This window comes from Ursus americanus, chromosome 32 (assembly GCF_024610735.1).
Source record: "Ursus americanus isolate L20-20 chromosome 32, mUrsAme1.1.p, whole genome shotgun sequence".
In the NCBI taxonomy this organism is placed as follows: domain Eukaryota; kingdom Metazoa; phylum Chordata; class Mammalia; order Carnivora; family Ursidae; genus Ursus; species Ursus americanus.
The window spans coordinates 30,725,079-30,971,349 of NC_142158.1; the positions used below are offsets into that span (position 1 = coordinate 30,725,079).

General features: G+C 43.5%; 5 protein-coding genes, 1 long non-coding RNA gene and 1 other non-coding gene across 17 annotated transcripts; 3 read left to right on the forward strand and 4 right to left on the reverse strand.

Moving 5' to 3' along the window:
• Positions 1-21,350: 21,350 nt before the first annotated feature.
• On the reverse strand, positions 21,351-141,719 carry FKBP5 (FKBP prolyl isomerase 5). 9 transcript variants are annotated; one of them, XR_006775303.2, is made up of 15 exons: positions 141,582-141,709; positions 140,781-141,214; positions 135,624-135,695; positions 135,287-135,392; positions 88,871-88,997; positions 85,172-85,316; positions 68,013-68,155; positions 66,942-67,056; positions 50,768-50,924; positions 44,497-44,587; positions 42,018-42,101; positions 34,079-34,264; positions 31,981-32,220; positions 27,527-31,294; positions 21,351-26,740 (listed from the first exon to the last, which is right to left on the reverse strand). XR_006775303.2 is itself a non-coding variant. In XM_045772052.2 (15 exons), the coding sequence occupies exons 6-15, from the start codon at positions 88,979-88,981 to the stop codon at positions 31,190-31,192; spliced, it is 1,377 nt and encodes a 458-aa protein (XP_045628008.1). In that variant the 5' UTR covers positions 88,982-88,997; positions 101,070-101,187; positions 135,287-135,392; positions 135,624-135,695; positions 140,781-141,214; positions 141,582-141,709; the 3' UTR covers positions 21,351-31,189. The 9 variants fall into 9 exon arrangements, 8 of the variants coding, with proteins under 8 accessions (XP_045628008.1, XP_045628005.1, XP_045628003.1 ...); XM_045772052.2 differs by adding an exon at positions 101,070-101,187 and having other exon boundaries at positions 21,351-31,294; XM_045772049.2 differs by having other exon boundaries at positions 21,351-31,294; positions 141,025-141,214.
• Positions 120,942-121,048, reverse strand: LOC123776223 (U6 spliceosomal RNA). Its single transcript, XR_006775307.1, has one exon. It is a non-coding gene; the product is annotated as a U6 spliceosomal RNA (small nuclear RNA).
• A 26,858-nt stretch (positions 141,720-168,577) lies between the features above and the next one.
• On the reverse strand, positions 168,578-173,565 carry LOC123776205 (uncharacterized). Of its 2 annotated transcripts, none has more exons than XR_015722639.1 (4): positions 173,307-173,565; positions 170,809-170,923; positions 169,705-170,078; positions 168,578-168,852 (listed from the first exon to the last, which is right to left on the reverse strand). It is a non-coding gene; the product is annotated as an uncharacterized LOC123776205 (long non-coding RNA). The 2 variants fall into 2 exon arrangements; XR_006775301.2 differs by lacking the exon at positions 173,307-173,565 and adding an exon at positions 172,557-172,952.
• Positions 173,566-177,019: 3,454 nt separating this feature from the next.
• Positions 177,020-187,359, forward strand: ARMC12 (armadillo repeat containing 12). Of its 2 annotated transcripts, none has more exons than XM_045772035.2 (6): positions 177,020-177,409; positions 178,024-178,169; positions 178,385-178,519; positions 184,678-184,851; positions 185,126-185,197; positions 187,000-187,359. In XM_045772035.2, the coding sequence occupies exons 1-6, from the start codon at positions 177,166-177,168 to the stop codon at positions 187,330-187,332; spliced, it is 1,104 nt and encodes a 367-aa protein (XP_045627991.1). In that variant the 5' UTR covers positions 177,020-177,165; the 3' UTR covers positions 187,333-187,359. The 2 variants fall into 2 exon arrangements, with proteins under 2 accessions (XP_045627991.1, XP_087714290.1); XM_087858164.1 differs by having other exon boundaries at positions 177,038-177,328.
• A 13,971-nt stretch (positions 187,360-201,330) lies between these two features.
• Positions 201,331-203,764, forward strand: CLPSL2 (colipase like 2). Its single transcript, XM_045772065.1, has 3 exons — positions 201,331-201,414; positions 202,092-202,214; positions 203,669-203,764. The coding sequence occupies exons 1-3, from the start codon at positions 201,331-201,333 to the stop codon at positions 203,762-203,764; spliced, it is 303 nt and encodes a 100-aa protein (XP_045628021.1).
• Positions 203,765-217,440: 13,676 nt separating this feature from the next.
• CLPS (colipase) lies at positions 217,441-219,474 on the reverse strand. The gene is made up of 3 exons (XM_045772068.2): positions 219,304-219,474; positions 218,150-218,272; positions 217,441-217,682 (listed from the first exon to the last, which is right to left on the reverse strand). Exons 1-3 carry the CDS (start codon positions 219,385-219,387, stop codon positions 217,551-217,553), a joined length of 339 nt encoding a protein of 112 aa, XP_045628024.1. The 5' UTR covers positions 219,388-219,474; the 3' UTR covers positions 217,441-217,550.
• A 9,495-nt stretch (positions 219,475-228,969) lies between these two features.
• Positions 228,970-234,946, forward strand: LHFPL5 (LHFPL tetraspan subfamily member 5). Its single transcript, XM_045772064.2, has 2 exons — positions 228,970-229,381; positions 234,615-234,946. The coding sequence occupies exons 1-2, from the start codon at positions 228,970-228,972 to the stop codon at positions 234,944-234,946; spliced, it is 744 nt and encodes a 247-aa protein (XP_045628020.1).
• The last annotated feature ends 11,325 nt before the right edge of the window (positions 234,947-246,271 follow it).

Below are 246,271 nucleotides of genomic sequence, written 5' to 3' on the forward strand. Positions count from 1 at the left end.
TGGCAAAATTTCATGTGTGTGTGTGTGTGTGTATATATGTATATGTGTATATATATATATATATATATATATATATATATATATATATATATATATATATATATATATTTATGCCACTTCTTCACCCATTTATCTAGGGATGGGCACTTCGGCTGCTTCCATCATTTGGCTATTGTAAACAATGTTTCTATAATCATAGGGGTGCATGTATCCCTTTGAATCGGTGTTTTGTATTTTGGGGTAAATACCCAGTCGCATGATTACTGGACCCAGCGTAGTTCTATTTTTAACTTTTTGAGGATGTTGAGCATCTTTTCATGGGTCTGCTGGGCATCTGGATGGCTTTTTGGAGAAATGTCTGTTCATGTCTTCTGCCCATTTTTAAATTGGATTATTTGTTTTTTTGGGTGTTGATTTGCATAAGTTCTTTTATATATTTTGTATACTAACCCTGAGTTGTATGGGTTCTTTGTAAATTCTGGATATTAATTCTGGATATCCTTATTGGATACAGCCATTGCAAACATCTTCTCCCATTTAGTAGGTTACCTTTTTGTTTTATTGATGATTTCTTTCACTGGGCAAAAGCCTTTTAGTTTGGTGTACTTCCAATTGTTTATTTTTGCTTTTGTTGCCCTTGCCTGAGGAGACAGATCTAAAATAATATTGTTGAGAGTGATGTCCAATGGGCGCCTGGCGGGCTCGGTCGGTAGAGGATGTGACTCTTGATCTTGGGGTTGTGAGTTTGGGCCCCATGTTGGGTGTAGAGATTACTTAAAAATAAAATCGTAAAAAAATAAAAGACTAATGTCTAAGAATTTACTCTCTATGCTTTCTTTTAGGAGTTTTATGATTTCAAGCCTTATATTTAGGTCTTTAATCCATTTTAGAGTTTACTTTTGTATATGTTATAAGAAAGTGGTCTAGTTTCATTCTTTTTCATGTAGCTGTCCAGTTTTCCCATCACCATTTTTTGAAGAGACCATCTTTTTTCCATTGTATATATGGAAAAAAGATATATATATATATATATATATATATATATATATATATATATATATATATATATTAAGATTTTATTTATTTATTTGACAGAGAGAGAGAGAGACAGCCAGAGAGAGAGGGAACACAAGCAGGGGGAGTGGGAGAGGAAGAAGCAGGCTCATAGCAGAGGAGCCTGATGTGGGGCTCGATGCCAGAATGCCGGGATCACGCCCTGAGCCGAAGGCAGACGCTTAACTGCTGTGCCACCCAGGCACCCCACTATTGGTATTTTGATAGGGATTGCATTGATTCTGTAGATTGCTTTGGGTAGTATGGATATTTTAACAATATTCTTCCATCCATGAGCATGGTATCTCTTTCCATTTATTTGTATTATCTTTATTTTTTTTAAAGATTTATTTATTTGAGAGAGAGAGCAGAGCGAGAGAGAGAGTATGAGTAGGGAATGAAGGGCAGAGGGAGAGGAGCAGGGAGCCTGATGTGGGGCTTGATCCCAGGACCCTGAGATCATGACCCAAGCTGAAGGCAGATGCTCAACTGACTGAGCCACTCAGGCACCCCTATTTGTGTTATCTTTAATTTCCTTCATCATTGTCTTAGAGTTTATAGAGTACTGGTCTTTTACCTACTTGGTTAAATTCATTCCTAGCTATTTTATTATTTTTTGATGTGATTGTAAATAGGACTATTTTCTTTCTTTAAAAAAAAATTTATTTAGGGGCACCTGTGTGGCTCAGTTGTCTGAAAGAGAGAGACAGAGAGAGAGAGAGAGAGAGAGAGAGAGCACATACAAGCAGGGGGAGCGAGAGGGAGGAGAAGCAGACTCCCTGCTGAGTAGGGAGCCCAATGCAGGGCTCAATCCCAGGGTCCTGGGATCATGACCTGAGCCAAAGGCAGATGCCTAATTGACTGAGCCACTTAGGTCCCCCAATGGGATTGTTTTCTTAATTTCTTTCTCTGCTACTTCATTATTAGTATACAGAAATGCAACAGATTTCTGTGTATTAATTTTGTATCCTGCAAATTTACTGAATTCATTTATTAGTTTTAATAGTTTTTTTGGTTTAGTGTTTAATGTTTTCTATATATAATATCATGTCATCTGCAAATAGTAAGTTTTACTTCTTCTTTACCAATGCATTCCTTTTGCTTCTTTTTTGTTTTTTGATTGCTGTGACTCGGATTCCAATATTATTGAATTATTGAATAAAAGTGCTGAGAATTGATATCCTTGTTTTGTTCCTAATTTTAGAGGAAAAACTTTCAGCTTTTCACTATGATGTTAGCTGTGAGTTGTCATATACGGCCTTTATTATGTTGAGATATGTGCCTTTGATACCCATTTTGTTGAGAGTTCTTATCAGAAATGGATGTTGAGTTTTGTCAAATGCTTTCTTCTGCATTTATTGAGATAATCATATGATTTTTATTCTTCATGTTATTAATTCAGTGTATCATGTTGTTTGATTAGCAGATATTGAACCATCCTTGCATCCCTGGAATAAATCTTACCTGATCATGGGGTATGATACTTTAAATATATTTTTGACTTTGGTTTGCTAATATTTTGTTGAGGACTTTGGCACCTATGGTCATCGAGGATATTTGCCTATAATTTTCTTTTTATCTGATGTCTTTGATTTTGGTATCTGGAAATTCTACCCTCATAGAATGAATTTGGAAGCATTCTTTCACGATTTTTTTGGAATAGTTTGAGGATAGGTATTAATTCTTCTTTAACTGTTTGGTGGAATCCACCTGTGAAGCCATCTGGTCCTGGACTTTTTTTTTTTTTAAAGATTTTATTTATTTATTTGACAGAGATAGAGACAGCCAGCGAGAGAGGGAACACAAGCAGGGGGAGTGGGAGAGGAAGAAGCAGGCTCCCAGCGGAGGAGCCTGATGTGGGGCTCGATCCCAGAACGCTGGGATCACGCCCTGAGCCGAAGGCAGACGCTTAACGACTGAGCCACCCAGGAGCCCCTGGTCCTGGACTTTTATTTGTTAGGAGTTTTTTGATTACCCATTCAATTTCACTACTAGTAATTGGTGTGTTTAGATTTTCTATTTCTTTGTGATTCTGTCTTGGAAGATCACACATTTCTAGGAATTTATCCATTTCTTCTAAGCTGTCCTATTTGTCAGTGTGTAATTTTTCATAGTAGTCTCTTATAATCCTTTGTATTTCTGTGAGGTTGGTTGTAAATTCTGCTCTTTCCTTTCTTATTTTACTTATTTGGGACCTCTCTCTTTTTTTTCTCGAAGAATCTGGCCAAAGGTTTATCAATTTTGTTTATCTCTTCAAAGGATGAGCTTTTAGTTTAGATTTCCTTTCTTTTACTAACTTTAGGCTTTCCCCCCCTTCTTTTTCTAGTTCCTTTAGGTGTAAGGTTAGATTGTGTATTTGAGATTTTTCTTGTTTCATGAGGTTGGCTTGTACCATAAACTTCCTCCTTAGAACTGCTTTTGCTGTGTCAAAGATCTGGAACTGTTGTGTTTCCATCTTTACTTGTCTCCAGGTATTTTTTATTTCCTCTTTGATTTCTTCTTTGACCTGTTGGTTGTTTTGTAACATGTTGATTAGCCTCCACGTATTTGTGTTTTTTCCAATTTTTTTTTCTTGGAATCGATTTCTAGTTTCCTACTGCTGTGGTCAGAAAAGATGCTTGCTGTGATTTCAAACTTCTTGAATTTATTGAGACTTGTCTTTTGGCCTAACACGTGATCTGTCATGAAAAATGTTCCATGTGCAATTGAAAAGAATATTTATTCCTTTGTTTTGGTCCATCTGGTCGAATGTGTCATTGAAAGCCACTGTTTACTTACTGGTTGTCTGTCTGGATGATCTATCCACTGATGTAAGCAGGGTGTTAAAGTCCCCTACTATTATTGTATTATTGTTAATTTCTCTTTTTATGTCTTTTAATATTTGCCTTTTATATTTAGGTCCTCCTATGTTGGGTGTATAGATTTTTTGGGGGGCTATAGATATTTACAATTATTCTATCTTCTTGTCAGGTTATCTTTAGTAGTCTGTAATGCCCTTTTTTGTCTCCTGTTACAGTCTTTGCTTCAAAGTCTATCTGATATAAGTATTGCTACCCACCTTTCTTTTTCTTTCCATTTGTATGAATATATTTTTCCATTCTTATACTTTTAGTCTATGTGTCTTTAGGTCTGCAGTGAGTCTCTTGTAGGCAACATAAAAATGGGTCTTGTTTTTATCTATTCATTCACTCTATGTCTGTTGGTTGCAGTATTTAGTCCATTTGCATTTAAAGTAATTATCGATAGGCATGTACTTATCATTATTTTGTCCATTGTTTTCTGTTTTTTCTTCTCTTGCTCTCTTCCCTTGTGATTTGATAACCGTCTTTGGTATTATGTTTGGATTTCTTTCTCTTTATTTTTTTGTTTATCTATTATAAGTTTTTGGTTACTGTGAGGTTCATATATAACATCTTATGTATATAGCAGTGTTTTAAGTTGATGATCACTTCAGCTTAAATATGTTTTAAAAGCACTACATTTTTTTACCCCCCAGCTCTACATTTTATGTATGTAATATCATATTTTATGTCTTTTCATTTTGTATATCACTTAACTAATTATTGCAGACATTGTTGATTTTACTAGTTTTGTCCTTTAACCTTCATACTATCTTTTTAAGTAGTGAATCCATTACCTTTACCATATATTTGCTTTTACCAGTGAGATTTTTCCTTTCATAATTTTTTTACTTTGAGCTATGACCTTTTCTTTTCCACCTGAAGAAGTCCCTTTAACGTTTCTTGTAAGGTCGACTTAGTGGACGAACTTTAACTTTTGTTGTTTGGGAAACTGTTTCTCCTTCAGTTCTGAATGATAACCTTGCCAGGTAGAGTATTCTTAGTTGTAGGGGTTTTTTCCTTTCAGCACATTGAATATATCATGCCATTTTCTACTGGTAATAAAGTTTCTGCTGAAGAATCAGCTGCTAATCTTATGGGTGTTTCCTTGTATGTAACTCGTTGCCTTTCTATTGCCTGTCTTTTCTTTTAGATTTTATTTATTTATTTATTGAGAAAGCATGAGTGGGGGGAGGGGCAGAGGGGGAGACAGAAACTCAGACTCCGTGCTGAGTGCGGAGCCCAACACAGAGCTCGATCTCATGACCTGAGCTGAAATCAAGAGTCAGGTGCTTAACCAACTGAGCCACCCAGGCAGTCACTTTTCTATTGCTGTTTTAAAGATTCTCTCTTTATCTTTAATCTTTGACATTTTTAAAATTTAAATTCAATTAGGCAACATATAGTACATCATTAGTTTCAGATGTAGAGTTCAATAATTCATCAGTTGCTATAACACCTGGTGCTCAACTCTATGGTCAGCTAATTCTTGATATTTAAATTATTATGTGTCTTGTTGTGGACATCATTTTGGGGGCTCTCTGTGATTCATGAACTTAGATTACTATTTCCCTTTCCAGGTTAGGGAATTTTTCAGCTATTATTTCTTCAAATATATTGTCTTCCTCCCTCTCTCTTTCTTCTTCTTTTGGGACCTCTGAAATGTGAATGTTAGTATACATTATGTTGTCCCAAAGGACCCTTATTACCATCCTCATTTTTTAAAAAAAATTCGTTTTTGCTATTTTACTTGAATGATTTTCAGTGCCCTGTGTTCCAGATCACTAATGTCTTTTTCTGCATCATCTAATCTACTATTGATCCCTTTACTGTATTTTTCATTTCAGTTATTGTATTCTTTAACACTGATTAGTTACTTTTTGTATTTTCTCTCTTTGGCAATTTTCACTTGTTCATAATTCTCCTGAGTTTGGTCAGCATTTTTCTGACCATTACTTTGAACTCTTTATCAGGCAGATTGCTTATCTCCATTTCATTTAGTTCTTTTTAAAATTTTTTCTGTTCCTTCATTTGAAACATTTCTCTGTCTACTGGTCTTTAAGAAATGGCCTTATGTGGAAGGCATCCTGTGGGATTCAGAATGCAATACCCCTGATTACAAGAACCAGGCTCTCCAGAGGTGTCCCTGTGTGGACTGAGCTGTGACTGCTGCCAGTATGTTGGGGTGGGGCTGGCCGCAGCCTGGCTGGTTTAGAGGACCACCTGTTACTTTTACAGTTGCATTGGTGGATGGTGCTTTTCTTCCCCCAGGCAGGGGCCACTTTGGTGGTACACCTCTCCTGACCACCTGCTGGGTTTGGCAGGACAACTGCTGCTTTGGTGGAACATGGTTCCTGGCTGTACCTGCTTTGTGGGTGTGGTGGATCAGTAGCTGCTGTGGTGGGGCTCTGGTCACTAGTGAGGCCATCTGCTGGGTGTGTCAGGACATAATCTGCTTTGCAGGGAAGTGACTGCTTGGATGGTGTGATGGGCAGGGTGTGGCCACAGGAGAACACTTGGGTGGAGTGAGTCCACAGGGGAGGGAGTAGTCCTAATAATATAGATGGAGGTGTTAGAACTGGCATCCCTGGCATCAGCCAGCTAGACAGAACAATGGCAAAACAAATGTTGCCCACAAAAATGTGCTTCCGTTCCTGGGGAAAGTTCCTACAACTCCCTGTCTATCTGGTACATACCCTAAGATTATTCAATAAATCTTCTTCCCATTTGTCCTGGGCATTTTTCAAACAGCTGCTTCTGCACTGGGTCTTGGAATGAGTGAGTTTCTGTGTGGACCCCTTAAGAGTGCTTTCTGTTTCCTATAGCTCTCTGGCTTTCCTGGAGTTAAGACCTACTGATTTTTCAATGCCAGATGTTGTGAGGGCTCATGTTTTTGTAAAGGTCCTCAGGGTTGGGGGGTGGGGAGATGAGCTTAGGTTCCTCCTGCTCCACGATCTTGATCAGGATCTCCAGTGCTTTCCTTACATATGATGTCTTGCTTCCATTTATTTCCATCTTCATTCAGTTAGCTGTTTGCAAAGCAAATCCTCATAAGCATCTGGGAAGTGGGACCAGAGGTCAGCATATTCTTCAGTCCCCTGTTGCCTGCATATGGGCCAGATGCCTACTCCTTTCCCTCAGCTCGCTGGTGGTGTGACTGGACTGTGCTTATGGGAGTTTTGAGAGGAGGGAGGAAAACGGTCTTTTTATTCGACCATGTTCAAACCAGTCCAACAAAACAATATTGAAGAAGAATAAGACTAATCTTGCTCCACCAGCTATCAAAACTTACTCTCAAGCAGTGGTGACTAAAACCATGACACACACACACACACACACACACACACACACACACACACACACACTTGACAGCCTAGAAAGAAATCCAACACATACAGGAGTTTGGCTGTGACTGAGGTGCCATTGCAAACCATGAAGAAAAGGACAGACTAAGCAATAAATGCTACTGAAAAGCTAATGTTAGATCCTTACCTCACACCATACAAATACATTTTAGGATTAAATACCACATGTTCACCTCTCCCCCACTCAAAAACTCCTCTAAACGACAGTAAAGGAATTTTTCTCTTTTTTTAGAGAGAGAGAAGAGAGAGAGAGTGGAGCGTGAGGGACAGATGGAGAGGGAGAGAGAATCTTAAGGAGGCTCCACACCCAGGGCAGAGCCCGACGTGGGGCTCAATCCCACAACCCTGAGATCATGACCTGACCTGAAATCAAGAGTTGGATGCTTAACTAACTGAGCCACCCAGGTGCCGTGGCAGTGAAGGAATCTTTAAAAGCATAAACCCAAAAGGATGAAGAGATGGAAAGTGGATGGCTGAATGGTGGCTGAGTTAGCAGGAGGGAGAAGATGCACCTACATGTGTGGAGGTTTAAGCCAGGAAGAAAGGAGGTTTGTAACACAGAACTCTGGGGAGGCTGAGAAATTTGAAGTGGTGGTTGTTTCTGAAGGGGGTGATTCAGCATGAGGCCAAGAGAAGGATTAGATGAAAGTTTTTAAGAGATCACCCCATCCCCCTATGCAGCCAGGCAGCTGTCCCTTCTCCTTCCAAGGAGAAAACTGGGCCCTACTTTGTCAAGGTTGTACCATACCTGCTCTGGACTTGGTGGATGGAGGCAACATCAGACCCGGCTGAGGATGGAGGACAGTAACGGTTTTGAGGAGATGGGATGTACCGAGTGCTGACATCAGGGCCCTTGCCTCATTGAGCTCTGAGAACAGGGACAGCTGGGCTTTCACTCCCCAAATAGAAAGTGGGAAAATCCTTCCCTGGAGAAATGGACCAGCTCAAGAGGAAAGAGCTGTAGAGACTTTCATGTAGGGGTTCCCAACAATCTTTCATATGAAAATATGCTCTGCCTCACCTGTAATCAGAAAAATGCAAATCAAAACAAAAATGTAGGGCACCTGGGTGGCTCAGTCGGTTGAGCATCAAACTTTTGATTTTGGTTCAGGTTGTAATCTCAGGGTCGTGGGATTGAGCCCCTTGTTGGGCTCTGCACTGGGCGGGGAGTCTGCTTGAGAGTCTTTCTCTCTGTCTCCCTCTGCCCCACCCCATGCTCATGCTCAATAAATAAATAAATAAAATCTTTCAAAAAATGAGATATAATGTCCCATAACATGGACAAACATTAAGGTGTTGTAAAACCAAATGTTGGAAATATTTAGGGAAACCTGAACTTGTACACACATTAGTGGGTGGATCAACTTAGTACAACTACTTGGGAAACTGTTCATTGCTACCTAGTAAAGCTGCGGATGCCCATAACCTCTATAAACTTTCAGTGTGGATACAGAGAGGCAGGAATACAAGGATATGCATTGTGGCAGTTTGAAATAGCAAAACCATGGAAAGAAACAACCTAATATGCTCCAGGAATGGGAATAAATAAATGTATAGTTTACACCATGGGATAGTGTGAGAGTTAAAATGAATAAATCATGTAGGGGAGGAAAAATTTTCCCTTTTCTTCTAGGTTCTTTGGCTGGTCTCATAATTAATTTGACATAAGGCAGATTAATAGGATAAAAATAATTTCCTTCCATATGCATGGAAGCTTCATAAAACTATGAATCAAATAAATGACCAAAGCAGGAAGCTTTTATACCTTTCAGACAAAGAAACAATACATTCGTCTAGAATTGACTGAACAGATGGGCTTGGGTTGGGGCAATAAATTGTTGAAGTAAGAAAGTTTGTACAGCCCTTCTCAGCCCTTATTTTCCAGGATCTGGTAATAAGTGCCTTCTACCCACCTGGCGCAGGAAGGGTATCTTTTTCCTTTCTCTTTTCTCTTCTCTTCTCTTTTCCTTCCTTCCTTCCTCCCTCCCTTCCTTCCTTCCTTCCTTCCTTCCTTCCTTCCTTCCTTCCTTCCTTCCTTCCTTTCCCCCCCTTTTTTTTTAGATTTTTAAAATTTGTCAGGGAGAGAGAGCACATGCACAAGTGGGGGGAGCCTCAGGCAGAGGGAGAGGGTGAGGCAGTCTCCCTACTGAGCAGGGAGCCTGATGTGGGACTCATCCCAGGATCCCGGGATCATGATCTGAGCCAAAGGCAGACGCTTCACTGACTGAGCCACCCAGGCGCCCCGGAAGAGCACCTTTCACATGGGATATTCATCTCCTGTTTTCCGGGAGACAAAGGAGGCTCAAAGTGTCCTCCTTGCTCTGGCTGTTTCTCAGGTACCTTTAGTTCAAAGTCACCAATATTCCAAATTGGCATATTTTGGAGTGGCCTATTTTGCTCCCCTTCCTTTACATAGATCCCTTTGAAACTAAAAAAAAATGTTGAATGAAAAAAATGAATGGCAAAAATATAATTTTCAATCAGGTTCTTTTTTTTTTTTTTAATTTTATTTATTTATTTGACAGAGATAGAGACAGCCAGCAAGAGAGGGAACACAAGCAGGGGAGTGGGAGAGGAAGAAGCAGGCTCATAGCAGAGGAGCCTGATGTGGGGCTCAATCCCATAACGCCGGGATCACGCTCTGAGCCGAAGGCAGACGCTTAACCGCTGTGCTACCCAGGCGCCCCTTCAGTCAGGTTCTTAACTGGAAGCAACAGACAATGCTTCTGACTTAAGCAGGAAAGGATTCATGGGAGGGTATCAAGGAGTTGACAGAGTCTCCAGGAGAGAGGGGGAAGCCAGGTCCAGAACTGAAGCCTAGCTAGCAGCTGAGCGCTGAGCTCCCCTGCGGGCACTGCCCTCACTGTGGGCTATGGGGTGGATCACGGACCCCAGGTCCCATGCCTGCCCCTAGCTGCTAGCCTGCAGGCCAGCTGGGAGGGTGGAAAGCTGGCCTCTTAGCTTTTATGGTGGAGGGGACTGTTCCTCCTCCTTGGAAGGGGTTTCTAACACTGAGCGGCCGAAAGAATGACAAATGGCCACATCTCTGTCTTTCGAGTACAACTTACAAACACCCAAAGCCATAGCCTTGGTTGCTTGGAGATAAAGACTCAGTGAAAGTAGGAAGTCATTGGTGGGATTGCTGGTCACTAACAGCAGGTAATAGATGCCTCTGAGGAGGGAGGGTAGGGGAAAAGATGTGGGCCTTCAGTTGGGTCTGAAACATATTATTTTTTTTTAAGATTTTATTTATTTGAGAGAGAGAGCGAGCATGAGCAGGGGGAGGGGCAGAGGGCAAAGCAGAAGAGGGAGCCCAATGTGGGGCTTGATACCAGGACCTAAGATCATGACCTGAGCCCAAGGTAAACGTTTAACCAACTGAGCCACCCAGGTAAAGATGTTAAAATCTGTTTATGCTTGGTGGTGGGCACAAGGGGCATTATTATTTTCCACGCTCATCTGTATGTTACAAATATTTCCTAATTAAAGTGACTTCAATAAATCAAAAGTACGTGTCAGCAGCTCAGCTCTCTTGCAGATGTCTCCTGATATATAACTGTTGAAAGCAAATGCGTCCTACACCCGCAGTGGGGAGCGGACAGTTTGCTCATCAGCACCACCTACCTTAACCGTGTTTCCCCCGCTGGGGTGCAGCCTCTGCCCCCATCAGCTGAGAGCTGGCAGGGCTGCTCAGCGGAAATCGTGAGGCTGAGTAAGGCTTGGCCTGGTGCTCTTCGCTGGAAAGGAGTGATTCATGTCATGATCGAAATCCTCAGCCCTGGGATATGCCTCCCGAGGAGTTATCTGGTTTGGAAGATCTGAGACAAAAACTGAAGGGAGAACAAAAGTCTCAGAAAACTTGGAAAGGTTTTGCCAAAAAAAAAAAAAAAAAAAAAAAAAGTTCAGACACTGATTCTACTACGGCCAGTAGAAGTGAATTAATGTGTCTTTTTCTATATGTAATTTTTTAAAAATTGAGATAATAATGGACATAGAACACTGTACAAGTTTCAGGTGTCCATTCCGGTGGATACAATACATTTATATATTGCAGTATGATTACCATGATAGCGTTAGCTAACACTTCTATCACATCACGTAATTATCCTGTGTGTGTGTGCGTGTGCGTGTGCGTGCGTGTGGTGAGGACATCTATGATCTCGTCTCTTAGCAACTTTGAAGTATATCATACAGTAGTGTTGACTATAATCACTGTGCTATGCATTCGACCTCCAGAACTAACTCATCTTCTGGTTGCAAATATGTACTTTTAAACAACGTCTCCCTGACTCGAACCACCCACCCAGCCCCTGGTAACCACCATTCTACTCTCTGTTTCTATGAATTTGACTTTTATAAAATTCCACATGCGTGAGATCATACCATATTTGTCTTTCTCTGTGTGACCTATCTCACTGAGCATAAAGCCCTGAAGTTCCATCCATGTTGTTGCAAATGGAAGGCTCTTCTTTCTCATAGCTGAATAATATTCTGTAGTGTGTATATACCCCGTCTTCTTTATCCGTTTATCCATTGATAGACCCTTAGGTTGTTTCCGTGTCTTGGCTATTGTGAATAATGATGCATCCAAAAATAATTTTTAATAACAGGAAATCAATTTCTTCCTGTCCCTCCCCACCCAAGTAAATGGTTAGCAAATATGTAAAGACTATGGGTTTGAAAGGATATCAAATTGTTAGCCTGCCAGCGCTCTCACCTTCCTCATTTGGTCTTTCACGTAGTTTCTGGACTATAATGTGAGCTTAAGAAATGTTAGCTGTTATTACTCAACAGCAAAAAAGCAAATAACCTGAATAAAAAAGGGACAAAGGACTTGGACAGACATTTCTCCAGAGATGATACACAAAAGGCCAGCACACACGTGGAAAATTGCTCAACATCCCTCATCGTCTGGGAAACGCGATCTCACAACCACAATGAGACATCACCTCACACACATGAGGACGGCTACGAATCAAAGCCGCAGAAAATGACGAATCTTGGCGAGGATGTGGAGAAGTTGGAACCCTCCCTGTTGGTGGGAATGCAAACTGGTGCAGCCTCGATGGAAAACGGTGTGATGATTCCTCAAAAAACTAAGAAGTAGGATTACCATATGACCCAGTGCTCCCACTACTGCGTCTGTAGTCAGAACAACTGAAAAGAATCGCAAAGAGATACGTGCACACCCATGTTCGTAACAGCATAGTCACAATCCCCAAAAGGTGGAAGCAACAAAAGTGTCCATCGAGGGATGAAGAGATAAACACAATGCGGTCTAGGCATACAGTGGGGCATTATTCAGCTTTCAAAAGGAAGGAAATTCTGACACTTGCTACAACATGGAAGAAGCTGGAGAACATTCTGGAAGTGAAGTAAGCCAGACACAAAGAGACAAATGCTGCATGATTCTGAGAGTATGGGCAGTAGTCAAATTTATAGAAGCAGAAAGAGGAATGGGGGAGGGGAATGGAGAGTTGTTGGCTGATGGGCATAGAGCTTGCGTGCAAGATGAAAAAGTTCTTGGGGCTCCTGGTTGGCTTAGTAGGTTAAGCACCCGGCTCTTGATTTTGGCTCAGGTCATGATCTCAGGGCTATGAGAGCGAGCCCCGTGTGGGGCCCTGCACTGGGTGTGGAGCCTGCTTAAGATTCGCTCGCTCTCTCTCCCTCTGCCCCTCCCTGCAGCTCACATGTGACATGTGCACATGTTCTCTCTCTCTCTCAAAAGAAGAAAATAGACCCAAGGGCAGAGCTATTCCCTGCCCCCCAGACTTCTGCTTGGAGCACCTTTTAAGAGAAGGCCTACGACAAGGAGAAGATTAAGATCCTGCCCACAAGATGGGGCCCAGGGCAAGAGGGCTGGTGTGGCCCGTGGTGGGACTGGGAATATTCTGCATCAGGGCACGTTTTGCAGCTCAGAGGCCAGGAGAGGAGCATGGAGAGGGAACGGGGGTCAGCTTGGGGAGTGCGGCCGAAGGGCATGTGCCTATAGTGGGTCTGGGCCTCAGCTGTGGGGTGGGCCCTGGCTGGACTTGGCCTCTACCGAGGCTCTGCATGAACAGGAAAGCTGGAGAGGCAGAACTAAGCTTCCCGCTCTTTCCCCCCAGGTTTTGAAGGGATCAGTAGCAGATGGCAGGTGCTCTGCAGTGGTCCAGCCGCCTGCATTCCTCATTTCCTCTTTGCGAGCTGCTCAAGCCAAGGGGCCCGCTCTTCCCCTCAGGATCCCCTGCACATGGAACAGTCCCCGGACGGGCCATAAGTGTTTGGGAACTGGCTGCTGGGCTGACAAGGGAACCAGGGTGAGGGGGGTGGTCCTCTAAATACTTCTAAGGAAAATACTTCATCTTTTTCTTTCTTTCTTTTTTTGTGTTATAATACTCATACAATTTACCATCTTAACCGTTTTAAAGTGTACATTTTAGTGACATTAAATATATCCACATTGTTGTACAGCCAGCACCGCCATCCATCCTGTCTTTTTTTTAGACTTAAAAAAAATTTTATGTATTTGACAGAGAGAGAGCGCACAAGTAGGGGGAGCAGCAGAGGCAGAGGGAGAAGCAGACTCCCCACTGAGCAGGGAGCCCTATGCGGAACTCGATCCCAGGACCCTGAGATCATGACCTGAGCCAAAGGCAGATGCCTAACGGACTGAGCCACCCAGACGCTCCCCAGTAAGTTTTTTTATCTTGTAAATCAGAAACTCTAAAACCCATTAACCAACAACTCCTCATGTCCCCTCACTCCAGCGCTTGGCAACCACCATTACAGTTTCTGTCTTTGATTTTGACTACTCTAGATGCCTCATCTGAGTAGACTCATACAGTATTTGTCTTTTCGTGACTGGCTTGTTTCCCTTCACATAATGTCCTCAAGTTTTATCCATGTAGTAGTGGATGTCCGAATTTCCTCCCTCTGTTAAGGCTGAATAATATCCCATTGTGTGTCTAGACCCCATCTTGCTTACCCATTCATTGGTGCTTATACAGTGGGTGCTCTGTTCCTTGCATGTGTCCACCCTTTTGTATAATGCTGCTGTGAACATGGGTGTACAGATATCTCTTCAAGATTCTGCTTTCAGTTCTTGGGGGGCTAGACCCGGAAGTGGGATCGCTGGCTCATACGGTAGCTCTACTTTGGATTTTTTGAGGACCCGTCATCCTGTTGGTGGGAATGCAAACTGTTTTATATTCCCACCAACAGTGTTCTATATTCCCACCAACAGTGGGAATATCCCTGCCAACACTTGTGTCCCGCTGTTGTTGTGTTCTTGAATCGTGGCCGTTCAATGGGTGTGAGGTGCTATCTGGTGGTTGTGATTTCTATTTCCCTAGTGATTAGCGATGCTGAACATCTTTTCATGCATTTCATGGCCATCTGTGTATTATCTCTGGGGAAATGTCTGTTCAATTCCTTTGCCTGTTTTGAGTCAGTTGTTTTTTGTTGTTGTTGTTGAGTTTTGGGAGTTCTCTATATAATCTGGGTATTAATCCCTTACAGAGTTATGATTTGCAAATATTTTCTCCCATTCTGTGAGTAGCCTTTCCACTCTGTGAATAGTGTGTTTTTTCCCTTAATTTTTCTTCCCCCCTTGTATTGAGATAATTAACACACAGCACTGTGGAAGTTTGAGGTGTACAGCTAATGACTTGGCTCTCACATACTGTGAAGTGATTGCCACAATAAGTTTAGCTAACACCTATTAATTCATATAGATGCAAAAAAAAATGTTCCTTTTCCTTGTGATGAGAACTCTTAGCAACTACTCTAACAACTTCTGAATATACCATACAGCAGTGGTACCTGGAATCATCACGTGGTACTTTACATCCCTAGGACTGATGGATCTTTTAATTGGAAGGTTGTACCTTCTGACCACTTTCATCCAATTCCCCCATCCCTGCCTCTGTTAACCACGAATCTCATCTCTTTTTCTATGATTTGATTTTTTGGTTTGTTTTTGTTTTTAAGATTCTACATATAAGAGAGATTATACAGTATTTGTCTTCCTCTGTCTGACTTATTTCACTTCGAATAATCCCCTCAAGGTTCATCCATGTTGACATAATGGAAGGAGTTCCTTCTTTTTTTATGTCTGAATAATATTCCACTGTGTATATATGTACACCACTCTTTTTTACTGATGGACACTTAAGTTGTTTCCGTGTCTTGGCTATTGTAAGTAATGCTGCAATGAACATGGGTGCACATGTCTCTTTGATATAATGTTATCATTTCTATTTCTAGAGGTGCTGTTGCTGGACCATATAATAGTTCTATTTTAAATGTTTTTGGGCAACCTCCATATTTTTCTCCATACTGGCTGCACCAATTTACAATCCCATCAACAGTGCAGAAAGGTTCCCTTCTCTCCAAATCCTTGCTAGTATTTATCTCTTATCTTTTTCATGACGGCCATTCTCACAGGAGCTAGGTGATATCTCATTGTGGTTTTGACTTGCATTTCCTTGAAGATTAGGAATGTTGAGCACCTTTTCTTGGTATTTGTTGGCTATTTGTATATCTTCTTCGAAAAATGTCTATTCGGGTCCTTCGCTCATTTTTAATTGGATTGGGTTTTTTTTGTTTGTTTGGGGTTTTTGTTTTTTGTGGGTTTTTGTTGTTGTTTTGCTCTTGAGTTGTAGGAGTTCTTTTTGTGTTTTGGATATTAACCGTTTATTAGATATATAATTTGCAAATATTTTTTCTCATTCCATAGGTTGTAGTTTCATTTGTTGTTAATTTCTTTTGCTGTGCAGAAACTTTCTAGTTTGATGTAGTGCCACTTGTTGATTTTTCATTTGTTGCTTGTGCTTTAGGTGTCATATCCAAAAAGTATTGCCAAGATCCATGTCAAGGAACTTCTTTCCTTTGTTTTTTCTTTTTTCTTTTTTTTTTTTTAAGATTTTATTTATTTATGTGACAGCGATAGAGACAGCCAGCGAGAGAGGGAACACAAGCAGGGGGAGTGGGAGAGGAAGAAGCAGGCTCATAGCAGAGGAGCCTGATGTGGGGCTCGATCCCATAACGCCGGGATCACGCCCTGAGCCGAAGGCAGACGCTTAACCGCTGTGCCACCCAGGCGCCCCTCTTTCCTGTGTTTTCTTACAAGAGATTTATGGTTTCTAATCTTACATTTAAGTCTTTAATTCATTTCAAGTTAATCTTTGTGAATGCTGTGAGACAGGTCAGTTTCACTCTTTTCCATGGGAATATGATATTTTATTGAAGAGACTATGTCTTCTCCATTGAGTGTTCTTGGCTCCCTTGTCAAATGTTACTTGACTATATAATGCATGGATTTATTTCTGGGCTCTTGATTCTGTCCCATTGGTATATGTGTGTATTTCATGCCAGTATCACACTGTTTTGATTAACTTTATAATATAACTTGAAATCCAGAAGTGTGATGCTCCAGCTTTGGTCTTTATTAGGATCATTTTGGCTATTGGGGTCTTCTGTGGTTCCATATAAATTTTAGGTTTGTTATTTATACATCTGTAAAAAAAATGCTATTGGAATCTTGATAGGGATTGCATCAAATCTATAAATCACTTGGGTAGTACGGACATTTTAACAATATTAATTCTTTTTGAGAAACCATAATATTTTTATTCTATTTCCTTAATAATTACAGTTACTTTCTTTTTAATTGAAATGTAGTTGACATACAATATGTTAGTTTCAGGTGTACAAGGTAATTATTGACATTTATATACATTACGAATTGCTCGCCACGGTAAGTGTGGTTACTATCTGTCACCGTATGAAGTTATAATATCACTGACTGTATTCACTATGCTTTTCATCCCTGTGACTTATTTATTTCATAACTGGAACTTTGTACCTCTTAATTTCTTCATCTATTTTGCCCATCCCTCCCACCCCCCACCCCCCACCCCTCCAGCAACCATCAGCTCTCTGAATTTATGAGTCTGTTTCTGGCTTTTTTGTTAGTTTAGTTTTTTCAATTATACAGATAAGTGAAATCATATGGTATTTGTCTTTCTTTGTCTGACTTATTGAGGTTGTTACAAATGGTGATATTTCATTTTTTATAGGTGAGTAATATTCCATTGTGTGTATATATGTATATGTGTGTGTGTATATATATATGTATATGTATATATATATATATACACCACTTCTTAATTCATTCATCTCTCAGTGGACACTCAGGCTGCTTCCATATCTTGGCTATTGTGGAGTAATGCTGCAGTAAACATAGGGGAGCATATGTCTCTTTGGACTGGTGTTTTTGTTTTCTTTGAGTAAATACCCAGGAGCAGAATTACTGGATTATATGATATTTTTGTTTTTAATTTTTTGAGGAAACACCATACTGTTTTCCATAGTGGCTGCACCAATCTACATTCCCACCAACAGTGAAAGAAGGTTCCCTTTTCTCCACATTCTTGACAGCACTTGTTTTTTCTTGTCTTTTTTGATAGTAGCCATTCTGACAGGTGTGAGGTGAGAGCTCATTGTGGTTTTGATTTGCATGTCCCTGATTGTCAGTGATGGTGAACATCTTTCATGTGTCTGTTGGCCATTTGTATGTCTTTTTGGAAAAATGTGTATTCAGGCCCTCGGCCCATTTTTTATTTTATTTTTTAAAAAAAATTTTAAAGGAGGCGCCTGGGTGGCTCAGTCGTTAAGCATCTGCCTTCAGCTCAGGGCATGATCCCGGTGTTGTGGGATTGAGCCCCGCATCAGGTTTCTCTGCTGGGAGCCTGCTTCTTCCTCTCCCACTCCCCCTGCTTGTCTCGCTGGCTGTCTCTTTCTCTGTCAAATAAATAAAGATTTTATTTATTTATTTATTTATTTATTTATTTGACAGGGTGTGCTCACAAGTGGGGGGGAGGGGCAAAGAGAGAGAGGGGGAAGCAGACCCTCTGCTGAGCAGGGAGCCCAACACAGGGCTCAATCCCAGGGTCCTGGGGTCATGACCTGGGCCAAAGGCAGATGCTTAACTGACTGAGCCACCCAGGCCCCCTCCTCCATTTTTTAGTTGAATTGATTTTTAATTGAATTGATTTTTTGTTGAATTGTATGAGTTCTTTATATATTTTGATATTAACACCTTATCAGATACGACATTTGCAAATTCTCCCATTCAGTAGGTTGTCTTTTGTTGATGGTTTCCTTCACTGTGCAAAAGCTTTTCAGTTTGACGTAATCACAAGTGTTTATTTTTGCTTTTGTTGCCTTTGCTGGAGAAGACAGAGCCTAAATAATACTGCCAAGACTGATGTCAAAGAGTTTACTGCTGGGGCACCCGGGTGGCTCAGTTAAGTGACTGCGGGTGGCTCAGTTAAGTGACTGACTCTTGGTTTCAGCTCAGGTCATGATCTCAGGGTCTTGAGATCAAGCCCTGCGTCGGGCTCCCTGCTCAGTAGGGAGTCTGCTTCTTTCCCTCTCCCTCTGTCCCCACCCCACTCGTTCTCTCTCTCTCTCCAATAAATTAAATAAACCTTAAAAAAAAAGAGTTTACTGCCCATGGTTTTTTGTTTTTTGTTTTAGTTTTATGGTTTCAGGTTTTACATTAATCTGTTTATTTTTGTATATAATGTAAGAAAGTGGTCTAATTTCATTCTTTTGTATGTAGCTGTCCGGTTTCCCCATCACCGTTTATTGAAAAGACTCTTTTCCCCATTGTATAAGCTTGCCTCCTTTGTCATAGATTGACTGCCCATATAAGTGTGGGTTTCTTTCTCTATTCTGTTCCATTGATGTATGTATCTGTTTTTATGTCAGTACCATACTGTTCTGGTTGCTATAACTACATTGTAGTATAGTTTGAAATCTGGGATGGGATACCCACAGCTTTGTTTTTTCTCAAGATTTCTTTGAGTATTTGGGGTCTCTGGTGGTTCCATACAAATTTGGGGATTGTTATTTTTTACTTCTGTAAATAAATGCCATTGGAATCTTGATAGGGATTGCATTGACTCTAGATGGCTTAGGTAGTGTGGACATTTTTAATGATGTTAATCCTTCCAATCCATGAATCCAGGATACCTTTCCATTTATTTGTATCTTTTTCAATTTCTTTTCTCAACATCTTATAGTTTTTGGTGTAGAGATCTTCTTTCTCCTTGATTAAATTTATTCCCAAGTATTTATTGTTTATGATGCTATTGTAAATGGGATTGTTTTCATTTTTCTTTTATTTTTAATTTAAATTCAATTTAATTAACATATAGTGTATTATTACTTTCAGAGGTAGAGTTCGGTGATTCATCAGTTGTATATAACATCCAATGCTCATTCCATCAAGTGCCCTCCTTAGTGCCCGTCACCCAATTACCCCATCCCCCCACAGACCTCCCCTCCAGCAACCCTGTTTGTTTCGTATAGTTAGTCTCTTATGGTTTGTCTCTCTGTTTTCATCTTATTTTATTTTTCCTTCCCTTCCCCTATGTTCATCTGCTTTGTTTCTTAAATTCTACATATGAGTGAAATCATATAGGATTTTTCTTTCTCTGACTTATTTCGCTTAGTATAATACCCTCTAGTTCCATCCACGTTGTTGCAAATGGCAAACTTTCATTCTTTTTGTTGGCTGAGTAACATTCCACACACACACACACATACACACCCCCATCCCACATCTTCTTTATCCATTCATCTGTTGATGGATACCTGGGTTCATTTTTTCTTACTAACATAATTTGTTGTTAGTGTATAGAAACACTATTGATTTTTTATGTTAATTTGTGTCCTGCTGCTTTACTGAATTAATTGATTGGATCTAACAGTTTTTGGTGGAGTTTTGAGGGTTTCTTATATATAAAATCATGTCATCTGCAAACAATTTTACTTTTTCCTTTCCAAGTCTAATGCCTTTTTTCCTTTTTCTTTCTTAAAAAAATTATTTGAGAGAGAGAAAGAGCACATGAGCCAGGGGGAGGGGCATTCAGAGAAGGACATGAGGCTCGATCCCCTGACCCTGGGATCATGACCTGAGCTGAAGGCAGACGCTTAACCAACTGAGCCACCCAGTTGCTTTTTTCCTTTTTCTTGTCTGATTGCCCTGGCTAGGACTTCCAGTACTGTGTTGAATGGGAGCGGTGAGAGTGGGAATTTTGTCTTGTTCTTGATCTTAAAGAAAAAGCAGTCAACATTTCACTATCGAGTATGATGTTACCTGCGGTTTTGTCATATATGGCTTTTTATTATGTTAAGGTACTTTCCACCTATACGTAAGTTGTAGAGTTTATCATGAATGGATGTTGAATTTTGTCAAATGCTTTTTCTGTGTCTATCATTCTATTAATGTGATGTATCACATTGATCCATTTGTGTATGTTGAACCATTCTTGCATCCCAGGATAAATTCCACTTGATTACGTTGAATGATCTTTTAAATGTGCTGCTTAATTTGATTTGCTAATATTGTTTTTGAATATTTTTGTGTCTATGTTCATCAGGAATATTGGCCTGTGGTTTTCTTTTCTTGTAGTGGCCTTGTCTGGCTTTGGTATCGCGATAATGCTGGCTTTGTAAAATGAATTTGGGAGTGTTCCTTCCTCTTTGGTTTTTTTGGAAGAGTTTGAGAAGGATTGGTATAATTTTCTTAAATGTTTGGTAGAATTCACCAGTGAAGCCACGTGGTCCCGGTCTTTTCTTTAATCGGGAGATTTTTGATTACTGAGCAATTTCCTTACTAGTAATTGATCTGTTCTGATTTTCTGTTTCTTCTTGATTCAGTTTTGGCAGATTGCATATTTCTAGGAAGTTACTTATTGCTTCTAGGTTGTCCAATTTGTTGGCCTATAATTTGTCATAGTGATCTCTTATGATCCTTTGTATTTCTGTAGAATTGGTGGTAATGTCCTCCTGTTTTCTTCGGTATTTGTAGTTTGAGTCTTCTCTCCTTTTTAAAGTTTTGTCTAGCTGAAGTTTATCAACTTTGTTTATATTTATATAAAAATAAGTTTTGGTTTCATTGATTATTTTGTATTGCTTTTCTGTTGTCTATTTCATTTACTCCTGCTCTCATCTTTATTATTTCCCTACTTCTGCTGGCTTTGGCTTTAGTTTGTTCCTTTTTCCTTGCTCCTTAAAGTTGGGTTTTTGATTCAGGATCTTTCTTTTTTTTTTTTTGATATAAGTGTTTATAGCTATAAATTTTTTCTTGAGTACCATTGTGTCCCAAAAGTTTTGGTATATTTTTATTTTCATTCATCTCTAAGTATTTCTCATTTCCCTTGTGATTTCTTGGTTGTTTAAAAGTGTGTTTTTTCCACAGTTTTGTGAATTTCCCAGTTTTGTTACTGTTTTTTTTTTTAAAGATTTTATTTATCTATTCGAGAGAGAGGACTCACGAGTGTGTGCATGGGTGGGGGGAAAGGCAGAGGGAGAGGGAGAATCAGGCTCCCCACTGAGCAGGGAGCCCGATTGTGGGGCCCAATCCCAGGACCCCAAGATCATGAACTGAGCGAAAGGCAGATGCATAAACGACTGAGCCACCCAGGTGCCCCTTGTTATCCCGTTTTGGTCAGAGAAGGTACTTTCTATGACATTTATCTTTTTAAATCTATTGAGACTTAATTTGTGGCCTAATATGTAGTCTGTCCTGCAGAATGTTCCATGTGCACTTGAGAGGATTTCATATCCTGTTGTTGGGTGGATTCTGTATGTATGTGTTAGATCTAGATAGTTTATTGTGTTAAGTCCTTTATTTCCTTATTTTTTTTTAAAGATTTTATTTATTTGACACATACAGAGAGAGAGCACACAGGCAGGGAGGAGGGGCAGGCAGAAGGAGAGGGAGAAGCGAGATCCCCGGGAGCAAGGAGCCCGATGAGGGTCTCGATCAAAGGCAGACTTCTAACTGACTGAGCCACCCAGGTGCCCTATTATCTTATTTTTTGTCTGGTTGTTCTACATGCTTGTGAGTGGGGTATTGAAGTCTTTAACTGTTGTTATAGAACAGTATTTCTCTCCAATTTTGTTTTTGCTTCGCATATTTTAATGGTCTCTCCTTAGGCACAAAATTATAGTTGTTCTATCTTTTTTTTAAAGATTTATTTTAGAGAGAGAGTGGGGGGAGGGGCAAAAGGAGAGAGAATCTTCAAGCAGGCTCCCTGCTGAGCATGGAGCCCGATGTGGGGCTCGATCTCACAATCCTGAGATCATGACCTGAGCTGAATTCAAGAGTTGGATGCTTAACCCACTGAGACACCCAGGTGCCCCTAGTTGTTATTTCTTTTTGACGTATTGAAACTTTTATATAATGTCCTTGTCTCTTACAATCTTTTTTAATTTAAAGTCTATTCTGTCTAGTATTAGTATAGCCCTCATGCTCTCTTTTGGTTATTATTTGAATGGAATATAGTTTTCCATCCTTTCATTTTCAACCTGTTTTTGTCTTTGGATTTCAAGCGAGTTTCTTGTTGGCAGCATATAGTTGCATCCCATGTTTTCATCTGTTCTGCCAATCTCTGTCTTTTGATTGAGGAGTTTAATTCATTTCCATTTAAAGTGATTCCTGATGAGGATGGACTTACTCTTCATTATGCTATTTGTTTTCTATATGCCTTACAGCTTTTCTTTTATTTCTTGCATTCCTGTTTTCTTTTGTGTTTGATTTTTTCTTTTTGAAGAGATTTTATTTATTTGAGAGAGAGAGAAAGCGGGGGGGGGGGAGCAGAGAGGGAAGGGGAGGGCGGGAAAGACTCTCAAGCAGACTCTGCTGAGCGCAGAGCTTCACAGTGGGTCTTGATCCCATGATCCTGAGATCATGACTTGAGCTGAAACAAAGTCAGACACCCAACCAACTGAGCTGCCCAGGCACCCTGATTTTTTTCTTTTTGTAGTGAAATGTTCAAACTTCTGACTTCCTCTTGTATATTCTAGAGCTATTTTTTGATTACTGTGGGGATTACATTTAACATAAAGTTATAATATTCCAACTTGAATGTATAGCGGCTTAACTTAGCAACATACAAAAATTGCTCTATCAGAGCTCCGTCCCCAACCCTTTTGGTTGTCGATGCCACCAATTACATTACATTTAAATTAATTAAATTAATTTAAATTACATCTTTGTACACTGTATGCCCATATACATAAAGTAATCATTCCTTTAAGTGTATTAGTCTCCCAAATTATATGGAAAACAAGATTTGGAGTTACATACCAAAGTTACAGGTAATACAAACTTTTACATTAATAATTGTTTTCTTTCTTTAAATGTATTATTCTCTTAAACCATGTAGAAAACAAAAAGTACTGTCACTAACCATTGTTATAACAGTACTGGCTTTATCTTATTTACCTTTATGTACCTTTAAGTACCTTTTATTTTATTCACCTTTAATGAGACCTGTACTTCTCCATGTGGTGTCATGTTATTGTCTAGTGTCCTTTCATTTCACGTTGCTGGGATTCTCTTGAGCATCTCTTTCAGGGCAGGTCTCAGTGGTCACCAGCTCCCCCAGCTTTTATCTGTGAATATCTCAATTTCTCCTTCATTTTTGAAAGACAGTTTGCCAGAGACAGGACCCTTCATTGATGTTTTTCTTCTTTGCCCCCTTTGAATGCATTGGCCAACTGTCTTCTGGCCTCCAAATTTTCTGAGAAATCTGCAGATAATCTTATTGAGTCTCCCTAGCATGTGATGATTTGCTTCTCTTGCTGTTTTCAAGATTTGCTCTTTGTCTTTTGCTTTTGAAAGTATGACTATAATGTGTCTAGCTGTAGGTCCCTTTGAGTTCATCTAACTTGGAATTCATTGAACTTTGTGGATTTTTATGTTCGTGTGTTGCACTAGATTTAGGAAGTTTTCTTCTAAATTTAGAAGTCGTGATTTCTTCTACAATTCTCTTCACCCCACTTCCTCTCTCTTCTCCTTCTGGGACTCCCATGATATGTATATTTATATACATAAATAGATATGGTATCCCATGGGTCGATTACACTCTGCTTTCCTTCAATCCTTTTTCTTTCTGTCCCTCAGCCTTGATCATTTCCATGGTCCTATCTTAAAGTTTGTGAATTCTTTCTTCTGCCTGCTCACCTCTGCCTTTGAATCTGTCTAGTGAATTTTTCATGTCTATTATTATACTTTCTTTGCTCCAAATTTTTTTTTTTGGTTTTTTAGTTTTCCTCTTTATTGGTATTTCCATTTTTGTTCACATAGTTTTCTTGACTTTCTCCACATCTTCCTTTAATTCTTTGAGAATCTTGAAGACTGTTTTAAAGTCTTCGTATAATATATCTTCCATCCTTTTTCAGGACAGATTCTGTTGAATTATTTTTTTTCCCTTTGAATGGGCCATACCTTCCTGTTTCTTTGTGTGCCTTATGATTTTTTTTTTTTATCAAACACTAGCATTTGAATCTAATAATGTGGTATTAAGCCCAGAAATCAGTTTCTCCCCCTTCCCCAGGGTTTGCTGCTTGTTATTGGTTTTATTTTAATTGTTGTAGGCTGTTTCTGTGCTGAGGCTCAAACTGAGGGGCAAATGCAATGTCTTTTAAAGGTCTTTTCTGAGCCTTTCCCTAGGCGTGTGCTGTCACTTGCTAATTTCCCCCAATATGCACACTTGTTTCTGAATGTTCTAGTCTTTAATGCCTGCCTCTTAAAAGGGGGAAAGGTGAGAAACAAAGAGGGGTGGGCAAAAATGTTGCTGACTCTTTAAATCTCCCTGGAAGTCACTTTAGCCAGAGTGGGAAGAGCCTGCAACAATGGGAGTAGGTGAAACGATGCTGCCCACCTCTTTGCAACTCAGTGACCACAAGCAGCAGTCAGCAGAGCGTGATCTCCAATATTCAGGGACAGAGTGCTTTTTGCTGTGGAAGCTGTTCCAGAAAAACCTGCAGAGCTGGCCACCTGGCTGGCGGTGGCGGATGGGTAAAGTGCTGTGCTGCTGAGACCTGAAAGTGAGTGAAACTGACTAAACTTACCACCCATGCCTTCCTTAGGAAGTTGCCTTTGGTCTTCAACAGACCCCAGAGTTGCAAAATAGTTACATGAGGTAGATTCTGCCAGTGCAACTGAGGTGGAGGTGGGGAGAGATTCCTGGTGCTTCCGACCCTGCCATTTTCCCAGAACTTTCCTCCATTCGATCTGTTCAGGATGAACCCTTTGAGTTATCAATGTGACACATTTAAAATCAGCATAGCCTGAATACCACAGACCCATTTTGCAGTTATGCAAAGTGGCTGCTGGTTCACCACCTCAAGGAATTCAACACTAAAATCAGGTTGTAGGAATTGCTAGGAAACCAGATGGTTCTGGCCTCCACATTATCAAGACAAGTAACAGGAATGAAGGACCACTGAGATCGAGGTGTGGGGCTGCTTTATGAGAAAGGGCAGGAAACCAATTTATTGAGCACCTCCCATGTACTAGATTGGCGGTGGTGTACTAGGTGCTGAGATGGTGAGGAGTCAAGGAATAAGCGAGTTCCTGGATCCCTCAGTGGTGGTCACATGAATACTAACTGTATGTCCAGGCCAATGTCATTTTTAGGAAGACTTTGGTGTCTGTGGAGGGTGAGAGTATATACACATGTAGGCTTACATTTTTAGACTGACAAGATCAGGAATTCTCAGTGTGAAAAATGGCTGTGAGCAGACCTCAGATAAGTCAGTCAAACAACTAGAATTGGACATGGCATCCCCAAATACCAATCACTGGCTCCTTGCTCTTCCGACCTTATCTCCTGGGTCAGAAATTTTTAGGGCGATGATTTCAAAGCCAAGTCACAATGTGTACAGCAAGGAGTTATCTTATGAAAACCCATGATTCAAAGCAGACCCAGGCCAGAAGAGCTTAACTACCTAAAGAAAGGCTTAGACCCTTAGTATATTTGTAATGTGTCGATGAAGCCCAGTTTGAGATACATTCCTTCCTTGCGTAGTTTTGGGTAGGGGCCACATGATCTCGTGAGAGAACTGGAAGGTGGAAACAATGCAGTGTATTCTTTTCATATTTGGAAGGTCGGTGGGGGCTGGGGGCTAAGTTCCAGCAGAGCAAGCACTCAGTGACTAGTCAGCACCAAGTCAGCTTGGGGCTGCAGGACAGCTTTTCCTATGCACTGTTCTTAGCAGCTGTTGCCTCCCCTCCTTGTCCATGCAATCATCGAAGATTTTACTACTTGCCCTTGATTATGTTGAAAAGGTGTGGTCCCGCCAAGCATGAATATTTAAGTGTCTGCTCATAATGAGCGGAGTGGAAAGGAAAACGTTTTGCCTCTTCTTGCTCCAACCAGACTCCGAGGTGGTGGGTTGTGAGGTTCTAATACCTAGAGAAGAGGAACTGAAAAAGAACCCAAACACCGAAATTCCTTCTCTCAACCCAGAGCATTCTTTTTTTTTTTTTTTAATGGTTTACAGAGTTTTATTCAAGGTAACTTACTACAGTGGGGTCGGAGGGAGGATGTTCCATGGTGGCTGCATAGTTATTCTCTGCAAGATCCAGACCGCAGTTCACAGATTTTACAGAGTGAGGGTCCACGCTGAACGGCACTGTAGCGAGACCAGAGGGTTCACACGCACCTCAAAGGGCTTGCATGGACCTAACTGACAGCTAACTCTTAATTAGATCTTGTGGCACCACCTGTGTCTCAGGAAGGAAAAGATAATGATCCCTAACAGATTTGTGGGAGGCCAAAACAAGCCTCCCCCCATCCTGGCCTTGGTGGGCATTTCTAAGGGATGTATTAACCTCCAAGGGACCCGGAACACACAGCCCCAAGAGAGGTTTCCGAGTAAACAGGAACAACAGGGAGGGCCAAAGATGAAGTCAGTATTGTTAGCACTCCTACACCGTTTCATTGCAAATACTTGTAAAATATTATTTTAGTGACTGTAGAATACACCATTGATTGCGATGCTTCATTATACTTAACCAGTCCCCTTTTATGTACATCTACTTCCTATTAACATCTTAGGACTGAATCCTTGCATACATCTTAAATTATTTCCTTAGAATAAATTATCAGCAGAATTTCTGGAGCTGAGTAAAGGGTATTTTACCCATACACTTAAATTTTTTAAAAAGTTTGAATAGTTTCAGATTTATAGAAGAGCTGCAAAGATAGCACAGAAAGTTCTTGTATACCCTTCGACCAGCAAAACATGCCCATCCTTCACATACTAGCGATTTCCCGTATTTTTACTCCAAAGTAGAATTATGAGGCCTATGGCTCTGTTGCCATTTGAGGTCCACCAAATGCTTGGGGATTTTAAGGAACTACGAACAGCCCATTCCAGAGGCCCAAAGATCATGCTGCAGACTAGAAAAACACCTACTTTGGGACTGTGTGAGGGCGTCAGTTGACCTAGATGACGGTGGGCGGCCACTTCACCATTCTGGGTCCTCCCGCATTTGATTCTCCCAGGTCCTCCGGGAATTCCCGCACTGGGGACTGTGCTCTGGCTGTCCCATCTGTAGGTAGCGGTTGGCCCCAACGGGATGCTGACAAAGACCCTCCTGGGCGTTACGTTCTGTGGTGTCCCTCTTCTGCCATGTATCACTACGGTCACACAGGAAGATGACGTGCAACTCTAGATCGCGGTAAGTTACGCAAACAGCAGTGATGAAATTATTGAGCGTTCTCCGTATCCTGTCCCTACCTCCCCTCATGTGTTAGCCACTTGGGGGAAAATGCAAAAGGAAGCACTGAGTGAGGGTCCCTGAAAACTTTCTCAAGCCATGAAAGAATGTCCTTTTATGTACACTTTTGTTAGTCATTATATTCAAACACGTAAGCAGCCAGTTGATGGAAAAAATATCCAGCTAGGTCAGGGAATTCAGAGTTTTGGGGTTTTGACTAAATAGTTCAAATTCAAGGCATTTTGTCACAAACGCTCGTGAGTCTCCCAGGGTTGCCAGCCGCAGAGAATACATCCTCATGCACCATGCTAAACAGGCTGAGTAAGTGCAAAGCTCCTCACGGATACTCCTCTTGCTCTGGAGTGGACGCAGGCCGCCTTGAATTACCCCGGTCACAAACCTACAGCTGGGCAACTTTCTCTGGCTAGCCTTAATACCCCTAGTGTGATCCTTCCAACACAGGCAAATAAAGGGAATTATTTCATTACCAGATAATTTAGCAGCAAAGGGGAGGAGGAGAATTCAAACCTGGAGATGAGACCCGGAATTCGGAGGGGATGAAAGGTGACATGTCCGGAGCCCGCACCGGCCCGTGTGCAGATGCTGTAGGCGGTACTAGGAGAGGCCGGCTCGCAGCCAGCGCAGGTCTGTGTCCTCTCTCTTTTGCAGATGTGGCCTCTCCTTAGGCCTTCAGGGTATGTAGCCATGAGTATCTGCTGAGATATGCTAGTTAGGAAAGAGGAAATGTACGCTGAACCCAGAACATCGCCTGCCGGGTGCTTATGTTTTACGTATTTTCCAGAGGGCACAATTAATCTCTTCATTTCCCAACCTGAACCTACCTTGCAATCGGTTAAGATGCTGGAATCCCCACTGGCTGATGAGAAAACAAAATCCTCTAGTTTTTCTGATGATTTGGATCATCTGAACGAAGATGCCTTATTCCACCACCGTTAGCCCGACGCTGATCGCAAGCTGGGCCACAGAGCACGGAGGACAATACTCTCTCCAGCCAGTGTCCTGACGCCGCGCTTCTTCAGCTTGGCCCCCACCCCAGTTTTCCAACCAAAACAATCTTTCCTGAGGACTATTTAAGCAAAACCCAAGAATAACGGAAAATCATTTGGCTGTTTAGTTTAAGGAACACAAAAAAGTGCATCTGATGATTTTTTAAAAACAAGTTTTTAATTATTCATATGCTGCCTCAGCACTCCAAATGCAGTCTGAAAGGTGGTTCAAAGACATCTGCTGGTTTCTAGACGAATTAAGATGACTCAGTTTGATACGAGAATATATGAAGTTTATTCTTCTCGAGTGGTGATGGGCACCTCACCATCGTTTGCTCAGAACGACCCTCACAGCCCAGCCCTCCCCTCCACGCACTCCTGCCCGCTCCCCCGCCACGGGGTGACCCATAACACGCACTCGGGAGACACTGGCTGGGATAATCTAAGTTTTGGAATCGTTTGTTTGTTACCTTGCAAAAAGCTAACTGGCCTTCTTAGGATCAAATCTCAGTCTTTGCCTCACTGGAGTCATGCTCTAGTCAACAGAGCTACAAATACTAAAGAGTCAAGCAAACAAAGCAAAATCAACTTCTGCTTTTCATGTCTCCTAGGCGAGACTGGGGCTTTTTAAAGAAATCTCATGAAAAAAGACAAAAATGAGAAATTAAAAGGATTCTAGTTGTCAAAGGAGAAACGATTTAATTCCCTTTGTTCCATGGAGAAGAAAACTGGTATAAATGGAAAGGATTTTATTTTTAGGTTTTGATGTGGGTCCTAAGCTAACAATGAAAGTGTTTTGCTAAAAGTAAAAACTTTTAGCAAAAAGTAAAAACTAGTAATTGCCAGTGTTCTTTAGGATTTTACAAAGTGAGATGTTCCAGGTTGGAGCTACTGTTTCCTTCAGCTGCAAACGCGTGCCCACAATTGCTTCTCAGGCCGCAGGGAGAAAAAGCCATGCTCAGTCTTCGCTTACCCGTAAGGACCAAGATTCCACTACATGTATTTTATGTATTTTAAGACTTGCCCTGATTCAGTGCTCCGGGACTGGAGCTTTTAGGCGAGATATGCTTGCACAGGAAGCGGTTTTCAATTCTTTTTCACAACTTACGCCAGAACGAAGAAGCCATCAGCAGGAGAAGAAAGCTACCGTGTGCCAAACCTGTGAGGAAAACCCTTAATGTACAAGAAGAATACCTTATTTTTTCAACTCCACAGATACTGTTTTTAAAAATCAAGCTACTTAGTAGTAAAAAGTCAATTTTTTTGCATGATAGAGGAGTGTAAATAAAGTTTCATAAACCCCGTATACATGTTTATGAGCCAGTAATTTTTAAAGAGCAAAAAAAAAAAAAAAAAAAAAAAAAAAAAAAGCTACGTGGATCCTAAATGGATATGTAAATGAACCCACTCCAGGTCAGAGAGATTGTAAGAACAAGTCTTAAATTCTGAATAGCAAGGGTTAGAATGGAACTAAGGAACGGAACAGCAGCGGCGCTAGCAGGCAGCACTGTACCCAGCATTACTTCCTAGAAGGGATGGAGGAGTGGGGAGAAAGCACAATTCTGATTGCTCTTTTCACATTTCAGCATCTCAGAACTTCATCGAAGGCAGGGGAAGCTACTCTAGCAGCTCCCTCTGCTCATTATCCTTGCTGAAGAATGTTTTGCGGAGGACAGACGCCCTCCTCCAGGGCCAGGCTGGGTGCAGGAGAGACCCACTCTCCCGAGCAGGCTGGCTTAGTGAGGGGGCAGTTTGGCTAAGTCAGCAAGCAAATGACCTCTGAGGTTCTGACTTTCCGAGTCTGGCGCTGCTGAGGACCTGAGGGGATTCCAGACCCCTCTCTCCCCGTGGGTTCTCTTGGTTAAAAATGCTAGCACTTCAGTCATTTAAAAAACAAAACCTCCTCCTCCTCTCCCCCACCCAACTGTAGGGAAGGAGAAAGTCATTAGGCCTTTATTTTTAGGTTTCTGCAGTGCTATTAAAGTTCAAGCAGATGTAAAACCTGACAGACAGCCCCACATTGTTAGGATTATCTCAAGGGACCCTGAATTAGATATTGAAAGTTGACAGAAACTGAAATGAGTGGGACTTAGCTGTCGGCTTGATCTCGCCACACCAACAGTCATCTCCATTCGGTTCCACATGGAGCGGTCCCACGCCGCCCCCTCAAGGAGAGCACGGGGCAGCAGCAAGGTGGCTGCTTTCTGGGAAGCTACTGGTTTTGCCATTTGCTTCCAGACTCACACAGACTCTAACAAACTTTACATTAAACACTGTTGAGTCCTGAGTTGGGTGAAAGCCCATGGAGGAGGGGGCCGAGTTCATTAGGGCTCTTCCCTCCTTTGCGTGGGGTCATACGTGGCCTCCAGCTTTCTCGTCCATCGCTTGACTCTCCGTTTCTTTTTCATTGGTGACCGATCCTAAAGTCTTCTTGCCCATGGCTTTACTGGCCTCTTCCTGAAGAAAAAATAAGAAACCAAGAGGGTTAAAGTAAAAGAGAACTGAAACATTTAAATAATTCCTGCCTCCCGACTGTTGGTCGGGTCTCAGACAGGAGGGCATCACGAGGACTTCACTGGGCTGCCCTGGTTGGGTAAGTCAGGGCAGGGCTGCCAACAGTTAAGAGCGGGGAGCTTTCACTTTTCTTCGGTGAACATGACTGGCTTGCCACAGGGAGGGCCATGAGAGGGCTGGGGAGTGGAGGATGAACTCAGGACCAGAATACAACTTTGCTGGAAGGGAGGCTGATGAAGTAAAGGGCATGATGGTGGGGCTTCCCCATCCGCGGCCCATTTCCTGGGAACCTGGGAAGTCTCAACAAAGAAGTATCTGAAAAAAAAACTTGATGTGTTTGATTTTTAAAAACTAGCAAACTGCAGTACGTCTCTGGGGAACTTATTTTTCTCCTCTCTTCCATGGACGTGCAGTGCCTCACAACTCTGTACGTCTGGTGCGCAGAAGAGCCTATTCTACTTCTGGATCCAAACCAGCCTCGGATGGCATCAGAAGTCATTCTGCCCATTCTTGGGCCTCTTGGGTGGTCTACCTGCCTTTGTTGCCTATGCTTAACCTCCTTGAAGCAAAACTCAAAGGGCCAAGGTCAGTTTGTGACGTAGCCGAAGGCCAGGTGGTTCTGTCCATACCTTTGCGTCCTGCTCGGCGAACTTCTTGAACATGTTGGCGTATATCCTTCGGTCCCGCTCGTTGTGCTCCTTAGCCTTTTTCTGGCACATGGAGATCTGCAGTCGTGCTGCCTTATTCTGGGGATTAACTTCCAGCACTTTCTCAAAGTCGCCCTTGGCCGACTCAAACTCGTTCATGAGCAGCTGGGCTTCCCCCCTCCTGTACAAGCCCTTCTCGTTGGCACTGTCTAGTCCAAGGGCCTAGGGACGGATGGTCTACATTTTAGAAAGCATGAATATAACTTGTGGACGTTTCAAAGAAATTCGGTATTTAAATCACTTACCAAAGCTTTCTGGCCAAGGGGACTGGAAAAAGTGTACTGAAGAGAGGAGGCTCAAGGTAATTTATCAAAATACAACTAACTATACGCAAATGGACTTCTGTATTTGATCCAATTTCTATAAAGATCCCAAGGGGACTTGGGAGGGGCCTCTTGAGAAGTTCATTTTAAAATTCAGTGGAAGAAGCAAATGCCCAGAATGGCTGAGAAAATTTTGGGGAAAAAAAAATAATGAGGGGACTTGACCTCCCACAGAAAAAAAACACCACACTATGAAACCACTGAAATTAAAAGTTCGATTGCTAGTCTGTGGGCAAACAGTTCAGTGGAACAGAACAAAGCATTCAGAAACAGATTCCTGTCGTATATAAAAAGACTTAACAGAGACAAAGGTGTGAAGGTAAATCAGCAGAGAAAGGGTTAACTTTGTAATAAATGGGGCCGAGACCGGCTATGAACATGGAAGATAAGAATTACATTTTTACCTCATATCAAAACACAAAAGATTCTAGGCCAAGTATACTTACATGCAACCTCCCCCATCAAAATAGGGTTATTTTTAATTAGTTTTTTAAAGCATACCTAGTTAGAGTAGGTTTTGCAAGTACTGAACAGAATTATTTTTATCGTCTTAGGGTGCGGAAGACCTTTCTAATTAGAAAGTAAAAGACAGATTCAACGGAGTAAATATTAAAACTTTCCTTACAAGTGAGAACAAGGTTCCTACTGCCAGACAAAGGGTTAACGGTAACAACGTACAGACCGCCTCCATCAGTATAAATCACACAAATGATCTCGTTGAAGGATGTGAACAGGCAATTCACAGAGGAAATGCCAATGGCTAATAATGAAAAGATGTATGATTTCATTAGTAACCAAGAAATAAAAATGAAAAGAATTTTTTGTTGCCAATGAGAAAAAAACATGGGTAACATTCAATAATCCTATTTTTTGACTCTGTATTTCCATACCTAGAAATTTCACCTGTAGAAACAATCCCAGAAGTATACAGAAGTGGCCTTACAGAAGATGTAAGCAGTTGCAAGTCTATCATACTTAAGTCCTGAAAGGCTTAAGTTAAGTCTGTTCTTATTACATTGAACCTGAGAAGTTATTATGTCTAATTCAATACCAAATACCATAGATTTACGGAAGGTCATGGATGGTAAGAATTTTAATTTTTTTTTTTTTTTTAAAGTAAGCTTCATGCCCAGTGTAGAGCCCAACTCGGGGCTTGAACTCACAACGTTGAGATCAAGACCTGAGCTGAGATTAAGTTAGATGTTTAACTCACTGAGCCACCCAGGTGCCCCAATTTTAACAAAACGTATTCATAAGATATTATTATAGTCTACGCATCAGAAAAGCCTCACTGTGGGGCGCCTGGGTGGCTCAGTGAGTTAAGCATCTGATTGTTGATTTTGGCTCAGGTCATGATCTCAGGGTTGTGGGATCCAGCCCCGGCAGGCTCCCTGCTCAGTGGGGAGTCGGCTGGAGATTCTCTCTCTGCCCCTGCCCTCCCCCACTCTCTTGCGTGCCTGTGCACACTCTCTCCCTCTAAAAGAAATAAATCCTAAAAAAAAAAAAGTCTGACTGTAATCGCAATCTTTCTGAATTTCCCGAGAAACAAATAATCCCAAGTAAACAAATGAATATAACGAAGCAAAATGACAAGCCCTCCACCCCTGGGCTAAGAAGAAATAAAAGACGACCAAGTATGAAGAAGGAGAAAAAGATGTGGAACATCTACAGTCCAGTCCACACGCACACACCTTTACCTTATCACAGCATTCCACAGCTTTGGTGTATTCTCTCAGCTTCAGGTAGCACATGGCCAGGTTCAGGAAGGCGGCAAGCAGGAACGACTCCGAAGCTTTAGACTCCTTTTCTGATAAGCCATATTCCATCTCCAGCCACGATACGATCTTCCCATACTGAATCACGGCCTGCAGGTACTTGCCTCCCTGGGAGAAAAAAAAGCTAGTAATTACTTGTTGTACGGGCTCCGGAGGAGGGTACAAAAGAAACGTAAGCTCAGGTCTCCCTGAGACAACCAAATCCTCCAAATGAAACAATCCCCTCATACTAACCATGGTATTTGATCATTTCTTTTTGCTCTTAGGAGACGGCCATCCGGGCCATCCCTCTTCCGTTCTCTCTGCAGTGCCAGTGGGCTCCGAGCTGGTTCAGGACAGCGCGCTATGCCACGCTGCTCCAGCATGTACCATCTCGTCCTTTTCAGAGCGGACGGTTCTAGCAGGAGGGCATCAAGGCTTTGGGTTACATGCTTTGCTGCTAGTATCTATCAGACTTGCAAAAGGCTGGTGAGTAGTTTTAGACTCTATCACTAGTTTACTTCAAGGGGAAGTTAATTTCCCTTTCCTCCTGACAATCAGCACTGCACAGGAGACTACGTGCTGCCAAGTGCCGGTCACAAGCACAGCAAACCTTAGTGATCTAAACCAGGAGCTGCCAAACTTCTTCTGTGAAGGGGCAGATAATAAATATTTCAGGCTTTGCAGGCCAAACAATCTCTGTTGCAACTCAGTCAACAGTAGGGCAAAAGCAGCTACAGACAATATATAAATACGCTCTATCCCCGAACAACACGGGTTGGGGCTGTGACTCCCGTGTAGTTGAAAATCTGCGTATTACTTATTTTTAAATGATTTAATTACTTATTATTCATTTTTCTCATCATGACAAGTACACTCTTTCACCCCCAGCACCTGTTTCATCCATCCCCTCACCAACCTCTAGTAACTGTCAGTTTGTCCTCTATAGATAAGTCTGTTTCTTAGTTTGTCTCCCCCATTTGTTTTGTTTCTTAAATTCCACACGAGTGAGATCATATGGTATTTGTCTTTCTCTGACTTATTTCACTTAGCATAATACTCTCTAGCTCCATCCATGTCATTGCAAATGACAAGATTTCATTCTTTTTATGGCTAAATAATATTCTGTAAATTTACACCAAATCTTCTTTATCCATCATGTATTGATGGACACTTGGGTTGCTTCCATATCCCGGCTATTGTAAATAATGCTGCTATAAACACAGGGCTGCATGTATCCCTTTGAATTAGGGTTTTTGTATTTTTTTTGAGTAAATACCCACTAGCGTGATTACTGGATCCTAGGGCAGTTCTACTTTTAACTTTCTGAGGAACCTCCACCCTGTTTTCCAGAGCGGCTGCATCAGTTTGCGTTCCCACCAACAGCGCAAGAGGGTCCCCCTTCTCTACCTCCTAGCCAACACTTGTTGTTTCTTGTGTTGTTGATTTTAGCCATTCTGACAGGTGTGAGGTGATATCTGATTATGGTTTTGATTTGCACTTTCCTTATGATGAGTGTGTGTATAACTTCCGACCCCCCAAAACTTAACTACTAATAGTCTACCATTGACTGGAAGTCTTACTGACAACAGACAACTGATAAAAACATCTTACCTGTTATTTGTTTTATGTACGGTATTCTTACAATAAAGTAAGCTTCAAACAAGAAAATGTTATTCAGAAACCATAAGAGAAAATACATTTATGATACTGTACAGCATTTATTGAAAAAAGTCTGTATATAATTGGACCGGTGACGTTCAAACCCACGTTGTTCAAGGGTTGCTTGTAAATGTCTGTGGCTGTGTCCTGGTAGAATCTTACTCACTAAAACAGGGTGTGGTTTGCTGACCTCTGAGCTACAGACAATAGAAATATACATAGTTGAATAGCATACAACAGAAATTACTATAAAACGTAATAAATCCCATAGATGTCAGCTAACTGCATGAGAAAAATCTTTCTCTTGTATTTTTGCTCTTACCTGATTAGAATCTTAACAATTACGAATAACAACTGTGTAGTTAATTCATGTGAATTACTTGTACAGATGCTCTATACAAGAAATTATGGGGCCGAGACAAGGTGTTTACTGCCATTTCAAGATGAAAGAAGTGACAGCTGGTAAATACACATATAAAACGGAAGTACAGGTGAGGAATCTCCTCTGAAGGATTAGACTATAGGATTGCAAACAGAGGACATATCCTCCAGATGGCAGAACTGTAGCCAGATCCCTGAAGGTATCAGATCCAGTGTCTGACCATGATCAGTCTTAAGATCATGTCACTAGGACTTACCACAGTCAAAGCAGTGTATACACCTCAATGCAGAGGTGTCTCCCCACGTGCACTCCAAAGGTCACCCAATGACTAAGAAGAGAGAAACCCAGAGCAGATCTACGAGAATGTTCCTGTTACAAAAGACCTCAAGGGGCTGGCGCAAGAAAGGAGCCCCACTTGTAGAAAGAAGCCCTGATGCTGGTTTTTGGTAATGAGCATGGGGCAGAGGGTTCCAGGTGGAAGGCCTAAGTCGGAATGAAAGGAAAGCTACATCCCCCACTGAACATCCCACTTCACAAGTGACTCGTTCAGGGAGCAGAAGACTTACAGAACTCACAGGTTCTATGACACGTTCTATGACAGAAGGGCAGTACAAAAAAATTCTGAAGTGTTTTGAAGGAAAGCGTACTGAAATCAAAGTCTATTATCCTCTCTGCCTCAGAAATTTGTGATATGGTTATTTATAAGAATATGAAATCCAGGCCCTTTTATAACAAATGATGAAATTTTTACGGAAGTTATATTGTGCATGCTGTGGACTGAACTGTGTCCCCTCTGCCCCCAACTCATATGGTGAAGGCCTGTCTCCAATGTGATGGTATTTGGAGATGGGGCCTTTGGGAAATAATCAGGTTTAGATGGGGTCCTGAGGGTGGGGCCCTCATGATGGACTTAATCCCCTTGTAAGAGACACCGGAGAACTTCCTTCTTCTCTCTCTCCCCTGCCGCAGGCACCTAGGACAGTTCATTTGAGGCCACAGCAAGAAGGCAGCCACCTGGAACCCAAGGAGAGCACTCTCACAAGATACCCACCCTGCTGGCACCTTGATCTTAGACTTCCAGTCTCCAGGACTGTGAGAAATAAACTCCTATTGTTTACATCACCCAGTCTAGGAGATGTTATTATGGCAGCCCAAGGTAATGAAGACAAATTTATACTTTGTCAGAGCCTGAGGCCCACTACTCCTTTTTGGGGCACTACAAAAAAGAAAGTCCTCACAAGTTTCAGGGTTTGTCATTTCTTTATTTCCCTGTCTTTTCTCTTGCTGGATGGTGAGCAATTTGAGGATAGGAATCATGTCTTACCCCTTTGGAATATCCAAAGATACTTGGCACAAAGCAGCCCTTAGCGAAGGTTTGCTGAAGAAATATCAAGGTCAAAGATGTAACTATGGGATCAAAACTTCCTCTATCATCGGGAGCAAAAATGGAGACGTGGGTAGAAACGAAAGGTATCATTTTATTTAGATCGGGTAGAAGGACAGGTATTTTCTGTGTTCTGCCGAGCTGCTTCTTCCTCTTTCTTCTCAGATGTACCTGTTACCTTTTCTGTCTATCTCCTAATGTATTGTTATAGGGAAAGAAAAAAGCCAGGGAGGACAATGACCCAGATCTTATCATAATGGTAGGTTCTGGGGCACCTGGGTGGCTCACTTGGTTAAGCATCTGCCTTTGGTCGTGATCCTGGGGTCCTGGGATCGAGCCCCATGTCGGGCTCCCTGCTCAGCCAGGAGCCTGCTTCTCCCTTTGCCCATTCCCTTGCTTGTGCTCTCTCCTGTTCTCTCAAATGAATAATAATACAAAAATAATGGTAGGTTCTAAATAATCAGAATGTTAAAGGGCTATGGTTTCAAAAAATAAGCAAACAAAACAAACCAAAAAATCAAAACCAAAAAAACTCATAGTTCCTTTATATTTATACAGCCTTTTAAACTTCTTGAAAGCTCTTTCATCTGTATCATAATTTTATTTAGAGCTCAACTTCCAACGAACAAAAATCTTGTTTTGTGGCATTTCTGCATCTAATGTACTAGAACAAGAGTTTTCAGCTGGGGGTGATTCTGCTCCCGGGGTGGGGGGACATCTGGCAATGTTTCAAGACTTTTTGTTGTCACAACTGCAAGGAGTGTGCGTGCTACTGGCATCTAGTGGCCAGGAGCCTGGGCTGCCACTACATATCCTATAACGCACAGGACAGCCTCACCAAAACAGAATATACAGCCCCAAATGTCAACAGTGCCAAGGTTGAGAAATCCTGTACGAAATGAATGAGGGGAGGAGAAAGAGGGCAGCGGGACACTTCCTTAGAGTTTTTTTTTTTTTAAACCTAAAATCCTAGAGTTATGGATGACTTGTTTCTAAATTACAGCATTGGTTTCTTGGTTCAGCAAAGTCAAAACATAGCAAAGCCTGGTTTGTCTGAAAAGGGTTTGGCGGTGGAACGATGGTTCTTAACTAGCTTGCTCGAGAAATGTTTTTTTCCCAAGGAGCACCAGGGGGCGCGAGAACCCCGTATCACTGCAGCGTCCTCAGACTTCTTACCACTCCGTCTCCAAGTCAGAAAAGAGAAACACTAACCAAGTAAGATAGTTAATGCTCCTGTCCTGCAGAATACTATCAGCTCTGAGGGCAAAAATCAGGTCTGTTTAATTGGCTTGCACAATGCCTGGCATAATGGCATGTTGTCCTCTGTTAATTATTTTCAGAGCCAAGTGAAGGGAGTCTTTTGCCTTTCTTCTCTTTAGTGTTCAGAGGTTGATATGAGGAGTTTATAATCTAAACAGCAAAATGATTCCCATTTTAAAACTGAGTGCGATTCAACCCTTTACTAAGGGGAGAAATTTACCCACTTGTGTGTAAACCAAACCCGCAGGTCGATGAAAATGGAGCTGTAATGTACCAGATGGCATGAAGTGTAGATTTTTACTTCACCCCATCTCTGCTCTCACCCACACATCTGGACTCCGTGTATGTCCTCAACGTGCCAAGTCAAACACTCTGGAAAGACGAGGCCCGGGAGGGCAGAGTGGCAGACTGAAACGTGCCCTGAAATTTTAAAAGGGAATGTGTACAGGAAACTATCTACCGACCATTTTGAAGTCTTACATCTAAAACTAGGATCATTGCTGGGATCTTTTACCTATAATTATGAAGGTGCCTCCAGGGAAGTCTCCAGTAGTACAAAATGTTCAGAGACATTCTGGGAGAAAAGTCTTAGGTCAGTGGTTTTGAACCTTCCATTAATTTCCCCCCAACAGACTAATGTTTTGACAGATTTTGTCTATCAAATTGCATGTTAAAAATAATATGTTCCACTATGGAGGTTTCTAAAAAAAAAAAAAAATAATATGTTCCATATGTGTGACTGCTGGTCCAGATTTTATCCAAAGATCAGTAATTTTAAGAGGTTCATAATATTATGAAATACACAAATCACTATTACAATTGTGATGCTTAAAAGTGACAAAGTTAAGTAACTGGCAGCACGGCTTTCTGCTACTGATCACTAATTCTGGCCATCTCTCCATATGTGTTCAGGACACAGCTATACGACACGTGGCTTTGCCACATTACGTCATTACCAATAATGTGCCCTAAAGTTCTGAGTCATCAGCAACCAATTAGAGCTTCTGAATAGCTGAGCTATTTTACCACACAGAGTCGATATAATTCTAGTCAAATGCCAAAAACCCCAACTCCCTCCACCCCCAAACTATTAATACTTTAGAAGTTTGGGAAATAAAAAAAACACAGTAAGGACTTTTATAGACTCCAGGTATATAGGAAACACCATTTAGGACCTATGGTCCTAAGGGATTTTACAAAAAATATTTTATTCTAGCATCTTGTGTATTTTGAGTCTACAAATAACGCATGTGGAATCTTACTTGAATAGCTCCGAAGTATCCAATATATTTCAATTAGAATTAAAAAAATCCAAACTTGCTTTCAAGAGTTTTGAAACTCACAGAACTTTAGGGCTGGAAAGAAACTTGGGGATCATCTAATCTAACTCCATCACTTTTTTTTGAGGATTTATTTGTCAGAGAGCACAAGTAGGGGGAGTGGCAGTCAGAGGGAGAAGTAGGCTCCCCACTGAGCAAGGAGCCCGATGTGGGGCTCCATCTCAGGACCCTGGGATCATGACCTGAGCTGAAGGCGGCCTCTTCACTGAATGAGCCACCCAGGCATCCCATCATCACTTTTTTAAGATTTTATTTATTTGAGAGAGAGAGAGAGAAAGCAAGCAGGGAGACGAGTGGAAGGAGAGGGATAAAAGCAGACTCCCTGGTGAATGTGGAGCCCAATGAGGAGCTCGAGCCCATGACCCTGAGATCGACCTGAGCTGAAATGAAAAGTTGGACACCCAATCGACTGAGACACCCAGGCGCCCCTAACTCCATCACCCTTCACACACAAAAGTAACCTCTTTGGACGTTTAATAGTTTTAAACCATTTGGAGCCATAAAGCCCGGTTTTCCCAATTTGGAGCTCATTCCACCATTCCCCAAAGCTTTCTGGTGATCCATACACATTAGCTATAAATAAATATAAATGATTATATATTATCTATACCAACAGATTTCAAATGTGTTTAGCTATAACCCATAGCAAAAAAATGTTTTCAATTATGATTCAGTACCCACTTACACACAACTGAACAAATTTTATGAAACAAAATTTATCTTAACTACATAATGCAATACACTTCCACTAAATTGGTATCATGACCCAATAATGGGTCTGTTCTCACAGTCTGAAAAACAACAACCACACATGTTGCCCCCTGGCTGTGTGAATTCTGTCTTGATTATATAGTCTTACATAATTCGCTAGCTGTCTCATGGGGGCTAACACTGCCCCCCCTCCCTCCAGACAAGGTTGTCAGTGCAACAGCAAGTCTCAGCAGACATTCCATAAAGACTTGCTGAAGGACATTTATGCATCACTGCTTTAGACCGCTGAAAACATCATCCAATTTTGTTCATGAACGGCAGTGGCAAGAAGAAAAAAAGAAAAGAAACCTTGACAAAACTCCATTCTTTGGCTCTCTTCATCTCTAAGCCCTTCCTGCTGGACACGGAGAAGGTACTTGGTTGCGGACGGGGACGCAATGGGCAGAGCATTCTGATTAGAACTGAATAAAGTGCTGTTCCTTCTTCTCTTGTATCTGGGGGTTTAAGATCTAAGTGAGGAAGTGATACAGTCCTAGATATACCAAAAAAGGGCTTCCGAGAAGCAATTGATAATGAATATCATTCAGGAGTTTCTCAAGAGTCGTCACAAAACCAAGTGTGGCTGGGATCATTTTGGCCACTAGAGGAAATGAATATTCTCCTCCTGTTGGTTTCTTCTGGAATCTGTGCATGTTCTCTTTCCTTTTGTCATGTGCATGACCGAGACAGCGGGAAGAAAAATGACAAAAACTTACCTCCACAAATTCTCACTTGCTAACAATTATCCTGAGTCTTTGTTTCATTCCACAAACACCTGCTGAGTGCCAACTACGCACCAAGCAAGATGCCTTAGGTCTTGGGTGATACAGTGGTTGGGGGGGGGGGGGAGTAGCCAGACCTGGCCTGCCTTTAGGGAGGGTTACAAACTAGAGTGTGTAAAAGAGGCATCTGTCTTCTTTTTGTCACATTAATCCATTCTTTCTCACCATTTCGAACACTGGAAATGGCAGACTTGTAAAAATTCAGACTTACTCTTCCCCAAAAGGGTGCTGATATAATTCAGAGTAGGGAATATGAGCACAAGTCACTGACAACTTGAACAAATTCTTTGAAATGGAAGAGACTGTACAAGGACTCACACACCTTGAAGTACACCGTTCCCTTCTCTTTGACAATGGCAGCCTGCTCCAATTTTTCTTTGGTGTCCATCTCCCAGGATTCTTTGGCCTGTTGTGTAAATTTGTAACAACGGTTAGATGAACACAGAGGGAAAACGCATCCGCTGATGCCTGTTAAGAACACACGGCCGCTGCTACTAGGATACCCACGCTTCAAAACACACGGGCTTTTGAAACTGTGTGCTATGCCCATTCACTGCGAGGCTAGAACTCACCTTCCACGATGACCACGCTGCAGTTTGACCCGTGCTACCCAAGAAGGAAGAGAGGCAAAAAACACAGTAAGGGACCCAAGCTGCTGCGTGCTGTCAAAGAGCGCAACTTTGGAGTTATGAGGGGAGGACATACAACAAAACCCGGTGTCCCTCATCACCCTCCCGCAAACTTCACCAGTAAACTGCCATTACAGTTTCAGCAAGTTGTTTCTCTCAAGCCTCAGTGTTTCAAACTCTAAAATGGGAGCGCTACTGTAGTCAAGTCACAGCTATCTATTCACACATAATTTTTTAAATGCCAGGTCACGTTGTTGTCTCTCCACTGAAACAACTAAGGCTTCCAAACTGTGTCAACTTGCCAGTGGAGATCTGGGGGATTTCAAGTAAAACATAATTGGGAGGGTAGAGCTGATGCCGAAATATTTCAAAGGATCTCACGACCATTTGCTATTCTGTATCGTGTGTGTTCTTACTCTCCACCATTAGAGACCGGAATCCAGACACGACTGCACTTTCAGTATGAATAGCTGGATTTAAAGGGAGCATCAAGAGTCAACAGAATAATCTGGGATCCTTTAGGGAAAATGACAGTGGCTGTGTCAGTGTTACTTACTCCACAGGAATTACGAAACTTCAGTGGTTAACTGTAAAATTTTCTCTATTCAAAAAACAATTAGTGATGTATTCCTGCTGCCACCCGCCCCACCAAGTGAATAATGAGAGTTACCAGTCTTTCTGGCAACCCTATGTGGCTTCTAACAATTTAGCTCTATTATTTAAAAATCTAGTAACAGGGGCCCTCTGCATTTTTTATACGGAGTTCAGTCTTTATGGAGTACAAATATATTCTTAATACTACAAGGCAGAGGATTCAATCATATTGCTTCCAACAACATCGCACTTTCACATGGTTTCAAATATACAGAGCGGTGCTTCCTGGAACACGCTCTCGGAGCAAGGAGCGCACACAGGCTCGTTACCGCACACAAGCCTCCATAAGCAATGTCCGCTGCGCTGTGGAGGGGAGTGGGCTGTGGGTTTACTTGGTTCAAAGAGAAACAGGAAAGCCAAAGGTCTAAATAACCACATGCTAAAGATTATTTTCTCTCTCTCTCTAATAATAAAAACCACTGTGCTATGAAGGCGGCTTTGGAGGATCAGAGCTGAGCTGGCAGGCTTTCGGGAGAGGTCACGGGACAATGCATGATGGTCATGACAAGAGCATATGTTTGTCTGGGGGAACATGGGATGCGAGGGGTATGATCAGGAACGTCACTGTTGGGGGGAGAATCCCAAAGCAGTCTTCCCCTGACTTTCTTGGCCCAAAGTTACAGCCCCACAGGACAATGATTTCCTTACTAAGTCTAACAAAATATAAACAGTCACATTTCCAGTTCACAGCCTAATGTACAGCACAGGGAGGCAGTGATGCGGGAATAAGAAAGGGCATACAGAATGCAGTTCTTGAAGCTCTCTGGGGAGAGTGGGGCCTTGATGATGCAGAGGGGCCTTTGCTGCAGGCGATGACATGCCTAGCACAGACATCCGCTCTGTGTGTGTCTGGTGAAGCTGCTGCTGGGAGCCTCCAGAGGTAGGCCTGAGACAGAAACATGCTCCAGGAGGGATGCTGCTTCTGGAATCCAAGGCAACTGACAAACTCTCTCTTTTTTAGGCTTGGATGGGTAGGAAAAGAAAAGGTCAGAGGGTCAGCAGGTTTGTCTCTTGGGTCTCTTGTCACGGAGCCTGGTGGCCCACAAAGCCTTGCATTTTGGATAATAACTTCCTTTCCATGACTGCGAGAAGGGTAACGATCCATTCGGCATCGGAAAACTGCGCCCCACTCCCCTAAGGAGCTGCTTGGCGAACGTGAACCTTTTTGTCTTTAACCCAGGAAAAAAAGTACAGAAAGAACAAGTCTAGGAACAAATAAGGGAACAAGTCTTGGAGTCTACCCAAAAAAGTAAAAAAAAAAAAAAAAAAAAAAAAAGGCTGACATGTAGGAACAAAATAGGAACACTGAGCTCCTTAGCTGTATATCAGCTGTGCGGTATCAGTCCCCCCTACTCTGGGAGCAGCGTCAAAGACGAGAGACCACCTCGTCATGAAAAGCACAACATACGAATAAATGCCATCTATCCACACCACCTGATAATAATATAAGATGTCATTTATAGGGAGTGGACAGAGAAGAAATCTGCCATGATTTCAGAGAAGCTGGTATTTTCTCACCTTTTCGAAGCTCTTAAGTGTCACTTCATATATAAGCTCAGCATTAGGATCAATGCCAAATTTAGGCTTCCCCGCCTCTCCAAAACCGTATCTGAAATGGAGAGTAAGAAAACAAACCTTTAAAAGAACGGATTTATTTCCAGGCACTTCCTTTGATATCTGAGGCAGCACGTCAGCACAGAGCTCCCATCTGCACACTCCACACATCGGGACCCTGAAGACACACCGGCTGTGGATCAGAAGATACAGTGCCACGTAGCACTGCTGCGGCGTCTGAAGAAACCCGGCGAGATTTTAGTTTTCTTTTCTCCTTCACCATCACATGTAACATTAACACCTGTACTCCTTGAGAAAGTTTGCTTGATGTGATTTTTTTTATTTTTTAAAGATTTTATTTATTTATTCGACAGAGATAGAGACAGCGAGAGAGGGAACACAAGGAGGGGGAGTGGGAGAGGAAGAAGCAGGCTCCCAGCGGAGGAGCCTGATGTGGGGCTCGATCCCATAACGCTGGGACCACGCCCTGAGCCGAAGGCAGACGCTTAACCGCTGTGCCACCAAGGCGCCGCTGCTTGATGTGATTTTAAATGTCACTGTCTTTTTCTCTGCTTGATGTAGTATCTAGTTCTTTTTATAAAATAGCCATTGTTTGGTTATCAGGACTTTTCGCTGAAGCTTTATCCGCAGGACAGAGACAACAGGCACTGTGATTGCTAGTGCTGTTTATTGGCGGCTATGTTTTAATACGCTTTTAACTTTAAAGTGTGGTCTCCTTCCAGTAGTACCACTTCCAGTCAGATAAATTGGGGGGGGGGGGGAAGGCTCACACAGCAGGAAGGAAATTCATCCTCCTGGCATTTGAAAGCAAGACATTTAAGAAGCACACGGAACACACAAATGATAGAATACACAGTCAAACAGAACAGCCCTAGCAAGCTCTAACACCTCATGGAGAGAAATGCTTTGAGCTCTGTGGCTACCACACTGTAAACAGGTGTAGACCTGTTAGCCAAAACTTCCTGAAGAAAACGACTGAGGGTATATAAATTGTTTTTCTGTTTTTATTTTCTTTCAGATCACTGCAGGTCTTTAAACAAACCAGAGCATTCAAGAAGCACATTTCTCCTAGAATGGAAGTTCTGGTGGTGGTTTGTCGGTCTGGTCCAATGGTTTCCCAGCGTCCGGTACAATGCCCAGCATCTTATGAAAGTGTTCACTGGACTATATTCTGTTCCCATCTGTTTCAAGGCCAAACTACTCTTGAATATATGGAATGGTACTGCAAGATAACTTAGTAAACCCAAAGTTTCAGGCTATGGGTTGAAGGATGCCAAAACCAGGTAGATGCTAATACCTCCCATTTTCTCCGGGGCAAAACGACTAGAAGAGGCAACACTCCTATCCTGCTGCTTACATCACTTTCTTTACCCCTTCCCTGAGTTTTTCAGGAAGAAAATGCTTACCTCCTCTACTACACAAGAAAAGGAAAGCTCGAGCCAGAGAGAGGCACAGAAATACAAAGACAGTTGGTAGGAATGGGGTGTGGCAGTTTTAATAGCAGGGCAAAGGGTATCTTCAGCAAAGAAATCAAAGAGGACATAATTACCAGTGGCCGATTTTAGGCAGTCATGACTAGTTTTCTACTTTGAGCTCTTAGACCTATATATCTCCTATTGGGTTTCTACCGTCTGGTAAATAACGGAACATTCCTTAACTGTTGGGAACTAGATAGGCAGGTGAGTCCTTGCTGATGTTTACTGACAGCATGTGGTATTTGGAGCCTTGTGCTAAACAGGTACAAACCCAATAGACGGCCTGACACTTGCCTTAGGCCAGTGACTCTCGACAGGGGTGATTTTAATCCAGCCCCCAACAGGGACATTTGGTAATGTCTAGAGATTTGGGGCTTGCCTCAACTACTGGGGTGCTACCAGCATTTAGTGGGTAGGACACCCTACAACGCATAGAACAGCCCCCACAATCAAGAAATATCTGGCCCCAAATGTCAACACTGCTGAGGATAAGACAAGCCGCCTTAGAGGAACTTGTGAATCAAAGTCCCAAGGCTAGGGGTGGGGGACGTGGGGGGTGTGTGTGAAGAGACTCTGTGAAGATTTCTGTGGAGCACACCATCCTGGGGAGGCGTAAGCCCACACCAAGCTGCTTTGCGAGCATCTAGCCTGACTTCCAAGTTATACAGAAAGTTGTCAGACTTGTGCTAGATCGGCCTGGGCAAGGAAGGACCCAGGGCAACCAAATTCATCTGACTGAAAGAACAGAAGAAATCTGGTATTAATATTCTTGAATTAACAGTTGCCTGCAGACAGCAGAGATATAAAATGTGACTATTAATGACCATTAAGGCTTTATGTGCATACAAGAAGTATTGTACCACAAATGCTTACCAACTGCTTCATTTTTACAGATGAAGAAACTGAGGCTCAGAGAGAACTGCTTCCGGAGAGTCACACAAAGAGGCAGCAGCAGAGCCAGGATTTAAATTCAGACTCTCTGGGTCCCCAGAAAACTGTTTATTTTTTAACCTGCACTGCCTCATAATTAAACATTCTGGCTCTTGGCAGCCTGTGTTTTTGTCTGGGGCTGGTGCAGGATAGAAACATAAGGAAAGGGAGGAAAAAAATTATAACTAGCCATATCTTACCTAAAATGAGCACAATATGAAAGTATTAAACAGTATTAAACACAATATAAAAGATACTGTTCTGTTGAGAAGAAAGAAAATTGGTTCTGTGTAAGTGTTTTATGAATTTATTATGAAAACATCCTACCAAGGAGTCTATCAGAGTCGCAGAGGTGCGCTCTGAAGATCTTCTAGAGAATGAAATGCAGATGACGCGAGGGAACTTCAGAGCGTGAATTTGCGGCAGCCAAACCTACGGCGACGCTCATCTGCACTTTTCTGTGGTGTGTGGGGATGTGAGCAAGACAAGCAAGCCCACTGCGAGCACTCACACGCGCCTGGTGAGGGGATGGTCGGCCTGCGCGGACAGCCTCACATGCAGAGTACACACTTCACAGAGCTCCTCGACACACTAACCAGTATCTTTTTCTAACTGTGCTGAATTATTTCCATGAAACGTATGAAAAAACTTTTTTTTTTTTAGATTTTATTTATTTATGTGACAGAGAGACAGCCAGCGAGAGAGGGAACACAAGCAGGGGGAGTGGGAGAGGAAGAAGCAGGCTCCTAGCGGAGGAGTCTGATGTGGGGCTCGATCCCAGAACGCCAGGATCACGCCCTGAGCCGAAGGCAGATGATTAACGACTGCGCTACCCAGGCGCCCCCGAAAAAACTTTTATACCTAGAAATTTTTGAAAACTATTACTTTTATAACTGAAAAGATTTGAAAAATCTACCCGATGTTAAAACTGGATTTCCTTTTTCTTGTGGTCTAAGGGTAAAATGGAATAGAAAAATAGTCACCACAGTAGCAATAACAGCTAATATACAGAGAGTTTATATGTGTCAGGTACTCTGCAAAGTTCTTTGCGTGCATTACCTCACTCAGACCTCCACAACTTTATGCAGATCCTGTTATCCCCATTTTACTGAAGGGGAAACTGAGGCTGAGGAGAGTTAAGTGACTTGTACAAGTGGACACAGCTGATAAGGTAATAGTGGGGGGGTTAACCATTAATGACACAACAAACGATTTAAATGTGCAAGGAACTATTTGCATGAATAAATGTAAGGATGATTTCTGTATCTCTTTGCCATTAAACTTGAGCCAGCTGCCCCCCAAGCTGTCTTGTTAGCTAGCTCAAAATGTAATAAACTGATTCATACAATCTATGCTTGCATGTATGCAGAATTATCCATCCTCGAGGAGCTGAAATCTGAAAGCATGCAGTGGACATAAACACCACTCTCTTCATATGAGTCTAGAACTACAATTTTAGAAAGCTAGATTAAAAATAATTAGATACTACCTGGATATGGAGGAGACAGCTTTCTTTATGCTCTACTTGAGTAAAAAACAGTTCCTTCTAGAAGGAGAGAAATAAGTTTACCTGAAGGTGAACTACAATGATAGGGTAAATGTAAATAAAACACACTAAAACAGGAATATAGTAGTGGGAAAAGGATGGCAGAGAAAAAGAAGGTGTGAAATAAAAGGTGCCTCCACGAAGGCTCTAAAAGGGGTCCAGGTGTAGAGCATCGGCAGGCCTGGCCAAACCTCACCTGGGAAACAGAATTAGGGCTCAGGTATGAGGGCAAAGGTGAATACGCCACTGAGTTACTCCCGAGGCTCCACAAAGGCCATCAAGTGTACAAAAGTCCAGCTGCACCTATCGGTAAGTGCAGGCCGTCCGCATTCGCAAGAACTCAGAATCCTGGACTGAAATCCAAGGAGCCAGAGAGGGAGGAGCCTCCAGATAAGCAGATGCACTTTCATGCAAACAGAATCAAAACACCCTGCTTTCTCTCAAGGGTCCATTTCTCAAGATAGAAGGGTTAGATTCATGGTATAATTTTAGGTCCAAAAATAATGCCAAACATGTTTTCACAAGAGAGACTGTTAGTGTCTGATAGTTCTAAGCTGGGAAGTGCTAATGGATATCCTTATGATGGGAAGAATTTAGGCAAAAATGAGTCATCTCCGCTGCCTTTAGATCCAGGAAGAACACTTTTTTTTTCCCCCCAGGGACTCTGTATAAGAACAGGTGGCATAAATTCAAGTGGTAATAAATCATCCAAATGCTTCTTCTGCTTCCAACCCTCACATGTTTTACTGCCTCCCACCTAATTTAGAGAAAAGGAAAGAGGGGGGCAGGAGAATCATGTGAGACGAGCCAGTAGCATCCTGTCTTGACAATATGGCAGGCAAAACAAATAAAGAGCAAAACTCGCCTGTTAGTCCTATCCTTGACACCCAACAATCAAGTAAACAGGCTCGCAGATCTTTGTGATATTACATGGCCCATTAGTTCACTCCATGACTAACTGTAGCCTGGTTTAATTGTTTCCACTGTTACCATTAATTTCATTGAAAACACCAAAATATTGATTGAAAAAGCAAGTGTATACCTGTGTTTTTTTTTTTAATTATTGTTGAGTACAATGTTACATCAGTTTCAGGGGTACAGCACAGTGATTTGATGATTCTATATTACACTATGCTCACCATGACAAATACAGTCACCATCCATTAGCATAAAATATTAGCACAATATTATTTACTGTATTTCCTATGCTATACCTTTCATCCCTGTGACTTATCTTATAACCATAAGTTTGTACCTCTTAATTCCCCCTTTGCTTATTTCACCTAACCCCCCCAAACCCTCTGCAATCACGTTTGTTCTCTGTATATATGATTGTTTCTGTTTTGTTTGTTCATTTGTGTTTTTTTAGATTCCACATATAAGTGAAATCATATGGTATTTTTCTCAGTCTGACTTCTCTCACTTAGCACAATGCCCTCTAGCTCCGTCCATGTTGTCACAAATATAAAACACTAATGAAAGAAATTGAAGAGGACACAAATGGAAAGATATACCATGACTATGAATTGGAAGTATTCGTATTGTTAAAATATCCATACTACCGAAAACGATCTACAGATTCAATGCAATCTCTATCAAGATACCAATAGAATTTTTCACAGAACTAGAACAAATAATCCTAAAATTTATAAGGAACCACACAAGACCCTACATAGCCAAAGCAATCTTAAGAAGAACAAAGGTGAAGAGGGGTATCACACTCCCAGACTTCAAGATACACTACAAAACTGCAGTAATCCAAACACTGTGATACTGGCACAAAATAGACACATAGATCAATGGAACAAGATAGAGAGCCCAGAAATAAATCCACACTTACTTGGTCAATTAATCTACGCCAGAGGAGGCAGGACTATATAATGGGGAAAAGATGGTCTCTTTAGTAAATGGTGTGGGGAAAACTGAAGAGCTACATGCAAAATAATGAAAGTAGGGGCGCCTGGGTGGTTCAGTCGTTAAGCATCTGCCTTCGGCTCAGGGCGTGATCCCGGCGTTCTGGGATCGAGCCCCACATCAGGCTCCTCCGCTATGAGCCTGCTTCTTCCTCTCCCACTCCCCCTGCTTGTGTTCCCTCTCTTGCTGGCTGTCTATCTCTGTCAAATAAATAAATAAAATCTTTAAAAAAAAAAAATGAAAGTAGACCACCTTCTTATATCACACACACACACACACACACACACACACACACACACCCCTGTCCTTTAGATAACTTCACTGTGTACTGAACTGGTATGCTGCTTACCGTGGTCCAAGATATAAAATACATTGTTCTTCCCGTTGCATTTTCTCCAGGGCTTTGTCAATTCCAATTGGAATGTCATGGTCTTCTCCTTCCCCAACAATGAATACCACATCTCTGCAATCAAACATCCTTCCATCATAGCGGCCTTCCAGGTGGACTGAGGGAAAGGAGACAGGTCAATCAAAGCTGCTCTGTAGGACTGGCTAATTTAGGGAAATGATAAATGATTATTTCCCCTTTCTCATTTCATCTAGACACACAAGGGGTATGGCCTATTGACACTTCGTCTACCCAGTCTGAAAATTTAAGAGCAATCCTATTTCTAAGTTTAAACTTGTGATTACCAACAACTGTATCAATAAGATAGCTTGAGGGGCAATTGGGTGGCTCAGTTGGTTATGTGGCCAACTCTTGATTTTAGCTCAAGTCGTGATCTCAGGGTCCTGGGACAGAGCCCCATGTCAGGCTCCCTGCTCAGTGGAGAGTCTGCTTGAGGATTCCCTCTCGCCCTCTCCCTGTGCCTCCCACTCACACTCTCTCTAAAATAAATAGATAAATCTTAAAAAAAAAAAAAAAGATAGCTTAGTGGATAATAAAACAAAGCAGAAACACAGGTTTAATTTATACCTACTATATGACAGAAATTTCCTCACCTGTAACACAGGATCAAGAAATGCTAGAATATTTAATAGATAATTATCAAGGTGCCCATGAATTTAATATCAAATTTATAATGACTTAGACATTTATAACTACACTTTGACTTCAGATGCTTGGAAAAAAAACAACTAAATGACTATTTCCCCAAGATAAACAAAGGTTAACTGAAAAAAGCAGCTCTTTTTTCTTAAGAGTGTTAATCTCATCCACAAATATATTTGAGTAAAAACAGAAAACCCAAAGTCAGCATCATCAATAACTATATAACAGCTATACCCCTTAGTGGAGTGATAACTGTAAAATGTGAAGGAATCATTAGTCTACTATAACTTCACAAATCAAATTATTTAACCATCTCTTCTGAAATGTTAAGAGGTCAATTTCTTGGGGCCTAATTTCCTATTCCACTTAAACTCACTCAGCTAATTCCTAGGGTAGTTTCATATTAGAGAAGCTTTTGTTTCTTCAAGACAAAATAGGAAAAATGCACACAGATATGTATATTTTTCTTGATCCATTACTTTTTTTCTAGGATAAGCAACTCTCTGAATCTTTCCAACTACTTTTCATATGAAAGATACTCATTCTCTTCCATTTGGGTCTTTGACTCAGTAAGAAAAACGGATGGCTCACGCAATGGCACAGCAGTCACCAAGCAATGTAATAATCGGTCTTTCCTAAGAAAATTCTTTATTCTAACTTCTGTAATGTAATGGCCTAGATTCAAATGTAACCATTTCCTAAAATGCTTCTTTTCTAACACCAGTTTCTCTAACTTTAACATGCTTTAGAGAGACTAAAAATTACTCATTCTGTTATACTTGTTTCATGAGACAATTATTAGTTTCCCAACACAAATTCAATTCCAACTTACTCTACTTTTGACCTACATCTCAAAGGTCCTCTGAGGCTCTACAATTCTATGAATCTATGACCCAGTGATACAGTTCTTACAGGCCAGAAACCAGCTTCAAAGCCAATTCCTGCAGTTAATTATTTGACCAGGTACCTTTAAGCCCAGGCCTGAAAAATTAGATAAACGCTGAAAAGTACACAGCAGTGGTATAGACATCAAGAGCCACAATGTCACATGGGCATTTATGCTTTAAAGCTCTCTATCCTGGGGCACCTGGGTGGCTCAGTCGGTTAAGCATCTGCCTTCAGCTCAGGTCATAATCCCAGGGTCCTGGGTTTGAGCCCCGCATGGGGCTCTCTGCTCAGCAGGGAGTCTGCTTCTCTCTCTCCCTGCCACTATGCCTACTTGTGATCTCTCTCTCTCTGTCAAATAAATAAATAAAATCTTAAAAAAAAAATAAAGCTCTATCCTTTTCTGATTTACTAGGATTAAGACCATCCTGACGTGCTTCCGTCGAAGACGTAGGATGAAGTCCAAGGAACTCGGGCCAAATTAGAGAGAGGCGTGACTCTCTAAACAAGGGCAAGAAATACACTGGCTCTCAGGGTGGAATTTTGCTCTATGTCCCACAGTCATAAATGCAGATGATCCTCTCTAGTACAGTCACTTTTGGAATGCTCTAGATAAAACAAAACTCAGTCAACTGATAGCACATTGAAAATTCTTTCGAATTGGAAAATAGTTCCAAATAAATTCAGCTTTATTATTTTCAGATACATCTAGAGAGGTTCTGCAGGGTGTCTATGGCTTAAGATATTTTTACTAAAATAAAGAAAAGCTGATGTTGCTAAAGGAATTGAGAGTTCTGAAAAGTTTATGCTCTTACATATTTTAAAATCTGCCCAAGAAATTTGATATAGACTAATGTGATGATATTTTTCGTGAAAAAAAAATTGCTGAGTGAAGTGAATTTCAGCTCATGAGTTGAGGAATATTCTCAAGTACTGAGACTTATTATCCTGGTGCTTCACAACTCAGCTGACAGATTTTTCTGTCTGAGGTTTATTGTTAGAAGTATCTTCCTCCCTAAAGGAGAGTACATTTAGTGGGGGAGGAAACTATCAGTACATTCATTGTGGTTTTTGGTTGATCAAGTTTGAATGTGTTTTCAAAACAGGAAATCCAGAGACTCTGCAAAGGATTCCTGCCTGTGTGTCAGTTTCCTAGGCTAGTTTTCAGCTTGATGCATGTACTCGATGTTAAAATTACATAAATAATTCCAGAAGTTCTCTTTACATGGGACAACCCATCATATTAGGGGGGAAAAAAAGACTGGCTACTAATAAACGTGTTGGGAAAGATAAGTGAAGCAAGCAAGCCAAAAAAAGGGTTCAAATTATAAGGAAGGCAAGCAAACTATAATGAAAGCAGCTGGCATAAGAGACACAATAAAGGACAGAACCAATGTTTACGGCTACCTGGTAGGAAGGTAAAAATCTGCAATAACTAAGGGGGGTAAACAGAAGGGGGAATGAACCATGAGAGACTATGGACTCTGGGAAACAAATTGAGGGCTTCAGAGGGGAGGGGGGTCGGGGACTGGGACAGGCCAGTGACGGGTGTTAAGGAGGGCACGTATTGCATGGAACACTGGGTGTTATATGCAAACAATGAATCATGGAACACTACATCAAAAACTAATGATGAACTGTATGGTGACTAACATAAAATTTTTTTAAAAATCTGCAATAACTCTCATACTTACTACTTTATGTATGGACTTTTTTTTTTTGTAAACCTAACTCTTCTAAGTTGGACCTGAACACTACCTACAGTACCATCAAATCTTAAACTGATACATGCACACACACATACACACCAGTTCATATGTACGTATAAAACCATAGCCTTTTCATCTGGAATGTCAGAGTAAGAGAAGGTAACACAGGCTCAGGGAGTATACAGCCCACTCACTCTTTACATCTGCAAGTAGCAAGGGCTATCTCCCTGTTAACTGGTTTCTAAACTCAGAACACTGGTGTGACAAGTACTACAAGACTGCTGACAAGAACTCACACACCAACCTGGAGCCACAGAAACGCCAAGGACCGCCACAGCAGGGCCCCCTTCATGGTGACAGACGCGAACATGCCTGGCTCCTACAGGGCCAGTGCTCGGTTTTTGTTTTTTGGGTTTTTTTTTTAATTGTCTCGACAATTGATACCAAAGAAAACCGTGGCAACTCTGGCTAAGGAAGACCTGTGGTTGCTTTTGACCTTGCATCTTTTAGTGCAAATACTCACTTAATAAATATTTAATAATAACCATCATGACTCACTGGGAGCTCAGCCTCTAGGGCTCAGGAGGTCTGCTGCTAATTCCAACCGCATGATTTACGGGAAGTAAATGATCTATGACGTGCCCAAAGAGAATAAAAGTACATACAGGATGCTTCTACTTAGGGCTTTTTTGGTAGAGAAAAAAAAAATACACAAAAAGGAACAACATTTTCTCTTGACTTAAAGTCCATGTAACTTGGAGGGGGGAGGTCCTCCAAACCCCATGAAGTCAAACCAAATGAAATTACCCGAGCTTTGCTGCGCAACCCGAGTGTAACCACATCAAGTAAGCCGGGTCTGCTGCAAAGCATCACTTAAACTGGAGCTCTGACTTATTGTTCTCTTACTGCCCTAGAGCAATTTTGTTTTGAAGAGCACAGAACACCCTGTTCTGAATGTGGCTGGCACATGAACTCGATGTGCTGACAGCAATTTGTACTCCGATTAAAATAGGGGGGAAAAGGAAAGAGAGTGTACTGCAGTAACAAAAACTGGAATGCAAGAACCCAAAAACTAGAATTTGTATTTTAGGAAGCAAAACTGAGAAGGAGGCTCCATAACCTAAAAAAAAAAAAAAAAAAAAAAAAAAAAGTGCCGTAAACGCTCCAGCCTCAAGACGTTAGCTCTGGTAAGTGTCTGTTTTTCCCTTTTCTAATTATAGTAGCTGGTGTCTGATAGCTTTGCACTCATTCCCAAAACAATTACTGGGTCACGGGGATCTGAATGGGAATGTTGTAATGGCATTACTACTAGAGAAGACCAGTCATCTGGCCAGAGAAAACCAGGTTCTGACAGGTTACTCCCACATGGCAAGGGTTTTTTCTGCTGCCTAATTCATGCCAAATGAGTTTCTCTCTGCCTGCCTAATAGAGCAGAACATCCAAGAGACAGTGGATTCTTAATGACGCCCTGAAAAGGCAAACAAGGAAACAGAGATGGATTTCTAAAATCAGGAGAGCCGTATTAATCACTGATTAGAAGAGAAACTGTTCCCATCAAGCATGGTGGTCAAATTTCCCCCAACTGCCTCCTTCCTCCTCTGTACCACTTTATACCGAGAGAGATGACCAATGACTGCTGACAGAACTGAGGGGCAGACGCTAACTGAGGGCAGGCATGCACCCTGGCTACCTGACTAGAAGAATTCATGCAAACGGATGACAGATGATAGATCTTAGTCTAAATAGGAAGCGTATGCACAGCCATAAATTCTCCACCAACACGAATCTGCATCATTCCTCTCTTCACACCGGGAAAGCACTTTAGTCAGACCTGGATTCCAGTCCCATTCTGCCACTTAACAGTTGTGGCTTTGGGCAAGGTCATCTAAATTATCTGAAGCTCAGTTTCTTCATCCACAAAATAGGGAAAACAAGATGAGCTAACTAGTAATTGTGGAGAGAATTAAATCAGGGCCCGAATGAAAGCTTTTCGCCCAGCACCCGGCATTCGTTCATTCTTATATCAGGGTATCTACTGTGTGAGGACACTGTGCTACGTGTGGATACACAGAGATGAACTCAGTGGAAGTTAGCTATGATTATTTTCCTGCAATGAGTGGTAAATTATACCAGATTAAACATGTTTTAGAACTTCGGCTCAAGAAGCCACTTACTGGCTCCACAGAGAGCACTACTGCAGTATGAATAAAACTCAAAGTAGGGAGGCAAAGGCCATGTTTTACACTTCTTTTGTACCTCGCAGTGCCTAACACACAGTTCAAGGCCAGAAAGTAAATATTTATTTAACAATTAACTTGAAAACAGGGCATTAAGGAAAATGGTAGTAATTTTCACTCACTTATGGGAATTTTCCTTTTTGAATAGTAGTCAGTACTACTATTTTTAATAAATTCCAAGAGCTATTTAAATTTTTACTGATATGGAGCTTCTGTTTTTTAATACTATTTTATTTTTTATTTTATTTACTTATGTTTTTAAAAGATTTTATTTATTTATTTGACAGAGACAGACAGCCAGCGAGAGAGGGAACACAGGCAGGGGGAGAGGGAGAGGAAGAAGCAGGCTCCCAGCAGAGGAGCCCGATGTGGGGCTCGATCCCAGAATGCCAGGATCATGCCCTGAGCCGAAGGCAGACGCTTAACGACTGCGCTACCCAGGCGCCCCCTTTAATACTATTTTAAAGTATTAAAATCCACTGGCTGGATTTTTTAAATAACAAAAAGGCCTATTTTCTACTAAGATTTTACTCTACCTGAAGACTTGAAGCTACTTTTTTTAGAAGGAACTACATAAATTCAAGATATTTGAAAGAATAGGGGCGCCTGGGTGGCACAGTGGTTGGGCGTCTGCCTTCAGCTCAGGGCGTGATCCTGGCGTTATGGGATCGAGCCCCACATCAGGCTCCTCTGCTGTGAGCCTGCTTCTTCCTCTCCCACTCCCCCTGCTTGTGTTCCCTCTCTCGCTGGCTGTCTCTATCTCTGTCGAATAAATAAATAAAATCTTAAAAAAAAAAAAAAGATATCTGAAAGAATAAACACTGTCCATTTTAGACCAAGTGCCACACTATATTATTTTGTGAAAACGTATAATAAAGTGGTTTCAAGAATTTGCTCTCTCTTACTGGACAAAATTTACCAGGACATTCACAAATACTTCAAAAGCATGTGAAAAACAAAACCAAAAAAACCCTCTTAGCTCTATCAGATCTCAACATGGGCATACATGAACTCATTCCTCTATTTCCAATTTTTGGTACCATTTGGTTTTTGATATTTATTGACAGAAAAAAGGAGAGTGTGTGTGTGAGTGAGGGGGGATGGTGATGGAGAGGCAGAGGGAGAGGGGGAGAGGGAATCTCAAGCAGGCTCCACGCCAAGCACGGGCCCGATGCAGGGCTCAAGCACACAACCCTGAGATCATGACCCGAGCCCAAATCAAGAGTTGGACACTGAACCGACTGAGCCACCCAGGTGCCCCAAGAAAATCATTTTCGACAATTTTGCCTCCCCTCTCCATTTCCCACTGCATCGCATTTTGTTAAAATGACCCAGTTCTGGACTGTTAACCTATTATTACTTTTAACATTATAGTTTTGCCTGAAATTTCAGGGATCTGTCAAGATAAATGCATCCAACTTCACTGACATGTTATGGAAATTACTTTTTTGCTCACTAATGTTGCTTAAGCCTTGAAGTCTTCACTTCTTGGCTTTATTTTTTGCGATATTTTAGTATATCCTACAGTATTTTTTTTTTCCAAAAAGGGCATGAGTCTGCATATTCCAAAAAGTTGATCTTGTTCTTCTACTTAAAGGAATTGACTGAGTATGCAACTCTAGGTTCAAAATACTCATAGTTGCAATGCTCAAAGCATTGTCATGTAGTATTTAGTGTCATGAGTAAGTCTGATGTCATTCTGATTCTCATTTGTTTGCATAGAGCTTGTTCCTCCATGGAAAAGCTCAAAATTTTCTTTTAAGCTGTGGGATTAAGAAATCTCACCAGAACGTATCTAGGTGAAAAAGCACTCTTTGCTGCTGTAGGCCCCTCTCAGCTGGCCTTTTCAACTCTTAAGGTTCTTCTATCTTCTCTAGGAAATTTTCTTCTATCACGTTTGATTAGATTCAATCAGTCTATCTTTGATTTTTCATCCCCATCTCCTTTCTTTCACCTTCCATATCTTTGGGTTTTCTTGATCTACGTTCTGAGAGATCCTAGACTACCTTTTTTATATCACCAATTCAGAATTCTGGGACTGCCTGTTTTGCCTTTCAACCCTTCCTCTGAGTTCCAATTTTGACAATATTCTTAATTTCCAGAAACTTTATCTTCGTTTTCCTTTTTCAGAGAAGCTGGTTTTTTAACTTATGAATTTAATGTCCTATTAAGTATCTCTGAAGATAGTACTAAGTATTTTATTTTTTAAAAAAAGATTTTTAATTTATTTGAGAAAGGAAGAGCGTGTTCGCATGTGGGTCGGGGGGCAGAGGAGCAGAGGGAGAGGGACAAACAGACCTCTGTGCTGAGCACTGAGTCCAACATGGGGCTTGATTCCAGGACCCTGAGATCATGACCTAAGCTGAAATCAAGAGTTGGACGCTTAACTGACTGAGCCACCCAGGTGCCCCAGTAATAACAAATATTTTAGAAGTTCTTTTCTATTTCTTCTTAGTCCATCTTGGGGCTTCTTTTTCTCATGGGTACTTGCTGATGTTTCTTTGTTATCTGATCGTATTATAAAGGAAGGATTCAGAAAGACCAAATGATTGTCAATACCTGGCACAGTTTATCTAAGTGGTTAAATACATTTCCATGGTAGGCTTTTCCCCAAAGGGGTGGGCTGATTGTGGAAATCTATGGGTGGAGATTCCAGAAATATTTACCGAGCATTTACTATAAGCTGAGCACGATATGCCCATGAAGGCTGGGCACGTCTTTCCCCAGTGGTGATAAACAAAAAAGCCTGACTTCAGGAGCAAAACACTTGAGCCTACTTACTATTGTGCAGAGCTAGTTCCCTTCAAATCCGCTTTAAAATCTCAAAGATACTTTGTATCCTCATTCTCTAAATCCAAGTCCTGACACACGGAGTCTTCTGAGGCAGATCCCTATTTTATTTTAGAAATCCTGGTCTTACTGACTTTAGCCCAGGAGCAAAGACACAGCCAGACCCTAGAGTAATTCTCAATCTTTGGTTGCAAATTAGAATCACCCAGGGAGTTTAAAAACGTGTGCCTGGAGTTCCAGCCTGTGAGATTTAAGATTCTTTTTTTTTTTAATGTTTTTTTATTATATTATGTTAGTCACCATACAGTACATCCCCGGTTTCCGATGTAAGGCTCGATGATTCATTAGTTGCGTATAACACCCAGTGCACCATGCAATACGTGCCCTCCTTACTACCCATCACCAGCCTATCCCATTCCCCCAGCCCCCTCCCCTCTGAAGCCCTCAGTTTGTTTCTCAGAGTCCATAGTCTCTCACGCTTCATCCCCCCTTCTGATCACCCTCCCTTCCCTATCCCCCCTCCCCTACCGATCTTCCTAGTTCTTATGTTCCATAGATGAGAGAAATCATATAATTGTCTTTCTCTGCTTGACTTATTTCACTTAGCATTATCTCTTCCAGTGCCGTCCATGTTGCAGCAAATGTTGAGAACTCGTTCTGATAGCTGAGTAATATTTCATTGTATATATGGACCACAACTTCTTAATCCAGTCATCTGTTGAAGGGCATCTATCTCGGTTCCTTCCACGATTTAGCTATTGTGGACAATGCTGCTATGAACATTGGGGTGCATATGGCCCTTCTCTTCACTACGTCTGTATCTCTGGGGTAAATACCCAGTAGTGCAATGGCTGGGTCATAGGGTAGCTCAATTTTTAACTTTTTAAGGGACCTCCACACTGTTTTCCAGAGTGGCTGTACCAACTTGCATTCCCACCAACAATGTAGGAGGGATCCCCTTTCTCCACATCCTCTCCGGCAATTGTTGTTTCTTGCCTTGTCCATTTTTGCCATTCTAACTGGCGTAAGGTGGTATCTTAGTGTGGTTTTGATTTGAATTTCCCTGATGGCTAATGATAAAAAGCTTCTGCACAGCCAAGGAAATAGTAAAAAAAACTAAGAGGCAGCCCACGAAATGGGAGAATATATTTGCAAATGATGCTACAGATAAAAGACTGGTATCCAAGATCTACAAAGAACTTCTCAAACTCAATACGTGAGAAACAAATAAACAAATCATAAAATGGGCAGAAGATATGAACAGACACTTTTCCAATGATGACATACAAATGGCTAACAGACACATGAAAAAATGTTCAAAATCATTAGCCATCAGAGATTTAAGATTCTTATTTAACTGGTTGGGCCCGCATCAGGATTTTAAAAGCTCCCCAGGTAATTCTAAATTCAGCCAAAGTTGAGTACTGCTACTAAAATTTACTGCCCCAGCTGTTCCATATTGTTTTATAACAACCCTGGTGATTGCCCCATAGCCTGCTTTGGCTCCCTTGCACCAGCTGACTGTGAGCTTGGAGTTCTGCCCAAGTTTGTTGAGAAGAATGGTATGTACCTCTGCAGAGATCTCCTCTACACCTGTTTTGAGTTGGGTTTCCTGAGTCTAGTTTCCATCAGTCCAATTTTATCTACTTTATATAGTCCAGAAATTTTTCATAATATCTAATCCACTTCTTATATTCTCCCTATTTTCCAGCCGACTGTGGATTTCTTACTCTTTTTTTTTTTTTTTTTTTTTTAAAGATTTTATTTATTTACTTGACAGAGATAGAGACAGCCAGCGAGAGAGGGAACACAAGCAGGGGGAGTGGGAGAGGAAGAAGCAGGCTCATAGCGGAGGAGCCTGACGTGGGGCTCGATCCCACAACGCCGGGATCACGCCCTGAGCCGAAGGCAGACGCTTAACCGCTGTGCCACCCAGGCGCCCCTCTTACTCTTTTTAAAAATCATTCTCCAAACCCCTTGCCCGTCTCTTAAGAATTCAGCGGTATCTGGATAGGGAAAGGAGGTGAGAAGGAAGGGTATTCCAACAAACTGAATCCTGCAGATGGCTCTGCTGAAATGGTCATGTTTGAAAACACTGACAACTGTCTGCATTTTTTGCATTCAAATGCAGTGGAAAGCACCATGAGGCAAGAGAGCCACAGGCAGCCAGCATTTGATGTGTCTACTCTAAGCACCGAAGTTAACAAATCAAAAAATGTGAAAGATGGGGGACTTGGGGAAGGAGGAGTGGTAGCTATTTAGAGCCTTGTGCCAGTCAGATTAGATTTCTAAGAAAGCAAAGCTAAAAGTTAACAATGTGGCTACTGCAGGCAACTAAAGTATGATGACTAAAGTAACAGTCATCATCCCAAAGTCAATTAGACTACCTTAGAACACTGTGACTTTTTTTTTTTAATGGAAAAAGAACAAGATTGAATAAAAATTACAAGATGGTCATCTTAATTGACATAAGAAAAAGCACACTGGAACAGAATCTAAAAATTGATCTGCAATTAATAGGATCCTGACAGAGAGGGTAAAATTTCTTTGAGGGGTGTCCAGGTGGCTCAGTTGGTTAAGTGTCTGCCTTCGGCTCAGGTCATGATCCCAGGGTCCTGGGATGGAGCCCTGCGTCAGGCTCCCTGCTCAGCGGTGCTTTGTCTTTTCCCTCTGCCCCCCCCCCACCCCTGCTTGTGCTCTCTCTCATTCTCTTTCTCTCAAATAAATACAATCTTAAATTTTTTTTGAGGAAGAATAAATCCTGTCAACTAATGTTAAGTTCTCTCCTCTTCCACATACAAAATAATTAAAAGGAAGCAAAAGATCACAATTCAGTAAAAGTCTTTTGATTCAGTCCATAACTTTATTCTCCAAAAACCAAACAAACATCCTGGATAAATAGTATTTAGGTACAATAAGTATTAAGAAGCTATAGAATTAGTTTGAAGACTTTCCTTAGCAACAAAGACAAATTAATCATGGGTTCCAGGTCAACCCTGGTAGAGCCAAAACGATTTGCTGATGAACTGGATGTAGGATATAAGATGAAGAGGAGTCAAGGATTTCCTTCCTTAAATCTATTTTCAGGAAGCAAAGCAAATTAAGCAAAATATAGAGAGTAGAAAGAAGAAATTAAATGTCCTGTACTAGGCACCTTTCTTCATTTAACTGTCACAACAACCTCTGTGGGTGTAAAAGATTATCATTCCTGTTTTACAGATGACAAATCTGATTGCCCAAGTAAGTCAAGTAAGTTGTCTAAAGTCCTAAGAATATCAAGTAGCGATTCCAAGATTCAGTATTCAAGTCTATCACTTCCAAAGCCTGTGTGCCCCTCCCCTGATTACTCACTGTACCTTTACACAAAAGTGACAGGCACTCTGTAACTCTTATGTGTCTATAATGATTTGTTATATGATGGATCATCACTGTCTCCTATTCTCCTTCACTGCAGAATTGGCTTTAGTTCTGGAATTTCTTCCTGGCTTTGAATCTAAGGTGATGCTATCAGAAAAGGCAAACTGGTCAAGACTGAGAAGACTTCCAAAAGAACAAGGTGATCGTGGTTTCGGACAGAGACCACTTTTAAGTCAACCTTCTGTCCTCCTCCCACACACGGTGAACTTGTTTCAAAGAGGGAAAGCAGGACACCTTACCCTTGATAAATGAAAATACATTTTTATAAACCTGATTAGTTCCAGAAAACCAAAAAGAACTTTTGGGAGAAAAAGTCAAAATAAACCACTTACTCTAAAATTTCCCAAGAAAGTACAATCCTAACAAGATGAGAGACAAAAATCAGTCATTACCCTTTCTTAAGATATTTGGAAACTGAAAAAGTAAAATGAGACAAAGAATTATTCAAATTTTTAAAAAATCCACTGATAGTATGTTAAGGGAAGGAAATAGAAGAGAAAAAATACAGGTACCTGCTTATTTCTGCAGAAGAAATACAAAAAATATAAACCAGGAACTAATGTGACTTGTGACCAACAGAGGTAGGTAGGAAGGAAGGTGGAAATAATGGGGAAATGGGAACAGGTTAGTAGAGATGAGGGGGGAAAAACACTTCTGTGTATATCTTTTTGGATAGTTTAGAATCATGGTAATGTTTCATCTACCCCAAACACAAATAAGTAGTCAACATCATCAACCAGTGTGTGTGGAACACAAACATAACGAATGAACATAAATGCATTAGGAAGGAATAGCATAACCACACTGAAGGGAGTGACAAAAAATAACTAACCGAAGTTGGAAAGCAGTGCTTTCAATGTATGCTCTAAGGCTCATGCCTAAAGGAACTATACGCAAATATTTCCTATAGTTAGGAAGTTTGTTTTTCACAGGGTGTGGGTTAGCAATTCTAAAACTACTTTCTGTGTAAACTACAATTAAGCAAATAAATATATTGTGGATAATGAGAGTAACGTTTCTCACTGCTGGAGAAAGCAGTTTTAAATAAGCAACGGGAGAAGGTGAGAGTGAACCTGTGGTGCTGGATTGGAACTGGCAGTGTTAGTATGTACTCATAGTTTGCAATACATATACAGACTAATAAAGAATACATATAGTTGTGTATATATGCATATTGAGGCACATGTATTTCCTAGCTCTGTCTGCTTAAGAGGTTCTAGAAGCAATAACATTCCATAGTGTGAGTATACCTAGTACCCAGGTATCTTGGTTTCTAAATATTCTAAATATTAGAATATCTCTAATAAAAGAAATCAGAGCTCCTTGGAGAAACAGCAAGGAAGTTACAAAATGAGCCTAGAGCATCTTATACCAAAAGTAAGGAAGTACTGGGACGCCTGGGTGGCTCAGTTGGTTAAGCATCCAACTGTTGGTTTCAGCTAGGATCATGGTCTCAGGGTTGTGGGACTGAGCCCTTGGTCGGACTCTGCATTTAGCATGAAGTCTGCTTGGGATTCTCTCCCTCTGTCTCTAAAATAAATCAGTAAAATCCTTTTTAAAAATAATTTTTAAAAAGATTTTATTTATTCACTTGAGAGACAGAGAGAGAGAAAGAGAGCGAGTGGGGGGGAGAAGCAGAGGGAGAGGTAGAAGCAGACTCCCCGCTGAGCAAGGAGCCTGACATGGGGCTCAATCCCAGGACCCAGAGATCATGACCTGAGCTGAAGGCAGATGTTTAACCATCTGAGCCATCCAGGTGCCCCATAAGTAAAATTAAAAAAAAAAAAAAAAAAAAAAGTAAGGAAGTGCTTAAAAACCAAAGCAGGTATGTTGAAAACAACCTTCTAATGGCCAAACCTGGGACAATCTGAGCAACAAATAAGAATAGCAATGAATAATAACCCACAGAATCAAATAAATTCCCATGAGTCCTGACTATTATAATAACTGAAAAAACAGAGAAGGAGAGGCAGCTCTTCCTATAGCAGAATTCCAATTAAACTGTAGAAGAACAACGGAAATAGAAAAATCACCATTAGGCAAATACTACAGTAATAACTGCTGCATACAGAAATCACTCATAGAAAAAAAATCATTCATGGATGCTAAAATCAATATGTGAAGGTGTGATGTAACAGAAGATCTCTGCATGGTCTCTTAGTAGTTCTCTCCCAACGAGATACTCAGTAAGGTAAAAATAGGAACTTTACAAAGGAGAAACATGGCTGACCCCACCTTAACCAAGGGACCCAAGTTAGTATCATCACTATCCTGTACCTCCTGATAATGATGAACTGAGAAGGGCACAACATCACTCCTATGGTATTTTTCAAAAAATGTGTAACTTCAATCTAATCAGACAAACCCAAACTGAAGTATATTCTATAAACAGCCAGCTGTCTTCAAAATGTTAAAGTCATGAAAATCACAGAAAGACTGATCAACTGTCACTGACTGGAGAGACTACTATCAGAGGGACTAAATACAGCGGTGAATCCTGAATCTGACCATGGACCAGAAAAAGGACATCAGTTTGGGAACTGATGAAATTCACATAAGATCTGCAGAACAGTTAATAGTATTGCATCAAGGTTAATTTCCTGACTTTGACAGATGTACTGTGGTGAGGGAAGATGTGAACATTAGGGGAAGTTGGGTGAAGCATATAAGAGAATTCTCTGTACTAGTTTCACAGTTTGTCTATAAGTTGAAAATTATTTTAAAACAGAAAGCTAAAAATAAAGACTCCCACTGAAACTACTACTAAGAGCAAGATCTGATTTAATTTAGCCTGCCCCAAAGTTAGCTCTACAGTGGTGGCTTTGTGGCATTGTCTATAATTGGGAAAAAAGTTTTTCCTTTTATTTTGGTTGCCAAAAACCTCCAGTTTAAAAATATACATTATAAATTGTTGAATTTGGGGAGTTACTATATCATAGGGAAAAAATCTCTACTTTTGTATATGTTTGAAAATTTTCATAATAAAAAATCAAAATGTATGTTATAATCTTTTACATATTTGCTGAAGATAATTTTGTATCACCCCTGTAACTTTCATAAACATTTAGAATTCTGTCATGGAATGTTCAGGGGTAGTAGGACCTTAGAAATCAAGATGTCTACCCTGGTGTCACCGGAAAGGAAGGAAGCTAACCCCCAGAGAGGCAAGGGCTAGTTAGAGTCAGCCGAAGCCAGAATCCTATCTCCGACTCTTAGTCTAGCTATTTCTCCAACATTTGAGCTCCTCTTCATGTATTCCAAAACTTATCACGAATGATAGCTACCTAAACACTTCAACTGCAATAGTACAATAATACTATTTATAATTATTTCCAACTAAATGAGTAACTCAATTTGAACTAATTTGCCACACTCATGGAAATGAAACATGGGTCTCAAATAGTATATACAAGGGTAAAGATAAGAAAATCAACCATTCTAATTTATTGTTCCAAATGAACTCTTTAAATAGGCCTTTTACCATAGTTCATATTGCCATCCTTGTTTGGTGCTTTGATTGTTTTCTTAGTGGAAGTATCTTTCCACATTTTCTCACAACTCTCTTTTTTAAAGTACTTCAGCTCAGTGAATGGCATCTTTCAAACATCTATCCAGGCAGAGAGCATCTACCGAACACCAAATGCATGTAAGGGACTGTAGGTGATGCTGGAAACAAAAAAATGAAAGATTCTGGTCCTCACGCTGTGTACTGGGGAAAAGGGCAAACACTGATTATAGTATAGGGTACATGATGGTATAGAGAACGTGCTCTGGGAGGGAGGAAGAATGATCAGGTATCCCAGTAGTATCCTTATTCCCAACTTAGCAAATGAAAAAATGGAATAGCTTTAAATCACCCAATAAATGGCAAAGCAGAACTTGAACCCAGTTTTCCTAGAATAGAATGAACACTATTATCCAATTTTGATCTAACTAAAACGAACTTTTTCATCTTGAGGAAAGCCGGTGAAATGGGTCGGAGAGCTCTGAAGTGCACCACAGTCTAACTGCTCTGTTTAGAAACTCCGTAACCTTGGGCAATTTATGCAACTTCCCGGAACTCACTTTTCTAACCTGGGGATAATAAATCTTATCTCGTAAGGTTATTGTGAGAAATAAATGAATAAATACGTAAGGCAGCTAACATAGTTGCTGGCACATGAAGGAGTCCACAGACTTGGACTTGATGGATGGGATGACCTTTTATTCACTTTCTGGGTCTACAGAAGCTGACACAGTACTTAGCATGGACATGTTGGATGAATATTTACCAAATAAAGTCACTATTAAATAAATGTTGAATTTAAAACTATTCTTGGGCTATATCCAATTGTTTATTACTATAAACAGATTTTTAGAAAGAAATCTCCACTTTGTCCCCATAAATGGAACCCAACTTCTAAGGACTAATTGCTGTTATTTAGCAATACTTACTTTCTACTGTTGCTCCTTCATTTGGGTTTGAATATCCTTCTCCTTTCTGTTTGATTCTTCGGATAATGCCTCCATCTTCAAATAAATCCTCTCCTTTGAAATCAAGGAGCTCAATCTAGAAAGGAAAAAAGAATTTGGCTGAGAAAAGACCAAACAGAGCCAACTTAACATACTTAAAGACAAGGGCAACCAATTCTCCTTTCATTTTACAAAATAAAACTCTTTTATATTTATCTATGCATCTCAGTTATTGGAAAAGTAGGAAAAAAGGAACACTGCACTTTCAATACCTGGAAAGAGCCTTCACGTAATGATAATGTCTAGGACTGCATCCTGCGGGGTTGCAGTGCAAAGACAGACAGGAAATACTAGGAAAGCTGCCTTGTGGGCAAGAAGCCAGAGCTACAGAGCTACAGGCCCAGAACTATTTTGTCTGACTCTAAAGGCCACCACCTTTCCACCCCAGATTCATGGAATTCCCTTTTTAAATGTAAAAATAAATCTTATCAATCAGGGCTACGACCAACTAAAGGTGTTTTTTACCTAGTTATGATGTTTCAGGCATTTCCTCCCTCAATTTTTTAAACAGATTTGGACAAACATATGTAATTCAACACAGGATGAATAACATTACCACCACCTACTGCTTCTAATGAAGAAGTGAGATCTGTGACAAATAGTGAACCTGTATAATACGAAAAAATCTTACAATCTGGTTTAGGTACATTTCAACACAAGCCTCCCACATTTCCAACCTGTCTTCTGGTCCATTTTGAGTATGTTATACTCACACCACTGACCAGAACCTTTATTTCTTAAGCCTGGTGTCTGTTGTTTATTTGGATATGACATTTCTGTGCCAGAAACACGCTTCTAAGAAAGCACTGGCACACACCCCTTGGGTTTGTGGGAAACAATTCAAGAAGCCAAGCTCCAAAATAAATAAGTTGGATCTGATTCTCAATAGCAAGCCTAGCTCCTTGTTCCACTGCTTGTTGCTTCAGAGCCAGCACTATAGTAGAACAGATGCTAACAAGGCAACGTCACACACACACACACACACACACTCACCTCAAAAAAGAGAGTTGCATTTGAGGGAATTTTGGGGAGACTGCCGGCCGAGCCATATGCATACTCTGGTTTGCAAAGTAAATGGCAGACCTCTCCTTTCTTCATGGTAGCCACCCCAATGTCCCATGCCTTGATAACTTGGCCTAAAAGAAAGAAAAAGGTGGTTGAACGCTACAGGCCATATTTAAAAATATTTAACTGTCATAAACACAAGTTCAAACAAATTTCCTATTCTCTTTATATTACATACTCAGGAAGCAGGGGTTACAAAAGAACCTGGTAAAAAGCTACCCACTAAGAAATAAATTGTGATTTTTGAAGGTGATCAGAGTAGCTTCCCTCCTGAGAAGGATGAAAGTAGTATCAGTTTCTAAATTGCTCCCAGATTGAATCTTTGAAAAGCGGCAATAACATAATCTTTGAAATATATCTGGGTTGCAGTTGTTGCTTAATTTATAATTTCGACTATAATAATAAGGGCATTTTTCTAGGTATAGATAGAACCAAAACGGTATGGAATAAAATGGAATTTGTCCTAAGGAAGCTTATAATTTAGTTGGGTAGACAAAAACAACTAACAACTGGGAAAGTATAAATTGCATAAATTGGCCCATGAAAGATGTCTTCTCAAAATTTAGAAAAAAAAAAAGTTTTGTTTTTTTAAACAAATGATTATGTGTTCTTTTGTCAAATCACAAGAACTACTGAACTCAGATTCCTTTTTTCCTGCTTCCAGGAAACTAAATGTTGACTTTACTCAACTGTAGAAGTGTATTAGCCTATATAATTTTTTTTTCTGTTTTATTTGACAGAGAGAGAGAGAGAGGGCACAAGCAGGGAAAGTGGAAGGCAGAGGGAGAGGGAGAAGCAGGCTCGATCCCAGGCCCCTGAGATCATGACCTGAGCCAAAGGCAGACACTTAACTGACTGAGCCACCCACCTGCCCCTAGCTTATGTAATTGTAATTATATCTTACAATAAGCAGTCTCAAATGCTTTGGGAAACAATAAAAAAATGTAGGCGATCTAAAGGGGTAAAATACAAAAATGAGGTCTGATGTCAATCAAAAACTTAAGGACTGACAGCGAATTCAGGTAAACAATGAATTCCAGTGGAAGTAAATTTTGAAGAAAGCTATTATCCTGAACTGAGAGCAGGTGATAGGATATTAGAATAAGGGGAACTCTATACCGAGGTTGGTAAGTAGAGATGCATTAAGCATTCGTGACTTATGACTAAGCTTGTCTTCATTAAGAATTAAAATTTTTCAAAAGATCAGATACTTATTTTACTTAAAAATTTGTAAGTTACATATGCTTATTATTAAAGCACACACAAGAGAGAAAGATATAAAGTGAAAGGATATCCATTCCCTCCTTGTAAGAAGCCACTGTTGTTCCTTTTATATCCTTCCTGTGTGTGCTGTCACTTTTTAAAAATTTTAAGATGCAAATGATAGCATGCTATACATTAAATTAGGCTTTTCATTTAATATGTATCTTGAGGGACCTGTGTGGCTCAGTAAGTTGGGCGACCAACTCTTGGTTTCGGCCCAGGTCATGATCTCAGAGTTGTGAGATGGAGCCCGAGTCAGGCTCCATGCTGGGCATGGAGCCTGCTTGTGATTCTCTCTCTGCACCCCCCTTGATCTTTCTTTGTCAGTAGAAGGGAGAATATGCATCTTAGAGGTTAAAAGTGCAACCTGTTTTAACCTCAAACTATCTGGATTCAAATACCAGGTCTGCCCCTTACAGGTGATGTGCAAATTATTTAAGGGCTGTGCCTTAGTTTCTCATTGGCAAAATGTAGATAATAATAGTGCCTGCCATAAAATTGTTATAAGAATTATTAGATAAAACATGTCAAATGCACAGCATGGTGTCTGGCTTAATAAAGAACAGCAATCATTATCGGGGTGCATATAGGCTCAGTCAGTAGAGCATGCGACTCTTGATCTTGGGGTTCGGAGTCCAAGCCCTATGCTGGGTGTAGAGCCTACTTATAAAAATAATAAATAATAAAAGGACAGCCATCATCATCATCGTAAATACAAACAGATCTACCTCATTCTAAATGACGGCATAATATTCCAGTCACTCTCCTACCGAGAAACATATTTTGTCCATATATGATTGTCTACTTTGTGCAAGTATATTTGGAGGGTAAATTCCTAGAAATGCAAAGGTGATGTGCATTTTCAATTTGACAGACATATTGCCCAAATGCCCTTCCAAAATGGCTACATCAATTTATATGCTCACACATGGTTCTACTGTGAAAACAGCCCAGAATCATCAGGTGAAATGTAAAGTCTCCCGTTGATAGGTTGGCTTTCCTGTCACGGATTCTCCTCAAAGACTGCTAGGTTTTAGAGAGGGCCCTCGAGAACATTTTTTTTTCTTTTTTTACTATCAACTCTGATACTTTAAGACATACTTCTTCAGGAAATCTTCATATTGTGGGAGTTACTACTGTGCATTTGTTCAAGACATTTAGCCAATTACCGAGGAACAAAGGTATAGCTATTAATACAAAGATGGCCATTCGCATCTTCCTTCCAAGGACCATGGAATGTAGTATGGCTAGTGGAAGAGAAAGATACATGCACTGTTTTTGTTTTAAACAAATCATGGTAAACACTAACACACAGTATAAACAAGGGGCTTTTGCTTTTGGGTGGGGATTAGAGCCATCAGCAAAAGCTTAATTCACAGATAAGGTCTGCACTAGGCCTTAGAAGTCAGAAACATTAGCCTGTCAATTAAATCCATAGGAGCCTCAACCTAAAAAAATCATGCCCGCGCCTTTGCTTTTTTTCTCATTTGGGAACATAAAGCTGCTCTTACATCGAGATCCCATTACTGAATGAAACACTGAGCAAAGAGCCACACTGGTATGAACACAGGTATATATTTCTAAAATTGCCAATTGAGAGACTCTTCTTAAAAAGTATTTCCTCTTGGGCACCTGGGTGGCTCAATCGGTTAAGCATCTGCCTTCGGCTCAGGTCATGATCCCAGGGTCCTGGGATCAAACCCCACATCGGGCTCCCTGCTCATCGGGGAGCCTGCTTCTCCCTCTGCCCCTCCTCCCACTCATTCTCTCAATCTCTCTCTCTGTCTCTAAAATAATAAGTAAATAAAATCTTCAAAAAAATTATTTCCCTTTGTTGTGATGAGTACCAGCTATTGTATGGAAGTGCTGAATCACTATATTGTATACCTGAAACTAATATTACACTGTATGTTAACGAACTGGAATTTAAATAAAAACTTAAAATAAAAAAGAAAAAAATATACTTCCCCAATTAAAAAAAATACAAAACACACAAAAAATAATAATATATACTCATGATAGAACAACTGGAAAATACAGAAGAGCATAGAGTATATTAAAACCTCTGAAATCCCAGCATCTGGGGTAAACTGTCAATTCCCTGGTTCATTTCCTTCCGAATGATATATGTACATTTTGTTTGCATTTAAAAATTTTACATATTCATTCTTAAAATTCTGGTCATAGTTTATTTGGTTTTGTGATTTCCTCTTTACATTTCATTCTGTATGAGCATTTTTCTTGTTAAAAGACAGTATCTAAAAAATGACTTTTAATAACTATATACTATTTCAGCTTTTGATTATAATCTCATCACTTCCATTAATAAACACTCAGGTTCTTCTTCTTTTTTTTTTTTTTACTATTATAAAGTTTTAATGAACAATTTTGCACCTAAACCTTCATGTAGCTGTTTTTTTTTTTTTGTTTTTTGGTTTTTTTTGAGTAGTAAAAGCCTGTTACCTGACAATCAGAACTATAGTTGGTAGGTTAATTTAAAATGTTGCCTCAAGTGAGGAATCAAAAAAAGAACATATACATACCTCAAACGTTTTTTTTTTTTAACCTTAAACCACGTCAAAGTATATTAATTCACTAATCTTTGCTACAAGGTCAACTCCTTGTCTGTGAGTGTGGCCCTGGTGATAAAGAGTTCCACGTCTCGTTTACTGTATACATCATATTTACGATATATCATTTCAATTTACAATGTGGGTTTAAAGTGGACTGAGGACCAGATACTTGTAAAGCAATCAGTACAAAGAACCCTTCTGGTAAAAATGTGTTCTGAACGGCCTACTTGTTTTTGCCTTTTACCCATCCCTAATTCAATAGCAATTTAAAAAATGCTTTTAGCAATTCACCTCAGTAAGTCTTTCCAAAAATGTTCAAGTTTTCATTGAAATAATCCCTCTTTCTTTCTACACTAATTTAAGTGCTTTATATACGATCTAATTAAATTCTATAATTACAAGAAGCACAATGGATATAAACAGGTTTCAACTGATTCTTACTAAGAGGAAGAAAAAAGCAGCCCCTAACATCTGGAAACTGCTTGATACTGACATCTAGGCCTTAATGATGTCTGAAGCGGGCCTGGGGGAAGCTAGGCCATGCTATTCTCCTGTTGGACATAAACAATCTCACAAAACATCAACATCAGACAAGGTCACTCTGAGACCATGAAAAAGTGAGACAAAACAAAAACACTTCAAAATTTTGTCTGGACAAAAAATAAGGTCATTGTGCAACCTACAAAATACCAAACATCCCCCTCTCCTGGCTGACAGGAGTGACTGCTGCTTCTCCAGCAGGTATAGCTTTAGTCTCTTGTCTATTCAGCCTGCCTCCTAGATAAGATTTATTAAGATATTGAACAATCGGCCCACATCCTAACAATATCCCATCCAGAGCAAAGACCCTCTTCCTTTTTTTTTTTTTTTAAGATTTTATTTATTTATTCGACAGAGATAGAGACAGCCAGCGAGAGAGGGAACACAAGCAGGGGGAGTGGGAGAGGAAGAAGCAGGCTCATAGTGGAGGAGCCTGATGTGGGGCTCGGTCCCATAACACCGGATCACGCCCTGGGCCGAAGGCAGACGCTTAACCGCTGTGCCACCCAGGCGCCCCAAAGACCCTCTTCCTTAAACCTTTTCCCAAATCACCTAATACAAGCCCAAATTCTATAATAAATCCTTTTGAACACTCCTACTGAAATACCCCACATTTCCCATATGCATTTTCCCTCCCTACAATGAGTAATGAACCCAACTTGTTCAGTGACATCTGTGTCCCCAGTGGTCTGTGGCTGGAGGGCACTAACAAGGCCCACTCAAACTGGCTGAAGCAGAGTATGGACCACACCACAGAATAGGAAAACAGCAGTATCACTCATATTTGCAAACAGAATGGAGAGCATAATTAGTCCACGGCTGGTTAAGCAAGCTTCTCCCATACTTCCTTAGGTTCAATTCTTAGGAGCAGAATTATGGGGTCAAAGCATAAACATTTTTAAGATTCTTAATCTTTAGGATATTTTGATCTTTAGGATCATAATTATAGGTATAATACACCAAGAATACAGAATTTGTTCTTACACTTGATCTGGACTTCAATTATTAGCTCAAATGCAATTTATCAATTTCAGGAGTCCTATTTCATTTGTAACAATATCTGAAGTAAAAATATATATTTAAAGAAATGTATAATGTAGCTATCCCTCAGTTCAAATGCTTTCTATATATAACTAACTGTAGGCAATTGGAAGTTTAAAAGTATACAAAAAGCCCAGTATAAAAGCAATGAACTGTACTTTTTTTCTTCCTTCTGCAAAGTGTAATCAAAGAATACATTTTAAAATACAAAATTTTGGGGCACCTGGATGGCTCAAGTAAGTTAAGTGTCCAACTCCTGATTTCGGCTCACGTCGTCATCTCAGGGTTGTGAGATTGAGCCCCTTGTCAGGCTTTGTCAAGCTCTTGTGCTGGGTGTGGAGCCTGCTTTGGAGTCTCTCTCTGTCCATCCCCACCCTCTCCCTCTCTACAAACAAAACCAAAACCGAACAAACCAAAAAAGCCCATAAAATTCGGGCACCTGGGTGGCTCAGTGAGTTAAGCATATGCCTTCGGCCCAGGTCATGATCCCAGAGTCCTGGGATCAAGCCCCACATCAGGCTCCCTGCTCAACTGGAAGCCTACTTCTCCCTCTCCCTCTGCCTACCTCTGCCCCTGCTCATGCTCTGTCAAATAAAATAAAATAAAATTAAATTAAAATAAAATTAAAATTATATAAAATAAAAATAAAATAAAATAATCTAAAAAATAAAATAAAAAAATAAAAATAAAATAAAATAAAATAAAAAAATCAACTCATAAAATTTTATAGCTTCAATGTAGGTTCATCAATTTTAACAAGTGTACCATTCTGGTGGAGTATGTTTGGGGGGGAGGGGAGGCTATGCATGTGTGAGAAGGGGGCGTATAACGGAACTCTGTACCTTCTGCTCAATTTTACTGTGAACCTAAAAATGCTCTAACAATAAAGTCTATTAAAAAATCATATTAACACATTTTAACGGAAGCAACCCAAATATCCATCAATAGATGAATGGATAAAGATGCAGAATAAGATATATATACATATACACAATGGAATATTACTCAGTCATAAAAAAGAATGCAATCTTGCAATGTGCAACAATATGGATGGATCTAGAAGGTATAATGTCAAGTGGAGTAAGTCTGTCAGCGGGGCACCAGGGTGGCTCAATTGGTTAAACGCCCGACTTTTTTTTTTTTTTTAATATTTTATTTATTTATTTGACAGAGATAGAGACAGCCAGCAAGAGAGGGAACACAAGCAGGGGGAGTGGGAGAGGAAGAAGCAGGCTCATAGCAGAGGAGCCTGATGTGGGGCTCGATCCCACAATGCCGGGATCACACCCTGAGCCGAAGGCAGATGCTTAACCGCTGTGCCACCCAGGCGCCCCAGGTGCCCGACTTTTGATTTTGGCTCAGATCATGATCTCAGGGTCATGGGATCAAGCCCCGTGTTGGGCTCTGCCCTGGGTGTAGATCCTGCTTAAGATTTTCTCTCTCCCTGCCTCATCCCTTCTCTTCCCATCTCTAAAGAAAGAAAAGAAGTCAGTCAGTCAGTGAAAGACAAATACCATATGATTTCACTCATATGTGGAATTTAAGAAATAAAACAAATGAACAAAGAAAAAAGACAATAAAACAAAACAGACAAAACAAAAAAACCAAAACCAGACTCTTGAATATAGAGAACTAACTGGTAGGTACCAGAAGGAAGGTAGGTGGGGGGATGGGTAAAATAGGTGAAGGGGGTTAAGAGTACACTTACCATGATGAGCACTGAAAGTATAGAATTGTTGAATCACTATATTGTACACCTGACACTAATGTAACACTGTATGTTAGTTATACTAGAATTTAAATAAATAGATTTATAAAATAAAATAATCATATAACACATTTTAAAATATAACATTTTAATTTAATCATGGAATACTTTCATCCACAATAAAATATAACTATAGTGACCACTTTAGAACATTCTAACATTTTTCTTTATTGATTTAAAACATTTTAAAAATTGTGGTAAAATACATACAAAATTTACCATCACAACCATTTTTAGGTGTGCAGATCAGTACTGTTAAGTATATTCATTGTTATACAACCAGTCTCTACAACTTTTTCATCTTGCAATGCAATGCTAAAACTCTACCCATTAAATAACTTCCCATTTCCTCCTGCCCCAAGCCCTTGCAAGACTTTCATTCCACCATTTCTATGAATCTGATTACTCTAGATTCATCTGGATGTAAGTGGAATCATATATTATTTGTCTTTTTTTTCCCTCAGATATTTATTTTTAGGTAATCTCTACACCCAACATGGGACTAGTCGAATTTACAACCCGGAGATCAAGAGTCATATGCTCTACCAACTGAGCCAGTCAGGAGACCCACATAGTATTTGTTTTTTCATGACTGGCTTTTTTGTCTTAGTGTATTCTCACGTTTCATCAGTGCTGTCACGTGTCAGATTTCCCTCTTTTTTAAAGGCTGAATAATATTCCTCTGTGTGTGTATGTGTGTGTGTGTGTGTGTATGACAAAATATTCATTCATCTAGCGATAAACACTTGGGTTGCTTCCATCTTTTGGCTATAATGAGTAATGCTGCTACAAACATGAATATGCAAGTATCTCCTTTTTAAAAAATATTTTATTTATTTATTTGTCAGAGAGAGAGGGAGCACAAGCAGGGGGAGCGGCAGGCAGAGGAAGAAGCAGTTTCCTCACTAAGCAAGGAGCCCGATGTGGGCTCGATCCCAGGACCCCAGGATCATGACCTGAACCAAAGGCAGACACTTAACTGACTGAGCCACCCAGGTGTCCCATAGTATGCGAGTATCTCTTTGAGACGCTGCTCTCAGTTCTTTTGGGAACATACCCAGAAGTAAAATTGCTGGGTCATAGGGTAATTGTATTTTTAATTTTTTTGAGCTACTGCCATACTGCTTTCCATCTTGGCTGCACCATTTTACATTCCCACCGATAGTGCACAAGGATTTCAATTTCTCCATAACCTTGCCAACCCTTGTTATTTTCTTACCTTTTTTGATAGTAGCTGTCCTGGTGAGGGTGACGTGATTTCTCACTGCAGTTTTTATAAGTTTTTTTTTTCCTTTTTTAGATTTTATTTATTTACTTGAGAGAGATAAAGTGAGCGAGAAAGGGAAGGAGCAAGGGGAGGGGCAGAAGGAAAGGGAGAAACAGACTGCCCACTGAGCAGGGAGCCCGATGTGGGGCTCAATCCCAGGACTCCGAGATCATGACCTGAGCTGTAGGCAGACACTTAACCGACTGAGCCAACCAGGCGCCCCTCACTGCACTTTTTATTTACATTTCCCAAATGACTGGTGATGTTAAGCATCTTTTTATATATTAGTAGGCCATATATATTAGTAGGCCATTCATATATTAGTAGAGGAGATTTGTCTAAGTTCATTGCTCATTTTATGATCAGTTTATTTGGGGTTTTTCACTGTTTTGGAATCACCGGAGTTCATTATGTATTCTGGACATTAACCCCTTGTCAGATATCTGACAGTCTTCTATCCCTTAAGTTGCCTTTTCACTCTGTTATTGTATCCTTTGAAGCAAAGTTTTTAATTTTGATGTCCAATTTATGTATTTTTTACTTTTGTTGCTTGTTGCTTTTGGTGTCACATCCAAAAAATCATTGCCAAATACAATTTCATGAAGCTTTTCCTCTAAGTTTTCTTCTAAAAAAATATAGTTTTAGGTCTTGTGTTTTGATCCATTTTTTAATTTGTGTATATGGTGTAAAGGGTACAACTTTTCTCTTGCATGTGGATATCTAGCTTTCCCAACATCATTTATTTAAAAGACTGTCCCTTCTCTATTGATTGGTCCATATAACTTTTAAATGTATGTATGCATTTGAAATATGAGCATGCGTAAAATACTATAGGATGAAAGACGTACAGTATTATATAGAAAAACACTTCTTCATATGGGAATAGAAAAGGAAGACAAAAAAGATAAAATGTTTTCATTGTAAAAGGGTTTCCTTTCAAAACATAAATGTTGATAAACACTTAAATATAAGGCTAGTCACTAATAAGTTTCAGATAATTAAAAATGCATCTGAATCATTCCTGCTTTACCTTCATTGAAGGATTTCCAGGACTTAGTAGCAGTGTCCGCTCGCTATTTTAACTCTATGTATATTTTCCTAATATATTCTATTTAAAAAAAAAGAAAATACAATATTGAGAACGTTTTCTTTTTTCAAATTAGTCTTTCCTATATATTTTTCCTCTTACAAATTGTTTTGGTCTTTTTTTTTTTTTTAAAGATTTTATTTTATTTATTTGACAGAGATCGAGACAGCCAGCGAGAGAGGGAACACAAGCAGGGGGAGTGGGAGAGGAAGAAGCAGGCTCGTAGCGGAGGAGCCTGATGTGGGGCTCGATCCCATAACGCCGGGATCACGCCCTGAGCCGAAGGCAGACGCTTAACCGCTGTGCCACCCAGGCGCCCCTGTTTTGGTCTTTTTTAAAATGTCTTATAAAAGGGCTCTTATCTCTACTCCCTACCAAAAGTATCTGATTATGAACTGAACTAATTAATTTACATTTTAAGATTCTTTTAAAGAGTTCATATGTCTTCTGTTATATTCGTTTTTGCCATTTCTCTATTTAATTACTAAGAAAACTGATCAAAGGATGATACCTCCTCATTCTCATGGCTTTATATTTTTAAAAACAGAAAATGGATATAGCAGCATAAGCCGTCCTGGGACAGCCTCATTAAGATTAATATCAACTCTGCCAGGTTAAACTGTTAGATACCTGAAGGCAGGAGTCATGTCTTGATTATTTTCTATTTCCCAAAGAACTATAACACCGTATTGTTATACTCAATAAAGGAACAGGGTCCATGCTGTAATTCTAATTTAAACGGAGTTAGAAATTTGTTAGCTCCCCCCAGTTTACTCTTACCCTGCCTAATTATCAGCTTCTCCCTAATATGCACTCAGCAATGGAAATCAAAAGCATTCCTCCTCTATTGCAAAATACCAGGTAAAGCCAAAGGAAGTACTTTCTCAAAGTCTGCTATCTTCCTGGCTCACACTTTTGGAGAGGGTTAGAAAAATTATTTTGGTCTAAAAGCCTTCTTTCCAAATCCTGAATGCTCCTAAACTGCACATAAACAACAACAACAACAACAACAAAACAGATTGTAAGAATATATGTAAGCAGGAGCAAGAGTATCAGAAATTTAAAAGTAGGGGCGCCTGGGTGGCACAGCGGTTAAGCGTCTGCCTTCGGCTCAGGGTGTGATCCCGGCGTTCTGGGATCGAGCCCCACGTCAGGCTCCTCCACTATGAGCCTGCTTCTTCCTCTCCCACTCCCCCTGCTTGTGTTCCCTCTCTCGCTGGCTGTCTCTCTCTGTCAAATAAATAAATAAAATCTTTTAAAAAAAAATAAATAAATAAATAAAAGGAGCACATGGCTAAACTACACACAACCCACAGGAAATTGGTTGCACAGTTACCCATTACTAGTAGTACTTTACTAGTTGTAAAATGTCAAGGCTTGCATGAAAAAAACACACTTCAATTAAAAAAAAAAAACTTTTCAAAATAGGAATTTAGCCCATAATACCAAACATGATTAGCAAAAATTTTGCTTTTGATAAACCTCATTACTCTACCATTCCTGTAAGAAAAGTATCTGGTATACAGCAGGCACTCAGTAAATTCTGCCGGACCAGGGCCTACTTTATTGTTGTACCTAGTTTGAGGGAGTTTTAAACCTTAAGATCTAATATAACTTGAAAGAGATTGCTTGGGTTTGAATCCTGGCCCTACCACTTTATTGTATAACTTTGGGTTAATTAACTACTTCATCTCCCTGTACCATAGTTTCTTCATACGTAAACAAAAAAATGGAACCAAATGAAAACAAAACTGGTTAATTATGGTAGGTACTAAACCATAAAAAAAAAAAAAGAATAGCAAAGTGGATTTCATCAAAATTAAAAACTTTTGCTCCTATAAAGGCCAATTAAAATGAAAAGGCAAGACAAACACTGTGAGAACATACTTGCAAAATTTGATAAAGAGCTTGTTGTGTTGAGCACAGCTCAATAAAAAAGACAAACTGATTTTTTTAAACTGTCAAAAATAACAAATACTTCACAAAAGAAAATACACAAATGCCCACTAAGCACAGGAAAAGACACCCTCAATATCACTAGCTAACAGGGAAATGCAAATGATGACCAAAATAAGATACCATTTCACGCCCATTAGAATGGCTACAGTTAAAGAGATTGACCATACTATGGGCTGGCAAGGATATGAAAAACTTAAACTCTCATGCATTACTGGAGCGAATGCAAAATGGTATGGCAACATCTTTTTTTTTTTTTTAAAGATATTCCATCTTTTTTTTTTTTTTTTAAGATTTTTTATTTATTCATTTGACAGAGATAGAGACAGCCAGCAAGAGAGGGAACACAAGTAGGGGGAGTGGGAGAGGAAGAAGCAGGCTTCCAGCGGAGCAGCCTGATGTGGGGCTCGATCCCAGAACGCCGGGATCACGCCCTGAGCCAAAGGCAGACACGTAACTGCTGTGCCACCCAGGCACCCCCAATGTCCAATTTCTGAATGGGTGAACAAATTGTGCTATTTCCATACTGTGGAATACTACTCAGCAATTCAACATTCATGAATCTCAAAATCATTATGATAAGTGAAAGAGGTAAAATACCAAAAATGACATATGATTCCATTTATGAAATTCTGGAAAATGCAAAAGGATAGTAACAGAAACCAGATTGGGGATTACATGGGGCCCAGAGTCTGGGAAGGACAGGGACTGCAAAAGGACATGAGAAAACTTTTCAGGGTGAGGAAATTGGTCTATATTTTGATTGTGGTGGCAGTGATACAACTATTACCAAAATTCATCAAGTTGTACCTTTCTTAAAGGGGTAAATTTTATTATAGGCAAATACCACCTCAATTAAAAAGTCAAAAACTCTTAGAGCAAACATTAGTATGACTGATTGTCACCTAACTGATACTAAATAGATTGTACAAAGACTCTAACAAATAATAGGATTGTTGTGAGGATTAAATGAGATAATGCACATAAGGCCTTTAGCCTGGTATTGCAAACAGTTAAAGAGTATTAGCTAGTAGTCTTTCAACATATATTTTCTTCTCTTACTATAATATTTAATGACTGACTAAATTAACAGTTGGTTTTACTAGTGATCATGGGTCATCATGCAGCAAAGATTAGATTAATGTTATAGGCAGACTGCTGATATTACTTCATTATAGTTTAATCTCAAGAGTAAGAGGAAGTATAGGTATGTGAAGAATCCAAAATGATTGGTTTCTTTGTTTCTCTTCTCAAATCTGGGGGAAGAATATAACAGATAGGAGTTTCACCTTCGTAATTCCCAGCCACGCTTGTCACATACCAAGAACACCAAAAGCAACTTCACTGAAGCAGCCCTCTATAAGAAACTACCAGACCTTGATAAGGGTAGGTGGGGGAGGGGCCTGGATTCACTTTGAAGAACTGAAAGAAATAATTCTTTCATTCCCCAAATCTATCCCTTTCCAATTTTAGTGATAATATATTTGTTGGAGGGAGGGAGGGGGAAAAACCAGAACCCTACCATGGAAGTATCCTGGAAAATCCTGAGTCCTTATTTCAACTTCTTTTAAAATGAGTTATGAACACAGTTCTAGGAATTCAGAACATGTAAGATTTAGTTAGGAAAACCCAATGAGGCGTTGGTGGTATAGTGGTGAGCATAGCTGCCTTCCAAGAAAACCCAATAAGCAGGGCGCCTGGGGGGCTCAGTCGGTTAAACATCTGCCTTTGGCTCAGGTCATGATCCCAGGGTCCTGGAATCGAGCCCAACGTCGGGCGCTCTGCTCAGCAGGGAGCCTGCTTCTCCCTCTCCCTGCCGCTCCCCCTGCTTGTACTCTCTGTCTGTCAAATAAATAAATAAAATCTAAAAAAAAAAAAGAAAAAAGAAAAAGAAAAGAAAACCCAATGAGGAAACCACCATCTCTTCATTCTAATTTGTATAACATATTCTGAAGTAGTAATAATCAGTTGTCTTAGACTGATTCAGTATTTGTCTTTCCAGACTTCCTGGGGCTAAAAAAGATGGTTAAGCATTATTTCAAAAAGTTTGTATGCAGGCGTAGTAACTAGAGTTAGGACCCAAACTGCTACAGCACAGTTTGTGCCATTCCACTAGAAAGCCAATAATCCTAACACTGTAACAACAGTAATAAACATGTGAGTGCCTACTATGTGCTAAACAGTGGTGTACAATATCTTAAGTACTCTTCAATATGCAACGGTATATATTATCACTAGCCTGACTTTACAAATGAGGGAAGTAAGGCACAGAGTTTAAAAGATGGCACAGAAAGAGCAATAGACACATATACACCCAACCTGTAGGTAAAGCTCAATTGTGGATGTGTATATGTACATATATATGGCATGTGTATGTTTATGGCAATGTTTTACAAATAAGCACTCATAATTCTATTGTAAACACTGAAGTCACAATAGAATCCCCAAATCAGTGTGACTTTCCACTGAAAGGTTTCTGTTTATTCCCTTGGGAGAGGCGAATTCTAAGGGATCAAGAGAGCTCAATATACAATATTTATGCTATAGTCTATTTATATTATTTTTCTTCATTTTGATGAAGCAGCTATAAACTGCCTAACCAATGTTTCCTGCTTTACAGTCAACTGAACACATGCTACAGAAGGTTACCACAACCATACTGCTCTATTCTCATATTTCTAATTATCTTCTGAAGCGGGCCTCTAAAGGTTCTGTCATTGCTGCGGTTTTTAGTCTTTTACAGTTTTTGTTCCTGTACTCTCTGCAGAAGGTACAAGAATGGAATCATAGCCAGGATTAAAAGCTTTTCCATAGATGTCTCGTTTTTAAAGGAGGAGGAGGGAAGGTTAGGTGGCTTACTCATGTTAAAATGACACAGGGAAGAGTGAAAACAGGAACCCTGGCTTCCTAACACCCAGGTAGACGCTCTTCTCCCCATCTAACCACACTGTCTCTAGATAGGTGTGTCATGCATACCAAGTCAACTGAAGTCGCCTATTTTATCTTGGCTCAAAATTCAAGGAAACATAAAAGACTCATTCATCAGAGGGTAGTTTATTAAGAAAATGTGGGTAGAGAAGATGGTAGTGTAAGTTCCTAGCAATTTTTTTTTCTTAGCAATTATTATTATTTTTTTTAAAGATTTTATTTATTTATGTGACAGAGAGACAGCCAGCGAGAGAGGGAACACAAGCAGGGGGAGTGGGAGAGGAGGAAGCAGGCTCCCAGCGGAGGAGCCCGATGTGGGACTCGATCCCGGTACGCCGGGATCACGCCCTGAGCCGAAGGCAGACGCTTTAACGACTGCGCTACCCAGGCGCCCCTTTTCTTTGCAATTCTTAAGTCTACTTGCAAAGATAGCTGCTCAGAGAAGGTGTGTTATCTCAAATCCCTCAACTTCTTTAAGACAGAAATTCAAAGGGTAGAGTAAGAATTTGGGGGGCGGGGCAGTGGGAACAAAGATGTCTAAGATGTCTGATGAGGCCATTTACTCTGAGGTCATCTCAAATACTGATGCCACAGCCATGCTGGTGGCCCTAAAGGGTCACATCCCCCTAAATCAACAAAAAAGAGACAAATTCTAATTTAACTGTCAATCATTATCTGCTTTATCAAGAAAGAGAATCTGTATTTGATTTTGATTGATATCATACTGAAACACAAGATTAATCTCACATGACCACTAACTCACTGAAGACCCAAAGGAGAAGGGAGCAGAGGCATAGCCAGCACCACAGTTGGACAGGAAGCGGAAGCCACCGTGACCTACGCCTGTGAGTACCAAGGAAGAGAGAGTAGAAGAGAGGCAGGAAGAGTTTAACTCCATAGTTCCTCATTTGCTGTTTCCTTTCCCAAATCCATGCTTAGTTAACAATTCATTGGTACAATCAGAAAAAGAAAGGGATTAGAGTCAATACTGAGCCATGGTGGTGAATGGGGTACCTTTTCTCCCACACTTAGTCTGGGAACGAACTAGAAGTCCCTTATATCTGCAGCAAATAAGAATAAAAAAACTGTTGGTAATTCAGACACTAACTTTCAACAAGCTACATGGCCCACAAAGTTCAATGTGATGGCTATTATTCTCCTTACAAGACTAAAAACAAACAAACAAAAAAAACCAAAAAACCCCACTAAATTAACTAAAGACATTTAAAAGCATTTGAAAATAAATTAGTACAAATCACATTTAAGACCTGAAAATAGTGGTTCTCAAACTTTTTTCCTCAGGACCCTCTTTACATCTTAAAAATGGAGGACCTCAAGGAACTTCCATTTATCTATCGATATTTACCACATTAAAAATTAAAGAAGATAATTATTTACCAATTCATTGAAAAATGGTAATAACTTCATTATATGTTAACACAAGTTATTTTTATGAAAAGTAACTATATTTTAAAAAATTTATCAATGAAAATGGCATTGTTTTATAAATTTACATGTGTAAAATGTGTCTTAATAAAAGACAATCAGATTCTCATACCTACTTTTGCATTCAACTGTTGCAATTTTGGTTTAAGTCTGCAGAAAAAATCCAAACCCACAAAGATAGATAGTTGGAAAAGGTAAGAGTACTTTAACAGCATTTTCAGGTAATTATGAATATAATCATCTAATATGACATCAAAGCTGGACAAGTGGTAGTTTCATAAAGGCTAGCTGCAATGCGGAATCTGAAAGCATTATCAATGAACTTTTTGTATCATCTTACATTAAAATCCACTGGTCTAGCTTGCGCAATGAATGGATCTTTTAGTCATGCATGATTTTGTAACATCTAGTATTGGGAAAATATTGGTTCACTGAGTTACACAGATCTTCCAAATGTTAACACATTTCATTATAAAATATTTTTAAAATCACATTCATTAAAACCCATTGATCTCATCAGAAGTCTTTCAAGTTTTGGAAAGCTGCCAAGCTCACAGTGCCAGATACACATTTCCCAAAACTGTAATTTTCATTTGAAAACTCGATCGTAAGAAACATTGCCAGTTGTTTTCCTTGAAGTGACAGGCTCACTTCATTCATTTTTAAGAAAGTATCTGCCAAATACTAAATATTCAAGTCTAAATAACAACAGTTTGCCCTTTATGAAAAAATGTACTCAAGCGCACAAGTGCTTCTCCATGAGATAACCACTACACTTGGGTGTGCAGAAGTGCTCCACGTGTGCGTCCCTATCTGTCACAAAACAGCAAAACAATGTGAAACTCAAGGATTATGATTTAATAAAATTAGTATTTTTATACTTTATCAAGGACATTAAGTGAAACTGGCTTCCCTTCTTTTTCTCATTTACACAGTGACTGAGGGCAGCAAAACATAAATGATCACTGGCGGAGTTTGGTGCCGCCACCTAGATTTGTCCCAGGGCACCAGCGGCCTCTACCACCGCAGTGTGTATACCTCCCATGCAAGTGTCAACACAGTAAACAGATAAACAACATCTTAGTATTATTAAGAAAACAGTTTTGACATTATGGACCCCCTAAAAATCCAATAGCTCCTATGTGGGATAGACCAGCTCCTATATGACATAAACGGCAATAAATCCAAGCAAAACACAACTCAAAAATACGCTCTTACCTTTGCCAAGACTAAAGACAAATGGTTCATTTCTATCATGACTGGAATCAAACTTCTTTCCATTTGACAATTTTCCTTTGTAATGGACATAAACTTTGTCTCCAATCATTGGTGTTTCCTCACTATTCCCCACTCTTTTGACAATCTAGAAAAGACAGACATCAAGAAAAAGGAGCTGACTTTATTCTAATCAGAGAATAAAAAGGTCGCACAGTCCAGTCCACGTTACCCAGGCAGATTTACACATAATTACGTCCTTTCTAAAGGCTTCCCTCCCAGTTCTCTCAATAACACTCGCTGTTAGAAAACTGTCCTGCACTACTCTCAATCTTTAATGCTTATTCAATTATTCCCTCAAAATAACATAATAATACAACCAAGAGATCCTGCTTCATGCTTTGACACTAAAATCTCTCGAAACACAGAGCTAGTTCATACACAAACTGAATTAGACCAAAAAAATTAGTGGACTTTCAAAACCATTCAAAAAGAAGTCTAAAGCAAAGTTACAATGGGGAGATTTTATTTACTTCCCTCCTTTGCTAAAAACATTACCTTTTGACTAGATTCCACTAGTTTGGTTTAATTTCAAAAAGCTCAATTTCCTGGTGAAACAGGTTATATTTCCTATTATGTGAGGAATATTTAATGTGTAAAAAAAAAACAGTATCACTGCATAGTTTTGATATGATACTGAATAACTTGTTTTCTAGTAAAGCAAATGCCAAAAAAGCTCCAGGCTGAAAAACAGTTAGCTGTCATAAAATCCAGTATATTTATTTTGTTCTTGGCAGAGAAGACCACTAATGCAGTTGGTCAGTTCTGGGAAAAGAAAACCAAATCCAGGCATGTGGTGGTATAATTTATTCTGTCAATCACCTATGCCAAATTAGTCATTTTTATTAGATAACAGAGGATGCTAGCTAATCTCCAAGAAATATCATTGTAGGGGAAGAGTCTGAATTTTTATATAAAGAATTCAATTATTCACTCCTAAATTCCTTAAGATGTGTCCTCCCAGCCCCACCCTCATATTACCACATAAACACTGTAAACTTATATTCTACAACTTTTTTAGTTCTAAAATCCAGACATTCTTTAAAGGAAAAGAATCATTACTGCAACTCCACCAAAAACCTGTTAGAACTAATCAATGATTTCAATAAAGTGGGAGGATACAAAATCAACACACACAAATCAGTTGTGTCTCTATACACTCCTAACAAGGAAATAACTGAAAAAGAAATAAAGAAAACAAACCCAGAAAAGCAAATGAAATCCACAAGATACCACCTCACCTGTTAGAATGGCTACGATCAAAAAGACAAGAACTAATAAGTGTTGGCAAGGTTGTGGAGAAAAGGGAACACTTGTGTATTATTGGTGGGAATGTCAACTGGTGCAGCCACTGTGGAAACCAGTGTAAAGGTTCCTCAAAAAATTAAAAACAGGGGCACCTGGGTGGCACAGCGGTTGGGCGTCTGCCTTCAGCTCAGGGTGTGATCCCGGTGTTATGGGATCGAGCCCCACATCAGGCTTCTCTGCTATGAGCCTGCTTCTTCCTCTCCCACTCCCCCTGCTTGTGTTCCCTCTCTCGCTGGCTGTCTCTATCTCTGTCAAATAAATAAATAAATAAAATCTTTAAAAAAAAAAAAAATAGAACTACCATATGATCCAGCAAGTCCACTACTGGGTACTTCTCCAAGGAAAATGAAAACACTAGCTCAAAAAGATATATGTGTCCCCATGTTCAGTGCGGCATTATTTACAACACCTAAGCTATGTCAACAACCCAAGCGTCCACAGATAGATGAGTGGATAAAGAAAATGTGGTACACAGATACACAGGGAAATGTTAATTCAGCCATAAAAAAGAATATAATCTTGCCATCTGTGACAAATGGATGGACCCTGAGATCATTATGCTAAGTGACAGATAGAGAAAGACCCATCCTGTATAATCTCACTTAGAAGGGGAATCTAAAAAAGCCGAACTCACAAAAACAGAGAGTAGAATGTTAGTTGCTAGGGGCTCTGGATTGGAAGAAATGGAAAGATGTGAAGAGTTACCTTAAGGAGATACTTTAAGGATACAATCTAGTCTAGATTCATTTTACAAATGTAAGCTCCACAATGTAATTTTATTCTCCTGAGCTAGTCACTGACTTCCCAGATGTGCCTTGGTCTTAAAAAAAAAAAAAAAAAAAATATATATATATATATATAGAGAGAGAGAGAGAGAGAGAGAGAGGAAGAGAGGGAGGGAAATTACTATAGATAAGTACTGTGCTAAATGCTTTATATAATCCCAATAACTTTATGAAGTAGGTAGTAGTATTCCAATATTACAAATGAGGAAATTTCATCACAGAGAGGTTAAATTGCCCTACGTCACACAGCTAGAGGACCTATTTAACCTTAACCAAAAGCCCCACAGTGAAACTCAAGGCTCTAGACAGGGATAAATGAGATGATTTAAAGGGCTTACGACCTCAAAATGTTTCTTACAAGCCTAAAAATCTTATCGGATTTACTCCCTGGAACAAAGCAGGGCTGAAGGCAGGTTGGGGACTGTGTTCTCCATATGGGTACACTGAAAAGATGAAAGAGAAGTACTCAAATAGAGCAGGGAGATGCTGAGGACAGCCTGCAAAATACCTACTGTCTCCAGAAGCAGCCTGGAGTTTGGGAGAAGTAATTCATACAGTTACAGGTTGAAAGGCCCACTGAAAGACAGCATAATATCAATCTAGGGCATAAAGCCCCTCTTTCTAGGGTTGAAATTCTCCAAAATTTTGCTTGGCATGTAGCAAGGTAACAGTAAAACATTCAGAAGATTCAGGCACAGGAAAAAAAGCTTTCATATAAGATTAGACAAAACAAACTAAAAAATTCTCATTTGCTGCTGACACACGGAGATATTAAAATTCAGCTTAGTGGTAATATTTAGAATGTGTAAGATAATCTTTTCAGCAAGAAAAATATTATAGAAAACTTGTATGAGTAACAACAGTGTAGGAGAAATAATGACAATATGACTAAAATCATTTAACCTCTCTCAGCACAGTGTATTTACTTACATGGAATACCAATATACACCTTCCATAAATAAAATGGAAGGGTCCAGAGGTGCTCTGATTGTCTCATAAGACCTTTGTGAGATACAAAAACACACATGCACAAATGATTACAGAGTGGAAAATACACAGTGTGTTTTAACGAGGAAAGCTAATTCAAAATATATATTCTCTGAGGAAACCTCAAAAAATATCTTCACTGCACAATTTGTATGTAAAAACAAATCCTTTTGAACTTTGCAAGTCAGCTTTTCTTTATCCTCTAATAAGTCTCAAACTGACTTGTCACTAGCTAGCCTTCATATACTTAAATAATAACCCACGTGTACACTCTGAGAACTGGGAGACACAGCCTTTTAGAGTCACACGTAACTTGGATCTGGCCCCCAGACCTGCATTTATTTGCCCAGCTGGGCCTCAGTTTCACCATCTAGAATCTGGGATTAAAAATAAACCTCAAGTCATGAAGAGGAACTGAGAACTGGGCTATAGTGCTTCACACTTAGTACGCCCCGGTAAACGTTAGCCACCTCCGCCTCCAGCCAAAAGAAACAAAGATTTTCATAAATCATCCTTCCAGAGAGCAAATTTCCCTGCATGTCATTCGTCCTTGTAACCTCACCTTTAATACCCCTCTATCTTTTTTAGAGGTGATATCCTCTCCACGTTCAGCCACAGCTGCTGCTGGGTTTTCTCCATTGTTCTTGGCACCTTCATCAGTAGTCATGGTCATTTGTAAGTAAGAAAACCTGCTGAGAAGAAACGTATTTTAGCTAGGAAAAATATCATTGCTTTAAGCATCTAGAAATGCCCCAGGAACAGGCTTTCCCTGATGTAAGATTTACATAGGGCCAATAAGGTTAAACAGTGAACATGAAAACAAAAACATTTGCCATGAGCACGTATTGATGTCATGAGGCATGTACCTAAAACATCATCTGACTCTTCACTTTCCCATCCAGCGTTGGTCCCAAGTTAGAGAGCAGTACAAGTCAGGTTTGGTGGTGATTATATTCCTTAACATAATTAAACACCGAGAAGCAGTACTTCCAGAACTTTGAAAATGGTTTTTTTTTTTCCTATAGTGATATTCCTGACAGAGAATTAAGAACTTATCAGGTGATCTGATTTTAAAAATGACAATATAGGGTGGCTCAGTCGTTAAACTTCTGACTCTTGATTTCGGCTCAGGTCGTGATCTCATGGGTCCTGGGATTGAGCCCCGAGTTGGGCTCTGTACTCAGAGGGGGAATCTCCTTGAAGATCCTCTCCCTCTGCCCCTCCCACCACTCTTGCACACTCACCCCATCACTCGCCTGTGCTCCCTCCCTCTCTCTAAATAAATATTTTTTAAAAAATTGCAATTGATATATCAGTGATACATAGAAAGGTGTTAGAAGCTGATGGACCCCAGTCTGAGTCTTAGCTCCAGCAGTATCTGTCTGACACCTGCAAACTTCATCTTGCAGAGCCTCAATTTCACATCTGTAAAAGGGAGAGAGGACGCTGTTCACAGAGTTCCTGTGAGGCATTAATGAGATAATGTATGTGAACAGATTAGCACAGAATTGTAACTTAAAAATGTAAGCATTTATCATGCTTATTATTGGGTCCTCTTCAGGGCTACATTTTTCATCTCCTGCTCAAAATATCTACAGAATGAGGTTCTTGTCTGGCATGGCATTCGAGGCCCTTCACAATCTGATCCTAACCTATCTTTCACAGGTCTAGCTTCCACTACTTTCTTTTACTTTCTTTCATGCAGCTCATGCGCTAGTCAAACCAGAGCAATTCCTCAGCCATAACACGCCCTCTGCTTTCCCATCTCCACGCTTTTGGTCACCCTTTTTCTTCCCCTCCAAACACTCTTCCCTCCCAAATTCTTCTTCCATCATACCAATCTTGACCCTATACTTGGAAGTTGTCTGCACTTCTCTGTGCTTCCTGAGCTCTTCCCTCGATGTGCTATCATATATTTATAAGAAGACACATTTGCTGGATTTAAAAGATCCTTGAGAGCAAGGGCCATGCTTCGTTCATATTTAGACCCCCTGGAATGCCTCCACCTTTCAGACTGCTAAAGCAAAACAAGCAAGGAATTCTGGAGCTCCTTACAAGCTGTTTGATGTTGCCTATCTTTAAACTTCTCTAAGCCTTTCTCCCCACCTGTGTAATTGGAATAATAACATCCACTTTCACAGAGTGATCTTCTGGATTAAATGGTATTAATCTGGATTAAATGTGTATTTTTAGAAGCATACATTCCAATGTTAGCTCTTACTATCAGTAACCCAAATGACAGACACTTTTTCATGCAAGGCAAACCAACCCAACGGGCCAATCAACAGATGCAACAAAACACACCTCACAGGCCGCTGCCATGATTAATTCCACATTGCTCTCCTGTTTGAGCAGGGGAAGTCAAGAATTAATCACTTCTACAGCCATTCCATATCAGGCTAATAATAATGGATAAAGCTCCCTAAAGTCAATATATAGTAATAATATACTGCAGTGTATTAACTCATTTCCAATTGACCTAAATTTACTTCAGTGTCAACAAAGACACAAATCAAATTCTGCTGTGCCCAAAAATCTTCAAAGAGAACACCAAAGACCAGGGGCTAAACCCCTTTGCTTTATTTTCTAGTACAGTTTATACCAAACACAAAAGATCCAAATGCTTGGCTCAGGATAAGGGAGAGGCCAGAACAAAGCATTCTCAAACAAACAACAACAGAAATTAAGTCCCCAGCTGTATGTGATGCCAGGCTAGATAATTAGGAAAATTACATGAACAGGGGTGGTTCCCAGCTTCTAGTAACCAACTGCTTATGACAGACTTCTCTAATGCATAAGGACTTGTAGAAGGCACCTCCAAAACAGAGGGGAAAAGATCTTTTAAATATTTAGGGAGTCATGAATCGTATTCCCAGAAAAATACACTGACACAAAAAAATTTCCTGTGCCTCATAGATAAACTGACATCCATGAATAGACCCCTGTCAAAACCATGAATTAAATCAATGAGCAAATTAAAATAACCAGGTGGAAGGTTATTGGGGAGTAGGACAGCCACAGAGTCTCAAAGCGTAAACCTACAGATTACTTAATAAAGGAAAAGCACTTTCCAATAAAGTGATCTGACAGCCCTTAGCACGAGTGGTCTGCAGCATGACCAAACTGTGTGTCACCAAAACTAATACACACTGCTCTCACTGCGCCCGATGTGACGGAATGGGAAGTATACAGGCACCAAAAGCATTTAACCTGAAACTAATCAAGAAGAAAAGACAAAATCAGTTGTGGAATATCATATAAGACCACTGGCCTAGATGCCTCAAAATGTTAGTTATGAAAGATCCCTCACCCAAAAAAAGATAGGGGCCTGTCCTAGTTTAAAGGAGACTAAAGAGATACAACAACCAAATGCGATGTGTCATCTTTGGCTGGATCCTGGATTAGGGAGACAAAAGTGTTATAAAAGCACATTTTGGGGAGAATTAGAAAGACTTAAAAAAATAAGACTATACATTAGATTATAATCACTTTTTAATGTTAACTTTCTAGAATGTGATACAGTATTGTGGTCTTATGTAGAAAAACACCCTCATTCTTAGGAGACACATCCTGAACTATTTACGGGTGAGGTGACATGATGTCTGCTACTTACTTTCAAATCATTTACGACAGCGTGTGTGTGTGTGTGTGTGTGTGTGTGTGTGTGTGTGTGCGCACGCGCACGCGCACCCAAGCACAAATACCACAAAACAGCCTAAAAGTTTGAGAACGCATGACTACCACACATCCAAAGACACTGCCTTTCTTTTTAATGCTTATCAATTGGGGATCAGCTACATTTTTAAATGAAAACATCGTCAATCAAAAAACAGCTCAGCTGGTTAAGTATCTGACTCTTGATCTCAGCTCAAATCATGGTCTCAGGGTCATGAGATCAAGCCCTACATTAGGCTCTGTGCTCAGCTGGGAGTTTGCTTGAGAGTCTCTCCCCCACCTCTCTCTGCCCCTCCACCCCACTCCCACCCCCGCCACTGCCGCTTGCATGCATTGCTCTATCAAATAAATAAATCTTTAAAAAAAAAAAAAAGCTGTTTCCTTTGGTTCTAACCCTACCCTTTGGAAACAACAGCTTGCTAAAATTCAATAAATAGAGAACTTGTTTAAAGTTGATTGGCTACCTTTGTAAGTCTCATTTGATAAAGGAATTTGCTCTTCACATTTGGTTCTAACACTTCAAGGGATACAAGTAATCTCAGACAATGGTTCCGAGTAGTATGGAGTATTGTTCTAGTAGCATGAGTAATTAAAACACAACGATAAAAAACAATAAAATGTTTTTCAACTTTAAAAGGCAGATAAATCTGGAAGAGTAAAGAAATAAACTGAACTTTTCAAGTTTCTTCCATTAATTCCAGTTATGTTCTTTGGGGTACAGATTTTTATAAGCAAACAAAACAAATGTTTAAAAACCTTTTTCCTTGACCTAGTGTCATATGAAAAAAGGCAGTAAGATGAGACAATTCCTAAAAACCTGCAAGACACACTGAGAAAGTTTCACTTTTTTCATAAGGGAGTCTTTTCTTCTTTCCCCCACTCCAGGTTTATTCTGGATTTAAAATCACTATGTAGCTATGGATATTAATCTATGATAAAGCTCACTGTTCTGAACTGTCCAAAGGGGGGAAGTGCTAGCCAGTCCATCAGAGAGGGAACACACAGTTCTGTTATGGACGTGCCAGATAAGCAGGCACTCTCCAAAGTGCAAGTCAGCAAACACCTGAGACATAACAGAAAAATGAGAATACGCTTAAAATGTCACCAACAGTGTACTGAAAAATTCAGTTAACGTAACTAAATTGTCAGATCCCCCAAATAAGAAATCATTTTCAAAGCATTATCCACTGATTCCCCATGTGTGTTATTCACTGTGTTGTTCTCTGTTAAAATATAGGTAACCTGTATCAGATTGTCCTCCTCTCTAACATGAGAGTTTTCAGAAAGACAACAAAAAAAGAATATAGGAACTGGATACTTTGTTAGTGGCACAGAAAAATGACAGTAGCATTCTAAGGACCACAGATGCCTGGGCCATAAAGGCTTTCAGCCTCCTAAAACTAAAACACAAAAGAAAGAAAACACACAAGGAAAGAGGTATACCCTAGGACTTGTAACCAGATCCAATAATTTATCTTAATTTTGAAAACACTCATGTAAGGATGAACCGGAAAGTCCTCGTTGACTTTCAACCCCACATCTCTATCAAAATGTTCAAGTCCAGTAACACCTGGGAGTGTCAAGAGGAGTTATCTATTTGTAGAAGAGACATGCATACAAAAAAGATAAATATTCAGCAGAGGAAACAAGATCACATATGAGGATAGCCTACACATCGGTATGAAGCTGCACACTACATTTAGCCCTCTACTTTCCCCCCCCAGTTAACATCCTTCCTCCACCCTGGGTGGGGAATGGGAAGGTGATGCATAATACTCCCACACATGCCCATACATTTTTTTCTCCTTCAAAAAAGGAAACTGTGAAAACATGTACAAATGGCCAATAAGCACACGAAAAGATGCTCAACATCATTAGTTTTTACGGAAATGCAAATCAAAATCGCAGTGAGATATGGAAGGAGGAAAACTTTCTCCTTCCTCCCTTCTAGGTTCTTCCACTGGTCTAATAATTAAAGTGACATAAGACAGATTAACAAGAAAAAAAAAAACCCTAATTTTGTACCTATGGGAACCCCCAAAGATATGAAGGCCCCAGACACTCAAGCAACTGAGGTTTATAAACCTTCCCGAGCTAAGGAGAAGGGGACTTTAAAGGGGAGGAAGACAATTCATAGGACAATGGGAAGAGCACATGTTTGGTAAACAAATGTTTGTCCTGCCATGCAGATAAGTCTTTTTTATATAAAAAGTTATCTCTGGTATTAGCTCTCATCCTGGTACAGGCCCTCCTCCAACTAAATTCTTTTAGGCAGTTAAGGGAGAGGTAAAAAGAAAAAATCTGTCTATCTATCTATCTATCTATCTATCTATCTATCTATCTACCTATCTATCTCTTCCTGAGTCTGTTAGACCTTGACTGCCTTGAGCTCAAAGTAGTCCACACGCCAAAGTGGCATATTTTGGGATCACATATTCTGCTCTCCCTTAGATACCTTCACACCCATTAGAATAGCTATTTTCAAAAAATGGAAAATGACAATGTTTGGGGAGACTGTAGAGAAACTGGAACCCTCATGCCTTGCTGATGGGAATACAAAATGGTACACCTTCTGTGGTTCATCAAAATGTTCCACACAGAATTACCGTTATGATCCAGCTATTCCACTCCTGGATATACACCCAAAATAACTGAAAGCAGAGACTTGCACAGCAATCTTCATAGCAGCACTACTCACAATAGCCAAAAGGTGGAAACAATCCAAGTGTCCATAAACAAAATATGGTATGTGTGCATGTATGTATGATTAAAATATTCAGCCATAAAAATAAAATGCTGACACATGCTATAACATGGACAAACCTTTAAAACATTATGCTAAGTGAAATAAACCAGACACAAATGGGCAAATATTATAGGACTCTACTTATATGAGGTACCTAGAATAGGCAAATTCATAGAGACAGAAAAGTAGACTAGAGATTAGTAGGGGCTGGAGGAAGGAGATATGGACAGTTGTATTTAATGGGTGCAGAGTTTCTTTTTGGGAAGGTGAAAAAGTTCTGGAGAACAAGAGTGGTAATAATTGTACAACAGTGTGAATGTGCTTACTGTCACTGGACTGTACGTTTAATATCGGTAAAAACTGTAAATTTTATGTTATGTATATTTAAGCACAATTAAAAAAGAAAAAAGAGGGGCCGGGGTGGCTCAGTTGGTTAAGAGTCTGCCTTCAGCTCTGGTCATGATCTTGGAGTCCTGGATGACCTCAGAATCCTGGAATGGAGGATCGTGTGGGGCTCCCTGTTCAGCTAGGAGACTGTTTCTCCCTCTCCCTCTTCCCCTTGCTCATGCGCTCTTTCAAACAAACAAACAAACAAACAAACAAACAAACAAAATCTTTTAAAAAAAGAAAGAAATCTGAGACCACAGCAAACAGAAATTAATAGAACAGTCAGCCAGACTTAACATTACTCTTTAATCCTCCTACTTTCCCTTTAACTGAAGCTGCCTTGCTCATTTCCAGTGTACAACCAAAGTGCTGAGCCCAGCCTCCAGCAGGGACTGCTGCATCAGTTCTTCAGGGACTGAAGGCTCAGATGTCCAGTCAAGAAGACTGGAGAGGGGGGCGCCTGGGTGGCACAGCGGTTAAGCGTCTGCCTTCGGTTCAGGGCGTGATCCCGGTGTTATGGGATCGAGCTCCACATCAGGCTCCTCTGCTATGAGCCTGCTTCTTCCTCTCCCACACCCCCTGCTTGTGTTCCCTCTCTCGCTGGCTGTCTCTATCTCTGTTGAATAAATAAATAAAATCTTTAAAAAAAAAAAAAAAAGAAGACTGGAGAGGAAAGAGAATCCTGATGGAATTACCACTTTATAGCTACAAACTACTTCCTCCTTATTCTCTTAGATACATACAATGCTTTGCTACACTCGCTTTTCTCAGTTCAAGTAGTTACCGAAGAAAGCAAGGTTAACAGACCAAATTTATAATTATTTCTGTCACTGACTACTTGGATGAATTACCGTTCTCAAATATATTCGTATTAAAACAAAAAAAATCTAGAAAATATTAGACCATCCAAATGCCAAAGGTTGAAAGACAGTACTAAATTATCAACTTTCTCCAAGAGGGCCCTGGAATTACAGAAAAATTTGTAAAGCTCTAACTGAGCTGGAAAACAAGCAAAGGTGTGTCCCTGAACTAGAAGGCAGAAGGGATCCGACTGAAGGAGAGGACAAAGCTTAAGTGCAAACTGCCTTCTAAACATCAACTGTAAGAACAGCTCTTCCCAAGGGAGCCTGGGGTCAGCATCACGAAAAGCAGCAGTGCGCCAGAAAAATTAAGTAGAGAACCACGTCTGGGGAAGAGAGCAGAAGCGGTGTTTGGGTCAGTTAGGCCAGGTAGGTCTCCTTCCCTCCCTACAGCACAAGGTGGCTCCCATTCTTTATAGATATATATGGATTTTCTTTATTCTTGGGGTTCAGACTTACCAGCAGTATATATCGTGGTATTTGTCTTCTTAATTCCTGCAGGGGCCTTGAATATCCTAGACTTTAACTGCTCAAGATGAGTCTTTGGGGATCTCAGGGAAGTTCTTACTATTATTTCTTTTCCTTCGATGTCTGTCCTCTACCTCAAAGTCTTACGAGACAGACTGTACACATCTTGGTTTTATCCTTCAGATCTCTTAAGCATGTTTCTAAACACGGAATCACCTGGGAAGCTTTTAAAAAGCCACTGATGGGGGCGCCTGGGTGGCTCAGTCGTTAAGCGTCTGCCTTCGGCTCAGGGCGTGATCCTGGCGTTCTGGGATCGAGCCCCACATCAGGCTCCTCCACTGGGAGCCTGCTTCTTCCTCTCCCACTCCCCTTGCTTGTGTTCCCTCTCTTGCTGGCTGTCTCTCTCTCTCTCTGTCGAATAAATAAATAAATAAATAAATAAATCTTTAAAAAAAAATAAAAATTGAAAAAAAAAGCCACTGATGCCTGCATCCCACTCCCAGAGAATCTCTATTTAATTGGTCTGTGGTGGCGCCAGGGCCTCAGTGGGTTTTTTCTTTACGATTTATTTATTAATTTGAGAGAGAGTGTTCGCACATGCACAGGTGGGAGGGGCAGAAGGAGGGGGAGAGAATCTCAAGCAAACTCCACGCTGAGTGTGGAGCCTAACTCAGGGCTCTATCTCACGACCCTGAGATCATGACCTGAGCTGAAACCAAGAGTTGGATGCTCAACTGACTGAGGCACCCAGGCGCCCCAATGGCATCAGTGTTTTTAAAAAGTATCTCAGATGATTCTAATGTGCACAAAAGGTTAAGAAACGCTGGGCTTTTCTCTTTGATTCCATCATTGGCTTTTTGCTCTACATTCGAAGAGATTTTCTTTGATGGAATTTCTAGATCACCATTTGGTTATCAGCTATGTCCATTATTTCATTTACTCTGTTCAAAGGATCTTTTAAAGCATTGTTTTTGACTTTTGTATCCTCTTATTATCTGTTGCACATGTTTCTTACATGTCTTTATTCTGTGGATACAATTACTTCTCAAATATTTAGGGATTCTACTTAGAATAAAATGGGACATCTATGAATAAGTGTTTGGCTAAAATTTTTTTTCATTTTGTGGGGGGAATTGCTGATTATGTATATCCCCTAGGATCTCCCATGGGCTCGGGCAGCAGTGATTAAGGTTGAAAGGTTAAAAAACGGAAATGAGAGAAAGACAGCATATTGTGAGTTACAAGTTAAGTAGAAGAGGAATGCATAAAGATGCAAAAGTGACAGGTAAGCTGTTGATACTTGCCCTAGGCTTACAAAGGGAAAAGGTGAAATGCTTTAGGTAAAAGGGAAATAGAGAGCAAAGGCTTAAAAAGAAGAAAGGAGCAGAAAGACTTAAATACATAGGGGAAAGAGTCAAGAGGTAGATTTGTTCATCAAACACTTACAGACTGCTTAAGTTACTATTAAGTTAACCATAGGGCTAAATAAAAATATGCTAAAGTTTTTCCTCAATAGAATGGTCATGGGCGTATTCAGATAAAATTCGGCAAATTCATACTACAAAAATATAATGCAGTCTTTGAAAAGGATGAGATAAATCTAGACAGTAGAGAATCATTTAGTTAAGAGTCTAAACACCAAAAACATCCAAACAGCTGAATTAAGATTTTGCAAATGCTCATCCACTGAAAAAGAATACCATTGTAAAAATGAAGTGCATTGTTACGGTGCACAGTGCCCAGTGATGACTTGGTCCTCTGGGCTGTTAAAAAAAAAAAAAGTCAGTTGATGATATCACAGGGGGTAATACATGTGACAATGAGCTATATTGTAATTACAGGCAGCAACCAACCATGGTTCCCAGCTGTTTGTAGATTCTGGTGTGTGCAATCATTTTACAGCACTGGATTACAAATTATGCAAATATTACATGCCTAATTTTTTAAAAAGATTTTATTTATTTATTTGACAGAGAGAGACAGCCAGTGAGAGAGGGAACACAAGCAGGGGGAGTGGGAGAGGAAGAAGCAGGGAGCCAGATGCGGGGCTTAATCCCAGGACCCTGGGATCACGCCCTGAGCCAAAGGCAGACGCTTAACGACTGAGCCACCCAGGCGCCCCCATGTCTAATTTTTTTTATCATTGTTTTTTCTTAGAGTTAAGATAGCTAAACTCTGGAAATATTAATATAGAACACGTAAGGTCTTAGCCATTCCAGATAAAATAACCTTCTAATAATGACATGAAAAGATGGAAAGATGTCTAACATGTACTATATTAAGCAAATGGTGAGTTGAAAACAATCTGTAATATGATCTTATTTTTAGAAGGAAAATAGTATATATTGCATATAGATAGATAGATAGATAGATATACATATATACATACATACATACACACAAAAAGTCTGGAAAGACACCTACTATCAAAATAGCCAGTAAAGATAACCCTGGAGAATGAGATCTGAGAGGAGGTGGAGATAGGAAGAAATTTTCACTTCTTAAATTTTATTTTAGGTCACTTAAATAGTTTAACAATAAACATATATTACTTTCATGATTTTTTAAAAATTTAGGACAAAAAGATCAAACACTTCATGATTCCACTCATCAGGACTTTTTTTTTTAATAGATTGGTAAGGTTAATCTAAAACCACTGAAATTTCTTTTTTTTAATTTTTAAAAAAGATTTTTATTTATTTGAGAGAAAGCGCGCGTGAGAGAGAGCGCATGAGTGGGGCGAGGGGCAGAGGGAGACGGAGAAGCAGACTCCCCACTGAGCAGGGAGCCCGATGCGGGGCTCCATCCCGGGGACTTCGGGATCATGACTTGAGTGGAAGGCAGGTGCTCAACTGACAGAGCCACCCAGGCACCCCTCAACAGGACTTTATATTTTTACTGTTCAATTTAATTTAAACATTTTGGAGTGCCTTCAATGTAGAGGAAGAGAACTCTGGTTGAGCAAAGAGCGTTCATGAGATATCCAGAAGGCAGTCAGAGAGACAAGGCTTGAACTCAGGAGAGAAGTCTGGATGTTCTCTGGGGAGTTATCAGACCCTACGTGGAAATTAAGATAAAAGTATACAGCAATTACTACTAAGTAAAAAAAACAAAAAACAAAACACCCACGTTCTCCAACTTCTAATGTCTAAGCCTCGCTTCGGATTACTAGGACTTTTAGCAATACAGCTGAACAGCTTAAAAACTGCACACCATCCCTAAAGCAGGTAGCAATATTACCAATGATAGAGTAAAAAGCTCTCTCAACACTTTGAAAGCACGGGTCCTCTCATTCCTTTAATACCGTACCATTGTTCAAATAAAATTATTTACTGCTCTTTTACCTCAGGTAAACATCTGAATCCTTCTCTGGTACTTTCTTGACTTTACACATTGCCTTGTGCTGTCACTAGCCGTAGCCTGCTTTACGCCAAGTCGTGACACCCCTTAGCTCAAAGGTACATCTGACAGATATCACTGGTTACAGTTACGGTAGAGACCACCAGTAATTTTCAAGTCTCTTTTTCTCCACTTCTTCCTTACTAATATTAATATTTTTTTTAAAGATTTTATTTATTTATTTGACAAAGAGACAGCCAGTGAGAGAGGGAACAGAAGCAGGGGCGTGGGAGAGGAAGAAGCAGGCTCCCAGCAGAGCAAGGAGCCCGATGCAGGGCTCAATCCCAGGACCCTGGGATCACGCCCTGAGCCGAAGGCAGACGCTTAACCACTGAGCCACCCAGGCGCCCCAAGACCTCTATTTTTTAACAGGGCAGAAAGCTTCCCAGAATAAAGCCTCAGTGTCCTACCCTACAGCTAAGTACGGCTGTGTGACTAAATGCAGGCCACTGGGAGATCAGGTAAATATATCCATAAAGGAACAGGCAGCCAGAACATCGTATGCACACATCTGAGTTAAAAGCTGAAAGATAAGGAGGCACTCAGCAAACAGCTCCTGAGTACCTGCTATGGGCCACTGTTCCAGGCAATGGAAGCACAGCAGTAAACAAAAGAAAACAACTTCTATCTTCTTAGAACTTACATTCTGGTAAGGGTAAAGACAGGGGTAAGCCTCTATTCATGTTTTGAACATGTTTGCTCATATTTTTTATAGCAAAATCAAACTTCCAGCTATATCAAACTTCTAGTGGTAGATTATCAACATGGGTTGACTCATAGGGTCAAATAGTTTGCTTCCAAGTCTGATGATTTCTAAGAACAAGCCAATGAGGTAACACATGACAAAGGTCTATAAACACTACAGGCAGGTCTATAGACAATGTGTCCTATTCATTTTTGTACCTCTACCACCTAGTGTAAGTGAATGGAGTAAAAGAGGCAACAAACACTGAAGTGAATTGTGATTTTCAACAGCAGTCAATATAAATATGGCAAAATATCAGACACTAGAGTAAGGAATCATTGCTGAAATATCATTACCAGTTGACTACATTCCTTCTCCAAATCTACTCTGAAAAATCTTGAGAATTACACTGTACCTGAGTGTTGAACTATAAAAAAAGTAAAAATAATATTCTGTTCTAATAAAACCCTGGCCAAATTAGCATATCTCTGAAGTGCACTGTAAGTATATGGCTACACATACATACCCACAGCAGACTCACCTTGTTAGTTATATCAGTTTGGCTTAAACATGGGCAGTCAAGAACAGAAGACAACACTCAGCTGTCAATCTCTGAGGATACATTAAATCACAACTGGAGGAAGAGATGGTTTAGAGAGCTGGAATGCAGAGGGAAGACCTAGGGTAAAAGTTCTGTATCATATTGTATCCTCTTACAGTACTGTCTTTTTTTTTTTTTTTTAAGATTTTATTTATTTATTTGACTGAGAAAGACACAGCCCCCGAGACAGGGAACAGAAGCAGAGGAAGTGGGAGAGGAAGAAGCAGGCTCCAAGCGGAGGAGCCCGATGCGGGGCTCGATCCCAGAACGCCGGGATGACGCCCTGAGCCGAAGGCAGATGCTTAATGACTGACCCACCCAGGCGCCCCCCTACAGTACTGTCTTATTAAAGCACTGTAATATAAATTTAGCAGATTTAAGACATGGGTTTAATATATTCTTTCCAAAGTTCCATTATTATGTCCAAGAGAAAAACTGTATGAGAACAGCATTGTTGGTCTGTGAATAAAACCTTAAGTAGAAGGAACAAAAACCTTGGCTACCTTAAATCCCCACCATAAAAGTGTGGAAGGAGAACTACAACTGAGGACAGAGAAAGGAAAGAGTGCCACTCTCAGGTTTGATGTCTAGAGGCCTCTGTCTGGGCACTGAGTTTTGAGAACGAGTGGATCTTCCATTGGGGAGAAGTCTGGAGAAAAACAGAATCTATAACACTATAACAGATCCCAGGGAAGAATAAGGAAAATTTATTTTATTACTTTTTTTGGTAAAGATTTTATTTATTTGTCAGAGAGAGACAGAGCACGCACAAGCAGAGGGAGCAGCAGGCAGAGGGAGAAGCAGACTCCCCGCTGAGCAGGGAGCCCGATGTGGTACTGGATCCCAGGACCCTGGGATCATGACCTGAGCTGAAGGCAGACGCTTAAGGCGACTGAGCCACCCAGGCATCCTGGAAAATTTATTTTTGATGTGTCCCCACCATCTCCCAAGCCCCTCCATTTTGAGTTGGTACCTTCCCCCATATGCATGTTAAGTTACTGACCAGTGAAGTTTGTTAATGTGACTTACTCCATCTCTTAAGGAAGGATCAGGTTTTTAGGGCTTTCCAAGGTGACAAATCCCACAATTAATCTTGTCAACGAGACGAAGATTTGTCTACCTCTCTAAGTAAGCACCCTCTTCCAACAAGTGACTCAGATATTCCACAATTCCAGAACAAATTTCTAAGGGTACATATGATAGAACACCGAACGATGCCTGAATTGAAGCTCCAATCTATTGGTAACTTGCCATGGAATCTTTGGCTGTTGCTCAGTTTCTCCATCTGTAAATTTCAGGTCACACTAGAATGATATCTAAGATTTATGGCAACTCTAATATTTTATATTTAGAATTACTTTTTAATGAATAAATACACATTTTACTTTATGGGAAAATAAGATTTGAAATGTGGAAGGGAAACAATTCCTAAGGAATGGAAAAAGTTATTTTGGTATTACAGAGTTCACCTTCCATTGCAACACTCTGGCTAAAACACTATTAATTCTTAGCTTTACCGCCTTAGATACTGATTTGTATTTTATAGCTGCAGTAACAAATTACCACAAATTTAACCGCTTAGGTAATACACATTTATTATCTTATAGTTATGGAGTCAGAAATAAGAGCTCTCCGGGCAAAAAAATCGAGGTGTTAGCGGGGCTGCACTCCTTCTAGAGGCTCTAGGAGAAAATCTATTTTCTTGCTTTTTTTTTTTCCCCAGATTCTAGAGGCTGCCCACATTCCGTGGCTCATGGCTCCTTCCTCTATTTTCAAAATAGCAATACTGTATGTCTCTGATCATTCTTCTGCAGTCACATCTCCCTCTGACCACAGCCAGGAAAATTTCTCTGCTTTCTTAAATTTCCTAAGAACCCCTGTGATTATTTTGGGCCCATCTGTATAATCCAGGATAATCTCTCCATCTCAAAGTCTTTAATCACATCTGCAAAGTCCCTTCTATTGTGGAAGGTAACATTAACAAATTCCAGAGATTAGGATGTGGACATATTTGAGGGGCCGTTATTTACATAGATACCTATGTATCAAAATCTCCCGAAATTCTCCCGAGGCTTCAGAATTCTGTTGACTTCCTCCATTTTATCTTTAGGGTTCTTGTAACTTTCTTTCCTCTCTATTTATCATCCAGTTGAACAACAATGTTCTGACAGTAAAATTAAATCTAACATTTGATATGTATCATTCTGAAAATTCCTTTAGAATTTCAGAAAGCCCACTTTGGAACATTTATTACAGTTGTTCAGTTTCGTGATAAGTTAAAACTATAAGTGAACTTGATAATACACAATGCATGTTTTCCCATCTCAAACTTAATCACTGAAAAATTATTTAAAAATTATCGAGCTGCTTCTGTGATCCTGAAATTTGAGCAGCAAAATATAAACACTCAAGTACATTTTAAAAACAGATGTAGTGACATCTACTTTACAGTAAATTACACATATTTAAAGTATACAACTTGGTAAGTTTTCATATATGTATATAGATCTATAAAGCCATCACTACAATCAAGATAATGGACATACCTGTCACCCCCAAAATTTTTCTTATGTACTTTTATCACTAAGATTTTATTTATTTATTTGAGAGAGACAGCGAGAACATGAGAGGGCTATATATAGGGAGAGGGAGAAGCAGACTCCCCACTGAGCAGGGAGCCCAATGTGGGGCTCGATCCCAGGACACCAGGACCACAACCTGAGCTGAAGGCAGATGCTTAACCAACTGAGCCACCCAGGCGCCCCTCTTGTGTACTTTTACAATTCATTCCTCTCCACCTCATGTCTCCAGACAACCTCTCATCTGCTTTTTGAATAGTTTGTATTTTACAGAATTTCATATAAGTGGAAACATGTCTCTTTTTGATTTTGAAGTAACTTTGTTTTAAGATTTTATTTATTTATTTGAAAGAGAGAGAGAGAGCCAGGGGAGGGGCAAAGGGAGAGGGAGAGGGATAAGGAGAAACAGACTCCCTGCTGAATGTAGAGCCCAACAAGAGACTCGATACCCAGACCTTGAGATCATGATCTGAGCTGAATCAGATGCTTAACCAACTGAGCCACCCAGCTATCCAATTTTGAATTAACTTTCATATATGATGAAAAGTATGGATTAAAGTATGATTCAGTTTTTTTGTATAGGAGTATCAAATTGTTCCATTTATTGAAAAGACTATTCTTTTCCCATTTACTTTCCTTGGCACCACACTCAAGAATTAACTGACCATATTTTCTTCTAGACTCTCTGAGTTCCACAGATCTATTTATCTTTACATCAATACCATTGTTTTGATTATTATCGCTACAATAAGTATTAGAAGTCAGATAGTATTAAATCCTGTTCTTCATCAAAATTGGTTATTCTAGGACCTTCATTTCCATATGAATTTCAAAACCAGTTTATCGCTTTCTACAAATTGCCTGCTGGGGACTGTGATTGGGATTGTACTGAATCTACGTCTTTAGAGAGAACTGACAATACTGCGTCTTCCAATCCTTGAACATAATAGTTCTTCATTTACTTAGGTTTTCTTTGTTTTTTCTCAGTAACATTTTATAGCTTCCAGTGTAGAGATTTTACACATCTTTTACACAATTTATCCCTAGGTATTGAATTTTTAAAATTTTACTATAATGGTATTCTTTTTAAATTTTTCTTCTCCTTTTTCTTTGTTAACGTGGTACACAGTATCCTGCCCTCCACCTTATCTGCAAGAGATATAACCTAAGACCCCCAGTGGATGCCTGAAACTATGAATAGTAGCAAACCCTATATTTACTATGTTTTTCCCTATACATACATATCTGTGATAAAGATTAATTTATAAATTAGCACAGTAAGAGTGTAACAACATAATAATAAACTAGAACAATTATACTATAATAAAACTTATATGAATGTCGTCTCTCTCAAAATATCTTAACTGAACTGTACTCACCCTTCTTGTGAAGATGCCTACAAAATGAGAAGAAGGGAAGTGAATGATATAGGCATTGTGACGTAGTGTTAAGCTACTATTGACCTTTCAAGGATATATCGGAAGAATCATATGCTTCCGGACTGCGGTTGACCACAGGTAACTGAAACCATGGGAAGCGAAACCACAACTAATGAGGGATTGCTGTTTGCATTCCTGGGACAAATCCTATTTGGTCATTGTACTTTATCCATCTTATATGTTGTTGGGGTCAATTTGCTAAAATTTTGTTAAGAATTTTATGACTGTGCTCATAAGGAATATTGGTCTATAATTTTTTTTCTGGCAATGTATTTGGATGGATGGATGGATTTATTATTTTATTTTTTAAGTAATCTCTACACCCAACGTGGGGCTTGAACTTACAACCCTGAGATGAAGAGTCATATGCTCTACCAACTGAGCTAGACAGACACCACTGCCTGGTTTTAATATCAAAATAATACCAGTAACATAGAGTGAGTTAAGAAGTATTCCCTCCTCATCAATTTTATGGAGAAATTTGTATAAAACTGGCATTATGACTTCTTAAAATGTCCGGTAGAATTAATCAGGGAAGTCATCTGGGTCCAGGATTTTACTTGGGGGACTATAATGTCTTTAATAGATAAAGGATTAGTCAAGTTGTTTCTTCTTGAGTGTTTGTATTTTGTGTCTTTTAAGGAATCTGCCCATTTCATCTAACTGTCTAATATACTGGCATAAAGTAATTAATATCACTGTCTTATTTATCCTTTTAATACCTATGCGATCTGTAGCTTTGACAACTCTTCTGTTCCTGATGTTGGTGACTTGCGTCTTCTCTTTTTCCTGATTTACGTTAGGCTGAGGCTTATCAATTTTACTGGTCTTCTCAAAGAGCCAGCTTTTTATTTCATTGACTCTCTGCTGTTTCATTGGTTCCAGCTTTTATCATTAACTCATTTCTTCTGCTTACTTTGGGTTTAATTTTCTCTTCTTTTCCTAGTTTCTTAAGGTGGAGGCTCAACACAATGATTTGCAACCTCACTTTTTCTCTAACACAGGCATATGATGTTAAGAATTTTCCTCTGGGGCGCCTGGGTGGCGCAGTCGTTAAGCGTCTGCCTTTGGCTCAGGGCGTGATCCTGGCGTTCTGGGACCGAGCCCCGCATCAGGCTCCTAGGAGCCTGCTTCTTCCTCTCCCACTCCCCCTGCTTGTGTTCCCTCTCTCGCTGGCTGTCTCTGTCAAATAAATAAATAAATAAAAATCTTAAAAAAAAAAAAAAAGAATTTTCCTCTGAGCCCTTGCATTAGCTACCTCCCACAAATTCTGACACTGTTTTCATTTCCACTCAGTACAAAAAACTTTCTAAATTCACCTTTGATTTTTTTTCTTTGACCCATAAATTTCTTAAAGATGTATTAGTTTATAAATATTTAGGGGTTTTCCAGATAGTTTTTTTGTTATCAATTTTAAATTTAACTCCCTTTTGGTCAGATGACTTACTTTTTATGATGTAATTTTAAATTTATTGACACTATTTTAGGGACCAAAATGTGTCTATACTAGTAAATGTTCTCTATGCAATTGAACAAAATGTGTGTTCTGCTGTAAACTGGGTAGATGTCAAATAAATGTCTATTAGGTCAATTGGTTGTTGGTGTTTAATTCTTCTAAATCATTACTGATATTTTGTCTTCTTGTTCTACCAACTGAAAGGTAGTTCTGTCAGTTTATGATTCATATATTTTGAAGTTTATTAGGTGTATAAATATTTAGGACTATTAATTCCACTTTTTGAACTGACCACTTTACCATTACAAAATGATCTTCTTTATTCCTGGTAATATTCTTTGCTCTAAAATCTAGTTTGTCCGAAATTGATATAGTTATTCCAACTTTCCTGACTAGTATTAGCATGGAATATCCTTTGTGAACCTTCTACGTTTAGCCTATTTGGATCTTAATATGAACAGTAGGTTTCCTGTAGGCAGCATACATTGAGTCTTGGCTTTTTACCCAACCTGCTAAGTCCCGCCTTTTAACCGGGTTAAGTCATTTACAGTTAATGTGATTGTTAATATAGATTGGTGTAAATTTAACATTTTGCTATTTGTCACATCTGGTTTTGTTCCCCTTTTCCTCTTTTTCTTAGATCTCTGAGCTTACAGTTTTTATCAATCTGGAAAAATCTGGCGATTGTTTCTTCAAAAATTTTTTCTACAACCCCTCCTCTCCTCAAGACAACAATTACATGTATATTAGACCCCCTGAAGTTGTCTTATAGCTCACTGATACCCTATTGATCCTTTTCCCAGTCTTATTTTCCTTTTATTTTTAATGTTTTATATTGTTTGGCTTCAAGTTTACTAATCTTTTTCTCCTGCACTAATTTGTTGTAAACCCCATGAAGTGTATTTTTCATCTCACACATTGTAGTTTTCATATTTAGATGTTCAATTTGGGTCTTTAAAATATATTACATATCTGTATTTGATATTCTCAATCTTTCTTGTAATACCCTGAACATATGGAATACAGTCATAATAAACGTTTTAATGTATTTGTCCACTAATTACATCATCTATGTCTCTGTTTTGACTTATTGATTTTCTTCCTCAGGGGCTGCATTTTCCTGCTTCATTCCAAGTCTAATATTTTTTATTGGAAGCCAAATGTGAATTTTACCTTGGTGAATACTAAATATTTTTGTATAATTATAAATATTAAGCTTTGTTCTGGGATGCAGTTAAACTACTTGGAAACAGCTTGATCCTCCTGAGGTCTGCTTTTATGCTTTGTTAGAAGGGACCAGAGCAGTCTTCAGTTTAAGGCATTTGCCCCACTGCTGAGGCAATACCTTTCTGAGTATTCTAACCAATATCCTATGACTTATATTTTCCTCTCTGGCTGTTAGGAACACAAACTGAGAAAGAATCAGAGATTGTTCCCTGTAATCCTTTTGGGTGGTTCTTTCTTGGTTTTGGGTAGCTTCCATAAAATACATGCACTGATTAGTACTCATCTGGACTTAAGAGGGACTTTGCAGACCTATGGAGTTCTCTCTGTGCAGCTCTTTCCTTTCCTAACTGTAGCCACCCTGGCCTCCTTGGACTCCAGCTCTGTCTCCTCAACTCAAGGCGACAGCTGAGCTCTCCCCTTCTTGGACACTGCAGCCTGGAAACTCTCCCCAGATAGTAAGCTAGGATAATTGTAGGGCTCATCTGTTTCTGGTTTCTTGGTGATCATTGTCTTGTGCTGCCTCTTGTTCAGTGTTTGAAACTTCATATATTTTTTCTGGGGTTTTTGTTTGTTATGTGATTACAGCCAAGAGAGTAAATCAATCTCTCTTAATCCATCTTGGCCAGAAGCACAAGTCCATGAGTACACTTTCAAGCCAGAAAAAGAGACACAGTAAAACAAAAAACAAACAAAAAAAAAACACCAAAAAACAAACAAAAAAAAACACCCACAAGTATTATGAATGGAGTTTTAAGTGGGAGAAAAGGTATTTAATAAACAGTGTTTCGAACAAATTTTGAGTCTGAAATTTGAAGGGTATAAGTTTTCCATGACATTAAACAAGTCAAAGCCTACAACTGATAATGAATCTACCTCCAAAAATGGCAGGTACTTTTTTAAAAAACTGCTGTCAAACCTATGGGTTTGTGTTTATTTCTGGAAATCTGGATAACTGTAGTCTTTTTTCCTTTAATCTATATAAGAAATGATTGTTTTAAACCTTACAAGAATGAAAAAAGTGTGACTTTACATTTCTAAAGGTCATTAATATACCACAATTTAAAAAAATCTAAATTAAGAACTGTTTTTCCCCTTCTTTTGATTAATTCAACTAAAAACTATACAGTAAAAATCACCTTAATACTTTAAAGTCATAATGCCACAAAATTTGGCTTGTGATTGACATTAACCTTTAGTGTGTCTGTAAAACTTGCTTTTGTTTTACAACAGACACCTATTATATGCAATCCTATAAAGTATCTCAATATACTGAGATTTCAATACTGCTTAAACTGGAAAGAAAACCCCCAAACTATTTAGAACACATACAAACACACACACACACACACACACACACACACACACACACACACACACTGTAGCAGCAGTTACAAACAACATACGAACAGCAGTCTGTCACCAAGCCACGTGGCTTGATTCTCTATTTATTTAAACTTCTAACTAGCCCTAGCACCACCTGCAGATATCTGCCCTTAAAAAGCATATGATATCGTAAGAAAACAACATATACAGATGCAAAGAAACTGACAGAACACAAGAGGGGCAGAGAAGGCTATTAAAGAGTGCTGATTGTATGGCTTCCCTTTTCCCCCTTATTTTCCATCAAAGTGGCTTCTGTGGCTCAGATTGCATTATCTGGCTCCCTGCCCTCATGCTACTCAGCTTCATTCATTCCAGTTATCAATGGCAATTATCCAAACTAGCCAGATTCCCAAAATTTCATCTAAAGGGTTCTGAGTAAAGTTCTGAGCTGGAGTGTAAGGGAGGGCTTTTAATGGAGAATGAAAAGGCAGAGGATAAACTGAAGGAAGCTAACTGGAGAGACGAAGGAGAATCAAGAAGCTGAATACTAACTCTAAGACGGTCTCATTTCTACCCATAATCTTATATCCTCACCTTCACACACTCTTCCTGGAAAGTTAGGTAACTTGAGTTTTATCTACAGAGCTAAAAGTTGCCTCTTGAGTTAAAAACTTATTCTATTAGCCAAAACTGTGTTAAAAGTATAAGATTTAACATAGTTATATATTACAGAAAGTTTGAGGAATAAAGAAAGGAAAAAAGAATTTACTACGCTCCCAATATTACAACATAAGGGTAGTTTTTTTGTTTTTCTTTTATGGACATTATTTTTTAGAACAGTTGTAGGTTCACAGCAAAACTAAGTAAAATAGCCAAAACAACCTTGAAAACAACAAAGCTGAGAGAACTCACACTTCACAGTTCCAAAACTTACTACAAAGCTACAATAATCAAGACTGTGTGGTACTAGGATAAGGAGAGACACAGATCAATGGAATAGAACTGAGAGCTGAGAAATAAACTTTTATATTTATGTTTAACTGATACTCAAAATGGTTGCTATGACAGATCAATGGGGGAAATAATAGTCTTTTCAACAAATGGTGCTGGGACAACTGGATTTCCACAAGCAAAAGACTGCAAAGTTTGATACCCTACCTCACACCGTATACAAAAAGCAACTCAAAATGGAGCAATGACTGCAGTGTAAGAGCTAAAACTATCTACCTCCTAGAGGAAAGCATAGGGATTGTAAATCTTCATTGACCTTTGATTAGGCAATGGTTTCTTAAGCGAAACAAAGTACAAGCAATAACAAAAAAAAATTGGTAAGTGAGACCTCATGAAAATTAAAAACGTCTCTGCTTCCAAGAACACTATGAAGAAAGTGAAAAAATAATCACAAAGGATGGGATGAAAATTTTGCAAATCATGTATCTGGTAACAGCACTGTTATCCAGAATATATTAACAACTTGGAGTCTAGGAGAGAGGGGAAAGAAAGAAGAATAGGAGGATCCTGAGCTCACCTCCTATCAAGGACATACAGAGGCAACAACCACTTGTGATAAAACTTACTCTGAAAACGACCTAAAGACTGGCAGAACAGATCTTCCATAGCTAAAGATATACGGAGAAGACCATATCAAAATGGGGAGGGGGAAGAGGTACCTGGGATGCTCAGTCAGTTAAGCATCTGCCTCTGGCTCAGGTCATGATTTCCAGGGTCCTGGGACAGAGCCCTGCATCCTCAGCTCCCTGCTCAGCAGGGGGTCTGTCTGTCCTTCTCCCTCTGCCCCCCCCACCCGTGTGTGTGTGTGTGTGTGTGTGTGTGTGTGTGTATACACGCGCACGCTCTCTCAAATAAATAAGTAATCTTTAAAAAAAAGAGAGAAGAAAAGAAGGAAAGAAGGGGAGGAAGGGCAGAGACACAGTTGGTGAACCAAACCCCCAAGGCTGCGACCCACAGCAGGAGGGATAGATATCACAGGCATGGAGGAGCCTGGAGATCAAGCCCCACAATGGGCACCCCTGGCCCTGGGACCTGCACCAGAAAGACGAGAGACCCCATAACATCGGGTTCTGAAAATCAGGGGGGCTTATTTCTGGGAGAACCACAAGTCTATAGGAAACTGAGACTCCAACTGTTAAAGGGCCAGGGCACTACTATCGCCCAGTCCAAGACCCAACACAGAAGCAGGGTTTGGAAAGTGCCTAGTACCTGCGTATTAAGTGAAGGAGATTTACTAATTTTGGAATGTGTGTTGGAAGGGACAGGAATCTGCAAGAACTTTCTTGGAAAATGATAGTGCTGGAGGGTGCCACTTTCCTTGCCCTTCTTCAACCTAGCTGGCCAGACACTTGAGGGAGCCTGTTCTGGCAATCTCTACCTACCTTGCAAGCATGCTAGCCCAGTCCCAGAGTTCCCCTGTGGACCTGCCCCACATGGCAGGCACCCCTCCCTGGTGGCTCCCACCCCACCATACCTGGAGGGCAGTCTCAGTTGCAACCAGAATTCCCCTGGGGCAACTACTGTTTTGTCATACCTGGCTGGCAGCTCCAGCTGGGAGTTACCCCTCCAAGCACACCTCCAGACCCTGTCCTGAAGAGCTAGGGAGCTAGCTTCGCCCACCAGCATGCCCACACTAGCCACAGTGGGGTCTCTTGCCTAACCATGGGAATAAAGGTGGGGGGGGCAAGCCCTGCGCACCAGTGTACCCAGAGGTAGAAGCCAGTCATTGCAGATAACAGGGCTGAGGGCTGGCCCCACCCACTAGCATGTCCCCCAAAGCTACAGCTGTGCCACTCAGCAGCTATGCAAGGGGCAAACCCTGCCCACCAGTGCCCCCCGCCAGAGGGTGCAACCCATCACTGCTGACAGCTAGGCTGAGGGTCAACCGTGTCCACCAATGATAAAGGATAACTGGAAAGCAGGCAGGCAGGGATAAGCGCGCCCTCCCCTCCCCAAGAGGAAACCACCCTTGAAAGGATTTTAAACTGCCCTGGAAGGAGCCCTCCACCCTTTCCCATATGATAGATAGGTGAAAAAAATTTGATTGGATGACAGGTGCAGGGAGGGTTAATCGGACTGAAACAACTCGCCAACAAGGCCATAAAACCCCCTAGACCAAGAAACTCCAGAGGCAACACTCCTTGGGAGCTTTGTACTATCACTTTGCTATCGCTCAATAAATTGCTCAATAAACCTTGCTTTGTTGCCTACCACTCTGTCTGGTCTACCTCTTCATTCTTTGAAGTGGCATGACCACAAATTGCGGGCCAATGGAGAAAATCCTGCAACACCAGCACAGCATACAGGACAGCACATGCAGCCAACACAGGGGACATCCTTGGAACACCTGGTTATGGTGACCACGGGGGACCACACCACTGGATACCACAGGATATCTTCTACATAAAACCACTACTTTCAGACCAGAAGATGTAGCTGACCTACCTAATACAGAGAAACACAGATTCAGACAAAATGAAGGGACAGAGGAATATGTTTAAAACGAGAGAACAGACAAAACCAAAATCAAATGAAACAGAGATAAGCAATCTGCTGATAAAGAGCCAAAGTAATGGTCATAAAGAGACTCACCAGGCTTGGGAGAAGATTGAATGAAGTGAGAACTTCAACAACAAAATAGAAAATATAAAAAAGAACCAGTCAGAGCTGAAGAATACAATAACTGAAATGAAAAAATATACTAGAAGGAATCGACAGATTAAAAGATGCAGAAGAATGGATCAGAGATCTGGAAGACAGAAAAGTGGAAAACAATAAAGCTTAACAGTGAAAAGGAAAGAGAATTTTTTTAAAAATGAGGATTAGTTAAGGGAATTCTGTGAAAATGTCAAGCATATCAGTATTCACACTATAGGGATCCAAGAAGAAGACAATGAGAAAGGGGTAGAAAATTTACTCGAACACATGAGAGCTAAGAACTTCCCTAACCTGGGAAAAGAAATAGACATCCAAGTCCAGGAATGAAACAGCACCCCAAAAAAGATGAACCCAAAGAGATCCACACCAAGACACATAATAATTAAAACGGCAGAAGTTAAAGAAAATCTTAAAAGCAGCAAGAAAAAAGCAAACAGTTACATACAAGGGAAACTCCATAAGGCTGTCAGCTGACTTCCCAGCATAAAATTTGCAGGCCAGAAGGGGGTGGGGCATGATTTTTCAAAGTGCAGAAAGTAAAAAACCTAAAACCAAAAATACTCTACCTGGCAAGGTTATCATTCAGAATTGAAGGAGAAATAGTTTCCTAGACAACAAAAGTTAAAGTGTTCACTAAATCAACCTTACAAGAAATATTAAAGAGAATTAAGTGGAAAAGAAAAGGTCATAAATAAAATTATGAAAGGAAAAAATTTCGTGGGTAAAAGCAAACATACATTAAAAGGTAGTAGTATATCTGGATGGGGGGATGGGAAACTGGGTGATGGGCAGTAAGGAGGGCATGTGATGTAATGAGCACTGGGTGTTATATGCAACTGATGAATCAGTGAACTCTACCTCTGAAACTAATAATACATTATATGTTAATTAATTGAATTTAAATAAAAAAATTTTAAAGTCCATAAAAAAGGTAGACTTATAAAAATAGTATGAAGGTTAGAAGAGAAAATTAGTAAAATCATAAAAAGATGTAAAATAAGACATTACATACACAAAACTTGGAGGAGGAAGTAAAAATGTAGTGCTTTTAGAATTTGTTCAAACAGTGACCACTAACTTAATAAACACTGCCATATACATAGATTGTTATAGATGAACCTCATGGTAACCACAAACCAAAAACCTGGAATATATACACAAAAAATAAAGAGAAAGAAATCCAAACATAACACCAAAGAAAGTCACCAAATCACAAAAGAAGAAACCAAAAAAAGAAATGAACAGAGAACTATAAAAACAACCAAAAAACAATGGACAAAAATGGCAATAAGTACATACCTATCAGTAACTTGAAATGTAAATGGACTAAATGTTCCAATCAAAAGAAACAGGGTGACAGACTGGATAAACAAGATCCATCTATATGCTGCCTAAAAGAGACTCACTTCAGACCTAAAAAAAAATATAGAGTGAAAGTGATATAAAGATATTCCATGCAAATGGAAGTGGAAAAAAAAAGCTCAGATAGCAAAATTTATATCAGACAAAAAAGACTTTGAAACAAAGACTGTAACAAGAGACAAAGAAGGGCGTTACCTAATGATAAAGGGGTCAATCCAACAAGAGGATATAACAACTGTAAATATCTATGCACCACACATAGAAGCACCTAAGTATATGAAACAAATATTAACAGATATAAAGGGAGAAAGTGACAGGAATACAATAACAGTAGGAGACTTTAACACCCCACTTATATCGATAGACAGATCACCCAGACAAAAAAAATCAATAAGTAAACAGTGGCTTTGAACAACACATTACACCAGATGGACTTAACATATATACTGAATATTCCATCCAAAACCAGCAGAATACACATTCTTTTCAAGCATACATGGAACATTTCCAGGGTAGATCACATGTTAGGCCACAAAACAAGTCTCAATAAATTTAAGAAGATTGATATAAGCATCTTTCTTGACCACAACAGTATGAAACTAGAAATCAATTACAAGAAGAAAACTGGAAAAAAAAACACAAACATGTGGAGAATCAAAAGCATGATACAATCAACCAATGGATCAAATGAAATCAAGGAGGAAAAATAAAAAATGCCTGGAAACAAATGAAAATGGAAACACAATGGTTCAAAATCTTTGGGATGCAGCAAAAGCAGTTCTTAGAGGGAAGTTTATTAGTGATACAGGCCTACCTCAAGAACAAGAAAAATCTCAAATATACAATCTAACCTTACACCAAAATGAACGAAAAAAAGAACAAAGACCAAAGTTAGTAGAAGGAAGAAAACAATAAAGATCAGAGTGGAAATAAATGAAATATAGACTAAAAAACCAGAAAAGATCAATGAAACTAAGCTGGTTCATTGAAAAGATAAACAAAATTGACAAACCTTTAGTCAGATTCTTGAAGAAAAAATGAGAACCCAAGTAAATAAAATCAGAAATGAAAGAGATGTTACAAATGAGACCACAAAAATACGAAGGATTATAAGACATTACAATGAAAAATTAATAGGCCAACAAACTGAACAACCTAGAAGAAATGGATAAATTCCTAGAAACATACAATCTTCTAAGACCGAGTCAAGAAAAAACAGAAAATCTGAACAGACCAATCATTAGGAACAAAATTCAACCAATAATCAAAAAACTCCCCACAAAAAAAAAAGTCCAGGACCAGATGGCTTCACAAGTAAACTCTAACAAACACATATGGGTTACAGTACCTATCCTTCTCAAACTATTCCAAAAAAACAGAAGAGGAAGGAATGCTTTCAGATTCATTCTACGAAGCCAACATTACCCTGATGCCAAACAAGACAAAGACACTACCCCGCCCCCAAAAAACTTACAGACTAATATCCCTGATGAACATAAATGTAAAAATTCTCAACAAAATATTAGCAAACAAACTTGAAAACACATTAAAAGGATCATTCACCACTATCAAGTGGAATTTAATCTAGCAATGCAGGATGGTTAGATATTTGCAAATCAATCATTGTGGTACACCATGTTAAAAAAATGAAGAATAAAAATTAAGATCATCTCAATAGATGCAGAAGAAGTATTTGACAAAATTCAACATCCATTCATGATAGAAACTCTCAACAATGTGGGTACAGAAGAACTATACCTCAAAATAATAAAGGCCATATAAACCCACAGCTAACATCATACTCAATTTCCTCTAAGGTCAGGAACAAGACAGGGATGCCCATCTCACCACTTTTATTCACTGTAGTACTGGAAGTCCTAGCCACAGTAATTAGACAAGAAAAAGAAATAAAAAGCATCCAAATTGGTAAGAAAGACGTTACACTGTCACTATTTGCAGATGACATGATACTATACAAAGAAAACCCTAAAGACTCCACCAAAAAAACGATTAGAATAAATGAATTCAGTAAAATTGCAAGATACAACAATCAACATATGAAAATCTGTTGTGTTTCTATACACTAATAACTATCAGAAAAAGAAATTAAGAAAATAGATGCATCAAAAATAATAAGATACCTAGGAATAAATTTAACCAAGGAGGTGGGAGATCTGTGCTCTGAAAACTATAAGACAATGATGAAGGGAATTAAAGATGACACACAAAAAAAATAAAAAGATATACCATGCTCCTAGATTTGAAAAATTGATATTGTTAAAATATCCAGGGGCACCTGGGTGGTTCAGTTGATTAAGCGTCTGACTCTTGATTTTGGCTCAGGTCATGATCTCAGGGTCCTGAGATCAAACCCTGCATCAGGCTCCGTGCTCAGTGCAGAGTCTGCTTGCCCTCCTCCCTCCCCTTGCTTGCTCTATCTCTCCCTCTCTCTCTCTCAAATAAATAAAATCTTAAAATAAATAAAATAAAATGTCCATACTACCCAAAGCAATCCACAGATTCAATACAATCCCCATCAAAATACCAATAGCATTTCCCAAAAAACTAGAATAACCCTAAAATGTTATGCAACCACAAGAGACCCCAAATAGCCAAAGAAATCTTGAGAAAGGAACAAATCTGGAGGTATCACAATCCCAGATTTCAAACTATACTACAAAGCTACAGTAATCAAAACAGTATGGTACTGGCACAAAAAGAGACACATAGATCAATGAAACAGGATAGAAAGCCCAGAAATAAACCCAAGGTTATATGGTGAAATTAATCTATGACAAGAGAGACAAAAATATACAATGGAGAAAAGAGTGTCTTCAAAAAACGATGTTGAGAAAACTGGAAAACATGCAAAAAAATGAAAATGGACCACTTTTTTACGCCACACACAAAAATAAACTCAAAATGTATGGCCTAAATATAAGACCTGAAGCCATAAAACTTCTAAAAGAAAACACAGGCAATAAACTCTTGGACCTCAGCCTTTGCAATATTTTTTGTATATGTCTCCCCAGGAAAGGAAAACAAAGGCAAAAACAAACAACTGGGACATCAAACTAAAAAGCTTTTGCATGGTGTAGGAAACCACCACCAAAACAAAAAGGCAATCTGCTGAATGGGAGAAGACATATGCAGATAATATATCCAATAAGGGGTTAATATGCAAAATATATAAAGAACTCCTACAACTCAATACCAAAAAACCAAACTGATTAAAATCTGGGCAGAGGACCTGAATAGATATTTTTCCAAAGATGACATATAAGTGGCCAAAAGGTACATGAAAAGATGCTCAACATCACTTATCAGGGAAAGTCAAATCAAAACCACAGTGAGATATCACCTAACACCTGTTAGAATGGCTACTATCAAAAAGACAAAAAATAACAAGTGTTGGCGATGATGTGGAGAAAGGGAGCCTCCTTGCATTAGTTGTTGGGAATGTAAATTGGTGCAGCCACTACAGAAGACAGTGTGGAGGTTCCTCAAAAAAATTGAAAGTTAGAAATACCATATGACCCAGTAATTCCATTTCTGGGTACTTATTCAAAGAAAACGAAAACACTAATTCAAAAACATACAGGCACCTGTATGTTTATTGCAGCATTATTTATAATAGGAAAGATATGGAAACAACCTGAGTGTCTATTAGATGAACGACTAAAGAGAATGTGGTGTATATATACAGTGGAATATTACTCAGCCATAAAAAAGAGTGAAATCATACATTCGCAACAACATGTATGGACCTAGAGGGTATTATGCTAAATAAGTCAGGGTATTATGCTAAATAAGTCAGACAGAAAAAGACAAATACCACATGTTTTTACATACATAGAATCTAAAAAACAAATGGAAACAGATTCATAAATATAGAGAGGGGCGCCTGGGTGGCACAACGGTTGAGCGTCTGCCTTCGGCTCAGGGCGTGATCCCGGCGTTATGGGATCGAGCCCCACATCGGGCTCCTCCGCTATGAGCCTGCTTCTTCCTCTCCCACTCCCCCTGCTTGTGTTCCCTCTCTCGCTGGCTGTCTCTATCTCTGTCAAATAAATAAATAAAATCTTTAAAAATAAATAAATAAATAAATAAATAAATAAATAAATAAATAAATAAATAAATAAATAAAAAGAAACCTGATGGCTACGAGAGGGGAGGGGGCCGGAGAGAGGCGAAATAGGTGAAGGGAATTAAGAGGAGCAAACTTCCAGTTACAAATTAGTCAGAGGGATGAAAAGTATAGCATAGGGAATACAGTCAATAATACTATAACTTTATATTGTGACAGATAACTACATTTATCATGGTGAGCATTTCATAATGTAGTTAACTGTCAAATCGCCATATTGTACACCTGAAACTAATATAATATTATATCAACGATACTTGAATAAAAAAATCTACAACTCAGAAATAAAGAAAACAAATAACCCAATTAAAAAATTGGCAGGGGCGCCTGGCTGGCTCAGTCAGTGGAGTGTGTGACTCTTGATCTCAGGGTTGTGAGTTCAAGCCCCACATTGGGCACAGAGATTCCTTAAAAAATGAAATCTTAAGGGGCGCCGTTAAGGGTCACTCTGTCGGTTAAGCATCCAACTCTTGATTTCGGCTCAGGTCATGATCGCAGTGTCGTGGGCTCCATGCTCCGTGAGGAGTCTGCTTGAGATTCTCTCTCTCTCCCTCTGCCCCTCCACCCCCGCCCCACTTGCTCTAAAATAAATCTTTTAAATAAATAAATCTTTAAAAAATGAGCAAAGTATTCAAATACATATTACTCCAAAGAAGATATACAAATAGCAAATAATCACATGAAAAAATGCTGAACATCACTAGTCATCAATGTAAATCAAAGCCACAGTGAGATACCACTCCATACCCACCAGGATGGCTATTAGGAAAAGGACAGATCATAACAAGTATTGACAAAGATGTGGAAAAAGTAGAACCCTCACACATTGCTAGTAGGAGTGTAAAATGGTGCAGCTGCTTTGGAATATAGTGTGGCAGTTCCTCTAAAAGTTAAAGTTATCATTTGATCAATTCCAAGAAAAATGAAAACATACGTCCGCACAAAAACTTGTGCATCAATGTTCCTAACAGCATTATTCATAATAGCCGAAGAGTAGAAACAATCCAAATGTCCATTAACTGTTGAATAGGTAAATAAAATGTAGTATATCCATACAGAACAGTATTTTTTTTTAAAGATTTTATTTATTTATTTATTTTTATTCGACAGAGATAGAGACAGCCAGCAAGAGAGGGAACACAAGCAGGGGGAGTGGGAGAGGAAGAAGCAGGCTCATAGCGGAGGAGCCTGATGTGGGGCTCGATCCCACAACGCCGGGATCACGCCCTGAGCCGAAGGCAGACGCCCAACCGCTGTGCCACCCAGGCGCCCCCATACAAAACACTATTATTCAGCAATGAAAAGCAATGAAGTACTGATAACATGCTACATGAATGAACCTTGAAAATATTATGCTAAACGAGAGACACAAGATACCATATATTGTATGATTCCATTTATATGAAATGTCCATAAATCCACAGAGACAGAAAGTAGACTGGTGGTTACCTAGGGTAATGGTAGAAGTAGGAGTGACTGCTAATGGGTGTGCAATTTCTTTTGGGGGTGATAAAATGCTCTTAAGTGGGATAATGGTAATAATTGCACAATTCTGTAAATATACTGGAAACCACTGAGTTATACACCTTAAAGAGGTGAATACCATGCTATGTGAATTTTATGTCAATAAAGCTATTAGAAAAATTACCCTATTGAATAGATGGACATTAATTCCTAACATACATTGCTTCCAATGTATCTATTCTGCGTAACACTGCTGTGAACATTTTTTTTTAAAGATTTTATTTATTTATTTGACAGAGACAGCCAGCGAGAGAGGGAACACAGCAGGGGTAGTGGGAGAGGAAGAAGCAGGCTCCCAGAGGAGGAGCCCGATGTGGGACTTGATCCCGGAACGCCAGGATCACGCCCTGAGCCGAAGGCAGACGCTTTAACGACTGTGCTACCCAGGCGCCCCTGCTGTGAACATTTTTGTGCCTAAGCTTTTATTATACAATTAAGAGTATGGATTCTCGGGGTGCCTGGAGGGCTCAGTTGGTGGAGTGTGCAACTCTGGATCTCAGGGTTGTGGGTTCAACCCCCATGTTGGGTGTAGAGATTACTTAAAGATACAATCTTTAAAAAAAAAAAAGAGTATGGATTCTTGAAAGGTTTATTTATTTTAAAGAGAGAGGAACACACACACACACACACACACACACACACACACACACAAGCCAGAGGAGCAGAGGGACAGGGAGAGAATCTCAAGCGAACTTCCTGCCGAGCATGGAGCCGGACACAAGGCTGGATGCCACGACCCTGAGATCATGACCCAAGCCAAAATCAAGTTGGACGCTTAACCAATTGAGCCACCCAGGCATATGGATTCTTAAACACTCTGCTTCAGTGAGAATCTTGGCTTGACAAGATAGCAGCTATATGAGTGCTGCTTGGGCAAGTCGCTCAACTACTTTGTGCAATTTCCTCATCTATCATATTAAGTAACAGTAGTCACACCTCTTGGAATTTTGAGGATTAAATTAAGCAAGGGATTTGGATGGTGTCTGTCACCTAGTAAACTTTCAACATTAGCAGTTATAACTGTTAGTCTGGTTTGTATTATTTTCTTTTTAAGATTTTTCTTTTTTAATTGAGATATTACTTACAAGAAATATGGGACACTTCATGAATTTGTGTTTCATCCTTGCATGGGGGCCATGCTAACCTTCTCTGTATCGTTCCAATTCTAGTACATGTGCTCCCAAAGCAAGCACTGTATTATTTTTTTAAGATGATTTCTGGAAGTGGTGTCACTGGGTCAAAACCCATGAAACATTTATGTGTCTGAATACATCTTGCCAAACTACATTTCAAAGGGGGTGCTCTAATTTTTGGTGCCAATAGTAAATATAGGAGAGAACCAAGGTAGCCATGCCATCATCAACATTGTTACAGTAAATTTTTGTTAATTTAACAGATGTCTTAACTTTACTTGTGGTCCTGACCATCTTGAAACCCAACAGTTTTCTAGTAATCCCATGGAACCTGCATACCAAGAGTACCTACCAAATGCGAAATCTGCACAAGACTCTACACTGGGAGCCACAATGGAAACTAGTATGAGTAAGGCCAAGGATTCTGTGTGAGGCAAAGCAAAGAAACATTTAGAGAACTGTGACTAAGTATGAGAGAGCTACAAAGTATTTGTAAGGGTAGGGAAAAGATGGCTGTTCATAAAGCAGGGAAAAGAGGGCAGTGTTCCAGCCGGTTCTTGAAGGATGGACATTAATTTCAACTGGCAAGGGTGTGGCAAGAGTAAAATCAAGGCTGGTAAAAGCACACAGCACATTCCAGGACTGTGGCTTGAGTAGAAAGTTGCTAGGGGGAGACTGGGGAGAGGACAAGGCACAGGGTGCTCGAGGAGCACAAAAAGGACACTCTAAAACACAGCCAATGACTCCATGAGCTGAGAGGGAGGGTTTCTCCCAGGGCAAAGAGCATGCAGAAAGACACAAAGATGTGAATCATCATGACCCCTCCAAGGAACCACATGTAATCCAATTTGGCTAAAGTGGAGGGTACATGTGGAAAGGATGCAGATGACGCTAAATAAATAGGCAGAAGCGGACTGTGAAGGGCTTTGTGTGCCAGAAGAAAGCATCTGAACTTTATTCCAAAGGAAATAGAGAACTGAAGCATTCTTAAGGAAAGAAGTGACAATCAGACTAGCTCAAAAAAAATTACTCTGGCAACCCTCCAACAGCTTTCCAGCTCACACAGAATAAAATCCAAAGTCCTTCTTATACTTAACACCCTACATGCTGGTCACTGGCTATCTCTGAAATTATTTTCCTATTGCTTCTCTTCTCACTTACTCTGTTTCTGCCACACCAGCCTTCTTGTTATACCCCCTCCAACATGCCTCTCCCCAGGGCTTTTGCACTTGCTGTCCCCTCAGCCTGGAACTCTTCCCCCACCCTCACCCCCGAGACACACAGTTTGCTCCCTCACTTCTTTCAGGTCTCTGTTCAAATACTTTCTTATCAGGGAGGGAAGGCCCTATTAATAGGAAAGGCCCTATTACCCAATATAAAAAAGAACAAGAAACAACAGCAATCAGCTCTACCATTTCTTCCCTTCCACTTACCACCTGACACATGTATTTACTTGTCTATTTCTTGTCTCTCCTTACTAGAATGTAAGTTCCATGATGGAGCCTCTCTCAATAACCCTATGCTATAGGAACTGTTATTGCCATTTCCAGATGGTGAAATTAAGAGGCACAATATTGCTAGAGAACAGGGGAACCAGGTAGAATGACTCCTGAGCTTGCAACTCTTAACCATTTCACATAGCGTCAGAGGTCCTGACTTTGACACTAGATCATTTCCTGTGCTCCATCCTGAGAAGTACTATGACAGTAAAAACTCTGAATTCACACACTGTCCTAAAAAGATACGGATTCTTACCATCGGCTATTAGCCACATTTCAAAAGCCAGGGAACATTTTTTTAAATGATCAATTAAGCCGCACAAGGTATCTGGACTTTCTCCAGCAATAAGCTGTATTTTTTCTTGTTTAGGACCCAGAGATAGTAAAACAAGATGAAAACATTTTATGAAACTGAAAGAACATAGCATATGACACCAAAACTACTTTTCCAAGACCTTTTTTCAAGTAGAATATTAACTATTTATTTAATATAAAATCAACTCCATCTTTAAGAAGACTATTATAATTTTCTGAGGAAGAACACAGTATCTACCTGGAAAATATCAAGCAAATATTATATCATATGCAGATGCATATCCAGATTCTTTCCCTACTCCTCAGATTACTAATTTCTTCCTTCTTTGATTCTTTCAACCCATCTCCCATTATTGAGAGTACCCCTTCCCAAAACGTAGTTCTCAATCAACACCTTTTTCTGTCAACTACTTCAGAGCAGAATTTACCAGTCTTAATTCCAGCCACTACCTCTATTATAACCAAATCTAGTTATAATTCCTCTTGCTTCCCTTTTGCAGTTTTTGATCTCTAACTGCCTAACCACAGATACTTCGGTACCCCTTTTTATATCCCCACCTTTTTAAAGAAAATCAACTTTTTCAAAATTGGCCCATTCTCTATTTACTCCATTAATCTGTATTATCTGGCTATTCTTCTAGGTTTATAACATATTTTTTTCTCCATTTTATCAACAGGACCTGCCAACTGTTCACTGTGTTTCCTACTACCTTACTTTCCAAATTTGTATCTATTACCGTACTCGGGGTTTTCTTCATTGCCTTCCTGAATTACCACAGTTCTCCAGTGGTACTCTACTTCCAGCCTATTCACTCACTTCCACTCATTCTATACATACTGCCAGTAAAGCCTCTGTCACACAGTACATTCCCAATTCAAGGATTTTAAATAGCTCCCCAGCACAACAAATCCACACTTCTCAAACCAACACTCAGGGCCCTCTACCCCTTCAGAACATCACTAACAAATGTTTACCTTAATACATCAATCTATCTTCTAAACATCTGAAATTACTATGGGAAGGATTCATTTTCAAAAGTTGAACTCCTTTAATCAGCAAAATGGAAGTGTGTACAGTTATCAGAAAATAACACCTTATATCCTTAGTGAGAGTACAAAGTAGTAAACTTCTTTCCTGGACTTTTTTTTTTTTAAGTAGGCTCCACAGACCTCAAGATCAACACCTGAACTGAGATCAAGAGTTGGATGCTCAGCGGACTGAGCCACTCAGGCGCCCCTACTGGACTACTATTATACGCCTCCACGATGGAATATTATGCAGCAACTAAAAATAAAGCAGTAGCTATATATGAATTGATATGGAAAGATGTTTAAGAATTACCTGAAGGGAGGAAAAAAAGCAAGTCACAAAATAGAATGTACATCATTATTCTATTTGTGTAAAGGAAATTCATATATTTGTAAACACAAGAAAATATCTAAAAAGAAATAGTAACAAACCACTAACAGCTAATTCTGAAATGGGATTCAGGGGAAGAAACAAGAGATTTTCACATTTTGGGGTGTATATGTGTGTGAGGTACATACATATACATCCTTTTTTTAATTGAAGTATGGTTGGACATACAATATTAGTTCCAGTGTGCCACCAGTGATTTGATATTTATATACATTACATGTAAGTCATGAAGATGAAAAGTACAGCATAGAGAATATAGTCAGCAGTACTGCAATTACTTTGTATGTGACAGATGGTGACTACACTTATCATTATGCTCACCATAATGAGTAGTTACCACCTGTCACTATACAAAGTTACTACAATGTCACTGACTATATTCCCTATGCTGTACATCCCTGATTTATTTTATAACTATAAGTTTGTACCTCTTAATCCCCTTCAACTATTTCATTCACCCTCCCACCCTCTCCCTTCTGGTAACTACCAGTTTGTTCTCTGTATTTATGAGTCTGTTTCTGTTTTGTTTACAGATTCCACCCAAGCGAAATCAAAGGTATATGTCTTTCTCTAACTTCACATAAACCCCCAGGTCCATCCATGTTGCAAATGGCAAGATTTCATTCTTTTTTATGGCTGAGTAATACCCATGTGTATCATGCCTTCTTTATCCGTTCATCTATCGATGGACACTTAGGTTGCTTCCATATTTTGGATATTGTAAATAATGTTTCAATGAACACAGGGTGCATATATCTTTTCGAATCATACATATCTTTTTTTTAAAAAATCAGTATTAAATTTTTACTTAAAAAGAGAAAAAGAGGTGCCTGGATGGCTCAATCTGTTAAGCCTCCAACTTTTGATTTTGGCTCAGGTCATGATCTCAGCGTCGTAAGACTGAGCCCCGCATCTGGCTTCATGCTGGGCAAGGAGCCTGCCTAAGATTCTTTCTCTCCCTCTCCTTCTGACCCTTCCCTGCGTCCCCCCAAAAGAAAGAAAAAAAGAAACAAAAGACCCGACTTTTTTTTTTTTAATTTATTTATTTGAGAGAGAGAGAGAGAGAAAACACAAACATGTGAGCTTGGGTGGCAGGGAGGGGCAGAGGGGGAAGAGAAGCTTAAGCAGACTATATGCCCAGCATGGAGCCTGACATAGTGCTTGATCTCAGAACCCTGAGATCATGACCTGGTTGAAATCAAGAGTTGGACACCTAACCAACTGAGTCACCCAGGTGCCCCCAAAAAACAGACTCTTAAATACAGGGAACAAACTGGTGGTTGCCAGAAGGGAGGTGGGTGGGTGGGGATCAGTGAAATAGATGAAAGGGATTAAAAGGTATAAAATTTCAGTTATAAAATAAATAAGGCATGAAGATGAAAAGTAGAGCATAGAGAATATAGTCAACAGTACTGCAATTACTTTGTATGTGACAGATGGTGACTACACTTATCACGGAGAGCACTGAGTAATGCAATGAATTGTTGAATCAACATATTGTACACCTGAGGGGCACTTGGGCAGCTCAGTCAGTTAGGTGGTCAACTCACGACTTCAGCTCTGGTCATGGACTCAGTGCCAAGTCTGCTTGAGAGTCCCTCTGCTGCTCCCCGCACACATGCTCTCCCATGCGTGCTTGCTCTAATAAAGAAAATCTTAAAAATATATATATAGTACACCTGAAACTAATATAACATTTCATGTCAATTATACTTCAATAATAAATAAATTTTAAAAAGAAAGAAAATGCTGTACCCAGCAAAGGCTCTTAATTTTGGATGAATATAACCGATCTTGATCATCCACAGTGCAGGAAATATGAGCTACTCAAAATGCTTAATGAAAAACTCATCCATTTATTCAACAATCATTAATGGAACACTTACTATGTGGCAAGCACTGTGCCTGATGATACTGACATAATGGTGAACAAGAAAAACCTAGACCATGCTCTCAAAGAGCTAACAAAGGATTTTTGGTCTCCATTTTTCCCATTTCCCTGGTAAAAGCCACTCTGACTTCCAGGTATCTGTTCTCATTATGCCTACGGTTCCCCATAAAAGAGATGCAAATTAATACATTAATTATATCAAACAAAAACAAAAGCTTTAAAAAAGGGACTCCTATTCCCATCATAATTAATTTTAAAAGTTATCAGACGCACAATTTGTAGAGAACAGTTTAAGAAGCACACTTTCAAATAAATAAGAAGTAACCTAGACGCTAAATTAAGTTTAAGGGAAATGAAGAACATCTGAGGGAAAAAAATGTTATAGGAAATATTAATTTTCTTCACTAATTTATACACGTTCACTAAATTTTTGTACAATGAACATATACTACATAAGAAGTTGTATAATATAATATATACGAGAAGTATAATAATAGTTAAGTTCTTGTTCTTGAAAAAAACGTCTACTGCAACAACAGAGCAGCTACCGCACGAAGTTCAACTTTTTATCCTTCCATCCCAGCCCCTGTGTGGTCTGGCCTTCTTGAAACTCCTTGTTTTGTCAGCCTCAAGTCCATATCCCCCCCTCTTCTGCTAGAAACGGAATTCTGGGACTTTCCACTGGGACGCCACTGCTCACCTCCTGGAGTGGAACCAATAATCCCCAATCTTTGCCAAGTCATTGCTTTCTATCCCCTTGGCTGCCACAATAGTTCAGAGGTAAAAACAGGACCCTAACAGATACAAACTAAAATCAATCCTGAAAAGAGACTAATTTTAATGAGATTATTAAAATGATCACAATCATAGACATATAGTGCAGCTAAAATTCCTAAAAAGAACATTGTAATAAATAGAATTCTCATTTAATGTGGCAGTGAAATAGTCATTAGTCACCTCCTTTGTTGAAATACACAACAGAACAGCAACAAAAATACAACATTCGAAAAATTCCCATTTCTAAGATTTAAAACTTCCTACTTGTCTCAAAGAGTAAGAATGTTGAATCCATATAAATCACATCTTGTTAAAATAGGTAAGTATAGTAAGAGAAAATTCAGGTCACCAGGCATATACATTGATCACATCTCCTCTGACAAAAATTTAAAAAATAAGTTCAAAAATAAAGGTTCCTATGCATAGTATTTTATGAGGCACCTAAAATGCCACAATACCTGAAGAAAAAAAACCTTGCATACTTTTAACTTTTTAAGTAATTTTGATCAATTTTATTTTCAACAATAAGAAAACTACAGAATATATTAATAAATTATACGCAAAGTTCAATTCAAAATGAGAAAATAAAACTTAAGCCATCAGAACTTCCTAAGAGTAAAATGGGGTACCTTATAACACAGAGACCTCCCCTTACCAAAAACTAAACTAAAACCAAAACTGCAAGTCTCTGAAAATATGACATCCTTGGAGAATCTGACGGATGTGCCAGCTGTTTTATTTCTTGAAAGCGTATAGCTGAACACATATAGTAATCTGTTGCATTTTTCTCTAGCATTGCACAACTTTCCTGGCCTACAATGCACATACTGCATTTATTACCATATTTAAGCATCTGACAGCATTGTTATAAGAATCCACAATATTCATCTCTAACTAAACTCATATATAAGTGTTTTAGTCTTCAAATGTCCATGGATTTCAGCAGTTAAGTATCATATATATTTTTTCCACAAAGTCTCAATACATTTCCTGAACTTTTAGCTTTCAGTTTCCTGTTCGTCAATGGCTACAACTCTAGAGGCAATACATAAACACACCCCAGCCATGGTATTTCCACTTTTGACAACAGTGGATGAACTTAATATGACCAAACATAACTACAGTGCGTATAAGTGGTACATGACAGTTAACATAGCAATAACAGGAATTTAATAATTTATAAAAATGGAAATATAAATCATATTACTGATATAAGAATGAAAGTTACATAACCAACAGTCTCTTTCTTTCTCAATGTATTAAGAAGTGCAGGGCTTCTACCTAAAGAATCCTCCAAATACAAAACAAGTTGCAGATCATAAGACAGAGGAAAAAAAAAAAATCCCTTCTCCCTTCAAAAAAATGATGACAGGAAAAAAGAAACCAAACCATGGGAAATATAATTAAGTGATCTGATACAAAACTTTGAGGACATGGAAAAAAACTTTTATATACCCTTGTGGATTATACAATTCAACTTCACAGCACTTGAAAATGATAAAGAAAAATTAATATTTTGGTAAAAATGAATCTAGCCCAGAAGCCTACTTTCTTTGGAGGAAAATAGCAGGATAAGCAGAGGTCTGGGGCATCTTTATGTAACCCATGCCTTTTTCTTTCTGTAATCATGGGAAAGTATACAGAACATTATTACCAGGTGCAAAATGATTTCATGATAAACTTATGCTTAACGTGACTAAAAAAGTATTTGTACACCATGCAAATTTTCCAAATGCAGGAAGGCCATCTTGCCAAAGTTAAAACAATACATTTTCAGGGGGAAAAAAAAACAACAACAGTAATATAATGATTGATTTGATAGCTAGGAACAGACATTATTTATATATGAGAAAAAATTATCTACTCTGTAAAAAGGGAGTATTTATTGAGCATCTAGAGTGATCAGAAACTAAGCTTAGAGCTTTATAGACCTTTCACCACACTGCATCTACATAGGATAACAGTGTGGAAGGAAACAATGTTTAAATAAGTTTCTCACCATGATATGTAGCATATACCAAAATAAAGTGTAAGAGGCTAGAGAAGATGTAAACTTAAGAGACTACTGTAATAGAAGTAGAGGGTTGGAGGCTGTGAGGTGAAAGCACAAAAGCTCCCACCTCTTCATGCTAATCTTATCAGTGCAACAAACAAAACGCCCACTTTTTTTGGAGAATGGTATTTATGATTATAACACTATTATATTTATAATTTACAACTCTAAAAGTGAAAGAAAGAAACCCTTTTCTTCTTAAGGCAGATTTTGGAGTCTTGGTTTCAAAAATTACTTTAAGAATAGCAATGCTTAAAAAAAAAAAAAAGAATAGTAATGCTCATCCAAGAAATGTAATCATGGGCTTGTCATTTAAAAGTGTGAATTACTATGACATTTTTCCTGGTGGTAAAATTATTTTTTATCTTGGTTTTTAATAGCAATAGTAGAGAAAATTATCAGTAGTACTACTATAATTTCCACCCAGATGGCTGAGAATCACAGTAGGCATGACAGTAAAAAACAGCCCTAGTTTAGCTCTAAAAAGGTGCAGGCCTGCTCACTCATTAGCTGTGGATCTCGAACATACGACTTTATTTCCTCTGGACCTCAACGTCTTCATCTGTAAGCAAGATGGCTGGACTAGAGGTTATTTCCCCCTTCCTCTCTCTGTCTCCCTGGCTCTTTCACTTGATGGCTTTAGCAATTTAGGAGCTAGCCTGGGGTTTCTGAGGACAGAGAGAAAAATCTGGAGAAAAGGAATAAGGAGAATGTAAACAACTAGAATATGGAGAGAAAAAAGTCAAAAACTCATATTTATAAAAAGAAATGGACAGGGGCGCCTGGGTAGCGCAGTCGTTAAGCGTCTGCCTTCGGCTCAGGGCGTGATCCCGGTGTTCCGGGATCGAGTCCCACATCGGGCTCCTCCGCTGGGAGCCTGCTTCTTCCTCTCCCACTCCCCCTGCTTGTGTTCCCTCTCTCGCTGGCTGTCTCTCTGTCACATAAATAAATAAAATATTAAAAAAAAAAAAAGAAATGGACAAATAGCTCAGGATAGAAGATCATGAGTTTCATTGTCAGAGTCAGTTTGAATACAAGTTTCAGTTATATTGAAATCACAAAAGAAAGTGAGAAATGCCAGAGATACAGACTTAGAAACATTATCTATAACACACAAGAATGCCTCACAAATAACCCAAGAAATCCTCCCCACGCTCCCTCAGTACATACAGAAAAGATCTCATAATACCTGGCTTGATCATTCATAATTCTGCCCCGACATAATCACCCAACTATTTTCCCACAGGTTATTCCCCTCAGCCAATCTGAGTTCATCATTTCAAATACCCGAGAATATTTCCCTTTCATTATCACTCAATGCTCTTTCTTTTCTTTTTTCAGATTTTATTTGTTTATCTGACAGAGAGACACCGAGAGAGGGAACACAAGCAAGGGGAGTGTGAGAGGGAGAAGCAGGCTTCTGGCCGAGCAGGGAGCCCAATGCGGGGCTCGATCCCAGGACCCTGGGATCATGACCTAAGCCGAAGGCAGACGCTTAACGGCTGAGCCACCCAGGTGCCCCACTCAATGCTCTTTCTGAAAGGCATTCTCTCTTCTCTCAACTTATACTAATAATTTATCATGCTCTAACCATGTTTGAAGCACATTCTCAGTACTTGACATGTATCAGCTCATTTAATTCTCTCAACAATCCTAGGAGGGAAGTCAAGTAACTTGCTTAAGATTACACAGCAGCAGAGCTAGGATTCTGACACAGGCAGTCTGGCTCTAAGGAGCCTGTCTTCTTAACCTGCTAACTAGTCCTTCAAAGCTCAGATCAAGTTCTGTCACCTTTCTGAAGTTCTCAGCTGCTTAGCAATTATTCCTGCCTCTTGGGTCCTTAAGTAAACCACTCCTTTACCACTTACCATTGGACCTAGGTTGTTATTACTCTTCTGTGCACATATTCTATCTTTTCTAAGAACAGGCTCTTATCTCATTTATTTTGTAACAACACTACTTAGAACCTAAGAGAACCTAGTATCTAAAACATAAAAGTGCTTATTAATGAAACTATAATGACATTTAGTATTTCTGGAGACCTGTACCAGGCTCTGGGCTAAGTGCCTTTATATGTAGTCTCATTTAATCCTCACAACCGCCCCTCCTCAATACTGCCAGTGAGGAAACGAGGCTCAGAGAAGCTATATATGTGGTTCAGTATCACATAGTGGTAGTGACGGTCTTACTTAAGAGTCTGTACCACACTCTTAATCTGCAGTCTACCACAGAACACCTTGAAGAATCAGTCCTAACCTCAACTGAGTTCAGCTTGTGCTCACTCTGCAGCATGATCCTGAACACTCAGGAATCAGTACCAGAGGCGCAGCTGCTGCCCTCAGGAAACGTAGTTCAGCAGGACTTCGGGACCAAACCCTATCACTGGCAGAGTCACCATCACCGACTTAAATACTTTAACTTTTATTTTAAATCAAAATACCAGAATAATCCTGGGAAACTCTCTTCCACACCACTCATTCTCCCTTCAGGCTCCCTCACTCCCTTTATGCTCAGACTCCTCTCTCTAAGCTTTTATATTGTAGAGTAGAAGGGTCCCGTTAATCCTAACAACCATTAGGATACCTAAATTTAATTTAGTGATAGCTCAGACTCAAGGGTATATTGATAAAGTCCATGCCCATAATGAAATATGAGCAGGGAAGAACAGCTAGAAAAAAAGCAGTAGCAAAAAGCAATGAAAAGAAGGATATGAAAGTCATACTGTTAAGGGGGAAAAAAGCAATAAAAGCAAGAAAATGGACACAAATAGAAGGTGGAAAGGAGTCCAGCATAAATTCAGTGAAGAAACATAGATAAATAACACTAAAATCTAATCAATTTTAGGAAATCTGACTCCTTTGTTCCTTTTCCTAACCTCTAAAGGAAATAGAAAAAATATATAAAACAACTGAAAAACCATTTACTAGAAACAGAATATAAATTAGGAGTTTTTTTCTGAGAAACCATTCATTTTAGAATTTCAGAGCTGCAGAGAAATTTTAAAATACTACCTAATCCAACCTACTCATTTTACAATTAAAATAAGGCTCAGAAAGGTTGACTCTAATTTGCCGATGATCATATAGCTACTGAATTTCACCCCAATGTCTACTCCTACCAGACTAGGCCTTCTAGAAATGTATTTTACTCCTCCATTTTCCACTTGTAATAACTATTAAATTAGTTTCTGCATAAGCATTTCAGAATCCACATATTATTCCTAATTCCCTTAGAAGAAAATAACCAGATATTCTGGATTATGTAAAGCAATATGGAATTTTATTCTTTTATTCCCAAAATCAGTAATCTCAAATTGGGTCCTGGTTCTTACCAGGAGGAGAGTCAAACATTTCCCAGAAGAGCAGAAAGAAAAAAGATCTCCGGAAGCTCACCAAAAGCAAGCCAAGTTGATAAACTACAATCCATCTGGAAAGGAATCAGGCCCAAGACCCCTGGAGGCTAGATGACAGCTAGTGGGAAACATAATGGATATAACTTATTTTCCCGTTTCTATTTTATATCCTCCTAACCACCCACAGGCTCCTATATTTCTGACAAACGCCAATTCCAGGAGCCTGTAAAGAAAAGAAATGATGAGAGCATCATGTCACTTTCAGCAAAGGTGGCTTTTAGACAGGAACTATCTTGGCCAGGAAATATGGCATGAGGGATAAGTCTTAAGGTAAACCATAGAATGGTACTTTCAGCCTTAAAAACACCAGGAAGTCCTGAAAATGTGTTACGTACACTGAGAATTTCCTCCACAGCAAAGCACTTCGAGATATCCTGGGCTGGAAGGAACTCATCCTGGGCCATTTCTGTGGTCTGATGAAGTCTGCTGCTTACACCCTGCCCGTCCATGATACACTGTAGGCTCTGCCAGCCATCATACTGCAGGTTATATGAGCTGAGTAATTCTGAAGTCTTATATAGAACCTTAGTTTAAATACAGTGAACACCTAGGCCTTAAAAATGATGTCTTTGCCTACAGAAGGCTGACTGAAGCCTTCTCTGGAAAGGAAGAAAATGCCTTAGTTTACTTTAGGAACATAGCTTACTTTTCAGATACATGAACTTCATTATAGATTAGGGATAATCTCCTGCTTTAACATGTTAACCAAATTCGGATTATTGTACTGAAAATGAAAAGGACAAAAAGATAAAAAGAGTCATTATAAGGTTAGAAACAAACTGTTTTAGTGACTCAATGAGCTTAGGAAGTAAGAGTTAAAAGTGACCAACTAGAATAATCAAGTTATTAACAGCTGAAGAGGAAAACTAGGAAGAGCTTTTTCGCTGGGGGTGAGGGGAGGGAGTGTTGGCGCGCAGCTGCTACATAGATGGTATTTAAACATATTTAGTTTCAAGACATAGGTGAAAATTTGGGCCTCAAGTTTAGACAGAAGATACAGATTTGGGGTCTAGAAAGCAGAGCAACGATTAAGTTTTTAGAGAAAGAGAAGGTTATGGAAAAACATTTAAAACAACAGCATTCCTCAGATAATACACTTTAAAGATAACCTAACCTTCCAGATGAATAATGCTTATCATACAGATACAGAATATTTGGACTGCTTTGTTCTAACAGAAAAGCTAAAACATTCATTTTTTTCCTCAGGCTATGAATTGACAGGAAAAAGGTAAGGATTAAAACAGTTTCATAATTACTATTTGTCCAAAGTCAAGTCTCTGAACTAAAACACAGTGCTTCTGAAGTTTCTCTATTTGTAAAAAAAACTTCTGGAAAAAACTGAGAGAAAAAAATCTGATGCACCAATACTACCATTTTACAATAGTGGTGAGAACTTAAAAGTACATTAACCAAAATGCTGATAATTAATAAATCTGAAGAATAGGTATACGGAAGTTCATAATGCTATTCTCCCCAGTTCTGTGCAGTTTAAAACTTTCATAATAAAAAATATTTTAAAAGCCTACCTACAGATATTTAAAAAAAATTTTTTTTAATTAAAAAATTTTTTTTGCAAGAGCATGAGCACGAGTGGGGGAGGGGCGGGGAAAGGGAGAGAAAGAATCCCAAGCAGGCTCCACCCCAGCAGAAGACCAAGGTGGGGTTTGATTTCATCACCCTGAGATCATGACCTGAGCCAAAAATCAAGACCAACTGAGCCACCGAGGCGCCCCAGATATCTTAAAAATTCTATCTGTAATTAAGGCTTGACAACTCAAAACAAAATTCTAACAGACAAAAACTTATCAAATAATGTTTTATTCATTTTCAATAGACCAATGAAATTTAATGTGTATGAAAGGGAGAAAAGATCCTGTGTCATTTTAGAGGAATATAAATATGTTCATTAAATGGAAAAAATCCTTTTACCCATGTCACTTGACATTGGACATTTGTTATTTTTCTCTTCAAAGAACTTATAATTTTGTTGAAGAAAATGTATAGTCTATATAAACGTACAGTTTTGGTTAGTAAAGGCAAAATAAACATTTATCCCCAATATCAATGATTAATTTGTTGAACATGCTGGTTAGCGGTCATATTATTTCAAACATCTTCCACTCTAGTAAATAATCAAATAAACAACTTCTTTAAGTAAAGGAAAAGATATAAAAAAAAAAAAAGAAGAACCAATATCCATAAATTAACAACACATTTAAAATTATATAAACGAGTAAGTAGAGGGGAAAAGTTGAATGTTTTTAACAATGATCATAGTTTAAGTTACGATTTAAATGAATGTAATTTAAATCATATCACTCTACTGAGACTATGACAGTACTGCAACTAATAGAAAACAAATTGACCGCTTAGATTCACCACTTACTGATAAGCAAGAATAGTATATATGGTTTACAAGCACGTATCTTTCCTCCCTATGATAAATAGCACCACCCAAAAATGACGACTAGATTTGTTTGCCTCCTCTTCATCTGTAAGTTCCAAGACAATAAAAACTATACATGTCTGTGCAAAACCTAGCACACTATAGGTGTACGACTCTTCTAACAGGAATAATCACCACCTTCAATTCCCAGAAAGCTATTGCTAGCTACCAGTCTCATTCCCTAGATGATGTGCATAGAAAAACAAAATCAAGCAGGGTCTCCCTGCTAGCAGTTCTGCCTTGAATCATTTTCAGAACCTTATTTCTTCTAACGAAATATGTCATCAGGACACTTCGGAGAGAAGCAGCACAAATACATACATGTAAAGACAAAAGAGACTGTAGTGATTCTCTTTTTCTTCATCATTACGAAAGCACTGATGAAGTCTGAATTGAGGTATTTCACTTTTTGCAGACAGCAAGATCATTGTCTTCTTCAACAAACTGTTGTAGCTCTTTCCCTCATTAAAGTAAAAATTACATACCGTAAAATGCCCAGATCTTAAGTAGCCAGTTCAGTAAGTTTGAACAAGCGCATACACCAACAACTGGTGAATCTGGATGTTCCTTGTACTAGGTCTTGCAACTTTTCTGTAAGTTAAAAATTATATGAAAATAAAAAGTTACCCAACAAGTGTATACTTGAATTAGCATTACCCAAATCAAGCTACAGAATACGTCTATCTCCCCAGAAAGTTCCCTTTTGCCCCTTTCCAGTCAACCACAACCCTTACCCAGAAACCACTGTCCTGATTTCTATCACCACACCTAAAGTTTTGCCTGTTCTTATATTTTTCACAAATGGCATCATTTGGTACATACTTGTCCTGGCTTCTCTTGCTCCGAATAATATTTCTGAGATTCATTTAAGTTGTGCGAATCAGTAGTTCATTCCTATTATGAAAAAAAGCTGCTATGAACATTTTACATCAATCTTTTTGTGAACATGTACTTTATTACCCTTAATGCAATAAGATTTCATTTAAAAAGGGGAGGGTTCCCATATATAAATATGCCTGTAAAGTCATATAGTATAGACAGATGGACTGATTGCACATAAACGTATAGCAAAAATAGTTACATAAAATACAACAAATATAGATATTTTATCTACGTGTGTGTGTGTATATATATAAATGAATAGATTCTGAGAGGTCCACCTGGAACCAACAGAGATATTTTTTAAAAACATATAAAGTTCATAGTGAAAATAAATATAAGATGGGAAAGCTATCTGTTTAATTTTTCTAAGTATTATGTTTTAACCTAAGAATAATTCAAAAGAGAAACAGATTTCTTTCCATGTAAGTTACCCTGTTCTGCTTCAATGAAATACATTCTCATAACAAATCCCCTCCCCAAACTAGAACTTCAAAACATTAAATATTACCTCCACTATATAATAATCTTTTATGTGAGGGGGAAAACCCAAAATATTTAAAATTACAAGTTTTATCTTATTGTTTTTTTTTTTTTAAAAAGTTAAACAGGGAAATAATCCATTGGCTAATACTTAACATGGGTAAAGACCATTCCATCTTCATTGAGAATTTATGCTGGAAAGGATTCAATCTCTAGGATGTTTTCTCCACCCCAAAAAGTAATTTACTGCAGCAGTAAGTCTATGACAAACACATCTTGACTTTGAAATTCCACTGTGTAATTTTCAGCTGAAAGTAGAGGAGGTTCTTTAATTTCCAGAGGTAGTAACATTAAGGAACATACACACAAATCTGATTTTTGAAGAGATCAATTCGAAATTCCCAACTCTGCTTTTGCTAATCAGATGATCATTTTCAGGGGACTAGAAGTGGCTCCTCGTTTAACATTACTTATAAATTGCCAAGATGGAGGCAGAATGCTACAAATGGATCTAGAAATTTACCATTGCTTGCTTTAGGAAGGGTCTGCAGCTATAAAAGGAGGAAACAACCCTCTTCTAAAGGTGCTTGATTTTATTCATCTTTTATTCCTCCTCCGTCAAAATGAGCAACTTCAAGAACACACAATTCTAACGTACTGCATTTTTAATCTTAAAAAACATTCTTAGCATTTGGATGTTCCCTAACTTTCACAGATGTGTAATTATTTACTTAACCCATTATTCACTCTGAAAACACATCATTTTCATTTTTCCAATAATTGTACCATTTTCTAAAAGAACAAGGAAAACAGCCTCGATTAACTGTTACAAAAGCAACTGCAGCTCTAAACAGCTACAACCCCCAACTTTCATTATCTTTTCCCTGTTTTAGAGAATTACAATCTTACTCTTATTTTTAAAGTGTTTTTCTTCCAGACCAAGAGTAGAAAACAGATAGAGCAAATGTGTAGACCCCATACTCCCTCTGGTGGTCCTTCACTCTCATTAACTAGATGTTTTCCAAAAGACTAGAAGTAAATACTAAATTAAGCATAAAATGAACTTGCTCCATTTAAGGATTATAGTCTTACATGTTTAAGTTTCAGCTGAGTACAAGCCAATTCTTTTCATAACAAACTGTGAGATATAATTATTTTGAGTGCTTGAATTTTAGTGTTTCAAATATTGCTAAAATATCCTTAGTAACCTGTTACACAGATTAGTTACAAGGGTGCATAAGGACCTACTATAATTAATTTTAAGCTGTCTCTTTGGACAGAAGAGTCTTTTACCTGGTATGTATCTTTTTTGCAAATTAAATCACACTTAAGTGGCTAATGTTTTTAAATCAACAGTTACTTTCATACCAACAACCACTCAGTCTCCTATGTGTACAGATTTAATTTTCTTTACACTTTGGGGATATATTATTAGAACTTAAAAATGCACAGTAGGTCCTTTCTCCCTCCTTGGCCATCTTGGCGACTGCTCTTGGTTGGGGGCTGTCCCGCACCTAAGGCAAGAAGATGGTGACTGCACAGAAGAAAAAGTCACTGGAGTTGATTACCTCTAGGCTCCAACTCAATGTAAGTGGACAGTACATGATGGGGTACAAGCACACAAAATGATGAGACATGGCCAAGCAAAACTGGCCATCCCAGCCAACAACTGCCTGCCTTGAGGAAATCTGAAATAGAGTACCACATTTCACATTGGCCAAAACTGGTGTCCATCACTAAAGTGGCAATAATACTGAATTGGGCACAGCATGTGGAAAATACGACAGACTATGCACACTGGTTATCACTGATCCAGGCGATTCTGACATCATTAGGAGCATGCCAGAAAAAACTGGTAAAAAGTAAATCATGCAAAATTTTTCTTTAATAAAACCAGCCAGAGAGCGTTTGAAAAAAAAAAATGCACTGTAGAAAATTCAGAAATGTACAATAAAACAAAATCTAATTATTAATCAGCTAGTTTAAAAAGTTCAAATAGTTTCAGGGTGCCTGGCTGGCTCTGTCAGTGGAGCATGCGACTCTTGATCTCCAGGTTGCAGGTTCGAGCACTACACTGGGTGTACAGATTACTTAAAAAACAAGAACAAAAACAAACAAACAAACAACTTAAAAAAGATCTTAAAAAAATAAAAGTTCAAATAGTTTCAGAATTATAAAATGTCCATATTTAGTTGTTCAGTATTAAATAATTATGGAATTTGGTGTGCCAAAATATGTACAATACAGATTTTTTCTTGGGGTGCCTAGGTGGCTCAATAGGTTAAGTGTCTGCCTTCGGCTTAGGTCATGATCCCAGGGTTCTGGGATCGAGTCCTGGTCAGGCTCCCTGATCTGCTGGGAGCCCGTTTCTCCCTCTGCGTCTCTCTCATGTATAAATAAATAAAACCTTTAAAAAATATATATGTATGGATGTTTTTTCTTTAGGAATTATGAAAAATTACAGTAAAGGCCTGTACAGAGATGTTCTTAAGGTATAACATGCATAGTACTGTCAAAGCCATGTTCATGTCTAACAGTGTCACCTGATTTATCCTCAAATTAGCTATTTTAATAAATGCCCTTGTTTTTTGTGGCTTTATTCATTCAAAAATATTTGTCCACCCCCAAACTCAAAAGGAACCTGAGGATTACGACTTACACACACTCACAATGTTTATTGTGTAGATGTGAGAATTCAATTTATGCTTAATTTTGAAACTGAAATGTGGTTGATAATTTTATGATATGGTCTACCACAAGTTAAAGTGGATAAAAAACCCAGTAAATTATCTAAAAACTGAATTTGAAAACGGGTTTTTACTTAAAAGGCATTTTTATAAAGTTCCTAAAATATGCTTTTGCGTAAATAAAACTATAAAATGTTTAATTTATCATATGTGGTATATTTAAACATCACCATAGGATAAAGATAATACTTATTATACATAGTAAATTACACATAGTAGTTAAAACTAATATATTCCTATACACTTTAAAGAACAATTACCTAAATCATCCAAAACAATGAGGACCCCCAGACTTATAAGATTCCTTACAACTATTTATACAGACTTATAAGATTCCTTACAACTATTTATAAAACCCACTCTACAGGACGAGTCACTGCTCGACCAATCTACCCTAGGCATCAAAAAGACAACTCAGCTTTAATAGCAATAACTTCTTCTACAGCTACAGAAAGAGGATGTTCTTTGTTCACTAGACTGATTCATTCTAAGCTAAGAAACCTTTAGGAAACTAAATAACCCAAAATACATGTTCTTTTCCAATCCAAGAATAAACAGAAAATTGAAGATTTAATTAGTTGCCCAATACAGTATTTTAAGTTTTTCATGTTGAACTGCTTAAAATTCACCTAAAATTACCATAACTAAAAAAATTAAAGATTCAGAAAAATGTTCGTTTTGTTAAATGTTGGAAAGACAAAGACCTTATAACATTTAAGCCTGTTGCTTTAGAGATACAAAACATTTTATAAAGACCATTTTTGATTTTGTTTTTAAAAATCCCAGTCACAGCTAGCCTATTTGTTAAAGCGGTCAGCTTTAAATGGTGTTACTAATTAGCTAGGTAAATAGTAAAATTACAATTCAGTGAAATACTAATAAAGTAGCATAGTTAAATCAAAATTATAACTTTGTTCTTAAGAAGTTACACTTCTGCTAAATATAAATCATCCCCAATAGATATAAAAGACACATTAGAAAAAAATTAAATTAAATCAAGTGTTACAAATAAATTAAAATATGTATAAGCTACATTTCAAAAATAATTGTTATATATTATTTTTAAATGTATTTTTTCTGTAGATGCCCTACATTGGTCAGGGCCATAATTGCAGATTAAGTGGAGGTCAGCTGGGAGAGAGATGAAGAGAAAATGGTAAGTGAAAGTATGACAAAGATTTCCAAAAAAGAATAAAAAATTTTTCAAGTCTATCCTTGAATTTTGATTGAAACACCAAGAGAAAAAAGCTACTATAATTCTCTAGTAAACCCCCCGGGGGGGAGGGGGCAGAATTCCATAGACTATTAAAAATACTTAACCGAAATATGCCTTAACTTTTCCCTTGTCCACAATCTAACAAAATGGTAAGACAATGAAAATAAACACTTGTCTACCCTCAGCGAGGCAAAGAAAGCTCCCATTCAATGCTAAGCCTTATTCCACTGGAAAACATACTCCTGAAAAGTAAATCCAAAACCACGAGCTCAAACTACTTCATGCAGAATTTACTGAATGGCGGCCAAACGTTGTACACACTGTCCCGAACCACACTGAAGGATATCTAGAGTTCTGCATTCTCCATTTACTAACTTTGTACCTTACTATGCTTTCGCCACCACTGCAGAAACCGATTTTTTATGTAAGACTACAATGTTCCTCCAGGCTCGTCCATGGAAAGAAGGCAATCAACCTTCACGCTGACCCCTCGAATTTTTTTTTTTTTAATCAATACTGGGTTTGACTCTTATACTGTCGCCAGCACACCTTTTCAGACATCAGTGGAAGTAGTTCTAACGTTCTAACACTGAGCCGAATAAGGAGCCCTAAAACAAGTTCTAACTGGCTTTCACCTGGCACGAGAATAATCACCTGTTAGAACGGCGCTGCACTGGCACCCTCCAAGAGCGGCCGAGAACCGGGATGCTGTATCCCAGTCACTCGTCCCAAGGCGGCAGGTGAAGGCGGAGAACACGCATCCACACCCACCGCCCGGGGAGCGCAAACCGAAAGCGAGGAGCGCAGCAGCGGGACACTCCGTTATCCTCGCCCGCCACGGGCCCCGCCAGGTGTGCGCGGCTCCATCGCGCCCGCGGCGTCCCGGCGCACGGCTCACCCCGGCTCGACTTCGCCCGCCGCCCGGGCCCCAGAAGGCGAAGTTTCTCTCCCGCCAGCGGCGGCTGCTGCTCACGCGCCGCCCGGCTCTCGGCGAGTCCCGCAGCCTGCTCCGGGCGGTCGCGGTCACAGGCGCCGGGCTTCGGGCGAGTCGGGGGCCGCCGACGGGAGCCGGAACCGGGACCTGTCACCTCGGGCGGGAAACAAAAGCCGGGTGAGGACGAGCGGGCGCGACCTGCCTCGCCTCCGCGAGGGGGAGCGCGGCGGGGGCGGGGAGCGGCTTTCGCGGCCGCCCGACTCCGCGCCTCCCGGAGGGAGCACCGGCCCCGCGGGCCGGCGGGGCGCAGAGGGGCCCCGCAGTTGGGCTAAGGGCATCCGGCGCGCTCGCCTCGAGGCTTCCCCGGCACAGCTCGCCCCGAAGCGCAGCTTCGGGGGCTGGGACACCGTGCGTGAGGGGACGCCGAAGCGGCGCGGCGGCCCGCGGACCGCGAAGGAGAGAATTCGGTTCCCGGGGCGCCGCAGCCGCCCGCCCCATCCCTGCGGCCATGGCGCCGGTACCTGTCGCCGTGGTTGCTCCTCGGCCCGGTCTCTCTCTGCCTCACCCGCGCGCCGCTCGGCCCCCAGCCCGCCCAGCAGGCAGTCCGCGCGCTGGACGCCGCCGCCCGAGACTGGCAGCGCCCGCGAACCGGCCCGAATCCCCCGGGCAGCGCCCGGCACGGTCCCGCCCCCGCCGGCCGCAGGACCCGCCTTCCATAGGGCCCCGGGGCTGTCAGTCCGCCCCCAAAAGGCGCGCGGGCTGTTGCTCCGCCTGTCCGGATTGGTGGCCGCGCGCCGTCCATGCAAATGAGACCCCGCCCCCGTCCATTTGCACCTCCGCCTTAGTGTAAACTCCGCCTCTCCACGCCAGCCCACGTGTCTGGCCCTTGGCCTTTGTGGGGCCGGAGGGAAGGGATGGAGGAAACTGACCGACGCCCCCTCACACCATCTCTTACCTTCAGAGAAACTCATGCCTAAACAAGCTAGTGGACTTCACATCTGAATCGTATCTCTGAAAGCTCTGCTCTCCTGTCTGTTTACCGGGCCTGACCATCAGGGGATGGAGGGAGTAGGCCGGGCAGTTTGTGTCAGGTAAGCAGGCTAGGTTAGCGCCAGGAAGTCAAAGATGCCTAGTTGAGCCTGGGGAAATCCCATCTTGAAAACGAGTTTAGCACGTAGCATTTCCCCGTGGACACTAAGTGACTGTGAAGACCGTGCTTGGCCTTGGCTTTCTGCCTTTCAAGCATGAGATACGAGGAGATTGATACGGCACAGGGCCTTAAAAAGTGTTTGTGTTCTCTGTTCCACCTTTCCCATCCCACCCCTACCATCAGCAAAGGGTAGATCTGCTGAGCAAACAACGCTTCAGGAGGGGCCAAGCTCCTCCAGCCAGAAGACTGGCTGCCTCTGAGTAGTTCCCCATAGAGATTCAGATGAGGGGCTCGAGCTGGCTGCACCTAGGCTTTAGGGGATAACAACTCAATCCTCTCACTTTTGAGGAAACAGAAACCTAAAGTTCCATAGCTATGGAACTTAATAGTCACCTATGGAAACCTGATATCTCATAACCAGATCAGAAGCCACATCTCTTTTTTTTTTTTTTTTAAGATTTTATTTATGTGACAGAGAGACAGCCAGCGAGAGAGGGAACACAGCAAGCGAGTGAGAGAGGAAGAAGCAGGCTCCCAGCAGAGGAGCCCGATGTGGGACTCGATCCTGGAACGCCGGGATCACGCCCTGAGCCGAAGGCAGACGCTTTAACGACTGCGCTACCCAGGCGCCCCAGAAGCCACATCTCTTAGCTCCAAATCTGTTCTCTGCGTTATGTCATGTGGGTCATTTAGGTATTTATGAAGAGCTTCCAACAAATCACCATCCGGCGTTCAGGAGGTGGTGCCTGCAGAAAAGACAACTAGAACCAACTGAAACCTCCTCAAGGGCAAGGGCCCTGACCTAATGCCTAGAAGTTTCCCTTTTTACCAGATGCCACTGAAACAATTTATTCATGCATTAATTCAACAAGACATTGGTGATTAAATCCAAACCCAACCTTTTATCCTTCAATAATTTGTTCTAAAAGTTTCCAACACCAATTGATTAACAATCTACTAAGAGGGGGGACGCCTGGGTGCCACAGCGGTTAAGCGTCTGCCTTCGGCTCAGGGCGTGATCCCGGCGTTGTGGGATCGAGCCCCACATCAGGCTCCTCCGCTATGAGCCTGCTTCTTCCTCTCCCACTCCCCCTGCTTGTGTTCCCTCTCTCGCTGGCTGTCTCTATCTCTGTCGAATAAATAAATAAAATCTTAAAAAAAAAAAAAAAAAGAATCTACTAAGACGGGCGCCTGGGTGTCTCTGTTGGTTAAGCGTGGCACTCTTGGTTTCAGTTCGGGTCATGATCTCAGGGTTGTGAGATCGAGCCCCCGAGCTCTGGGCTCGGCACCCGGTCAGCTTGTCCCTCTCCCTCTGCTCCTCTCCCTGCTCATGTGCATGTGCTCTCTCAAATTAATTTAAAAAAAGAATCTACTAATAGGTGCTGTGAGCACAGTATACACAGGTGAGAAGACACTATCCCAGTCCTTGAAGGCTGTAGCTAAAGAGATAGCACCATCCACATTATCTGGCAGTACCACGTATCTTACAGGGGACAGCTCCAAGGAAGGAGCAATTAGCTTTTCCTGGGAAAGGCAGAGAAGTCTTCATTGAAGAGGTGACACTAGAGCTGAGTCCTAGAAGATGGAGTCTTCGAAGATGGTGTTTGCCAGATGGAGGGTTGTGGAAGAGGAAGGAAGGGGATTCCCGGACTGCGGAGGATAGTGTGAGCAAAAAACACACAGACCTGGAAAAGCCTGGTAATTGAGGGAACAGCGAGGAGCAATATGGGCAAATCTACAGGGCTGTGTGGTCATGTCACATGCTCTGGGACCAGGCTCTTCCAGGAGGAAGACAGAAAGGCCCCGGAGGCTGCCAGGCTGTGTTGTAACACACCGCAGCAAACAACAACAGGCCCTGTAGATACAGCTGCAGGCTTTTTTTTCTAGGCCAGAGTCTGTGGGGAACAGTCAGTTCCACAGTTCTGATGGCAGCCTGGCTGGCCCCACCCACTCTCTCAGAAAACCACTCCGGTCACTGCACTTGCCCTCCTTGGCATTTGGAAACACGTGTGCTTGCAATTTCCCCAAACACTGCTGCCCTTCAGAACTCAAAGATAACGTGGGCTATGGCTGCAGACACCTGGGTGTGGGAGGGACAGCCCTTTCCTAATGCACAGAGCGGTTCTTTGCAGGGCCTGTTACCAAGGTTGGCTTCAGGGGTGTGTGACCTGCACTTGGTTTCATGCTCTGCTGTCACCATCTTGAAATTCTTAATAATTTTTCAGCATTGCATTTTCATTTTGCACTGGGACCTGCATATTATATAGCCAGTCCTACCTGTCACTGTTGGTGCCCCTGGGAATGTTGTGATCCTGCTCAAACCATGTCTCATTTTTAAAGTACTTGGCATTCACTAGGTTTATTCACGTGCACTGTATCACTTGATTCTCACAATGGCAATGTGGGGTAGGCCTGTATTACTAGTCCAATTTATTAGCCGAGAAAACTGAAGTTTGGCAACCCTCTCCAGAGAGCGCAGCAGGGAGTGGCAAAGCTTGTATTTGAACTCAGGCCACACAAGCCCTATTCCATCTGCTATGGAGCTACCTTTATGTGGGTTTCAGAATCCTTTCAAAGGCAGATTTGTACAGGAAGGATGTATTGGGGTTTTTTTGTTTTTGTTTTCATTTTAAGTAATCGCTACACCCCACATGGGGCTTGAACTCACGACCCCAAGTTCAAGAGTCGCATGCTCTACCAACTGAGCCAGCCAGGCACCCTGAGGATGCACTGTTTTTAGAGTCAGAACACATGGTGGAGTGAATATATGTCATTTCATGTCTGCTTATAACATCTGCATAATTTTTCATTAATTTTGAAAAAAAATCAGCCATTGTATGTTCAAATACTGTTTCTGTACCTCTTTCCTTCTGGGCCCCCAGTTGAAATACCTATTAGACCTTCTCACTATATCCCTTTCTTTTATTTTTTTCTATCTTTTGTCTTTTGATGCTTTGTTCTAAAAGTTTCTTGTGATTATTCTTCACTTCACTAATTCTGTCTTCAGCTTTTTAAAAAATTCTCTTGGGCATCTGACATGCAACTCTTCATCTCAGGGTCATGAGTTCAAGGCCCACACTGGGCGTGGAGTCTACTTGAAAAAAAAAAAATTCTCCTTTTAAACCCGTCCATCAAACTCTTCATTTGTTTTTTGGTTTGTTTGGGTTTTTTTTTTTAGTTCCAAAATTTCTATTTGGGTCTCTTTCAGATCTGCTATGTCACTTCTTATATCTCTTTGTGACTTGTTATAATCTTCTCTCCTTAAACAGGGAAAGTGCAGTTGTTTTATGGCTTGTGTCTGTTAACTTCAATCTACAGTCCCTGTGGGTCTGCTTCTGTTGTCAGTTTTTACTACTGGTTCTTCCTTATGTTGTTTTATCTCCTCATGTACCTGGTTATATTTTGGACATTGTGTTTAAAAAATCATTTGAGGCGGGGCGCCTGGGTGGCACAGCGGTTAAGCGTCTGCCTTCGGCTCAGGGCGTGATCCCGGCGTTCTGGGATCGAGTCCCACATCAGGCTCCTCTGCTATGAGCGAGCCTGCTTCTTCCTCTCCCACTCCCCCTGCTTGTGTTCCCTCTCTCGCTGGCTGTCTCTATCTCTGTCAAATAAATAAATAAAATCTTTAAAAAAAAAAATCATTTGAGGCAACAATAATAATATCTTCCTCCCAAAAAGATTTCCATTGGTTTCTGCAGGCATTTGGGGACACTAGCAAGCTAGAATCACCTTAACTCAGTTTCAGAGCTTCTGATTTTCTGAGCTTCCCTGATGATTTGAAGCTGGACAACAGTCTGGGCAAGGGTTTGTTTATTTATGGTTCCTCCTTACCCAGTGTTGCAGTTGTTTGAGGTTCCAGTCAAAGATTGGGAGTTGCTTTAGTTATATATTGTTTCACAGCAAACTATCCCAAAATTTATCAGTTTAAATCAGACGTCAGTGGACTTTTTCTTAAAGGGCCGGGTGGTAAATATTTTAGATTTGCAGGCCATATGGTCTCTGTTACCACTACTCAACTCTGTCATTATAGTTCAAATTAGCCATAGACCATACATGAATGAATGGAATGGCTGTGTTCCAATAAAACTTTATTTACAAAGCCAGGCAGCCATTCCCAAGCTGATAAAAAGCATCGGTGAAAAACCCACAACTAATACCATGCTTAATGGTGAAAGACTAGATACCTTCTCCAAGAAAAAGAGAAGGAACAAGACAAGGATGTCCACTCTTGCCACTTCTATTGAATATTGCACTGAAGGTTTTAGCCCGATGATTAAGCAAGAAATAGAAATTAAAAGGCATCCAGATTGGAAAGGAAGAAATAAAACTATCTCTACTCACAGATGACATGATCTTGTGTATAGAAAATACTAAAGAGGGGTGCCTGGGTGACTCAGTTGGTTAGGCGTCTGACTCTTGATTTCAGCTCAGGTTATGGTCTCAAGGTCCTGAGATAGAGCCCTGTTTTGGGCACCGTGCTCAGTGGGGAGTCTGCTTCTCTCCCTCTCCCACTGCCCCTCCCCCCACTCACTCTCTCTCTCAAATAAATAAGTCAGGAAGGAAGGAAGAAAAGAGAAAGAAAGAAAGAAAGAAAGAAAGAAAGAAAGAAAGAAAGAAAGAAAGAAAGAAAGAAAGAAAGAAAGAAAGAAAGGGAGAAAAGAAAGAAAAAAGAAAAGAAAGAGAAAGAATAGAGGGAGGAAGGGAGGAAGGAAGGAAATACTAAGGAGGGGCACCTGGGTGACTCAGTCGGTTGAGCATCTGACTCTTGATTTTGGCTCAGGTCATGATCTCAGGATGATCGAGCTCTGTGTCTGGCTCTGGGCTCAGCACGGATTCAGCTTGAGGTTCTCTCCCTCTTCCTCTGCCCGGCTCAGGCTCGCGCGTGCGTGCTTTCTCTCTCTCAAATAAATAAATAATCTTTTTTAAAAATAAAAACTTAAAAAAAAAAAGAAAATACTAAGGAATCCACTTAAAAACTGTTAAAAATAATAAGTGAATTCAGGGGCACCTGGCTGGCTCAGTCCATAGAACATGTGACTCTCAATCTTGGGGTCATGAGTTCGAGCCCCACATTGGGTGTAGCGCTTACTTAAAAAAATAATAAGCGGATTCAGCAAGTTTGTAGGAAACAAGGTCAGTAATAAAAATCAATTATATTTATATACATTTCCAGTGAACAATGAAAATGTGAAATTAAGAAAAAATTTCACTTATAATAGCATAAAAAAGAATAAAATACTGGGGCACCTGGCTGACTCAGTCAGTAAAGCATGAGACTCTTGATCTTGGGGTGTTTAGTTCAAGACCCACGCTGGGAGTAGAGCTTACTTTAAAGAATTATAATAGGGGAACCTGGCTGATTCAGTTGGTGTAGCATGAGACTCTTGATCTCAGGGTTGTGGGTTTGAGCCCCACATTGGGTATAGAGATTACTTAAAAATAAAATCTTGGGGGGGCGCCTGGGTGGCGCAGTTGTTAAGCGTCTGCCTTCGGCTCAGGGCGTGATCCCGGCGTTCCGGGATCGAGTCCCACATTGGGCTCCTCGCTGGGAGCCTGCTTCTTCCTCTCCCACTCCTCCTGCTTGTGTTCCCTCTCTCTCTGGCTGTCTCTCTGTCACATAAATAAATAAGATCTTTTAAAAATAAAAAATAAAAAAAAAAATAAAATCTTGGGGAGCCTGGGTGGCTCAGTCAGTTTGGAATCTGCCTTTGGCTCAGGTCATGATCTTGGAGTCCTGGCATTGAGTCCCATTGGGCTCCCTACTCGGCAGGGAGTCTGCTTCTCCCTCCCCCTGCTCATGCTCTCTCTCTCTCTCTTTCTCTCAAATAGATAACTTTTTAAAAAATCTTTAAAATAAATAAAGAATAAAATCTTAAGTAATAATAATAAAATACTTAGGAATAAATTTAACAAAAGTAGTGCCAAACTTATACTCTGAAAACTACAAAACATTACTGAAAGAAATTAAAGAAGACCTGTATAATTGGAAAAACATTCTATGTCCATGCATCAAAAGACTTAACATTGTTAAGATGGGAAAACTTCCCAAATTATCTACAAATTTAATGCAATCCCATCAGAGTTCCAGTTGACCTCTTTATAGAAATCAACAAGTTCATTCTAAAATTCATATAGAATTGCAAGGAACCCAGAATAGCCAAAATAGTATTTAAAAAGAAAAATGGGGCGCCTGGGTGGCTCAGTCAGTTGAGCATCCTATCTTGATTTCGGTTCCATTTGTGATCTCGGGGTTGTGGGATCAAGCCCTGAGTCAGGCTCCCCCACTCAGCAGGGAGACTGTTTCTCTCTCCCGCTCCCTGTACCCCTCCACATGCATCCTTTCTCTCTCTCACTCTCTCTTAAATAAATAGATAAATATTTTTTAAAAAAAGAAAAAGAAAAACAAGGGGTGCCTGGCTGGCTCAGTCAGTAGAGCATGCAACTCTTGATTTCAGGGTTTTGAGTTTGAGCCCCATGCTGGGTATAGAGATTATTTTAAAATTAAATATTTAAAAATAAATATATAATAAACAAATAAAAAGAAAAACAAGTGGCACCTGGCTGGTTCAGTCAGTAGAGCATGTGAGTCTTGATCTTGGGGTTGTGAGTTCAAGCCCCACATTGGGTGTGGGCTTGAAATGAATTAAAAAATGAATAAATAGGAGCGCCTGCGTGGCTCAGTCATTAAGTGTCTGCCTTTGGCTCAGGGCGTGATCCCGGCATTCTGGGATCGAGCCCCACATCAGGCTCCTCTGCTGGGAGCCTGCTTCTTCCTCTCCCACTCCCCCTGCTTGTGTTCCCTCTCTCGCTGGCTGTCTCTCTCTCTGTCAAATAAATAAATTTTAAAAAAATCTTTTAAAAAAATGAATAAATAAGTAAACAGAAAAACAAATTCGAAGGACTCACATTTCCTGATTTCAAAATGTATTACAAAGGAACAGTAACTAATACTTGGTACTGGTACGGATAGACAGACATATAGATCAATGAAATGGAGTTGAGAGTCCAGAAATAAACCCACACATCTGTGGTCAACTGATTTTCAACAAGGGTACTAAGCACTGGTGAGTAGATGGAGGAATTGGAAGGCTTGTGCATTGCCAGTGGGAGTGTTAAATAGCACAGGTTCTATGGAAGATAGTTTGGCACTTCCTAAAATGTTAAACATCTAATTAGCATATGACCCAGCAATTCAATCCCTGGATATATACCCAAAAGAACGGAAAACAGGGACTCAAAAAGATACTTGTACAGCAATGTATATATTAGCATCATTCATAATAGCCAAAAGGTCTAGCAACTGATAGTCAAAACAGCCCAAATGTCTATCAGCAGATGAACAGATAAACAAAACGTGTTATACCCATAAAATAGAATATTATTTTGATATTAAAAAGAACCAACTACTGATAGAAGCTACGATATGGATGACGCTCAAAAACGTTATACTAAGATGAAAAAGCTAATCACAAAAGACTACATATTATATGATTCCATTCATATGAGATGTCCAGAACAGAAAGGACAGAAGACTAGAGGTAGATTGGTGCCTATTAGGGACTGGGGAAGTGGAGGGGAAGGAAGGATATGAAGATCATAGGGAAAGTGTATAGGGTTTCTTTTTGAGGTGATAAAAATATTCCAAGGTTGACTGTGTGATAGTTGCATATATCTGTGAATGTACTAAAGACCACTGAGTTGCATACTTAAAATGGGTAAATTGGGGGCGCCTGGGTGGCTCAGTGAGTTGAGCATCTGCCTTCAGCTCAGGTCATGATCCCAGGGTCCTGGGATCGAGCCCTACATCAGGCTCCTTGCTCAGCAGGAAGTCTGCTTCTCCTTTTCTCTCTGTCCCTCCTCCTGCTTGTGCTCTCTCTTGCTATCTCTCTCTCTCAAATAAATAAATAAAATCTTTTTTTAATGGGTAAATTGGTATGTGAATTAATTGTATTTCAATAAAGCTGTGAAAGGAAGAAAGAAAGAAAGAAAGAAAGAAAGAAAGAAAGAAAGAAAGAAAGAAAGAAAGAAAGAAAGAAAGACAAAAGGCAGTCATCTATGGGCTATAGTTTGCTTACTCCTGACTTAAAACAATAATTATTCTAGGGGCACCTGGGTGGCTCAGTCAGTTAAGCAAGTGACTCTTGGTTTCAGCTCAGGTCATGATTTAGGGTCATGAGATTAAGCCCCACATCAGGCTCTGTGCTTAGTATGAGGTCCACTTGGGACTTTTTCTCCCTCTCCCTCTGCCCCTCCCCCCCAAAAAATAAATATTTTTTTAAAAATAAAATTAAAATTAAAGTAAATTTAAAAACTATTCTATTTAGTTGCTCACGACTCTGCTGTTTGGAGCAGGGACAACTGGTCTCTGTGTGGCATCAGTTGGGGCAGCTTGACCAGTCCTGAATGATCTACTTCCAAGATGGCCTTACTCACATGGAGAGCAAGTGGGACCTCAGCTAGGATGTTGGCGAGGGTCCTTGATTCTCCATATGGTCTCTCCATGAGGATAGGTTGGGTTTGTCATAGTATGGTTGTCTCAAGATAATTGGACTTTTACATGGTGAATGGTTTCCTCTAAAGGGCAAATGTGGAAGCCGCCAGGCCTCCTAAGGTTTAGATCTGGAACCAACAGTGTCATTTCCACTATGTTCTGTTGGTGAAAGCAGGTCAGAGTCCAGTCCAGATTCAAGGGGAGGGAACTAATAATGATGTGAATACAGATATATGGTTTACTGGGGGCCACCAAAATATCTATCTATCTGTCTTCCCTCTGTTCCCTAATGTTTCACTTCCTCCCCCATGCAAAATATACTCACCACCTCTTAAGACCCCCCAAAATCTCACCCCATTGCTCTACTAGGATTGGGTTTGAGGTCATAATTTCATCACCTAAATCAAGCCTTAGGTATGACTGAGATTTCTCAAGTTATCCTCTTCTGGATCTGACAACCTTTGAACTAAAGAGACAAGTTACCTGCTCCGCACAGGAACAGTGGGGCAGAGAAAGGAAAATCCCAAAAAATATTCCTGTTCAAAAAGGAGGAACTGACAGACCGTAGCAGCCACAAGTCCGTAGCAATTCTGAAATCCAGCTGGGTACACATCACAATTCCTTAGTTAACTCCCATTTGTTATGGTAGTTGGACTTACTCCATGGTAAGTGGCTTCCCCCAGAGTCAAAATATGGAAGCCGCCTTCTTAAGGCTTCAGTTGGACCAGGTGCAACATTGCTTCCATCACATTCTATTGGGTAAAATGGGTCACAGAGCCAGCCCAGGGTCAAGGGGAGTACACGGAGCATGAACACCCATCGCCATGGTTCACGGGGGATTATCGAAGTAATAGTCTACCACAGGGGTGGTTTATCAGAGTCTCCAACCTTCGTAGGCCCTGCATTCCAATTTTGTACCCCTAATCCTAATAAGCTTTCAAAACCACAGCTCAACCTCTCTGATGACTCAAATTGGCAAACACCCGTGGACAAAAGCAGCCCCAAGGGCTGGACTCACTTCTCTGGTTGGGTTGCCCAGCTTTAATAAATAAAAATACAGGACATCCAGTTAAATTTGAATTTCAAATAAACAACAAACCACTTTTTAGTATGAGTATTTCACAAGTATGGCATGGGCACACTTATACTAAAAAACAATTTGTTGTTTATATGAAATTCAAATTTGACTGGGACATACACTAAAAAAAATATATTTGTTGCTTATCTGAAATTCAAATATAACTGGAAGTTCTGTATTTTATCTGGCAACTCCGATCTCTCTGGATTCCTATCTTTTCATGTATCTTCGTTCAGTAATTCCTCACTATCTTGTTAGATTTTGATGCTTTTAAGATTAAGATTTAAAAATATTTTGGGACACCTGGGTCGCTCAGTCGGTTAAGTGTCTGCCTTCATCTCAGGTCGTGATCCCAGGGTCCTGGGATCGAGTCCCACATTCGGCTCCCTGCTCAGCAGGGAGTCTGCTTCTCCCTCTGCCTGCTCCCTCCCCCGGCTTGTGCCCTCTCTCTCTCTCTTTCTCTCTGACAAATAAAATCTTTTAAAAAAAAGATTTAAAAATAATTTAATATTTAAAAATCTAGCATATGTAGTTGTCTTTGACAGGAGGATTGGTCCATATTCTAAGTGGCTTTTCTATATTTGGGAGAATTCCCCTATTATGAGTTTTGTCCTCAACCTGGAAGTCAGAACTCAAATGCCCAGCCTCCCTGGCAACTAGAACATGGACATTTGACCCAACTCTACCAATCACACACCCAAGGGAGACTTCAATTTGGCAGTGCAAAACATGAGGCTTGGCGAAGGGCTCCCACTTTTTGTTGGACAGCTGGCTATAAAAAATTCAATTTTTTTGAACAACCCCAATATCCATTCTCCTCAGGGCGCCTGGGTGACTCAGTTGGTTAAGCACCTGCCTTTGGCTCAGGTTGTGATCTCAGGGTCCTGGGATTGAGCCCCGTATCGGGCTCTCTGCTCAGTGGGGAGTCTGCTTATCCCTCTCCCTCTCTCTGCCCCTTCCCCCAGCTCATGCTCTCTCTCCCTCTCCCTCCCTCTTAAATAAATAAAATCTTTATAAAAAAATATCTATTCCCCTCATCTCCTGATTTTCAACAGGGTACGTGGCTACCTGGAATAAAGAATGTTTCCCAGGGGCACCTGGCTGGCTCAGTTGGTACAGTATGTGAGTCTTGATCTCAGGGTCATGAGTTCAAGCCCCACATTGGGCATGGAGCCAACTTAAAAAAAAAAATGTTTCCCAGCCTCCGTTAGAGCTAGGTGTGTCCCTATGTTCCAGCCAATGAGAGTTGAGCAGAAATGTCATAGGAAGTATCCTTAAGAGAAGGAAGCATATCCCTCTCTTTCCTTTTCTGTTACTGCTGTAAAGAGTGGAGCTCAGACAGCCACTTTGGACCATGAAGTAGAGCCCCACGCCAAGGATGGCACAGCAAAGGGCAGAAAGAGTCTGATCATTGTCGGGTCCTAGTGTTGCCTGGCTACTTACTTCTAGATTTTATTAATGAGAGAGAAAACAATGTCTAATCTTACAAAGCACTGATATTTGGAATTTTCTGTCCCTCACAGCTAAATCTAGTCTTAAATGATACACCTATTGATGTGGAATGATTCCTAAGATAAATTGCTAAGTGAAAAAAGCAAGGTGCAGAGCAAGGTATGCAGTATGGTGCTATTTGGGGGGAAAAATGCAAATAGATATATCTATGTCTGTATATGAGCAGCCTTTTCTGGAAGGATATACTGTTTGAATTTTTTCTATGTGCAAATATTGCTTATTCAAAAGCTAACTTTAAAAAAATAAGAAATCTAAAACTAGTTAATAATATGAAATGTTTTACACTTTTAAACCACAGTAATTTGGTGAAACTATGGTCAATTTTCTTCCTATTTCTTTCTATTTTTAGATTTCGAAGCATATTTACATGCAAAATATGCCCCAGACAATACAAATAATTTATGTTTTAAATATTTGTATTTTGTTGATGTGTGTACCTTTAGTTCCCAGGACCTCAAAGGCCAATATGCTGAATGCATACTTTGGACAGCAAAGCCATATAGTGAACATCTACTATCTATCAGGCACTGTTCTAGGTAAATAAAACAGACAAGACACCTTTGTTCACGGAGTTAAGGTTCTCATGGGGCAGAGAACAAGTAGACAAATCAGATTCTCTCAGATAAGGCTCACTGCTACCAAGAACACAAACAGGGTAAAAGAGATAAAAAGTGTTGAGGACACCGTTAGAGGGGGGAGAGGGGGATGAAAGGCTTTGAGGAGGTGACATTTGTGCTGAGACCTGAATGATGAGAAGGGGTCAGTTATAAAAATTTCAAGAGGATGAGAGTTCCAGAGAAGGGGCCTAGAGCATGGGGGAAACAGATAAATGGTTGGAGCCGCTGGGGAGAAGTGTGCGGGCAGGAGGAATGGTTCCAGAAGGGCTCCGAGGGGTGGTGTATGTGTACCTCAGTGAGAGACCATTACATGCCTCACCAGAATTGCTCAAATTAAAAAAGACCAACACCACCAAGAGCTGGCAAAGGTGCAGAACAACTGGAATTCTCACACTTTGCTGGCAGGAACATACACTTCCACTTTGAAACACAATTTGGCAGTTTCTTTTGAAGGTAAACCTACACTTACTGGGGCGCCTGGGTGGCTCAGGGGGTTAAGCGGCCGACTCTTGATCTCAGCCCAGGTCTTGATCTCAGGATTCTGAGTTCATGCTCTGTGTTGGGCTCCATGATGGGTGGGTGTGGAGCCTACTTAAATGAAAAACAAAAATATAAACATAAACTTACCATATAACTCACCAATTCTGCTCCCAAGAGAAATATAAACATGCTCACAAAAAGAGTTATAGAATATTCACAGCAACTTTTTCGCAATAGCCCTGAACTACAAACAACCATAATCTTCATCAACAGGAGAATGGGTGAACGAATTGTGACGCAGCCATACAACGGAACACAATACAGCAGTGAAAAGGAACAGAGAACTAACAGGAGCGAAAACACAGACAAATCTCACAAACATTATGTGGAGGAAAAGAAGCCGGAAGGAAAGAGCCCATACTGTGCGATTCCTTGTATCCGAAATTCTAGGAAATGCCAATCTAATCCAAAGCAGCAGAAGGTAGATTAGGGGGTCCTTGAGCCAGGTAGGGATAGATCGATTGCAAAAAGGAAGGAGGAAACTTTTAGAGTGATGGAAAGGATCTATATTGTGATAGAGGTTACACAAGTAAACCCGTTTGTCAAAAGTCATCCAACGAGGCACCTGCAGGTTTGCACTGTGTTGTATGTCAATTCCACCTCAGTAAAGTTGATCTAGCCCCCACACGCAAGCTGTGTGCTTATTTAGTACCCTGGTACATTATCTGTCTCTTTCTCTCTGTATTTTCTAGGAAGTAGCTTGCAAGTAATAATTTCTCGCCTGCTCACTTGTTTTTTCCCCTACCTCTAACCCCAAAGAGAAGTGTGACACCCAGAACTTCGAACTTTGAGGCTGACTTCATCACCTCAACCCTCACCACAGAAATGCTCACATTTTACAGAGAACAGAGGTCCGGTGTGGTTAAGTCAGCACGAGTGCTTTCCCTGAAGGCCTCTTTGGTGAATTTGGGGGAGTCCCTCAAAGCCCCCAAAGAGTTTCTTTCCTCTGCCGGCTGATGCCTGAAATTCATGGTCTGAGCGTCCTCCTTTTGGCATCGGGACTTTAGGACCCTGGGAAGGGAGGTGGCCTCAGTTTTGCTGGCTTCAGCCCCCAGTGAATGTTCCATTCAACAAACAGACCCCATGGAGACTGGGGATACAGAAGTGAGTGACATCCAGGCCCTAACCCTAAAGCACCCACAGTCCTGGCTGAGTGGTCTTGGTACAGTGGGCCTAAGACAGCCTGCAGCTTGCTAGAAACACAGACCCTGAGTTGCTGGGAGATTCTTATTTGGGTGGGACGTTGTTAGCAAACCCCCAGGTGGTCCAGCGCAGACCATCTTTGAGAAATGGTGGCTGGGACAGAAGAAATACTGAAGCCATTTAGAATAAGCTATGGCTGAAACTGTTCCAAATTTGATGAAGGCACCACACGCAGGATAAACACATGAGAAATCTCACCACAGCACAACTTGTTAAAAAACAAAAGCCAAGAAAACAAACACACAGTGATCGAGAGAAACTCTTGGTTCCTGGGATTTAAGAGAAAGCTTTTGCAGGGTACGAGGTGTTGGCAGAAAGTCCCAGAAGTGGGTGAGAAGGGCAAGATATGGGGGAAGGTGAACCAGAGAGTTCAAAGAGAACTGTCAAGGCCCTCTCAGTTTGCAACCAGTTGGGCCTGGCATGGGGAAAGGGCCCAGGCTCTGTTTTACAAGCTAATCCCCTCTCTACCTGCCCCTTTGCTGGGAAGAGCCAGATTTGTATCCTACCCCCCAACCTAGTTCTCAGAGATCTTCGGGCTGTCGCCGCATAGCTGGATGCTCCTCTGACCCTGTCATGCAAACAGCCAAAGGTATTTCCAAAGCCTGGGTACATGCAGGACTAGGAGCCAGCTGCCCCTGAGGAGACACAGAGGCACCAATGTCTACCCTCTGGGGACCTAGCTCTGATGCCTGGAACCTGGCTGACCCTCAAGCTGAAATTGGCCTGGTGCCCTGTGAACTCCCAGAAAGCATTTACTCAGGTTTCTTTGCAGCTTTGCTTCCCTGTCCAGGCCTAATGGGCACAGATCAGAATTAATCGTATCCCAAGAAGCCAATGTATCAGCCTAGTGGGCCTACGTGGGCAGGGGCAAAAAGGGGGGAGACTGACTTGGGCATTTGGTGGGTGAGGAGGGTATTGCTTAGGTCAGCAGGAACCACATCTGTGGGAGAACTCTGGGACTAGAGAGAGGTGGCACCGAAGGCCAAATCCTGTGGCCTAACAGAGGGCTAATCCAGTGAAATTTGCATTGTTACGAAGACCTTGGCTACAGTATTCATATTAGCTAATGTCTACCATGCACTTACTGGAACTTGGGCCATGTTCTAGATGCTTTACGTGTCTTCACTAATTTAATCTTCAAAAACAACCTAAGGCAATTGTAGCGCAGAGAAGTGAAATATCCACCAAGCCAGCAAGCGCCAGAGCTGTGGCTCTTCCTCTAAGCTCCGCCACCTTTCAGAAGTGAGTGGCGGGAGACCGAAGATGTTGGCTGGTTGGGTGGTGAGCCTACTGCGCTAGAATGTAGCGTCAGCACATTCTCCTGCCCTGGGGATTTTCGTTTGAGCTTTTCCCCCCAGGTTTAAATGCTTAATTTACATATAGGACAGAAAATGAAAATAAAAAAATCAACCACTTGTCCAAAAATGTACACTCAACCAGGGTGGACATGAAGGCAATTTCAGCCTCTTGCCACCCCACTAAGTGAAGGTTACCTACCTGCCTGGTGGTCTCACCTCCCACCACAATCCTCTCTTGCCTCCTACTTTGCTGCCTGACTCTTCCTACCACCAAACCTGGGGGTCCAAACATTCTCTGGACTTCCATGCCCTTCTCCCTTCTCTCCAATTATCAACATCTTTCAAGACTCAGTCCAAATCTCACCTCTTCCAGAAAGCCCTCACAGACATCCCTGGTTGGAACAACTCTGTCCCTGGCCCGGTTGCTGAGATAGGATGTTCTTTCAGCATCGGCCATAATTCACTTGGCATTAGGTCACTTCTCAGGGGAGCTGTCTCCCTGGCGTCAGAAGCACAGAGATTGTCAGTATGGGGCTGCCACCTGCCTGTGTCATAGGCAGGAGGTCATGCTAAGCAGGTCACTAGAGGGTCTTGAGGACCTCTCTCCTCACTGACTTGAAAAAACTTAGGCTTGGAGATTCATATAAATTCCATGTAAAAAAACAAGAAGATAAAATGAAAATAGGGTGTATGGGATTTTACTCTCAAAATCTATTTTGAAAAATTTTTTCTATGTTCTATGAAATAAAATAGCTTTGGCATAGCAGACATCTTACATGAATGAAGATGAGCCCTACTTCTTCGTTTCATTAAATTTTAATGAGTTCATTCACTCATTCATTCATCAAACATTAACTGAATCTGGTTGCTCAAAAGCTACTAAGTCGACAAATATTTAAGACGGTGAGTGAGGCAGTGCAGTGCGGGGCTGAACTGTATGGATTCAGGCTGAACTGGCTGTGTGTAAATCCCACTCTACCACTTATTAGGCAAGCCACTTTATCTTTTTTTAAATTGTTTAAAAGATTTTATTTAGGGGTGCCTGGTGGCTCAGCCATTAAGCATCTGCCTTCGGCTCAGGTCATGATCCCAGGGTCCTGGGATCGAGCCCCATATCGGGCTCCCTGCTTGGCGGGAAGCCTGTTTCTCCCTTTCCCACTCCCCTTGCTTGTGTTCCGTCTCTTGCTGTCTCTCTCTGTCAAATAAATAAATAAAAATCTTTTTTAAAAAGATTTTATTTATTTATTTTTGCACGCATGTGCACAAGTGAGGGAAGAGAGGCAGAGGGAGAAGCAGGCTCCACAGTAAGCAGAGACCCCAACTTGGGACTCCGTCCCAGGACCCCTGGATCATGACCTGAGCAGAAGGCCCACGCTTAACCAACAGCCACCCAGGTGCCCCAGGCATGCCACTTTAGGTAAAGAAGTCACTTAAACTCTCTGTGTATCAGTTTTCCCACCTATAAGATGGAAATGATAATTACACTACCTATCAAGGTTGTGAGGATTAAATGAATTAACATATATTAATAAATATAATTATCTATTTATATGTAATATGTAAAGTAGTCAGAATTGTGCCTGCTATGTAGAAATGGTGGCTTTTAAATCATTATTGTCAGCATTATGTTAAAATGTGCTGTTTTTTTTTTTTAGAGGGGGGGGCGAGGGGCAGAGGGAGAGGGAGACAGAACCTCAAGCAGGCTCCATGCCTAGTGGGGAGTCTGATGCAGGGCTTGATCCCACGACCTTGAGATCATGACCTGAGCCGAAATCAAGAGTGGGACACTTAACCAACTGAGCCACCCAGACACCCCTAAAATGTGTTCTAATAGAGAACGAGAAAGACCCCCTCAGTCTAGAAAGATAAGGAGGTCCTTTCTAGGTCAAGGAGGGGATGGGCATTCCAGGCAACAGGAACAGCATAGATGAAGGCTCAGATGTGTACACCAGCGTGGTAAGTTAGGGAAACAGGGAGGCCGAGACCTAGTGTGTAATGCAGGGCAGGCTGAGAGAGGCAGAGGTCATGCATGCTATGCACGAACGTCACGCATTTGGACCTTCATCCTGATAGTGACGGTGAGCCAGTGAAGGGCTCTCAGTTACAAATCAGCTGTGTGTTTGAGGCAGCTGGTTCTGGCAGCAGAGTGAAGGATAATATAAGGCTGGAGGTGGGACCTCCTCCCCCAATTAGAAGCGCCGGGAGGGAGGTGGTAAGAGATGCTGAAGCCGTGGCTGTGAGCCCTGAAAGGAGAGAATGCATGAGAAAGATGGAACAAGAATCACCCAGGGGACGGGTGACTGACTGGATGCGGTAGGAGAGGACAGACCGGGGGTGGCCCCCCCAGTTCCACCCTCCAGGTTGCTCTGCCCATGTGGTGGTTCCATGAGATCCAGGCACACACGCACTCTTAGAAGACAGTTGCTATGTCTTACTCATTTCTGTATCCACCCCCTCACCCTCCCCAGCCACCCCAGCAGGGCGCCAGGCCCATGTTGTGTGCTCAGTGACTGCAGCTGAATTGGGTTTCACGGAATCCAAGCTTGCTCCCTGCCCAGCCCCTAGATTGGGTAATTGTGTCAAACGCAACCACTCCACCTCACCATTCTCTGGATTACTGCTGTGCTGCCCTGGAGGCGGCCAAGAGAAGCCCCCCCACACACACACTTGAAGGGGGCCAGCCTGCCTGGGACCCTGCTGTCAGCCCCAGAGCTGCCACATCAACCTCGGGACCGGGCCCTCTTCAAAGCCCGCCTACCTCTCTGCAGGCAGAGAGCCCAAGGCCCCCGCAGCAACGGGAAGAATGGGTGGAACGGAAGCAAGAGCCTGACAGTGAAAGCAATGACATCAGCCTCACATCGACTGGCCCCACAAAACGACGGCTCCTTGGAGACATCTGTTTACAGAAGTGATGGAAACCTCACCCCCGACCCCCATTTCTGTCAGCCAGCCAGGCAAGGTGCTGCCCAGAGCGAACCCACCACACCTCTGCTACGCATAGGGGGTCATTCATTAGTAAGAGAAGTTAAGACAGAAGAACCTAGTTTGAGATCAATCCAGAGGCAGCCAGAAGCCAACAATGGAGCACTGTCCTCACCCCACATTGCCCTGGAGGATCCTCGGCTGGCAAGTAGGAGCGGGCTCACCTGAAAGCTGAAGGTGGAGCGGAGCCCCACATCATGGGGGAGTGTGTGCACCCGAGGCGCATGTGGGCACCACTGCCTGCCCACGCGTTCACTCACATTACCCATGTATACACCCATGTGTAGGCACGGGGACGTGTGTGTGTGTGCGCGCGTGTGTGCATGCGCAACGAATGTACACGCCTGCGCCTCCTGCCCACGCCTTCACTCACATTACCCTCGTATACACCCCGTGGGAGGGGCCGTCTGCATGTGCGCATGCGCCATGAATGTACACGCCTGCGCCGTGCCGCCCAGGAAAGGGGCAGGGGAGCAGAGGGAGCAGAGGGAGCGGAGGGGTACATCTTTGTAAAGTTGTTTGTCTGTGGGCAGGTAGGTAGGAGTGGGTTTGGGTGTGGTTGTGGGAACAGGAGCGTATGTTTGCTGTGAGGGAGGATTTCTTCCCAGGTGTTTGTGGAGGACGGGACAGATGAGGTGGGGCAGCCGTTCTTCCGGCCGAGGCCCTGGCTGGCCTCATTCCTCCTGGGATCACCTCCCAGGGTGGCTACCCTTGCCCGAAGTGCCCCAGTTTGATGCCCCAAGTTGGGCTGGTCTGCCTAGCAGGAAGGCACAATCCCTTAGAGGCCCTGAGGAAGGATGAGCTCCATCTTGGAAAGTTGAAAGGGGCAGGTGGAAGTGGGGTTGCGGGGAGCAAGACTTCACCCCACTCCTCCAGGGGTGTGGCCAGGCCCTGCCCTAGGACGGGAGGGTTGCAGCGTGAGGGAGGCTCTGTCTGTTCTGGTAGCAGAGACATAGGGAACGCCACTCCATAGAGCCCAAATGCTGTGAGGGCCTCAGGGGGCAGCATGTGAATTAGGTCAGAGATGACTAGGAGAATATCAGAGGAAGGGAGGGGGAGGGAGAGGGGCATTCCAGGAGGCAGAGAAACCCGAGCGAAGGCACCGAGGCGGGGAAATGCAGGGTACATTCGAGAAAGCGAGAAAACAAGAGCTGAAGGAAATGTAAAGCCTTCCTCCTGGACATGGGAGAAAACCCGGGGCCCAGAGAGAGGAAGTGCTTCTAAGACCTAGAAGCAGAAATGAGGTCTCCTGACTTCCAGGTCAGTGCTCTTTCTGCTCCTCCAGAAAGCCTGCGGGAAAGAAAGCCAGGGAGTCAGGCTGTTGATTTTGCTTCCTTCGCTTTCTCATCCCCAGGAGGGAGGCCTGAGTGGAGGGTCCCCGTTCTTCACCTCCCTCTGTCAGCAGCTTGCTGTGTGATCTGGCACAACTCACTTTGCCTCTCTGAGCCCTTCATCTCCAACGTGAAGGGGATGGAAGGCCTTGCCTCACCTGGGAATGCCAACCTTTCACTCCTTGTGAGCTGACGTTTGTCTTAGTCATCCTCCTTTCTTCAGCGCCCAGCAGAAGCTCAAATATGTGTTTTTAGATGAAACAAAGAAGGAACGATGAGCTCTGTGACTCTCGTACCACCTGCCTTGAGAGCCTCGGTCTCTCCCTGGGCAGAACATAAGGTGAAGGAGGCCCCAAATCAAAAAGACCATGAAAGGGAGGGCAGGAGAGATAAATAACCTAGCTGCACGGAGGCCCTGACTTCTCCCTCTCTCTGGGGGGATGCCCTTGAGAGTGCCCTTCCTTGCAGCCTTGGCCTTGCAGAAAAGTGCTGTGGTGAGGGGGCTGGAGGAGGGGCAAGGACCTCACGAAGAACAAGGGGGTGGATGGACCCAGGAGGAGCCCTGGCAGGCCTCTCCCTCACTCCTGCTCTCCCTGCTCACTGCCTCTCTGTAGGAGAAGTGTCCCCAGACCTCCTGTTCCAATCCTGAGAGGTTGGGCTGGCCCTGGAATCTCCCGTTTCCCATGCCAGCGATTCCTTAGTTTTTTCAAAGAGAAATAACCCTTCTATTTTGAGGCCCCCTTTTCATGGTAAAGATTGTATTGCCCACTTCCCTCTTCTATGATAGCAGCTGTATTTTTTTTAACCTTGTAAAACACAAATGTGCACACATGTACAAAGCCAGCCTATGGTGTAGAAATCAGATAGTGGTTGCCCCCAGGGGTGGGGACTGGCTGGGGGGGTACTCGGGAATACGACGGCAGCGGAAAATGTTCAAAATCTTGATTTACGTGACGGTTGCACAGGTCTATACACTTGTCAAAATTCATCAGTCTGTAAACTTAAGCTCTGTGCTCTTACTGTATGTAGGTTATACCTCAATAAAGTAATGCATCTAAAAGACACACATACTTGAGGTGCCTCGCTGGCTTAGTGGATCATGGGACTCTTGATCTCAGGGTGGTGAGTTCAAGCTCCACGTTAGGCGTGGAGCCTACTTAAATTTTTTTTTTTTAAATTAAAAGACACACGTACAGAGAAATATATAGAACAGACATGCTCAGTTTAATGAATTAATAAAGCAAGCACCCGTGTAAACACCACCCAGAATGCCTGGCTCCCCCATGTAGTCCACAGTGCTGTCTGGAACCAGGTGGCTCCCCTTGGGCTGCAACACCCACAGACTGGGCATCTTGGCTGCAGACACCATGCACTTCCTGCTCCCCAGATGTATGGGGACACAGACAGAGATGGGGTGGAACTCATGGGCTTTGGAACCTAAAATTTCCCATCAGTGCAACCCCAAGCTTGACTACAGCTCCTGTTCTGGTGAGCTGAAGGAACAGAAAACACACCCATTTCCCCTTTCTGGGAGGGGGGTTTCCGTACTGGCCTCCCCAGGCCAAGTCTTGGCTGGGGGGTGGGGGATGTCCCCAGTGAAAGTCAAGGAGAAATGTGCCTTCCCTGCATCCATGCTAAAAATAATCCCAGGCGGTGCTGCTGCCACTGAGCCGCAGGAAGGACAGAATCATGTTTTGCTTTAAACCTAGAAGCAGCTCAGCAGTTGGGGGCAAGGGAGGGGTGGGAGAGGGAGGCTGGGGATCTGAGAACCCTGGCAGTACTCTCCCCACCCCCACCTCCCAGCTGCAGCTGGTCCTCTCAGGGGTGCCTGGGCGGGGGGTGTGAGTATGAGTGTGAACGTGAGTGTGTGTGCATGTGTGTGTGTGTCTATGTGTGGCGACAGGGCCTCCCAGCACAGCAGGAAGCTGGGGAAGGTTGGAGATGGGTGGGGAGGGGTCTCTGTCCTGCTAACTGGAGCGTGTAGGCTGGAAGGGCAGGCGTCACGTACTCCACGGGGTCCCCCCCCCCCCCCCCCGCCTGAGAAGAGCTCTGTCCCAGCAGCCCACACCGTTCTCCCCTCTGGGGCCTCCTGTCCTCCTGCTGAGTGGCGCCTGCCCCTTGGGGGCTCCTGGCACACACAGGACTGAAGACTGTCACTTCACAGCCCCCCGCTCTGTCTGGCTTCTGCTCTGCCCAAAGAGATGGGGAGGTCCTCAAGGGCGGGTGCGGTCCAGTGGCGAGGAATTTCCCTGGAAACGGGAAGTACAAGATGTGTCAGTGTAGGATCCCAGCTCAAGGAGTAAGCAGCTGAGCACAGGCAAGAGGCACCCCTGGCAGCCCTCTCCTGCTCTCTCTCTTCCCACAGCTCCCCTGGCTGTCTCCTGCATCAGAGGCTTCACATGGCGACAGGACCGTTCAGCAGGTGACCTCAGTTTCCCAAGGTAACAATAAAAACATGAATGGAATGAAATGAATGTGTGTTGTATTCCAGGCATTGTGCTGTCTTACATGGATTATCTTATTTAATCCTCTCAGCAAGCCTGTGTCATTGGAATTATTACACTGCCTATTTACAGATGATGACATTGAGGCTTATGGTGATAAAGTGCTCGTCCTAGGATCCCACTGGTAGTACATGGCAGAGACAGGGCTGAAAGTCATGATTTGGAACAGAGAATGTCCAAGATGAATGTCCAGAGAACAATGAGACAAATTTTTGGAAATTGAGCCTTCCCAAATAATTTAGGACACATGGTTGCCATACGTGATACTTTCTTAGAAAGAAAAAAAAAACAGTGACTTTAGAGACAAATTTTTACTATCAGTTATGATTTTGGCCAAGAAACTTGACCATTCTGAGACTCAGTCTATCTCTACAAAATGAGTACAATAATCCTTGCATAGAATTGCTGTAGAGTAATGAATTCGAATCCAGCATTTTTTCTAAACCTTGGAAAACTCCAGGCTCCTTACTGCCTCAGGGCCTTTGCACGTGCTGTTTCCTGTGTCTGGAATCTTCAGCCCCAGATGTTCATGTACTGGTTTGTTCTTGTCATCTCGGTCTCAGCTCAAATGCAACTTTCTTTAGCGCAGCCTTCCCTGACTACCCAGACTACCTCATTACCCCCAACTGCAACACTCTGTTTTTATAATCTGAAAGTATCTTGCTAACTTATTTGTTTTATTTGTTTATTTGTTTATGGCCTGTCCTCCCTCTCCATCTGCCAAGGATATAAGTTTCTTGAGAGCTGGGATCTTTGTAGGGTTTGAGGACCCATTCCCAATGCTCAAAGCAGCACCTGGCAAACATCAGAGCTTTCTAAATATTTATGAATGAATGAATGATCATGCTTTAAAAACAGCATTATTTTCCAGTGTCTCTCACAGCCCTCACTAAGCCAAAGGGCAGTAAATGTGGGTTAATGAGGGCTCGAGAGAGGGCTTTGGGCCTGGCCCAGGCCCAGCCCTAGAGCTTCCAGGCTGCAGGGAGCCATGAGGCTGCTTGGGCTTCCGGCCGCTCCAGGATAAAGGTCAACCCTTTTGCTGGAACATGAGGTTCTGCACCATCTGGGCCTGTCTGTCTGTGGCCTCATCTCCCTGGGTTCCCCAACCTGTGCTCCATGTCCAGGCCAGACCAAACAACTCAAAGTGCCCAGTGGAGAACACAGGCTGCTTCACGCTGGTGTGCCTTTATAGACCCTGCTCCTTCTACCTGGAACGCCCTGCACCCTGGCTCTGCCTGGCTAGCTCCTCTCAGACTTGAAGACAAGCCTCCTCACAGGAGTCCTTCCTGACCCCTCTGGCCACACCCAGTCCCCCACTTCCCAGGGTACTGTCATGATCTATTTTTGTGCAGGTTCCCAAGTAGCCCAGAGATCTCCTGAGGGCAATGACCAGCTTTGGTGCCCTCCTGGATGAAGCACAGTGCCTGTTGCATACTGTAGGTTCTTAATAGATGCTCTGGCACAGTTTTTAGACTTTGGGTCCCCGGGAATTAACATAATTCCTGGAGCACACAGTAGGTGCTCATTAAGTACCCACTGAATGCATGAACCTCGGCCATCTGACACTGGCAGAAGCTGGAGGTAAGGGGTGAGGTGCGCAGGTGGGGGTAGGAATGGAAGACACTTCCTTGGAAGCAAGTCGGTGTCAGAGGGGACCCTAGGACACTTCCTGGGAGAATGAACACGTAAACAGCAAAAATGAAAAGCAAACACGGATGGAGGCATATAAACAGGGCTCTCAGTGAGCAAAGACAGAAGGATGAAAGAGGAAGAACTGGGCTCAGAGGGGACAAAATGTGCCCATGAGAGCCGCAGAAGACAGGAAGCCAGAGACTGGGACAGGCCGACTCGCTACAGGATGTCTGGTGCCCTTGCTTCAGCCTCCGGGGGTAGATAAGGGTGGTGTGGGCAATGTGGTGCTGTGGTCCCTTCCTAGGGTGGTAGGCTGGGTGAAAGGACACATGTCACGAGATTTTTGGGACATCTTGAGAAACTCTTCCTCTCTTAGCTCAGAAGAGGCCCTGTGTTATGAAACACAGCACCCAAGATATCACAGTCACAAACCTAGCTTCTGGCCCTTGGGTGAGCAACTGAGCTGCTCTTGCCTCAGTTTTCCCATCAGGGAAGTGAGTACTGGTCTCCTTACTTTAGAGAAACATTACGATCACACTGAGTTAGGACCTGTCAGTGAAATGTACATGGCCCGACGTAAATGCCAGGGACATAATGATGCTGATTCTCCCAGCGTCCTGCTCTGCATGGGCCCTAAGAGAGTACCCTAAGCTCACATGCCCCCATGTCACTGAGTGCCACAGATAGACCCGAGGTCAGAGCCCCAGCCTCTGGTTTTTGGATTTGATGCCAGATCAATACAACAAGGCAAAGTTTATTCCCAGGTGAGGGGGTGAGTGGCAGCAGGCTTGCCAACTGGCTGAAAGACAACTGAAGATCCCCTCGGCCAGCAAACCTGACCATCCAGCTCCACCACTGAGGTCCTCCGGGACCTCTACACTTCAGCCTGTCCAATGGGCTGAAAACAGTTTTCTGGCTGTCAGATTATACCTCAGGTCATGCATGGACTCCAAGAACGCAGAGTTCCTGGAATCATGTGAGGACAAAAGCAATAAGACTCTGAGAAACGGAGGCCTGAGAAATGGAGGATTTACAGTTTGAGGTACACGAGCTAGGCATCTGGCAGAACATTTAGAAATGCTGGTATTGATGGTAGAGTTAATTGTGAATCCCAGCTCAGTCACTTCTCTGAGCCTCAGTTTCCTTAAGTGTCAAAGGAGGCTAACAGTAGCGCCCACCTCCTGGAGTTGTTGCAAAGAATAAATGAGTTGTGTGTATAAAGCCCTAAGCCCAATGCTTGGTCCACGGTAGCAATCGATACTCGCTATTATTGTGAATAATAATATCACAAGCTCCTAGGGAAGGAAGGCCAGATCAATCTCTGAACGTTGAAGCCACTTTGAGGAAGTTAAACTGATCATGACTCAGAAAATCATTAAGTCACCAAGTGTCAAATTCCATTTTGCAGCTTCTATTAGGAATGTGTGATTCCTGGGGGGGGGGGTATCTGATCCCCCACCCACCCTACCTCTGCCGTGTTCTCTGTGACTGATGGGGGAGGATCACAGATTAACAGGTCTGCCAAGCTTTTGGGGAGGCAACATAAATAGAGCCTTCAGCTCACTTGTCCAGCCGGGCTCAAGAATATTTCTGAAGTGCTTGCAGAGTGGCAAGGAGTGGTGAATCGACCTCAAGGGCCCAGAGAGCCATTAGACCCAAATTGGAGGGTCCGTGACCTTGGAGGCTGTTGCAGGGCTGGGTGATGGGAAAGAGAAAGGGGACTGGGGGTTTTACCCTTTTGGAGTCCAACTTCTCTCCTCCACGGTGTTCTCTGCACCCCACACCATCCTCCCACAAGAGTTTAGAACCGAAGGACTGACTCATGGTGGGGTGCAGGGCCCAGGTGGGAGGTGGGCAGATGGGAGCAGGGGTGACTGACTGACAGCAGGATGCCACAGCTGAAGAAGGAAGTATAAATATAAAGCGGCCAGTGTAGGACTGGACAGAGGCCATATGAAACACACGGTACATTCCGGCCCCAGCGTAACAAACTGTACCAGCCTTTTGGAGAGCTGGGAGCACTGTGGAGGGGAGGGAAGAGAGCAGAGGTTCCTTGGAGGTTGGCCCTGCCTCCTCCTCCCCCACTTCTCCCACAGCTCGGGCACCACAGGGAAAGTCCCGATGTTCCTTTTGCAACCACAGGAAACCTACTATCCCTGCTCACACTCTGTACCCAGTGTTCCTCTCAGCAGCTCCAGACTGGGAGGGAGCAGTGAGTGGGGGAGGGAGAGAGGGCTGGCGGGGTTGGGGGGGCTGGGGAATGTAGGCAGCCACAGCAGCCCAGGTAACATGAGGGAGGTGGCAAGCATCCCCTGGGACACTCACTCAGAGTCCCAGCCTATAAGCGCTGCAAGGAAGGTCCAGATGGCAGTGAGGTGTAGGGAAGGAAGTGCCTTGCCCAAGATCACACAGCCAGTTGTTCACCAGGGTGGGACCAGAGTGCCTCCAGAGCTGGGCAGCGCTGGGCAGCTCTCTTGGGTGTACTGTGCAGGCGTGGCAGGCCAGGGAACAGGCAGTGCCGGGGAACAGAGGGTGGGGAGCCCAGATCCAAGGCTGCCTCTATGCTCTGGTTAGCTCTGGGCAGGTCTGGCTTGGGCACCAGGCCCTCCGCTCCTTCCAAACCTACCCTCCTCCCCCATCTGAATATTAGAGATAATGCATGGAAAGTGGCTAGCACAGAGGCTGGCTCGTGGTGATGTCAACCAGGATGAGTCACCTCCACGCCTCGTCTCTCCTCCTCCACACACACAGCTCAAGGCCTAGAACCTCCTGGGATCTTTCTCCCATATCACCACCTCCTTCCTGAGTCCCTATAGCTCTTAACGTTTGGTACTCACCACCTGCTGTCTTGGGTTATTATTTAACCTCACGGGCTGTGTGTTTGTCTCTTCAGCTGGTCTGCAATCTGCCCAAGGGCAGGAAATCATTTCAATACACCCAACATTTACTGGACATCAACTCCAGTGCCAAGCTTGGCCTGTGGGGGATGAGCTCAAGTGATGGGGGGAGGCCTCCAAGAGGCCGACTTTGTTTCTGCCTCAAGGACTTTTTAATCTGGTTAGGAGAACAGGATTAGTAAACACATCACTAGAATATGAGACAGGCCACACGCTGGGCCGTGAGAAAGGTACAGACTGAATGTGCTGGGCATTCGAGGGAGAGGAATCAGATTTGGCTGGCACTGTTTCAAGCAGGCTTTATGAGTTGGAGCTTGAGAGATGGGTGGACTGGGAGGATGGGCACTGGGGGCAGGAGAAACGGCACAGCACACTGTGGAGGCTGGAAGGTGGGAGATGAAAGGGCTCGTAGGAGCTGGGTCTTCAACTTTCTAATGACGTCCTCAGCAGGACCCAAAAGAGCCTTCCATATGGTAGGTGCCCAGGAGAGCAGTCCTTTGTCCCCTCCTCGGTTTGGAGACGTGGAACCTTCAGGAACTGCACTCAGTGACGTCTTTCTGTAGACGGATGGGTAAAGAGAAAACGTGGCTCTGAATAAATCCGGGTTTGGGGCTGGAACAAAGGGAGGGGTCAGGTCCCAGTTTGGGGTCGTCTCCTCCACCCCGCCTTCCACTCCCGGGCTCTTCGAACTCCTGGCGCCCCGCCAGGGGTTTCCCAAGCTATCTCAGAGGGCTGGGCTTGGTTCGCCAACCCCTGGGAATCCCTGCAGTCTGCAGACTGGTGTGATGAGCGGTCGGGGAAGGGGGTCCGAGGCACCAGCAGGCTCCTCCGGGGGATCGCTCGCATCGGCCCCCTCCAGCGGGCTTCCGTTGTCACGTGACTGCATCCCAGGTCTTCCAAGTGTGGGCCTGGCACGTTCGCAGCTATCCTCCAGACTGGACCGAGCGCTAGTGGGGCTCGGGCGGCAGCCTGGGCGGCTCCTTCTCCCATGGGAAGCTACCAACACCTGCCCCCCTTCCCCAGCTGTGCCACTCGGGCCCCGCACACGCCTGGGCTTCCACAGTGGGGTGCAGGTGGGGGATGGAGAGGTCTGAGTGCTGTAAGGCCGGAGCCCGGGCTGGGCGGCGGGGCCCCCCGCCCCACCCCGGCCGGGCGCCCGTCTCCGGGGCTCCGCACCGGCTCCCGGCCGCCCCTGGCCCGGCCCCAGCGCGCACTCGCAGGGCTGCGGCGACAGGGAGGCTGCGCGCCGAGCGCAAGCCGCGAGCACAAACAGGGCGAGGAGGCTGGTGTGAGCGCCTGGGCCCGGTGCCAGCGCGCCGGGGCTGGAACACAATGTCCCGAGCGGGCGGGCGAGCGGGGAGCGAGAACAGCCTGACTCAGCAGCTGGGTAAGTGGGTGTGCTCGCTCACCAGATCAACCGCTCTTGCAGCCTGCGGTCAGCGACGACTCGACTCTCGGAGGCTCCCTCGAGCGGGGGGGGGGGGGGGGGAGGCGGGCGCACGGCCGGCTCCTGGGCTCCCGCCCCTGCCTGCCGCGCGGGACCTCCACGTGGCCCGTTTGCGCATCCCTCTGCCTTCTCGCCCCTGCGTTTCCAGAGTCTCACGGCCCCCAGCCCAGCGGAGCAGGCTCGGTCCACCCGGGAGGGGCGCTCTCCTGCCATCTGGCAGGTGTGGCCTGGCCTGCAGCTTCCTGTTTCCCCCAAAGCCCACCACTCTGGGAGGCCTTTGGAGGTCTTGGTGTGGAGGATGCAACTCATCGCTGCAGATGGGGGTAGAAATTTGTTCTAGGGTGGTGGGGAGCACAGGAAGAGGATGCTGAGAGAAATGGGATATAGGGCAAGATCTCCCCCACCTCTGTCCTTGGCTGACCCAGAGTTTAGAGTCTCTTCCTGTTCCCACCCCTCAAAACCACTAGGCCCCTGAAGATTTCCTCAGAAGGAGGGAGAAGCAGGTGGGGAGGTGCTTTGAAGCCTGAGACCCTGCTTCTCTGCCTTACCCACCCTCCCACCCAAAGCCACAACAAAGACCCATGAATCCTGCCACCCAGCCACAAAACTTCTCCTTCCTCCTCTGTGCCGGCTGTCCTGGTACGGCCACTGTGAGGATGACAGCCCAGGGCAGGGAGCTCAGATGGCAGCCCAGAGCAGGACTCTTCCTGGAGGCGGAGACCTGTCCCACACCCTAGCCTCCTGGGGTGTCTGCTAGGTGCCCCAGGGGACACGCTGTGCCTGGAGTGTGCCAGGGCTGGCAGGGAGGGGCTCTGTCCTCTGCTGAGTTCCAGGAAAGGCCCTGGCAGCCAGCACAGGCCTGGGCTCCAGGGCCTTAGAGGGTGGGGTTGGGGGTGGGACCCGGGGCAGCTGAAGTGCCTCACCTGGGCCTCAGGCCCCTGGGCCATCTGATGGCATCTCTGGCATCCTCTGAGGAGATGGATGCCAATGCAGGCCTGGGCCATGGACCCCCTTCCCACACAGATAGTCATTTTCCCATATGTGTGCTCACCCAGCCAGCGCTCACCGAATCTCCCAGCCAGGAGGTAGCTCAACTGTCATCAACTCCAACCTTCTACCCGATGTATGAAATCTGTCCATGATATCCCAGGTCAGTCATTGCTCTGAAGCTGTTTGCATACCTACGGTGACAAGGACACTCTCACAAGGCAGCCCACTGCCCTTCTGGACTTCCCTATCTCCAAGTTCAGTCACCTAGGGGACACTTGCCCTCACATGACCTGGAAGTGACTGACCTCGTCCTCATGTCGCTCACATCAGCTCTTCTGCATTGCCCCCTGTGACTCTCCCATTCCCCAAACTCGCCAGGAAGGTGGGTTAATTTCTAACTATTCTCTCTTCTTCACCATCGTATACCTGATCTACTACCAAATTCCTCCCTTTGTTACTTTTATTACAAGACGTATTGTGTTTTTTTTTTTAAGATTTTATTTATTTATTTGACAGAGAGACAGCCAGCGAGAGAGGGAACACAAGCAGGGGGAGTGGGAGAGGAAGAAGCAGGCTCCCAGCAGAGGAGCCTGATGTGGGGCTCGATCCCAGAACGCCGGGATCACGCCCTGAGCCAAAGGCAGACGCTTAACCGCTGTGCCACCCAGGCGCCCCTGTTTCTTATTTTTCTTATTTGCCTTTTCCTCTCTATCCCCATAGGTTCCACCTTTGGCTCAAATTCCCATAGCCTCTGCCACACCTTTCTGACCTACGTTTTTCCTTTCCCCTACCTAGCCTACTGGAATAATGTTTCGCGAACACTGTTTATTGTGTATGCTTTCAGCTTCAGACTCCTCAACCAAGCACACTGGGTACACCAGCTGCTCAGCTGTGTGTTTCAGATGAAGGGCCCCGCACTCATTCCTGGTGTGCCCAGATCACAGATCCTTGGTATACCCTGGGCCTGGTACAGAGCAGAAGGGAGCAGATGTTAGTGGAGTGACCAAGCCACTTGGTTGTACTCCTTTCTCATCTTTCTCTCCTGACTCAGCCTCCCCATTCCCATCGAGCCTGTTGGTTCCTAATACTTGCTCAGGCCCTTTGGTTTTGAAAAGTCACAATTTTTTATCCACCAAATCTTCAGAGACGGTGGGGAAGGGAGAAGCTGACATCCAAGTTAACGTCAAGGAGTCTGTGGCAAATGCGAACTGCAGAGACCTTCAGTGTAGAGTGGAATGAATGCAGCTGCCTGCTGGGAGCCTGTGCTTCCGTAAGAAACAGAAAACCACGGAGGAGGGTGGAAAGCTGAAAGGTGAGTGGGCACAGCCAGTGACTTTGGGTTTAGAGGGATCTTTTCACAACTGGAGATTCCAGCCTGCCTAGCTCTGGGTGCCTGGTCTGATGCCCTTAGATTGTTAATCTTTCTTGACACACACACACAGTGATCCTGGCCCCAGCACTTCAAAATCTATCTCCTGCAGGGAGGCTCTGATAATCTCCACCCAACTTTGATCATTTTCTCAGCTTCCCTCTGAGCCTTATGAGCCGCCTTCAATCTCCTCTTTATTTTATTGCTTAGTTATGTCTTGTAATATTTGCAACCCCATAGATTATGAGCTCCTTCGTGGCAGTGATAGTATCTCTTATTTACTTATTTAATATAATCTATTTATTTTGAGAAGGAAGCATGAGGTAGGATACTCCAACTTTGGAGGCCACATAAACCTGGATCTGGATTCAATACTTGGCTGTTTGGCCTTGGGCAAGTCTCCCAACCTCTCTGAGCCAGTTTCTTCATCTATAAAAGTCGCTAGTGATACTTACCTTGCAGAACCAAGGGCAAAGATTACACAGAGAATACAAAGGGCCAAGAAAGTGCCTGTTGCATAGTGATCTCACAAGGGCTTGTCTTCCTTCCCAGTATGGTTGGAGCCTTTCCTGTACTGGGGGACAAAGTTTCCCCCATACCGGAACACTTTCAAGCGCGAAAAAGGACACTATTAATCATTACACCGGTTCCACAGACGCGACCCGGGGCGCAAGGCCCTCCTACCCTAACTCACAATGACGGATGAGGGGGCAGGGTTCGGATCCCGAGCAGCCATAGCCCAGCGCCTAAGCGGGGCGCCAAGCAGAGCTCAAGCTCAATGAGCGTTTGTTGAATGAGCAGAACCGGCCCTCCCCTCAGTTTCTTGCAGCGGCAGCGAGAGGAGAAGCAGATTGAAAAGCCCGCCCCCGCCGCCTCCCCACCCCCACCCGGGTCCCAAAGCCTCCGGTAGCCTCTTTTCTCTAAAGCCTCCTTTCTCCAGCCCGCTTTCCCGCCCTCGGTTGCCTTGGAAACAGTGACGTGTACGTGAGGGGCGTGACCTCTCTCCATCCTCTCCCGAAGTCCCTGGCCCCTTCCTACCCTGACCAGGGGAGAGGATGACATTGGGGTCCTCGACCCTCCCGCCCGCCTCCGGTCCTGGAGCTGACCCCGCCCACCTGGCCGCCGCCCTCCCTCCGCCCCGCCCCCCCCCCCCCCACCGCGGGCGCGTGGCTAGCTCGAGGGCTGCCAGCCCACCCCCAGCCCACCCGGCGCCGGTGAACTGGCGGGGGTCCGGAGAATGCCGGCTTCAGCCTCTGGGATCCCTTTCCACCCCTTCACCCCCGCCGGGCCAATGGATCCTGAGAACGCCGGCCGGCGCTGAGCCCGGGCCCGCCCCTTCCCGGGCAGCCCTAGGGCATGCTCCGCGTCCTGGGGGGTAGGCGGGAAGGGTGGGAGCCCAGGGGGCGCCGGGGCGCCGCAAAGCGCGGGAGAGGAGGGGTTAAACAAGGTGCCGGCGCCGGGCGCGGCGGGAGTGGGGGATGGGAGCGAAGGGAAAGTGAGAGCGGGGGCGGGCTGGCGGGGGGGGGGGGGACGGGAGCGAAAGAACATCCTGTGCCCGCCGCCGGATGCGCGCCTGGGGAGGAGGTAGTACGGGGAGGGGGGGCTGGAGGGAGGGAGGCCCGGGGCGGGGAAAGGAGCGGCCTCCGCCCCCCCCCAACGGGCCCTCCTCCTCTGGGGGCGCCGCTCCCAGTGCTTTCGCCGCGTTTCTCCCCGTCCCCACGCGAGCGCTGGAGTAACGAGCTACCGAGAGGCCCCCGAATCTGGTTCCCGGGCGGGGGTAAGCGCCAGCTGGGGAAGGGACGGTCTCGGAGAGTGTGGGGTCCACGTCAGGGCACGGGCGGCACCCCCAGCCTTTCGCCTCTCTAAATTTCTGGCTTTCTACCGGGGGGGAGCTCGCACGTATGGATTGACCCTGTTCGCGGAGAGTCACAACAGACGTTCTCTCATTCAGTCTGACAGCACTTCCTGTAGGTGTCTATAGACCCATATTCCGAAGGAGGAAATTGAGGCTCAGATTATGGAATTTGCCCAAACCCAAGCCCATCGGGGACTCCAGTCAGCTTTTCATTATAGAATATGCTAATTTCCCCTTGGCTTTTCCTGTGCATACAAGCAACGGTCCCCTCCAGAGTCACCCACCATAAGGGCCTAGCACTGTGTCTTGCAAGGTAGGCCCCCAATAGCATATTAGGCTTTTCTAATTAACTAGGCTGAAACACTCATTACCAGAGCCTGGTAGTTTGGGGTTTCATAGGTGGGGAATGGGCTGAGGGGACTAGCCTTCCTGGTTTAAGTATTTGGGGGAGGGCCTCTAAGAAGCCTCCAGAATTGTTCAAGGCAACTAAATGGGTTAGGGTCGTTGAGATTGATTAGCCTCAAGAAGAGCAGAGTGGGAGGGGTAGACGGGATGAATAATGTGTCTTTTGGGGTGTCATTGAGGCCCACCATCTGTGTACTCACTGCTTTCCCACACCCAACTTTTTTGTCCAGGTGAAACCTGCTTGTAATAGTAATTATTACAGTTGACATTTGATGGGCTCTGGGTACTGGGTACCGTTTCAAGTACTTAATCATCACAAACAACCCATGAGGCAGACATTATTATTCCCATTTTACAGGTGTGGAAAGTCAGGTACAAAGAGAGGACAAAGCTAAGTGGCTGAACTGGTTTTGAACCCTGGCCAGAGCCCACTCTCTCCTTCACTGAACTAAACTGCACCTACCATGATGGGTTCTTTGAAAGTAGAAAGCCAGTACAGGTGACAGAAAAGTGTGTACTTGGGAACCCAGGTCTTTTTGCCTTGGTGAGGACAGGTAAGAAACTTGGCGGCTGACTGTGTGTATATGGAATCTCAGACTTCTCTCTAGTCAGTGATTCCAGATCTTTGGATTTGACAGAAGAAACAAAGCAAGAAAACGAAAGCCACGTTCCTACAAAGTTGCAGCTTTAATTTATGCACCCTAAGAACATTCAGAACACAATCACTATCCATTAGCACCATCGTTTCATAAAAGCAAGTACATTTTAATTCTCAAAATAAGACAGACCTCATCTAAATCAAAAGCAGTCACTCCCAAGAAGGGACAGTCATTGGCTTTACACCAACAAATGGACTTCCCTCTGTGTTTTTTTTTTCATTGTGCTGTGGACTAATGAAATGTCCCTCTGGGGATGGCCTCTGCCTCTTCATCCCTCTGTGTCATTTGAGAGCAGAACCAAAAGAAGTAGGATTTAGGTGTAGCGGGAGGGTTAAAGCCAAGAAGGAACTGTTCCTTTGGAAGTCTTAAAAGAATAGGTGAGCACTGCATTTGCTTAGGAAATGAGGGTTGCAGAATCAAGTCCACGGACTGGAGAGGCCGGCAGTTCTGGGTCCTACCTCAGAGAAGGGCAGGAACCTTGTTCTGAAAGATCTTACCTCAGATCCACTAGAGTAGCCTTGGAACCTAAAGCAGTCCCATCAGGCAGCCATTTCCTGCCTGCAGTTCACGGGGCATGACAGGTGGTTCCATGGCAGCAAGAGACTTCCTGAGGCCTCTCATCACAGAATCCATGTAGTCCCCCACCTTGGGGCGGGGTAGCGTGCTACGAATGACCTTGAGAGGGCCGAGGACAGTAGAGAGGAAAGGAAAAGAACAGCCGCCTGGGAGTGTTGCCTACAGCCTGGGGTGTGATAGGTGAAGGCTCTGAGCAGTCAGGCCTGGCTGGCTGTAGCAGCCTCGAGGATGCTATTTCCCTATTTCCCCGCCTCCTTCAAGCCCAGGTGTAGCCCAGGACCTAGAACTTTCCAACGGGGGCTCAAAGCCAAGCAGGTGAAGCCCTATTCTGATACAATGATACTTCGTGCTGGCTCTGGGCCTGAGCCTGTCTCAGGACCTCTCACCTCTCTGTTCTGTACAAGGAGGCAAGGCCACAGGGTATGGGGACAAGCGGGAAAGGGGAGAAAGAGAGAAGGGTCTGCTCTCACCCACCCCAACCTATTAGAGGAGACCAAGTCCTCCAAAGCTGGACTCTCATGTTTCTGGGATGGTGGCATTTTCTGACTCCACAGGACGCCTCAAGCCTCATCTCATCCTGTAGGGGTGGGTAGGGCGGGGTGCCGGGCACTGGACTGTGGTACTCCCAGATTTAGGCCGCCATCATGTAAAGGCATTCACCTACCCAAATTGTAATCCTGGAGTTACAGAATGGTAACGGTGGATCCGCCCAGGTGGCAGACAGTCACAGACTGTGACCCAGGCAGGGGCAGTCCCTTCCTTCTCCAGAGTCACACTGGTTAAATGGGCCTGGAGCCCCTGTACCCAGATTCTCTGTCATGGTTCTGCCCTCAAGTCCTCAAAGGATGACAGAAGTCATGATTTGAGCACCTACTACGTGCAAGACTCTACTGGATGTTGGAGATGCAGAGAGAGCTCCCCTTAAGAGCTTCTGGCCCGATAGGTTGTTTACTACCCACTACAGGGGAACTACAGTTGCTGGAAGATGATGGTTTTGCCTGAGGACTGCAAAACTTTATAAAAGTGCTCCCCTTGGTGGAAGGGGGGCCCTGCCTGCAGAAACACCCCGAGGCCCAGCAGTGAATCTATGGCGAAGAAATCAAAGATGGGAGGCCAAGGAGTGAGAGAATGGTGTTGCCAAGGGGCACATCCCAAACACCCCTCCCAGAAACTTCTGAAGGAACCAACCCAGAAATTGGGCCTCTGCTGCCCTCTAATGGAGGAAAGCAGCCTCTAGGGCTGCCTGCTGAGGCCCAACGAACCTGGCTCCCCTAAAGAAAAGAGGATGTGAAGGACCTTCCTGCCCTCCCCCGCAAGACTTTTCATTCTCCTAGAGTCTTAAGCTTCTTTTCTGACAGCCTCTGGAGCCAAACCTTCTCCTGTTCCAAGCGCTCCTGGCTGCCCCGTTTCCTGATCACCGCCCTCCATCCCGTCTCCCCAGTTTCCTTTGTTGCCCAGGTTCTGATTCCGTATCCTGGTTCCTGGCCCTGCCAGAGTTCTGGTTCCAGAAGGCCCTTGCCAGGTGCCTTGGGCCTAGCTCCCACCCGGGCGCAAGGCCACACCGACGACATGGGTATGAGCATCCCCCAGTACCTGGGGCAAATGGACATCCGCAAAGGTGTAGTGGGCTTGGCCACAGGTGCTGGGTTCATCTACCTGCTGTACAAGGCCATCAGGGCTGGCATCAAATGCCAGCCGCCCCTCTGCACGGCCTCACCCATCTGCATCGCCCGTGAGTGTACGGGCCCTGGGGAGAGGGCTCTGCCCCAGGAGGCACCTGCTCCCGAGGCCTCCAGTGTGGGAGGGCCCAAAGGTGACTCCTTCAAGTTCCTCTGTCCTTCCTTTCTCTTCTCCATCTGCCTCAAGCCCACTGTAGAGATGCTAGCTTAGAGTCCCCAGGGAGTAGATGGCCCTCAGGGGGATCCTCAGGACTCATCCAGCAGCTCTCCAGACTCTGCCTTCACTCTAGCTCCCAGGATACCCCTGCTTGGAGCCTTGGCATTAGCAGTTCTCCCTAAGGGAAAACTGGGCCACCTGCGCGCCAGAGCCTCCGCTAGTCCACATGGCAACTTTGTGCAAAGTAGAAAAGGCACCCTTCTGCAAGACTTTTCGTTGCCATCTGTTGGGATAGCACTGCCATGTACTGATAATGACGAAATAGCACACACGAGTGCTGTGGGCCAGAAAATTGTCACAGTAAATATACGAACCTAGGACACTTAGGACCTGAATGCTACGCCATTAGCCGTAGCGCCCCTCCTGCTGTGCACACGGCTCAGCTGCACCTGGTGGTCCCGCGGGAGCAAGCAGGTCTCTGCAGAAAAGGCAAGACAGCCTTGTCCCCAGGTCCCTCTCCCCCACTTCCCAACCCCGTTCTTTGATGACGTCGGAGTCCACAGCCTGAACTGGGCTGGGGTGGCTGTCTAGGCCTGGCAGTGGAGCGCGAGCGGCACGGGCGGGACTCAGGTGAGCTCCGGAGGCTCCTCAACTCTCTCGAGTCCAAGCAGGATGAGTACGCCAAGAGCATGATCCTGCACAGCATCACGCGCTGTGTGTACTTGCTGGAGGCCGAGGTGAGCGCAGGACAGCGGAGGCCCCTCCCAGCCAGCCCGGCCCCTGGGGGCCACAGCGATCCCTACCCGCCTTGGCTGGCCAGACTCTGTCCTGGGACCTGTCTCTCTGGCGGAGGGCGGGAGGGCTTGTGCTGAGGGGTCTTGGTGACACGGGGGGCGGTGGGCCCAGGACACCCGCTTCTCCTGCCTCTTCTGTCTCTCCTGGCCCACCCCAGGCCTCCTCTTGTACTGCTGATGACATCAACTTGGTGGGCTCCATGCTGGATGACAAGGACAACAGTGTCAAAATCCAAGCTCTGAACACACTTAAAGCTTTCTCGGGCATCAGAAAATTCAGGCTTAAAATCCAGGTGAGCCCAGAGGCAAGTGGTGGGGTAGAGCACACAGGATGTCCATAGCCCATGGATTCTTTAATGGGCATAGGATAAATGGTCATGTTCCAGAAGCTGTGTGGGTCTGAGTCTGTAATCCAGAAATATACTTTTCCTTGTAATTAAGTGAGACCCTCCTCAAGGGTCATAAATCTTTGAATCTCAGGCCAAAACTGAACTGGGGTATCTCTGAGGCCCCAACAGCAGAAGCACCGAATTCTTTCTGATACCAACTAATTCTACGACACCAATGGGTAAAGTATGGGGGGAAAGGGTGCAGAGCTTCTGGGCCTTCTCTAGGCAAGCCGCCCGGTTAGCACCTTGATGTGTTCACCAACCCGGATTTCTCTGAGCCCTGGTGTTTAGGGGCATTTATGGAGGTTTCGTTATGTAGGCATGATTGATTAATCATTGGCCATTGGTGAGTGAACTCAATCCCTAACCCCTCTCTTCCTTCTTCAACCCCCTAATCATGGCTTGGCCCTTCTGGCCACTAGCGCCCCCATATGGAAGCTTGTCTACCATCCACCAAGAGTCCCCTAATCAGCATAAGCTCTGGGGTAAGGGAGAGGAGCTTATTATGAATAACAAAAGGCCCTTCTATCAGGCAATTGCAATTTTTTGTAAGATTTTATTTATTTTCAAGAATAGAAGGGAGGGGCAGTGGGAAGGAGAGGCAGAGAATCTCAAGCAGACTCTGTCCTGTGCTCAGGATTCTGAGATTGCGACCTGAGCTGAAGCCAAGAATCGGATGCCCAACCAACTGTGCCACCCCGGCGCCCTACAAGTGCAAGGATTTTAGTAGCTCTGTGCCTAGAACCAGGGACAAGGATCAGATACGCCCCGCCGCCCATGCTGTGTTGGTCTGATACTGGTGGCTGGGCCACTGATGCCTTCACTACCACCATGTAGAGAAACTATAAGCCGCGAAATGTTCCCAGGCTTACCTGTTTCCACACGCATCCTTTCCTGCTGATGCTGTGAAAAAATGGCTTTCTTCCCATCTAGGGTCAACGTTAGTCTCTGTCCTGGATCCCATCCCCTTCTTTAATGGCCTCTCTCCTTAATTAGCCTCTTCGTCTGATATGGCCTCCCCCCCCACTCCTTCCCATCATATTCAACGTGCTCTAATCCTTCCAATCTTAAAAAACAACCCCCCCCAAAAAAGAACCCCTATCCTTCCTTGACTTCCAAATTTCTCTCTAGCAAATGGCCTCCCCTGAATTTAACATGAGTAACATATTGAAAACTTACAAGCATTTTATACGTGTACAATAGAAAGAACTATAAAACAAAACGCACGGCTGAGAAATAGAACGTGACCAACAGGTTAGATGTTCTGGATGCCCCTCCCCAATCCCAGACTCTCCCCCAAACAGAGGCAAGTATCCCTGCATTTTGTGCATCATTTCCTGGATATTCGCCTTAGTTCTGTCATATATTCAGGTATCATATTCTAGCAAGGCAAGCCAGATAATAAATGAGTAGGCCAAATGTAGTTTGGGATGTTTTTAAGCTCCATATACCTGGAAGGATGCAGTTTGTATTCTGTGGTTTGCCTTCCCCCCCTCCCCACCATCGAAAGATTCACCTTTATTGGTGTGGAGAGCTGTTTCCTTGTCACTGCTGCATAGTATCCCAGTTCATGAATATCCTGCAGTTTTATCCATCCATTTGCCCATAGGTAGGCACTGAAATTGTTTCCACATTGTGCCATGAGTGTTCTTGTGCACCTCTCCCTTGAGGATATAGGAGACTTCCTCTAGGATCCTTATGCAGGAGGGGCATGGCTGGGTGAAAAGGTATGCCCAATTTTTCAAGAAGGGTTGTATCAATTTATACCCTCTACCAGCTAGCTCTGCGTGAGTGTTCCCATTGCATTATATTTCCTCCCCAAAAGTTAGTATTTTCACACTTTTCAATTTTTTGCATCAAACTTTTTTGGGGAGGGGCACCTGGCTGGCTCAGTCCGAGTATGCAACTCTGGATCTCACGGTCATGAGTTCAAGCCCCATGTTAAGCGTGAAGCTTATTTAAAAATCAAAAGAAAGAGAGAGAGAAAGAGAAAAAAAGAAAGAAAAGAAAAAAGAAAAGAAAGAAAGAAAAAGAAAGAAAGAAAGAAAGAAAGAAAGAAAGAAAGAAAGAAAGAAAGAAAGAAAGAAAGAAAAGAAAGAAAAAGAAAGGAAGGAAGAAAAAGAAAAAACAATTTTGGGGGGAATAAAAAGGTCTCTAGGTCTCCACTTGCTGGTCATCTCTACTGTATCCCTTAGCCCTCTAAGTTTCCCTCAGTCTGTAATTCTCAAGCATATCAGAATTGCCTGCAGAGCTGGTTAAAAATGAAGATTTCAGGGCCCCACACCTAGAGAGTCTAGTTCAGCAGGGGAGCTAGGTTTTTCACAAGACTCTCAGGAGATTCTGATGCCGCGGGCCTGGGTAACAGTTCTGCCAGGTTATCCTGAGAACCCAATCCCTGTTCTCTCTCTGGGTAAAAGCAGCCACTCCTGGCCTCAGTTTTCATCTAGATGTGCTTTCCTGCATCGCTGTCCATAGCCTGGGAACCCCCCCGCCCCAGACCCCAGACCCAGGGCCAGCGGCTCCACTTAGACCTCCTAGGGGCCGTCTAACCCAGCATGTCCAAAATGGACCTTGCCCCCATTCCCTAAGTCAGACCACTCTGTCCAGAGGGATCTGATCCATCAACCCCTTGCTTGGTATTCCTCGGGGCTCTCAGCATAAAGAGGAGAGTCCTCCACCTCCTTGCCCCAGGCCTAGCCATTCGCATTGTATGTTTCATGCTCTCCCACTCCCTGGCCCTTGCACCTGCTGTTCCCTCTGCCTGAAACGCCACTCCAGACTAACTCTTACCTGTCCTTCAGGTCTTAGCGGATAGCAAGGGGTTGGGGCAGGCAGAAACTGGTACTAATGGGAATGCTGTGATCCTCACTCCGGGGTTCTAGCCTTCTTACACGGCTCACAGAAATACAGCTTGTGGGGTTATCCGTCTTTGGTAATCTCTCAGTCCAAGCATCTTTCATCTCAGAAGCCAAGATCCCTTTGTTCATTCAACAGATGTATCTTTCACACTTACTTTGTGTTTAGATACTGGGGATGCAACAGGGAGCGGGAAAGATCCCTTTCCCAAGGGAAACTTACATTCTAACAGGGCAAGGCAGACAATGCACAAATTAGTGAACTATACAGTATGTTTCACGTAACAAGTGCAAGGGAGAAAAACAAAGTCGGGCTGTAAGGAAGCTGGTGTGTGGGTGGTGGTACAGTTTCAAAAGAGAAAATCTTTGGGACTTGGTGCTTGATGAAGAATTCTTAGAAATAACACCAAAAGCATGATCTATAAGAGAAAAAATGGATACATTGCTCATCAAAACTAAAATGCCTCGTGGAGGACCCTCTTAAGAGGATGAAAAGACAAGCTGCAGACAGGGAGGAAATATTTGCAAAGCACATATCTGACAAAGGACTCCTATTTGGATCATATAAAGAAATCTCAAAACTCAATATTTAAAAAAATCCAATTAGAAAATGGGCAAAAGACATGGAGATACTGCACTGAGGAAGATCTACAAGTTGCAAATAAACCCATGAAAAGATGTTTAACATCAGTAGACATTAGGGAAATGCAAATTATCACCACAATGAGATTGCACTAGACTCCTATTAAATGGTCCAAACTCAAAATTTGTGCCAACACCAAATGCCGGTGAAGATAGAAATGGGCTCTCTTGTACGCTGCTGGTGGGAATGTAAAATGGTACAGCACCCACTCCGGGAAATAGTTTGGCAGTTTGTTTAAAAGATGAATTATTGGGTAGCCTGGGTGGCTCAGTCAGTTGAGCATCTGACTCTTTTTTTTTTTTTTACGATTTTATTTATTTATTTGACAGAGATAGAGACAGCCAGCAAGAGAGGGAACACAAGCAGGGGGAGTGGGAGAGGAAGAAGCAGGCTCATAGCGGAGGAGCCTGATGTGGGGCTCGATCCCAGAACGCTGGGATCACGCCCTGAGCCGAAGGCAGACACTTAACCGCTGTGCCACCCAGGCGCCCCGGGCATCTGACTCTTGATCTCAGCTCTGGTCTTGATCTCAGGGTCATAAGTTCAGGCCCCTGTGTTGGGGTCCAACAAATGGAGTCTACTTAAAAACAAAAAAAACGCACGGTACATTTACCATACACTCAGCAGTTGCACTCTGAGGCATTTATCCTAGAGAAATGAAAACATCTCTGAACAAAAGCCGGTTCGCAATTATTTGTAGCCACTTCGCTTGTAATGGTCAAAAACCAGAAACAACCAAAATGTCTCTAGATAGATAAATGGTTAAACTGTGCTAATCCCTACCATGGGACACTCCTCAGAAATAAAGGGGAATGAACTATTGATACAACAACTTGGATCTCAAGGACGTTCTACTGAGTGAAAAACCGATCTCAGAAGGTTACAAAGTAGGACTCTGTAACATTCTCAAAGTGACAAAATTATAGAGGTGGAAAACAGACGAATGGTTACCAATGTTTAGGGCTGGTTTTGGTGGGGAGGGGGAAATGTAACTATATTGGAGTCCCGTGAGGGAGATCTCCGTCTTGATGGGACAACTGATGGAAGCATCTGTTGATAGTGGTGGTCACAGGAATCTACATACATGACAAAATGGCAAAGACTGTACACACGCCTTGTACCAATACGAATTTCCTAGCGTTGATATTTTATGTACCTGCATAAGGTGTAACCATTGAGGGAATCTGGGTGAAGAGCCCACAGGATGTCCCTGGGCTATTTTTGCAACTTCCTGAGAATTTATAATTATTTGAAAATAAAAAGTTCCAAAATAAAAAGTGTGTTGCCTGTGCCAGTGCTGTGGAGAAGAATGAAATAAAGATGGAGGGTAAGGCAGGCTGGGTGGGGAGTGGTTGCCGTCTTAAAGAGGTGGTCGGGGAAGACATTACTGGGAAGGTGACATTAAAACAAAGTCTTGAAGGAGGTAAGAGAGTGAGCTCTGATGATTTGGAGGGAGAGCATTCTAAGAGAAAACAGCCTGTGCAAAAACAGGAGAAGTGTGTACTTGGCATGCTCAAAGAATGACTAAGAGACCATTGTGATGGCCACCGTGGGAGCAAAGAAGAGAATAGGAGATGAGGTCAAAGAATTTGTGAGTCGAGAGGGGCAGAGCAGATTGGACCTCGTAAGCCACTGTAAGGACTTTAGCTCTTACCCTGAACGAACTAGGGACTTGAGCAAAAGAGTGACGTGTCTTACATGTCTGCTGTTCTGAAAATAGATGCAGGGGGGAAGATGGAAGCAGGGAAACAGGTGGCTATTGCTGAAGTCCAGGTGAGAACTGACGGTGGCTTGGAACAGGGTGGTAGAAGCAGCTTGACTGTTAATAGATTTTGAAGGTAGAGCTGACAGGATTTTCTGAAGGACTAGAACAGCAGTGTGAGGAAAAACAAAGTCGTTAAAGAGGACCACAGATTTTTGACCTGAGTAGCTGGAAGGGAGGTATGACCAAAAGCAGAGACAGGGAAGGTGGTGGGAGAAACAGATTTGAGGGCTGGGGATGTGTTAACTCGGAGAGGTCTAGTGGGCATTCTGAGAAGGGGCGCCTGGCTGGCTCAGTCAGTGGAACATGCAACTCTCGATCTCGGAGTTGTGTGTTTGAGCCCCACATTGGGTGTAGAGATTACACAAATATAAAATCTTTAAAAAAAAAAAGAAAAAAGCATTCTGGGAAGAAGTGGAATTGGCACTGGAATATATGAGTCTGGAGTTCAGGGAGAGGTCTGGGCTAGAGACAGGAATTTGAAAGGCATCAGCATCAACAGTATTTAACAGAGTCTGGACGCTATCACTAAGGGAGTGAGGAAGATAAGAAGAGGTTGGGCAGAAGAACCAGGAAAGAAGTCTGTGGAAGAGAAGCCAGGTGCAGAAAGGAGGTAGGTGTGGCCAACTAGGTCAAGTAATGTTGAGAGTGTAAGTTAGAGGGAGTTGTCTACTGGGTTTGGGGTCAGTTATCATGGGTAAGGGCAGGGAAGAGTGAACAAAGAGGGCAAAGTCTGGGATAGTGTTGGGGATCACCACATAAAAGCCGACCCTTTTCCCCCCACCCCCTTTCCCCCCGCCAGGAACACACCATCAAGGTACTGGAACTGATCTCCACCGTCTGGGATTCGGAGCTGCACGTTGCAGGCCTCAGACTCCTCAACAGCCTCCCACTGCCCGACTATGTCCATCCACAGCTGCGACGGGTGATGCCTGCCTTGATGGAGATCCTGCAGTCAGACTATATCCTGGCACAGGTGCCTAAGGACCATGGCCCAGGCCCTGTCCCTCCTGACCAGCGCTGGCACAGCACCTAGAGGGAGGAGTAGAGATTTGTGCTTTCCCTGCTCAGGCCCACATTCACCTGCCTTCTCATGCTTTACTCTTTCTTTTATTCATTTTAATGTTTTTTTAATTATATTATGTTAGTCACCATACAGTACATCCCTGGTTTCTGATGTAAAGTTCGATGATTCATTAGTTGCGTATAACACCCAGTGCACCATGCAATGTACTCTTTCTTTTATTCAGGTGCAAGCCATACGATTGTTGAGCTACCTAGCACAGAAGAACGACCTTCTGTATGATATTCTCAACTGCCAGGTGAGAAAGGAACTAAAGAAACGTTAATGGATACCAACTCAGATATTAGGGAAGGAAGAATCATGGATTCCCCAGGCAGACTTAGCCGTAACAAGATTGTTTCTCTTCCTGCCTTTGCACTAGATATATTGAAAACTATGCTCTCTTCCATTCTCCCAATAGAATAAGAATTCATTTTGTTGAGAGGGGGATTCTCCTTTATGGGGCTTTCTGAACTGAGAGTCAGGAAACCAGGTGACAAAACAAAAGTAAGTGTAGGTATTTTCATATTAGAGAAAAATTACTTATAACAAAACCCATTATTAGGAATAGACAGGGTCACTACATAATAATGGTTCAGACGGGGGGCGCCTGGGTGGCGCAGTCGTTAAGCGTCTGCCTTTGGCTCAGGGCGTGATCCTGGTGTTATGGGATCGAGCCCCACATCAGGCTCCTCCACTATGAGCCTGCTTCTTCCTCTCCCACTCCCCCTGCTTGTGTTCCCTCTCTCGCTGGCTGTCTCTACCTCTGTCAAATAAATAAATAAAATCTTAAAAAAAAATAATGGTTCAGACAGATAAAGGAACTCTAAACGTATATGAACCTAATAACATAACCTCAAAATTTGTATGGCAAAATTTGATAGCTTTACAAGAAATTTTTTCTTTTTTTTTTTTTCAATTTTAGCGAGGTATAACGGAGAGACAAATTTGTAAGATATTTAAAGTGTACACAGTGGTGCTTATACACACACACACACATATATGTATGTGGTGAAAGTATTCTGACCATCTGGTTGATTGATACATCCATCACTTCCACATATTTATCTTTTTGTGTGTGAGAACATTTAAGTTCTACTCTCTTAACAAATTTCAGTGATCTAATTGAGTGTTATTAACTATAGTCACTATGTTTTCTGTTAGATCTGCAGACTTTATTCATCTTTTTTTTTTAAGAGAGAGAGAGCAAGCAGCAGGGGGACGGGTAGAGCGAGAGAGAGAATCTCAAGCAGGCTCCACAGCCAGCGTGGCTCCCAACACAGGACTCCATCTCAGGACGCTGAGATCATGACCTCAACCAAAATCAAGAGTCGGATGCTCAACCGATGGAGCCACCCGGGCGCCCCCAGACCTTATTCATCTTATGGCTGAAAGTTTATACCCTTGTACCAATGTCTCCCTATTTCTTCTACACCACCAGCCCCAGCAACCACTTTTCTACTCTGTTTTTGAGTATGACCTTTTTTTATTTTTTTAGGTTCCACCAATAAGTGATACCATGCAGTATTTGTCTTTCTCTTTTTGGCTTATCTCCCTTAGCATAATGTCCTCCATGTTGTCACAAATGGCAGGATTTCCTTCTTTCTTATGGCTGAATAATTATAAGGAAAAATTGACACACCTACCATCACAATGGAAGATTTGGGAGATTTCTTTTTTCAGCAATTAACATAAAAACCTAAAACCAGTAAGGGTATATTTGCTGTGAATAATATAAATGAGCTTGAGCCATTAGCACACTTAGGACACTTTACAGTTAGTTAAGAGTATATTCGTCTCAAGCACACAAAATACTTATAAAAATCAACCACATGCTAAGCTTTAATGTGTGACTCAACAAATGATTGTATCTCTCATGTTTTATGAGCACAGTACAATTATGTTAGAGAACGATAATGAGAGGAAAATTAAAAAATTCCTATACAGTTGAATCTGAAATTTAGGTGTGCTAGGGAGTTGAGGCAATAGGAAGATGGAAGAAGAAGAACTTAAGAACTTGTCTTGGATTTCTTTACCATTGTCTCTCTACTCCCGTCACAGGTGCACTCCAACTTCCTGAACCTGTTTCAGTCCACCCAGCCAGGGAGTCTGCTGTTTGAGGTCCTGGTGTTTGCTGAGCGGCTAAGTGAGGGCCGGAATTCACCCCACTACCGGGCCGTGAAGTGGCATTACAATGAACAGTCTCTGCATGAAGCTCTTTTTGGGGATGAGTCACGACTGGCAGACCGGCTGCTCGCCCTGGTCATCCACCCTGAGGAGGAGGTTCAGATCCAGGCCTGCAAGGTCATAGTCAGCCTGCAGTGCTCCCAGGATGTGGGAGTCCGGCCCTCCTCCTGCCGGCCCAGTCATTCCTACTTTAATAGCGGGGAATAAAATTAAGGAGAGCCAATAAATGACTATGGGAGAAAAGCTTGAAGCAGTTTCTGTCTAGGGCCTTCCAGGGGCTGGGTGTAGACTTCATCCAGCGTTACCCCCACCCAGAGCATGGCAAAGCATGGGCGCATCTCCCCAAAGACATCCCCACTTCCCTGTGTAGGGAACAGATTCCCTTCTCCTCTTGCCGCGTTCCAAATTTGAATGTGGAGCCAATGCTTTAAGGGAGTTTCAGAGAGAAGGCATGTTTGGGGACTGAGGCCAAAGATAATCAACAGGAGACAGTATGGCCTTGGATTCCTCAGGATGGGCTAGGCTGTGCCACCGTAACAAACAACCTCCTAATCTTAGTGGTAAAAAATGACAAGGTTATTTATCATAGCCCCTGGCAGGTCAGCTGGGGGGTGGCAGGTGTCTTTTCCAAGTCATCTTCTCTCAGGGACCAAGGCTGAGAGTGGCTCTGATTGTGTATCTACAACTCCTACGAAGGAAAAGGGAATGCGGCTGTGATCCTGGCTCTTAGAAGTTACACCCGAATTGATGCTCACTACTTCTGCTCACATCTCCCCAGCCAAAGGGGGTAGGAAAGATGAGTCTTACCATGTGTCCAAGGAAGAACGGAAAGTATTTGGTGACAGCATTAATGACAGAAACTGCAGGCATACCGGGAGAGTGAGAGCTCTGGAATTGGGCTCTCAGGTTCAAATGCCAGCTCTGTCGCTTACTAGCTGTGTGACCTTGAGCAAGCCATTTCCCCTATTTGAGCTTCAGTCCTCCCCTCACCTGTAAAATGAATATAATAATAGTACTTATGTCATGAGGCTGTTGAGAGGATTCTATGCGGATTATAGGGATTAATGAATGTAAGGCACAGTGTTCTGCCTGCAGAGGGTATTCATCAAAGGTCAACTATTGAGAGAGTGAAAGATTAGCACTGGAAAGGTCCTTAGAGCACTGAGTCTGATGTCTCTCCAGTCTCTTTGGGTTACGGGCACTGGGGAGTCCCAGAACCCTCGATGAAGCACCCTGAAATGCCACTGGAATTTAGCTTTAGAAACCAGAGTGACTGTGTAAGTAATATAAAACCATAACCATGAAGTCTCCAGAAACAAAAATACTGTCAAGCCAAATATGGTCACCTATTCTCAGATGTTCCTTAGTTCACCTATTTTCATTGCATTTCCCACTTGTTCATTTATTGTGTTATCTGTGAGCCCTTGCTGGGAAACAAACAGTAGTGGTTACTAATGGTTTAAGAAAACCTTATGGAAGGGTGCCTGCGTGGCTCAGATGGTTAAGCGTCTGCCTTCGGCTCAGGTCATGAACTCAGGGTCCTGGTATCTAGCCCTGCATTGGGTTCCCTGCTCGGCGGGGAGCCTGCTTCTCCCTCCCCCTCCACTGTTCCCCTTTCTCCCCCTGCTTGTGCTCTCTCACTAGCTCTGTCAAATAAATACATAAAATCTTAAAAAAAAAAAGAAAGAAAGAAAGAAAAAAGAAAACTTTATGGAGAAAACCCCAAAATTGGAGCTGTTTCATCTGCTACTACTTGATTTAGGAGGAAGAACATGTGGGCCCAGCTATGGAGCCTGTTGTTCTTCAGAGGCAGGATTTAAAAACCAGTCTAGTCCAAGGCCAACCCTGGCATTTTGCTGAAGGAAGAAACAAACCCAAAGAGGGAACGTACTTGCTCAAGGCTGCATGACTGGTCTGGGGTGGAAATACGGTTAAAACCTCCTAGTCTTGGGCGTTTTGCCTTCCTATTCCTTGACCTGAGCCCCCTGGGAGTGGACCGTGGATTCTAAGCCAGAATCTGTGGCAGTTGGAAAAGACAGAGCTTCTGGCTTTTAGGGGTCCATTTAGGACTGGACTACTTGAGGACATTTGTCCCCACTGAATTCCTGACCCAGGACTTCAACGCCATCTCCCAAAGTTTGACTTGTCACCCCGAGTGGACATCACTACCCAATCTGAATCCTCAGCCCTTGTCTCCCTCCTGATTTCAGGCGTGAGGCTGCCCTTCCTGCTTCTTGGATACACTGCAGTCACCCCAATGGAACTTGTCAAAAGCCAGCATCATCCTATCCACCCCTCATCCAGCTCCCCGTGTTCCCATGTCACCAGCTAAGTATTGGGCAACACCTTCAACTTCTCTCTGCCACATCCAACCAGCCATTCTGAACATCCCACACCTATCCAAGTTCTTCATTTTCCACTGCTGCTACCCTATCCCCTCCATCAGTACTTTCGGGTATTGTTTTCTACTTCTTCATTCTCTCCAGCCCAACACACTCCAGGCTAATCTCAGAGCCCCACATTGCGTCATCCTCAAAAACATGCAGGGGTTTCCTACTGTCATGGTGAACTTCTTCTCAGCCCCAAAGCTAAGTCTCATGATCTGACAAGTATAATTGTACTTACAACAAAAGTAGGTTGAGTTTTGTCCTCAAAAACGTGGTTCCTGTCCCCCCCCCCTTTTTTAACATGTTAACACCAAATGAATTAGCTTTGTATTTAAGGTCCTTCAGGATCTGGGTATATTGTTTGCCACTAGCCTGCCATATGAAATCTCTTCTCCAGCCAAACTGGAGTGAACTAGTAGCCACTGCAGACCTAATCCTACCACATGGGGTCTCGCCTCTAAGCTTTTGACACAATGCTCCCCCTGGATACAACACCCTTCTCTCTTTTCCACTGGGCTGTGTCCTATAGTGTCTTCAGAGTTGAATTACGTCCTACTGCAGCCTCGAGCTTTCTTCAACCAGCCTTTGCTGCTTCCTGCAGCACTTCATATCTGTACCTTCCATTTAGCAAATTAAATCTTCGATCTTACAAACTTTGTTCTCCTTTTTGTAGTAGTTCATATCTGACTCCTTATAAAAGCCTTGAAGGAAGAGCCTTCAATGTGCGTAGGCACATGATAACAATTGGCTGATGGTAATGAACGGGGAGTTGGAAGTGGGCAAGGAGATGGGGAGGGGTGGTTTGGTTATTTGTTGCTGTGTAACAAACTATGACCAAACTTAGTGTGTCAATCTGGGTCCAATCGAGAGAGAGAAACCACATAGTGATTTGAACAGGGAAATTTTAATATAATTATTTATGACAACAGGGGATTACAGTAACAAAAGACTTGGTTAGTAAGGAGTAAAGAATACATGAATTTTAGATGTAGGAGCAGCCCCTAGCCCCAGGATTGAGACTTAGGATAGGGCACCCAAGGAAGAGACAGCCCCCACCCCCACTAAAGCTGAAATCCAGACCTTGTTGAGAACACAGCCTATGGCTCACCAGATGGCAGAAAAGTTGTTGCACTGTCATGAGAGTGGAACTCACCAGAAATCTGCCCCCTAAGATGCCAGGGAGAGTTCTTCACAGGGAGGTACCCAATCAAAGGCTAGAATACTGGGCACCTGGGTGGCTCAGATGGTTGGGCGTCTGCCTTTGGCTTGGGTCATGATCTCAGGGTCCTGGGATCAAGCCCTGTGTTGGGCTCCCTGCCCAGCAGGGAGCTCGCTTCTCCCTCTGCATCTGCCCCTCCCACTGCTCATGCTCTCTCTCTCTCTGAAATGAATAAATTTAAAAAATCTTTAAAAAAAAGAAAAAGCTAGAAAACTGCCTGCCCACTGGGCGCTGCTGGCCTCTCTGTACTGCAGAAGCCTGGTGCCCGAGACCTCGTGAGCACCCCAGGAGCCTGATGCCGGAGCAGCCAAGTGTACAGCAGGTGCTGGGAGCTAGAGAAGCTGCAAACGCTGCAGGAGGTTGTTGGCCCTCTGCTTACAGTACTGCCCCGGGTGGGCGGTGCCAGGAGAAGCTGTAGCTGCTGGTGCCGCTGGTCGCTCTGGGCACTGGGCATTGGTGGAGGTGCTTGCTCGACAGGAGCTTGCCAAGTACACACACTAGAATCATGAAGCAAAAACCTTTTCCTTTCACAATGTCCCTCCAGCTCTCTCCCTCTTAGTGATTTAAAACATCAACAAGCATTTGTTATCTCTCCCAGGAATCCAGAAGCGTCTTAGCTCGGGGGTGCTGATTCGGTCAAGCTACGGCTGTGGTCAAACTTTTGGCCAGGGCTGCCGTTATCCAAAGGCTTGACTGGGGCTGGAGGATCCACTTTCAAGGTGGCTCATTTATTTAATGGGCAAGTTGAGGCTGGCTGTTGGCGGGAGGCCTCAGTTTCTCTACATGTGGACATCTCCATAGGGCTGCTTGACAGCCCTCCTGACATAGCAGCTGACTTTCCCTAGAAGTGAATCATCCAAGAGAAACTGGGGCAAAAGCTGCCGTAATTTTTCTGACCTAACTTCAGAAGTCGTACATTATCGCTCCACTACATTCTATTCGTTAGAAGTGATTGACTGATACAGCCCACATTTAAGGAAGGGAGAATTACATTCTCCCTTTTTTTACCTTAAAAAATTTTTTTTAATCTTATTTTTCTTAAGTGGGCTCCATGTCCAACATGGAGCCCAACATGGGGCTTGAACTCACGACCCCGAGAACAAGACCTGAGCTGAGATCAAGAGTCAGACACTTAACTGACTGAGCCACCCAGGTATCCCTAGGCTCTACCTTTTGAAGGGAAGGGTGGCCAAGAATCTGTGAATATTTGAGAAGCACCACAAGTGGCATTTGATCCACAGGGACTAACGGAACACCTACTGTGTGCTTGGCAGCTAGATGCATCTGTCTCTGCCTACAGAGGTTCTCTTTCAAGGAGAAGAGAAATTTCATAACTGGTATTTGCCGTCATATCTCTTCCCTCAGGCTTCCTTTCAGATGGTTAGCTTGTTTCCTTACCTTCTTTTAACTTCAGGCAATTACATCTCCAAGGAAATTTCCATCTTTTCAGTTGATTCTGAGAAGGCTTCATAGAAGAGAGGGGCTTGCATTGGATCTCTGAAGAGGAGAGCGGAGGAGAGGAAAGAGAGGGAGGAGCCCTCCAGGGTGGGAAACCTTTGGCACTTGCTGCAGCTTCTCTGCCGATGAGTAAGAGATTTCAAAATGAATGAGCAAGAAGCAAACAAATAATAATAGAGAAACAGAAGTGTGATTTCTTAAAATAGTTTATGTATTGTTGTTTGAGATTCAGTGGCCTAGATACATACAATAGAGTGAGAAGAAGAAAGGAAAGCAGAGAATTTTACCAAAAGGGAAAACAATCAGTTTCCCTCAGGTGGAACCATGGTAGGGGCTGGCTTGCTGGTAGATGACAGCCAGCCGGACTGCCAACTACAAGACAAGGGAACTTCAGCTGTCCCCACAAGATGACTTCCAGCAGGATCCCAGCACAGTGTTCTCAAGCAAATGGGACTGGAGTCCCTGGCTTTGTCCTAAGACTTAAAGCAGAGCCTCTGCTTCTCTCTCAACTCACATGTTACCACTAACTGCTCCCTGAGCCCAAAGCAATAAGAACTTCAGAGTTGGTTTTATGAGTGAAGAAACAACGAAGAGAGAGGAGAGAGATTGATTTACCTTTTGTGAAATAGAAATCCTTTTATTATCACCAAATATAACGTTTATACTTCTCCAATAATAATAGAGGCAAGTGTGGTAGACAGCCTTCTAAAATGACCCCAATGACCCCCACTTTCTAACTATGCCTTGTGTAATCTGCCCCCCTTGAATGTGACCTGGTCCTAGTGACTTGCTTCTAACCAACAGAAGATGGCAAAGGAAGCGACTGTTACTTTTTTTAAAATTTAATTTATTTATTTGAGAGAGAGAGAGAGAGCACGAACAGGGGGAGCAGGAAAGAGAGAGGGAAAAGCAGACTCCCTGCTGAGCAAGGAGCCTGATGTGGGACCCGATCCCAGGACCCTGAGATCATGACCTAAGCCAAAGGCAGATGCTTAACCAGTTGAGCCACCTAGGTGCCCCAAGACTATTACTTTTAAGATTAGATTACAAAAGACTATGACTTCCATCTTGCTTCCATTCTTTCTTGCCTTTCATTTGCTCATGCTCATGCAGACAACCTCCATGCCACAAGCTGTCCTTTGGAGAGGTCTATGTGGCAAGGAACCTGGGCAGGACTCAGGCAAAGCCTGTGAAGAACTAAGACTGTCAGTCTAACAGCCTGCAAGGAACCAAAACCTGCCAACAACCACTTGAGGAAGCTTGGAAGCAGATCCACCCCGGTCAAGCCTGAGGATGACCATGGCCCCAGCCAACACCTTGACTGCAACCTGTGACAGACCCAGAGCCATGGGACCCAGCTACACTGTGATTCAATTCCTGACACACAGAGACTGTGAAATAAGAAATGACGTGTTAAGCCACTAAGCTTTGGGGTATTTCATTATGCAATGATAGGTAACAAATACAATGAATGGTTGTTGCCTGGGTCCAGTCACTGGGTCAGTTCTCTTCTTTCAAAATGAGAATGAGAACAAAAAATCTCGCAACACTACACTCAAGTGTGGGAGCTTAATGTCTGTGATCCCTGCCCACAAAACTATAGCCATTTGAATGTCCTGGAACATGATATGGTTTCCTTTGAGAGGAATAAGAAGTGAGTGGAGAGAGAGTTTTCCTCCTCCATGACACCTGACCCCACTAAGTCAAAAGATAAATCAACACCCCAGCGTGGGAGGTCCCCCTTCCTCTCTACTGTCTTCCTCTCCTCTTAACCCTCCCCCCCAGAGCTTCTCAGTCACTGCCACCTTAAAACACCTCTTTTCCTTGAGTTGGGCCAGAGAGCCCCATAGCCAAAACTAAATGATGCATGTCTTTCTTTAATTGGGAGGAAAAAGTTAAGTGAATAGATATTTTTCTCCTAAATGTTTGGCTCTTACTACAGCTTATCTGCTGATGAGTAAGAGATTTCAAAATGAATGAGAATGGAGCAAACAAATAATAATATAAAAACAGAAATGTGATTTCTTAAAATAGTTTATGTATTGTTGTCTGAGAAGCAGTGACCTAGATACATACAATAGAGTGAGAAGAGGGAAGGAAGGCAGAGAAAGAGAGTGGAGTTCATGAACTTGGATTACATCTTTTGCCATTTCCTGGTGTTCTACAGAGAGCACCAGAAGGTCCAAGTGGCCAGAGCAAGTGTGAGAACCGCAGCTACTTCCAAGGGAGTGAATGGATTCCTCAGATTTCGCCCCAGGAAGGAACCTCAGGAGAAATTCCCCGAGGCTGGAGGTACCCCAGGTCACATTATTGGAAGGTGGGGAAGAGGCACTATGTAATGAATCCTGTTTCCTAAGGCTGGAAACCATCAAGGTTAACTGCAGAGGTTAACTCAAGGTTAACTCAGACACTGCTCTGGTGACATCTTCTGGGCACATGGCTGGCAAATATTTGTTGTTTCCAAGGGGTATAAATGTGGGTACTGGGTTTGGCCCAGCCCTGTCAGTCTGAGCTGACATGACAAAGGTAAATGAATCGTCACTGTAGGGCCTCTACATTCTCATATTACACTGGGTGCTTGTATTCTGGGGGATGCTGGAGTCAACTGTGAGTCCAAGAGGCAGAGAGGGTGTGGTGTGGAGATTGCATGATTAAGGAGATTAGAGACAGGGCTCTTGGGCACGAATGGGAATGTACCTTGTGGAATTAGAAAGCATACCTCTGGCAAACACACACAGAACATAGACTACTAGACTGCCACCATGCCTCATTTTTTGCAGGGCACATGGCTGCCTAGAATAGATACTACATTTCCCAGCTTTCCTTGCAGCTAGGTTTGGCCATGTGACTATGACTGGTTAATGGAATGGAACAGTCCTTAAAGGGAGGATTCAGACCCTCTCTTCTCCCATCCTACATTCTGCTGCCTGAAAGAGGAACAGGTTGGTAAGCAATCTTGGACCTTGCTGATTAAAACAATACCTGTAGATGTCAGAGCAGCCTGAGCCACTGAGGCTTTGGAGCTACCATTTCAGCCCTGGACTATGTATGCTTGGAATGTTACATGAAAGAGAAATAAACCTCTGTCTTATATTAAGCCATTTATTTTGCAGTTTCTATTGCCATGGCTACACCTATTTGTATATCCTATAGCCCTGTCTTGGTAAATGAGATTACACTATTAGTGATTTTTTTTATAATTTACTTATTAGACAGACATTTATTGAGCTTCGAGTGCTCTTATTGTATCCTCTTAAATAGGAGCTGGCAGGTGAGCACAGACCCAGGTATCAGAGGGAAAAGTGATTTTGGTGCATCAAGGGACACAGAAAGGGAAGGTGAGCTCATCTATCTACCTGTCTTTCCCAGGACCATCTCTTGCCTTGGTCTCCACAAGTGGCAGATACCATCTTTTTTATCTGTGAGGCAACTGTTTTTAGGGAAAGGAACTATGATTACCATGGAAGTCTAGAGGGGAGGAGCAAGTTCAAATTACAGTGAGCAAGGTTGATGATGGCACAGAGAAGAGGGAGCCTTCTCTCTTGATTGTTGCTAGGAGAAAGTGACAAAGCAGCTTCCACTGACCTTCCAGAGAGTGGACCAAGATGGGTGCCTAAGAACAGCACAGTTGGTAAGGGGGAAGGCTGTGGGACATGGGACTTCCCCACCAAACTGCCAGAGGAGAGGAAGAACCCTGACCATCAAATTTATGATTTAAAAAAACCCAACATATTAAATGTAGATAAAAGAGAAGCATGGAAATAAAAGGCATAGGTTGGTGTTCAAAGCCACAGGCAGCTGTACAAATGGAAAAGTATTCAGACAGGGAGTAGAAACCTACCTTCACACCAGGCACACCAGGAAATACCATTTCCAGACATTTTGTCCCTGGGCAGGCGGGGTGGGGGGGGAAGGGGTGGCTGCTGTCGATTGGTTTGGTTAGCTTCTGTTCCACTTCCTCCTGGTGTGCCTTCCTGTATAGCTGGGCTGGAAAGCGAAACGTTCGACTATCACACCCAGGACTCCAGATGTGATTGAGGTATCACTGATCACGTGCACTGCCTAAGAACTGGTGTGCATGGAGGTAAGTGGAGCAGAGGAATTTGTGCGGGAGACATTCTCTTTTTTGGTTGGGCAGATATTGCAGACACAGACAATAATTTTGACAGCAGCTCCCTGATCCTGAGATCCCAGCTAAGGTGTGTGTTCCTGGTGCCAACAGTTGCAGTGATGGCCTCCTGACTCCTACCTTCCTGATGGTGACTGAGGCAGCAGCTTCCCCGGCAGCTCAGTCCTGCAGTGTTTTGGGAATTTCATTCCTGGATCTCACTTCTCCAGCCCTTTCAGGGACTTTGTAAGCCCCCAGTTCTCTGTCTTACTTCCCTTTCTGCTTAGAATAGGTACAGGGGTGTCTGTTATCTGCAACTGAAGTCCGATGATGAAGTGCCTAACACAAAGTAGATGTCACGAAGTGTTTGTTGAACGAATGAATCAAGGGGCAAATGGAGACTGAGAGATGTCCACAGTCAAATCAGCTGGACTCAATAGAGTGGTGAAATCAACTTGGTGGATTCTAACCAACATTTTTAAAGATTTTATTTATTTATTTTAGAGAGAGAGAGCCCAAGCTAGGGAAGGGGCAGAGGATGAAGGACAGGGAGAGAGAAAGAATCCCAAGCGGATTCTTGGAGCCACCATCTCACAGCCCTGAGCTGAAACCAAGAGTCAGACGCTAAACTGACTGAGCCACCCAAATGCCCCCTAACCAACATTTTTAAAAGATGCAATAGAATAATCTCAGAACAGATCACATATAGTAAATGTAAGTATTATTTTGTGAAACTTTAGTTGCGTACACACATACACACATTATAAATGTGCACACGCACACTAGTACACATTTGCAGTGGTGATAATCCAAATATTCAACCACCAGCATGACACCGACATCAACCGATTGGAAGGAATACTAACAATATCCACTGGTTGTCTGAATACCAGTACAAAATGCATCTCTTTTAGTTAAAAAAAAATGAAATTCATGGGTCTGTGGATTGTAGCTTAACACTTTTGGGGAATGGGAGGCAGTGGGCACTTTCTAAGCACCCTTCCTTTGGCATTGTCCCTTTGCCAAAGGAACACGTCCATGACTCACGCCTGCCTCTGGGGGAGCCTTTCCTGGAACTAGAGCAATCCCCATGTGTCACAACCTGGGATATTCTAGATATCTGTGCTTCTGCCAGCCAAAATCCATCTGCATTTGTCAGGAGCCAGCAATCCCCCATCTCCCGCTGCCGCCACCAGCCCAGCTGTCCGTTTAGGAGCCACCTCACCTGGGGTTACCCTCATGGCCCTGCAAGCTTCCCAAAGCACTGACTGACCTCACTCCACCCTGTCCTTCCACAAGCAGACAGCCTGTCCTCACTGTGCTCTGCTCATTCTTATCTCTAAATCTTTGCTCACTCTGGACCCCTGTTTGGAGGGCCTTGATTCTCAGGTTGCCTGAATCCTAGTCCTTCAAGAATGAATTGAGTAACAGACAATTTCCACTACATCAGTTTTCTCCAGAATTTTATTTTGGATTTTCAAAGACTGATTAAACTTCTGGAGCGCCTGGGTGGCTCAGGCAGTTGAGTTTCCGACTCTTGGTTTCAGCTCAGGTCATGATCTCTCGGTGGTGAGATCAGCCCCACGTCGGGCTCTGTGCTCAGCCTGGAGTCTGCTTCAGATTCTCACTCTCTCAAATAAATAAAATAAATAAATAAAATCTTAAAACTTCTAAAAAACTTTGGGGACTGAAAGAATTTGCGTATTAACAACATGTATATAACAACCATGGAACAACAGGGAAAACCAAACAAAACTACCATTGTATTATTGCCGTTGTTTCATTAAAAACACATTTGAACACCAAAAAAGTAGGAAGGGCCTAATTCCGGAACAAAGAATCATTCTTTAAATTTATCTTTAACAAAAACAACTTACATTACCCTCATTTTTATCATTTTGCTGTAGACCAGTGAGAACATTGTCATGGAAACCACCAGAAAGGTGTAGGAAAGAAGAAAGACACTGGAGAATGACAGAGGGGGGAAGGTGAATGGACAGAGAATAGGGGGTGCGGGAAGATCACAGAGGTTCCCAAGTGAGGTATCCCCCTGCCCTGGACTGACTCCTATTCTCCTTGTACAAGACTGGGGTGGCCATGTTTAGGCCCTGGCCAGTGGGCAGGGCTGTGGCCACACTCACAGGTCAGGTGGCTCAGTGACCACTCCCACACCCCTGGCCCTGGACACCCTGGTGATCTGGCTCCCACCCCCTCCACACTGCAGAGGTGTCCTGGACTTGTGCCTGTGACCAGCACCTGCCAGAGTGGGGAGACAAGCCGTTAGTACGGGAGAAAGGGTGCAGGACTTGGAGTCAGGAGCCCAGGGTCTAGGCCTGGCTTTGCTGCATCACTTGTGGAAATCCTTCCTTCTCTGGGCCTCTGTTTCCTCACCTTAAAATGAAGGTTCTAAACCAGACTTAAGTCATTTCTGAGGAAAACTGCAGCCCCCTGTCTTAAAAATCTTTTAAGCCATGCACATAGAATTTCAGGAGCTTCACCAACCCCTCAGGGTCTTCAGTGAACTTCCCAGGGGCCCTTGGACCACAGATCAAGAATCCCAGCTTGCCAATCCTGACACACAGCAGCTGGCCTCTTGCCTCCAAATCTGCTCTTTTCTGAGCAGTTAACAGTATTTTCCAGTTATCTAACATTCACAAGGGCATGTCCAAATACCTCAGGGAAGGAGGGAACTCTGTACAAAGAATTATGAATGCCTGGGGATCCCCTCTAGTTCACAGTGGGGCTGGGAGCGATGGTGAGCTTCATGGATGGATAAGTAGCTGCCCAAAGCAGCAGACCATGGTCTGAAGACAGCTGTAGACCTCGACTCCCGGAGGGAGAGGACACAGTGCTGACAGGAATCCCTTTCCTGGGAACAAAGCCTTCTGGCCACCCACCACATTGTGGGACAGTGGTAAGAGCTTGGGCTCAATAGCTAGAATGCCCTGGGTTTATATCTGGCTCTGTGACTTAATTGTGTTATTTGGGCAAGTTATTGTGCCTTGAACTTTTGGGTTCCTCATCTGCAAAATGGGGATAAGAGTTATGCAGCAGAAATGATAGAATACACTGAATACTCCGGGATTTCCTTGAATTTCCCAGCTTCTCCTGCAGAAGGCTGAGGTCATGTGACTAGTTCTGGCCAAAGGTCTATGAGTGGAAGAGGCATGTGTCACTCCTGGCTGAGGCATTGAAGTATCCATGTACTTCCTCCATCTCTCTCTTCCACCTTCCAGGATGACCCTGGAGGCCAGTCTTCCAAATGGTGTAGCTACAAGACGGAAGAAGTCTTCTGTCCTATATCAGATTTTACATGAGTGGTAAATAAGACATTATTGTGCAAAACCATTGACATTTCAGGAGCTCTCTGCTGCGACAGCTATACTAATTACCTGACTAATGCAGGGACAGCTAAATGGGATGATGGATCCAAAGCCCTCTGAGTACAGTGGAGGCTGTTATTCTTAGAGAAAAGCCTGAAGACCCCTATATTCGTCAGCCCGGCTGCCATAACAAAATAGACTAAGTAGCTTAAATGACAGAGATGTATTTCTCACAATTCTGAAAACTGGAACCCCCTAAATCAGGGTGTCAGCATGGTCAGGTTCTGGTGAGAACCCTCTTCTTGGCTTGCAGATGGCTGCATTTTGTGCTGTGTCCCCATATGGCAGATAGAAAGAGACAGCAAGCTCTTTGGTGTCTCTCTCTTTTTTTTAAAGAAATTTCTACGCCCAATGTGGGGCTCGAACTCAGGACCCTGAGATCAAGGGTGGCATGCTCTACCAAGTGAACCAGCCAGGAGCCACTCTCGTGTCTCTTCATATGAGGGCACTAAACCCCTCAGGAGAGAACCCTCATGACCTCATCTAAATCGAATTACCTCCCAAAGTCCCCATCTCCACATATATCATCACACTGAGGGGTATGGCTTCAACATATGAATTTGGGAGGGGGCACAATTAAGTCTGTTCTCACATCTCAAGAGCAGATTTTTTAAAAAGATTTATTTATTTATTTATTTTAGAGAGAAGGAGAGAGAGAGAGAGAGCAAGCAGGGGGAGGGGCAGAAGGAGAGGAAGAGAGAGAATGTCAAGACTCCCTGCTGAGCACGAAGCCTGTTGGGAGGCTCAATCTCATGACCCTGAAATCACGACCTGAGCCAATATCAAGAGTTGGACACCCAACCCAGTGAGCCACCCAGGCACCCCAAGAGCAAATTTTTTAAAGCAGAAGTGGGCAAGGGTGAGGTGAGGTGGGAGTTTCATGGAGAGGGACATCCTGAGGAAGGCCTGCCTCCCCCATAATTCCACTGATTGCTACATTCCACTGTCCCTTACCCCCTTTTCCTTCCGAGTCTTACTCTCTCCTCCCCTGCATTTTGTCCCCACACCCTGACTTTCATACAATTTACAGACAAATTCTTAGACAATTAATCGACTCATCAAGACCAGACAAGTCCTAGGTCTTGGAGGCCATCTTGTCTTACATCCTGATTCTTACCAATGACAAGACTGGACCTGGAGAGGGCGTGAGAAGCACCAGAAGTCAGCGCTGGCTCCTCCAAAAGATAAGGGGTGAGGGACAATTGGGGGGCACCAAGGATAGAGAGAGAGAAAGAAAGAGTCAGACTGTTAAGAAGGAAGCTCATTTCATTTCTGTATACTGACTTTGCATAATTTTTCAAAACAAAATTTTCTTTCACAGGTGTTTCTTTTCAATTTGAAAGTAATGCCTATGAAGACCCCTAGGGCCCCTAAAATGTACAATCTAGACTGTCCAAGGCTTGAATCAGGGTGTCACGGGAGCTCTTTTGCTTCTTCCATTGCTTCCCAGGGCCTGAGAGAGTCCTCCACCGTGCTGGAAAAGGCTTCCGTCTGCCTCCGCTCCTGAGCAGCCTGTGACCATTAACTTCTTCACCCTCCACCCCCAGCCCAGGGCGGGCCCCTGGGGCTCCGGGTCACGTGCCAGGCAAGGGGTTTATTGCTGGGGCCCCTGGAGCCCCAGCAGAGCCTCGAAACTCAGCGCCTAGGCCCATGGCCACAGCCTTTGTGCTGCTTGTGGGGGTCCTGCTCCCTTGCTGGGGTGAGTTCCTGCCCTTTAAAAAGAAGTTCCTAAAGGTGAGCCAAAAGAGCATTTCGAACCTTCCACTGCAGTCAGGGGTGGTGGCCCTGGCATCATAGACCAGCCAGGAGGCACCAGTTGGGTTTGGAGAGCGAAGTAGGGGGTGGGTGTGGGTATCACCCCAAAATGGGGACTTATTTCCAGGGCTGGAAGCTTAATGTGTCCCCCCAAAGGGCTTCAAAGCCCTGTTTCACATCCCTGGTGGCCCTGGAGGTGAAAGAAAGTGGTCTTATGACCAGCACCATGCTCTCCCTCCCCTGAGCCAGTGCCCACCCCGGGCTATCTCAGACCTGACCCCCCAGCCACGCCTTACCAACCTGTCCTAATCCCCACTTCCCCCTCTCCTGAGCACCATCACTGTTCCTTCCCTTCCCCATCTTCCTCTCCCTCCCTGTCTTTCCCTCCCCCCCACCCCCAGAGTGTGATTTGGGAATATTTATTCCCCTAGCACAGGTAGAAGGGGACACAGGGAAGGAGAGGCAGAGGGGAAGTACTAACCCCCGTTCCTCTCCTGCTCCTCTGAGCGCTGCTGGGGCGGGTGCAGGGGTGTCACCTGGTGGTCACCATCTCCTGGCTTCTCTTCCTGGACCCCTGGGGCCTTGGCAATGCCATGCATCCTCCCTCCCCTTCCCACGTAGCCAGAGAGCTGGTGACGCAAGAGCTGTCCCCACAGGTGAAGGGGGCTGAGTGCTCCCACCACTCTGAGTGTGCCAGTGACTGTTGCCTAATGGACCTGGACCGTGCTGGTGCCTTCTGTGCCCCCAAGGCCAGAATGGCCATGCTGTGCTTGTTCCAGGTGAGGCTCTGGGCTGGGACAGCTCTGCTGCGAAGGGTGGGGGAGGTTACAGAAGCCCACATGGCTGCCTCTGCCCAGCCACCTCCTGGGAGAAACCTTCCCTCCTTGGAGCTCCCGTGAGCTCATACCCCCCGCGCCACTGCACAGCATGGATTTCTCCCCAGTTTGCCTTGTGTTCTGTCTGCCACCACCGCTGGCCGGAGCTCTCCCAGGGCAGGCTTGCAGCACATTCCTCTTTGAACCCCCTACCTCCCAACTTAGTATCTGCACATAGTAGAGGGTGAACGAATGTTTGTTGAGTGAATATCTCTACCCTGACTCATTGAGGCCAAGTAGACGGGAAGAGACTTTCCCTACCGATCCCCACCTCCCTAATTTGTTGAGGGGATTATGGGACTGTGGTGGCTGGACCACAGCTTGGGAGTGGGACCTGAGTTTGTTTGTTTAAGATTTTATTTATTTATTTGACAGAAAGAGAGAGCGCGCACAAGCAGGGGGAGCAGCAGGCAGAGGGAGAGAGAGAAGCAGACTCCCCGCTGATCAGGGAGCCTGATGTGGGGCTCGATCCCAGGACCCTGAGATCATGACCTGAGCGGAAGGCAGATGCTTAACCAGGCGCCCCTGGACCTGAGTTTAAATCCTGGGTTTTCCACTCCCTGTCTTTGTGACCTCAGCCAGGTCACTTCTGCTCTCCGATCCTTAGGTTCCTCATCTGTAAAATGGGGCTAAAGTGACAACCTCACCGGGTTGTCCTGGCAACGATGGTGCTCATCCGAGCTTGGTTATGAGCGGGCAGAAATGCAGAACGCAGACTATATGCTATTACTGCTCACATTTCTTTTTTTTTTTTTTAAGATTTTATTTATTTATTTGACAGAGATAGAGACAGCCAGCGAGAGAGGGAACACAAGCAAGGGGAGTGGGAGAGGAAGAAGCAGGCTCATAGCAGAGGAGCCCGATGTGGGACTCGATCCCGGAACGCCGGGATCACGCCCTGAGCCGAAGGCAGACGCTTAACCGCTGTGCCACCCAGGCGCCCCTACTGCTCACATTTCTTATCTGGCCTTGGGCCCAAACCTTTCTAGAAGAATGGGCCTGGCCTCCATGTCCCTGTCTGGGGAGCTGCCAATGCTGTGGGGAAGCAGCCAGGCCCCTGACTCTACAGCTGGGGTGGCCGGAGGGTCTTTTCTTTATGGGCCCTTGCTCTATTTTATTTAGTCCTCACAGTCGCCCTGTGGGGCAGGTTACCATTACTATCCCCATTTGACAGATGAGGAAACTGAGACCAAGAAGCTCATTAACCTGCCTAAGGTCAGAAAGCTATCTGCTGTAGAGCTGACAGCCCCCAGGCCTGCTCACCCCTTCACTTGTGCTGTGCCCCTGCTCCCCGAGAAGTCTAAACCCCCTTCTTCCCTGCACCTTGGTGACTCCGCTCTTGTTTGCACTTCCCACAGACCAAGGGAGCCATCAACATCATCTGCCCCTGCCAAAGAGGCTTGAGTTGCATATCCAAGGACCCAGTCTGCCCCCGCCGGTGCCATTTGATTTAGAGGAGAAACACGGGCTGGTTGCTGGCACCTCTCCTGCCGTTGGGGCCAGAGGCCTGAAGAGCCCCCATCTTGCTCACAATCCAGCTCCTGAGACATTAAAGTCACTTCCTGACTCTGGCCTCTGTCTGCGCTTCCTGGGAAAGGGAACCTGGTAGGGATTATTCCAGTCCGGGGGCAGGAAAGTTCAGCCCTATCTGGAGGTATGGTGATCTTGGGGCAGAACTGCAGGAAGGGAATGGGGTAGGGGTAGGTGAGTGAAGAGGCTGGGTGCTGGGAGAGCGTGGAGGGCTGTATGGGAAGGGCGGGGATGAGGAATATGGCTGGAGAGTGTATGTTGGGGTGTCCATGGACGAGTATGTGGTAGGAAGGACTAGAAGCGAATATTGAAATGCTTTCCAAGGGGAGCCCAAGGGTGGATCATTGAGAGAATGTTGATGAGAATGTGTGAGAAGTGTAAGTGCCAGAATGTTCATGCCTATGGTGGGAAAGACCTGGTGTACTGAGGTCTCCAGTCTCTCAGATTTTATCAGGTCCGTTTTATGGGTAAAGAAACTGAGGCTCGGAGAGCTACATGACCCCCAAGGTCACACCATGGGGGTATCAATGAGGAGTCTTTCCACTGCAAGAATCCAGAACAGCCCAAACTGGTCTAGATGATCAGGAAATTCCTGGGTGGTCAGAACTAGAAGTTCAGTGGCAGACGGGCCTCAGGTCTGGCTGAATCCAGCAACTCTATGGCCCTGAGGATGGATTCCTTCTCAGTAGCCACAAAAGTTCCAGGTGTCACCTAACAGTAACAGCCAGAATTTCCTGAGCGCTTATGCTCCACACACGGTGCAAAGTGCTTTCTTATCTGTATTAACTCATTTTATTGTTACAAGTTTAGAGTAGGTCCTATAATTATCCCTATTTTACAAATGGGGGGGGGCGTCTGGCTGGCTCAGTCAGAAGAGCATGTGACTCTTCATCTTAAGATCATGAGTTCAAGCCCCATGTTGGGTCTAATGATCATTAAAAAGTAAATAATTAAACCTGTTTTACGAATAGGGTGTTGAATACCCTTCTCAGGAGTTCAGAGTAAGGGATCGGGGTGGGACTTGAACCCAGGCTGTCTTGCTCCCTAGGGCAGGCTCTCAATCACAAATCCACCTCGCCTATGCACACCATGCCTTCCAGAGAAAGGAAACGGCTCTGTGCCACACTTCCTCCGCAAACCACCTAAGATTGTTTCTGACTGGATTGGCTTCGTCCGTGTGTTCAACCCTTGAACCAATCGTTGTAGTGTAACTTTCTGATTGGCTTCGCCTGGGTCACGTGCGGGGATGGGGTCAGCCTCCCGGGAATATTCTAACGGCGGTGGCTGCTGGTTTTACCCGGTGTCTCCACAGCTGACAGGGCACCAACTCGGAACCCCACGCCCGTTCCTGGCAGATCCTGATGAAGATGCCTGGCCTCAGCTCTGATGTGTGGACCCACTCGCCTGGGTCAGACTGGAACCCTGCGACCCTACCTTGCCCCCAAGTTCAGTTTGTCCTGGAAGCCACCCTGCCCCGGACCCGCTCGCCCCCTATCATTTGACATAAGGACAGTGTAGCTCAGAGATCCTTTGCCTCACACAGAAATCAGGACTTGCTTTTTCCTATATTATTATATCTTGATCATTTCCCTCATGTCACCGAACTCTTCTTTAAAACGTTAATGACTGCCTAATTTTATTGTATTATGCGGACCATATCTTGCTCAACCATTTCCCTCTGGGTAGACGTGAAGATCATTCCCAAATCCAAACCATCTATTCGGATACAAGTTTCTGGCTAAGGAAACAAAACCCTGCTGAAGCAAGGTGGATGATTTCTCCCGCACCTGCTGGTGGGGGAGGCTGCAGAAGGGCTCTGCTGGGTGAGGCTGTCCTTGCGCCCACGGCCTTCTATCTTCCTGCACGGCCATCGGGTGCTCTCCTCCCCCTCCTCCCCCTCCCCCCTTCCTCCCCTCCTCTCCGGCCTCCCTCTCCTTTGTTTCTTTGTTGCCTTACAGGAGTTAAGAGGCAAAATCAGAGGCATTGTTTTTCTGCATCTGAACGTGCAAATATTAATATGCTCCTCGCATGGACGTTTTAGAGGAATAATCTTAATGCTGAGAAGGCAGAAGCTCCCGGCCACCTTCATTTAACCAAATCTTTTTCCTCCCATCTGATCAGCCTTTTCTCTGCCCAGACGTGGTCTCTCGTCGTCTCCCTCAGAAGCCTTATTTCTAAGGTGAGGTCTCTCCCCTGCCACCCATAGTTTCCTTTCTTCTCCTTCTCCTTCTCTTTCTCGTTCCCCTCCTCCTCCTCCTCCTCCTTCTTTTTTTTCCCAACACAAGGCAAGAGACAATGCTATGAATTCAAGTCCCCTTTCATTTTCTTCATCCTTGGTACCAGAGGGATTGCTTTCGTTACAGGTAGCTCGGGCTGTGTGAATACTTCTAGCCAATGAATGACAGGTGTAACTTCTGGGCCAAAGCAGAGAAGCCCAAGTGTGACACAATAAAAAGCAAGACTCTGTTTTTGATGACTGGCCGGTGACAGCTTTGAAGCCCCCACGCCCCTTCTGCGCCACACATAAGCAAGCCGATAAGACATACGCCCCCTCCCTTAGCGCTGGTGGGCAGTGCAGACCACCCAACCCCAGCCTGCCCTGGGGAACCCTCACTCTGGCCCCAGCGCCTAGCCTAGCCACAGTAAAAGCCAAAGCCACACACCCCTTCATCCTTGCTGCTCACACCTCCTTGTACCTGCCCTGCTGTCCCAGAAGGTTCCTGTGTTCGAGTAATAAACCTTTTCCTATCATCGTGGTACGCGGGTGATCCAAAATCCAAACCAATTTGGGATGAGAGTTGATTTCCCCCTCCATGAAGCACCCAGAAAAGCCTGGAGTTCTCCAATTCCCTTGCCATGTCCAGGTGGTCAGATGAGGTGGTGGCTGGGGGTGCCCGGATCTCTAAGTCACCACATGAAGGATGGCTACCCCGAGAGTGTCCTGATTCACAGCCGACTTTGCGGGAGCAAGAAGTCCACGTGTGTTGTGTTGAGCCTCTGTGATTCCTGGGTTCTCTGCTCCCGCAGCATTACCTAGCTTGACCTACCAGCCTCTGTGAAAATGTCCTGCTGCTCTGCCCTCGGTCTTACCGGGTGTTCCCACCGCCCAGGCTCAGTCACGTCATGGGTTGTCAGCCCCACAACCCACCCACAGGTCTGCGTCCTGGGCTTGTAAGTCCTGTGCTGGCCTGCGGAGATGCCTCCAGGCACACAGGAACTTTCTCAGGAGGGGGAGTTATTGAAATTCCAATCGAGGGGCGCCTGGGTGGTTCAGTCAGTTAAACACTGGACCCTTGATTTTGGCTCAGGTCATGACCTCAGGTCCTGGGATAGAGCCCCACCGTGGGGGCTCTGCCCTGAGCGTGGAGCCTGCTTACATTTCTCTTTCTCGGACACCAGGGTGGCTCAGTCAGTTAAGTGACTACCTTTGGCATAGGTCATGATCCCAGCATCCTAGGATCGAGTCCCACATCGGGCTCCCTGCTGAGCATTCTCCCTCTCCCTCTGCCACTCCCCTGCTCTTGCTCTCTGTCAAATAAATGAAGAAAAATCTTTTTTAAAAAAGAAAAGATTCTCTTTCTCCTTCTCCCTGACCCCCCACCCCCCTCCCCCCTTTCATGCACTCTCTCAAAAAATTTCTAATTGAAGGCCTCTGGGGGGAAAGAGTGGAAAGATGAAAACTAGAACCTCGCTTTCTGCTACTTGAAGCTTTGTGACTTTGGGGAGGTGTGGCAACTTCTCTGGGCCTCAGTCACCTCATCTGAGTAACAAAATATTCATAATACTATTTATTAACAGTAATATACAAGCGGATTCCATGAAAGAATCTTTTCAAATCCCTCGAACTCAGAGACCTTGGAATTCTAAAGATAATGAGAACTACTTCCATACATCGGGTGCCGACTCTAATAACAGCACCTGTTATTTAATGGGGAAGTGACGCCGGCCCCTGCGTTGACTGCATTAGCCCCCGTGCTGCCGATGGTGAAGCGGGGACTCGCGGAAGTTAAGAAGTCTGCCCGAGATCACACAGCCCGTAGGCAGCGGAGCTGGGATTTCAACCCAGATGGTGCCAGCGCCAGAGCCCGAGCGCAGACTAGACTCTTCTACCGGCGGCCAGATGAGTGCAGAAAAGGGTCCAGGACACAGCAGCTCTTCTGGGGAAACTCCCGCTTTCCCCGCATTGCTTGTTCCTCTGTCCCGTTGATCTGGGAGTTGGCAGCCGGCCTCTCCAGTCAACCCTAGGAACGGGCATTCGCACCTGTTTAGCTCCCCTGCGGGCCTGAGGCACCGGGCAGCCACAGCCGAGGAGGGTGTTCCGATGGACCTTAGAAGCCACCACTGGCTCTGGGCTGTGGGGCATCTGCTGTTCCTGCTCTTCGTCGCCCTCCTGTTTGCTTCCTCCTCACCAGTGGCTCACTTGACAAATCGAGTATTTGCCAAGGAACCTAGAGCACACAGTCACCTCCTCAGCCACTGTGCCAAGACCTGTGCTGTTTGGGGAGCTGGGTGGGCTCAGAGGCTGATGCGGGGGAGAGCCGGAAGTCGGGGACAGCGGGGACGGTTGGGTGGAGGGTGTCGGGGAGGAAAAAGAAAACCCATCCTCGTCATGGGAGCTATGCCAGGACTGTGCGAGGTGCTGCCACCGACCGCACAGGTGAATGTGACACAGGACTCCCCACCTTGGGCTCACATCTGATAAGAGAGACAGGCATTCATTCGACAAATGTTACTACTATGTGGAAATTATCCTTCTAGGTGCTAGGGATAGGGCTGTGAGCAAGACATAAAAACCCTTGCCCTTGTAGACCTGACATTCTGCTGGAGGAGGCAACTAGGTAAAATATTTCCATAGCCCAGGCGATAAACCCCTAGGGACAAAGAAAACAAGGAAGGGGCTTCAGGTGTGGGGGTATAAGGAGAGGGTGCAGTTTGAAACAGGGGGCTTAGGGAAGACATCATGGACCAAGCGAAATTTCAACAAAGACCTAAAGGTATAGAGTATTACAATATTCTCCCTTGTTCAGCACTTACGCGTTCAGCACCTACTGTGCGTGAGGACTTTAGTCCTTGGGGCTAAGGACTACGGCAGGGAGCAAAATAGGGAGAGAGACTTGGCCCCCTGGAACTTAGGGTCTAGCAGGCGGGAGACAGAAAGTTAAAAGAAGAGAGAGAGAGAGAGATGAAGATAATTTCAGAGAATCCTAGCGTTGTGAACACAGTGAGGGCAGCTGATGGGGCTGGGGGGCGGCGTGAATCTGGTGCATTCAGAGACCCAGTGGTGGCTGCCAGGTGTGTGTGTGTTGGGGTGAGGCAGCCAAGAGATCTAGTGATGGGCTGGCAGCCCTGGGATGAGGAAGCCTGGCAGGTCCCATCAAGCGTTTTGGTATCTAAATGCCTTGGGAACTCCTTGGAGGCTTTGAAGCAAGGGAATGACATGATGGGATTTACCTTTTAAAAAAGATCCCTCCTGTTCTGGGAAGAATTGGGGAAGGTGGGGCTGTGGGGGTGGAGAGAGCCTTGTGAGGTGGAGGTCAGAGTCCTGGGCTGCGTTACTGGGAAGAGTGGAATGGGGGAGGCTATTGCCAATCCAGTCCTCTCCTGCTTTATTTCCTTTATAGTACTTGTCAAACATAATAGATATGATTTTACATATGTAAGTAGTAATTATTAATACTAACACATATACGTTAGGTAAAAATTATGTACAGTGAAATGTCCCAACCTTGATTTTACATTAAAATTAGTGAATTTAAAACCCATGCAAACACCCTCATAACCGCCCCCCAGCTCAAGTCACAGAGCACTTCCCCGCACCCCACGAGGCTCCCCTACATTCTCTGCCAGTCTGTAGGTCCCAAAGGTAACACTCTCCAGACCTCTTTTGTTGTAGATTAGTTTTGCTTGTTTTTGAAATTCGTATAATGGAATCACACAGTATTTTTTGTTTACGGCTTCCTTTGCTCAATGTTTTGTCTGTGACACCCTATTTCACTTCTTTATTATCTGTCTTCTCCCCTAGAGCTGCGTGCCCTTGTCCAATAGCACAGTCACGAATCCCACGAGTTACTTAAGTTACAATTAATTAAAATTTCAGGAAAATTTAAAATTCAGCTCCTCAGTCCCCCTCACCACATTTCAAGCGCTCATTAGCTATATGTGGCCAGTGATTACCAAATTGGAACATGCAGAAAAAGCACATGCTTGTCGTTGCCGAAAGTTCTATGGGACAGCTGCCCTGGAATGTCAGCTCGAGGAGGGCAGCAGACGGCATTTCTGGGCGTTTCTGTTTTTGTTCCCAGCTGCATTCCCATTGCCCGACACGCTGCCTGGACACGGTGGGTGCTCAGGATTGAATGCTTGTTGAATGACTACTGCACTTGCCTGGCAGAGAGATGAGGTGGCCGTGATAGACGGTGTCATGGCCTGCGCCCCAGCACTAGGGATCGCTATGCGGAGCCTGTAGGAGGCAGGCAAGCCCCACTTTAAGAATAAGTAGGAGTTGGTGGAGAGAAGGCTGTGCAGAGGAAGGAACCGCCGGAGCAAAGACAGGAAGGCCTGGACCACCAGGTGTGTGCGAGAGAAGTAACCTATTTGGGGTACACAAAAGGCAAACCTGTAAAATCTCTTTAGCCCCTCCGGGCACAAGTGAGGTCCCGCGGGCGCCCCTGCGCACAGACATCCGCGATCACCAGCTCCAGACCGCCCGGCCTGGCGGGAGTGGGGGCGCTGGTGAGGGCGCAGCGCGGGGAGTGCGGGGGAGCCTGCATGTAGGAAGACCCGGGGCGCCGACTCCCCGCAGCACACCGGGGCGCTCTGCATCCCGAGCCAGATGTGCAAGAGCAGGTCCGGCCGCCGGGCTTTCCGAGGGCTGCGAGTCGCACTGCGCCGCCACGGCGTGGAAGAGTAGGGAGTATCACACGCAGGTGCGTCGGCGCCCGGGGTGGGGACGAGCGGGGTGGGCCCCGGGAAAGGAGGGGCCGCGGCGGACCCGGCGCCCAGGGGGAGGAGGGGCGGGGAGGTGGGCGGCAACGACCGGGAGCCGGGAATTGTCTGCTGCTACTGCACCTCCCAGCCGCCTGGGGGAGCCCGTGGACAGACCCAAGGTGGGACCCCCAACCCAAGGGCTTGGAATCCCGGGTGGGAGGTGTGGGGCGTGGCGAGGCCTCTTTTTCTAATATGAGTTCCGGCTCTCGAGGGGTAAGCTCAGCAAACTTTGAAAGCAGCATTGTAAATGGGCACAGCTAGAAGGTGTGGTCCTAATCATGGTTCTCGGCCCATCCTTCTCAACAGCCCCAGGGGTTGTGCTGTGGCTCCAGGTGTTCCTGGCGGGAGGTGGTGGGCAGAGGTAGCCTCTGAGCTGGGTGTGCAGGAGAGGGGAGTTGGTTTGCCGGTGAAAGGACTTAAGGAGAAAAGATGGAGGCCCCCTATGGGTAGGGGTTCATTCACTCAGGATAGGCGCATGGGTTAATGACAGGAAAGGTGATGCTAGAGATTGAACAATCCCAGGGGTCAGCCTGGAGGAGGCAACCAGAGGCACAGACTGAACAGTGTCTGAGGGGGGGTCCCTTAAGCCCAGGCTCCTCTGCTGTGTGCAAGCAGATGGGCCCCAGAGCTAGACGGGGGTGGGAGTGGGGCTGCCCCTTAGGGCTAAGGGCTAAGCAACCCCCAAGGTCAAGGTCAAAGTCCTGCCTTTCCCAGACATTCCTGGACCTGTATAATGAGATGTCCCTGTCGGCTGGACCTGACTTGTGTATTTCTGAAGAATGAGAAATCATTTAAAACCACCTGTGGCCATTGTAAGAAAATTGAAAAAAAAAAAAAAAAAGTCCGCTAAGAGATTTTCTTCTAATGCTCCCTCTTCTTTGCTGCCTCCCCCTCCTCCTCCATCCACGCCCATGCCTACCCAAAACAATGTTCTTTTTTTTTTTTTTTTTAAAGATTTTATTCGACAGAGATGCCAGCGAGAGAGGGAACACAAGCAGGGGGAGTGGGAGAGGAAGAAGCAGGCTCATAGCGGAGGAGCCTGATGTGGGGCTCGATCCCATAACGCTGGGATCACGCCCTGAGCCGAAGACAGACGCTTAACCGCTGTGCCACCCAGGAGCCCCCAAAACAATGTTCTTGCCCCTGGTCCTCAGCCTCCACCAGCAGGAAAGGGTGGGAGGACGGGATGACGCATCATCATTGAAAAAAAGAGCTTTCAGTGGTTGCTGCCCCCTGGTGCTGGGGGCTGGGGAGGCCGAGCTGGAATGCGCATGGCACAGGTTGCTGGGGCTGAAGGGTCAGAGAGGCAGGAAGCTTAGGCTTGGGCCTGTCCCCTATTGGGGCATGAATAAAAATCCCCCAGAGGAGACTTGAGCTCCCCTCCGCACCCCGATGGGCTTCAGCCCATTCCACAATCCACCTTCCAAAAATTTAGTTTACACCTGAACTCTTGGTTCCCCTGACCTTAAATATCAGAAATGTGAAAGAAAATATACAAGACAAACGTGTATAAAGAGTTGCAGTCTCAGTTGGTACAGCAGGCAACACTTGATCTCAGGGTCATGAGTATGAGCCCCACATCGGGTGTAGAGATTACTTAAAAAATGAAAAGATTTGCCGGTGTTTATGGAGCATTTACTATATGCCAGGGGCAGTGCTAGATGCTTTACAAACATGATTTCAATTAATCCTACAAAAAACCTTATGAGGGATCAGAACTGTTATCACCCCTATTTTACAGGGGGGAGCCCGAGACGGATGAGCACCTTGCTCCCAGTCACACGGCTTGAAAGTGATGACGCGGACTCTTCCGGGAGAGAAGAGAGAGCAGGGACGAGAAAGAAAGGAGAGCCAAGGAAAGAGCTTGAGGAAAAGAAAGATCGGAGCACCTGCTGTGCTGTGGGGATTTCTGGGGAGAGAATGAATCAAGAGGAGTTTCAGGAAGTTGTGAGGCTCTTGGAGCCGGATGCTAGCTCTCGGGCTGTGTGTGTCGTGAATTCCCAGCAGAAGCAGGCGTCGACGCAGCCCTTGCTATATGCGGGTGATATTTTGGAGATAACTCAGGTTTTGGACCCAAAGTTCTATACTAGGCTACACTTCTGATTCAGTGAGCCCCGGACCTGAGTCAGGTGTGCCCTCCAGGATGCCAGGCTTGTGGCGCAGGAGCTCAGGAGTTGAGACAGACGCTGAGGTTTACTTAGAGCACCCCCTTAAGTCCTAGCGACACTATAACCCATGTCTTGGTAGAAATTGCTCCTGTACTCAATGTGTCAGATACCTGGGGTTACACGGACATCAGAAAGACACAGGGTTACTGTCCATGGTGGTACACGAGCTCCTCTTATTTGGAGAAAGTCTAGGAAACACCCTTGGAGGAAGAGATTGCAGGCTGGAAACCCAGCCTCCAAGGATGCCAATGTCTTCAAATTTAGAAGGGGAGGGAAAAGATACGCTGCTGATATGATTCAACTGGTTTCATGCAATGGGAGGAAAACGTTCCCTCTACCCCCTTAGGTTCAGTTTTTGGGGTCTGCAAATTGACAAAAAACAGATTGGCAAGAGAAAAGACAGGTTTTCGGTTTTCAATTTTTGTTTTTGTTTAGATTTATTTATTTGTGAGAGAGAGAGAGAGAGAGCAGGGGGAGGGGGATGGGTAGAGGGAGAGGGAGACAAGAAGACTCCCTGACAAGCGGGAAGCCCAGTGTGGGGCTTGATGCCAAGACCCTGAGTTTATGACCTGAGCTGAAATCAAAAGTCGGATGCTTAACCGACTGAGCCACCCAGGCACCCCAAGACAGATTTTTATTCACATGCATATGTGGATAGAATTTACAGAAAAAGGTGGCTCAGTGAGACAGTTGGAATTTGGGGCATATAAACCATCTTAATTGGAGAAGGGGGGTGGGGGAGGGACACTTTGGAAAATGGCTTCTTAACAGGAGAAGGAATGGGAAGAAAGGGCACTTAGGGGAAAGTGAATTACTTTTAAGAAAGATAAATGGGCCCTTAGGAGAGTAGATGACAGATAATGATAGTTTTGTGACAAAGTCTACTTAGGTGCGGTGCTGACTTCTCCAGTGGTAAGACTCCAGTGATAAGAGTCAATCTTTCCTGGTTGCAAGAAACCTCCCCAGGAGGGAATTTATGAGTTGAGTTCTTTTGCGAGGCTCTGCTTTTAGGCAGATAAGAGGCTTCAGAAAAAAAGCCTATTCTCAAATGCCTCCAGCTTAAAATAGCAGCACTATTCAGTGGAAGTGAAATGTGAGCCTATATGTAATTTTAAATTTTCTAATGGCCATATTTCAAAAGTGGAACCAATTTTGGTAACATATTTTATTTCATTTTATTATTTATTTATTTTTAAAAAATTCTTTATTTAAGTTCAATTTAGTTAACATATACTGTATTATTAGTTTCAGGGGTAGAATTTAGTGATTCATCAGTTGCATGTAACACCCAGTGCTCGTTACATCACGTGCCCTCCTTAATGCCCATCACCCAGTTACCCCATCCCCCTACCCATCTCCCCTCCAGCAACCCTCCGTTTGTTTCCTGTAGTTAAGAGTCTCATATGGCTTGTTCTACTCTCTGTTTTCATCTTATTTTATTTTTCCTTCCCTTCCCCTATGTTCATCTGTTTATTTCTTAAATTCCACATGTGAGTAAAATCATATGGTATTTGTCTTTCTCTGACTGACTTATTTCACTCAGCATAATACCCTCTAGTTCCATCCATGTCATTGCAAATGGCAAGATTTCATTCTTTTTGATGGCTGAATAATATTCCATCATACAAATATACCACATCTTCTTTATCCATTCATCTGTCGATGGACATCTGGGCTCTTTCCCTGTTCTGGCTGTTGTGGACATTGCTGCTATAAACATTGGGGTGCAGGTGCCCCTTCGGATCACTATGTTTGTAACCTAGTAGTGCAATTGCTGGGTTACAGGATAATATATTTTATTTATAACCCAATCAAAAATGTTATTTCAACCTGTAAAATATTTGAGATAGTTTACATCCTTTTTTTGGTAATAGGTCTTCCAAACCTTCCAAACTTGGATTTTACACGTACCCCAGTTCAAGTGAGCCATACGTCAAGGGCTCAACATGTGGCTAATCGGTACTCTACTAGACGGCATATGTCTACAGGGTCCGGCATGAGGAATCTTTTTGGATTCAAGCCTGCAAATACCCTTGCCTCCTTCTATAGCTGAATTTCTAGCAGATCTAGAAAAAAAAGGTACAGCAAGACAGGGAGCTCCTGGGATTAGAATATTAAGGTAGGACATGTCAATGGCAAGGCTACAACCTATAGGACATCCTTTTTTTTTTTTTTTTTTTGAATAGAGAGAGTGCGCATGCGGGAGTGGGGGTGAGGGTTAGGGTGGGTGGGGAGGAGCAGAGGGAGATGAGAGAGAATCTTAAGCAGGCTCCATGCTCAGCTCGGAGGCTGACACAGGGCTCAGTCTCATGACCCTGAGATCACAGCCTGAGCCAAAATCAAGAGTCAGACACTTAACTGACAGAGCTACCCAGCACTCCCCCCAGGACATCTTTATGGGAATTAGAAAATGATGACTCCTCTGGGCTCCAGGCTTGGTGAGAGGAAGGTGCTTTCGAACAATAGCGACATAACAACAAATGCTCCCCTGCTCCCAGCAGTCTTGTATGAGTGCAGAAAAACAAGAACCACTCCAGAGGGTTCAAGTAGAAAGGATGTAATACAGGGAACAGGGGCTTGGGGTCTTTGCCGCTTGCTTCCACAGAGCCCAGCTTCCCACCCACCCCTGGAAATGAGGGACGTTTCCCTTGCGTCCTTTACCGTCCGTAACACAGTGCTGGGCACTACGGTCATTCAGATGTGTGAAGAAGTGAATGAATGTGGATCTGCACCCAGGGCTGAATCTGGGCGCCAAGGAGTATGACCCAACCCTGCCTCAGGGCCTGAGACCCCTACTGGGTTAAGGTCTTGGAAGCTACTCTGGGATGCCTGGGTGGCTCAGCCGGTGAATTGTCTGCCTTTGGCTCAAGTTGGGATCCAGTCCTGCATCGGGCTCCCTGCTCAGTGGGGAGTCATTTTTCTCCCTCTGCCCCTCCCCCCCTCGCAAAAATAAATAAAATCTTTAAAAAAAGCAAGCAAGCAAGCAAGCTACTCTGCTTGAGCACTAACTTAGGTACGGCACTACTTGACTCCCCAACAGCCATTGCCCACCTTGCTTACTAACTGAACCCCAGTACTGTTGGGGCAGTTCTGTGCCCAGCCCTAGGAGAGGGATCATAGTTAGTCCAGGCCAGTCATGGGGATCCCGTTCCTCTGCCCTGCACCTGCTTTCCCAGCCTCCCTGTGGCCAGAGGTGGTCATATCACCCAGTTTGGAGCCATTGTGATAAGAAGTCAGCAGGGAGGCTTTCGGGCGAGATGAGAAGGCATGCTGGGAGAAACGCTCTGCCCTCACCCCCCTGTGCACCCACCCTCTACGCCATGCTTCCTAATGGAGAATATGGTGAGAAAACATGACGTTAGGAGCTGCTGTGAAGGCAAATGCCAGTCGAGAGGAGGTTCGAGAACGGCAGGGCGGCCAGCATCCAAACAGATGCCAGCACTTCTTATCTCCAGACTTCTGGAGTCTTGAGAAATGTGTGTCCCTAGTCGTTTAAACCATAATGGCATGGATTTTTTGTTCCTTTCAGGTAACTCTATCCTAACTCAGAAACCTAATGGTTACTCTCAGGATTCATTGATCACGAACTACAGAATCCTGGGGCTGGGAGAGCATCTCAATTTTAATTAGTTCACTCTCTTCTTTCTTTGAGTGCATCTTCTCTCGTGCACCCCCACTGAGGCTCAGTGAACCTCCACTTGCACATGTCAGTGACGGGGACCTCAGGACTGCCTAAGGCAACCCAGGCTTTTCGGCTCCAGGGAGTATAACATTTTTTGTATTAAACCAAAACCAAATTCCCTACAATTCCACTCATTTGCCTTAGTATGAGTAATTGGGAAAGCACTGGGAATTGCAGAAAGGGTAGGGGGGTGGAGTTAGATGGGGGTAGTGCCAACTTTTTCTAATTATGTGACATTGAGCTAGTTACTGAACCTCTCTGAACATTAGTTCAGCTACAGAGACAATAAATTCTCCCTCCTGGATCATCGTGAGGACTTGCTAGCACAGAGTCAGCTCACGGCAATTGTTCGTGGTCTGAGCCCTTACACACGGGCTGTGTCAGCTAGGGGGCACATCTGGGAGCTGGGCCCAGAAAGAAGGTATGAACCCAGGACAGGGACCAGGAAGTTTTGATGCAGGGCAGGAGTATGGGCCATTCTAACTCCCCACTATAAGTGTGTGAATATGTGTGTACGCACGTGCACCTGTCTGAGAATTTGAGGGCCAAGAAGGGCATCCCAGGGAGGTGTGATTGGTCCCCAGATGGAGAGGTTCCCGGAATGGCTGCTTCACAAACTTGTCTCCAGGCTGCCCAGACTCATCCACCTGGTTCCAGACCCAGCCATCCTTCCTCACCTGTTTGACACCTGCCTTGATGAGCCAAAGGCTTGATGTGACATCAAGGAAGGTACTGACTCAGCAAGAACATTCAGGAGCCTGGGGAAGGTTGCAGGAAGAGCTTTAATTGCTGGGAATCCAATCAGAAAAGGGAGGTGCTGGTGGGGGGCGGGGCAGGGAGGGGTGGTGGAGGAGGAGCATCCTTTCGGGGGTTTTACTCCCTGGAGCGTCCAGCATCGTGGCAGATGCCGAAGTTGGTATTGGTGATGGAGCCCACGATGCTCTTGTCACCCTCACAGCTCAGGCCCCGCTCACAGGGACACTTGTAGTAAACCCCATAGAGCGTCTGCAAAGACACAGAGCCAGTGGAGTCACAGGCTGGGGGCGGGGGTCTACTTCGGGCATATCTCCCCCCGCCCCCCAGCCTGACCCAGAGAACCCGAGGCCCGGCTCTTTTCAGTCTGTCCCCTCCCGACTGCCACGCCAGGGGGCGCTGTGGGCCTGGAGGACCCAGGTTCTGGTTCCCACTCTGTGCTTCTTTCGCGCTTCCGAACTAGATCTCTCTGGGGAGCCTCTATTTACCCATCCGCGAAGTGGGGATGACGAATCCCCGGCCCCACCCACCTCACTGGTTAGTTGTGAGGATCAAAAGAGATGAGCGGATGGTCAAGCCTGTTGATCTCCCTCTCCTGACGCCAGCGTTCGACGTCCAGGCTGCCCCTCCCCCCTGCTCGTACCCCCAAGCCGGAGGGCCCTCCTCCTCTGGGGTGTCCCCCTTCCCACCAGCAGCATACCGCGCCCGCCGGCACGCACCTTGGCAGAGCACTCGCTGTTCTCGCTGGCCTTGGGCGCGCAGCGGGCCAGGCTCAGCCCGGTGTCCCGGTGGCAGCAGCTGCTCTTGCACTGGGCGCTGTTCAGGCAGAGCTCGCCGTCTTCCTGCCGGGACAGCCGGTTAGCCGCGACCCCTCCCCTCTGTCCCTTCTCTACCCCCACCCACCCCCGCCCCGGCCCCCTCTACCGCTGACAGGGCCTCCCGGAGCGGGCGTATGTGGAGGAACCCGGCCGGGCGGCTGACGGCCGGTCTGCACCCCCACCCCGCTCGTGGGAGAAACGCGCGGGGCCGTGGCTGCGAGACGGGACACGGGTTCTAGGACCTGCGGGGCCGCGGGCAAGTCACTGCCCCACCCTCTGCCTCAGTGTTCCCTTGGAATGTGCACAGGTGACTCAGAACAGGGTTTCCAGACGTCTCTGGCTCCCCCGGTCCACTGAGGAGTCTAGGGAGGTGGAGGACCGTCTCCCTGGAAAACGCTTCCCTCCCTGGACAGACTTTTACCTATAACCTCAGGGGGATCCTGGCCCCTCTGAGCCAGGCAAGGCTCTGAGTGAAGAGCCTTTGGGTAGAGGGGCGACGTGGGGCAGTGGGAGAGCGCGGCTCTGAAGCCACCAGCCGGTTTCCCAGCGCTGCTCCGTGCGTTCCAGCCACGTGCCCTCGGGCAGGTGGCTTCACCTTTCTCTGCAACTGCTTTCCGTCTGAAAACGGGCTGGATGTTGACAGTACCTGCCTCGCGTGGTTGGTAGGAGAACCCAAGGAGTAAACGTTCCCGAGACACTTTGAACTGTGTCTGTGTGTCCCTTGAGGTCAGAACCAGAATCACTGGGGGAGCTTTTTAAACTGCTGGACCTTCTGAGCCAGGGTTTCCAGGGCGGGGGCCTCGGGCTCTGAACTTTGATAAAGCTCCCTCAGCCAGGCCAAACTACGGCTCTGAGCATGCTCCCTGCTGATCAGCCTTGTCCGAGGCCCCCAGGGGAAGAGGCACAGGGCAGACATGGGCAGGAAAGGGAGAGATGCCTCGCCTCTCTGCCTCTGGGCAGCTCCAGGTGGAGACATTAGAGGTAAAGACCTAAGTTTTAAAAAATCCCCACCTGGATCTTCAGATGACTCCTCCCCTGACATCCGTCCCTCTTACCAGGTTGATAATTATCCCCCGAGGGTCAGGAACTGCATAGACCACTGCTAGGGCTACAAGCAGAAGGACAAGGACCTTCTCCATGATGAACGGGGACAGCTGGGTTAGGTAGCAGCTGGCAGGTCAGGTGGCAGAAGACAGCCAGCCAGGGCGGTGGAGCTATAAAAGGGGTTCTGCCCACGTGTGACCCACCTTCCCGGTCCCACAGGGCTGGACCTGAACAGCGGCCCAGCTGTGGCCAATCTGCTGGGGGGCGTGTCCGTGATAAAGCAGCTGGGCGGCACCTGGCACCGTGTGTGTGTGTGTGTGTGTGTGTGTGTGTGTGTGTGTGTGTGTGTGTGAGTGAGAGAGAGATACTGCATCATGGTTCATTGTGGACTCTGGACACTTGGACTTGTACAAGTTATAAACTGGGCAAGTTATCAGTTCTGAGTCTCAATCTCCTTATCTGTCAATGGGGGATCATTTCAAGGGTCGGGGGGCTGAGGGAATGAATGTGTTAGATATATCTTGACACACATAGATCTCACTCTGGGTGTACTTCCTTCCTGCCCTCAATCAGCGGGCTGCCTCCATGAGTCATCTCAGGGGCCCTAGGACGGTGCTCTTCAAACGATCCTTTCCTGTTTCCTTTCCACTTCACTTAATATCTGCAATCCCAGAGTTAAAGGCTCAGCCCTGCAGTGAAGGCTTCCACTCCCCCCGCCCACCCAAGGCCACATGTGAGCATGTACTGTAGTCGGTTCTGGCTGAGAGCGAGGCGGTCTCATGAGGTTCGGTGGCCCCGGGGCTGGAGGCTGGGAAGGGCGCAGCTGCCCGAGTGTGCTCAGCTGCGGGACCAGGGCGGCTTTCCCTGGAGGAGCTGTCATTGCGGCCAAGGCCCCCTCCGCATCCCGGGGCGTGGAAGAGCGCTCCACGGCGGAGGCCCCAGATGGGGTTGCTGAGAGCAAGGCTTTGATCCAGACAGACCTGGCTCCCAAACTCAGCGCTCACAAGCTACGTGGCCCTGGGCAAGTCATTTCGACTTGTAAGCAGTCTGAGCCTCCGTTTCCTCATCGAAGCAAGGAGGATGATGGCTCCTCCTTTGTAAGGTTGGGATTGAGTGAGACAATGAATGTGGGAGTGCCTGGCCCATAGAACACCAGCCCCCTCCCATCCCCCTTACACCACTAGAGGGTGGAATACAGGGGAGCACCTGGAGGAACCACCCAGGAGACCCTCAAACTGGGAGAAACCCATCAATTCCAGACACAGAAATACCACAGGTAAAGAAACACTGCTCTCATATTTATGGATCTCAGTGTCTAAAAACCGCTTCTCCCCCTTGAGCTCATTCTGGCCCCTCCTTCGCTCCCCCCCCCAATACCCCTGTGAGCTGAGCCACAGGGAGGGTAATTATGCTTTCTTTCTCACAAGTCAAGGCCAGGAGGCCTGGGAAGGAACTGGAGGAGCAATTTCCATCTGTGAAGGGAGCTGCGAAAAATGCATCAGTCTTCTCTCCAGCTGGTCACAGCCAGCTTCCCACAGGAGAAAGAATGGGTTTTTCCTTTATAAATGAAGAGTATAGCAAAGAGAACTTTGACAAATGTTTGTGCTTCCAAAATGTAAGCAAAAATTAGATTTTTTTAAGTGGGCCCCACGCAGGACCCAAACTCATAACCCTGAGATGGAGACCTGAGCTGAGATCAAGAGTCAGACGTTTAACCGACTAAGCCACCCAGGTGCCCCAATTAGATGCTCTTTTATTTATTTTTTTTACCAAAACCTCGTAAGGTTTAACCACCCCTTCCCCCATCTAAAGAGTGTTGTGCTTTGAGTTTGTCCTCTTCAAAAAGGAACCCCACATGCAATCACAGGGATTAACCTCAGAGACACAAAGTTGAGTGAAGAAGCCAGACACAAAAACATAGATGGTGTATTACATCTACGTGGGGTTCAAGAAAAGGCAAAACTGGGGGCGCCTGGGTGGCACAGCGGTTGGGCCTCTGCCTTCGGCTCAGGGCGTGATCCCAGCGTTATGGGATCGAGCCCCACATCAGGCTCCTCTGCTGGGAGCCTGCTTCTTCCTCTCCCACTCCCCCTGCTTGTGTTCCCTCTCTCGCTGGCTGTCTCTATCTCTGTCAAATAAATAAATAAAATCTTTAAAAAAAAAAAAAAAAGGAAAGGCAAAACTGAGGGGCGCCTGCACGGCTCAGCCGGTTAAGCATCTGCCTTTACCTCAGGTCATGATCTCAGGGTCCTGGAATGGAGCCCCACATCGGGCTCCCTGCTGAATAGGGAGCCTGTTTCTCCCTTTCCCTCTGCTGCTCCCCCTGCTTCTGTTCTCTTGCTCTTTCTCTCAAATAAATAAATACGATCTTTCTTTTTTTTTAAGTCTCTTATGGGGGTACCTGGGTGGCTCAGTTGGTTAAGTGTCTGCCTTCCACTCAGGTCATGATCTCAGGATCCTGGGATCAAGTTGCCCATTGGGCCCTCTGTTCAGCAGGGAGTCTGTTTCTCCCCCCACCTTCTCAAATAAATAAATAAATAAATAAATAAATAAATAAATAAATAAAATCTTTTTTAAAAAAGTCTCTTATGGTTTATTTCCCTATCTCTCTTCCCCCCACCCCTTCCCATATGTTCATCTGTCTTCTTTCTTAAATTCCACATGAATGAGATCATATGATATTTGTCTTTCTCTGACTTATTTCGCATAACATAATATACTCTAGCTCCATCCACGTTATTGCAAATGGCAAGATTTCATTCTTTTTGATGGCTGAATAACATTCCTATATATATATATATATCTTCTTTATCCAGTCATCAGTTGGTGGACATTCGGGCTCTCTCCATAGTTTGGTTGATAATGCTGCTATAAACATCGGGGTGCATGTACCCCTCCAAATCTGTATTTTTGTATTAAGATTTTATTTTTAAGTAATCTCTACACCCAAGGTGGGGCTCGAACTTACTGAGCCAGTCAGGAGCCCCTGATCCCATGTTCCTTTTGCTCTCGGTCAGGATCTCTGCTGATCAGAGTTCTTTGGGCCGTATGGGGGCCCAGACCTTCTATTCTTGAGATGTCTGGGCCTTGATGGGCCTGCCCCTGTGTTGGGTTACTAAAGTCTTTATTAATTTATTCCTTACTTCCATTAATTTCACAACTACACCTGACAGCAACGGGAGGCAGTCCAGGACTCCCCCGAGCTCTACACGCATGCCTTCTGCTCCCCCTTGTGTATTAGCACCCTCTCTCCCCTGGATCCTCAGGATTCGGCACCCTACCAACATTAGTAACCTCTTTTAAAATATTACAGCATAATTGACACAGAAAAATTCATTCACCCTTTATAGTGTACAGTTCTGTGAGTTTTGACAAATGCATACATCATGTCACCACCACCACAACCAAGATACAGAATGCTTCCATCATCCTAAAAATTTTCCTTGGACTGCCCCTTGGTAATCAACCACAGCAGCAGAGCCGAGCTGGCAACTGCAAATAGGTTTTATTTTCTATAGTTTTGCCTTTTCCACAATGTAATAGAGATGAAATCACACAGTATATACTTAAAAGCTTTTTTTCTATTTTTGGTATGGCTTCTTAGCATAACACATTTGAGATTCGTGCATGCTGTGGCAGGTTTAAGGAGTTTGTTGACATCGCTGACTAGTAGTCTGTTGTGTGGATGGAACCACAGTGTGTTTATCCATTCCCCAGCTGAAGGGCAGCTGGGTTATTTCTGAAAAGTTTTGGAGAATTATTAATAAAGCTGTTAGACATAGGGGTCCCTGGGTGGCTCAGTCAGTTAGGTGTCTGACTCTTGATCTCAGCTCAGGTCTTGATCTCAGGGTTTTGGGTTCAAGCTCTGTGTTTGGGCTTCACACTGGGTGTGGAGACTACTTAAAAAAAGGGGGGGGGGTGCCTGGGTGGCTCAGCCAGTTGAGCACTGGGCTCTTGATTTTGGCTCACGTCATGATCTCAGGGTCGTGGGATCAAGTCTCAAGTAGGTTTCCAGCTCAGCAAGGAATCTGCTTTCAATTCTCTCTCTCTCTCTCTGTCTCTCTCTTCCCCTCCCCCATCCATGGGCATGCACTCTCCCTCTCTCAAATAAATAAAATAAATCTTTACAAAGAGAGAGAAAATAAAGCTGTTATACATACTCATGCATAGGTTTCTCTGTGTGTGCACGTTTTCATTTCTCTGGGACAAATACTCAGGAGTGAGATGGCTGAGTCTCATGGCAAATGTCTGTTTCAATTTCTAAAATATGTCAGACTGCTTTCCAAAGGGGCTGAACCAATATGCATTCCACCAGCAAAATATAAGTGTTCCAATTGTTTTCCTCATCCTCACCAGCACCTGGCATTGCTGGTGTGTGTGTGTGTGTGTGTGTGTGTGTGTGTGTGTGTGTGTGTGTTAAAGATTTGCTTATTTATTTGAGAAAGAGAGAGCGTGGGGGGAGGGGCAGAGGCTGAGACTCTTCAAGCAGACTCCCCCCTGAGGCTCTCTCCTTACGGGACAGGTGGTGTACTTGCTGAGACTGCCATAGCAAAGGACCACATACCTGGTGGCTTAAAACAACAGAAATGTGTTTTCTGACAATTCTGGAGGCCAGAAGTTGAAACCCAGGTGTCAGCAGGGCTGTGCATTTTAGAGGTTCTAGGGGAGAATCCGTCCCAGGCCTCTTCTAGCTTCTGGTGGCTGCCACCTTCCTTGGCTGAAGCCACAGCATTCTCTATGACTATGTCACCTCTGTGTGTCTCTTAGAAGGACACTTGTCATTGGATTTAGGGCCGACATAGATAATCTAGTAGGACCTCGTTATCTCAAAATCCTTAATTTAATTATACCTGCAAAGAACTTTTTTCTTTTTCTTTTTTTTTTTAAGATTTTATTTATTAATTTGACAGAGAGAGATAGCCAGCGAGAGAGGGAACAAAAGCAGGGGGAGTGGGAGAGGAAGAAGCAGGCTCCCAGCAGAGGAGCCTGATGTGGGGCTCGATCCCATAACTCTGGGATAACGCTGGGATCACGCCCTGAGTCGAAGGCAGATGCTTAACAACTGAGCCACCCATGCGCCCCCTGCAAAGAACTTTTTTCTAAATAAGGTAACGTTCACAGATTCTGGGCATTAGGATGTGGATCATTGGGAGTAGATAATTATAGCACTAGAAGTTCTACCTTCCAGGAAGATTTCCCTTCCTCGCTGTCCCCGGGGCTGTCCTGAGTGAGGCTGTCATGCCCCAGCAGTCCACTGCCCCCTTGGCCAGCATGCCATCAGAACTCTCTCTGGAGTGGGAGAAGAGGCCCCACTGTACCCCAGGACTCAAACAGCCGGGTATCACCCCCACATAGGAAGGAGGTTAAGATGCTGGTCAGCCAAAACCAAGAATAAACAATGTGACAGGTGCCCACTAGAGATTGCAGTCCCCCCCCACCCCTTCCTTCATCTTTCAAGTCATTGATAGTGACTCATTTCTACAGCTCTCTTGGGACATAAAACTGCTTTTGATTGATTATTTGGAGACTAAGAGGGAGCCATGGGCTTTCATTTAGCCCTTCCTGGTACATTAACCTTTAGCTCAAGGGTCAGAGGGCCAAGGTGAGGATTTGACCAGTTCCTCAGGAATATAGGATGGATTTCAGGCCTTGCAGTTCGGTACTCTCACACCCCCTGAATCTTGTTTTAATGGTCCTATACCTTATAGCAACAGGCCTTAAAAGATTCTTTGAGCTATAGCACGTAAAGGTCTTGACTTTCTTTTTTTTTAAGATTTCATTTTTTAATTTTTTAAAATGATTTTTTAAAAGATATTTATTTATTTATTTATTTATTTGACAGAGAGAGAGAGAAGAGCACAAGTGGGGGAGAGGGGCAGAGGGAGAAGCAGACTCCCTGCTGAACAGGGAACCTGATATGGAGCTCAGTCTCAGGACCCCAGGATCATGACCTGAGCAGAAGGCAGATGCCCAACCAACTGAGCCACCCAGGCGCCCCTAAAGATTTTATTTATTTATTTATTTATTTTAAAGATTTCATTTATTCGACAGAGAGAGAGACAGCCAGCGAGAGAGGGAACACAAGCAGGGGGAGTGGGAGAGGAAGAAGCAGGCTCATAGCAGAGGAGCCTGATGTGGGGTTCGATCCCATAACGCTGGGATCACGCCCTGAGCCGAAGGCAGACGCTTAACTGCTGTGCCACCCAGGCGTCCCTAAAGATTTTATTTTTAAGTGATCTCTATACCCATTGTGGGGCTCAAACTCACAACCCTGAGACTAAGAGTTGCAGGTTCCTCCAAATGAGCCAGCCAGGCGCCCCTTATTTTATTTCTTGAATCAATAATCTAGACATTTGAGCTTGTCTTGCTTGATATTATTCAATGCCATTTTAAGCAGCCACCCCACTCTGTGTTCCTAATTTCTTCATTCCCTTTATTTTATTTATTTATTTTTAGTAGGCTCTACACCCAACATAGGGCTTAAACTCACAATCCCTTGACCAAGAGTCACATGCTCTATGGACTGAGCCAGCCAGGGGCCCCTTCTTTATTCTCTTTAAGTCTGTTTAGACCAAAGCCACTCAGCTCCCAGAACTTGACCTTTTGGAGGACACATGATCTCTGGTGTTCACAGCTGATAATTTTGTTAGCTATTTCTCCTCTGTGTGCTGTGAGATGCTGTTTTCTCAATACTGACCGTAAACAGGAATCTCAGAACCTTTTGCCTAAAGCCTAGGCCTGAAGCCCTCTTTCTGGTATCAGTATTTGGATCAGTTAGGGCTCTTTGATGCCAATGGCCAAAACCTACTCTGGCTAATGAAATAAAAGGAGAAGGAGGGACGCCTGGGTGGCTCAGTTGGTTAAGTGTCTGCCTTCGGCTCAGGTCATGAACCCAGGGTTCTGGGGTTGAGTCCTGCATTGGGCTCCCTGCTCAATGAGGAATCTGCTTCTCCCTCTGCCGCTCCCCCTGCTTATGTTCTCTCTATCTCTCTCAAATAAATGAATAAAATTAAAAAAAAAAAGAAACAAAAAGAGAAGGAAATAGAAGGATATTGGGTGGGTCACAGAGCTGAAGAAGGAACTGGGTAACCTGCCTTGGAGTGGGAATTGCGGTGGCTCTGAAGCTCCCATAATAGGAACTCATGGATTGTTTCTTAAGGATGTTGCCAAGACCTGACTAAGCAATAGCTTTTTCTCCTTTTGTCAGTCTACCACTAATTCAGATTCTCCAGGGAGAGACTCATGGCCTTGTTGGGGTTACCCACGCATCCTTGTCTCTAGAGTCTGTAAGCGCTGTGATTGGCTGTCTCACCAGAGCCTCAGGAAGCAGGAGAGGCTGTTCTCAGAGGCAGGGGAAGTTGTGCCGGGCAGGCCAAACATGGCCCCAGCCTCTGGCCTTCTCTGAGTGGGGAAAGATACAGTCCCTGCTCTAGGGAAGCTGCCAGTCGGATGGTGGAGACACAGCCTCTGCCCTCAATGACCTTCCAGTTTGATGGGAAGACTAGTCACAAAACCAAAGAGATTTAAGAGAAAGAGGAAATGTAGGTAATGGCACAAATATGTTCAAGACGGGGTTTTGGGAGGGGCCCCTGGGTGGCTCAGTCGTTAAGCCTCTGCCTTCGGCTCAGGGTGTCATCCCAGAGTCTTGGGATCGAGCCCCAAATAGGGCTCCTCTGCTGGGAGCCTGCTTCTTCCTCTCCCACTCCCCCTGCTTGTGTTCCCTCTCTTGCTGGCTGTCTCTCTCTGTCAAATAAATAAACAAAATCTTAAAAAAAAAAAAAAGACAAGGTTTTGGGGAAAAAAAAGAAGACAGGGTTTTGGGTTTTTTTAGTAGTGAAAAATCAGAAACTGCTAAAATACCCTAAAAAGGGGAAATGATTAAACAATTAAATGATTAAATGATTACATACTCTGAATCAACATACAAGCATTAAAATCATGCTTTTGAAATAATAGTAATATAAGAAAATATTAATGGTGTAATACTAAGTGAAAAAAATTGTCCAGCTGTGTAAAGCAGTATAGACAGTAGAGAAATACACCAAATAAACATTTTGAGTACTTTTATATGTGAGGCCCTGAACCAAACAGTTTACATATGTTATTTTACCTAACCCTTGTGTGATAGATACTATTTTTAAAAAGATTTTATTTATTTATTTGAGGGAAGGGGAGGAGCAGCGGGAGAGGGACAAGTAGACTCCCCACTGAGCATGGAGCCCCACACGGGGCTTGATCTCAGGACGCTGAGATCATGACCTGAGCTGAAACCAAGAGTCAAACACTCAACCACTGACTGAGCCACCCAGGCACCCCTGTGATAGGTACTATTGTCCTCCCCATTTTATAGATGAAGAAACTGAGGCTTGGGAAGGTTAACTCCACAGATGGTCGCTTAGGTAGTAAGTGGCTAACTCAATTCAGATCCGTCTAAAGACAAAGTCTGTGTTTTTAAGATGATCTTGGCCTTCCTTAGCTCCCAATGTTGGGGTTATGAGTTATTTATATTCTTTTATGTAACTTTCCTGAATTTTCCTATCTATAGACACCAAACATGTATTTACCTAGGCAGTCAGGAGAAATATATATTTTGAAAAAGAGGGGTAAAAAAGAAATATGTAACAAAAGTATAAGAGAAAGATACTGTATTGAACAAAAACATATGTAAGGTCTGGGAGGCTTCCTTTGTGGTACTATGTTTGTTATCACACTTTCAGTCTGCATTGCAAATATACATATGCATATACATATATGTAAATATCACACTGTCTTTGAGGGTAGGGGCGCTGTCATTTTTGTCTCTGTGGTTTTGCTTAGGGAAGATATCCTCCAACATAGGGCTTAGGACATAGTACGCTCTTAGTAATTGTTGATTAAGAGAAACCAGAGATGAGAAACCACTGACCGGAAGACACAATCAGAAAAGGTTTTGCTGGACTCCAGGAAGTTGGGAGTTCTGAGAGGGCGACCAGGGAGCCAGGGAGGGGTTGGATGGGGGGGGGGTAGGGGTTGAGAATGAGGGGACGGACAGTGCTCAAGGACGAGGTTTTGGTTTTGTGGCAGGAATTGAGCGGGAGGAATGTGACAGTGACAGTCGCAGCCTCCCAGTTTTTGTTCCTCCCCACCCCCGCGCTCAGGAAAGGTGAAGAGGGGTCTCAGTTCCGCGGCGGGAGTGCGCGGCGGGCGGGCTGGGCGCTCTCGGCGCCTCCCCCGGCCCGGTCTCGGTTTCCACTCCCTCCTCCGACCGGAGTCCCGAGGCGCTGGCCGCGGTGCTGAAGCAGCGCTCTCGAAGGCGGGAGGAGGGAGAGGCGGCCGGCGGCGAAGAGGCGGAGCTCTCTGGAGCTCTGAGCTGGAAAGGGGGGGAAGGGCAGGGCGGCGCCAGTAGGCCTGAGACCCTGGCAGGCTGGAGGGCAGGCTGGAGAGGAGGCAGGAGACCGGAGACAGCCTGGCTAGAGCGGACAAAGGCATCTGGACAAGCTTCCCCTGAAGAAACCAAGGTTGTCTTCCTTGTCTTATTTATTAATCCTCTTTCTTCTTCCTTGGAGGGACCTCATCTTGTACACTTACCTCAGCCTCCTCCCCAACCCGGCTAAGGAGTGACCCATCCCTAGGCCTCTGTCTGCAAAGCCACTGGCTTACAGCCCACCGGATCCCAGCCCGGGGCCTACCTCCTCACCATGGTGAAGTTGCTGCCTGCCCAGGAGGCAGCCAAGATCTACCATACCAACTATGTGCGCAACTCGAGGGCTGTGGGTGTGATGTGGGGCACGCTCACCATCTGCTTCTCCGTGCTGGTCATGGCCCTCTTCATCCAGCCCTACTGGATCGGCGACAGCGTTAACACACCCCAGGCAGGCTACTTTGGCCTTTTTTCCTACTGCGTGGGCAACGTGCTGTCCTCTGAACTCATCTGCAAGGGTGGTCCGTTGGACTTCTCTTCTATTCCCTCTAGAGCCTTCAAGACTGCTATGTTTTTTGTGGCCTTGGCCATGTTCCTCATCATTGGCTCCATCATCTGCTTTAGCCTCTTCTTCGTCTGCAACACGGCCACTGTCTACAAGATCTGCGCGTGGATGCAGCTAGCTGCAGGTGAGCAGGGTTAATGGGAGAACAAGCAGAACCCCCCGCCTGGCCCCACCCCAACCCAGACCACAGGGAAGCTGCACAATTTTACCCTCTGTGGAGGCTCTGGGTTTCCTACACAGCTGTTCTCCTTTACATTTATTTTATTTTATTTTTCAAAGATTTAATTTTTTTAAGTAATCTCTACTCCCAACAAGGGGCTTGAACTCACAGCCCCAAAATAAAGAGTTATATGCTCCACCAACTGAGCCAGCCAAGTGCCCCTCAGCTGTTCTCCTTTAGCCCAGGCCTACTCAGTGCTCTGCAAAACTTCTGAGGAGTAGAGAATTTTAGAATGGCTGAGACCGAAAGGATTGTTGAGATCAAATTGTTCAACCCCCTCATCTTGCAGATGGGAACTGAGGTCCAGAAAGGGGAAGTGACTTGCCCAGGAGCACACAACTAGTTGATAGAAGGTGTCCTGACTCCCAGGCCACCTGGGAGCTGGTTGTTGTTGCTCTGGGAAGGAAAAAGAAGGAAGCTTCCATTGTTTTCCATGTGGGAATAGGCCCCAACCCGGGGCAAAATAGTCAAGTACATCCTAGATGTCTCCATCTCCCACTTCTGGGCATTTGTTCTTTCTCCTTTAAGGATCCACAGATCCCTGCCCTCACTCCTTCCCTCCCACCCCAAATTGCTCTCAGGGAGATTCTAAGGTCAGTCATTGATTTGGAGTGTTATGCTGTGACCTTTCCCATAGAAACTTGCATTTAAGTTCCCTCTTTCATGGTGGAGTGAAAGTTTTTGTTCCCTAGTTATAGGTTTCCATACTTGAGGCAATAAATGGGAGTGATATTTTGTGATGGGGGAGTAGGGTGGTGGCTAGGGTCTTTTAAAACTATGTGGGGTAGGTGGCTACTTATGGTGCCCAGAAGCAAGGCCTTCCCTGCCCCTTTTTCTTGCTCCGGGCCCAGGCAGACCTCTCAGTCCTTGAGCCAGCTGGTCCTGTTCTCTAAAGCCTTGTCCTGCAGCCCTTGCTCCCTTCCTACTCCAAGGACCATGCACAGGCTGCCCGTACTAGAACATGTCCAGGAGCAGTGCTAGGGCTGCAGACTAGAGAGAAAACCATCTCTACATCATTGGTTAGAAGGAGAAGCAGTATTATCCATAACAGGGGGAATGGAGCAGAGATCAGAATCCCAGACAACCAAACACATAGACTCAATGCTCTGTCAGAGTTGGAGGGGGACCCAGAGAGCTGTAGGTACCCCCCGCCCCCAACTACAGATGAGGAATCTGGGACTGAAAAAGAGGAAAGGACTTGATCAAGGCTATGGCAGATCAACTAGCAACTAAGGACCAAGGGGAATTAAGGCAATGTGTTCCAAGAAACTAGATATATTTCAAAGACATTTTTATTGAGTCATGCATTTACATAAGTATGACTTACAAAGCACTTTCATATATATCATCTTGGAGGGCCCCCATCTCTACCTTAGTGAGGGAGATACTTCTCTTATTTTATACATAAGGCTCTTAGTGGGTAACTTGTCTTTTAGCACAGGTAGTGATGGACAGAACCTTTGATTCAAAATCTTGTACTCAGCCTATCCATCTGGCTCCAGAGCTGCCTCCCCAATCCATCTACCATCGCCCTCTCCTCTGGTCTCTCTGTATGTTGAGGAAGAGGCTGGGGCAGGGGTGAGGTAAATCTTGGTGGGCAGTGGGGAGAAGGAGAGGGAATGAAGATTTAGCAGTTTTGTGACAAAGAGGAGTAGAATGGACCCTGGCATGCTTACCAGCTGGTCCTCCATATCAGAGCTATGGAATGCTGGAAACACAACCATTCCTCTCATTCTCTACACTGCTCCCTCCCATAACATCCTGCAACAGGTGCTGTTTGCTGAACAGGCAGTGCTTGGGAAGGCCTGGGTCAGGGAGGCATCAGCAGATCCCAGGTCAGGAAGCTGGCGACATCGAGAGTAGAGGTGGCCAGATGCCATCCTATGAAACATTTATGTTGGGGGAGAGTGAAGGTGGTGTCATGTTCCATCCTTTAGTGTAGGGGAATGGAAGATGAGACAAAGGGAGGGATGAAGAGGGCCATGTGCTCTGCAGACAGCAGCTGGGACATGTGTCCATTTGAAGATGCCTAAACCAATTAGTTTAACCATGCCAAGAAGCCTGAAACCAGGGATGGGAGCAGGAGAAAGGAAAGAGGATCAATGACTGGGGCAGTGTGGGGCTGTAGTTTAACAATGGTAATCGAGCTTCTGGATGCCAGGTGTAAGCTGTGCATGGTTCCAGCTCCTAGAAACGCAGGTGGGGCAAGTTGCTTGTCTCTCTGAGTCTTGGTAACCTCATCTGTAGAATGTAGCAACAGTACTTCCTATCACAAGGTTCTGGTGAGGATAGGATGTCTAATGCACGTAAAACACCTTCTGAGTGTAGGTGCTCAGTAAACGTGAAAAATACAAAAGCAACTTTATCAGTCAGGATGGGTGGCGTGACAAATAACTCCCAAATCTTAGTGGCTTAAAACAAAGCTTTATTTTTTGCTTGTGGTACATGCTCATTGAGGATCAGCTGGGGGCTCTGCTCTCACTGTTCTCTCCTAAAACCTTGGCTGATGGAGCATCAGCAGTCATCTGGCTGTCATCATTGCAGAACTAAAGGGAGCTCTGGAAGGTCTCTCCCTAGCAGTTAAATGCTCTGGCCTGGAAATGCACACATTTCCACTCACATTTTGTTGTCTAAGGGAAGTCTTATGGCCTTGCCTAACTTGAAAAGAGGAGAGCAAGGAAGTATAATCCTACTATGTGCCTGAAATACTTGTGGACACCTCTAATGACATCCACATCCACTGAGGTTGCTTCCGTTTGACTTTAATGCCAATAATATAGCAACAACTGACAGTATCTGGCTGCTTACCATGAACCAGATGTCTCGGTGAGGGTTTTCTCTACCTGACCACACTTAATCCTCATAAGTCTGCTATGAGTCAGGCATTATTATCCTTGTTTTACAGATGAGAGACTGGAAGTCAGAAAGGGTAAGTAAACTTGCCTGAGAATACCGTGTTGGCCTCCTGTTGGAGCTCTGAGACACTATAAATGGGGTTGACCTCCACTGTGCCCAGGAGCTTGGGTCAGGTGCTCACAGAGGGCCATGACACCTGTAGTAACAACCTGCTTCCAGGTTAGAGGCCCTGGGCTATTTTCCAGAGATGCTATGGAAGGAGAATGGGGCCAAGGGGAGGAGATGGAGAGAATGGAAAGTCCAGAAGGGCAGCTCCTTTCCACATTGAACTGTTCCCTTCCCCCACCACAGTTAAGGCGCGAAGCACTTGTCTTACACCAACTGGGGAAGGCCATAGGTTTTACCAAAGAACTCTAGGAGGGTTCTTGCTCCCCTCCCTTAAGTATCTTCCTGAAACACTTCTCATTTTGTCACTAAGTCTGAAATGTTGGCACCAAATACATTCAGCTCCTTGGAGAGGTGTGTCTGGGAGTTGAGGGAATTAACTTTGAGCTCTAAAAGGTCAGGAGCCATGAGTTCAGGTACTGGCTCTGCTATAGTTGGATGACTGGGCAATTCACTTGGTTTCTCTGAAACCTCAATTTTCTATGTAAAATGGGAGATTAAAACATGGCCTACTTCATGGAACTGTTGTAAGGAAAAATGGGGAAAATGGTACATGAAATATTTTGTGACCCATAAGAGAACTATATAAGTAAGTTTGTCCTGTATAAAATGAAAGGAGAGTTGATACATTTAGGTGGGGAGGTGGGATCCTGATCTTTATACTTTCTATGCATTCATTTGATCTGCTGACCTTCCTTGCAAGTGCAAGCTGAGCCCAAGGTAGGTAACTGGGTCTTGTGAGGTGCTTCTCAGGTGCTCCTGAGTAGGGCAGAGCCTTGGAACTAAAGAGCCTCTGGGCCTGTGGAAGGAGGGTGAGGGATGGGAAAGTGGCACAGATAATGGAAGGCGCCCCCTGCCTACATGGTGATTGTCCTTGGGGTCGCCTTGGTCGCGTTCCAGGATTATGTCACCTATCTATGCAGCTAAGGTGGAGTGGTCATGGGTGGGAGGGCATGGGAGAAGTGAGGAGAAGGTAGGGAAAATGACATTTTTGGCTGTAAATACTAAGTCAATGAAAGCGCAGGATGGGATAATCATAGCTAACACTCATGAAGTACTAAGTATGTGCCAGGCACTTTTCCGGTATTAACCATTTAAACCTCACTACAACCCAAACAAGTAGGAACTATTCATACCCCCACCTTATAGATGAGGAAACTGAGGCCAAAAAAGCTAAAGTGGCTTGCTCTGACCCAAGCTGGGCTTGAAATCCAGGCAGACTGTGCTAGTGTTTCCTAGCTTTTCCAATTGAGAGAATTACCGGAAAGAATGCTTTTGAAAGCAGAGATTCCTGAGCCCAACCCTGGCCTGGAAATCAGCATTTTAAATAAATACTAGGGATTCTTAAATTCAGGGAAGTGTGAGCAACTGCGCTGACCTGTGCTGGGTCAGGATGAAGAGACCTATTTGCTTGAATGAAAGGGTCGTGAAGGAAGCCGCCAGAGGTGGGGCTGGAAAACTTTGTGGATTCATTAAATCTAAGGTGCCAAGTTGTAGGGCGTGCCATTATTCTATGTGCTGTAAAAAGGAAAAATACTTTTTCTTTTTTTTAAGTAGCCCAATGCGGGGCTTGAACTCATGACCCTGAGATTAAGACCTGAGCTGATATCAAGAGTCGGACGCTTAACTGAGTCACCCAGGTGCCCAGGAAAAATACTTCTACTCCAACCACAGCCTGAAGCTTTCTTATTATACTTATTTCAAAGATATTGGAGTATGAACAAATGTACATCTTAGGAATGATGAATTCTCTGGGCTGGGACCAGATTTTGGAGGGATCTGAGGCCAGGGTGGCAGTGCCTTATCAAGTCCAAAGTGAGGGGCATGGCTGAGGGCCTGGTAGGACCACCTGGTGCCATGGCAGAATCTTCCCTGGGCTGAGGAGCTCCGCTTTCTGCCTCTACCCCTGACCAAGGGCAAGTCTTTTTAGCATTTGGATCCTCAATTTTCTCCCCTGGATTCTATAAGAATGGGGGGGGGTAGGAGCTGCCCCATACCTGTCAAGGCTGTTGACACAAAGAGAAGGAAGGTAACAAGATGGCAGCAGTGCAGGGTGGGAGGTAGCAGGCTGAGCACACCCAACCTGACACCATCGCACCCCCTCCTACCCCCTCAGCCACAGGCCTGATGATTGGCTGCCTGGTCTACCCAGATGGTTGGGACTCAAGTGAGGTGCGGCGCATGTGTGGGGAGCAGACGGGCAAGTACACACTGGGTCAGTGCACCATCCGCTGGGCCTTCATGCTGGCCATCCTCAGCATTGGAGATGCCCTCATCCTCTCCTTCCTGGCCTTCGTGCTGGGCTACCGGCAGGACAAGCTCCTCCCTGATGACTACAAGGCAGATGGAAAAGGTAACTCACTATCCCCCAGGGAGGTGGGGCTTCCTCTCAGCCAGTCACCAGAGGATTGGTTCCTGGCCAGGGGTTGGGGACACCAAGACCAATAAGAGACAGCCCTTATTCCAGAGGCCAAGGCCAGTGGGGGTTTGCAAGCCAGCAGGTGACGAGGTAATGACAGAGGCTGTCTGTGGTAGAAGGGTGTCCTCCTGCCTCCCCCACACCCCCAGTCCTGTCAGGGTCTACAGGGGAGAGAACCCCGATCCAGCCTGGGGAGCTGGGGGTGGCCTCCTGTAGAAGGTGGCACTGAGGCTGGGTCTGCAGGTTCACGGGAAGTTTGCTTGGTGGAGAGAGAAACAACAGGTTAGCAGAGGGGCTGATTGTTGGGGCAGGAGGAGAAAGGCAGGTTAGGGGGCAGACGTGACAGCTCCTGGAGTGCAGATGGTGGGCGCTTCCTTGAGTTGGGGTGAGAGCTTTGGGGTTCTCTGCATGCCATCCTGTTTTAATTTCCTGCGGCCCAAATCCTATCCCTGAGTCATAAGAGTCAGTTGTAGCTGACCGAAAGCCAGGCACACCCTTCAGCCTTTTCTGTTTCCCATTGACCTTTCTTCCTCCTACGGTACTTTCTGCTCCTGTCTCTCATTAGGCGCTTCCCTTGTGTTAAGGGGCTTTTTCCGGGCATAAATTTTATCTCCTTGTCATAGGGCAAGTTCCTGTCTCACACCCTTGCGAATCCCAAAATGCCTACACCCAGCAGGTGGCCACTGTGAGGGGCCTGTTGCACCTCAGGGACCTCTCCAGTCTCCTTTCCCCATAGTTGTCTTCACCCCATTGACCTGAAGTAGAAGAAAGAGGCAAACCCCCTTGCTCCCCACGATCAAGGACCCTTCCCAGATAAGGAACTTGAAGCCCGGGAGGCAGACCCACCCAGAGGTACACAAAAAGGTGGTGGCAAGGAGGACCCATAATTCTGGCCTTCTCTGGCTCAGCCCAGGGCCCACTTCTCCATAAGGAAGTAATCAAACTCTCGCCCTTCCTTGGGGGTAGAAGAAGGTGACTCACATACCTAAGTTATGTGGTTAAAGATGAAAAGCAAATTACTAGAATGAGCTGGGTCAGGGAGGAGAGGAGAGAGGTATCTTTCCATTGCAGGAGGAAGCCTATAGCTTCTAGGTTCTGGGAACACTTAAGGCCTGGGTCCCTTGCAAACCCCATAAAGGGAAGGGAAATGGAACTAGTATTTACTGAGCCTTTTCCACGTGCAGGAGTGATGTAAGTTTTGTTCACAGGAGCCATTTTTCTTTAATCTTCACAGCAACCCTGTGAGGGCAGGTTGGAGGTGGGGGAGTCCGGCAGCAATTTGCACATCCAGCATTTTCTCCAGCGAGGGTTTCTCAGGGAGGCTTCAGCAGGAGCTGCTGGAGCATTTTGTTCAGCTCTCAGCCTCAAGGCAGGGCCAACCTTAAATCTGTCTGGACACATGCAGAGAATATTTTTACATTACTCATTTGCATTCTTTCCTTTCCAGAAGGGATTCTTTCAGCTGGCAAGAAATTTTATTGACTTTATTCATGCATTCACTCATTCATTCAGCAGGCTACATGCATGGAGCCCAAAGGTCTCGACCCTGAGATCAAGACCTGAGCTGAGGGGCGCCTGGGTGGCACAGCGGTTAAGCGTCTGCCTTCGGCTCAGGGCATGATCCCAGCGTTATGGGATCGAGCCCCACATCAGGCTTTTCCGCTATGCACCTGCTTATTCCTCTCCCACTCCCCCTGCTTGTGTTCCCTCTCTCGCTGGCTGTCTCTATCTCTATCAAATAAATAAATAAAGTCTTTAAAAAAAAAAAAAAGACCTGAGCTGAGATCGAGAGTCAGACACTTAACTGACTGAGCCACCCAGGCGCCCCTACATAATTCTTTAAAGTACTTTCTTATGAAGAGATGGTTTTGCCCCTTTGACACTTTTCTTTACAAATAAACATGTCAGTTGGCTGTCCTCTCCTTCCTTGTCCTTCTCCTTTCGTATCTCATGAGCCTGTCTTCAATCTTTTCAGATTTTTTCTCTCCATATTTTAGTTCCTTCACTATCATGCAGGATTTAGTTCATCCTTTTTGTTTATTACTTGTTAGAAAACACCCACATAACCTTTCTGAATATATTTAACTACACAGTGAAGTAGTTATTGCCTCTGTCAAAGCACAGAATTGGGTCAGGAAAGCAGAGGTTGAGTCCCAGTTCTTCGAAGTCACTTTCTTCAAGGTAAAAAGGGGGACACCAATTCCTGCTCTGCCACCTCTATGATTGTGTGGCATGAACGAAACAATGGTAGCAGAAATGAAACCTTGCACAAGCACATGGTTGTTGATCCACTCCTGAAGGGTTAAGGAGGCAGAGGAGAATGAGCGTGGGCTTTGGAGTCAGAACTGGGTTTAAAATTTGGGCTCTGACAAACCGTAAGACTCTTAAGCATAGGAAACAAACTGAGGGTTGCTGGAGGGGAGGTGGGTGGGGGGATGGGGTAACTGGGTGATGGGCATTAGGAGGGCACGTGATGTAATGAGCACTGGGTGTTATATAAGACTGATGAGTCACTGACCTCTACCACTGAAATCAATAATACATTCTATGTTAACTGAATTTAAATAAAAATTTTAAAAAATAAAATTTGGGCTCCACTGTTATCTGGCCGTGACCTTGCAGAGATTACTCAACTTCTCTGAGTCTCAGTTTCCTCATCTGAGCCTCATTTTTATGGAGATAGGTGGCAGGTTTCTCCTCATTTGTAAAAAATACCTACTTCAAAAACTCGTGAACAGCGAGAAGATAAGGATCTCTGCTCTTGTCACTGCTGCCCAAGACTGTTCTGGAGGTTACAGCCAGGGTGATTAGGCAAGAAAAAGAAGGAAAAGAAATCCAGTCTGGAGAGGAAGAAGTACAACTATCTCTATTGGCAGATGACATGACTTTGGATACAGAAAGTCCTCAATAGTCCACTAAAAACTACTACAGCTAACATACAACACCGGCAAGGTCGCAGGGTAGAAGCAGCGTACAACCATTTACTGCATTTGAACACACCAGCACTGAACAATCTGAAAATGACATTAAGAAAACAATTTCATTTACAATAGCATCCAAAAGAATAAAATACGTAGAAATAAATTTAACAAAAGTGTAAGATTTGTACATGAAAATGAAAAAAACATTGTTGAAAGCTATTAAAGGCCTAAATAGATGGACATCCATATTCATTGATCAGAAAACTTAATATATGAAGATGGCAGTGCTCCCCAAACTGACCTGCAGATCCAGTGCAATCCCTATCAAAATCCCAGTTGGCTTTTTGCAGAGATTGACAAACTGATTCTAAAATTCATACAGAAATGCAAGGGACCCAGAATAGCCAGAACAATCATGAAGAAGAACAAAATTGAAGCACTCACATCCTGATTTGAAACTTACTACAGAGCTCCAGTAATCAAGATGGCGTGGTACTGGCACGAGGACAGACATACAGAGCAATGGAATAAAATTGAGAGTCCAGAAATAAAGCCAAACATCTATGGCAAAATGATTTCCTTTATTTTTTTTTAAAGATTTTATTCATTTATTTTGAGAAAAAGAGAGAGAGAGAGCACGAGTGAGGGGGAAGGGCAGAGGGAGAGGGACAAGCAGGCTCTCCGTTGAGTGGGGAGCCTGATGGATGATGGACGTGGGGCTCGATCCCAGGACTCCAGGACCACGACCTGAGCTGAAGGCGGACGCTCAACCGACTGAGACATCCAGGCGCCCCTGGCAAATTGATTTTCAACAAGTAGAGGGAAAGAATAGTCTTTTCAATAAATGGTGCTGGGACAACCAGATATCTACTTGCAAAAGAATGAAGTTGGATTACTCACCTCACATCATGTACAAAAATTAACTCAAAATGGATTACAGACCTAAATGTAAGATGTGAAATTATAAAAATCTTAGAAGAAAGCCTAGGTATAAATCTTTATGACTTTGGATTAGGCAGAAGTTTCTCAGATGGGATGCCTAATACACAAGCAACCAAAGGAAAAATATATAAAAATTAGATTTCATAAAAAATAAAAACTTCTGTGTTTCAAAGGACACCAACAAGAAAGTGAAAAGACAATGCAAAGATTGGGAGAAAATATTTGCAAATCATGATTCTAGTATCCAGAATATATTAAGAACTCCTACAACTTGACAAATAAAAATATAGATAACTCAATTTTTAAAGTGGCCAAAGGATTTTTTTTTTTAAGATTTTATTTATTTATTTGACAGAGAGCACAAGCAGGGGGAGCAGCAAGCAGAGGGGGAGGGAGAAGCAGGCTTCCCACTGAGCAAGGAATCTGATGCAGGGCTCCATCCCAGGACCCCTGGATCGCGCCCCAAGTCGAAGGCAGACACTTAACTGACTGAGCCACCCACGCTACCCCTGGGCAAAGGATTTGAATAGACATTTCTCCAAGGCAGACATCCAACTGGCCAATAAGCCAATAAGCCTTCGGCTCAAGGCGTGATCCCGGCGTTCTGGGATCGAGCCCCACATCAGGCTCTTCTGCTATGAGCCTGCTTCTCCCTCTCCCACTCCCCCTGCTTGTGTTCCCTCTCTCGCTGGGTGCCTCTATCTCTGTCGAATAAATAAATAAAATCTTAAAAAAAAAAAAAGATAGTCATGTCAATAGTCATTAGGAAAATGCAAATCAAAACCACAGTGAGCTATTATAACCCAGCCACTAGGATAAATAAAAACGATGAACAACAGGTGTTGGTGAGCGTGTGGAGAACTTGGAACTCTCATACGCTGCTAGTGAAAATGCAAAATTGTGTAGTTGTTGTGGAAAACAGAAGGGCAGTTCCTCCAATGGTTAAGCATAGATTTAGCGCGTGGCTCAGCAATTTATTCCTAGATATGTATGCAAGAAAATTGAAAACATGTTTGCACAACAACTCGTATACAAATGTTCATAGCAGCATAATAGGCAAAAAGTTGAAACAGCCCAAATGTGCATCACACTGATGAGGTGGAGAGATGATATGTGCACGTCCATACAGAGCAGTACCATCCCGCTCTAACAAGGAATGAAGTCCTGATAGTTGCTACCATGTGGAGGAACCCTGAAGATGTGAGAGGAGCCATGAACAAAAGACCGTAGGTTGTATGATCCCGATTATATAAAATGTTCAGAATAGGCAAGTCCATAGAGACAGAATGTAGATTTTAGTAGTTGCCTGGAGCTGTAAAGAGGGGGAACTTGAGAGATTGAGAATGGGCATAGGGTTTCTTTTTGGGGTGATGGAAATGTTCTAGCATTGGATAGCAGTGGTGGTTGCACACCCCAGTGATTATACTGACAACCCACCAAGGTGCACACCTTAAATGAGTAAATTTTATGTTCGTGAATTATACCTCAATTAAAAAATAAAAGATAGTGTGAAGGATTAGACAGTGTGTGTAAAGCACTACCAGTGCCTGCGTGTTATACAGGCGATTAATAAATATCAGTTCTGTCCCTCTTTTGTCCTCCCAGGCTCTCAAGCTTCTTCTTTTTTTTTTTTTTAAAGATTTTATTTATTTATTTGACAGAGATAGAGACAGCCAGCGAGAGAAGGAACACAAACACGGGGAGTGGGAGAGGAAGAAGCAGGCTCATAGCGGAGGAGCCCGATGTGGGACTCGATCCCATAACGCTGGGATCACGCCCTGAGCCGAAGGCAGACGCTTAACGACTGAGCCTCCCAGGCCCCCCCCAGGCGCCCCCCCTCTCCAGCTTCTTAAATCATCCATCCGCCCACCCAGTAACAGTCCTGCGCCCACCGACACCTTCAGGCAGGGGCGGGGGGAGCACTGAGGGAAGAAGTCTCATTGGACATTACCATCTGATAGGGGACACCACATGCAATATGGAATCACAAGCTGATGAACACTAGCCCTGAGAGTGAATAAAAGAAATCTGATCTACTTTGGAGAGAGAGCAGTGTGCAGGGAATTATCCTGAAAACAAGGCTTGTTGTAAACAAGTATGCTCTCTTTTTCCTTGCAGAGGAAGTCTGAAGCAGCTGGGGTTCGGTGAGTAATTCCATTGTTGGGTGGTCTGCGTGCCTTTGGAAGGGCTGTGGCCTCCCTGTTTCCTTATTGACTCATCAGGCTGCAGGGCTGGTGGGGGGCTGGGCTGTAGGGGCTGCGGTAGGGCCTGGGGAGAGGAGCAAGGACTCTGGCAGGAGCTGGCCGGCATCGGAGACCCTCTAGTTCTACTTCTGTCTTGAGAAGGAGAAAAAGAACAGGAAGAAATAATTTAAAACAGGCAGGTGGTTTCCTAAACTCATCTTTTTCTGGAGCCTGGCAAACAAGAACAGACTGTTTACAAGTCGGCCTTCTAATTGGGGCCTTTATTTTCAGAAAGATTTTAAGTGATTTGCAAGAAACATAGTAGAAAACTTAATAAAATAAAAAAATAAAAGTCATGGAGAGGAAAACAAATATTCCAGAAAGCTAGGCTAATAGAAATACTGTATTGAGTATTAAATTTAGCTTTCTGCTTCCTGATAGCCGAGGCAAAAAGAAAAATATGATATAACCTGTTTCAATGTCTGGTTGGAAAGGAAGCACAACGTATCAATTTCCTTATTGTCTTTTAAGTTTCCAAAACGCGATTTGGCAAGAATAGTAAGGAACACTTAAAAAGAAAAAAATAGAAGCCCATCATAGTATCACCTTCCAAATGCTGCCGTTCACTGAGGACCCCCGGTGGGCCAGGCACTTTGTGTGGGGAGGAGGGATTCTCTCCATTTCAACTATTTTAATTTTTGCAAAGTACCTTCCAATATTTGACCAGATAGATACATTTTTCTGAATAATTATAAATTCGCACTGCCCCCCCCATACTTACTAGATGATTCTCAAACTCAAATATGCATACTATCCACCTGGGGATCTTATTAAAATGTAGGCTGATACAGGTAGAGTGGGGCCATAAACCCTGCTTCTAACCTGCTTCTCCTAATGGTCGCACTTGGAGTAGCAAACTGTGAGAGCGTATGTGAACACACATGGGGAAGTTGTTTTGTTCTGATTGGCTTTTTAAAAATGTCAAATTTTATACTCTTGCAATTTTTTTTTTTAATACCACAGGTCATCTGTTTCTCTGACAACGGAAAATTAAGGAATCGAATTCTTCAGAGATAAAAACTTGTTCCTTCCATGCTTCCCTGTCCCTGGCTACTGCAGACCTGATGTTCTGAAGCCTTTCACTCTAGGATTAGAACCTGACATTGAGACAGGGCCTCCTACTGTATACAAAAGGCTTTCAGAGGAAGAACTGCAGTGACCCACATCAAAGATATTCAGAGAGACGTGGGCGGTACTCTCCTGACGGGCCCCAGCGATCACTTTACCCCCTGGAGGCCTCTCCTCTGTACAGTGAGCGGACTACATGAGTCCACGTCTCGGGGCTCCAGGTCTGAGTCTCCCGCAGCCTGCCTGCCTGAGGAAACGTTCGTTTGCAGGCACCCTAGAAACTGGCACCCAGCTCTGAAACGGCAGCTGAGGAAGAGGTGGTTGCTAGGGGGGAGGTTTGGGGGTCCTTTGTTTCTCCTTGCTCACACTTTTTCTTGTTGATGATCGGGGTGGGTAAGGAATGGACGGGCCACCAGACCCTGAATCCATCAGGAAGTCCTATAAAGACTGGGTGAACACAAGATCTGAAAACTTAGGAGACTAAAACTGACTTCCTCTCCTTTGGACCCCAACATTACATTCCCTTAGTGCCCACCCTGACCCAATAAGAACTGGCCACCGGCTTGAGAAATTTGTTACTTACGCCCAGCAGTTTGTTATGGATTACATTTCTTGCAAAAACAACAACTTTCTATTTGGCCCTTTAAATGGTGCATCTTTTGCCAGCCTGCAGATGGGAACTGGATTTTGGTAATACCTCCTTGTAGCCAACGCCAGACAGAAACAGGGTCTTTAGGCCATTCCCTGCCTGGGGATGGTGCATAGAAACCGGGTTTCGTGGATCATCGCAGCGGATAAACCCGACGAACGGGTGTTTTTTCCTGGTCTTGTGCATTCACTCTGTGAAGAGAGAAAGTGGGTGCCGGTCGAGAGGGGAGGAGGGAAACGCTGAACGAAACTGTATTGGATCTTGTTACTTGATCCAGGAGCACGCACCGACACAGCCAACAGTAGGTTTCTCATTCCTGGGCTGGAAGGGATGCTTTTTTTTTTTTTTTCTCTTTGAAGTAAACTCTACCCCCAGCATGGGGTTTGCACTCACAACCTAGGCGAGAGTCCTGTGCTGTACCGACTGAGCCAGCCAGGGGCCCCGTAGGACATGCTTTTTAACCAATGCCTTGACAACCTGCCAGAGAGTGGAATGAGTACCCCAACCCTGTCCTGTCGTTGGTAATGGGAACTACTGGGATGGGACTTAATAATCACATTAATATTTTCTTGTGTTGATAAAATTATTTCAGTCAGGCACTTACTTTATGCAAACCTGATGAATGACAGAATCCAGCTAATTCTGTAGCTTAGTGCCTCTTCCAGTTATATTTGTTTACGTCTCATAATTTTACTTTTTATAGGAAGTTAACTTTCCTAGAAGTCTACCTTCTAAAGCTCTCTGGCTAAAATAGTAACTATGGTGGTCCACAGAAGCTTCTGGGGGACTTAGGGTGCATCTGCCGACAGCCTGCACCTTGCTTTTGCCAGGAACAGCACATTTCACCAGAGCACTCGGAGTCGGTTTACCAACGACCCGGTGCTGGGGGAAGGATCTGCAAATCTGCCTGAGTCGGATGACCCAGATGACCTTTTGCTTCATCTTTAAGAAACGCAGAATTCAGCCTCTCCAATCACTGTATTGATTTAGGTTCCCCTCTAGTAACTCAGGTGGTTTTACTTTGACATAAATTCCTAAAGGCGGGAATCTCATCTTTGAAAGTATGTAGAAAATCAATAAAATCAGCACTCTTCTAACCAGGCCGCCTTATTCCTTTCTCCCTTCTGGCTTTTCCTTCTGGCTTATTCCTTTCTCCCTTCTGGCTTGCCTCTGCCTTGGGCCGGGCTGTTGGGATGGTTGCGATGCCTACGCTTTACCAACGCTGACTAGGCCTGAGCAGCTACAGTCAAGAGAGGGTTAGTCATTTGTATCTGACAGGTGACTGGGAAGGAGACTTTAAATGCTTTCATTGCCTCACATCCCTGTATCAGTTACCTATGCTGTACGCATAACACATTCCCACAGAACTCAGTGGCTTAAAGTGTTTCAGTTTTTGTGGGTTAGGGGTCTGGCAAGGCTGAGTTAGGTGTCTCCTCCTCGAAGTTTCTCACAGGGCTGCAATCCATGTGTCGGGTCTGCCTTCAAGCTCAGTGGTGTCTGCACGATGCAGTTTCTCACAGGCCGTTGGGCTGCGGGCCTCCCCGTAAGGCGACTCACATGGCAGCTCACTTCCCCAGAATTCCAAGACAGAGCGAGAGGGGGCACAGAAGACAGCAGCCACAGCCCTTTGTGACCCAACCTCGAAGTAACACCCGTCACTTTTGCCTTAATCTGTTAGAACAGTCACCAAGTCCGGCCCACATTCAAGATGAGGGTATTATAGGGGCGCCTGGGTGGCTCAGATCATGATCTCCAGGTCCTGGGGTCAGGCCCCACATCGGGCTCCCTGCTCAGCAGGGAGCCTGCTTCTCCTTCTCCCCCTGCTTGTGCTCTGTCTCTGACAAAAAAATAATCTTAAAAAAAAAAAGATGAGGGGATTATACAAGTGTGTTAGTATCAGCTGGGAATCATTGGGGTCCTTTTTCCTGAGGATCAAACAAGGGCCCTAACCCTCAAAACTCATGTAACCTCAAGATGACTCAAGGGTCCACTAATTGCCCACACCAACGGCGCCTTCCGCTGTGTCCACGAACTCCAAAGCGACCAGGGCGTCTGAAGGCACAGCTCCTAGCACAGCCCAGCCGCGGGCAGCTGGCGTGCTGCAACAGTCCAGTTCTGTCGGCTGGAGGGCAAGGCTTGCTACTGCGTTCAGGTGCGCAGAAACTGGATCGGAATTAAGGACCAAAGACGACGATAAAAAAGCCTCCTCCCTCATAAGGAATGGCACAACTGGCAACACAACTATATACTAACGTAAACTTAATTAAAACTTCCAAACACTTAAAATGATCTCACATTTTCTGGCTTTTTAACTAGGATATCTGATACCACAAGGACTTCGTGTGGATTAACATTTGCGCAGTGACTTAAAGACAAATGTGTATCATACACGTAGTTTCTAAATTCCAATTTTTAAAAACAAGACTTTAGGGGCACCCGGCTGGCTCAGCCCTTTAGGGGTCTGCTTTCGGCTCAGGTCATGATCCCAGAGTCCTGGGATTAAGCCCTGAATCAGGCTCTCTGCTCAGAGGGGAGCCTGCTTCTCCCTCTCCTTCTGCCTGCTTGTGCTCATAAAATCAATAGAATCTTAAACCAACCAACCAACCAGCCCCCCGCCCCCTGACTTTAGTGACATAAAAACAAGCTTCCTCCTCAGGTCTCAAGGCTCATATATATAAAAGTTATATATATTTAATCTTCATATACTGAAGACTGCAAGCGATCCAGTAGTTACCAACGCCTTGCCAAAGGCGCCAAATTGGTGGGCAAAACACAAAGGACTATTCAAGCTTCTCTGGTGTCATTAGGCCTTATTTTTGGAGTAAATATAATTTTTAAAAACAATTTTATGTATTTATTTGACAGAAATTGAAACAGCACAAACAGGGGAAGTGGCAGAGGGAGAGGGAGAAGCAGGCTCCCTGCTGAGCAGGGAGCCCAACGTGGGGCTCAATCCCAGGACCCTGAGATCATGACCTGAGCCGAAGGCAGATGCTTAACTGACTGAGCCACCCAGGGGCCCCTGGAGTAAATATAATTTTGACTCTATTATCAATAAATCATCAGTTCTGTGATATAGTAATCTAACAGCAAATCTCTTCCCTCGTAAGGGCAAACTGGAAGACTACAGTCTTCAAAAATAAAAGAATGGGCAGTAATAAAGTTCATTTGTAACCTGGGCCTCTCTGGAGCAGGCAAATGGTTCCCCCGTGGACACTCAGGGCAAATGAAGAGTGAAAAGTAGGGGCCCTAGGGGGTGGGGGATTAACTCGAACCCCAGTTTGCTGATTCTTATTAGATACAAGCTCTCCTAGGACAGCACTTAAGTTTTCCAAAACCTTCCGAGTTCTAGGTCCATACATTTAACATAAGGCTTAGAGAGACTGCCTAAACTGGTCAGTCTGGTGAACACACTGGTCTGATGAATTCCAGTTTAATTTTTAAAGATTTTTGGTTTAAAGATTTATTTGACAGAAAGAGAGAGGGAGAGAGCACAAGCAAGGGGAGTGGCAGGCAGAGGGAGAGGGAGAA

Coding starts and splice junctions, on each gene's coding strand:
- FKBP5 (XM_045772048.2), bottom strand. CDS start 88,981: ATGACCATGACTACTGATGAAGGTGCCAAGAACAATGGAGAAAACCCA. Junction 50,925..66,941: donor TGAAGGAGCAACAGTAGAAA/GTAAGTATTGCT, acceptor CCTTTCCCTCAG/TCCACCTGGAAGGCCGCTAT. Junction 31,295..31,980: donor TCGCCGAGCAGGACGCAAAG/GTATGGACAGAA, acceptor TTTTTTCTTCAG/GAAGAGGCCAGTAAAGCCAT.
- ARMC12 (XM_045772035.2), top strand. CDS start 177,166: ATGGGTATGAGCATCCCCCAGTACCTGGGGCAAATGGACATCCGCAAA. Junction 177,410..178,023: donor CAGTGTGGGAGGGCCCAAAG/GTGACTCCTTCA, acceptor GTGGCTGTCTAG/GCCTGGCAGTGGAGCGCGAG. Junction 184,852..185,125: donor CAGACTATATCCTGGCACAG/GTGCCTAAGGAC, acceptor TCTTTTATTCAG/GTGCAAGCCATACGATTGTT.
- CLPSL2 (XM_045772065.1), top strand. CDS start 201,331: ATGGCCACAGCCTTTGTGCTGCTTGTGGGGGTCCTGCTCCCTTGCTGG. Junction 201,415..202,091: donor TTAAAAAGAAGTTCCTAAAG/GTGAGCCAAAAG, acceptor CTGTCCCCACAG/GTGAAGGGGGCTGAGTGCTC. Junction 202,215..203,668: donor CCATGCTGTGCTTGTTCCAG/GTGAGGCTCTGG, acceptor CACTTCCCACAG/ACCAAGGGAGCCATCAACAT.
- CLPS (XM_045772068.2), bottom strand. CDS start 219,387: ATGGAGAAGGTCCTTGTCCTTCTGCTTGTAGCCCTAGCAGTGGTCTAT. Junction 218,273..219,303: donor GGGGGATAATTATCAACCTG/GTAAGAGGGACG, acceptor CTGTCCCGGCAG/GAAGACGGCGAGCTCTGCCT. Junction 217,683..218,149: donor ACAGCGAGTGCTCTGCCAAG/GTGCGTGCCGGC, acceptor GTGTCTTTGCAG/ACGCTCTATGGGGTTTACTA.
- LHFPL5 (XM_045772064.2), top strand. CDS start 228,970: ATGGTGAAGTTGCTGCCTGCCCAGGAGGCAGCCAAGATCTACCATACC. Junction 229,382..234,614: donor GTGGATGCAGCTAGCTGCAG/GTGAGCAGGGTT, acceptor CTACCCCCTCAG/CCACAGGCCTGATGATTGGC.